Below are 243,017 nucleotides of genomic sequence, written 5' to 3'. Positions count from 1 at the left end.
TCATAGACATACAGTAGTCAGTGGATATGGCAGACATAGGAATGACTTTTGATAGTTTTACCATGTGTGACTAAATACATTTATTATAAGAAAATCTTGATTACAAAGATCTGTGCTACCTGTCTTCAAGTTACTAACTAGTTTACTTTGTTCCTGCCTCAAGGCATTCATATTTCAAATGGTGAACTAACAAGATGTGAAAGTAATGGGTTGTTTATGGCTTGCAGTCCTAAAAGAAGCAATACTAATGGAATACTACCTTTTCAGTCAGAAACTAGGTAGGGAAAGAGGTGTTGGTCTAGCCTTAATCAGATGAAAGGTGAGATGTGCTTCAGGGAATGTGGTCTTTTTCTTCTGTTTTACACAAACCTACACCTATATTCCTAAAGTTTCTTAAAACAAGAGTACTGGTCTGATACAATGTTTACAACTTAACAGCTCCCCTTCAGTGACCCCTGCAGAAATCCCCAAAATGTCCAGCAGGTCAGGAAGTTTACAGGAAACAAAGGGATCAATACATTTACAAGTAAACAGACATCTGGAGGAGTGTTTTCACCCTTCTGGAGAAGGATCATGACTGGTGGATGTAACCAATAACTTTTTTTTGAAAATTTAAATTTACATGAAGTTGCGTAAATTTAAAAAGAATGGTCAAAATGAAAGAAGCATACCCCATAATGCTCCAAGATAACCCTGAAGGTATCATCTGGGTTATTTTCACTGACACTGACAAACTCCTCCAGAGAAGATATTAAAATATTGTTTTTCCAAGCTGAGTAGTGCTCCTCATGGCGGCTAACTGACCTTTCAAGTGTAAATTTGGTGCAGTGCCTCTTTAAATAATGCCGGGGATTTGCAGGGATTACTTAAGGTTGAATTTAAAGGGGAATACCACTCATTTTAACAACTGCCATATACGTGGTCTGTGACGGTCCAGTCAGTCTTTATGATAAGACAAAATTAATAACTTTCTACAGAGGCAACATTGTGGTCAAAGACTTGGATCACAGTGAACTCTGGAGAGTATTCAGCATTTGTTTCTTACTGACAAATTAAACTTCTTAGCTCTTATAATGCATTGGTTTGTTTAGTCATAATAAATCTACACTCAACACCGACCACTTTATTAGGTACACCTTGCACCTAGTACCGGGTTAAACCCCCTTTTGCCTTCAGAACTGCCTTAATTCTTCGTGGCATACACTCTGTTGGAAACATTCCTCAGAGGCTTTGGTCCATATTGACATGATAGCATCACGGAGTTGCTGCAGATTTGTCGGCTGTACATCCATGATGTGAGTCTCCCGTTCCACCACATCCCAAAAGTGCTCTATTGGATTGAGATCTGGTAACTGTGGAGGCCATTGGAGAATAGTCAACTCATTGTCATGTTCAAGAAACCAGTTTGAGATGATTTGAGCTTTGTGACATGGTGCATTATCCTGCTGGAAGTAGCCATCAGAGGATTGGTACACTGTGGTCATAAAGGGATGGACATGGTCAGGAACAATACTCAGGTAGGCTGTTGAGTTTAAACGATGCTCAATACTACGGTACTAAGGGGCCCAAAGTGTGCCAAGAAAATATCCCCCACATCATTACACCACATTCAAGGCAAGATGGATCCATGCTTATATGTTGTTTACGGAAAATTCTGACCCTACCATCTGAATGTCACAGCTGAAATTGTGACTCATCAGACCAGACAACGCTTTTCCAATCTTTTATTGTCCAATTTTGGTGAGCCTGTGCAAATTGTAGCATGCAGTCACATGCTGCAGTCACATTGTGTTCTTAGCTGACAGGACTGGTACCCGGTGTTGTCTTCTGCTGCTGTAGCCCATCTGCTTCAAGGTTTGACGTGTTGTTTGTTCAGAGATGGTATTCTGCATACCTTGGTTGTAACAAGTGGTTATTTGAGTTACTGTTACCTTTCTGTTATCTTGAACCAGTCTGTCCATTCTCCTCGGACCTCTGACATCAAGGCATTTATGTTTACACAACTGCCGCTCACGAGATAGTTTCTCTTTTTTGGACCATTCTCTGTAAACCTTAGAATATTGTGCGTGAAAATCCCAGTAGATCAGCAGTTTCTGAAATACTCAGACCAGCCCGTCTGACTCCAACAACCATGCCATGTTCAAAGTCAGCTAAATCCCCTTTCTTCCCCATTCAGATGCTCGGTTTGAGCTTCAGCAAGTTGTCTTGACCACGTCTACATGCCTAAATGTACTGAGTTGCTGCCATGTGATTGGCTGATTAGCTTTTTGTGTTGACAAGCAATTGAACAGGTGTACCTGATAAAGTGGTCGGTGAGTGTATATTGCCATGCCTAATTTAACAACTTTTTTTCTGAGATGCAGTGTGATCTGACCACTGATCATGCACCAGTACTCCCAGACACTATTAATGTGGGTGCTAATATGGGACTATATAGATTGACATGAAGATAGACTGATTATATTAGGCATCATGATTATATAGTAGTATATACAGTGGCTTAATTTACTTAGCAACAGTGGACATTTTTTAACATTATATATATATATATATATATGAAGTGTCTTAGCAATCAGATCATCGTCATTTGTTGCGTCACAAAGTAGCACATATTTTCTCAACACGAGGCTGCATTTACACAGGATCAAAAACAGAATTTCAGCACATCTGATCATTATTGGTTGTTTGTATATTAAGGGATGAAGATTAGAGTCTGTGTAGCTTTCCACATTTCAGACAACCAAAGGATGATCCGATCTGTGCTTTGTAAAATATCTGGTACATCTGGTCTTCCGTGCCTGTGTGTTAAATCTTAAGGTAAATTGCATCCATATGTTTAATCCAGTGTGACCCAGATGTAATAAGGTTTCATAACTGGCTCAGCAACCAAAGAACTGAAATCAATCTGTTTCACATGGGGTTAAGTATATAGTTTTATCTGTCCCTGTAAATTCAGCCAAATACATGTACATACAGTATTGTGAAAAATATATAACAAGTATTGACTGACAGTTTGCTCTAAAAAAAATTATTATATTATGTATTTATTCCAAATGATATATTTTTACCCTATATAGTGTACTTATGTATGCATGGACAAATATTCTGGGGATTCTGTTGGAAGGGAATTTGGATGATTGGAAATTATGCTGAGTGTTCCCTAATGATGTGATTATTCAGCTAACCTTTGGTTGGGTGGTATAGTACGTGTGTGATTTAACAAGGTTGTGGATTGTGTCATGTGCCCTTTAATGCTACCTTTGATATTTGTGGGGAAAATATGAAGCAGATTTGACACTGTCTTAAACTATAAGGGTAATATCTCCCTTGTATGAGCACCCATCTGAAAATTGAAGTGTATGTACATGACAGTCAAATGTAAAAACCTGTACCTCTCTAAAATATTCCATGTACAATGGGCTTATATGTTGCAAACCAGAGAACTACTTCTAAATAAATAAATTAATTTCAAGATTTAAAACGTATTAGATACCCATTTCATTTTGTTCTCTATCATTTCCAACAGAAAACAGCAGCTACTGCAAAGATAAGATGATGTCTGCATTGTTATTTATTTCAGTGATGCTTCTGAAACCAGCCCTTATTTTCATTTGGGAAATGCACAAAATGCTTTAATATAAGTCATGCTTTAATCTAATTACAATTACTTTAATTACTCACTACTGTATAACACAGTAGTGAGTAATTAAAGTAATTGTAATTTACAGTATGTGACAAAAGTCAGATTGGTCATTAAACTAACCTGTAATTTTAATATAAAAACTACATGTCAGACTATGCTACTTGATACACATAGCATTTCCTATCAGTTATCTTAATTGCAGCCTGAACAACATTTACAAGTAAATCACTTTGTGTTGTGGTTGTTAAACTAGGTTATATTCATTTTTTTGTTGTTGCTTAAAACAGAAAAAAAACAAACCCAGAGATTGATCTGTAACAACAATATATACCCATAGTGCCATTTCTACACAGAAATCAATTGAAAATATTCCCCATTTCACAAGAATGAAGGTGATATTGTGCAGTAAGTGCTACTAGATCATTATGCGTAATCTTTGAAACTGTTATCTGACACACTGTCCCAGTGTCCCACCATTATATGGTGTAATGAAAATCAGTGACCAGCAGATGGTGGTATTACCATGTGGTAAGATTGCTAACTGAGCGAGAACAATGGTCTCTTTTCAAAGTACTTCTAAAGTACTGTAAAATTATATCTAGACTAACCTTGGTGAAGATGTCTTGAAGGCATTCCACCTCATCCAAAAGGTTTCTTCAGTAACATTTTCTCATTACTTCATTTTTTCCAAAGACTTAAATTTGAGGAACATCATACAAGCATCAATAAAGCATCAATACAATAAGATATCTACAAGTGACACTAGATACTAGTAAGAGCAGCAATAAATACTAGTGAGAGCTATTAGCACGTATAGCATCAAAGGGGTAAATACCTAGGGAAAGAAGTAAGAGTAATAGTGCAATCAATACAAAACAATTTTAAGGAGAAAGAAGAAGAGCACCAGACGCATTTCTGACTGACTAGTGGTGGTGGGGGGCTACAAGTATTTACGCTCTGTAGGGTCATTGACACATAGAGAATGTTTAAATCCCATATTTGTTGTTAAGGGGGCATTATGGAGTTTCCAGCGGCACTAGCAGTGTGGTTTTAAGATTGTTACCAGGCATGTGCTCATATGTATGCTCGCTTGAACTCATGAGCAAGCATAATCCGAAACACAACCACTTTCATACAGAAATCCTGCAATAAATGCAGGAACACCAGCATGCAGGCTGTGGCTTTTCACTCAGACATGTTCAGGCCCTGTTACTTCTCAACATTCCCGTCTCAGAGGCAGATCAACGGCTCCATACCTTTCATTCAGCGCAGTGAGCTGCATATCAGCACAATCCTCCTGGAAGAAAGGCAGAGTGACAGCGGCTATAGACAGGCAGGGAGACAGCTTCACACAATATACTGAAAACTCAGGTAAACCCCTACTGCTACGTTACAGTAATAGTTTTATCAGCTGCAGGTTGAACTAATCAATGCTCGTTACATGATCATGGTACATTTACTGCATTTAGCTGACGTGCTACATCGTTAGCTCGCCTGCTGATTTCAGTAACTATCTTTACTATCTGTGTATCTTTCATCAGAGGCTCAGCAATGTCCACACAGCTAAATGTATTGGATGATAACGAAACGAGTAGTGAGGTGGACTGAATATTATAACGAGATAGTGTCACACTCTATAATAATAAGACCGCAGTAAGTAACTTTACTTTAGTGTTAGTGTATGGCTCTTCCTCTGGGTTGTTGTCGCTGTGAAGTTGCAGTATTGTATATTATTTGCGTCACATTAGTAACAGCGACAAAGAGGTGGAGAAGCTGTGTACCTGAGTATTGGTAAAACCACAATAAATCTAAACTGAATGTTACGAAGCAAACAGCGGTAGGGCCGAGCTACTGTAGCGTTAGCTGGCAAATCGCTCCACATTTGCTTTTTACCGTTACATCCTTTCTTGCAGGCTAAATCAACAGTGGTACACAGGATAGTAACATGGGTTGCATTAGTTGGTGAAGTAATGTGGAAAGCGATATTGCACCGGATAACATTAGCAACTCCTTGGCGATAGCCGGCGAGCTAACGTGACTTTCTCTGTGTTTCTCCAGCTTTACTAATGCTCACTTTGTTCTTACTCGACATCATCTGAACCTGTTTGGTCTGATGGGCTTCAGCACATAACACTTTATTGTTGTTTTGTATCCTTACTTGGAGCCTGTGTTTTGCTGTGAGACGGTTGTTTTATGGTGTTAGTGGACTGCATGCCGTTAGCTGCCGTGTTGTCGCTGTATTATGGGAGAGGCTCGGGAGCGCGCACAGGGCTGAATCCGACCCGGAGTCCCCACATTGAAAGCAGAACAGTGGCTGATGCAAACAACGGAGAAAACAGGCGTGTGCTTCATTTCTAAGTGAGTTTTGAGCCCAGTGACAATAAGGCAATGCATTGAAAAACTTACATATAGTCCCTTTAAGACACATGGCAGTCAGGTGAGCATCATTTGAATCATAGGAGTCAAGGTGGGAATGGGTTAGTTGGAACAGAAGACTTCTGGATGAGGCAAAATGTCCAATCGTCTTTGACTTAGCACTTCCTAATATTCAACACATGGATGATTGACAATCTTCACAGACTTTCCTAACTAATAACTGTTTTTTCAGGCGGGATAGTGAGATAAAGAAAATAACAAGACAATATATTGTTAGAACACCGGTACCAGGCAGGACAATTGATTCTCTCTCTCTCTCTCTCTCTCTCTGCAGGTAACTTTAGTTAGTATATTAGAGACCCCCATGAAGCTCAGATTATAACTCGATCCCTGATTGATACAGTAACACATAAGCAGTACTTTAGTGTTGTTGCTAGTGGGGGTAGAGCAGATTAATATAATGTAGACTTTTGGGTAGTTTAATCTAAACAATGCAAAACATATTTTATATGATTCTGGTATCTTTTGTTGTAACATTTTATTCTGATGAGTTATAGCTGTTAAATAAATATAGCAAAAAAGTAAAATTTCAACTCTGAAATTTAGTGGAATAGAAGTAAAATGATCACAAAATGTACAAATATACTGAAGAACTTATTTAAGTACATTGTTTGTTTAAATTAATTTAAGCAACATTATGTAGAAATTGTATCTTGATAGCTTCAAGATCATTTGATGATACACTGATGTAATGGAGTGAATGGTGTCTGTTATTGCTACTCTGGGCCTAAAGCGGCCATTATTGCACAACATTGGAATCCTGGACAGGAAATCTATCACGATAACAGCATAATGCTTAATGGCATCACATCGCACACCAACACTACTACTATTCAGCAAACAAGCTGTACAAAGAAGCAAAAAAGTGTATAGGCTAATGTACAATGTAAGTTCTTTGGGAAAAGCTAGCTCATCCATATTTCAGTCTGGATGTCATGGCAGAGGATGCGAAGACACCGAAGAAGATATTGTCAGAGAACGCAAGGAAGAGAAAAAGAGTGCCGGGTGAGCAGGCAACATAACCAGGCTCAGCAACCTCTATGCAGTTAGGCTAATGTTAGTAAATGGCAGAGGCAAAGAGACCCACAAGGATATTGACAGAGTAAGCTAAGAAAAGAAAAATAGATTGACCAAAGGCTGCAAGACAGATGCCAAGCTGGCATTCTATGTTGGACTTGTAAGTAGTAACTTATTAGCTGGTTTACTATATCTTGTGTTGTTGTAAAGTTGTTGACTTGCTAGTTTATGATCATAAGTAACTTAATCACAACAAATGCACTTTTACTTGTCAGGATTTCCTAAACAGAACCCAGAAGCAGACCGGAGACAGAGAGCAGTTCGGGATGTTTATTGGTGTGGACAAAAGGTGAACGCTATGCATGGTCAGGGAAGGTGGCAGGCATAGAATTTTAGCTGAAGTCTGAGAGGTGGGAGCTGACGGGCAGGCAAGGTAACAAAGATTGGGTCCAGAGATCACAAATCGAAGGCAGGTGCAGATGTCTAGAGACAGAGAGAAGTAAAATTACAAAAGAGCCAAAATAACAAACTAACTGAAGAAGCAAGTCAATACAAAGGCTTGTGCAAATGCATACACAGAATGACACAAAAATCCAGTGGAGACTAGATGGCTGAAGGCAGTTTAAGAAGGCTGAGTAGATTGCTTGATGATGAGCAGGTGAGTGATCAGGGATAGGAAGCAGGTGAGTGAGTGACCCAGATCCTTGGACACGCCTCCCTTTCGCCGACTGTGCAAGTAGAGGGGAGAACACAGACAGACAACACAAAAAACAAAACACACCTAGCATCCTGCAGTCACACCAAAGGGAAAAATAATCAAAACTCACTTAATCACATACTAAGAGCCTTACTGCAGGGGGTCAAGGCCCGGGGACTGTGATCTTTTTTTTTTTTACAACAGCAGATCACACCAAATCTTATATAATGTTGCTTTAAGTCAAGTTTAAATGGATGTTTGGCCACTCACTCAGATCAGCTGATGGTCTTGATGGCACAAATGACAAGTATAAGTATAAGCATGAACACTGCTTCAAGACATACGTTCTCTCTAAAGCGGTTTCAGCCTTGGTAGCCAGCATAATTAGGAGTGTCAGTCCTTAGATAACCTTTATCATTATACCATATTAACTGCTTGATTTCCTTGGGGACTACGTCTGTGTAGAAACACCTGCTATTAATAGACTTTTTACCTTCTTTCTCAAAGTATTTTCTTTGTGTTGGTGGTTACTTGTACATATTGAGGACTCAGTTTTGCTAATTTTTTATCTTAATTAGTAAAGCTGCTTATTTGCCCTTTGGGTTGCTCAGTGCCTGTCACATATTTGTAACAATACAGAAGATTGCCTAATTTCTACTAATGAAGACAATACAAATTTGCACTAGAGGTTTTGTAGCTATGAAAGGAAATGAAGATCAAGAGAGAGAAAGAGAGAGATTACGAAAATTTTAATCAGTCAAGGTGCACTCACTTTGGTTTACATCAAATTTATTGCTATTACTATTTATAATAAACACAATACCCACACACATTTTACAATGCTTTATTTAAAACTTTATTGGAATGATTTGATTGATTAAAGTAGAATACAAAACCTTTTTTTTTTTTACAGGAAACAGATGGCTGTTAATCACAAACTGAGAGGAGGAGAGTGATTTGCTCTTAACTGAAGTGGATGATGTGTTAGTGTTGTTTTGTAATTTTGCCCAATACACACTGGTGTGCTCGTACAAGCATAAACATGTGGACGCACAAACATACACTCTTAAGTATTCCCATACACTGAGGATAGTACAAGAGAGGATAATGAGTAGAAATGATGTTGTTCTCTCCTCATCAACTACTGTTTGAAAGCCAGGGGATTGTAAAGATGAAGGCTTAACAGGCAGGCTGCAAATCAGATTTGTGGTACTTCTGGGTCTGAACACCCTTACCTGTCCCAGCAGGTAGGAAATTTAATTTTATTAATTTCTCACATAAATGCAAAACCAAAATCTGGAGCACAAAAGGGTAAAATTTGTTTTTGTGTAATTGCATTTTACATATGTTTATGTTCCTGTTGCTGACTGCCTCTGTGTACCACAGACACCATTTATTAAGGGAATAAGCTCATCACAGGTAGTGAAGAGCGAGCCCATTACAGGCACACACTTTATGTAGTGAATGGATGCCCTCAAACTCAACTCACACTGGGCAACTGGGTGTGTGTACACCCTGACACAGGCAAACACACACTGAGAGGCTAGTTTCTTATTCTAAATGTGAATCTCTGTACATAACAGTAATCCCCTTATCATACACGTAGCTAAATAGACACACATGCACATACTGAGAAAGAAGAGGGAATAGAGCATGAGGGGAATATAGAATGCACACTCACGAACACACACATAGTTCGCCTAATCTGCATTGCAGATGTTTTTTTGTGGCCTCTCTGTCTGCCAACACCAGGATGATGAGCCATCCTCGTTAGCATGAAGACTTTTAGCTGTAATTATCTGGTAATGGCACTTAGCCCATCAACTCCTCCTCTAGTGTGTTCCAATGTAGGCACAGTCTCACACAAATATTCAGACAAAAACACACATGCTGGTGTGGCAGCTATACAGACAGACACAAATGCAGATAGGCAGACATGACCACACACAGTTGGACAGAAATCCATGAACACAGACAAAGAGAAGCACACTCAGACAAACAGACACGTATGTACAGGCAAACATTAATGGCTACACACGCACCTAAACAAAACTCCATGAATTTGAGCAGATACACACAGATGCAGAAAACATACACACTGACAAACACAGACAGGCACACACACAAAAAAACAAACAAACAAACACACATGAACACACATACAGTGTTCCATTTCCCTGCTCCCATGGATAATCTGTACAACTTATTATCCAGTAGATAATAGGAACTGTCATCCATGAGGCAGAGGAAGGAGGGAGGCAGAGGGGTAGCCATGTGTCCAATGCATTTTTAAATAGAAAGAGACTTTAATGCAATAACTTTATGAGGCCAGATGTGGAAAATTAGCAGCTCTTGCTCCACAAAGTTGAAACACCTTATCGCTACAACAAAAGGGGCCAAAAGTGCTGATAGACGTAAAATGAAATGGACCAAGAGAGACAGAGAGATAGAAGGAGAGAGGGAAAATGTAGGAAAAGAGCTGATGCAAATGCAAAGAACTGAAAAAGGTGAAGGAAGACAGAATGTTAATTTGCTTTTAACAATCACATTTCTTGCAGTGGTTGTGGAACACACAGGAGCGCCATGAACCTGCATCTCCTCAGCAAAAGATCTCAGAGGCAAAACACAGGCAGAGAGGAAGGTAATGAGAGTGAGGAAGAAATAATTAAAAGGGGAAACAATAATAGAGAATGATTAAATTAATATTCCTACAGCAAACATAAGCACAGACTCTGCTTTATGTCTCTATGTACACAGAAAGTGCTGTAGCCTGAAAACAAAACGGCAGATTCATCTTTCTTGGATGTAGGAACCAAGCAGATTGACGGCCTGTTCTGTTTACAGAGTGTTGCTGCACAGTTTTGATGTTAATAAGATTAGTGTATGGTGGCTCCAGCCACCAGGGGCAGCAAAGCATGAAACATACATAGAGAGATGATATACAGTAAGACATAGATGTGTGGGTAACCGTGTCCTAATACCATACTACATACTAAATACTAATTCTATGCAGATTTTCAAATTAATTTAAAGCATTCTTTAATTGGCAGTGGCATTACAAGGTCTCAGTTCGAGTGATGTCCCACGGCACAAATCTTTTTTTGTTTGCATGGGCATAGCACATATGTGGAAGGGTTCACTTTGAATGTTGAAAGTTAAAGTAAAAAGAAACAAAACTGTCATTTAAATTTGAGAAATAACTAGCATTATTACTATAAATAGGTTTTAAATAATTGTGTTTCAAGATTCATGAAACCTTTAATACATATAAAAACACTACAAGAACAAATTGGAATATTCACTTAAAATTGTGCCACAGTTTTCACCAAACTGTTCTCTAGGGAGGAGAAGATGAGCACACTGAGGTCAGCTGTGCTATTCCGAAACTATTTTCATAAGTAGAGTTGTCGTTCCAGCCCCCCCAAATATTTTATTCATTTTTAACTGACAGGTGCAGAGAGGAGATTTTTCTGCACTCAGCCACCTAGATGCCTCACTAACTCTAAATGTTAACTAATGGAGTCTGACATTAGCTCCATTCAGCAGAGTAGAGGAAAATGGTCTGAGTGAGTAAGTGAGAGGTTTACTAACTATATAAAACTATGTAACTATATAAAATGATTTAATAGCATTTGCAGCATCAGATGCAATTGTAGAAAATACCAACAGAGAACCTCTTGTTCAGTGCTGTGACCAATTGTTTGCTACTTTACCTCTCTGCAAACAGACTTGTGTTATATTAGGAGGAACTGAGGGGAACTGGCTTATAGGCTAACATTAAAGAGAAGTGGGGAAAGCAGCCAAATCATGACACAATTGCTATTTGTTTTTTATTTCAAATTGAAATCAATGCTTTCAGCACACAGTGTTCTTCAGGATGACAGTCAACCATCATGTAACTATATTGTGTCAAAGACAGGTGTTTCAAATCAGAGTTCTCAAGGCAACGAAGCAACCTGAATGTAGAAATAGAGTAGAGAGGCCATTAACAGCCTCGCTCGCCATGTTGATGGAGACCTTTCTTGGCTATGAATGATCTCCCTATGGACTCTGTTTCTATGTTTAGTTGAAACCTTCTTCTGTTAGAAATAAATCAGACAAAATTATTTCTCATGAGAAATTAAAATATCTGAGATTGACATTAGACAAATTAATCAAAGTCTGATATTTGTACATTTTAATTCAATACAGTTCAATTGGCCCTGCAAACATCCTGCCCAGTGCTTCTTTATACATTTGTTTAGGTGTTTCTGTTACTTACTGATCAAAAATAGTAGCCATGCAATAGAATACAATCAAATACAACAGTGTAGCCTCCAGAATGAAAACCCTTCATACACCAGTTATTGAACATTATCACAAATTACACAGTTTTTTTTGGATTGCATATTTTAAAGTAGGCCTTGTAGTCTTACAGAACGTTGTAGTGGCTATGTCTATAATTCAATCTGATGGATTAATTTTCTTTCACAAGAAATAATCAAACCAATGTAAACAATCAGACAAGAAAATCCAAAGCTTTACATTCCAGATGTTGGCCAATCAATTTGTCAATCAGTCTCAACACAAATGTAGGATGGATGTCAAATCCACAGACATGTAACGCTCCAGCTTGCTGATTTCATGCACTTGCTTTTCCACAAATGCCATTATCATGTATTGTATTTGCCTGGTCATCATAATCATTTCAGGGAATTCTATTAATGTCTATTTTGAATGAGGGAAAGGCAAGATGAGATTCAAAGGCATAGCCTGCTGAGTCACCATAACCCTTTGATCCCCCACGAGTTCTTCATTAATCATGAATCTTCAATGCAACTGTTGAGCTTCCTTGGCTTCTGTAGTGCTTGGGAAGTTGACAGCGCACAACACTGGCAGAGTTGAATCTTCAATGAAGAGCAACAGCAACCTTGGAACAATGGGGTAGGGCAGAGACCCTCATATCCTTACCAAACTCTCACTGCCCGGTGCCTGCTCATCCATCAAACCACCAGTGAGCTGTCTCTTCTCTCAGCTCTCCAGGGACTACACACACCCCTCCTTTTACTTTTTCCCTTGCCTACATTGTCAGCCCATTTTACCACCCACATTTCGGTTTGCTTTCTCCATCCCTTTACAGTGACTTGAGTGATTTTTCTCTGGAGAGCTGAGTATTGTGGACAAAGACAAAACAAACCAGGAGGGAGACGGTGACATTTTTATCCATCACCAAAGTAACACACCAAAAGATTTGTTTGGGACACAGATGTCAAAATCACCCATGTGTCCCTATGAAATCATTGACCCCAGTGTTTACTGTGAATGCTTCAACATGTTACACCAAATCAAATCTTGATTGGCTTATTTAAGTTAGTTTTAAGGATATCAAAGTAATCTTTGATAATATCAAATCTGAGACAGGTGTGCTTCCTCTGAGTGAAATGGTTGCTCTGCTGAAGAGACAACAATTCTAAACTGGGGCACTCCAAAAACAAATCTCATTATGGCCCCTGTTTACCTCTTTGTTTCTTAAGCTGACATGTTTTGGCAAACAAGTCTTGAAGGAGTGTTCACAATCTTTGTTTATAGTATGGTATTTTCTGTGTTTGACAATAAAATTAATAGAAGATATAGACGTACATTTTGAGGTTACTTACCTAAAATTTCCCCCAATATTTACATGACTACATCAGCTAATAAATATGCTTAATTTTGTTCAGTTTTCACTCCAATTATTTCACCTGCTTTCTGTTTCTGGTTGATAACACTCACCACTATACAATGTTGATTATAGAGTTAGAGTTAGCTTTTTAAGAGTCTATGGATAGAGAGTGTTGTATACTTTTACAGATTGTAAACCATATGAGAAAAACATGACTCAATTTGACTGAACTAAACAAGCTGGCAACAGCCACAAACACATTTTTGGTGGGTGGGTTGGGGAGCTTTACCATGTCATCCTGGCACATACACATTCATACACACACATCAATGGTGACAGCAGCAAGGCAGCAGGTCTGCCCATCGCAACTTGGGGTTCAGCTTCTTGCCCGGGACACTTTGACATGTGGACAGGAGGAGCCAGGGATTTAATCGCCAACCCTGGACTATATGCATAACTATGGGGTAGCCACAATGTCCATATATTCTACAGTAATGTTCTTATGTTGCTTGTATTTTGCTTGGTAACAATTTTTGACAGCTATGTCAACAAACTATGCCATACTTAAGGCAGGTAGTGAATGCTACCGTAGCTTACAGTCTTACAAGAAAGATACCTGACCTTTAACTCAACCAAAAGCTTATAAAATGTGTTGGCAAGTGATGTAGATAAGTAACAATAAATAAAAATACTTTGTTAGAATTTGAAGGTACTGAAATTTAGACACTGAAGTTTAAACTGAATACTTGTTATGTATTTCTTAAATGGATGAAGAGTTACTTTAAAGTCCATGTTTCCTTGGTAAAAAACAAACAAGAAGGTAGCTTTCAGATATAACACAGAGGACACAAGATAACACTAAACAATAAAGGTTGGACAGTTTTTATAAATTTAATATATCAATATATAGAGATATTTATCAACAGCTTGATTTCATAGAAACGTGAGTGAGACCATTTTGGCATACAGTACAGATATTCCATGTAAGTACAGAAGTTACTAAATTTTTAACTCCCCCCACCTTGCGCTCACCATCCCGGCTGTTAACCCCCCCGCCCTCCTGCAGACACATAACACAGAAAAACAGAAAGAGTAAAAGTATACAGGAGCACAAAACAAGGCACCAATAAATTAAAATGATAACCTCTTTTTTTTTTTTTTTAAATCACACAACAACAAAATCTATTAAACAGAATTAAATACAGTATGAACACTAAAAATCTGCAATGCTGTTAAGCAAAAAAACAGACCGAACAGACAGGAGAAAAAGTAAAATAAAAACACTTTGGCAGATTATTAATTTTTAGTTACAATCAAGTAGTAAATAAATCCAGTGCGCTTGTGTACAAATAAATTCATATATAGTCTACACTCCTTCCCCCCCCCAGAGGTTTATGTACATCTTTTTTTACAGATACATTTAAAACATTATCAAAAAGTTTTTGCTGTATGAAAACTTATTTACAAGTCACGATTCAAAACCATTGGACTGTACCATTGGACCACCCCACCTTTTATTTCCTCCCTTCCTAAGAACATTATCTCTTTACACAGTGCAGAAGGCTTCTTGAAAAGTTTTGTGCAACAAACAGCGTAAAAAAATGCCTGTCATATGGCTGTGGAATGGACAGAGCCCCGAATGGTTTTTGAAATTTCCTTGCAGGCAATGACACATCAGCAACATTTTGAGAAAAACGTAAGTAGACATGCAGGTTCTGCAAAAAAAATTGGAGCCAATAGTTTCTTATATTTGCAGTGAAATGTCCAAATCTGTGACAATACTGTTTATCAAAATGTTGCCCATGTATAGCATCATGCCAACCCCAAAAAAGATTTACACACACAGATTTCACAACTTCCCCATTGCTGTCTTCTTCCCCCAACCATTATTTTCCATGACTGTTAGAAAAATGTAGGCGACTGAACACTGCCCTTCAAGTAATCAAACATCAAGAAGATCAAATGTGAAACTGAGAACAGATTGGCGAGGGGAGGGGGAGAGCGAGAGAGCAACAACTACAACTCACAGACTAACAGTCCAAAAAACACATGATAATAAGAGGAACCAGTTGGTGAAGGAAAGTCACTGGGTCAAGTACAATACCATACAGTCAATGAGGGCTCCTTCAACAATCCAAAACTGTAGCTGGTTGGGGGGTGGCGGTGTGGGGGGCTGCTTCTCCTCGCTGAGCATGCTTGTTCACCTGTTTGCTGGTTCATGATAGAGAGTTTTTTCTTTTCAGCTTTAGGGGTTTCCTTGTTTATTTCTGGGCTTCCAGGTTATTTCCTCCAGTGTTTTTGCCATTCTTCCAGTGTGTGTGTCTGTCTACCCAAAGACTGACAGCGCTTTCCAAAGGAAAGATATTACGATGAAGATGGGAGGGCAAGAGAATGAGAGTGCACAGAGACAGCAGTGCTGAATTCAGTAGTGTAACAAACACAGAAAGACCCCACAGCTGGCATTACTTTTGATGCAGTGCATGAGGATGTGAAGTGGTGGAAAGATGTAGGCGATGCATTCAGTTAAAGCAGCAGGGGTCAGATACTCTGCTCAGAAAAGACTGGAAGTAACTATTGGAACAGCGCAGAGAGGAAGGAAGGACAAGTGTCAGGACAGTTAAAATCAGGGAGCACAAATCAGGAACACTATAGCTACGGCATACTGTAGAATGATTAGTTATTACAGCGCTGGAATTTGCTATGAGTTAATAATGTTAACACCTTTCCCATAAAATAAACATGTCATGAGTGGTTTGACCTATTATGATAGTAACCTGCCTAGTATGCTTTAGGAAATGTTAGGAATACCCCGATGCTTTATGAAAATTTGACTTTTAACAAAAAGCAGTATATTTAGTTGTATATGTATCCAAAGTGTATGTTTAGATCTAGAACCAGGAATGTGTTGCACCAGCTGTTTGTAAATCCATTATTAAGTTTGTGTGTACTGTCCTTCCAAAGTTCTTAGCTACTGCAGTTTATCTAGTCATTTAGTAAATTGGGTTTCACCATTAAAACTTGAGGAATGTCTTAACTAGTAAAGATTTAAGTAATGTGTAGATCCATTTCTAGGAAACATCTGTAGTAAGCAAACACAATCAACTAAGCAAATAGGAAGTCACTGCAGTAAAGCAAAACCAAAAATAACTGTTACAGGGGGTAGAGGCTGACATTGTTTTTGAGAATTGTGTGGGTCATGGGATTCCTGTGGGATTCCCACGGGATAGGAGTCAATGTCACTATTCATCATGGGGATGAGATGTGATAGAAAAAAAATGTGAGAATACAGAAGTATTTTTATGGGAGAAGGATGGGACATGAGTGAAAATCCACTCCCATGTCACCGTCCAATAGGGGGTAAAGAGATATATTAAACTTTTAAAATATAAAATATTGCCAAGTTTCTGTAAATGCAGATATTTATATACCCCGTATTAATTTAGTGATGTATAAATATCCACTTACGTTACAACTTGGCTAAGTTTGAACTTGCAAATTGTTGGTGCAACCAGCTCCAACTCTTCAGTGTAAGAACCTAAATATAACATGGGAACACCTGAAATTGTAGACTGCCACACAATAAGCTACATTTTTTTGCATTTAAATAGTAAATTTCTGGTTGGTTAAAAAAACTTTGTGCAATATATCATGTTGCACGTGCAACAATGCAGCAACTACTGGGTTAACACTGAAAGACTTCAAGTAAATAATTTACAAAAAACTGACCTGGAGTGACAAACACACGTACCTATTCAGCATCATGCCTGTATTACAATAACTGAATTACTGAGCATATGTACATAAACACACACATACTTCATTATTCTTTGACCTCTTCAACATGAGGCAGAGTGCTCAACTTGATCCTTATAACTGCAGCATGTTGTTTATGAAGCTAACTGGTAGTAAAACTATGATTTTGCTGCCATTAGGTCATTGATTAGCACCTAAATGATTGCTGAAAATATGAATCAAGAATGCCTAAAAAGCATACTGTCGAAGCATGTCCTCTACTACGACTTCAATTACTTATTACAAAAGTCCCTTTCTGCACTTTTTCAATGTCCTTCAGTGGAGACAGCTTCTCTCAAGGGGGCACGAAGTGGACTAGCCAATCTGTCTTCACACTGTAGCAATAATAACTTTTCTCCAATGCCACGCTAAGTCACCTCAATAAATAAGCAATTTATTCTCCTAACTGCAAACCCTCAGTATGGAACTCCATTAGACCTGCAGCAAACATGGACCTGAAGGAAATGACGTGGAGTGTAGAGCTGGCTAAGCCCAGGGTTCAGTCCAGCAGTAGGTTTGGTATTTATTTATTCCTAATAAATTCACAAAGATATCTGACCTGTGGCAGTTTTCTTGGCATCTTACATCATTTTCATCTTTCCTTTAGGACTCAGATACAGGTTGTTGTTTTTTTAAATAATAGGAAATTGTGAGCATTCATAACAATTCCCATGGCATTCTACCCTCTGATAATATTAAAAAATTTCCTCAGTTACAAAAGTTATACAAAAATGCAGCTGTGTTAATTTAAACTGTTTGATACAAAACCAAACACTGCAGGAAACTAACAAACCAGTCCAGGATCATGCTGAGCTGAGTCACAGTCTTCCTCACCATGTAATACATTTTATTTTCCTTCATCTGTGCAAGGTTAAGATGAAGGGAGAAGGCCTCCCCCTTGTGCTCAATCCTCCTTCGTTAGATAGACATAGGGGAGTGAATTGCTGGAGAGGACTATAATTTACCTGTCCTGTACAAATCCCCTGCTGTGCATCATAAACTGAGAGAAGAGTGCCATCCTTTTGAGGGAGGCGAGTGAAGTGAGTGTCAGAAATCTAGCAAAATAAATGTCCAAGCCAGGTTTTTGCTTCTTCCAAGCACAAACCTGTTCACATACCGTTTAGTCCAAATCTTGGCAGTGATTTCTGCCTACCTTTGTCTTTGTCTTGTTTCTTTCTTTCTCCCACGTGGTTAACCCAGCATCAGCACTGAGCAAACCTTTCCAGGAAACAGTGAGACCCAAGAATAACTACCATTAATCAACTGTTTTGATACACTCACTGTCTGTATAGTTAGATGAATACATATACTGGGCCTATATTGGAAGACTGATTTCATTCTATACTTATTTTGCTTGGTATTCAGTCATATATCAAGTTTATGAAAAGACTGAGGATGTGACAAACAAAAGCACTTCTATGTTAGCTGAAATGCAACATTATTAAAAATTTTTATTCTAAGAATGGAAGACCAGTGTTGTGTGTATAGTTTGGACAATGTAAAGCACCTCTATATTATTAGATGCATTATAATTGTGCTTAACGCCTTCAAAATGCCCTTTATTGACACAAAATGACGTACAGAATACAAATAATTTGCCATAACTACTTGTAACTGCTATCATGTTAACTTGTTATGACGGCTTCTAGTAATTCACCATTACTACACATTGTGAGCAATTACTGCGATAGTCACTGGGCATGAATTCCATCTGATTCAATGGGCTGGAAGCATGTTTTTGGCAAGTCAATGGAAGATCAGCTCTTTACACTGGTTTATTCGTTTCTTCTATTTCCAGCTTTCAAATCAAATCAGTGCTTGGCTCAGTCATTCTCTGCGTATTACTCATCTACTCATATAAAACAGGGCCACTAACAATCACACTAAACAGTCAGTGACAGAAGAAGGTTATTATTTCCAAATGTGGGCTCTTTATCTAAAGCAACTCATCTTGAAAACACAGCCACATTGTTAAAAAGGGGACTAAAGATGGAGAAGTTATCATGCTTTGAAACACCAAAAGCAGTGCTAATTTCTGTGTTGGGCAGGGGTTGAGGGGCTATATGTAAAAATTTCATTGCTTTATTGTCAGTGGGCTCAAAACTCACTTAGAAATGAAGCACAAACCTGTTTTCTCCGTTGCTTGCATCAGCCATTATTCTGCTTTTAATGTGAGGTCTTCGGGTTGGATTCAGCCCTGTTTGCGCTCCCAAGCCTCTCTCGTACTACAGCGACAACACTAATGTTATCCGGTGCAAAGTTGTATCACTTTCCACATTACTTCACCAACTAACGCGACCCATGTTACCATCCTGTGTACCACTGTTAATTTAGCCGGCAAGAAAGGATGTAACGGTAAAAAGCAAATGTGGAGCGATTTGTTTACTAACGTTAGCCTATAGCAATGCAGCCAGGAGCAGCCAGCTAACGCTACATTAGCTCGCTACATTGCTGCTGTTTGCTTCGTAATGTTCAATTTAGATTTTATTGTCCTTTACCGATACTCAGGTACACAGCTTCTCCACAAAATCACTCACATAATATACAACACAGAGGAAGAGCCATCCACTAAAACTAATTACAGTAAAGTTACTTACTGCGGTCTAACTGTTATAAAGTGTAACACAATCTCGTAATAATATTCAGTCCAGCTCACTACCTGTTTCATTATCATCCAATACTTTTAGCTGTGCTGACATTGCTGAGTCTCCGGTGACAGATACACAGATAGTAAAGTTAGTTACTGAAAGCAGCAGGCGAGATATCGATGTAGCACGTTGGCTAAATGCAGTCACTGTGCCATTATAATGTAACGAGCATAGATTAGTTCAACATCAAGCTGATAAAAACATTACTGTAACGTTGCAGTGGGAGTTTACCTGAGTTTCCACCATGTTGTGTGAAGCAGTCACCCTGCCTGTCTATAGCCACTGTCACTCTGCCTTTTTTTGGGAGTACTGTGCCAATATGCCGGTGTCTCGCTCCGCTGAATGAAAGGTACGCGGCCAGTGTTCATCTACCTCTGAGACGGAACACATCTGTGTGAAAAGCCACAGCCTGCATGCAGGTGTTTCTGCGTTTATTGCAGGATTTCTGTATGAAAGTGGTTTGTGTTTTGGATTATGCTCGCTCATGAGTTCAAGCGAGCATGCGTACGAGCACACGCCTGCTTGCAATCTTAAAACCTCAACGCTAGTGGCCGCTGAATACTCCATAATGCCCCTTTAAAGCACCATTTTTTTATATCAAGTAGGAAGGTGTTTTGTAAAACTCTGTACACATGTGTAAATCCTAACACCCACCGCAAATGAACAAACAATCCCAAGTTCATTATCGACTTTAGGCATACCTCTGATACCAGGAGAGAGGATTACCCATAATCCTTTGCTTTTTCTGCCCTGCTGCTTTTTGCCTTGAGGCACTATCCTCCCGTGGCACAAATCCTCCTATTCCCCTCAAAAAAGCACCCTCCCTTACTCTTTCACACCGAAATCACCTCCAAACACACAGACAACCCCGTCATTTATTTCTCTCTCCTTTCCCCTTGGCTATATTTAGTTTTGCCTGCCTACATACAATATGTCATAGGGTGAATCTGAGTCTGAGAGAATGACACTTCACATCTGTTTTAAAAAAAAAAGCTGTCTTGTCTACTCGAGATGTAAAGGGAACTATGAAGAAAAAAAACGTCCTTGCTTCCTACTGAATACCCTTGCAAACTTGAACAAATCTGCCTTTAGTACTGTACACTGACAGACACGCTGAATACATAATTACAACAGCAAACACATACAAATAAATAAAAAGTCATAAAATGAGGAATTAAAAATAATGCATTCCAGCCTTTTCCCCTTGTACGGTAGCCAAACAGCCTTCTATTTACAATGTACACCGAAAGCCAAATGAGGTTAGTTTGAACAAAATCATCAAGCAGCATTTTACACACCACTACAGCTAACAAGAGGCAGAGAGAAGAGAGGAGTGGAGCAGAGACTATTGATAAACTAGCACTAAGGGCAGTAGTAGTGGCTAGTAGTGGTAGTAGTGTTACTCCAGGGGAGAAAGTAAGAGAGGAAGGGGGGTATACAAGATGTACATGTCATCCCTGCTCCTTAAAACGGGAGACAAAATGAGGACTCCTTCTCTTTCTTGTCTGCGTTGTTTTGACCTCAGTGGTGTAGAGGCTGTGGTGAGAGGAGGGGCCAGAATGGGTATTGGGGGGGCAGGGGGATGCGGATGGCGGGATGCATTGCCCCCTCAGGGATAGCCATCATCCTCCAGACTGAGTGCCACGCGCTGCAAACAGCAGATAAAAAGACTGTTACCACAGTAGGCTGGTAAAGGAGGAAGAAAGAGAGAGAGAGAAAGTGAAATGAGATAGAAAACAGAAAAAGAAAAATCAGCATGGTGGACAGGGAACAAAGAAAGAAATCAGGAAAAAATCAGAGAGAATCAGAGATTCAAGTCTAGATGGCACCTTGAAAAGCAACTGCGAATCATACAGAATCCATTCTCCTGCCACTTCTTTTCTTCTTATACTCCTCACTTCTCTCTCCTCTCCCTGACCTTCATGTTCTCCTCTTTCCAATCCCCCCAGTTCATTCCCTCCTTCTCTGGTTGCTCCTATGTGAGGAATGCAGGATGCTTGCCTACGGCTGCAAATGTCTGGCCCAAATAATGCCAATCTGATTTCTCTGTCTGTCTGAGTTGCCACATTACCACGAAAGGAAAGGAGAGAAAAGAAGAGGACAGGAGAGGAAGAAAACAAGTGAAAAAATTCAAGACAAAAAGAATATTTGTACAGATGTAAATAATAAAACTGGGAGACAAGAGAAGGAGCATAGTTCCCTCTCTTCAACCCTTCTCTGAGGGTGGTTGTTAATTCGACCTTGAATCTTAATATGACCCAGTCGTGCACCTGTTTTGTGTGTGTGTGTGTGTGTGTGTATCTCCAGCCTGTCATCATGCCAATGATACCCAGAATTCTTTCCCTCCTTTCCCTCTAGAGCGACACAAAGAAATCTGTGTTACCATGCCAACCAATCAAAGCGCTAGACTCCCACTCCCCCATAATCCTTTTTGGCTGACGTTCCCTGCTGGCTTTCCGAATTCCTTAAACAACAAATATATACAATAAATGTACAAGTGTCGTGATGACACACTACCTATACATTTAAGTGCATCTCAGTGCCAATCGCAGCTTGCAGTGTTTAAGGAGTTTGTAGAAAATGTAGCTTCTTGCCCAAAAAGTGATTCTCAAAAATGCATCTGCATCAAGATAGAATGAGAAATTCTATTTTCGATTGTCCTTGGTTTTGATTTGTGCTCCCCATTTTATCCTTCATGTCTTATTTACACTGTAACGAAAACATAAAGTCCACACAAGGGCAATGTCATGTTACTATCCCCTCAAAATCTAATTTATTTGCACAATGGTCCTAGTCCTGTGCTCTGCTGTCCTTTCAGAGTCAGAGTCAGAGTGCTGAGGTGACTATAAAGCTGGTCCTCTTTTTTCCCGAAAAGCTGTCTCCGCACTAGAATTATTTTTGTTCTACTAACAGAGGCCATTTCAGAGGACCCACATCATGCATCTATCTTTCATATTTACTGCATCACGACAGCAGTAATTATTTAAGCCTCAGTGGCACTCAAATGTCTGGATGACCCTTTGTTATAATTTTTAGCAGCAAACAAAGAAATGTCCACAAAATTCCTCTTTGACGTGAATGCTACCTTGTGGCACATATTTTCTCTTGTCTAGTGATCATGTTAAAATAATTTTAACTTTCGTATCAGCTGCTTCTGTAAACAAAGTGTCTGTGTAAGATGTTTTGTCAGGAAATGGTCTCATAAGAAACGTGTTTTCCATTAAGAGGACAAACACAACAACCAGAAAAACACAAAAAAAAACACAATGTACAAATAAATGGGATGGTAGGCTGGTAACGAGGACATGATGTTGATAAATGTACTGTATGAATATGGTCATGAAGGTGAAATAAATGTGAACATGATCTACCGGTGAAGGGCTTATGTGTCTGTATGATTGGTGCTTTCAGTGATTACTGGAAAATTGACGTGAGAATGTGGGCGTGTGCAAGCCTGTTCTCTCTTTCCACCAGGCCTACATGTACAACAAACAGCCTTTTCCAAACCCCTGCGTATATTACTATATCTCAAATATTCAAAACTCCTTCCTTTCCTCTGCAGCTTCTCTCATTTGCCGCTGGTTAGCATCGGTGCCCCTGAATACCAGTGAGAGTTGCTGTCTGTGACGCCGCCCCCTAGAGGAAGCGCTATGAATGGCTGACTGTGGCTGCCACTCACTGCTGGGTACACGTGACCGATGGACTCGCTGTGTCGCCCAATGTGGATTTCGTCATCGTCATCCTCCGTAGTTTTGCGGTAAACAGGGTTGTCGAAGTTCATGCTCTTGGTGTTCTTGCGCCGCCAGTTGCGCCAAACCAGGTATCCGCCGGTGCAGAGTAATCCAATGACCACTGTGGCAAGGATAGGGACTGCATGTGTTTAACACACACACAACAACAACACACGGCGGGAGCGTTAACACAGCCCAGGGGACACAGAGCGGCGCTTTAAGCACTCATACACACAAACTCACCTCGCACACCTTCCTTCATGTACTGAGGGCTCATTATTTTCTTATTTTCGTTTTCAAAATCATACATAATCTAATGTATACCTGTAGGGGAGGTTTGTAGGAGTTTTTGTTTGTAATAACATTAATCCCCATAAAGTACTTAAACAGCTTGTTTGTGGTTCTCCTTCATGGATGTATAATGAGACCTGGATAGACCGCTCAGTCTTTTTACCTGGATAGGCGTCTCAATTTTACCCGTGGCCACTCACAGTATTGCAGCAACAAATCCCCCTGGGCCCACCATTATAAAAGAGACGTCTGTAAAACTGTTGAAAGGACACCTCAAACTGCAAACAAGGTCAATTATGACTCTTTCTTTTTGATTTTTTTTATGAAACTCGCAGGCCTATGCGCCAGGCGAGCAATTCTCATTGGACTGAATAGGCATCTTTGGGTCCGGTATCCAGTTCAAATATTACATCCATGTTCTCTTCACAATCCAATATGCAAATAAATGCTCAACTGTGCTTGCCACCATAGGACTTTATTTACTGTAGCTAAACGGCATAGTAGAGTAAAGCATGACATTTCTGGATGCATGAGGACAAAACATCCTTGTAAAAAAGTGTTTTAAATTGAGGGTGGTGAAACAAAGACAACCTCTGCTAATATTAAAACACAGCAAAAGTCATATGTTTAATATGTGTGGCTGTTTAGGCATTCATCTAATGCAAAATAATACCACAAAACTAGGGGGAAACCCTGTATATCAGTACATATATTTATATAAAATAAATAAAATTTAAAACCTGAAAACATTGAGCCTTCATACAAACATACAGAGGTATATATATATATATATACATATATATACATACACACACACACACACACACACACACACACTATTACATTCCTTCTCAGTCTCCATCTACACAAAAACAAACATGAATGCACATTCACAATTTGCAACAATGAATGCCTGCATGCACCATCACACACATACAGTAAATCCAAGACCCACCCACCCACCCACCCACACACACACACACACACACACACACACACACACACACACACACACACACACACACACACACACAAATACATGAATAAACAAAGACTGAACCACACATACTTCTCTATTAAATCTTGCAACATTCAGGTCCTGAAGCCAATGATTAGGGTTTTGTTAAAAAAAAAGCCCAGCAAGGTTGCTTATCCTTTTGCTACATTTGGGCTATAATTTATAATTTTGCACACTATTCAACACTATCTGCAGACTGCCTGACTCTGGTGTTTTTGGATGGGGTTAAGAGAGCAGAATGGACAGGGGAAGAAGAAGAGGGAAGGACAGAGAGAAAGTACCTTGGAGGATTTGAGATAAGCCCTGTCTCTCTCCTCTCATTACCATATTAGCATGGCTGCCTAGCTGCCCTGTAGGACCTGTGTGTGTATAGTGCATGTATGAGTTATGTGTGTAGAGGACCATACACCCAAACAAGAGGTGTGTCCATGAGGTAAAGTGTGTGTGTGTGTGGGGTGTGTTTTTGTGAGTGTATGCCCATGTCCATAGATGCGTCTGCATCCCTTGTGGAAGCCCAATCTAATTGCTCTTTTGTTGGATAGGCACTTGAGGTCCCTGTGTGACAGGACTGGAAACCCCAGATACTGCTTTGTTCTTCTCCAAATGCTCACTGGTTTAAAAAACATCAGCTTTTGTCTCGTTTAGAAAATTTCACTCCAATTAGAGAGCGGCATAACAGCCTGACTTTGGCTAAATACTGATAATGATTGTTTGGCTGTTTCCCCTTGTGGTGCCGTGGATGGGCATAGCGCATTAGTGGATGTGAGCGGAGAACTAGGGTGCAGAAATCTGGCCCTTGTGGACCTCCAACAATAATTAATGTTTCAAAGCTATCCAAAAAATGCAGAACGGGGGGATTTATGACTCCAATGAATGGCAGAAGGACAAAATGAAAGATGGAGTTGAAAGGGTTAACAGTCTCAGGGGTTGTTTTAATGAGCTGATATCTCAATTGTTGATAATGAAAAGTGAAAAAAATTGCTTTATGACGCTTTTGAGCTCCCATAATTTATCACAGTATTCAATATTAGGGATGAAAGAGATCTCAATTAGCGACATATGCTGCTACTATAAGGTCATTTGCACATTCAGCTGATTTCCCAGTTAGGTTATGCATGAAAGCATTAAATATTTCCATAAAATTTGATTTCCCTTTTAATCAAAGCTAATAGAATAGATTAACTTTACTAAGCTGGTTTGATTGTAATAACTTGCGTTCTCTTTGGATGCCTACCTAATATTATATTTATTGTATGGAAGTATGGCCTAATAGTGTTTTTTTTTTTTTACCCTGTACGGACAATAATGTTATTTCCCAGGTCAAAATGTCCACTGCCCCACTGCCCAAAACACAGTTTTATCTCATTAAGCCCCGTTTCAGTCCATTGATATTTCCTCCTATCAAAATCGGATTCCAGCAGCTGTGTAACCCACTCTTGGTCCACTGGGTCAGAGAAATAGGTCAGAGCATTGGATTGATTGCAGTGTGAGCAATACTGCATGAACATCAGCTTAATGTTATAACAGCTGGTCAAATGTGATGACAAAACATGAACTGAATTTCCCATTTGCTCAAATCTCATTAATAATGACATAATGTGCACATTGCAAAGGCTTGGCCATCACTGACTGACAAGCTTACTGGCCCATAATGGCTTTTTCTAGCCGTAGGCCAGGAGGCTATTGATGGATAATACCACAGCTCAGTACATTTTCTCAATTACTAAACTATTATTTCGTACAAAAACATTACTGCTGAGCCTGACGTAGGGCTGGTATGTTCAAATATACTCATTTTAATCAGTCAGGTGTACAGACACTAAAAACCCAGTCTCTCACACACACACACGCAAGTACACACATATGCAGACGAACGCATACAATACCATATCCACACACAACATGCAGGACTTAAGCAACAAGCAGAGATGGACAAGCAAGGAGGGAGAAGCAGGCGGGCAGAAAGCAAAGGTAACACAGCGAGAAAATCAAGAGTACTCACCGATAGGAATGACTATCCCTAGAACAGCTACTGTGATGTTGTTACCTATGAGGTAGTGATCACTCCCAGCTAAGATAAACAGAGAGAGAGAGAGAGAGAGAGAGAGAGAATAGAGAAAGAATAATAAAAAGTAAGCAAAAAGTTTTGTTCCATAACACCGTCCCCGAAGGGCTTGCTAGAGAGAAACACAAGTTTGAAGCATCATGCTGGAAAAACACATTTGCATAATATATGGGCGGAGAATCCATCTGATTTCACTTTCACTTTTTTTTTTTTAACAGAATGTGTAAGTGAAATGTGGATGAATCATATCAAGGTACCATATAAATGCAATGAGATGCGTTTTAATACAAGAGAAGACAAATGCAATTCCAGGAAATAATACATCAGAATTTGTACAAAAACTAATTTTGATTTAGGAAGCAATGCATATTTCAATAGAGGTGTGAAACATGGTGGATACTCCAGGTGCCCTTGAAAGTGAAATTAAATGCATGACCTTGTGTTGCAAGTCATTCTTTTGCAATACAGTGTACATTTATTCTAGACATTTGTATTGGTATCCTTGCTCCCCTTCAACTCTCACCCCAACAGGTCGGTGTGGAGCTTGACATTAATCGTGCTCCCAATCCTCCTATTAGCAGCAGACTAGCCATTAACCAAAGTGTGATCAGATGGCTATAATGAAGTCTAGTGAGGAAGATTAACAGAACAGATCACAGCGTTGGCCCTGCATACTGATTGGCTCATTCTAGAAATAGACTGTAATTGTATGCAGGAAAAGGCACAGATGGGAGGTGGCGGGTAGGACATACAATTAAGACATATCTTCTCTCAGAAATGTAGTCATATAGAGGATGAGCTGCCTTTCGATAAATGCACGCACACACACATATTCAGACAAAGACTTGCTGTAATAGAGGCACAGCAGGTGAAGACTTCAGAGTGAGCACTGAAGCGTCTGAGTCCTGAGTCAGCAGAAGTGAATTTGGCTTTTCTTCAGTATGAGCGAGTCTCTAAAAAGCGGATTAATAGAATCTTATTTAAGCAGCAGTTATGAAAGAAGCAGTCCTGGAAAGTGACGACAATGAGAAAGAGAAAGGAAGAAAAAAAGGCAAAATTATTGCTAGAGGGATTTAAAGTTAAAAAAGAATCTGCTGTTGTCTGCCTCCATGAAAACCTGCCTATTTATATCCCTATATTTAACCTTTAAATATAACCCTATCATAATGTGTAGGTTACCTATAGTATATACAGTAAATAGTTTTAAAGTCAACATGTAGGACTTCTAATATTATCTGCTGCTATTAACTGTTAGCCATACCTTGATGGAAGATTTGAATGGTCATGAATGTCTTACAACTTTATTTAATTTCAAATGCCCTCAAAAATTAATAGCCTTATGGTGGCCTCCAAAGAGTATGGATTTCTTTACTTCTTCTTCACAATATTCACATGTCCATGCATTGAAATGATGTTTGCTTGCTCATTTCTCTAGTTAAACTGCCCATTAAAAGATCCACATACTTAAAATGTAAGCAATAGGGGACAAAATCCACAGTCCTTGTTTTGTGTAAAAATGGCTCCAAAGTTTATGTGAAGCTAATATGGGGTGTGAGCAGAGTTTATCAAATTAAATTACAGTCTTCCCAACAGAATCATCTCTTTTTGCTTCTACAGACAGTGTTTTCATGCTGAGCTGCAGTGGATGGATTTGAATACAAACAGGGAATTTGGTAACAACAAACTATACTCACTTGATTTGTCTAATTCAGACTGTCGAAGCCTCATAAGGACTTCAGATAAAGTTTGGAAAGTATTTTTGCACAGAATAAAAACTCTGGATTTCGCCACCATTCTTTATTTAAAGTGTATTAAGATGGGATCTTTTCAGGGCCAGTATGAACAGGAGGAATAATTACAGCAAGCTAAACCTGTTTTAATGTTCATATGGGCACCTGACTATTGTTTTAAGACTGACTTGAAAAATTTTAACCTATTCTTTTAACAGCAAGACAGCTAGGTTTAGTCATTGAAATATTGATGACTAATTACATCAAGAGTGGAGGTTCAAATTTGAGCTTAAATGCATATAAGCTTTGTGTACCAGCTGTGTGTTTATATGTTATTCCTGAAACTCCTGGTTCTTCCTCGCTCCATTATGTCAGCCACAGCGCTGCACATGTGTAGCAGCTGATGCCGGTAAACTTGACAGTGTGCGCTGAGTTGAAAATTATAACACATGGCCTGTGGGTTTGGAGACGCGTCTTGTTCATGCCCCATTTTCTCATCCGTGTCTGCTCCACCTCTCATCTGGAGCACTTGTGTTGTGGTGAGGAGGCTGACAACTTCAGAGACTAGAGGAAACATGTTCTTGCTTCTTAGTAACTAAAAAACCCAGGCCCCCAAAGTGATGAGACTAGTTGTAGCAGCCATTCTGTTTTATTCCCAGAAAATCACTTTTTCTTCTTCGCCTCTTTTGCAGCCCATCTTATCCTCGTAAATGCTGTTTTCCTTCCCAGCAGTGTGTCCTTTTTTATAACTACCATCCTCCCTGTTCAATTGCTGGACTGTCATGTTCCTTTTTGTGCTCTGTTCATTCTTTACCCTCAATAGCCTCTTTATTGTCTCTCACATTGTTTTACTGTTTGTCTTCTGCTTTGGTCTAAAAAGGGTGATGCAGTAGCATTGGAGCTAGTTGAAAGTATAAACAAATGCACACATCCACAACACCAAATATCATCCAATAAGTCTGTAATTAAAAAAACAACTTATTTAGATGATGTTCTACTGTTATAAGGAACAAATTACTTGAGGATAATTGCAGTTTGACAGTTACCACTATGTCATGTTAATGTCTCTACAGTATGTAGCAAAGACCACAAAAATTCAAAGTAGAAAACACTGATTTTTGCAACAAAAATCACACCGTAGCATGGTTTATAAATTTTGCTTTGCAGTGCTATCAAGGATTATTCTCTGCTTCCAAATACAATTTAAGTTTAGCATGGCTTTGTTAATCATTGTTACTGCTGTTATATTCTGCTGTCATTGTTTGTCTGGGCAACAAACTGCGAAGCAGTATTTTTTTCTTTGCCAGTTGAACTTGATTGGTACGAGAACAGAGAATGCTGCCAGTTTTAAAGAGCAAGAGTGAAAGAGGGGATGAGAGAGAAAGACAAATAGAGTGACAGAGGCTGTCAGAAAGTGAGGAAGACTAATGATGAGAGGTGGCAGGTGAGGATGGAGGGGACTGTCGTTTGTTAGTTCTTACAGCTCTGTTGGAGTGAGCGTGCATGAAAGACAGAATAGGAGAAAGAGAAAGAGGACAGAAGAATACAGTAGATAGACAGATGGTCAAACAAAGAGACGCAGGAGAGGAGAAGCCAGAGAGCAGAGGGAAACTGATGTAAGTAGTGGTTTTCAACTCCCTTCTGCTTTAATGGCAGGTGGTAGCGGTAGTGATGGAAGTGGAGCACTACACTTACAGAAGAACACACACAATATACATACACTCACTTCACACAAACTTACATTCCTATGCACAAATGCGCACCCTGCTCACCATGATCCTTACCTCTGTGGGAGAGGTTGGCGTTGCTCTCTCTCTGAATGCTGTTGGGGGCCACTGGGCCCAATAGGGGCGTGTGTGTGTAAGTGGACGTCTGACTTGTGCTGCTGAAACTAGTCGTTTCTGTACTTGTGGCAGCGGGGGTCCGAGGCTGCTCTGTAGAGGTGCTCCTGGGGGTCTGGGGAGGAGCCGGTGTCGTCAGGCGTCTGGTTGTGGGCCTGAGTGTTGTAACAGCAGTAGTGCTTATGGTCGTGGTGGTAGGGGTAGTTGTGCTGGGGCTAATAGTTGTGCTAGTTGTTGTAGTGCTTGTTGTAGTGGGTGTGGTGGTGGTGGTGGGGGTGGTTGGAGCAGCAGTTGTTGTGGTTGTTCTGGGTCGAACTGCACAAGAGAAACAGTCAATGAGGATAGTTATTAGCACTTAGGATTTTACTTAAAGATGCTAACAGCTGGGAAGTATGTCAACAACAAGATTTGTCACATTTTGGCTGAGTGCATCAATATACAGCACGTACTGGGAAATGAAAAGATTATAAAATGCTCCCAACTCCCCAGACTTTTAAATAGAGCTCGGTGATAAAGGTAAAAATAATGCAAAATCATTTTTACTTTAAGGTAATTAAACTGATGTTCAAAGCACTCAAATGCATTCCGCTGTTACGCATTACATAGACCAAACTCTTGATCTTAGTTAATCTAAGAATCATACAGACATTCAGAACACTATTCTATGCCGTGATTCTGTTGGAGAAGCAATATAATAATAACAGATATAATGTCTATATGGCGGCTAGCTCATGCTAACTGGCATCTTTTTATCACTTCCATCTCTCTCTGGTCACTTATTTGTGTCTCAATATAGCATATTAACACTTATGGACAGGTTCTGTTTTTGTTAACGGACAACCAAATGAGAGTATTAAAAAAAATTCAAATACATTTCTTTTACACATAAAAACGGCGGCAGCCGTAACACAAGATGTTTTGTTTTGGTCGCTGCAAAACTGACAAGGCCTTGCTCCAAAATAGACAGAGACATTAAGCAGAGAGCAAGAGGAACACAGGGTAAGGGGCTGTTTTATCAACATTAATAAGTGCTCAGCAAAAAATAATTGTACTGCATTAGGAAGTCCAAAAATTTTGAGTGCAAATGTTCCATCTCTCTCCCTCTCTGCACGCTCAATGGCCTTTAAACTTAAACTTTATTTGTCCCCGTAGGGCAATTGGTTCTGCAGCAAGACATAGGACAGACACAGATGCAAGACCGAAATACATAAATACTAAATGTTAAAGGCTCTGGTTGTACAACAGAGAATTGAGAAGATAGATAGATAGGCCTAAGTGCCTAAGTCCATTTCTGAAAATAAATAAAATAAATAAATAGGCCTCCAATTCGACAGCCATATTTTAAAAAGAAACATCTGACAATGTTCATCATAAAAACAATATAGCAATAATAGACTGCAACACAGGGGAACATTTCCATAACAATCACCATCACTTCAACAACATCATCAACGTCAGTACTATACATGTTATAACAACCCCATCACTATTTAATTATTAGTCTATCTACTTCTCCGGACTGAGTTTAGAAAAGAGATGGCAGTCGGAACGAATGAGTGCCTGTATCTATTGCTCTTTACTGGGGGTAATCTGAACCGAGAACCAGAAGGTAAGATCTGAAACTCCAAATGAAGGGGGTGGGAGCTATCAGAAATAACTGTTGTTCCCTGTCCAGTCGATTCTCTGAATGGTAGTCTACATACATCATCTTTCTTTCTCCCTTTTCTCTGTGTCAGCTCCTTACTCCTCACTTGTGCAAACATGAATTGCTAAACAGACTGGGTTTATTAAGGATAACAACATAACAATTGGGACGTTTGTTAGTGGTGACTGCAGAGGCTGGGGACTGGCTGAGTGGTGAAATAAGGTCAGTGAAATAATGGAGGTGTGCTGGGAACACGGGTAAGCTGGGAGAATCCATGACCCACTTCCCAAGACAGTGTACAGTAAGCACAGGTGTCGAATTTTCTGAAAGAGTTGGCTTTTGAATAAGTCGTGATTAAAATAATAATACTTGAACATTTTGCATTAGTGAATGCTGATACTGGTAAACAGTGGATTTGGATAAAATTTGTAATAGTCAATAGAGTATTTTGTTACGATTTAAGACAAATATTAATGGGTATGAATATAAATCCTTTATTTAAGAGTAAGAGTGGACAAATTCCCCACTAGCAATAATATAATTGTCATATTAATATTGTTTATGTATTTTATATATTGTATTTAATATATTTAGCATTTACTGTATATATTTTACTGACAATTCTAAATAGATTTAGTGAATCTTCTCAAATGTTACATTTACACACATCTAGCTGTGCTGAGAGAAGAACCTAAATCAAACTTGACATGACAAGATTCAAGTTATTCTACTTGACCGAAAAATAACCTTTTAGTATTTCCTTCAACCTATAATGGTAAGGGGAATGTTTCCCATAGCCATGCCTGCATATGTTACCAATATAATGAACATTTTTTAAGATATGTCTAAATAGTTAATTATGAGATGGACTCTTTTTAGAAGAGTTGAGAGAGTTAAACCAATTTATTATCTTTATGGCCTTGTACTCCATCATGTCATTATGATTACAGCGATGTAGACTTCATGTGACGTTCCTTGGCACAATCTCTCTTTAATTAAGTGTGCGCCTGGACTCTGATTTATTAGTTCAGAGTGTGACCGACTTACCTATAGCACAGCGTCTCATGTCTGGTCCCAGCTCCATGCCATCAGGGCAGGCACAGGTGTACTTGGGAGAGTGGTCTGTGATCTGGGGGGCCTTCAGACAGAGGTATTCACAGCCGCCATTAGGCAGACTGCCCGTGTTACAGGTGTCTGGGGCTTGGGGGAAACATGAAGAAATTGATTAAAACGGGTATGTATAAATTTGAATTTATACATTTCCTTTATACATAAATTAAATAAAATCCAATATTATTCTGCTTTACATATTTTGAAATCTCGCAGCTCCACTGAAAACTCTTAATTAAACTTAAACTTTTAATAACAACATTTATAAATATTTGGTGCTTTTTCCAAATGTTTGGTAAATTGAAATCTCATGTCAATGCCAAAAAGGTTTACATGTACTGTAGACAAGAATATTTAACAGGAAAAGGCTTTTACGAATTGAAGACAGAGACCCAGTTCTGTGTCTCAGTCAGCATCAAATTAATTGTGAATTAACTTCAGGTTGGTCTTACTATTGACTATTTTTTGAAAAGAAATCCAAAAAGCAAAAAAACTAAGCCCCTGTACAAAAGCGATGTGAACGTGAATTCAAGAGCAAAACGCTTTTTTACATTACATTTGTCACATTTCAAGACTTTTGAAAATGATCAATTTAGACTGTACATCATTACTGTAGTATGCCTGTAGTGGTAATACTGGACCCTAAATCTAGAAACATCAAGGCAGAGCACAGGGTTTTGAACATTTTTAGCCCAGGATCAGAGTTGTAGATGATCAGCCAAAAATTTTTTTACTGCTTATTACCTATTAACCTTATTGTGTTTTCTAGTCCAATGAAAAGATGCTTAGGTTAGGACAGGGTGTCTAAACTTTTTTATTTTATTTTTTTAAATCTCTGCACTCAAATTAAAAATTTACATGCAGATTTCTAACCCGAGACTCAGACTAAAAAAATATTGCTGCTCTTGTCATGTGGGGAAGCACCAGAATTAGGTCAGGTTGCGGTCGATCCTGCCTCCTGACTTGTGCATAGTTTTAGAGAGCAGCACATCGGGGGAATCATCTGCCATCAGGGGAAGTAGCAATATACACACAATGAGATTTTAGTAAGCTGGAATACATTTGTCCTTGGTGTAGAGCATCTCAGCATAACAAGTACGTAATATGAACATCTGTCTAAATGAAATTATTCAAATCTCCAAATATCTTCAGTACCTGCTTTCCATGTTAAGAATAAATTAAACTCTTTGGGTAAAAGGAAGTATTTTAAAAGCCATGACACATTATGACAACACAATTAAATTATATGATGGGGGAAGAAAAGGGCAGAAGGGCGGACGAGGGAGGAGAGAAGTGGAGAGGAAAGAAGTAAAAGAACAGAAAGGGAGAGAACAGGAGGCAATAGGAAAATAAATAAAAAAAGATGAGAAGGAAGGATGTAAGGAGAGACAGCAGAGGAAAAGGAAGTGGAAGACATGAGAGAGAATGAGTTGAAATTTTGCAAAATGATGTTGTTCTAAAGTTGAAATATCTCCCTAGGTCTAGAATAAGAACTAAAACATGGAACTTAGGCTTAGAAGCACTGCTGGATGGACATAAAATAAAAAGATAAAAATTAAAAAAGCACAACAAAGAGAGGACAGTAAGAGATGCTCTTTTGAGGAAGACATGTTGAATTGTTTTGGGCCATATTTCAGCGATGTATTGTGACAACCAATATAATAATAAGTGATGATCTTCTCTTTTGTTTTTTTTAGATTAGTGTATTTTCTGAAGGGAAAAAAATTATATGGAAAAGCAAGAGAGAAAGGGGCATCTAGAGTTCATTAAATATGTCTTAATTTAACCAAGTTAGGCGTGGTTATTTTATGACTTGCTTTTGCTGGCATTTTGGAAAAAACAAGTTTAATTCTGTGATACCTCTTTGAGCAGAACTCTTGATTTATTAATGAGAGAATACAATTAGCTCCCTACTGGCACTTAGACAAGACTGCTCTTCGCTCTGAGTGAGGGGAGAAAGCAAAGCATGAAAACACAGAATCACACAAGCAAATTGCTTACACACAACACAAACAGACACATTAACTAGCGCAAGCACACACACAGAAAAGCACACACACACACACACACCTCGGGAAAATACCACATCACAGCACATCATTGCACAGCACATACATCAAACTTATCGCACACACATTGGGTTGTATGTTTATTGTTTCAGTCAGTTTTAATAAGTCATGTGGTCTACACATGGATAATTCAAGGTTTTGTAATGTGGGAGTGCAATGTCTTTTGTTATGTTATGGTTTGTTGTTTGGGTCTGCACTTAGATCAAGTAATCATTATAACCAACTGACCAACACTGAGCAAAGATTATGTGATGTTCCAAACTCTATGTGCCATTGGGAATAGTACAAGGAGCAAGCAACCGTTATCAGAGCCCATGAAGCCCAATTTGCAATGCAAGCCCTTCACCTGTAGCTCCTCACCTAATCAACTCTTTGTGGCTGCTTTGTATTTTACCATACTGCTTGAAATAAAATAAACAGTAAAAATGCCCATGTCATATCATAGTTCCCAAGTTACTCAGCATTTTTCCTGAATGTCTTACCCTTGGGCTGCCTCTGTTCATGAAACACCACAAGATCCAGGGGGTTGTTGAGGTGCTCTGCTACCTTTGCCACATCATGTCCCGTCAATCGGTTTGCACTATATATTGCTTCGTCCTCCAGGTCTGTCCAATATATGCGATCCTGGATAGAGAGAGTTAAAAATGCATAAATACATTCTAGCTGCTGAATGCCTCACCCTCTTTAATAAATGTTAAAGAATAAACAATAGTTTAAAAAAAACAAATGTTGTATGCTACCATGTCATATCCAAAGTGAACGTTTAATATCTAAATGCAATTCAGTCATTTAGAATAAATGTAATTTAATTAGTAAGTATGGTAAACAGCAACCAAGGTATATATGATCATCCTAACAATGTCTGTTGATTAAACTCTCATGCACTTAAAGCTACCACGTTTGTTTGTTTCAGATCTTATTACTGCCTGGGTGAAAACACTAATTGCCCCACGTTACCAGAAGTCCAGATCTCTACTCATCAATTTCTTCAGTGAGAGAATTTGATTATTTTTAGGATTTACAATTTATTTGGCAGGAAAGACTAATTTCAAGAAGATGCTTTTTGCCTGGGGTAACTTTAATTTAAATTTTTAATTGAAGGCCTATGAGAAATGACAGGTTTGAAGGCTAAACCATAATTTATTGAAGTAAGGTTAAACGCACTGCATTTTAATTTAGAAGAGGTTTAAACAGACCCGATAAGTTATATTGTAATGGGGAGTGTGCTGTTTTAAATGTATCCTCTGGCACTTTGAGCATCCAACACTCAATTCTGACAATCAATGCTGAGCAAATAATACTTTGGCAATATTCTTTGTCAAAATGTAGTACCACTCCTTGCATGAGAAATGTCTATATAATTAGTAATTAAAGATAGTGAAGTGATAAAGGTTGTCTTGATGAAAACAAACTTCTCACAGCTTTAAAAAACTGCTATGGCATTTCAACTACTTAAAAAAGTGGAGGTGATATTTGCATTTTTAGTCATCATTATTATTTCTTTTGAACAAATTTAATGAGACAGAAGATGTTTGGCAGCTTTTGGAGATGGTTTACACTGGCGTCAAAATATCTTGCCTCCTCAGTGCACAATGGATAAACAAAAACAAGTGTTTACCACAACAACATATTTTTTACTCTGCAAAGAGGCTGTCCTCAGCCAGTGTAAATTGTTGTAAAAGCTTAAAGCAACTCGAGTTTATGCTCAGTGCCAAAGCAAGTAGTAGCAAGAAAGTAGTGAGACTTTTGGCCCAACATATAATGTATTTGTAGCATTAAATCACTCAGCTCTTCCAGACTTTCCAGCTGGCACTGGACCAAATTAGGATGATATAAAGACTAATTTCAGAGGGATTGTGATGCTCAGAATAATGAATTGACAGCTTTACTGCTGCTCCTTCTCCAATGATTGTCTATGGGAAAAGTGCTTTTTGGGCCGACATGCGTCACGTGATAAAGACAGAGCCTGCAATATCCTGTGCAGCAACTATGCCAAAAAACGATCCCTACTCCTCTTGTGGAGTTAAGTAGTAAACAACTCTGTGCTTCTGTTTCTGCAGGCATTAAAAACAGCATGACTGGCTCTTGCCGTTGTTGTCATGGAGGTGGTATCACAAAACACTCATATGGGTCTTCTTTGGAGGACATATGTAGCAGGACCTGCTGGAGCTAATGCAATAATCTGGCAAAACAGCCACAACAAGACTTGAAAACATGATATCCATGGTGAAGACTGGCCTAATACCTCTAACAGAACACTTTTCTGTTTCTTCCTATCATAAAAGTCCCTTGTGTAAAGTGTTGTAAAATAAATTAATAATAAATAAATACTGCAAGCCCTGACCTGTGAGATAACTCTCTCAGCTTCTTTCTTGATTGCTCTTCCTCTCTATAATAACTCCTCACAATTCCCTTTGGTGATACCACAGGATAACAGGATATGCTGCACAAGTGCTTATGGTACTTGGTTTCCATGGCAACCACAGACTGCTCTAGCCACATATCAATTAAGAAAAACGCAAAATATTATAGCTAGAGAACACACAGAGACGTTGAGATCATAGGATGTTTAAAAAAACAAGACACTTCAAGAGATGACAGTGAGAGACGCAACAGTTATGATGGTTCCTAAAAGCATTTTTTTCATTAGGCTGAGGTTATGTTTACGGTTGTATCGTCTTTTTAAAGGGCAGAGGGTGTGTGTATATAACTATATATTTGTGTATGTCTGTGCGTGGTTCAGTCACAGCTGTAATCCATGCTTTCTATTTGAGCTGAGTTATCGTAGGACTTAATCTCACCTTGTCCTCCTCCATCTTTTACTGAGCTCTCTATCGCTCCCTCTCCCCGTCACTCAGATTCATAAAACCTTTACTCATATAACAGTAGTGCTGAAACAATGAAAGACAAATATCAGCCATGTTGATAAAACAATACTCAAATCTAGAATTCTACCTCTCCCTTTGCCTTTCTGTCTCTGTGGATGTCTTTCACTGTCTGTGTCAGTCTCCACATCTGGTTTTCTCTTTGAATTTCTCCACTGTCAAACAATCTGCCACTTTTTTCTCACCTTGAAAGCTTCAAACAGCAACGCAGACCAAAGCAGGCCAATGCTCTTTATTGTAGAATCAATATGAATAAATTAAATGACTGTGTCAAATGATAGGCTAGAATACATGGCATTGCATCACTTCAGCCAGGGTTGTCAAGGGGATGGGATACATCTAAATGGATATGGAGCCTTTAAACAGTCAAGGGGAGAACAGCGCTTGATGATTTTATGTTCATGTAGACACATGATGATTTTGTCCCAGAAGAACCTTCTTTTTGACTGACACATCTGCCTGATGAGCTTTTGGTGCCTACTGCATGTCATGCTAGATACCACAAATAAAAGTTCAAACAAAGCCAACCCACTCAACTTTTGAAGTCTTTGATATTTTGGGATTTTATTTGTAGTCTTTGTTGTATCAACCCAAGTTATGAAAAAACTAATTTAGACTTGTTGTTAAACCTGTGTAGGAATCAAACAATATAAAGAGAAATTTTGTGTTAATCTCCACTAAGCTGCAGAAGAGTATTAAAGCCTGGTACACCCACTATCTGGAGTGTGGGTGTGGGTGTGGACAGACAGGGCTTGACTGACATTTTCCCTGCTATTCTGTTAAAACTCTAACTAACTGATCACTGCGGGACTGATAAATCCAAGAATGTGCTTTCTGTATTGGTGAGATCACCAACCAGTTATGGCTGACTTTGACACTGTTTACAGTCTATGATCACTCATGCTCAATGTTTCTTTTTTTTAATTTTAAATCTCAGTCAGACTTTTGTCAGACATTGTGTCCTTTTTTGTTTCTGGGTGCTAGGCAACTTCTTTACACTGAAGGCAGATATGACCATACTTAAAAAATAAAAGCATGGATGACGGAGGTCCAGTATTTGAAATGGTGAAATTTTGAAATCAATTAATTAAAGGGGATTTTATTTGACCCCCTCGGTCAGAGGAAAAGCTATTCCACAAAATAGCAATGATTTGCAGACAGTTATGAGACAGGAGTAGATGGTACAGGAACATCTTTTAAATAAACAGAGTGAACACATTGTTAACCATCACTACATCACCAAACTTAGGGGCCCACCTATTTATACAAGCACATGTCACTTTGTGGTGTGACCGCCACTTCAATCTTGTTGAACCTGTAAGGGACGTACAATCGTACATTGTACGAATTACATGAGTTCATGTAATTGCCAGCGTAGCTCTGGCCACCTTCAACCTGAGCAAAGGTCTAATCATATAGATTAAATTAAAATACCTGTGTGGGTGTGCAGGACCTCTGAAACCTGTTTAAATCCTCCTACAATGTTGAGTTCATGGCAAAAGCACGATTACGTGCTTAAGCACCATTATTTACTTTCCTCCTGACTGGGTTTGTTTCCACTGTCTTTTTCAATCAATCAACACCCCCCCCTCTGCTTCTTCTTCCCAAACTCATCTCATCTTCTCTATCCCCTCTAGTCAAACAAAGAGGGGATAAAATGTAATGCAATGATACTAAAGCAAGAGGAAGAGAAAACATTACTCTCTGCATGCCTCTGCGATATACATTTCCTTAGGGCTTGGAATCTAGGCAGGGGGTGGACACTGACTGCAAAAGTTTGTATGTCTGTGTCTTTTCATGTGTTTGTTTGGTGGTGGTGTGTCAGACTTTCGTGCCTTTCTTATGCAGTGTTAAGAAACATAAGTACATCAATATGAAACTTAAGTTTGCAGATGATATGCTCAAGTGGAAAGACAAACATTTGTTATGTCTCACTCACACAATTGTGAAACCTCATATCTCTCACATGCTCAAAAGAGCTATTGTATGTGTATGTATACAGGTGCTGGTCATATAATGACCATGACATATGGGGGCGGCTGTGGCTCAGGAGGTAGAGCGGGTTGGCCGTTAATCGGAAGGTCGGCGGTTCAATCCGTCGAAGTGTCCTTGGGCAAGATACTGAACCCCGAATTGCTATTCCGCCAGTGTATGAGTAAGTGTGAATGTTAGTTTCCGTTTGAGCACTTAGGCTCAGTGTATGAATGTGTGTGTGAATGCAGATGTAGTGTAAAAGCGCTTTGAGTGGTCGAAAAGACTAGAAAGGCGCTATACAAGTACGGAGCATTTACATTTGCATAATTAGAATATCATCAAAAAGTTGATTTATTTCAGTAATTCCATTCAAAAAGTGAAACTTGTATAATGTATACATTCATTCCACACAGACTGATACATTTCAAGTGTTCATTCCTTTTAATTTTGATGATTATAACTGACAACTAATGAAAACCCCTACATCAGGATCTCAGAAAATTTGTATATTGTGAAAAAGTTCAATATTGAAGACACCTGGTGCCATACTCTAATCAGCTAATTAACTCAAATCACCTGCAAAGGCCTTTAAATGGTCTCTCAGTCTAGTTCTGTAGGCTACACAATCATGGGAAAGACTGCTGACTTGACAGCTGTCCAAAAGACGACCATTGACACCTTGCACAAGGAGGGCAAGACACAAAAGGTCATTGCTAAAGAGGCTGGCTGTTCACAGAGCTCTGTGTCCAAGCACATTAATAGAGAGGCGAAGGGAAGGAAAAGATGTGGTAGAAAAAAGTGTACAAGCAATAGGGATAACCGCACCCTGGGGAGGATTGTGAAACAAAACCCATTCAAAAATGTGGGGGAGATTTCAAAGAGTGGACTGCAGCTGGAGTCAGTGCTTCAAGAACCACCACGCACAGACGTATGCAAGACATGGGTTTCAGCTGTCGCATTCCTTGTGTCAAGCCACTCTTGAACAAGACACAGTGTCAGAAGTGTCTCACCTGGGCTAAAGACAAAAAGGACTGGACTGCTGCTGAGTGGTCCAAAGTTTTGTTCTCTGATGAAAGTAAATTTTGCATTTCCTTTGGAAATCAAGGTCCCAGAGTCTGGAGGAAGAGAGGAGAGGCACAGAATCCACGTTGCTTGAAGTCCAGTGTAAAGTTTCCACAGTCAGTGATGGTTTGGGGCACTTCATGCTTCCTGCTGCTGACCAACTTTATGGAGATGCAGATTTCATTTTCCAACAGACTTGGCACCTGCATACAGTGCCATAGCTACCAGTAACTGGTTTAAGGACCATGGTATCCATGTTCTTAATTGGCCAGCAAACTCGCCTGACCTTAACCCTATAGGAAATCTACGGGGTATTGTGAAGAGGAAGATGCAATACGCCAGACAATGCAGAAGAGCTGAAGGCCACTATCAGAGCAACCTGGGCTCTCATAACACCTGAGCAGTGCCACAGACTGATGGACTCCATGCCACGCCGCATTGCTGCAGTAATTCTGGCAAAAGGAGCCCCAAATAAGTATTGAGTGCTGTACATGCTTATACTTCTCATGTTCATACTTTTCAGTTGGCCAGCATTTCTAAAAATCCTTTTTTTGTATTGGTCTTAAGTAATATTCTAATTTTCAGAGATTTAGTCAGTTTTAATCATCACAATTAAATGAAATAAACATTTGAAATATATCAGCCTGTGTATAATGAATGTATATAATATCCAAGTTTCACTTTTTGAATGGAATTACTGAAATAAATGAACTTTTTGATGATATTCTAATTATATGACCAGCACCTGTATATAGAAAAGGAATGCCTCTGAGTGTTAATTTTATGCTCATGTATGTTGCAATGTGACCGCATGTCAGAAGCATTTTCATACATGTGATAAGTAAAACAATGTGTAAGACAGGTTAAAATAACTGACTTTGGGCGTTTCAGATATGACTGTAAGTTTTGTGATCTTCCCATTTATCTTTAATGCGTAGATTAATAAATTCTGTTTTAATACAGAACATATCTTATATTTAAAGACAGTCAGATTTAGGCCTATAACTAATGATTATTATTATTGTCATTAATTTTTGATTAATCTGCTGATTGATTTGACTGATTTCTAGATCACTATCTACCCAAAAGATATCCAGTTTACTATCATATACGACAAAAGAAAAAGAAAACCTCTCATTTGACTGAGCTCGAACCAAGGAATTAGTTTGCTGTTTTTGCTTTAAAATATTACAAAAACGACTAATTATCAAAATACTTTGCAATGAATTTTCTGTCGAACAACTAATTGAATGCACCTCTCAAGTCTGATTTTACAATGAACTTGTCTGTGTGAATCTACTAAATTACTGTGACATATGTTGTGGCATACAACCAAACCTCAGTAAGTGCTGCACTATTACCTGTTGTAAAATACGTCATGTTACACAACTGGGCTAAACTTGGGTTAGTAAGCAGTCACACAGACCCAGAGTGAAAAATACACCATTGACTCTCATTTTACAGATAGGGCACAAACTAAATTAGATGGACAAAAAAAGTCCATTGTTTCAGTTCACAATTCGAACCAGGCAACTCCAAAGAAACAAGCTTCCCATTATCGGTCTGTTGGGACAAGGTATCTGCTGCACTGCTAAAGGATTTTTAATTTGGTCTGTATCATAACCAGAATGAACAGACCAGGAAAACTGAGGGCTATTAATCTCCAGGCATGAACTTTCAGTGCCTGCCTGAAAGGTTGGTTTTCTACTTCTTTTACACACACACGCACACAAACAAACACAAGCACACATGCAGGCACACTCAGCTGGACATGATGGATGTCCCTTCTTCCCTTTGCTTCTCATCATCACAGTGTGTGCAGCAAAGAGAGGACTAGAGAAAGCACTTCCTACTGTTCACATTTAACCCCCCTCTATCTCTACCTTATCCTCCTCATTCTCCGCTCTCCTCAGGTTCTCCTTTCCACCTTCCACATCATCTACACCTGATGGGCTCTTACAGACTGATTCACTCCTGCCTCAATAAATAACCCCAAATTAGTTTCATCGATTGCTGTACTCTACTGTGACTCTACACTCGCCAGCCCTTGAAAAGATCATTCTTCTCAGGGTTTATCTTGCTACTGTACTTTTTAACACATCTCAGTCACTCGTTTCTTCACAATCAATCTCTCACTCAGACGTTACTCCATTGACTTATTTCCCTACAACTCTCTTCCTCAACTTCTTAAGCTCTCACACTTCTCTTTCCAGTTACTACTTAAACTCTATCAAAAGACCAGTATGTAAAGTTACAGTAACAAACAAGACTACAGGTGTCCCGTAATGACATGTAGTATTCATCAAGAACATACATGTATTAATTCTGCTTTATTTTCAGTCTCCCATCTCTAACAAGAAGGTTAGCCAAATATGAACAACTTCAGTTTAATAACACCATAACACCAAAAACTCATGTCCAATACTTAAATTTGGCTCACAGAAAATCTAGAAATACACTGCCAAGATGGGAATCAACAAACAAGAAGAGAGTGTCACCCACGAGGCAGAGATAAGTGAGGAAAGACCTATTTTTCTGTGTGAATCTACCTTTGGAGGTCAAATAAGGACGTTAGTGTCTTGTTTGTTTTTCAGGTAGAGCCTCCTGCAAACACTGCCAAGTTGATCCATGACAAGTCCCAAAGTGGGAAATAAATATATATTTAAGTTGTTTTTCATGGTTATCTTTCACTTGTTTTCTTTTAATATTTTGCTCAGCTTCATTGTGCTGTTCAAGCAAGCAGGTTTGAACTCGATTTTAGCTTCATGCCAGAATTTGTTGTATTTTTGACTTTTATTAGTCTGATATTTACTTGTATTAAGATCTACCTGAACTGGGTTTGAATATATTTTTAACCCTTAGTGGTGCCCTTATGTATTTCAAGTGCTAAAAGGCTAGACTGTGCTTGACTGCTGGTAGAAACTTATATTTGAAAAATGGATATCTGGCTGCTTAAGAGAATTTAATAATAAAGAAAAAGAAAGGTCGAGAGTCTCTGTGACTTGCTTTTCACAATGTGTCTGCATGAACATAAAAGCATAGTGTAGTAAGGTTTAATTCTTGTACAAACCAAGCATACTGAGAGATTTAAAGCTCTCCAATACCATTGGTTGGACTCATTCTGTGGCTGTTCTTCTGTACCTCAAACACAGTGAGGGCGAAGGGGTGTCCGAGGTGGTGATGGGAGGACAGCAGCACTTTGCGATTGTCTCCATTCAGATCCACACTGGACAGCAGGTGTAGCTTGGAGTCCACCCAGTAGAGACGCCTGTTAGACAAGTCTGAGAAGATGGAGGAAAAGGGAGGTAGAGGAAGACGAATGGAGAGAGAGGTCATTCCAAGAGAAAAGACCTAGGGTGAGAGGTATATGAATGTAATGGCCCAGTAGTTACACGATCAATCTTCTTTGACATGACGGCTAAAGCCCTTCGCTGAGAAAACACAGATGTTATTGTAATATTGCCGGTTGACTTCTTTGCTGGGAAAATGTATGTGCCCTTGAGCAAATTGATTAGTTTGAGTAGTACTCAATTTTTGTGCTCTTGTTATAGGCCAAAAGAAATGCTGTGGTTGACTTTAAAATTTTTAGATTCCATCAAATTTGGCAGCAAGGGACATAATCCATGCATGACTGCTTTACATATAACAGCTTTATATATAGTAAATCAAATTATATGAAGTGAGATATTCTTGACCAACAAAAACCTAAAAAATAAAATTATCATTAGTTTTAGTAATTTATTATTATTATTTATTTATTTTTGGTATGACTCAGGTAACATTCCACAGTGGCACAATAATGGCAGTAACAATACAGTGATTTCCTTTAATATGATAAGGAAGTCCCAAAAATGTCAAGTCAGCTGAGTAAACTTAAAAAAGAAACTCATTCAACATCCTCGTGCCAAAAAACAGATTTATTTTCATTCACAACTTCACCTCTCCTGACTCACACAATCAACTGCTCTGTTTGCTGTTCTGTATGAAATCAGTGACCAGGGTGAAATAATCCACCCCTTCTCCCAAAGCAGTATAGTGCAAGTCTGGCCAACTCTCTCAATTCGCCTTACTCTAAAAAATAATTTGTTTTCATACAGATGTAGTGACACCTCAATTCCACAGACTGTGGCAACTGTATGCCTCTCTTTTACCTCCGGCAAGGGCAGCTGAGAGAAATTGGCTATTGCCGTGGAGGGAGTTGAAAAGGATGACGAGAGGTATCGACGGCACCAAGCGTCTGGCTTATTAATTCGGAGGCCTGTGTTCACTGGCTTGATTGATGAGAGCCAGACAGAAACTGAGCTATAACAATAAGAGCTACTCAGGGGTTTGCAGCACACCCAGACTGTTTTCATCTCTCAGCGCTTGCTGTTTGTCTCTTTGTTTCTGTCTCTCTCTCCGTCTTTGGTATTGTCTCCTTCTTTGTGTTGAATTTACATTTTTTTTGTCTGCAAAAACAATATCAGCATTATAACTTTGTTTATAAAACAAATACTTTCAGAGGTGATTGATTTTCCTCCTCTACAGTGAACCTTGCATCTTCAAAGATACATGTTTTCTGTCTTTCCTTACCCAGGGTGATTCCATTAGGCCACTCGATGTGTTCGGACACCAGAACTTGACGGTCCACTCCATTCAACCCAGACTTCTCAATTTTGGCCTGACCTCCCCAGTCTGACCAGTACATAAACCTGTGGAAAGATACAACAGGAGCAGTGAGTAGGTCCATGTGCAATCTCATAGTAATTTTAAAGTAGACAACTAATATGTGACTGAATCTACTGTTATCACACAATGTCCCTGTCTGACTCTGTCTCCTTCTTATTTCTTTCCAAAATCAAAAATTTTTACTCTTGAAACAGGCATCGGAGGCACGAAAGAAAAAGATAGTGGAACAGCAGGTGCTGGAAACTTGGACCACTTTTAAATATGTGTGTCCATGAAAGCTTGGCTTCATTTGCATGTATTTCATGCTTTGTAGAGTGGTGAAAAGAGTCTTTTGGGGAACTCAAGACATCCAGGACAAAGAGAAAGAGAAAGAGGCAGATCGAGCAGACGAGAGTCACGTCGTATCTCCAAATAATTGTTAAGCTGTGCAGCACTACAAATAGTGTTGATATGGTGTAGTGCAAATGTTTTTAACCCTACTTTTAGATACAGGTATTAACACTGGCTGTTCCCCTATTCAGAGATTGACAATAATGCCTACAGGCTTGTCCGTCCCACTCCCACTCCCTCCTTCCTGCTCCTCCAGCCTCTGTCCTTCCCTAGCCTTTGGCTCAACTCCCATGCCATCTTTTCACACTTTGTCCATCTGTCCAAAACTCCCTCCACCCTCAAACTTCTCCCACTTACCCTTGGTGTGGATCCACTGCGATGGCCCGTGGCTCGCTCAGCTCAGTGGCTATCAGCACTTTTCTCTTCCTGCCATCTCCTGTGGCGACTGAGATGCTCTTGTTGCCCGAGTCAGTCCAATAGATGTTTTTGTGCACCCAGTCGACAGCCAGGCCCTCAGGAGAGTTGAGCGAGTCGATGAGAGTGACCTGCTGCAACGAGTCACTGGCCTTGTTGATGTAAGCACTGGTGGGTGGCAGAGGAGAGCTGTGTCAGTCAGTGTTGTGGAAAGTACGAAATAATTTAGGAACCATAACAAAATCCATCACAAAAGCTGTGCTTTGCCTTAGATACCTATTTGCACATGGTGGGGAGCAAGTATTCTTGATGATACCATGTCAGGGGCACCCAAGCCTGACTCTATAACAACCTTAGGCCTCTCACCAAACAGCTCCTCCCAGGGAGAAAGATTCTTTATCTATCAACCTGTCCCTACCTCTATTTGTGTCACTCTCTCCCTCTGTGACTCTAGTCTTCTCAATCTCTCTCCACTTCCTCTTGCTCCCCGTTTGCTGTATTAAGTCCCCCATTTCTGCTTTTCTCTTTTCCCTTCTTTCCTCAACATCTTCAGACATAGCCCACTACACAAGGGCTATAAAACTAGGCAATACAAGACAACCTTGTTAAAAGGTTGGGAAACACAATGTCCCAATTTACACCCTGTCATCCCATGTTAGCAAAACGTACAAGAATGAAGACGAGAAGTACAGAAGGAGGAACTGCTTAACTAAAGGTGAAGGCTGGTGAGGTGGTTGGAGTGAGGGATTAGGTAGACTTGGACAAGGGACTCGGAAGCAGATTGGGTTATTAATTGGCTGTGTTCCTGTTTGCCACTGCAGAAATCTTCATCTAGGGTGTGAAAGCTAGCTTAGTTACGAATATTCAGTTAGACTGTGATGAACAGGTTGAAGGGATGAATAGAGGGCAGACTGGAGTAAGAAATAAGACAGAGACACATGAGTCCAAGACCACTGAGCTGATTGCATCTTTAATTGGCTATATTACTGCTTGAAACAGGCATCTCCATCACAGGGAAAAGTTAACGACGCATCGACCCGTAGCTTGCTAATCACATTGAATTAGCATGGAAAACCACACCGTCACGGTGAGGGACAATAAAGAGGAATCACTTTGAAATACACATTTCCATTTGATATCATGGTCCTTATCTGAGGAAAAAGTACTGCATCGGAAAGTAAGATGCTTGGGTAAAAGATTCAAGGTATGCAGCTTTTTAAACAACTGGAAAGAGTGGAACAAGAAAGCATTCCTGAAACATTATATGTGAGCCAAGTAATAAAGAGGTTCAATGACTGATCATAAAATGCTGGAAAGAACGAGACGACAACTTTTCTCAGTCATCATAGAGACCATAAGCACTAAAGTGGAGGTAAAATGGGAGTTTGAAAAGCAGGTAAATGGTAGGCTGATAATTGGAACAAATTGCTATTGAGTTTCACTTCATTCAGACATTGTGTTCATTCTCGTTAATGATACTACTGATTGCCTAAACCAATCAATAGCCATTAATCGCCAATCAAATGAGAAATTTGGGTGGCAATTTAGAGATCTGTAAGCATCAAGATGAATGAAAGAATAGGCAGGAACTATGTAAATGCATATTTAATAATTGTGACTTTTAAAGAGGTGGTATTATGCTCATTTTCAGGCTCAAAATCCTATTAAGAGGTTGTACCAGAACAGGTTTACATGGTTTAATTTTCAAAAAACGCCATATTTTTTGTCATACTGCACATTGCTGCAGCTCCTCTTTTCACCCTATATGTTGAAGGCTTCCTTTTAGCTATGGAGTGATGGATCTAGTCTCTAAATGATCTTTGTTGGGAGTTGCACATGTGCAGTTCCTCGTTAAGGACTACTAGCCAATCAGAAGCAGAGAAGGGCAGGTTAGCGAAAGGCCGGTAATAGCCAATCAGAAGCAGAGAAAGGCGGGTGAGCGAAAAGATGGTAAACAGCTTCGATTCAGTTGTAGGCTAAATGTTGCGGACCAGCTTAGCAATATGGACAGGAGCAAGAGTTTCAGAGTGGTGAGTTATTAATCTGTAACAAAAGTGTCTTTCATCCAAGTTTTAACAGAGCTCTGTCTCTACATCACACTAACAACATTGACTGCCTGGAGGGTAGCTAGTGTTTGGAAGGGAGAGGAAAGGTGTGCTGCAGCACAATGTTTTTCCACCGGTGTTTTTGAGGGCGTGTCAGACTAGTTGCTCGGCGAGAGTTATGACATGGATTTTCTTGTGACATCACAAGAAAGCGGAAGTACAGGCTGGACTACAAATGAGCTGTTTTCAGGCAGATCAGAGCAGAGTTTTCTGTGGGAGATGGGAACTCCCTTTGGGGTGGACTTTGGGCTTTTTCACTTTGCAAACCTGTTACATGCACAAAAATGATATATATAACTCAATAAAGGAGAGGGAAAAAGCCAAAAAGCATAATACTACCTCTTTAAGAAGGCTTGGGGATTTTAAAACTATGCTAAATATATGACACAAAATGCACAATATCAAAAAAAGCCTATGTTTCAAAAGGTACTTGCATACTATGAGTGAATTGGATTGTATGAAAGTCCTTCAAAATTATATCATGCAACACAAAATCAGCAGCATAAATGCACTGAGCTGAAGGTAGACTTTATGCTTTTGGGTGTATAACAACATATATTTAACACAACCAAAAAGACTCTAAGTAGATTTAACTGTACACATTAACTTGTTGCTGGCTAGTTATGTGTTTATTTCTGCTTCCAAAGTAGAGTTCATCATGACGAATGAGTTCATTTGTCGTTTCTCTGTCACAAGCCCTTGAGTGTATCACTGAGTTTGTGTGGAAATATGTGTATGTGCGTGTGAGTGTATGCAGATGAGTAATGGTTGTGATTACTGAGGCAATGAAATTAGAGAGAGCATATGGCTCAGCTGAGATGATAGAAGGTCCCCCCTACTACCTGCTAGCCACCAGGGTGAGGCACACACATGCGAGTGCACATACACACACACACACACACACACACACACACACACGAACAAAGAAATGATATACCTACATTATGTGTAATGTGTGTGAAGGACAAACAGCTCCACCTTTTACTGTCAGACAGATACTCACACACACAGCCCTCCAGGTGTGACTGACACACACACACGCACACACACACACACGCACACACACACAACCCCCAGGTGCGTCTGTCTCGCTACCAGAAGGTTTAACAGGTTGAAGCAGACAAGATGGATGGATAGAGGAGAGAACATAGTGACAGAATGGCTTAAGAACGAGGACAGAATGTGATCCAAACTTCTGGAGTCCTGATTCCGTACAGAAAAATACACAAATCATTTGTACTGTACATTGTGTGTGTATACCTGTATATTTTACGATGATATAGATCACACCAGAACATCTTGTTGGTGGACACGTCTACATCCAGGGCCACTGCGTTCTTCAGCGTGGGAACCACCTGCGTGTATTCACTCTTCAGTAGGTCAATGCGACGGATCTCATGACGGTTGGTGAACATCAGGTATGGACTCTTTCCTGAAAGAGCAGCAAAGACATTTATGTCTTGATCAAGTATGAGCAAATCTCTCTAATAAATTTTCTGCCGTTTATTTACTAGTTGACATTGGCAAAATTAGACAGATAGGCCATAAATATCAGGGGGTAGGTGTCCATTGACAGCCATTAACCTACGATTGTAACCCCAAAGAGTACATATATCATCCTCAACCCACACTCTGTTAGACATTGGTAATTTGCACTACTGTCAGTCATAAGTGTGTTAATGTAGATGTGACAAGGAAACATTTGTTGACCTTGACATTAATACATGAATTGTAGCACACAACCCCTAACCTGTTTTTGAAAGGTGAACCTGCGTATGTGCATCTTTGCTAATGTACAATCCACACTGTTCCTGAGCTTGTGACAGACAAGGTCACATTGACTTGGACAGTACAGTTTGTTTGTCAACAAAACCTGAAATTTAACAACGTTGTTCACCTGACATAAAAAATATGTTTGTCCTGCAATATTTTAATAATATTTAACATAAAAAACTATCTTACTGTTAAACACTGCTGCTGACATGTCACTTGAAAACTGAGAACCCCACCCTTGGATCCATTATCCTTTATCATAATACATTTGAAATCCTGTTCAACCTACTATCCACTGACAATTAAACCCCTATTTTAGTTTGGCTATATATGCATTCGCCTTGTGCCTTTGTCCACTTTGACTGTGATGATGACAATAGAGCAAAAACGTTGGTCTGTTGGCACTATTAAAGGCTGCAAATCAATCAGTTAGCTCCAGTCCTTTTTCCCCTATGACATGTACTTCAGCAGTAGAGTTAAAAATCAACACATACTGTTGTCTACAAAGATACCATGGGTGGTGTTGAGTTCTTATTCCCAAGAGGGAACATAATGTAAGAGGTCTTCTTTAGCATTTGTACTGCTTAGCATGCATTTTTGATGATGTGTGCATAAATAAATCATCCAAATAAACCATTTAAAAGGAAAATATCAGTACACACACACACACACACACACACACACACACACACACACACACACACACACACACACACAGCCTTTCAGCACAAAATAATGCTGTTCACTTAATAATTCACACAATTATTCGCTGCAGAAAAGTAAGCCCAAACTGAAAGCAAAGACAGGACACATCCATTTAAAGAGCATTGTGTTTGAATGCTTGTATGTGAGTGTGTGTCCTGCTGCTGTATGGAGTAATGAAGCACAATGTGCAGGTGGATAAAGTAGCCCAACAACTAGACATGAAACACTGTTCTATTTTTAGTGAATCAGCATGTAAAAAGTGTGTTTCTGGGTTCTCTTCCTCACGTACGTAGAATATGTGCCGTTCGCTGGCACATCAGTTACCTGGGGCACATTTGTCAGCAGGCTGAAGGTGAAAATGAAGGTGAACATGAGTCAAGCATTTGAATAACCATCAAGCAACCAATTCCCATCTATATCATTCATCAAACTGCACCGCAATAATTTCTCTTTATTTTGGCTCAACATTACTGTTTTGCCCTGAATTCCCAGTCTGTCTGCCTGTTTCCCTCTCTCTCTCCCTATCTTCTGCTCTCTGTCGCACAAATACCCACCATCTCATTTTCTAGCGCCTTTCTTTGATCCTCACTTCACTCCTCTTTCTGTCATGTTACTCTCCACTCCACACTCTCCAGTAAAGCAGAAATGTCAGGTAAAAAGTCAAAGTTGGAAACATTGACATACATACACACACAAACACACACACACACACACAAACTCATACTTTCACACAGAGCCAACCATCCCTCAAAATATTTCCTTAGCCCCACTTTAATATGGGCTACTGCACAGGGAGAAAATATTACATTTTGACTACTGTTTGGATTCAATCATTTTCCTCTGACTGATCGAGGGTTGTAACCATCAATTTCACCTGCTGAGAGAGAGAGAGAGAGCGAGAGAGAGAGAGAGAGAGAGAGAGAGAGAAATGTGATGGATGCAGGCAGAGTCATGGAAAAATTAAGAGTTAAGAGGATTAGGGGAGAAAGCAAGACAGAAAAGACATCAAACGATCAGGTGACAACAGGGCTGGACTGGGACAAAAAAATCTGCCCTGGCATTTTTGGCCCAGGCGGCCAAAAAACTTAGCCCATGAGATGTGGCATTGCTCAAGATTGGCGACATGACAACAAGACAAGAATATATTTTTAATAGGCCTACTATTTAGGAATACTATTTTTGCTGAAATATTCAATAGGAGGGTTTGGGGTCATTACCCAGATGATTCTGAGCATTAAACACTTAATTTCTTGCATTCTGGAGACATTTTCTGCACCAATTTATGGTGGAAATGTCTTTATTTTTATACAGGGAAGCACAAAATTAAGGTGGCAGGTGACAATTTACAATATAAAAATAGAATAGAATATAATGCATTAATCAGTAGCTTATTATTTTTCTTAGGTAAAGTTACTTTTTTTGGACAATGCAGATGTTTCTTCTTTATTTATATTGCATTGAGGGCTTATTGTGCTACTAAACCTTTCTCATAGCATTTTTATTTGTTAATTAACATTTCTTGCAAGCTATTTTTCAGAACATTTTTAACAAATGCTTTCAAAAAGTTGTGGGTACATGTCCCCATTGTAAATGACCCTACCTGCTTCCTCCCTACAGGTTGAGCTACTCCATGCTGACCGCTTCACCTCTACTCTCCTCACTTTCTCACTCTACTTCGCTGTCTCATGCTGCCTCCTCTGCCTCCTCTGCCTGGCAGGGGCCACGGCTCTCCTTTACTCCTTCAAGTGCCTGTGCTTGCACTACGCAGGGTACTGCAGCTGATGTTGAAACTACTGCAGCCCCGGTAGCAAACATATGGTTATTTTCACGCATTTTTGTTTGTTTTTTGCCCACAACGCAACGCTCACACCTAAGGACAATTCAGGGTCACCAATCAACCAAGGCTGCATGTCTTTGGACAGTGGGAGGAAGCTGGAGCACCCGGAGAGAACCCCTGCAGACACGGGGAGAACATGCAAACTCCACACAGAAAGGCCGGGGCAACCGGGGTTTGAACCCCCTGTGAGGCCACAGCGCTATCCACTCAACCACCGTGCTGCCCCCAACGGTTGACACATTTTTAAAAACAGTTAAATAAATAAATAATTTACATTACACCAGCCCCAAAGGTTCGCCAGCCCAGCGGGCATTTGACTTGAAAAAAAGTCTGGTGGGAAGAAAGAAAGAAAGAGAAAAGAGCAAGACAAACAAGACAGGATGAGAAAAGAGACCACAAACAAATTGAAGTATGTATAATACTGTAAGGACAGAGACAGATCTAACTTCTTTTTCATCAATCCCCCTGACTAACTTTTTCCAGACAACAGCTCTTAAGACTCATCACTGTCGTCGCAGCAAAATGTTTTCCTCAAGGCAAAAAAAGCTGAGTCACTGTTTTCTTCAGGCCACGGCACTAGAGATGTCATCGAAAAGTGCAATATTATCGCTCCTCAATAGATCGCAACAGTCAGCTTTCTTAACAGGAACAGGGTCCCCTAGATATGTATTAATATGTACTGCCAGTTCAGGGCGGTTATGCCCCGTTAGTCAATTAAGATAATGCAGTGAAAAGATAAATATGGGCTAGGGAAATGCCGTCAGGCACTGCAGGAGCATTGATTTGATTCACGCCAAGCAGATGTTTATGTCGTGGAGATATGCAAAGTAAAAGGGAAAATCGGACAGATGGAAAGGTCAGACATCAAGGTTTGAATTTCTGCAGGATGATGGGGATGTTTACTTACAGCCAGTGTGAATGGGCCCACACTGGATGAGGTTATTAGGATGATGTTATGTCTGGGAGTAGACACAAATGTATTGGTCAGCAATGCGCATTAAGACATACAGACCATGTTATATAATAATGAATAGATGCTGCAGCAGGGAACAGAAATGGACCTTCTGTCAACAACTTCTGTCAAATGTCAAAAAGTCATCCTTCTTGCTAGCATTCCTCATGACAAAACAAATTCTATAACGCTTCATTATTTCTGTGGTGGAAGGCCAGAGTCGCCATGAGAAATTGTTGCATTTTCTTTTTTTAATTAAAGTGCCCACATTTCTATATTTTTGTGCACCACCACTTTAAAGCTGTCATGATGATAAAGCTTGGTAGGTCATTGGAAGAATAAAAGTCAGAACTACTATATTCATTTTCTGGATTAATATTACCAATACTCCTACAAGCACACAGAATAAAATGTTATACGCCCGTTCATGAAAAGCCTAGGGAAAAGCAGGAAGAACTTCTGAGATGAGGTTTAACAGTGCTCCACAACATTGTGGGTCCCATGGCTAAATCTTTTGACAATAGGAAAAATCTGACCACTGTTTTAAACCCATTTTGAAAACTGTGTTCTCAAACTGTCAAATGTGGCAAAAACTGCTCTTAGCACTGTGGTTAAGCGTGCAGTATACTGTAGATGAGAGAGAGAACAAGGAACAAGAAAAGGCAACATGAGCAAAAAAAAGCAAGACTTTAGTCCACAGGCAGTTTGTAAATTTCCTCTGCATCGTTGTGACAGCGTGTCCTGGTTTTATCAACCAGTTTGTGTGTGCACCTGTAATGTATTCCGTGCTGTCACATCTTTCTCGTCCTTATCCTCCCACCTGTCAGTAAATTTCATAAACATTTATTTGACTACCTTAAAGGGCTTAGATATCTACTCATTAAAGAGCATTTCCACTGATGCTTTGTGTTTACATTTTTATGTAGTTGGTGCTAATGATAGCTAGTCTTCAGAGCCAGTGAGTGCTTTGAGTGATACTTCAAATCTGCAGCGCAATTATTACTTGGTTGATTAGCAGCCCTGAATATTTTTTAATCCAAAATAACATTATTAACATTAGTTGCTTTTGTCCATATGCTCTGCATTATGAACAAAAATAGAAATGCTATTATCAATTAGCTCTAGTTGCAGCAATATATTCTTTTATTTTACTTAGCATCTTTTCTAATAATTAAAAAATTTAAAATTTGGCATAATATTTTTGTCTAGAAATGGAAAATGTGCTGACTGATCAGTTTAAACATATAATATTGATGATAATGTGGAATAACACCACAGAAGCACATCATCGTTCTACTTTGAGAAATGGGATACGGGTGTTACTTTACTTTATCTATGCGTTCATATTTCCATTCTTCTCTTCCTCTCTTGGTCTTTGCCCCATCGACACAATTTTGTATCAGCTCTGATTTATATATGACAGACGACTAAATTGGCCAAGAAATGCATCCGAAACTGCTGTCTGTGTGGATTAGAGTTTATTGTCATACCCCCCTTTCCACATAGATAAAGTAAACTTCCACACTCCTCTCTCTCCCTCTCTCTCTCTTACACACAACAATAATAACTCAAGTTGACGACTCAGTGAGTGGCATCACACCCATAAAGGTGTAAACACAAAAACAATAAATGTAATTAGTGTACAGCAAGGCTTTCTTCAGGGGACTTAATGGATGTTGTACAAACATGCACACACATACGCATACACTAATACCAGCTTATGAGAGGGAACGCATTATGACTCCAACCTGGGAATTTACTTTTAATAAGCATTGCTAGTGTTTCATATTACTCTGAAATTAATCTGCAACCATGTGCAGGATTAGAATGAAATGCACTCTTTGTACAATGGAAAACGCAAAGACCAGAGGTTATCGCTCAACTGTAACTCTTCTCACAATTATAAACTGCACTAACTACTAACAAACACAAGTAGAAAACGCAGAAAAACAAAGCTATATATGGCATTGTGTGTGACTTTAGGATGACATTGTGTTTTGCTGTGTGCCTCCGAGATAGAAGTACAAATAACAGCCTGGCATTTTTCAGCCTGAACTTCAATATGTGCAAATGATATTGGCATTTGGCAAGTGTCACATCTCATCACAGAACGTGACGTTCCTCCAGGCCAGTCAGTCACTGGAGAATTGTATCTGTGTACGAACATTGATGTGACTCCTTAAAACAACTACATGTGTATTTGTGTGGCCAGAATCCAAAGTGTATATGTATGCTGATGTCTGTGGCCATGTATGTTTGTGATTGGGTGTATGTTTTGTGTGTCTAGAAATGGGTTCACAGACGAATGCAGCTTCATTAAGTCCACATTCAGTCAGCTTCACAAAGCAGACATCTCTAAATTTATGGTCCGATCTTTATTTGTGCCTTTGAATAAATAAACCTCAACATAAACAACAATCCTGTCACATTTTCAGTCTCCTCTGCTTTCTGTCTCCCTTAACAAGTCATAATGTGGCACAATCCACAGTGCAGATTCATCTCTGCTTTACTTCAATGAGAATAGAAATATTCATACAATGCATCCATCCATCGATGTATCTGTTTCGCCTCTGCTTGCCTATCCTCCCCACTTCACTAAATGCCTTGGCCTCTGACAAGGATTGTTTTCTCTGCCTAACAGTAATAAAGATTCACACAGGGAGACATGAAGCAATCAATGGTGGTTTTTATGCCACTTAGCTTAAGAGTGAGGGCCTGTGTTCTGCTTTAAGCTCTCTCATTACCAGACCAGTTCACCCTATAATGACTCAACTAAGACCGATGGCGGTAATCACTAATAACACTCTTTTCTCTCGCTTTTCCCACAAAAAAAGTTAATTTGCTGTGTAACTCTATCAGTTAAAGGTTCCATTCTCCATTCAAGGGGCAGTTGAAAGGCATTAACATTGCAAGAGTAAGAGGTTATGTTTCCTGTAGGACTAATGTAGAGAAACCACTTATAATACACTGATTAGTTTCTAATTCTAGGTCTGCAAGCACCTCTCTATTCTTTTAAATGAAAAATATGTACTGTTCTGCAGTACCAACAGCGTTAAAATTCTGTTTTCAGCGCTATTAGATGTCAAATCTATATCGACTTTTATCACAACATCACTACACATCAGAAGCCCTAATTTGTCAGTGGTAGAAGGAAACGTTATCTGAAGGTGTTTAAATGGTTGTTGACAGACAGCGTCGTTATCAGCAATGCCAGATATAATGGATTGAGAATGGGGGGACTCATAAAAACACCCAGAATTCACATGGAGCTTTTCAAAAGGCAGTCTTACGGTGCAGCTAACAAGCTACAGTAGGCAGACCACTTTTCAATAACAACCTTGCCTGGTCCAGCTTTGAGGACAAGATTTTATTTTCATTCATATACCACTGCTTGGAGTGTTTACCCAGGCCAGCGAGGGGCTGCCTGTGTCCTATAGTCAGTGGGCATGCCCCCTCCTCATGCAACATCCTTCCCCTGAAACTCCACAGAGAGCAGAGGCAGCTGGCTGCAAACTTTTCATTAGTGAGGACTGCAGAAAAAGGTGGCAAATATTTATCTTTGCACAGATTGCTGTGCAAGGCCTGCATACAAAGCAAGCCTCTCGTTTCACAGAGTCCCACAGTGTGAGAATAGTGTGGGATGTCACTTGGTAGCTAGGGGTGCTGGAAAGGGAGAGTAATTGGTGTGTGTATATAAGAGTTGGTCTCAATGTGTGATTCCTTTTGAGGAACATGTGTGCCTATGACTGATACTGTGGTGAGAACATCCATCTATCTACATCATCTATGACAGCGTGTCTCATAGATGGGTGCTGTTTAGCCACACTGTTCTTAAAACTTTTGTGCCAATAAAGCCCTTTGAATCGAATCGAATTGTGTGTCTTTTCCTGTGAAAGGGTTTGATAGTGTGTGTGATAAATGGCTCACCCACGGCCTTGCAGGTCTTAGAGGCAGGGTCCATCTCGTAGCCTTCATAGCATTCACACTTGTAATCTCCTTTGTAGTTGATGCAGATCTGACTACAGGCATCTGGGTTCTCACATTCATCTATGTCTGTTGAGACAAACGTGGCACAAAGACATACAGATCAAAATGAAACTGCAGAGACACACACTAACATATTTTTATCTGAAGAGTTAGTGAGATATAACAGAAGTACATGCTCAGTATCTATCATGTTAACACTCTTTCCCGTTCACTTCAAATGGAGACTGATTCTTCAAATTGAGTTTCTATGACTGATATCTACCTGCAGGAAGCGTCAACCGACAGGATTAGATCTTGGTTTGAGAAATGTGAATGCTTGTTAAGTAAGAGAAAAACAGTAAAATCACATTTGCATAACTCAGTGTTGAGACTATCGATGCTTTTAAGTGTATTAGAAGTGATTTTTTTAACCAAATAAAAAAATAAACAAACTACTCTATATTATACTATTTAAATTTTTTTATTGATGGACTGGACTCTTCTTTATATGAATAAATATTCTGTCCACAGAATTACATTTTCCACTGCACAAATATATTGTACTTGCTAGTTTGTTAAGGACACCAGAAGGACTCACAGGTAGTAAACACCTTAAACCAAATAAAACGATACAGAAAAAGTCCAACATTTTGGGAAATGCTTGTTTGCCAGCAAACCCACAGACTCACTTGAAGATCAATACCAATTTGATCTCACTGAGATCGGGATTTGGGATGTGTTTAGTCAAGCTTAGCAGCAAGACGTGACGGATGGGAAACTGCTTCCCTGGATCTGTCCAAAGTAAAACAAATCACTTTCAAGCAACTTTAAAGCTGTCGTTTTTTTTCTTTCTTGTTAATTCAACTTGTTTAGGAGACGAAATGCAAAACAATTCTGGGGTATTCAACTAGAGTTTCTTGTAAGATGCCCATAAATTATTAGAGAGCATTGGTAAAGCCAAACTGAAGAAATCCTGATTCAATAAAATAAGATGAACGTGGTGATGAATAAAACCATACCATTATGGATGGCTGTGTGTTGTTAAATCAGGCATAAGAAACTAAGGTCTTTTCTTTCATTTGTAGATCCACCCAAGAATCTGGAACTAGCAACCAAACTACAATCACAATTACACCCAGATGTGTATTAAATAAAGAATATGCAACATGTTAATATGTCTACCTTGGAGTGGCTGAAAGAAGCCGTCTTTGGAAAGAGAGCAGAAGAGGGCAAAAAATAAGTAAAGTAACAACATAGCAGCCCAACCTGGCCAGGCCCAAACAAGATGTGATTCTTCTGCATAAAGGCAGTACTTATGCCGCATAACTTTTTTTTCTCCTTACCTCCACAAGTCTTTTTGTCCAGGAGTTTGTACCCAGAAGGACAGTCACACTCATAACCAATTCTCCGGTCCCTGCAGATGTGGGAGCAGCCACCATTGTTGTCTGCACACTCGTTCAGGCCTGCAGAGATAAGGGCAGTAGGAGCAAGGACGGAAGACAGGACAAGCACAAGAGGGGAGGGAAGTAAAGAGGAGTTGAATATTGATGAAATAGAAGCAAGATATTACATAGAACAATTGAACATGGATAAGACACAAAGAAAATAGTTGGACAGAAAGATAAAACCAAGGTTTTTGTGTGTGCATAGCTTTAAACATCCTGCCAGTTAAGATAATTATGTCCTGTCTAATGTGTCTGTGTACATGTCATATTTCTATTTAAAAAAAAAGACATTGAGCTTAAAAGCAGTAGAAAAAGAGAGACAGGGGCATGCGTGTGTGTGTGTGTGTGTGTGTGTGTGTGTATGTGGGTATTTATGGATCTTCTTGTAATATGTTAATGGTCCACTCGCACAGTCTAAGCCATTCGCACCAGGAACAAATCCACTCTCAACAACAGGGGGCTTGGCCTTTTCCAGGTGGCACTCCACTACCATACAGAGACATATGCTGTCGTTCATCCTCTCATGTCATTCTCTACATTTCCTCCTTGTTTTTGTTTTTTTGGCAGAACAGATTGGACTCACTTTGAGTCATGCTTCCTCTATGTCCCTTCCTTTTTGTATATGTCTCTGTGCCTCGATTTATTCCTTTGTCTTTCAACTACCCTCCATGGAGCAGAGAGAGGTCGCTTCATAGAGCTAAAGCTGGTACTTCATTACCGGTTTACATTAAAGATTTAAGCTTCAAGGCTACAGGTCCTGCTGTGAGACAGTGAGACTGTGGAAGAGACAGAGAGAAAGAAAGAAAAAAGAGAGATAGAGAAACATCCATAACTGAAATGGAGATAAACTTACAGAGAGAGATAGAGGGAAGTAAAGCCTTCGAGAAATTTAGAAGACATTTAACTAAAATAAAGATTTTAGAAAGGTAATTTACACTATAGTGAGTGCATTATATCATATAACAACAAATCAACTCAGTATCAATAAAGCAAGCAGAAGAAATTGAAAACATGTAAACCTATTTCAACTGAACTTTTATTTAGCATGACAGCTATAGAATACACTTTAGGCCAAAAGTATGTGGGTACTCCTGTCGACATTTTTATATCTAAGCCCTTATTTCAATGAAGAGGTATTCCAACATTTAGTATTGCATTTCCATTGGTTCGGGACTCCTAACAAATGTCAAAATGGATGCAGCTGTGGGAGAGATATCCTACCTTTAAGTCCCTGGCATGGGTAAGCCCCCCCCCCCCCCCCCCCCCCCCCCAAAAAAACCCCAGACGTTATCAGACCTTGTAAATACTATTTTCACAGGGTGAGTGATGATAATTTTGATTTTCTTTAAGGAAAATCTTGGTGCTACAGCATAAAAAATAATCTGACAATGACAACATTCAAACTTTGTGGCAACAAAGAGTTCTTGTCGTTTTTTTACATGACAATACCCTAGTGCACAAAGCAAAGTCCATAGAGAGATGGTATTTAGAGATTGATGTGAAAAACTCAGGCCTGCACAGAGCCCTGGCCTCAACTCCATCCAACACTTATCTACGTGCCTTTCTCCCAACATCAGATATTCACAGACTTTTGGCCATATAGTGTAACTTGCCTTTAAAGGAACTCTGAGTGTTTGTTATGAGTGGGGTTTCATATCCTGCCTTTGGTTTCACACTGTTTCACTGACAGACAGTTAGCAGTGATAATGTGCCAAGAAACGTAGTAGTTCTCCAACAAAGGCAAGGTAGGGAAGAAAAAGAGTCTTAGCAAGCAACCATGGAAGTAAAAAATGCACAATTTAAAAAACAAAAACATTGGCTTTTTTATTTTATGAGTTATGAAATGCATTCAAAGCATTTGCTAGACATCAAGCACACACACAATGTGTTTTGGTTAATAACACTAAATGTTATTTACATTAACTTTATTTTTAACCATTTTAACACATATTCTCCGTGCTGCAGATAGCCGAAGTTGTCAGTTATAGCTAAATCAAAGAGGACATGCAGGTTTGCCTTGTGACACACTGAACATCATGTTTAACATTAATGATATGGTTACAGGGCAATCTCATTACAGTGTATATCCATCTGCCTTAAGATCAGAGCTAGCTGAAAGGGCAGAACACTCACATATCATTTTATACCCAATGCAACTGACTTGAGACTACTCTACTTCAGAGCAAGAGCGTGAGTGAAGTGCACTTTCCTTGAGCAATCTCTGAGACTTATACTAGATGTACTTGAGTAACATTTCACTAATACAACACAAGTTGCAGTACTTGAATTTAAATTACATTAGCTTTATTTACTTAATATTTTTTAAACATGTATGTTTTTCTAATCTGCAATCTGTTTGCAGCTGGGTTACATTGCTTGTGATGTGAGATCCGTGACTGAAGCTCACTAAGTGGTAATTATCTATGGTGTGAGGATAATCTGTGTGGTTCCTTATGGGTAATGTAGTCCGGTCACGTTTTACTGGCTAAGTTCGCACTAGAGGGCAGAGTCGCTTAGCTCTTTGATCATAACAACGCAGTTGAGAAATGTCCTGATTTGTCCTGCCTTGATCAAATGAAGCTTCTTTCACTAAGAAGAGTGACCACCCACATTAGAAGCAGTTGATGATGTCTGGGTATGCGTGAGTGCATCAGTGCTATTACACTAACATATATGCACACCCATGTATGCCTGAGGTAGTGAAAAAACTAAGAGTATCTGGGTACATTGGCGTTTTTTGGGTGTGAAGAGAAACAGAGAGAAATTATCTTACCACACTCCTTCGTGGGTTCATCAGACCAGTCCTTGCAGTCTTTCACGTTGTCACACACCTTGCTGCTGTCAATACACTCCCCGTTCTTACAGCGGTACTTTCTTGGTCCGTCACACTTAGTAACTGTGTTTAAGAAAACAACATACTACAAAGTCAGAGATCATGTTTTTAATTAGTGAACTACGCATATTTGCAGATAGAAAAATACAATGTTCAGGGATTTAAGTAAGTGTCAAATAAATCCTGTACCGTTGAACCAAAATAGTATTCCCCAACAAAAAATCATGCAAATTGCTAACATTATATTTTTAGGACAGTAAGTTCTAGAATGATTTTTGTGTTTATAAGGATTTTGGTAGGTATAGCAAATGTGACGCCTTTAAGTAATATAGTCAAAGTTGGCTGTAGTTTGTGCAGATACCCAGTCAGGAAGTTGGCAGCATAGCAAAAGCTATCAGGCAGTGCTTAATAAACAGAAGATTATTACTGCATTAAATTAGCTCTGTACCCATAGTCCGACAATAAAGTTGAATCTAACCTTAAAAAACCTTCTACTGTGTAAATATCGATACACAGAAGATGTAATGATGGAAATGCTTTGCTGGGATTTTAATTGGTGGAGTTGGTGGAGTACTGAGGGCAAAACACACAGAAGCCTAAGAGCCTGTGAGTGAACACTTATGTAAATACTGCAAAACCATTTTATAAACAACATCAATGTTGTACCACCTGAGAAGTCAGCACCCGACAGTTTCAGTGTAAGCTGAAAGTTGCACTCTGTGTCAGTGTTAGCTAGAAAAGGCTGTAGTGATGTGGGTGCAGAGGCAAAAACTCAGAGGCTTTGCTTTATGGAGGAAAAATACATGATGCCTATAAACATGGTGGACGATAAGGGATTCATAAATGAATGTTTCACAACTAATATACTGCTAGAATAGTTTTTTTTAAAAAAAGAAGTGAGAAATAAATGTGTATTTTGTATCTTATTAATTATTAATGATGAATCGGTATTGATTGTTAACATATTCAGCTTGATTAAGGGAAATGCATGAAATTTGCAACGCTAATTGAAGGTAAGGTAAGGCAGCAGTAATTCAGAACTCGATCATTTGTTGTTAATAATTGCAGGTATTTCTTGAACAACCTGTCTTTTGCAGCACGTTATGATGACCCATACTTTCGTTTATTGTAGCAGACACCCCTAGTGGTTCAAAGGTAGCAAAGCAGGAATTAGGGCGATGTATTATAAATAGTGAGAAAGTCTGCGTAAGGACTGGAAGTGGATGAATGGGGTGGATTGACAGGTCAAATCAACCCAGGACTTTCACGCAGCAGAACGGCATTCAAATCCAATTTGAAACCAAGTAAATGCTGGGTTATTGTGATTTTTTATGACAAATTTGGAGGGGATGAAAACTATTTACCTGATCATTAAGAACATTAACCAGTAAGTGTAACTGTTATGTGCAGAAATATTCACATCAGCCAGTGTTTGTGATTGAAACACACACAGACACAGCTGTACAGTCCATGGCACCCCATCAAAAAGATACAGCACCCAAGTACTGTACTGTGCCATTTTTGGAAACAGTGAAGAGTAAAAAATCGATTTCAGGTTCACAGCTGCACTTAAAAACACTGGCTTCAAGATACTGCCAGGCAGCATGATGATGACCTTGAGCTTTTCTGTGTGCCACAGTATGTAAAGTCAGGGTTATGTGTTAAGTTTCTCATGGGGCAGATTCAACTAGTGCAGCCAACTGCGGCCATCTGTGCCCCTCTCTAGTATATCCCCTGTGAATCTCGTTAGTAGTATTTTAAGTTTTAATTGGGGCCGGCTGTGCTCAGGAGTCGGCCACTGATCACAGGGTTGGTGATTTGATCCCCAGCTCCTCCTGTCCACATGTCGAAGTGTCCTTGGGCAAGACACTGAAACACCTAATTGCTCCCAATAGTCAGGCCAGCACCCTGCATGGTAGCTCGCAACCATCGGTGTGTGAGTGTGTTTGTGACTGGGTGAATGCAGGCATTTACCATAAAAATTGGATAGATTTTTAGGGACTGAGATCCTCTGATAGGGTGTTGCTAGTCATTCCAAGGTCTAGGGTGAAAACCAAAGGAGACAGGACCTTTGCTGTCAAGGACCCTAGACACTGGAACAATCTGCCAGAGGAGATTAGGCTTGCAGAGTCTGTTCCCTGTTTTCTGTCACTTCTTAAGACACATTTTTAATTTGAGCTTGTGTAATGCCTATTTTTATCTTTTATTTTATTCTGACTTGTTTGTTTTATATTGACTGCTGTAAAGCACTTTATTACTTGCATTGAAAAGTGCACAAATTCAAATAAAGCTATTTTTATTATCATTGTTATTATGCTATACGGGTGTGTAGCTTGCTGTTTGCATGTTGAACGGGCCATACTCGTCTGACACTTACCGTTGACACAGCCAGCTTCATCACTGTAGTCCGGACAGTCGTGGACTTTATTACACTGTTTGGTACCGTGGATACAGGATCCATCACCACACTGGAACTCATCAGGTCGACATGTAAGCAGGGCTGGGGGACACAAACCATGCACACACATACATTAGATTAATATTACAGTGAAATGTCTATGAAGATTCTCAGTCATCCAGGTCATAGTTATCCAACGAAAGTTAAAGTCAACGGCAACTGGACTTGGTTGAAGATACTGGAAGACGTTTCGTCCCTCATCCAAAGGACTTCTTCAGTTCTGACTGACTGGCATGGAAACTCAGCTATTTAACCTCAGTGTTAACCTCGTTTGCCAGGGTCATCGATGCTGCTGTGTTCCTGGTTGCTGTAACGACAGTCGTTACAGTTGTTGGGACTACCGGTGGCCAAGACTGAATGACCATCGTTGGTGTCTTCACCTGAGGCCAATAGGTTACGTTTGTTGAGTTTCCTGGGAAGTGATGAAAGGATAGCATTGTAAGTGGGGGATAAGTGGTGGCGTAGAAGGAGAAGTCCTTTGAATGAGGGACGAAACGTCTTCCAGTATCTTCAACCAAGTCCAGTTGCCCTTGACAATAACCTTTATTGGATTACAGTGAATATTTCATCTATTGGTTGATAAATTTTGGTTCTTATCATAACACAAGTACACGTAAACACGAGTACACGTAAACTTTTATTCTAATTTTACTTACGTCACTGTAAAGGTAAATGCAACACACTCACAAACATATATACACAACATGAAGCCCATAATGTCTCTTCCTCAACTGTATTAGGCCAACCTGGAGTGCATTCCAATCCAACAGTAATCAGTCACACACAACTCTTACCTTTAAAGAAAAAGCCCTGGTGGAAATGAAAACCAGGCAGGTATTCAGTCACTGAAAACCCACATCCAGTGATTGGTTGAGTTTGTGTATATGTGCAAGTGTGTAGGGGTATTTGTTGGGGCTTGCTGTAATGGCAGAGGGCAGGTTTATTTAACTCATTCGTCTTTTTAACTGGCTGTTTAATTATTCATGTGTTGTGTTTTGGACTAGCTCTGCCAAGGGAATGGTGGCAGACATGATCAATTGCTGTGGAGACCACACACACAGTTTCACACCAAGTGAGGACACATTTACAAATGTATGCATGTCCTATAGGTGAGCAGGCACATAGTGACATAAAATGAAACATAAAATGACCTAACTGAAATGCATGTGTGTATACATGAACACACAGGGATTGCTGCTGATTTGCAATGCTCAAACTAAAAATAAAAGATAAACACAAGTTTATACTAAAATTAGCAATGTGTGGAAGACTTAATCCTGTGCCATCACCAAATGTGCTGATTCTTTCAGCCAAATGATTGGGATCTGAGCTCAGCTAATTATGATAAATCCCCAAGATGAATAGTAATAATAACGTATGCCATCTGCAGAAAAGTTGGCAGGTGCGAAAGGAGAGAACCATCTACAGATATGATGTGACCATTTCTCATGTCTCCTGTCACTGTTCTTACAGTCATTTGTCTCATCATGTCTGTAAAATAACACAAGATTATTGAGACAAATGTTTCGAATAAGATGGGAGATAATAACCAGCGGACTGGGTCTGTACGAATGAGCAAAGCTTGACGGAATAGAGGAGGAGGAGAGAATAGACTAGAGATATGCAATGATTCTCACATTTCTCATTTACATTGAAATGTTGCACACACTAAGCTGAGCTCTGAATTACACAGTCATCTAAAACTATAACATCTTGTTTGACACACACCTCCAACTGCCCACTTTTATTCACAGTGTGATGAGCAAGCACAGAGACCCAATCAAATATATACAGTTCACACAGCTCCTGTCTCGTCGTATTGTGAAATAGTGAACACGGTTATTAAGACAGATTATTCCACTGGCATATGTAGACCAGGAAAGAACACTTCACTTGCGGTCACTCTGTCAGCACTATTCAATAATGTTACTGGGCTTGCTTTTGTTTATGTAGATTCAGTTCAGTTCAACTTTATTGTCAGACTCTGGGTCCATTAGAAAAAAATAGAGCATCATCACAGACACACAACACCTCCTAAAATACCAATACCAAAATACCAAAGATACATACACACACATACACCTACCTAGACATACTGTGAATATTATTATTCCCAAAATGGAACCCTTCATATTAATCACAGAACTGGAAAACATATTTTAATTATATCTTACTTTAGCATTCTAGCTAGCAAACTGGTTGCACCTTTTTAGAATAGATGTAATTTGGTAGTGAAGCTAGGGTACTTCATTAGCTTAACACAGCTAAACTAAAAGGGAAATATAACTTAACGTAGGCAGAAGTAAGAACAAAAATCCTAGGAGGGCATACTATTTCAGGAAAGCTATTAATAGTATCTAACAATAAGTAGAAGTAAAAATAAAGAGTTGAGGAACAGGATAGTCTACTATAGTTAAAATTAGTGTTGTTCTCATGAGATATTCACATAAAAACCTATCATGCAGAGCAAACCTACAAAGTCAATAAATAATAATGACCTGCTGGCTCTGCGAAATTGTGTCTGGAGTGATGGGAGGGTTTTAAAGAGTATAATTTGACAGTGTGTGCAATGGTCTATACATAATAATAACTTTTTAAAGTGTCTTCGGCATTTGTATTTGCATGAAAATCTGTATATCGGCGACTGCATGTGTAAGCACAGCTATGTTCTCCATGTACACATGTCCGTTGTTTTGTGAAAACGTGTGTGTGTATGGCAGAGCAGTGTGCTTATATCATATCGTATGTGCGAGGCTGCAGTCATCTCCCTGAGTGGTATGTGGGAGTGTGAAGAGGAGACCAGATGGGGGTCTCACTTGATGAAGGACCTTCACCTCCCACGCATGCATGCACACACAGAGACTCACACAACAAACACATATGGTCAAACACACTCAGAGGTTCTCCTTCTGCTTTGACAGATCACATGGTTGCATGGCAACACACTCGTGCATCAACATGATAAAGTCAGCATTGATCTTCCTTCAATCATTTGGTGGCCCAACAAGATTTGTCATGTAGTCTTTGATCACGATACACAGCAAGTCAGCCTTTAAAGTATGTTCCTTCCGACATAGTGAGCCACACACACAGTCATTGTTCAAAAACCTGCATTACTGTTGGCATCCATAAATCACTTTCATTAAAGGCTATGGTTGATATTAACTTTTTAACCCACCAACAATGAATTTGCCCTCCTAACAAGTACTTTACATTAAAGAACCATACCATTGCAATTGGATGACATATTCCTTCATTACACTACAAACACTACAAATGTAACTTACAAGCAAAGCTGTGTCCCTGACCATATGAGGCTATGTCAGGGCTACTCTCCAAAGACTCAAAATGAACCGGCTGGGTTCATTTTAATTAAGGATTAGGTCAATGGTATGAGTCTTATATTGTTTTTTTCACTAGTCTTTGGACAACAACTTCAACTTCTATGGCACCAGGGAAATGCAACTATCTACATTATCAACACAAAAAAATCCTGTTGGTAGATTAATTTGGTCTAATTAAAACAACAGCAGCATTAGTCTTTAGAAGAATTCAGTTACACACTCATTTATCCACCCACTCATCTGTCCATCCACATAAATGCAATATATACACAGCTGACTTACGACAGTTTGCTTCATCCGATTTATCCTTGCAGTCTGCGTCTCCATCGCACTTCCAGTTCATGTGGACACACTCCCCACTCCCACATTGGAACTCCCCCACTGGGCAGCGAGGTTTCTGGGGCTCTGTCCTCCGGCTGCAGCGCTCCATGGACTCGTCTGACTTGTCCTTGCAGTCCGGATCGCCATCGCAACTCCACAGGGCGGGGATGCACTCAGAGTCATTGCAACGGAACTCGTGCTGGCCACAGGTGGGAGCCGAGCACTTTTCCTCATCACTTGCATCCCCGCAGTCATCGTCGCCATCACACACAAATATTGGTGCCACACACTTCCCATTACGGCACTGGAAATCTTTGGAGGGACAGGCCTTTGCATCTATAGGATGAATGAGGAGGGTGGATAAAAACCAACAGATAATGTAAATTAGAAGTAATCCACTATAAATTTAATTATTATCATTATAGAAGATCTTTTGTAAATAGAGTGAATTTAAGAAAATAAAGTTAGCTGTTCAATTAAGTATGCTTCCAACTGAACTCTTTTTGGAAGCAGACATTAGTACCGGTGGGAGTAGATGAGAGAAAATGTGAGCAAGAGGGACAGATACAGTTAACTTATCACTGCATATATTCAAACTCCTTGGGGAAGTAGAGATATATGAAGAAACATGTCGATCTTCCTTTCTCTGGAGATGGAAGGAAAAGTGTTAAAATTCTGAGTTAATTTCCAAGTTAGTGTCTGGTGAGAGTAAAAGAAAGAAATTCTAATAAAATCAAACTGGTGACTGCTCATGGTGCTGAGGAGCAGTAACTATAAAAAAAAAGATTGAAACCCAGGAAAAAAGCTCACCTTAAGGACAAAAGCAAATATTATGCATTATAAAACAGAAATAAACATGGTGTCAACTGCAACCACAAAAGCTCAACCCTTTAACAATGAATGCAACCATTATTACACTGAAACACACTAGATAATCATGACATCATACTATATTAAGCACAAGGTCGAGAGCATATGTGCAGCAGAAGTCCAGTATGTGGAAACAGGTGTATAATGAGCAGAGTAGGAGCACAGCTGTAGGTGCCTGCCACAGTGCAGAACCCCCCTCCACCACTACATGTGTGTGGGAATGTTTGTACAGAAATACCTGTGGAGACTGTGTATATTTACGTGTATGGTTGTCTGGTCATGTGTTTATTTTTTCAGCTACAGTATCTATGATGAATAATATTTAAGCTTTTGTGAAAGTGTATGTATGTGTCTGTTGTGTTTCCTCTTTGCCATATCCCAGCAGTGAAATTATCTAATTCCAGCCAGGTTGGACAAATCTATTTGAATCATGTATTCTGCTAAAAAAAAACAATACACTTGTTCTTTGATGTAATGCTCCTCTCTGGGCGACCAACATAGCCACCTCTCTCTCTGTCTCCCTCTGTCTCTCTCTCACCTACCCACACAGTGCGCCAAAGGGACTCATTATGATAATAGGCTATTGGATTCCCTGCTAGCTATTACTGCTAGCATGCTAATCATCCCCACTCAGATCTAAGTAATTTAATTAACATGAGCACATAAACAACATCAGCAGCATCCTGGCAGAAGCTTAGGTGCTTTGGGGGTCACGTAAGGTGCTTGTGCAAACAAATACTTGGGAAAAGTTATTATTAAAGTAATTATTTTAATACTTCTACACACAGCAAGAGGCATTTTGCTTCTGAAAATTATAAACATATTTTTCTTCATCCTAGAGGGTGATTATGTTTTGCTCAGACTAAACACCTTTGTTTTTAATGCTTTAAAGAGTTTTTCATTAAAGCAGAAAGCTTGGTCAGCCAGGTGTGTTGGCTATAAACAGCAAGGCTGGTATAAGAAGCTTGTTAGTATGGTTCCCATTGGGATACCGAGCCGCAAAAAAAGATAGTTTGCTCTCAATAGCCTTATTTCCATTACAGAAACGGGCAGGTGGCTTCCAGTTCATCGAATTTGCGTCTCGTGGAAGAAAACAAATTGAAACACACATTACAAGAGTTTGGGAAGGCATCTAATTTTCTTCTTTAGGTTTTTCCCCATCACTGGATCCCTACACATTTTAGCGTTTGTTTTTGTCACACTGATAACAGAATACAGAAACATGGAGCAGCAATATACATTATGCAAACTGAAAAAAAAACACCTCGTAACCAGGAATCAATGTTATTAGTGACTTTAAACCCGATCCTTCACTATGAGTAAATCAATGTCAATTATTGCTAAACTATTGTTACAAATCATCTTTAAAACATCTTAAACAAATGAGACCATTGTTGAGACAGTTTTTAATGTCTACTGTACCTCAGATCACTGGTTTTGTTACTGAAGTGAAGTTTCTCTTAATATGATCACTGCATTTCCCATAAACCCTGCTGCTTTCTGTTACCCCAATTCTGTAATTTCCCTAAACCAGATACACTTATTTAAAGCCATTCACTTCCTCTATCCTGTGCCATTACGAGAAAGTCTTACAGCCATTTGTGCTGAAAGAAAAGTATAATCTTCCTGGGGTTTTTTTGTCATAAAGGATGTTCCTCTTATCCTGTTACGTAATCCAGAAGATTCCTTTTTAAATAAGACGCTTTGCAATCTAAAAATACTGTGCAGAAGACTTGAAAATGGTGAAATTTGCCTTGCTGCTTCCAAATTAGTGATGCTGTATGATTTAATGTTAATTGCTAACGCTAAATTTGACATCTACCAGCCCTGAAACATTAACATAAATAATGTTCTGGTATTTGCAATTTTCCATGGCGAACTCTATACACACAGGCATTGGGCCACTTCCGCTGTTTGTTAATTTCAATCCCTTGGTCTTCTCAACCGGCAACGTCAAAGCTGACCTACGCCAAGAAAACTCTTATCAATCAGTCAGAGAAGCCGGTCGCTCGGTTAAGACAGGCCAAAAACTAATGCTTAGAAACAGAGAATGGGGAGATTGCAGAGGAGACAGGCGCTCAGAGGAGCACACAGGGTGGTAGAAATATTCTTTTCCCCCAAAAGGGACCCATCCACAAAACAGCAGACAAGCAGATTTAATAGCAGATAAAGGCAGAAACAATAAATGGACAGATTTGACAGGTAACAACCCCCCGCTTCCTTATAAAACCCTTAGAATAGCTTACAACTGCAGTGTTTTCCCAGTTTAATTTGAGCTTTAGATGAATGTGTTGGTGTTGGTCAGGGGGGGTTGGGGGTCCTCCCCCAAGAAAATTTTATGTTTTTCAATGAAAAATATGTAATTTCACATCATATTGGGCCATTATTTTCTCCATATCTCTGAACAAATAGTTGGAAAAGCTAGAGCAGATAATAAATAAACAACACCCAAAGATCAGTCTACTGGAGGAACTACAGCCTTTAGATCTGGAGAAAGTAATTTGGTTGGTTCTGTTGCTCCACAGTGATTTTACAGTGATGGCACGAAGCATGTTTAGCGCATCACCCCCTAAGCCTTAACGGCAGGAAAACCCTGTTAATATTACCTCAGAATCATTATAGATAGGACTGTTCATGTTTGCCTTTTGTGTCTTCATTTTACAGCTTCTGACATTTATCTGTAGACATTAATATAAAAAATAGGCAACATAAACCTCCTCCCTTCTGAGGTGCATTTTATTTGCACATTAAAATTCAAAAAGAAACGTCTCCTCATTAGCTTAAAAGGACTAGTTTGCATCACTAATTAGCTTTACTAAGATCAGCTCCTCCAGTCACCTCCATCCTTTCTTTTCCAAAACCACTTTTTCAGACTGAAAAATAATTTGATCAGTCTGTACAGGACAGAGCTGCAGGCTACAGTTTAGTCTAAGTTTATACCTGATGTTCTCAACATTGGACAAGTAGGCAGTAATAAAATACAGCTTCCAGTTACTTTCTACAAATTGAGCTAATGTTAAGTTACATAGCAGCTATGTAGCTGCTGTAGAAACTTTCCTGCTCAGCTGCGCAGTCTGAAGGGGAGGGGGGATGTTAGCTAACTTAGCGCTAACTGGCTTCACTTTTCCAGCAGGTGGGAAACAACAGACTTTTCTTGGTCTTGAGAAGCTAACACACTGTAAGAGTGTACATTTACTGCCAAAGCATTTTACTCCGCTCGCTTCTACCCTCACTTTCTGCCACGCGGACAATCAAACACTCGCTACGCACCTCCCGATTCAGAGTTACGCTGCTCTTATAACAGCATCTGTCACGTATGTTCTGCATAGAATGAGGAGAGGAAGCGAGCCGAGCACTGAGTGCTGCCGTGCTCGCACAGTGTGCGAGTGGAAACATTTGTAGTGCATAGTTTGATGATCGTTGGAAATTTTATTAGCTGCGGTCGTGATTCAGCAGCGGCGCACCACCGCTCCTGAATGCATATAGGGGAGACACTGAATACTAACTGGACCTCTCAGAAATCCTACTGAATTCAACTAAATGTATAAATAAAGTGCAAGAAGAAAGCTTTCAAAAATAAATAAGTGGTTGAGAAGAGTCAGATTGTGTTACAGAGGTGGACTCCTGACTGTTAATTAAAACACATCCATCCAATGGATTATTTTACCAATTACAATTTTAAATAGGTAATCAGTAATCTGTAACTGATTACATCTTCACAGTAACCTTCCCCACCTGCAGGTGATTGTGTTTAACTCGAGGTCAAAGCTTTCTATCCATACATATCCAGACCCTCCACTAGACAGGTAATAGATAGAGCAGGAAGATAAGGTTCAGCTCATTGACCTTGATCTGAAGGACAATTGAACTGTCTTCCAGCATGGAATTGTCTGAAGCAAGCAGCTATGCATACTGTATGTACACACACACACACACACACACACACACACACACACACAGGAAAAGACTTAGAGAATGCAATGTCTAGGTAGCACACCTAAACGGTCGTACGCAAGCATACCTGTGGACAATTAAACAAAATGTATATGTGGTTGGATATGAATTCAAAAATAAATATGCAACGCAGAGACTAGATATAAACAGACGTGCATACACACCTCACTTCAACCTTTCTCTTTGAGTCACTGAGCTTAATGTTTCTGGAGCGTGGAATCCAATCAGACTGTGGTCTAACATGTCAGCTACTGAGCCGTGGTGTGGAAGCACGTACACGTGTGCAGAAGTATAGACACACATACACACACTTTCGCCCACATAAATACCCATGTCACTAACCTTAGTTCACCAGGTGTGCTAGCAGAAAAAAAACAAATTTAACGACTGCAGCTTTTACAACCAGAAATGGAAATAAAACATTTACTTCCCAGCACTGTGTAAAATGCTACATTTCACCAGAAACAGAAGCATGCTTGCTCTAAAATTACCTAAAAACAGACACTAACACCTGAAGGCATTTTAGTGCAGAGTAGGCTTAATGGGCCGTACAGTAGACAAGCGACATGTTCATCTACTCTATGAAATATCAATATGTACGCCTTATCTTTCACATGAGAGCATCAATAAAAAGCAAATCCGTGTTGAGTCAAGCATGTCTTGTACTGTCAGATACACAAGGGTAATTGCAAACAAATCACCATCTATATTCATGAGGATTGAGGGGCGAAAAAAACTACAAATTCGAAAAGAGGAAAAAAAAATTCTGGTTAATTATTCACTATTTATTAACATACCAGCCCAAACCACATCCACACTTTGGTGCGTGTTTTCATCAGGGCTGTGCATTGTGAATACCCAGTGCCTCAAAACATTATTTTTACATGGAGCTGGGCACCAAACAAGAGCGAGTTTCTAATAGTTCTGCTGGTTTGAAGGTAACTTCAGACCGGTGTTGTTGCATGACCTGTCACTTCCGTTCTCCACTGAAAACTTAACCAGATAAAGCAGGATCCGTTTCACCAAAACAAAGGCAAAATGTCATGGGAAAAAACACACCCTACTATTTTATCTAAAGAAGCTAAATGCCATCAGCAAAAATGCTCCTGTAGTATCAAATACAACGAGGGACTGCAATAGAGGAGTGATGGTGATGCGTCATATATTAATTATTTGTGCAAATTATTATTACTTTTTGTTAGTTTGGTCACTGGAAAATCATCTTATTCATGCACAGTGACAAATGACGAAATGAAACTAATGGTGCAATGTCTCCCAATCAGCAAGTAAGCTCTCTGTCAAGGTCTCACTAATGATGGCTGACCCACTTCCCCACCTCCAAACATACCTGAAATTTACAGGAAGTACAGTTTATAAGAGTGGCTTTACTTGATAACAACTCGAGTACCAACTATTAAAATTACAGGGTGCCAATATTAAATTGCATTAAAGTAACACTGAAAATATTAGGCACATACATAGAAAATCTGACATAATAAATTATAAAAGTTAACATCCTTGTTTGCCCTCCACGTATCCAGAGCGCTCAGACATATCCTCATGTATTGAGTGAGTGTTTTTAAGACAGTTAGTTAATGTAGCATTTGCTGTGTATCAGGCACCATTACCCTTGAAATCATTAAAACAGCAAACCACCAGGAAGAAGGGTGCCAGAGGCGTTGGCATCCCTGCATCTGTAACATGACGGTTGTGTGTTACACACATCTAGAAATGTTAGCCTGCCACTTAGTTAGAGAGCCTATGTTGGAGAAAGAGGAGGAGGATAAGAGGGAGGAGAAACAGTTTTAGATCACATTTTTGATGCAACACATTCTGCAGAAGGGCCAGAGGGGCCCCGAGTGTGTGTCTGTGTGTGAGAAGAGAGACGCAGACAAGTTGACAGTCCCTCTCCAGGGCTCTCACAAAGTATTTATTACTGTTTTGGCTACATTAGACCTTTGAAGCATCGGCACGGGAGGATAGCAGCATGCACCATCACCCCCCCCACACACACACACACTGGTGACCACCAGACAGGCAGGCCCTAAGCCCTCAGCTCTTTGACTTGCTGTAACATAAAAGTGATCCTCTTTTCCTAATGGAATAGACAGACAGCCAGTGAGGAGAGATGAAATTCATAATAGATTCATCACTCACAGACAAATAGAGGCAGCTTCCGAAAAAAATTCACTATCCAACAGCCTGGCCAAATGGGGTTTACCAGGCCAGAGCTGACACAACATCTTTGCAGCACTGGTGGGAAAGTGGCATCTAATATTTCAGGCACCTACTTTGGTTGGAAAATGTGAAAAAAATAAGAAATATGACACAAGATCATGCTATTACCAAACAGAGTGCAGTACTTATATTTTGCACTTTATTATACACTGCACATTTAGTGGAAGCACACTTGTGTAATACCAGCACGCTTATATTACTTAATACACTTTAGGCAATATTTTGTCCGGTAAGTCTGCTAACGTCTCTTAATGGAACAAAGCAAATTTCTTCAAACTGGGATTCAAAACGATAGCTGCTAATGCAGTGAGCAGCTCATTTAACCATTTTGCCTCTCAAATGTTGTGATTACTTTGAACACAATTTAGTTTTAAATAACTTACACTTTAGACAGCAATATGCAAAAAATGCTGAGAGGCAAAAAATGCAAAAGTATATATCTGCAGTGATGACAGGTTAGGTATAATGTGGTTTTGGATTTGCAATAACCTGAAGCTTTGATCTTGTTTGTGGGTGCACATATTTTAGCTGACTATAGCTGTCTCATGTAGTCTACAAAGCTGTTGTGGGTGTTTAGTTGCCGAGCTCCTTGAATTTATCAAAGATGATGGTGCTGGCCATTGTTGAAATTAGCTTTTTTAAATAAAAAATCAGAGATGTCACCATATACTAAAAAGAACATCTGGTCGCAGGTAATACCGAAATTCCAGCTAAAAACCCACTGCTTCATTTTCCACATTATGAAATCACTCATTAACAGATTGTTCAGTCAGTAGCTGTAGTAGTACCTCTCCGGCCTTCCTTGAAAAGTCCTAGTCTTAAAGTACTGTAGCTATCCAGCTTTTTGTTTGATTGCTGTGACTGTTTCTCCTTGTGTTTCAGGACCCCACTCACCTGCCTGCCTGCTTGCTCTTAGCCTGCCACAACAAAACAACACCAGCCAACCAGAGCAGTCTCTCTCAACCATCCAGTCTGCTCTGGTCTCTCTCCACTATTGCTTGCAACTCTCTGCCTTCCTCAATAACATCTCTTACTCATCTCCACAATAAATAACCTTCCCTGTACTTTCAACTGCCTTTGCCTAACTCTGCTTCTGGGTTGAGAATCTGCCAAACGTAACAAGGACTCCAGCAACTACATGCAACTGTATTACTATAAACAAGAAACTGATAAAAACTAACTAAATCACAAACATACATCCACAGCATTTCACCTTCATTTCTAGTACAATCTCCCAAATACAGACTTTGTATTCACCTATGCTGATTAGATTGTCTTTGTTCAGAAAAACATGTCAAACTGAGATCCACTGAAGTAAGACCTCTCTGTATTGTGGCAGTAGAGCCAAGGGAATCCAAGTGAAATGGCAGCTTAGATAAAGAGAAAAATGGCACAAAATTCACTGGGAGACTGTGTAACCTGATTGGTATACACTAGGGAAAGACTCTCTCTTAACTACCTTCATGATGAGTGGAGACTATGGGTACTGAGTATGCACGCACGCACACACGCACGCACGAACACACACACGCACACAGCCCAACAGGGACGGTATACTGAATAGAACAGGATATTTCACACAGTAGAATGACTGTGAGTGTGTGTGTATGTGTGTGTGTACGTGAAGGTGGTTTGTGATGAATGTCCTTGTGTGTTTCTACATAGTTGCAGGAGTCTGTATTAACATGAGTGCACTGTGGATGCCACTAGTCAAAACATTTCATATTTCATTAGATTTCAGGTATTAACTGTAAAATCACTCCATCCTTGTAGCTCCATATAGTTTTAAATCTTATCAGTAGCCCCTGATCTCTCTCCTATGCACACACAACACACAAATACATGGACAGATGCACTCTGCATGACTGTCTGGAAAATAACTGCATTCCCTCCCATAATTGTTAAGTAGTAAATGTATGAATACATTAAAAATAGATAATTGTGATTAAGTGTGATGATTACATCTCCACAATAAATGTTATCTGGATGTGCATTTTATTATGGGTGCTGCATGATAATGACATAATTACCATTTTAGATGGCCTCATCTGATAGAGTTATTGTTTTCCACATTGATTACTCTCCACAGCTAAAACCATGTTTCTTTCTCTATATTAGAATGTATCTACACCTTTATGAAAGACATAGTTCAACCCTACTGGCTGGCTAGAAAAAAATCTCAGATATTCCCTGGACAGAAATATGGAGAGAAATGGTACATATTTCTCATTCTTCACAGAGGCTCTTGAAAGAAATTCTGTATAAAATCTACAAAAATTAATGTTAACTGGACACACTTCTAGCCTGTTGGAAACCACCAGCTATTTGCCCCTATTTCCAGGAAAAACGCCTAAAATAACATACCCAAAATGAATCAGGAATTACTCCTCAACCATTTGGCCTATATGCATAATTCTCCTTTGACCAGGCGAATGTCCATATTTTGGCAACATTTAATGTTTAAATGGACGTTATCTTTAAAACACAGCAAAAACGGCAAAAGTAAGTCAGCAGTCGCGTGCTGCCCCTGGTACAGGGGGCGTCGGTGCTCAGGAGGGTAGACAAAAGCATGCTATAAAACTCAAATGGGAGGTGACAAAATAATTGTTGTATCTGGTAAAATGACATGGTCGTCACTTTAATGGCAAGTACAGTTAATGGGCTAGTACATTGGCTTTACCAGATAGCAGCTAGTTGTTTTCAGCTGGTTAAAAACTAAAGACAATATGTGTTTCTCATATTTTTTATAAAATACAATGTGGGAGAAGGCTCTGACCACACTCGCCTGCTTAAAGTGGTCTTGGTCTGGGTCTATAGGTTACTGGCCAGGGAAGCATCAACATTTAAAGATTCTTCATCTTTGCCTTTTTTATATTCTGTTGCATCTCCCTTATAGGCTGGAGCAAAGTTAAGGTTTTACCTTGGTCAATTTTCAGACCTGTCATCTCCATGTGATTCTGAGAGAGTATGTGCAAGTGTGTGCAGGGGAAAGTACAGGGTTGGGGATGAAAGAGGAATGAGAAATATTCTTAAAAGCTATTGTTGGAAGAAAACCGTCTGCCTGAGTCTGAAGCAAGTGCCTCTGGGTGTGCAGTGAGCCTGTTTGTGTGCTGGTGCTCCAATACATTACACCTACGCACACAGTGAGAGCATTCAAAGGATTCTAAATGAAGGATAACATTATGGGAAGAAACTCTGAGACAAGAAGTTACCACTCTATGTCTATGCAGCCATGTCTTCTAGTGGAAATACGTGTGAAGCGAGATAAAAGAGGCAAAACCACTCACATACTACAAACTATTTTTTTATGTAGGTGGACTCTTCTTCGTCCTCTTTGATCTGTTATCAGTAATGGAATAGAGGCTACTATTTACTATAGCCTACAGCAAGCTGGACTAGAGAAGTTATACAGTGCATGTGTGTAGTTGTTTGGGGGAGGGGATGTGCCAGTTTACATAATTATGTGCGCATGTTTGTGTGTATACAGTTTGTATTTCACAGTGTTCACTCTATTTTTGCTTTTTTGTTCACCAGGACGTTTCCTCCATTTAGAAAGCACTCACAAACTTATATCTGTATAAACACTTAAGACATGACACTTTTTTCACTCCCCATCCTTCTACTTAGTACCAGAATAACACACCTACAACACACACACACACACACACACACACACACACACGTCTGTCTCTCCTATGTCCTGCTATAAAACAACAACTAGCGTATCCCGGGTGGGCATCGATCCAGCAACAGCTTGCTGTAATGTAACACAGCAGTACAAGCTGATGTGAAAACAGCAACAGGTCCCTAGGGCCAGCTGGAAGCTCTCTGACTACTGTCTTTTTCTCTCTGTCGGCATGTCTCTGTGTTTCCCCCACTCCGTCCTAGCAAATACAGCTCTGATAGTGTCTGTGCAGTGAGTACTGACATTGTAGAGAGAAGAAACAAAACTGACTAGATCGAAGTACAGTAAAGCAAAGACAGACAGAAAAAGGCACGAAAAAACCCCATCACATTCATACCTATAGGAAAATCAAGGTTTCCAGATCATCCAGTTAATAAAAAGCGAATAAATGACAATTAAAAAAGAGAGACGGAAGACAAAGCCTTTAATCATGTTATGAGCGTTGTTGTTGCATAGTTTGTCCACCAGAGAGCACTTTTGCAATTCCCCTGATGTTAACACACGTTTGGAACGCCACAAATCCATCATAAAATATAGCAATCAGCTGACTTAACCTGCACATGTACATTTCTACAATTGAATATAAAATATAAAAATGTTTAATATTAAACTGCATTAGGTCATGCTATCTTGGAGCGGTCTTCTAACAAATGTTAGGGACAATCTTTGTTTATGTTGTGTGTTTTTGAAAAGAAAGGGGAAAAAAGATTATCAGCCTATACATAGGAAGATCAAGGTTTAAAATCCTCAAATATCAAAATTGGTATCAGTCTTAAAAATCCCTTATCGGTTGGGCTCTATCAAGGATCAAACGTCGACTCAGTCTTGAGCGTGAAATAGTGTGAAACTATAAAGCATGTTGCAATGTTACATCCTGTGCAGCAATTCAAAGAACATAATTATTAAGAAATTTGAGTAAAACAAAGATAATTTTGTTAAAATCTTCAATTAAAACCTGTTAAATGAAGGTGGGTGATTCCACTACTGGATGGTTAAATCCAGTTGTTATTAGACTGTTTGAGAGCTTGACATTAGCCAAAACACAAAACAAAACGTTTTTTTTTTTGTTTATAAAGGTATATGATGTAAGACTGAAACATCATTAATCAAAATACTCAAAGTCAAAGTTACATAAAGCCACATAAGGTAGTCGGTAGAGGATTTCAAATGGCTGCAACAGTTTAGCATAATACACAGTAAGCAGGGCTTAAAGCAAGAAATTTTTCTGTGCGTGAAATGTATTCGGGGTTTATGATTAGGGGTCTGACATAGACTTAGCTCACGAAACATGAAGAAACACAATTCTGGGTTCACAAGAAGAAGACAAGAATATAATTGTACACTGATAAAACATTCAATGTGGAATATATAAGGTCTGGGGGTCCTCCCCAAGAAGATTTTGAGCATTAAACAGTTGATTTCTTGCATTCTGGTAACATTTTCTGCCACCACCTATAATCAGTGCTTTAAGTGGAAAATATAGGTGCTGGTACTTAGTGCTACTAAACTATTTTTATGGTCAGAACAAACACTTAATACCAAACAGTGGATCCAGTGTTTCCCATACGTTCATTTATTTGTGGCGGCCCGCCACATATTGATTTAAAATTTTTTTTTACTAGGCCTATTTAAAATCGTATTTGATCGTATATGCAGCAAATAACTGTCAACATCGCTGCACAATTCTGTCCAACACAACGCTGTCGGACACTCAGCTTAAAAAAAGTTATTAGCAAGCACGTAAGAAGCCTAGCTTATAAGAAGAGCCAACTTAACATTAGAATACAGCTGGGTTGTCGAGGTTAGCTCGTTGGGAAACACTGGGATCACTTAACAAATCTGAGGTAAAACATTCAAAACCATTATGATTAAGTAAATTTCAATTAAGTAATCTTTTTTTCAGTCCCTTTTCCTCAACAAATTAAATTGCTGATTTGTCCGTGATTCAAATGAATTAAATCAAACACTTATTGTTTTATTGCCTAGCCCTGCTGGTACTCCCCATTCACATGGGATCTCACGGCTGCATGAAAGACACCGAGATTCTACCTGTTCCGTCTCCGCCGACAGAGATTAGCAAACAGGCGAGAATGGGAAATGCAGAAGTAACTTACTGGTATCGGTGGCCCAATTCAAGCACTGCCTGACTATTATCAAAACTGACACCACTTATCTGTGAAGCCGTACTCCACCGGTGAATTACATTCTGACAAAAATGGCCTTGTTACGTTGGCAAAAGTCCAGACGATCCAATCCAGTAAAATATTTGGTCCAAAACTCATTATTATATCAATAAATACACACGGACGGCTATTGCGTCGCTTTATATTAGCCTAACTACAGCTAACATGTAAACAAAAAAACGCGTCTACACGTGACCTGTTGAGTGACACCTTAGTTGACCCAATAGAAACTTCCATGCCCTGTCCACGGCCTACAATAGCCAATGAGTGTCCATGTAGCCAGGAAGTGGCAGTCCCCTTTCTTTTGTGTCTACACCGACACCGAGCCAGACTGGCGCTTCACACACACACACACACACACACACACACACACACACACACACACACACAAAAGTAAAAAAATATGCAAGAATATTTTCCACAGACAGTGAGTGAGTGTCCGTTGGCTTTAATCTGTCTGTCCAGTTGGACAGATAAGTTTATCAGGCATTCTCAATTAGACAGAAGATTTAAGTGGGAGCTACAGCATGTTCTATAGGTGCTAGCTGATCTAATTAAGGTAACTCCATCACATATATTAGCATGCTAGCCATGTTGACATGATGACAGTAATAGCTCTCTAAGGATCAGAAATAGCCAGTCTGACTGTGATACAGCTAAGCTGCTGCTATCGCTGGGTTACAACACATGGATGAAAGTATTGGAGAGAGGGAGAGGATGTAGCGAGTGGGTAAGAACAACAGAAAAAAAACTATGATGACAAAAACACAGAGAAAAAGAGTTTCAGTTACAAAAAGTCTACTTTCTTCTTCCCCAGGTTTTAATGACACAAACAAAGAAGTCACATTTAATTATTAGGCAATTCATTCCCTTGCTTGTGGACAATTTAATCAACTCAACTTCTTAATTCCCACACTGCCACACATCTTTTTGATGCATTGAGATGTTTGGGGAAAATCACCAAATCCATGACATTTAAGTATGCATGACCCTTTTAGGTTTGTGGAAATGTAAACTTCTCTGGAGATCAACCTTAAGCAAGCTGGACCACTCCAACACTCGCTGATTCAGCACCTCAACTGTCCAACTTGTTGAAATTAAAAATGAAGTGTTGAGCAGGTAAAGAACACTTTTCAATTGTGTTCTGTTTTAAATCTTCATATAATATGAAAAAAATGCAAACTTAGTATTCAGCAAACAAAAGGAAGGCCATCCGTCATGTTAACACCCCCTTTACTCAAACATAAAAAAATGTGTTACCTACACACACACCCACCCTGAAGCATGCAAACACTGCTAGCAGCGGCTGTGTGCCTAAATTAATGTGATTTCACATTAACATAAATTAAAGGCTCATAAACTTTCTTAAGAAGCCTCCTCTAAATGTAATAAAGAACCTCTCTTCCTGGATCCATGTTTTATTCAACATTTAGATATGCTCAATTAGCAGCCCTAATTAACGTTAGCTGTATTCCAATTGTAGCTGCCGCTGGAGGGAGGGATGGACAGAGTGCAGGGAAGATCAGAGGTGGAGGAAGAGGGTGGTGGGGAGGATGAAGGGATGGATTTAACAGGGTAAAAGCAGTAGATTTAAAAAAAATAGGTATTTTTTGTATGGGTTAAATGATAGAATGAATGTGTAGATGGATAGTGTAGTACTGTATATACACACTTTCTACAATGCAGAGTAAACATTATAGCTTTAATATGGCTTTTAAAAACTTTCATTAGCATTTCACCATTAAGCTTATTTAGCATGGAACACACAAGCTCCCAACAACAGCTTCATGTGTTGTTGTTTTTTACAAATAATTTCTGTTGTTTTCCTATAGACCTTTTAGAGATAACAGTCTGCATAAGACTAATAACCCTGAATGGGGGCATGTGTTGCCGAAATGTTGACATTGCCAGACAGAGCAGAGCCATTCATGGAGTATTTTACTCCCAAATGGTATCAGATTGCTTTGTCACGTAGCTGTGTTTTGTTCTGTATCACAATAGTCAACATCTCTCCTGACAAGAATGAATCAATTTTCCAATAATGATGAATGTATAGTATGAGTGTCTGATTATTGTTTATATCCCTTATATTTTAATAAATGTGGGCTGAGTGACAGGAGAGGAAGAAGGTAGACTGATAAACCTGACTTTTCATCTTTTTTATAAAGTGGTGATGAAATGTTTGTTTCCCATTGCAAACATTTATATTATTTTCTTTTGTCTGCGTCTCACCATTGTGCATTATCGGTGTGAAACTAAATATGATGATTAGAAGGAGTCTTGTCATTGTGTAAAAAAAGAAAACTATCATCTTTTTTTTTGCCCCATAGAAAATCAGAGCCTAGGTATAACACAACTTAGGTATCCATACAAATATGTAAACACATGACAAAAAGTGTGTCAAAATATAATAATATCTTAAGAATCAGTGTAACCTACTTAACATATCACATAATATATTACATGAGCAGTGGGAGATGTTTTTACAGATATTTTGATGCTGTTTTACAGTTTTTCTTAAATTAAGGTGAAAATAAATTTTGTTTTGTGAGAGATATATGCTTGTGCCATTCGACACATGGGACCAGACACAAAAGATAGCTACCGGGTTTGTTACAAAAACACTGTTTGATTATCTGAAATGCAGCACTTTGCTGCTAGCAACATTGTTATATAATGTGAATATGTCTTAGGATAGTAACAACTTCAAGTGATTTTATTTTTGCACACATGTATACAGTTTACTGAAAAATTCACCTACACGTTGATATAAAAAAACCCCAGAGCCAATGGATCCATTGTGTGGCCTTTGAAGTAGACTTCTATATAGTCAGTTAACACAGGTCTTTTTCCATAGATCAGATGAACTTAACATCACCACCACCTTCATCTCTAAATGATAGATCAAAAGCTGATTTCTCCAGGTTATTATAACAGCATGACTCCCATAACACGTGCACACACACACATATACTCTGAAAGCATCAGGCAGGAAATCAATTATCATCGAGACCCATATGAAACATTTCAAAGCTGTATTAACCACTTCATTTTCCACTGCAGTCAGGGAGAAAGGCTCACACAGGTCAGACAGATGAAAGGCAATGGAAAGAAAACATGGTGTCTGATTGCCCTCTAAGTCAATACACAAGAATTAAAAGAGAATAAAAAAGTGAGTGCGATGGGCAAGGCGAGAGAGAGAGAAAGCACTGTTGTCTTTAGAGAGACAGACATGGTATGTGAACATTGCAATGGCAGCTCAGGTTACACGACTAAATCAGCTGTGGCTGTTGTTTTCATCAGGTCGTGGCCACAGACTCCCTTATGTGATGACTCTGAGTACTAGCAGCCTGCAATCTAACAACTTCCAGACAGAATGGAAATGAATGAATGTGGGGAGAGACACAGAGAGAACCATTCAGAGAAAGTGATGACCAACAATAGGGGACAACTCTATTGGGAGTGAAGACATATATATATCCACCTGGCAAGAACATTTAAACACATCTTATGAAATGTGGCGAAATTGAGATAAATTATAAATGTCTAGTGTTTGCATCTTGTGTTGAAGCAAATGCTACAACAAGCATTCTGAATGTCATTGTGAATGGGAGCTGTTTATTATCAGGCAGTCTGTTGGTGTTCACAGCTTTTAACATGAATCAGAACTCAGAGAGATAAAGAATGTAAAAGAAAAAGAGACAGAGGGAGAGATGACTAGATGGGAGACAGAAAATTAGGTTTAACCAAGCGGCAACCTTCAGGTCTGAGAAGTGAAGTCAATGTGGAATTGTCTTAGGGGGCGACTCCACTGGTTGTGAGATTGCATTGGAGTCTATGAGAAAATTACCCTTCTTCTCATTTGATTTATTACCTCAGTAAACACTTTGGGTTTATGGTCTCAATCGCTAGTTTCAAGTTTCATTAATACAGCATTAAGTTCATTTTGTAAATTATGGTCCCATTTAAAGCAAAAAACACAATAAAAGGGTGTAAGCTTTAGGGCGTGGCTAACACCTGTCGATAAAGGCGAATCTTGTCCACTGCACAGTGTATAGTTACGGTGTGTTTTCAGTTCATGAAAGTTAAGTGTAAGACTATGGCCGACTAAAAAGGTGTTGTTCAACAGTTGGTTCTACTAAAAAAAGTCTATTATGTACTGTACATTTGTTTAAAGCCTGTGTTTTGCTAGCCAAAATTAGAATCCCACAGTTAATGTGATTTACGGATGCACCTTGTTAACCAAGCTAGCTACCTCCACCCTCTCATCCAAATATGGTCACTTCTGGTTCTAAAGAAAAACAACCTGCCGACGGCCAAAGCGCCAAACTCCAGGCTTCAAAACAGTAGTCCACAAACCACAAAAATGCAAGACTGTATGGCTGCAGCCTCCCGTCTCACACCCTCCCACGTGGTGCCTCCCGCTAGCTTCTACGTTGCAAAATAAAAGTTTGCGTCTGGTTCGTTCTGTCTTCCTCTTACTTGGTGTTTTTGAACTGAATAGTTACGGCAATCATGCGAATGAATAAAATACTTAATAAAATATCTGTCAATAAGATAAATGCAGACTTTCATGCTAATGAATAAAAATATGTCCGTCTATAATTTAAATACAGACGTTAGATAGACTAAAGATCCATTTTGTGATCGTTATTATATTGTATTCCAGCAATCTGGTAGAAAGATTGTTTTAAACGTAGTTTTAAATCCCGCTGGAGAAATTCCTATCCACTGCTGTTACAGTATTAGACGGGCCCTATGCTTGCAATTATATTTGCAGCGATTTCCCTATTAAGTGTGGAAACAATATAGGATACAGAAAACGTATAAAAACGAGTCTTGGAAAGAGTATAACATGTTTATTATTTTATTCTTCATTATCACTGTCCTCCCACACATTCGCAGAAATTGCTGCAGGGTCCAGGGTGGGGAAGTATAGCTACAGTATCTATGGCCAAATTGTAATTTAAAAGTTTATACGTTTTTCAATTGATTGCACTTGCACGTGACGCCGACACTTTCTCCTTCTGCTGCTGCTTCTTCTTCTCTTGATTAACACCAGATTGCAAACAACGTTTAGGTGCATACCGCCATCTATCTGTACAGGAGTGTGTAACCCAAACATAATTGGCGATTTCCATTTTGACACTTGAAATTACATTTAAAAACAATATTTCTAAAAGATTGATGGAATATCATTATAATAGCAATATCATTAGCATGATAGTCTGCGTTTATCAGGTCAAAAACACCAAAGAACGAGGTAGAAATGTTGAACAAGACGCAAGCTTTTATTTTGAAATGTAAAAATTAGCGGAAGGCACCAGGCGGGAGGGCATGAGACTCCAAGCTGCAGCCATACCCGTCTCCAAAAATGGATGACGTCACAGTGGCTACATCTACTTCTTTTATACAGTCTATAGGTTTAAGCCACAATGCTGCAAAACATAGGATGCCTCAATGTAAATAAAACTGAAGTAAAAACTGACCTTTAACAGCGTAGAGTGGGCATGAAATGTACTTACAATGTATCCATGTGACTGGTGTGGTGAGCTTCTGGCATTTATATTCATGGTTTAAATGGAGCATGTTACAGTAAACAGCAGTAGCTTAATAATATTAGTTAATACTATAATAGTATTTAACATACATTTGGGTGTTTCTGTTTTAGCTAGTTGTTGTTAGATTACCATGCTCATTGCTTCAAATACCCTGGGGGTACCTAGGGTATTTGAAGCAATAAGATTACACAACTTGAAATTAAAATTAATTAAAATTTTGATATCATTTTATCTAAATTGCCTCTGGAATCAGTGAAGTTCATTAAACATGGTAGTTTCACTTACTATTTTATACATCTTTGGTTGTGACCATAAGGGACAGACTGAGAGAATTTAACAGTATCCAGAAGCAGTCTTACAGTGTGTGTACTTAATTATACGTGCTTGTGCAAGTCCCTAGTGTGCATGCTTGCATTTTAAGCATCACTTTCAGCATGAGAATGTGTGAATGTCAAAGTGCCTGAGCGATGATGGCAACATTATGGACACTGAGATGCATCAGACACATACACACACAACCTTGTAGTTCTATTCTATCAATAACTCTTTCCTGCTACATTCACTGTATCTTTTTCATTACAATAGTGACAATAACAGGCCAGAATGACTTCACCTTCACTCCACAAAAGTGTAATTACTCTGAAGATCCAAAAGTTGTCTCAAAGATCCCCACATAAAGATGTTTATACAAAAAGTCAGAAACTGGCTGTACATATACATTTAAAGTGGTTTATTTTTCAATCTAACAATACACAGGTAGGGATGTGGGGAATGTAATGGGAAAATATTACATGTAATCTATATTCTTCAAAAAAATGCTGTGTGTGCATGTGTGTTTAAAATCAATACAGCTGAAGGCCAGATGTTTATGCTGATGAAAATCAATGCCCTTTTCGCAGCTTTGATGCCAGCTGTGACGATGTAGGCTAGATAATGTGATTGAGTGTGAGTGTATGTGTATATAAAAATACAAAAGGGTTTTGCGGGTGAGGGTGTTGCATATGAAGTGTGTGTATGTCTGTGGTTTGTTCACAAAACTATTGTATAGATTTCATATAAAGGAAGCTAAACCTTGTGTATGAGCATATCACATTGCATTGGTGTGAGTATGTTTTTGAATGTCAGTCCATGTATGTTAAAATAGGAAAAAGTGGTGTATAAGAGAAGTCTTGAAAGATACACAACTGGTTTTCTCTTCTGTAAAACACCATTGGTCCAACTCTCCCAGTCTGCATAATGACCTGCTTTTCCCCATTTCCAGCTCATCAAGCAACAGCCAAGAACAAGCAGATGATTGCAGGGATGAAAAACAGATCATGTTTGACATCTCTAGACACATAACACAGAAAATATATATAAATAAATGAAAAGATGAAACATTCAACTTTTCTGGCAACTTTGACGTTGAGTTAAAAATACTCCTGGCTGCTTTTTGGACTAGATTTTTTACTGAATCTTCAAATATGTGACAAGCCAGGTGACTGGGTTGAAACTTCTCTGCATGGTTTGTATACCTCATATCCGGTAAAAGCCACATATACCCAGTTGACATTTTTTTAAGTATTCTTTTAGATCTGAATTTAAGATTGATCATCACGGCAGGGTCTAAAAAACCTTCTGTAAAAACACATCATGCAATGTAGTTATTACTGAAACAAGAGGTGCCTTAATACTACATTTCTTGAAACATTATCACATGGGACCTTTTTCTCATTTTTCCACTTGTCTCTGGTTCTCACCTCCGACATAACAATTTTCAGTCTTCTATTTTTTGTTATCATTGTTTCTCTGCTCACCCCTGCTGTTCCTGCCTCCTTTAAAATCGTCAACCTCTTTAGCAATTGAACAGTTTGCAAGGTCTTCAGTTTGCAAAAGAGAGGTGTACAAGTATGTTATTCAGTGCTATATTATGCATTTTCCAAAATTTAATATCCATCATTTCATCACGTGAAAAATAAATAGTTTTTGTCAGTTGAGCAGATAGGAAAACACGTTCTACAGATCATGCAATTTGTATTCTGTATTAATCAAAGAGAGCACATGCAGTAAACAAATAGCAGAAAATGAGTACTCTGTACCGAGAACACTGGATTCACTAATGATGTCATTTAACCTCCTGCAAAACAATTTTCTTCATCATCTCTGATGCCAGCAGCCAGCAGTGACTGGAAAAACACAACTGCAGTTTACTCGTGTCACATTATTTCTGGGTAATAAAGTCCTTCAAATATAAGAAATGTAGTTTTGTTCTTTTGAAAGCATCTGTTAACCCTGCAAAGCCGCATTGTGAAGCTTAAAATGTAGATTATTTAGTTTAAGGCTTTTCATACTTTTGCCCACAGTGCTTGACAAGAAATGAAAGTTAAGTTCAAAGCAAAACTCTTCCAAGCTTTTTTCCCATCCCCTCCATCCAACATTTCCACCACGCAACACAAACTCACCTGCAGCACACTGCTCTTCATCTGCCCCGTTCTCACAGTCCCTCTCGCCGTCACATCGCCACGACAATGAAACACATTTGCTGGCAGCCCCTCCGCAATCAAACTTCTCTGGTGGACAGGTCTGTCGGCCTGTTGTGAGGGTAGAGGCAAAAAACAGCAAGGGAGATAGCATAGAGGTGGAAGACAAGGAGGGGAAAATGAGAGAAGAAACAGGGAGCAGGCAAAAGATAGAAAGAGAAGGGACAGCCAGTCAATGAAACAGTTTGATAACTTAGTTATCTGGTTGCTCAAATCGATTCCCCCTCAAAGGCCTGCAATTAAACTAGACACAGTGACAGAAGAACAAAGAAGCAGGAGCACTGTCAGGCAGACACAAAGCAAGGAAAATACACACACACACACCAAAAAAAGACATGAAACACAGACAGGAAAATACACTAAAATCAAGACATGAAACACACAAGCACTATTTTATATGAACTCATAGTTCTGTATATATAAAGGATGCTCATTTTCATCATAAATTAAACTAAAAATTATTTATTATTTATTAATTCATTTATTGTTTGACAAAACAAGTAAAGGTTGAAAACATTTTTTTTTTTTAAAGTGAAATCTCAAAAGCTCAAAGTGACATTTACAAAATTACTTGATTTGATTGACCCAACACTAACTAATGCAGTTGCCCCCACAGAGTTTCAGATTACAATGATATAAAAAAAAAAGAGAAAATCAGCAAATGCTCGCATATCAGAAAACTTTTGCTTAACGGCATACACAATGAATTAATTATTAAAATTGTTCTAAACGATTAATCAATAATCGCTTCAGCACACCGAAACACATCAAATGTAAAACTTAAATGCATTAGAATACAGATTGCATATAGGCCTATACAGTGCTGTGTTTTCTTTCATATGGTAAACTTTATTAAAGAGGTCATATTATGCTTTTTGGCTTTTTCCCCTCTCCTTTATCGAGTTATATACCTTTTTTGTGCATGTAATAGGTTTGCAAAGTGAAAAACCCCACAGAATCTCCCACAGAAAAAACTGCTCTGAACTGCCTGAAAACTGCTTGTTTGCAGTTCAGCCTTTTCTTCTGCTTTGCTATGACATTACAGCGAAATATGCGTCATAATGCTCTCCTAGCAACTACTCCGACACGCCCTCAAAAACACACTGGTGGAAAAACACTCTGAGCTACAGCACACAATGACAAGACGTCCACCAGCTGCCTCTCCTCTCCCTTCCAAACATTAGCCACCCTCCAGGCAGTCAATGAGGCAGTCATAAAGTTGTTACTGTGAGGTAGAGACAGTGCACAGTTAAAACTTTTTGGATACATTTGTTACTAATTAATCACTCACCACTCTGAAATTCTTGCTCCAGTCCATGTTTCTACGCTGGTAAAGGGAACATATACAGCTGAACCGAAGCCGTGTTTACTGGATTTTCAGGGTCCGCACTACTCTGCTTCTGATTGGCTTGTAGTCCTTGACTAGGAACTGCATATGTGCAACTCCCAACAAAGATCTTTTAGAAGTGAGATGCATCACTCCATAGCTAAAACAGGGCGTTGAACACACAGGGTGAAAAGATGAGCTGCAGCAATATGCAGTATGACAAAAATATGGTGTTTTTTTGAAAGTGAAACCATGTAAATCTATTTTGATACAACCCCTAAATAAAATTATTAACCTGAAAATGAGCATAATATGACCACTTGTAAGTGAATGAAGTGAAAAAGCACACACACACACACACACACACACACACACACACACAGTGTGTGAGTGATAAAGTGGTCCCTCCTGGTAAAAGCCCATTACAGTAGAGAAGGCCATTGTTCCTACATGTGTAACCCATCGGGTTGGTGCAGGGAAGAAAAATACTGCTGCCCAATATATCAAATTTACACCGAGTCCCCTGAGCAAATCCCTGTCCCTTCTTCCAGCAACCCACTACACTCCTTCACCCTGCTTCATTCCCCCACTCACCTGCCTCTCACAGTCTCTCACTCACTCACTCACTCACTCACTCACTCACTCACTCACTCACTCACACACACACACACACACACACACACACACACACACACACACACACACACACACACACACACACACACACACACACACCATGGGGACTCTAGTCCCAGATTACATTACAGAGCTGTGTCAAACTCAACTCTATCAATTATACATATTTGACCACCAGAATGCTTCTTGGCAGCCAGCTTGAGTGATACTCTGTGTGTGTGTGTGTGTGTGTGTGTGTGTGTGCCACAGATCAATAGTACCTATGGGATTTGCCCAATTTGGTCTCATTCTCTATTTTAATCATCTCATATTTCTTTCTTCTCATTTTTATTTTTAACAGTACTGAATAAACTGCTGCCATTCCAACAAAGCCCCTCATGGAGGGACGTTGGGAGCTTTGCTGGAAGTTGGCAGGATTTTGTCTCCAACTGTGCGGTCTACGTTGCCAGGCTCTACACCATTGAAAAAGTAGCTACTTACATTTTATTTTTCTATAAAAGTGGACAGGTCTGGGGGTTTGTATTCCTCTCTTCCCCTGTCTTTTGCTGGTTTTGATCTTTTGGATGACCACTCCCCCACTTAACCCTGTCAATACTCTTTCTACTGAATATCAGGGTCTTGTGTGAGCATCTTTTCATTAACTATCTCCCCCAAATTAGGTTCCCCCCAGCATTTAAAAGAAGAAAAGCCTCCTGCAAATCCCCTTTAAGAGAGTGAACAAGGAAGCACCCTATTTGCACAGAGATTCAGGTTAATGCGATGCTGTGACTATGAATATCAATGGGAGGATGCAGTAGGTGTGTTAATGTGAGGAAGGAGGCCAGTGAGTTACTGTTTAATAAATTTAAGTGTGTGTTGGTGGGTGTCTTGTAGATACTGTACAATATACAGTAGATAATACTTGTGTCATGTTTCTTATTATTTACCAATTCTAAGTGTGTATGTATTTGTGTGGGTCAGCGAGTCCAACGGTTACTGTCGGAGACTTTCTCAAACAAAAATAATCACCCCCTCCCACGGCTCAGTCCACTAAGTGTCTGATTGACAGCTGTGTTAAAAGGATGTAATTTGTCTGACTGACCATCTTGGGCCTAAGAGTCCAGAAGGGTAGTGTCATGGATCAGCTGCCAATCAAATGAGTGAATACAGACAAGCAAGAACAACAAAAGAGCGCCACCGACATCAAATATGACAAAATCAATTAGATGATTTTCAGCCCAAGAGTAATAATGTTTATTAAATGAAAGGGACAATTCTAATGTCCTATTATTACGCGTTTAAGTAATAATTTCCTCTATTAAAATGTCTGCTCAGCTGCACTCTGATGGCCTTTGATATAATACTATAGCAGCTCTATCACTACATTCATACAGTCCATGAAAGGTTTTTCTAGCCAGAGTACTGCAGCCCATTCAAAGAGAAAATTGGTATGTGCAAACTACGAGAAGTGTTTCACATTGCCTGCAGAAGCAAGAGCAGTTTGTTTGAAATAAACAAAATTTGTAGTACATGAAGGTAATTAGCATGATCAACAACATCCAACAAGTCTGCACGGACAAAGAAAAATATGGCAACTAAAGAGATAAAATCTAATTTGTCTGCATTTCTAGATCACATGAACTCAGTGAAAAATCACGTTAAATCACATTTAACTACCACTGTAATGCACATGTAATCAAAATCACAGAAAAGAAATCATCTCAAGCATTTTTTAAACAAGGTTGTTGAGGTCTGACTTTGCCAATCCAGATGGTGATGGTGTTGATAATGAAGTTGTAGTCAAGGTACTTTTCCCAGACTTCTGAATGTCAGTGCTTGGAGTTGCCCTCTCTCTTTGCTCTGCTCTCACTAAATGCTGACAGGTGTATCCAGAGCAGAGCAGACACTGCGGAGCATTGATGGACATTTGTGCCTGCAAATATATTGCAGACTATAATCATATTGTAGGCCAAGTGCATATACACACACAACGTTCTATGCAACCTTTTTACATATAAGGTATACACATGTTCATAGAAGCAGGCACATGCACACAAACACATACATAACCAGAGCTCCTTACAGCTTTGAATCCTTCTCAGCTGCCAGTCAAAAGTATTTTACTGTATTCAGTATTCTTTAGACTTTGTGTTGAATGAATATTTCATGGGCTATAAAACTCTTACGGCACAGAGACAAACACTGGACTGTTAGCAGCCAGCTAGCTTGCTTACTGCCAAGGCCTACAGCGAATAACAGCTGAGGAACTGATGCTAGCCATGCACCAGTGGAGCTACTTAGTGATGAGCATTAAGAGATGGTGGTTGGACATGGCAGCTCCCAGGTGTGTGTATGCATTATCGAGTGAGTGTGAAACAGGGTCAAAACAAGCATCATTGAATGTATCCAGGTTATATCAAGAAAAAGCAAACAGATAAACATACACAACTGGCCTGGATGACCAGGTCAGACCTTTTCCTTCAACTTCCATTTCTGTGACATATACAAACATATGAATCTCAATAGATTTAGCCCTGTGCCCTTTTAATTATGCTGTAACACACTAATATATTTATTTCACAGTCACCCTAGGTTAGCAGTAATTTGCCTGTCAAATTACTCACAGGACTGAGCAAGGTGCTTTCTCAGTATGATATGGCATTAGAAAGTGGCAGGGGATAAGATGAGATTCACACATTATTTTTATGGAATTTTTGTTCTGGGGAAGTTTAGCTACCTAGAAGATTAGATTAGAGACATTAGCACTAACCCTAAAAAAGACACATGGATCCATCACTATAACTATTTCTCTGGCAAATGCTACAATGTGTTGCCTAACCTGAGCGGAATGCCAAAGTAAAGTGTATTTGTGGGAAACACTGAATGAACTACCGGCACGGTGTGTCCCTCCATGTTGTTGATACCTTGTGAGTAAACGGCTGCGTGCAGACACACAGGGAAGGGCGGCGCTGCGCAGTGAGGGAGAGGGAGGAGCAAACGCTGGCAGGACTTAACAGAAGTTAACTCAACATCAAACTATATCGGTACAAACAGTATTGTCTAATTTCATATCTCTTTTGAAATTATATCGGTATATATATTATACTGATATACTGCCCAGTCGTAACTATAACAAGAAGAACAGGGAATATGCTTTATTACCCTTTTAATGACTTTATCCATCCATCCATCCATCCATCCATCGTCATACGCTTATTCTGCGTACAGGGTCGCGGGGGGGGGGGGCTGGAGCCAATTCTAGCTTACATCGGCCAAAAGGCGGGGTCCTGGACTAGGGATGAAACGATTACCGGTTTAACGGTAAACCATGGTAAAATTCCCGACGGTTATTATTACCGTACACATTTTAATTACCATGATAACCGGGTACGATTAACCACACTGTTATAAACTCACGGCAAACGCGGTCCAGCGTCTCCCAGAAGAATGCGAGCATGTGCAGAATGTAACGTGGGTATGTTTGGGTCAATGACAACACGGCTAAAGACAGCGCTGCAGAGATTTTTGTCACCCTGAAGTCCGGTCGTATTTTAGTTTTTATGAGAGAATTGAGGGAAACTTGATTGAAGAAAATTACCTTATAGTGAACCTAGGGTGAGTGAACATGCAAACTCCACACAGAAAGGCTGGGGCAACCAGGGTTTGAACCCACCACCTTCTTGCTGTGAGGCGACAGCGCTAACCACTGCATCACCGTGCTGCAATGATGACTTTATGTTTGAATTAAATACATTAAAGTCTTCTGCTTTTGATACAGCATCTGTCTGTATGCATTAGCTAAATGTTGCAAACCAGATTCACATTCAACATTTTTTGAAGACCTCAAGCTCTTATGGAAACTGCATTACGTGTACATGAACTGGCACAAAATGAATTTGCATTGGTTACAGGAAAGAGGTTACAGAATATGCGTAAAAATAATTTTCTGTAAAGTTTCTGTAGTGCTTGCTCAGCTTGTTGATATAGAGCAGGCTGTCCAAATGCATATATAAAGTAAATCTTCATTAATAGTTTATGGTTTCATTGAATTTTATTTTGAGGAAATAGCTCTGTCCTTTAAGTATTTTTTCTAAAATGAAAAAAACCTGTTTTTAAACAGGTTTTGTTGGTCCTGGGGTCAGAAAAACCATTTGGCACATAGGGCACAATGCAGTCTTTTAATTCAAGCAAGTCCACAACCAGAAGTGGTTCAGACTTGTTATTCTCCTCACATGGCCTGCCTAAGTGTCTATTATAAGGAGGCTATAGGGGTGGACTGAGCAAGGTGCTTTATGCTAATGAACTTTTGATTAACTGCCTTCTTAATTTCCCTTCACAAGGAGGGAGGGGATTCGAGCATTGTAGCACTGCACCACGTCCTCTCTCTTGCTGCCTGCCTAGCATCAAAGCCAGCCTCCCGGGTGATTGATACAGACGGCCCGTGGCCCTGCAGGCTAATGCTAAGATAATTTATTTATTATGAGGTGTGTGTATGAGGCTGGGAGGTAATATAAGTTATCCTTTTGACAGTGCATCAAAACAAAGGCACGTGAGGGTATGTGATAACATGTACATGTTGAATAGGGAGGAATGGAAGCTTATGGATGACATGCATTCCCCTACAATCCAGACAGCAAAGGGCTGATTGATTAAGTACCATGCTTCAACATCTTTCTATGCAAACACCTGAGAAACATGTCTCATCATATCCATGGAATATTACAAATGCCCAAATACTCTGCACTGCTGTGAATATCAATTGGCTTCACATGTACTCCAAAGCAAAATGCATACCATGTTGAAGGCATTTATAGTTTCATAAAAATATAGAAAAACAGATACTTTTTTAAAGGGTTTCTAATGGTTCCCAAGTATATTATATTATAGAGTAGTAAAATATGAACATCATGAGTATCAGAAATGCCCACGAGTAATGAGCGTGATAATGTATGTAATACTATATGAAGAAAGTGAGAATGAGCATTGCACTTATTTCTTGCATATGTTTGACACATCATCAATTAAGTCTGAACTAACAGGGGGTCCATAACAGGTGATCACCTGTGAAATAGGATAATTAAACTTAAGTTTCAGTCATGAGGTTGCAACATAAATTGGCGAGTGCCTGCTTGACAACAGTAAATTTTTATTGCTTTGCTACTCTGCAGTAAAAACAGGGCCAAGGCATTCCTTGAATCAATACAAAACCGTACATTGGGCCACGCTGGTAACTCAGTCTGCTTATATAGAGAAATATAAAATTTCAGCCATTTAACTTTAGACAATTTAATAATATACCAGGCAACTAACATTAACATGTCTCAAGCGCAAGTCTTTATTGTTAGCAATAAATGAAACAGGGAAAAAGGTGTATAGAGGGTGGAGATAGACAGGTAAGGCGAATGGGATGAAGTAGGGCAGAAAAAGGATATAGAGAAATGTAATAGGGGTCAGATACAGGTCACATAATGGACAATATCAATGCAGGTACAAACTAGAGGAAATTAGACAGAGATACTGGAGAGACACAGAGGTATTGGTTTGGAATCTGATCAAATTGGGGCTTCTTGTGACCTAAGGACCTATAAATTCAAATACAATAGACATCAAATACTCAACTAGCCACGCACTTATGAAGCTCTACAAACTCTACACCAACACATAAACATGCACATTAAAAGACAAACAAAAACAGGCTCCTCTGCAACACATTTACAGATGTGGGCAGGATGACATCTTAGCACAGCAGAGTTTTGGAGAAGTAGTCCATAATGAAGATATTTCTATTTTCAGTGTCTGCAATTTAATTCAAGTAAGTGGATAGTAGAAGTAGTGGGTGCACAGTTAATCCCTTTCAGGAATTGCACTGCATATAGTATGAATGAAATGCTTTTTTTTTTTTTTTTGATGTAACCTTTTTAAAAAGGAGGAAAAAAACTGGAGTAGACAAAAGGACAGGAGGCAGGGGAACCTTAGGCTCACAGAGTGCTCATATGCGTCAATGATTCATACAAGACCAGAGATGCATGGACCAGCCAATTATTCATTTTGTCAGAATTTTACAAGTCTAATGGTTTGATCGGTTGCGATGGATCATATCGCCATGGTGACGGTAATTAACCTCGTTACAAGCAGTGGCCTTATTTTCACAGGGTTGTTAAGGTAAGTTTAGGGGCATAATGGTGTGTGTCCACGCATGCGCCCATTAGTTATATGCACCTTGAAATGCACTTACCTTCTGTTTATTTATTTCTCACCACTACCAGCTGATTTTACTGGAGCTAACCTCTGCTCAGGCAACAGAGAGTTTAAATAGCAATAAAAAAAATTTTTTTTATTTGTTGCTTTTCTTTGTCACAAATTGTTGTATACTGAATATCTTTGATTTTAGACTTTTAGTTGAACAAAAAAAGATATTTAAAGAAAACAATCATTATCGTGCAGTTTCGACAGTTTGTAGAACGTAAGCTGTGATTAAATAGCAATAAACGGATTAAACTGATGCCAAAATAACTACAACATGATGCAGATTTGTTAAACATATGAATTCATGCTTTTTCAGGTCTGCCAGCAAGACAGCAAGACAACAACTTCTAAAATGTTTGTTTTATGAATGGAGTTTGGATCGATCAGGGCTATGCTATGCTAACTTGGTCACAGTAAAGTACAATGATAGCTGGAATAAAGTTACAGACACATGTTTTCTGAACTTACCAGGTAGTTAAAGCTCCTCGCTTTCTTTTCTCCAAGTAATGTCCTTTGTCCGGTTTTTATATAAATATGAAGTCGTAGTCCGACAGAGCTAACGACGCTAACAACAACACTGGAACCAGACGTGCACGGAAGCTAGCTGCTGAGAAGCTCCAGTGAAGATAAATCAACGTTGAAATCCCAAAAACCAAAGTAAAAAGCTAATTTAATAAAAGCAGTTAACTCCGAGCTCCTCCCGCGAGTAAACTGCATAGTTGTCAGAGCTGAATCCGACCGACTACGGGTATTTATTTCTCCAATGGTTGCAGCGCTGCTCCCTGCTCCTCTCCCCCAAGTTTAGCAGCCCTCTCCACGCAACGCTCCAAAGCCTCAGTGACTGATAGGCTATCGCGACTCAGCGTCATGCGACTTCTTCGCTTGAGTTGAAAATATTCAACTCACACGAATTCCTTCGCGTTCACGTCGCCGGCCCCGCCCCTTTCGCGTCGCTTCGCTTCTGGTCTGAAAGCACCATAAGCCTGTTCTCCTTGAACCTAAATGCATCTTTTGACAAAAAGCTTGCTTCAATAGATAAAACAAGTTGATGGTGATGATCACATGAAATGTAAATCTAGCTTCACAGGTTAATGACAATTCTTTCTTTTACAGTTTTAAATCTATATCAATCACTCGCAATGTGCAGGAAAATAATGCTTTATCCAGCATACACTCTCTTTGCGGGCACAATTACTTCACTTGAATTATTTTGGAGACAGAAGAATGTACTATACAGTAGGCATAATTATTGTATGCATTTGTGTTCACATTTTATGTAATGGTTACGTATATTTTTGTATGCATGACGAAGTGTGTGTTTGGTTGTTTGTAACATAATATATGTGTGAATGTATGAGTGTATATATTTTGTGTATATATATTCTCACATCGAGGGCATGATGTTTGATGGGCATGGAAAATGAGGACGGCTATAGAATGGGAGGTGAGTTAAAAAATACCAGAGTGGTTGAAAAGCAATGGTTGTTTGTGGTTTTGAATTTGGCAAACAATAACAAATAGTTTTAGTTTTCACCCCAACTTGTCTCAATATACTGTGCTGATATTCCTGACTGGTTATGACATTTACAGCAACCTCACCTCTTTGGAGTAGATGTAAGATGAATGGTACATGAAGACAGCATCAAAATGTTGCCATAGATATGCAATTAACCCCTACAGGAATTCACTGGATTAATAAGTGCAATATTTGAGGGTGGGGCAGTTGCTAACTATTAAAACAGCTTTAAATATTCAGGGATGTCTCCATAGTAAACTGGATGTTATAAGAATGTCTCGTTCACACATTTCTGTGTACTTTTTGACTCTTAAGTTTGGTTTTGTTGGGCAACCCCTTGGCGCTGAATGTCAATGAGGAGTCTGGGCTTAGCCAAGGCTGACCCGCTACATCTTGCCTCGAATGCCGTTGTAAAGGCAGCTCCAACCCCCTCTTGTCCTTCAGATGTGATCCAATTTACGGAAAGGGCGTATGTAGTTAATATCAGATTACATTTTAAATGAAGGTTAGTGTTGATTAGTGGCTTTCGTTGGAACGCTGATCTCCTATTATTTCAGCTCTGATGTAGAGATGGAGAGGGGGGGTGGGGGTATGCTGGTAAGAGAAAGATCAAAGTCAAGGGAAAGGAGAGAAAAAATGATCAGAGAGAGCAGGTGCAGAGAAAGTAGTAGGAAGGCAATAAAAGAACAAGGAGAGAAGGCAATAAAAGCCATGCAGCTGAGTAACATTAGGAAAAAACACAGGGAATTGTGACAATACTGAAAGAGAGTCTCAGATAGCAGAAAAGTAAAATGTGAATCAGTATGAATGAATTAATTTGTTTCCTCTCATCCACATGTACCTTGTGGGGAGGGACAAGCAACAGGGGCCCGTGTCTGGACGCGAACTGACAACACTGCAGCCACATGACAAACACCTGTGACCCGTGTCTGGAGGCACGTACAGTATGTGGCAACATGATGTGAATGCCTTGTCTACAAATAGAAAAAGCAGAAGCAGGTACCATGACATAAAGGTCTATTAGAAAATAATAAGTTTTCCATCAGTCTTTATAGCATCTTATTTCTAATACACCAACTTTCCCTTCTCGTTCAAGTGTAAAGTTCTGGCATTTCCATTCCACAAGATTTTTAGGAAAAAAATTAAAATGCAGAAAAACAGGTGGATGGAAATGTACCGAGGGTCAGTTTATGTGACTGAGATTTCTCATGTGTCTCTTAACTGGTACAAAGTTAAACTGGAGTGGAAACACTTTCTCTTTTGTACTCTCTCACTCTCTCTCTCTATCAAGGCTGCGTGAAGGAGGAGAGGGGGCTTGTTAAATGTGGAACCATTAGCACGGCCTGGACTATGGGTCTGTCAGTGCCGTGGGGAGGGAAGAAATACAGCGCGATACCAATGCTCTCATAGGAAATTGCCACTTTCTTCCAACAGGCCCCTCTTAATGGTTGTTTAGTAGACGACACATTGTGCATTAAAAATACCGCCAGTGGCTAGTGCCACAACTCAACTAATGAGAGATTGCAGGAGAGGCAGGCAGACAAAAGGAATGAGAGGGGAAAGGAGAGTCAGAGCCGCTATTTAGATCCAGTGTGAGGCTGAACTCTGAGCTTCTTCCTCCGTGGCAGTTTTGGGGCACAAAGGCAGGGGTGTAAAGATTAAAACAGGCAGCCAAATTATGTTGAGAGCCTAGTTGACTTATGAAGGCTTCTGAATGGACTTTTCTAATATCATAAGACAGCTACTGGCTGTCTTTCAGAGTCACTGCAAAATTACGGTTAAGGCTCAGATAAATTAAGGGCCTCAAAAACATTGTAATTCAGTCTGGCAAAAAGAATGTACTGCACAACTAGTTTCACGAAAGTCACACGAAAATGTGGAAACCCACAGAGAATGGGTGAAAATACCAATTCTTCAGTCTGCATGCATGTCTCTACGGATATAATCCTCAAAGAACTTTTGCTTGAATCATATGTTTATGTTATATTTATCTACTGCGCTAACTCAGAAAAGGAAGCTGCTGCCACCAATTTCATCCATGCAGCGATTTATCTCTCAACACCTGATAATTTATGTTAGACCAGCAATAAGATTACTGATGATGCATGTGATTTCGTCATGGCCACAGCTGTATCATCCTCTCTTTTCTCTTCTGCTTCTAGTTCATATGATTAATTTCTGACTATACCTGTTGTTATGACCATATGCTGCCTTTTTACTACTTTCTTCTTGCCTTAGTCTACATTGGATCTTTTTGCTTGTCTGACAGCTTTCTTGCTGCTTACTGTAAGCCTGCCTTTTGACCTAATAATGTTTTTATCACACCTGTTCTGTCTCCAGAGTCTGCTTTTGGATACAACATCAGTGATCCAGAGATACAATGTGGGGTTTCCTTGGAAGAGAAGGAATATGAAAATAATCTTAATCAAGTAGAAAAGAAAAGATGAAAACATAATTGTTATTATGGTAAAACACAAGGAAAAGCAATCCCATCAGGCTGGTCCAGCTCCACAAGATGCCCTCTGAGAGCAAAAACATATTGACCACCAATCAATCGTAACCAGCCGAGAGCAAGGGTCACTAATTGAACGGAAGAATGGAATTGACGAAAGAAATCAAATGGTGGCTGTTGCTGCGTAGGTGGTTTTCTCTGTTTTTATTGCCATGTACAGTGTAAACAAGGAAGCAAGTTTGCTGTAACCAGCTGTTTCTACTCCACGCAACCACAACACAGGAGTCTAAATGTTCTCTGATATCAGAAAATGTTTACATAATAATTAAAACAGATTTGAAAATGTAGGTTCGAACAGCAATCAATCAATTCGATGAAATTTGAACTTGATCAATAAAAAAAATTCAAATTTGAGTTGTAAGAGGATGCTGCAAGCTACACTCAAAATGAATTGTTTACTTAAACTGTTTACCTGGAACTGGTTCGTTACATGTACTGTAACACTAAAACTATGGGATTTTCTCTGTGTAACTTATTGTAGTTCTATCATTAATGACCACTTACAATTTCATCATAAATTGAGTATTCTTACAGTATTTCATTAAGCTGCTAGATCGCAATGTTTTTTTTATGTCTAGTACGATTCTTGATGTATATGTAGCTGTTCAGTGGCTATTCTGTATCTTCCTTGAGGGATCAATACACTTTAACTTATTACTGATATAAATCAAGCTAAAGACATATGTGGTTAATGAGATGCCACAGAATACAGCAAGATAAGCAGAACAATGCACACAAGGGCCTGAGATGATGGGCTTACAATATGAGAAGAGAGAGAGAAAGATACAGAAAGAGAGATGACCTTTAATGTTACTTCTTCCCAGCAGCTTCTAAGGTGACATTAAACTCACTGTCAGTATTATATCTTGAATTATGTATGAGTCAGATTTCACAAACAAACGCGTGCACACACACGCACACACGCGCACACACACACACACACACACACACACACACATATCAGAGTATGCGTCTGGAGACAACTACTAAAAACGGGGATGGTGCCAGTGTACAATGACAGCATTGGTGGTTTGTACAAATGCTTAAAACTAAATATGTTTACATTTTCCTGACCAGCAACCTATTGCACTTAAGTGACTGTCCCCTCTCAGTAGCAAAAGCTACTTTGCTTTGTAGTGTTATGCAATAGGAAATTTTAATGTTGTTAAACTGCCACAAAAAATCTTGGTTGGCTGGATGGATGGATTGAGATGGCAGATTGCATCATGTCTCCTACCAAACAGTCAGTGTTGGTTTCTTTTGACTCTGACCACAATCTTTCTCTAATAGTGTTGGGCCAATATCAATTAAGTTGATTTTAAACTTATTCAAAACCACTGATGGTAGTCACTACTGAACATTACTGAAACTGCTGAGCACGGCAAGCACAGAAATATGTGTCATTTGATCATTTTGACAGCTTGAATCACACCAACCTACTTAACGGTTAAAAAGAAAGTGAATGACTGAAACTGAGGAAGTTTGGTATGTGTGTTTGTGCAGTGTGTGTGTGTGTGTGTTTGTGTGTATTTGTGGCTAGTGGTGAAATTCAGCTCAGGGCAATAGTGTCTCTCTATTAAAAGAACACGTAGCAAGAGACTAGAGACAAATTAAACTATTCTAACTCTGAAGTAGAAGCTCAGAGTGACCTATGAATGCTCAATCATACCAGTGACACACACACACACACACACACACACACACACACACACACACAGATACACAAACGCACTTGCGCCTATCTGTGCGCCCATGGGAGTATTGGTCTTAAAATGAAGTGTGGTCAGGCAAAATGTTGCCGCATTGCTATCTTGAGGCAGCAGGAAGCAATTGCGCCATTGCCCCCCCCTAAAAAATAGGTCTAAAGTCAACGGCGCAGCATTTCACTGTTTTTTGTTATTTTAGGGGTGCATTACTCAGATGGTAAGAGAGATGCTGTGCGCATTTACATACAAGGCACAGCAGCGTATTATTAAAATCTCCCAACATGCCGACAGGATCGGTCACGATCTAATGTTCATGTTGTGTGTACTTCTACATGTCCAAAAGGACAAACAGTCCAGGTTCATCATAGTTTATAATAATGCAATAACGCAGTGAGGATCCAGACGTTTAAAAGAGGAGACAGAGTCTGTCTGTCTGTTAACAGACTCCAGTCTGCAGTGGAGTTCAGACACTTTACTGATAAACCACAGAGCTGCAGAGTAACATTAGGCTTCATGATCAGAGACGGTTTTGATATCACGTCCACACTTTCCACAACCCCCTCTCTGATGTGAGTCTACCATTCAATCAGTCAATTGATGTTTTTTATAATGCGCCATTCATCCATTTTATATTATATATTTATTTATATATTATAATAGCATTGTGCAGAGGTGTGTGAGTGGACCTGGCTTTTAAAGGGAATGGGAGATGATACTCGATTGGTGTATTGCATGTTACGTCCAAACCACACCCATGACTAATTCACAGACTAAGTACAACCCTTCTAAACCATGTGCCTGGCGCACTGACAATTTTTTCCGCCGTCAAACTAGCAAAACTGGAGTCGGACACGTCCCAAATGCAACTGCGCCACATGCTTCATGCCATGTGCTTAGATTGTTAAAATAAGGGCCCAGAGTGTGCATCTGTTTCAATGTGTATGTATTACTACATATGTATTTCGTGATGGAGGTGTCACTGACTTTTGACTTGATTGAATGAGAAACACAGGTAAAAAAGGAAAGCACATTAGAGAGAGAGCCAGAGAGAGAGAGAGAGAGAGACCGACCACCTGGGAAATTATGCCTGCCACTACCTCAAGCATGAAATTAAAGCTGTCCGACAATGCAACTCACTGGATTCTTCCCGTTCATATTCTAAAATAATTAACTAGCACAACCTTTTGCCTCCATGCTATTATATGCTGACCTGCCTATTGTCTCAGCAGACACAGACAAGGAAAAACCCACCTCAGTATACAGGAGCAGATGGAAGTGATGACAACAGGGACAGAAAGAGGTGGAGGGGAACTTTAGTTGTCACCAAATAACAACTGGCTTCAGAGTGGTGTTAGACTGATATCCTGGGCCAGTGCCGGAAAATTAAACATCAGATTTCTCTTTGATTACACAATTTCAAATTCATCACTTTTTCGTATAAATGTACAAATCTATAGGAGTTATTCTAATAGACTAGGTTTGAGACACTTTTATACTTAAAAATGTTGCAAAAAAGTTATTCTTACAAATACATAAATTTAGCATAATCTAAAAAATCAGCTTGTGAGTCTGTACAGATGCACAGCAGTGCTTTGCGCTCAATACTAAAATTAGGATGCTACAATGCTCACAATGACAATACTGACATGACATGACTGGAGAACATGAATGCATGTACAAAACTTTATGTAAATCCATCAAATAGTTAGCTTATAAACCAAAGTGGTGGACTGATATTGCTATCCTTAGAGCAACGCCACCAGCGGGGCTAAAAATGGCAATATTACTACTAGCCTCGCATCCAAATTAAAATTCACAGCAGGTACTAAAGTAGAACATAATACTACATGTCTAACATGACATACAACAGCAAGCAGTTTTGAGAGTGTTGAGTTACATTATGTAGTCAAAGAGCAATCATCGTCATCAGAAACATCCTCATCAACATCCTGCAATCATGACTGCCAAGCACGACAGTCCGGCCCCTCCCTATATAAACATTCAGGAAGCTCAACAATAAAACAAGTCGCAATACTTGTTTGACTAAACAGTATCAACAAGACTAGTAGCAGTTGTCTTCCAGCTTTCAATACCTTCGCTACAGTTTTCACCGCAGTAGTGCTTTAATTACCATATGAAGAAGTCAGTAGTGACTCGATATGAGCTTTCTAAATCAAACACACTACAGAAAGTGGGAGAGAAGTCATGCTGTGATGAAAGACACTGCTTTGACAGTTTGTGTCTTTAGATTAATATGTTTCATCAGATGGAATGAAATAAGTAGCAAAGTTTGAGATCATGGAGGTTTTAATGCCCTGTGGTGTTGGGTGAAAAGACCGAATGGGATGATCATTACAAAGTATTAAACACATCAACATGTGTAATACTATGTTTATGACATTTACTGGCTTATTTGACATTGTCTTATGCAATGACACAACTTTTTTTAGTGTAAAGGTGAGGAGTTCAGAAACAGAAAACAGGGTTTAGGTTGCGGAATAGTACATTTTAACATCAATGAAAAGAATTCTGGCCCTCATATCAAAGAACCACTCAAGAAAAAAATGGTCCTTTTTTTTCTTTTGAATAAATTAAAATCTAACTGCTTTTATATTATAATAGCAGCGCCAAAGGGAATAAGACTGTTTTCTCATTTTTATCTCAACATTGTATGCTTCTGTACCGTGGTGTGTCACTTGGAGTTACTTGACTAAAGTTATCAAAATTCTCATTTGTGTTTGCCTTTTTTCCCCTATTATGTTTCACATTGAGTTTAGAAGCTTTTCAGCACAGTCTTTGTCAGCATGCCTTCGAGTATGAAATACGCCTGAGTGGACTTGTAATGATAAGATTTCTTACTTTGATGATACAAGACTTGTATGTTATGAATATAAAATACCCTCCATATCCTCCAAATAATACGAAGCTGAAGCACTCTTGAATACTTTTCTCTCTATATCCAAATTTTTTAAGCATCTCTTGGACTTGTGCGGGGCTTTCGAATGTTGATCCACTATGTGGGTAAGTGAAGTTGGCCGAGTGTTCTGATGTTGCAATTCTGTAACCTTTATCTAAACAGGGACACATGGGCGGCGAGAAGAGCTCACTTTAATCCCTGGAGTGTAGATATAGAGGAGCAGAGCCGAAAGAGTGTGCACACATAAAGACGGAGTTTAAATAAGGCTTTGGAGAGTCTACGCAGCTCTTCTAATCAGCACTGATTGTCAAACTGCAGGAACCTGCTGATGCCACTCAGAGAAAATGCATACTGACTTTGTACTGTCTAGACTACACCCAAGAAATCAAAGCTTTGATGTTTGGTACATGGATTATGAATATCAGCACCCCACTATGTTATCTACACATTATGTTAACAGATGTGTAAAAATATACAGATGACCCAACAGTAGTCAAGGATGAGCATTTATATATGAGTAACACATTTAACCATTTAGTACTAAAAAACAATGAGGGTGCTTAAAAAGTTTTAATGAATATTCATTTGCTTCACATCAATTATCACGTGGCTTAGGATGTTTATTGTTCAAGACTGTACAACCGTGGAAAGTAAGTTTCACCATAAAGAAACAATATTAACTTGATCCTTTTGTTGCCCCCATCTACATCAACAGAGCTGTAGTAGAGTGTTTATCAAGCTTCAGATTCCTTGGCATGCACATCTTTGATGATCTCACCTGCTCCTTAAACTCATCCACCCTAGTCAAAAAGGTGCAGCAGCACCTTTTCTACCGACAGAGACTTAACAAAGTCCTGTGTCCTGGGATCCTGCTGGACTTACCAAAATGCTTTGATGCTGTTTATACTGTATAGCCTTATATCTCCATTCTCTCTGTCCACATCAACTCTATATTTTTAATATATTCATATATATTGTATAATGTCTTTATATTGTAACTCCACTGTACAAGAAATAGCTTAACTGCATTTATCTGTATAAAACGCTACATTTCTGCACTTCTGTAGATGCAGACCTGCAGCGAAAAGAGAGAAAAGACTGCATGCTGTGTTTAACTCTAAAGCTCAGTGAGTGGATAAGGGGAGAGCGACTGATTTAAAAGCCGTCACTAAGAGTGTCACTGAGTAAAACCCCATAGCTGTGACTTCGGGCATGATCACTGGTGTAACATGGACACTGGGCTGCTTGTCATCACAGAAGTAGATCATCAGATTGTGAGGTTTATTGCACCTTCAGAAATATCGGCTGCCTTCCTTTCAACACACAGCTCCGCTGCTTACGGGAGCAAATATCTCATGAGTTTTGATAGGCAATTATTTGCAACTTGTAACCAATCAGATGGTGCCATGGCGGGAGATTGAGCAAGACAGACAGATAGAGAAGCAGCTGGATCAGAGCCAAAGTAGCACATTTAAAAATAAAACCACAGATCAATCCGAACCATGAGTTTTGGTGAATTCCCCCGCAAATCGCACCCTGCCTATTGATAATGTAGCAAGCTATTGCTGAGGGATGAAGTCTGCACTTACGATCGGTGCAGAACATTGTGGGCACTAAGGTTGGGAGAAATAATCGATTCTTAGATGCATTGCGATACGGACGTATAAAAATCAATTATTTAACGCAAAAGATGGAACTCGCGGAAGTGCAGCGCCTGCAGAATGAATAACCACCCTACTAAATTGTCACACAATTGTTAATATCAGTGTGCAAGTAATGATTTTAACTCGCACACTGCGAGCATGGTGACACTCGACGCTTGGCAGCTGCCTGCGTATCCTGTGTGTGAGGCCGAGCAAATGAGAGAGAACGAGCGGCAGAACGTGACGGTGAAAGTTAGCAGAGGAAAATATTAGCAGTAAGTTTCAGTCTGGTAGTAAACGTGAAGTAGGTCACAGTGTGTCTGTTAATAAACGTCTGTAGTTTCCTCAGCGGCTGGAAAAGTGAAGGCTGTTAGCGCTGCTAGCTAACATCTCCCCTGTACAAGGGCTGCTCTCTGTCCCCCACACCAGACTCCAGACTTTTGGGGACAGAACCTTCAGTGTCACTGCCCCCACCCTGTGGAACTCATCAGGGATGCAAACTAGTCATTTTAAGCTATTTAGGAGATGTTTCTTTTGGATTTTAATGCGTAAATTAAATGCTTAGTAATTATCCAGGGATCCTGTATAGAAAAACTTATGCATCAAGATGTATCGATAATCGTTTAATAATCAAATCGCAGCCCTCTGAATCATAATCGAATAGAATTGTGAAGGTGCCCAAAAGATTCCCACCCCTAGTGGGCACATACAAACACACTTTTATGCATATGCATTTTATGCACCGTCACCTATCTGATTGAGCATTTTCTCCAGAATCCCCTCTAGGCTTAGACTCATTTTCAGATGTGTAATTACAGACAACTCCTGAGGAGCCTGTGTCTATGTGGTTATAGACGCGTCATCGGAGGTCCATAGTTAATCAGCAGTCGATCGGAGGTCTCGGGGATCAGCCCATTGATTTCCTCCCAGGGAAATCAATTAAATCAAAGGCATTACTTAAACTGAACTCAGATCAGAAAGTGGAGGACATACAGCAGGAGAGAGCATGAGGAGATCAATGTGTGTTACACATTGGAAAATATCGTTTGAAAGAACAGTGTCACAGAAACTTGTAGAAGGTATGCCAAAGCCCATTGAAGCTGTTCTGGTTGTTTGTGGTTGCCCAATTAGTGCAACATTTTGTGTTGGTTTTTCCTTTAATTTGTCATCTGTTTACAGTGACAAGGTACAAAATACAAAAATCTGATATCTTTTTTTATATAAATGGTAACCATCCCTCTAATATCTCATAATGGCAATACTGGATGAAATGTACAGGAGTTTTGCATCAAACCTATGAAGTCAATTAAGTAATGGATTATCTATAGCCGCGTTTCGACCAAAGGAACTATACCCCAGAACTAGGAACCTTTGGAGGAACTCACTGCGTTTCCACCGAAGGGAACAGGGTCTAAATTTAGTTCTAGGGTCTTTATTTTACCGCCCAAAAAGTCCCTGCTTGGGGGGTAGTACTTTCAGAAAGTACTGGTACTTTGTGGGGGTGAAGCTTGCCTTGCAGTGAATTTCTGAATTGGCATCAGTCAGGAAGATTTTACACAGACCCGAAGTCAGTCTCCTGCTCCCAAAAAAATAAAAAAACACCTGATTACAGCAGGTAATAAAGCTTGTTAAAAATCCTGTTCCTCCGACGCTCAGGCAGGCACAACCTTCCAAACTGTCACAATTTTATTTTTGTGTTGCTTTCTCTGTGCTGGAGCTATTTTAACTTGATGGCTTCATCCAGTTTGTTATTAAATTTGTAATGAACTTTATTATTTAGCCTATAGTTTTCATTATATTCCAATCAAATCTGATGTTCATTTATTATTTTTGCTTATGGACAGTGGTTACAATGCAGCCTACATCAGCTGTTTAATTTGCCTAATCTTCACAGGTCTTTAGACCATGGTGGAAATGCATACAACAATGGGCTGAAGGAACCTTTTAGTTCCTTGAAAAGAGATCTGGGGAGTGGTGGAAATGTGGCTTATGACCAATTTCCAGAAAATTGTTTTAAAACTGTATGTAAAAGTTTTTTTCCCCACATTGCATTCATATGCAAAAATATGCACACATTCTGCTGCATGCACCCCCCCCCCCCCACGCACACACACACACACACACACAGCTGTGAGGATCAATGTGACTGAGAAAGTTAGAGAAGCTCTCACAGTATCTGACCTTGATTAGACATAATGAGACTTAACCACAAGTCCGCTAATCTGATGGAATGACTTACAGATTCACCTTGTGATGAATACTAAATACAAGCATTGACTCTAGCTTTATACACAAGCTTTTGCGGGCGCAAAAACTCATACCCTTTATAGACATGTGCACTTATATGCACTCACACCCACACGTGTCCTTGGCCTGGCCCAATCAGACTTATTACTTTACTTCAAAGGGGTCTTTGATCACCTCTTTGAAAATCATCTTAATAAAAATTGTAAATAGGAGCTGGCCTGTAGTTATAGCCATACGGAAAGTTTTGTGATAAGACAAAAGTGGAAAGACTGACCTCCAGTAGTTCTGCTCTGTTCTGGTTATTGGTTATTTCTGAAATTAATGTATGAACCCCTGTGAAATACCAGTGAATTTTATAGTATATCTGGATTATACTCCTACATTAGCAGCTGACCAGTTTCAACTCCACTGTTGAACATATTGCTCATGCTGCTGGCAAAGCACCATACAACTCAGCTGATTCCTAATGAGAGGACTTCCAAACTCTGGCAACCTAGTTAGTGTGAAACACTAAACTACAGTTTTTTCAAACCAACTACAGCACAACACACTCAAGGATACAGGTTACAAGATGAAATACAAAACAAGTTTGAAGGTTCATCAAATGCGACAACACTGTACAGCGCTTTGTACTGCTTTGAGGCAGAATTTTACCACTCTGGACCGTTACCATAGCATCAACATTTAAAAGTTCTACCTTGCTGGTTGAATGTGCACTCTGTTGTGGTAAGTTAAGCCACTTTTCACCAAATAATCCACATTTTTTTTACCCCAATGGCACTCAGGCTGTGCCAACACAGTAGTCTGAATGAGAAGGTTCTGAATGAGGAATTAGCCTGTGTTGTGTTTTTGTCAATCTGAACATAGCCTTCAGAAAAGTTCAGTCTTACACATTTGGGCTGCTTTGAAAAGGCAATGGGACAACGCATCTACTTATAAAAACGACAAAATGACTGCTGAGAGTAGTTTAAGCAGCTTGAATATGGATCACCTTCACAAATAGTTTGTTACTTTCAGCAATTTGGATATTTGAGGCACAGTCTCTCCCAAAACAATCAATTTATCTTTCATGAAACTCGCCCAAGCCATACCTTAAGCCATTAGCATCTATACCTCTTTTACTCTTCTCTCTCAAACTCATATTTGAGCCATACCTTTACATAAAGTTTACATTTTATACAATTGTTTCTCAAGTTCTTTCTCACCCAGTCACTGACAAACTTTTTCAAAGACTCCCCTTTCCTTGAGTCGTTTTGGTAACTTCTGTAAACTCTTTCTTAGCATGAACAAAATTTCAAAATTGTATAAACTAAACTAAGCAAAGCTATTATATAGCATCTTAAAGCCCCTGTGTGTCAAAATATTAATTAACCTCTACTATACTAGAGCCAGTTAACAACCTCCCTGTCTCCGGTCTCTGTCATTGCCCTAATTTTGCAGTCTTTCCATGTTTTGTGTTTTACTTTGGTAGAGCTGTTCTCGTGTGTTCCCAAGTAATTTACTTCTTGTTTTATTTTGTAATCTTCTGTGCCTGTTGTTCTTGTCTAGCTTTGTTCGTGTTATTGATTACCTGATGTGTTTCAGCTGTGCTTCCCTCCCTGCTCGTTTGCCCGTGTATACTGTATATTGTCCTCAGTTGTGTTCAGTGTTTGTGATGTCCTCTTCTGTGTTGAGCGTTCTGTCCTGTATCTGCACTTGTGGATTAATCTGTGGTTTGTACCTTATTCCATTGTTTTGGATTTTTTCCCTATGGATTATGTTTTTGTTTGGAGTAACTTTTGTTTGGACTATTGCCACAGAGCTCCCAGTGTAAGACTACTTTTCTTGTTTAATAAATCTTTGTTGGACTGCAATTGCCTCGCCTCTGTCTGCATTTGGGTCCACTCCTGTTTCCTGCCGCTGCACTCTTCTGCCCATGACACTTTTAGTATCAGCCCCCTGTGAATAGTGGGTTGCCTCTGCTGATTAAGAGTCCAACAATCAGTGTTTTTTTTCATAATTGCAACCTTTTAAATAAGAGTGTAACAGGTAAGGTCTGTTTGCAGGTTTTGTTTCATTTTTCATAATTACACTAGTGTACGGTGAGAACATAAGCCTTAAAATCACGTAAGCTGATTTTGAGTATTTTGTGCTGGGAAAATGGGCTCCTAGATGCTAATGGTGATAACAATCCTCACATGCATTACTTCATGCACGGTAGTTCTTTTTCCAAGTGTCTTAAATGGATTTTATTTAACACAAAAAGCAAGGTGTTTCACAAACTGACAGGTCATTGTAGGTTTTAGCTATACTGGCTGCATTGCCTTCCACAGAAACTGCTTTGTTTCGTGCTCCATGAAAATTGTGTGGAAGAAGCAGGAATCTTGTCCAGTAATTTCCGCCCTCCATGGCCTTGATCAAAACATGTGTGAAAAAAACGAAAAAAAACCAAAAACGAATGAAAGCAATTTTCTGAGGCAATGTGCAAGAAAGAGAAGATTGACACTGCGGCTGAAGCGCAGCAAGAAGTGACAGACTGAGCAACCTTGGGAGTGCTGTATGCTAAAGGAAAGTGAAGGTCCACTAGTTTAAACTCAAATTACATGACTTTAAAAAAACACAACAATTACACCACGCTAATGAGTATACAGTGGGGAGAACAAGTATTTGATACACTGCTGATCTTGCAGGTTTTCCTACTTACAAAGCATGTAGAGGTGTATAATTTTTATGATAGGCACACTTCAACTCCAGAAAATCACATTGTATGATTTTTAAATAATTAATTTGCCATTTTATTGCATGACATAAGTATTTGATCACCTACCAACCAGTAAGAATTCCGGCTCTCGCAGACCTGTTAGTTCTTCTTTAATAATAATAATCTGTATTTGTAGAGCACTTTTCAAAGTGCTTTAACAAGTGTAAAGATAATAATACCCAAAAGACAATACAAAAACAATACAAGATAAAAGCAAGAAAACACTGAAAAGACTAAAATACACATTTAAGCTAAATATAAAATAAGTAAAATAAAAGGGATAAAATAAAGTCAAATAAGATCGGGAAAGGCTCTCCTATAAAAGTATGTTTTAAGAAGGGACTTAAGATTGGATTAAAATCCTGCAGCGCACGCAAGGTCCCCCTGCTCAAGCCAGCGCATGTCCAGGCCCGTCTGAGGTTTGCCAATGACCGTCTGGATGATCCAGAGGAGGAATGGGAGAAGGTCTGATGAGACAAAAATAGAGCTTTTTGGTCTTAACTCTACTCGCCGTGTTTGGAGGAAGGATGAGTACAACCCCAAGAACACCATCCCAACCGTGAAGCATAGAGGTGGAAACGTCATTCTTTTGGGATGCTTTTCAGCAACGGGGACAGGTCGACTGCACCATATTGAGGGGAGGATGGATGGGGCCATGTATCGCGAGATCTTGGCCAACAACCTCCTTCCCTCAGTAAGAGCATTGAAGATGGGTCGTGGCTGGGTCTTCCAGCATGACAATGACCCGAAACACACAGCCAGGGCAACTAAGGAGTGGCTCTGTAAGAAGCATCTGAAGGTCCTGGAGTGGCCTAGCCAGTCTCCAAACCTGAACCCAATAGAAAATATTTGGAGGGAGCTGAAAGTTCGCCCAGTGACAGCCCTGAAACCTGAAGGATCTGGAGAAGGTCTGTATGGAGGAGTGGGCCAAAATCCCTGCGTGTGTGTGTGTGTGTGTGTGTGAAAACCTGGTCAAGAACTACAGGAAACGTATGATCCCTGTAACTGCAAACAAAGGTTTCTGTACCAAATAATTTCTGCTTTTCTGATGTAACAAATACTTATGTCATGTAATAAAATGCAAATTATTTAAAAATCATACAATGCGATTTTTCTGGATTTGTTTTAGATTCCGTCTCTCACAGTTGAAGTGTACCTAAGATTAAAAATTAAAGACTTCTACATGCTTTGTAAGTAGGAAAACCTGCCTATACTTGTTTTCCCCTATTTAAGAAAATGCGTTTTTTTTTTTTTTTGTAGACTTGCAATTCATTAAAAATGCACGCATGCATGAATGAACATGTACCGATACAAACACACACACTTACACTAGTCGCTGCTAACACATTTGAGACATGTCAAAGGTGTATGTGGATCCAGACCCACCTGGCTGTGTGTTCATGGCCTTCCCTCTGTCTGTGTTTGTATGTTTGTCTTTGTGGTTGTGTTTGTCTGTCGGTCAGTGTATTCTGTACAGCTACTTACTGCAAATTGCATCAGCCTCGTCCGAACCGTCTGCACACTCTGGTTCCCCATCACAGCGCCACCTTGCAGGAACACACTGTCCATTCTTACAGGCAAAGTCTGTGGTCGCACAGGTCTTCTTTGCTGTGGAGACAAAGGTAACATGCACTATTACTGTATGACTCAAAGACAAAGAAGAAAGCAGTATTGTTCTCAAATATTTTATTAGATATTTAATGGGAAAAATTCTCTGGAGCACAGAAAGTAATGTCTGAATAGAGATAGAAAACAACTCTATAAACTGGACACACTGATGACAGGTGATAATATAGACAAACATTTTAAAGTATTAAGTGGTAAGTTAACGTGTCAAAAGTTGGATAATCCACTTAACGACGCTAGGCAAGAAACATTTAGTTTAATCATCAGCAGGTAATGTTTTGATGCAGTTGGTTGCAGGCTGGAGTCTTGGTGGTGTGTTCAAGTACAACATGTAACAGGAGGCATAAGGGGACAATAGACATTTGACTAGCGAGCCTTCGATGGTATCTGTTTGAAGTTGTTCTAGTGAATCAGTTGATCACATGAGTCTGTCTGAAAGTGTTTTGGCCACACCGAGTTGCACCCGTGTGTGTGTGTGTGCGCGTATGCATCAGATTGTATGCAACATTTTTTTTTTCCCACTTCCAGTCTCCCGATGAATCTATACTGATGTTATATATTTTGCAATATATTGTTTAAATTATTTTCATGGAGGACCAAACTGATTTGTTACACACTTTTAGTGTTACAGGTAGGTACATTTACTCATGAAATATTAACAGTAAGAAGTTAAGCATAGAGTTGGTTTCAGTATAGCAACATATCACATTTGACAAACTGGAACAGATTTAAAGTATTATCTGAACGATTGCTGAGTGGTTTGCTTTTAGGCAGAGGGAATGAGCAGTGCATTGCCAGCTTTAAAAGAACCCCTTTTTGCGAGAGTGTGTTGGCTATTAGTTGCCTGTCTGAACTGGCTCAGAGGTTTTGCCCCATTTTAACCATCCCATGATCCGCCTTCATAGTCCAGCCCAGTCTCTACAGAACCGGCTCTGGCTGTGTCTCGCAGTTTCCTGATACCCTATGGACTCAAAAGGTTTTGTGCAGTCACGTTCTCCAAGCAAGGGGAAAATTGAAGCACTTGAGTCTGTCATGGGGAGAGGCAAAAAAATCCTTCTCTTTTGACAGTGAGAGCCACTGAACACGAGAAAGCACTTGCTAGGCGTATTAGCAATGCCTCGCCTCACCATGATGAAATATACTGTACAGAGAGGGGGGTGGACAAACGGCAAGAAAGTGTGTCAGTAACCGTGTGTGTATGTGTGTGTTTTTGGTGGTGGTGTTTGTGTCGTGGTCAATTTCTGCTGATAAGTAGAGACGGTAACTGCTACTGTTCCATTTTCCTTCACGTGAGACTGGTGTTAAAGTGCTAGCCAAAGCAGTGAATGGGTGATTATACTACACGAATACTAAGCCAGAGACGTTTTATAGAGGAGACACGCCACTCAATTACATCCTCAATACAACTCTATGGGGAAAGCCCGTAACAGCAAAGATGGCGGTTATCCCACCCCTCCTACTAGAAAGCTAATTGTCTGCTTTTAACAGCCAAAGCAGGAAACATTTCAGCCAATCATGTGATTCCACTGACGTAAGGGTCTGTTTTACTTTGATTGCACATGCAATAAGTTCAATTTCTCTACCACGCCTGTTCTCAATCAAGAAATCACTTAAATAGGACCTGACTGGCAAAGTGAAGTAGGTCAAAAGATCCTCAAAAGCTAGACGTCATGCAGTTATCCAAAGAAATTCAGGAACAAATGAAAAACAGAGTAAGTGAGATTTATCAGTCTGGAAAAGATTATAAAGCCATTTCAAAAGCTTTGGGGAATCCAGCACACCACAGTGAGAGCCAATATCCACAGATGGCTAAAACATGGAACAGTGGTGAACATTCCCAGGAGTGGCCGGCTGACCAAATTTACCCCAAGAGCGCAGTGACGATTCATCCAAGAGGTCACAAAAAAAACCCACAACAACATCCAAAGAACTGCAGGCTTCACTGGCCTCAGTTAAGGTCAGTGTTCATGACTCCACCATAAGAACGAGACTAGCCTGCATGGCAGAGTTCCAAGACGAAAACCACTGCTGAGCAAAAAGAACATAAACTTGTCTCAGTTGCATTTTGTGTTTTACTTTGTCTAATATTTGAATTTGTTTGTTCTGAAACATTTCAGTGTGACAAAAATCAGGAAGGGGGCAAACACTTTTTCACACCACTGTATCTGCCCGGAGGCATTGCCAAGAGGGCTGCTGAGTGGCATGACTGGCCTGTAAGGACTTTGCTAAAGCTCACTATCCTTCAATCACCTGTGATTACATCATTTAAAGCTACAGTGTGGGATGGTCTTAAAAGACGGAAAAAATAAACCAAGAAAGAGACTAAATAGTCTATCAGTTTATGTGACCAAAGATAACAGCCTGATTATCTGAAATGATGTGTCACCGGTAACCGGGCTCCTAATTAAGCAGCAAAATAATTTACAATTTCAAACCAATAATGAAAATGGACGCAATTAACATTTAAAGGAAGTTTGACATTTCAGAAAATATGCTTATTTGCTTTTGCTCATGTCTGTATGTTAAATGTTAGCTTGAAGAAATGATTATTGCATATTTGTTTACAGTCACAAGTTTCAACTATTAATACCAGGTTCAAACTTTTACAATATGAGTGGTTAATGAGAGTTTACAAAGCAAACTGTAGGGAATATATACTCATGTGATAAGATTTGTATGTGCAGTTCAATATGAAATCAACCCCTATGGTTAGTGTCACATGCTTTGCTTTTAAAATATTCTAGCATAACAGCATTGGGGCATTGTTTCAAACTTAAAACTGTAAGGAATTGGTCCAACCCTGGCACTGTGTTAAATTCATTCCTACTCAGCAAGGGAAAAGCTTGCCAGCTTATTATCTTGTTGTTTATGTGTACAATAAAAGGAAGTGTTATGTCTGAGGGTATAAGTGGGAACCATAATAACAAAGTACATGCTAGAGGAACTGACAGCATCTCAGCTGTGGGGACCAAGGTTATTATTACCAAAGACGAACAAAATAACGAAAACTAGATGTGAAAAAACATTGTCGTTAACTGAAATAAAAATGAGTCTCTATAATTAAAATAACTAAAACTATATCGTAGGTTTGCAAAAATAACTAAAATAAACGACAATGAAAGAGTAAATGTCCTTAGTTTGCGTTAATTTATTTTATAGGACCTAATAAGCCTACATTTCGAGTGGATATGAAGCCAGAGGAACTGACGTTGCGGGGCCAGCAGTTTAGCGGTGCACGCGGTGATTAGTCGATAGGCACTTGTTGGTAAGCCGTGGGTGTATTATGATTTTGTCCTCCGCAAGAAGCGCTGGGTACGCTGCGTGTCATTTGGCTGTCCTGCCATCATTGCTTTATCTGTCAAGAGAGCACGGGGTCAGAAGAAGATACCATTTTATTGTCACATACATGTTGTGAAATTCATTCTCTGCATTTAACCCATCAAGGGAGCAGTGGGCAGCCACAATGCAGCGCCCGGGGACCAACTCCAGATTTATACATCAGTGTCTAGTCAATGGCACTGACTGGAGTACCTAACATGTTTTTGATGGTGGGGGAGCACCCGGAGGAAACCCACGCAGACATGGGGAGAACATGCCAACTCTACATAGAAAGGCCGGGACAACCCGACCCCGGTTTTGAACCCGCAACCTTCTTACTGTGAGGCCACAGTGCTATCCACTGGACCACCGTGGTGGTGAGGGCGGCATCTGGACGCAGCGTAGCAGGAGTCGACCGCTGTTACGAGGAGAGCCCCATGTAACATTAGGGGTAGGTTATCGGGGAGACCCTGGTAGGGATCGGCTGCGTAGTTGGTGGGATTTGAACATGTTTTCTATTATCTTTTATACATACATGTGTACAAAATAATATGAATGAATATGGATTATTTTCCTTGTTTTGTTCTGATGGTCTGGCTTAGTACTCATCCTGCATGTAGGATAAACTTGCCCCATACCCATTGATTGTGAGCTCCCCTTGCACTGAGTTAACGTGTCTGCTGGTCATTATATTTTCTGAATGTCACATGATTTAGGGTAGTTTGCTCTTAGGGTTTTCTGTATGTAGGTTAGGAATTATACTGTAGATTGCATGTGCTTCATTTATTTGTAGTATTTATTTAGACAAAGTGTTAGTACTTTGTGTGTATATACATGCTTCAGATTAACAAGATTAACATCTTAAAAACTATAATAACCTTGGTGGGACTAATGCTTTCAATATCTAAATGTATCGTACCAATGTACGGCAGATTGAAGAAAAGACATCCACACATCACCACTGCAGAGTATTGATTCTAAGTTAAGAGAAAAGAAAAAAGGGGGGTCTTAAAGACACAAGAGAGATGAAATTGAAGAAGGTGTAAGCCTAGAATAAATGAAAAGCGTGTCCCTAGGGATCATGGAGTAGTTGGAGTCAGAGACAAAGGTAAATAGAAAGAGTTGAGAGAACAGGAAATAGGGGTACCTAAAATGAAAGACAAAAGGAAAAGAGGCTGTTGAGGTGGGATCTAGTGCAATGTAATCAGTCTCCACAAAGAACTGAATAAATCCTTTTCCTCCCTACCAGCATGTTAGTATAAATCCCATCTCTTCCTGTCTCACACCCCTCTTTTTTTCATTTTTCCCTCCATCTCTGCCTACAGCCTGATAACAGAGCCAGCTGTAGCCACACACATGCAGTGGGCAGTATAATTCACAATACTACAGTAGATCACAACAAAGCTGATATCAGACATCCACAAATCTAGGTTATCCTTCACTTTCATATCATATCTTCTATCACTGGTCAGCATAATCCTCTCCAAAAGCAGTGTGCTTAAATCAGTTGATGATGCAAAATGGTGCAGATGACAGACAGGCTTACAACATATCACACACAGAAGAATAAATTAAGATGCAGAAGCCCGCAAATGTCAGCCTATCAATGTCCTACAACTAGGGTTGCACCAACTGTTCGGCCACGTTAATTAATCGGCCGGAAATAGCAAATAAAGCATTTTTGGTGTTTGGTCTAATACGTCAAAAGACCGAATAAATTTTACCAAACTCTTACGTCGACATGTCCGCAGTGTGTCTCCTGCACATCCACAGCACCTGTGGCTGACTTCTGAAAAGGCCACAAATGGTCTGACCCGCTTTGAGTGTTTCTGTCACTCATTGCTGAGAAGGCAATTAAGCTAGCCGCAACTAAATCTGGAGTGCACACGTATTCACACCTTTATGGTAAATCCACAGAAATGGACCAGTGCGAGCAAACAGGCAGGTTAGAAACTTTATCCTGTCATTTTCTCTCTTTACAAAGACAAGCGTTGCAGTAGGAGAGTGCTACATGAAGAGAGACTATGAATTCATGTTACGCGACATGAGAACCACATACAACATCATTTATCAAATTGGGTCGGACTTGATGAATTTAGCGCGAGAACACATGTGACAATGTCTGGCTTTCAAAATAAGGTATGTATACAGGATGGAAATAAGATTAATTGGATAATATTCACAGAAAGTATAAAACATAACATGTGTACATTAAAAGTAAATGGGCACATGTAATTTACTTGATCCTCTTAGGCCTCGGACCCACCCACCATAGTCTTTCTAAATCCTGTGGGAAACACTGAGTAAAAAGCACATTTTGACTATTTAATTTCTGCAATGGTAAAAAAAAAAAATAATTAAAATGTGAATGTACTTGGTGGTCGGTATTCGGCAAATTTTTTCATCATATTCGGTTTTAGCTTTGGCCAAGAATTTTCATTTTGGTGCATCCAAACCTGCAACCCTTTCCATAAAGCGCATTACGTCTTATCTTAAGGATATAAAGGAAAATTATACGATTCACCTTGCCTCCTTCTAATTGTGGGGGCCAAAGGCAGTGAGTAGCACATTTTCCTCTGCAAGCAAATTAAACATGCTTTTAATTAACCAGTAAGCATAACAGTGGCACTGGACAAAGAGGGGAGAAAAAAAACTATGTGAACAACCATTTCCCACTTCAACAATCTGGACCAACTGCAGGGCAGGTTGTGCAGAACATATGATAAGTGGACATTTTTAATCATCTGTAGAAAAAAGACTGAAATATTGCAGAACTTACGTTCATTATGAGGACTTAACTTTGAAAATGACTACCCCAAAATAAGTCAAAATTACAGTATATAGTATAAAGCACAGTATGGAAAGCGATTAGCATCCATCTTGAAAGCTGGGAATTACATTGATGAAAGTGCAGTCATTTGGGGTTTTGAATACTTAATGAATGAGTAGAATTAGTTTTATGCAAGTAAAATTTTGGGAAAATGGGTATACATTACAACATTTTGTAAAGAAAACTCTCATGTAATAAGCATGCAACTAAACTCATTTTTCAACTGCAACAGACAGGAACTGCCACAAGGAATGAAACAATACATCAACAATACACCCTACACAGACCTACTCTAAATGGTGGACAAACAGGTATCATGAATACAATATGTGGACATTTACACACACATATGCTAAAAACTAAGGGTGCAAAAAATCTGCACATACAAAACATTTTCCCATGTCTCTCAAGAGTTGCTGATGCACACACAAACAGCTGCTTACATTTACATTCTGATGCACCAAGACCTGTCATATATAAGTGTCATCCATATGGAACAGCCTAAACCTGCCTTATGAGGTGTGAGAGTGGATGTGGGGGACACATACACTAGGCACACACATACTGTGTATACACACACCCTTGCCATGTGGTCCTAGATTTGAAGCACAGCATTATGTTATTTTAGGCCTCTATCCCCAGATGGAAAAGGTGATTAATATTTATGTGAAAAAGCAGAAAGACCAGAAGAACTCTAGGTTGCCCACAAGGTGATTTTTATCCACATCCTCGAGTCATCACTAAATTTGTACACTTTTAAATTGCACCATCAGATTCACATATTTTATCCATCATTCCACCTTACTTGCAGTTAACTTGGGATTTCTTATGTTCACAGATTACAGAACTGTTCGTTGAGCAACACACACACAATGAAATTTATTTTTATTGATTTATTTTGTTATGTTTTGCTGATTTGAGGATTTTCTTTACTTTATTGATTGGTTTATCGGGAACAATTAGGATCAATATTATAATATATATGATGTTATACATTAAAAGAAACGAACAAGACATACACAAAGCAGACAAAATACCATTAAAGCACATAAGAGAATTTGATTTAATATGTTCATATCATCTAATTGCTACTTACTATATTATGATCAATTTTACAGTGCTCGGGAATCCCCTATTTTCTGCTGGTGAAGAGATTGGTAGTCTGTGCTATGGCACACCATTTATGGAATACCAGAAAGTGGTGGTCTTTGATTCTGGTATAGCTATAGACTTTGTTTAATGTTGAGGCTGTAACCTTCACCAAAGCTGTGCTAAAAATATACTGTATTAATATGAAGTAACAAACTCTACCATAGGTGTGCGAAATATATCTTGATATGTTGTCATGTATGCTTCATTTGGCCAAGTGGAAATGTGAATTTTTACAGACGCTGTGTTTTATTGTTTTTGATACTGTCATAGAAATTAGAATTGGCTTGTTATGCTGCAGTGACTGAGCTAATGAACTATGACCGGTGGAGTTTTAACTGTAACACTTGGATGATCAGTCCTTTAGTACTCTACATATAAAATATACAGTATATCTTTTATAGGGCCATGTAAGGTCAAAACATTAACGCACGCACACAAGCACACGCCTCTTAGGATTCTTCGCCACATACTCCTGACGGCATTATTTGGGACGCTATTGTTTGACCTGGGAACAGGTGAAGGTCAGTTTTCTTTCAAGTCATTCAATTTACACACTTCATTACACACGCACATTCACTCACAGAGTGAAAGGGAAATGGACATAAAACATCCAACAGCATGATAACAGCTAAGGGCACACTGTGTCGCCTCACATTAGGATCTGTTCACTACACTTCCTGAAATGTTCATTTGCTCCAATAACAAGGGTCTGAAACAGACAATCAGTGTTGTGAGATTATCCACCCAGAACAGTGTATAACTTCGCACCTCTATAGTGAGAGACAGGTGCGTCGGAGGGGGACAGATGAGTCAAAAGTAGCAAAGAAAACGCAAAATGAGACCTTTGCCTGATGAAGTTCTAATACTGAAACATTGTGTCAATATATATATATTTTTTGCAAGTTAGCTAGTGTGCAAGAGTTTTCTTTGCTAGTTTATCCATCCAACCATCCTTCAGTCAGAGACACAGAGACTCTCGCACACCTGCACCTGTGACCACATCAACCCAGTCTTCCAGAATCTTTATTGGCTCCCTGTTCGCCAAAGCATTCAGTACAAAATCCTCCCCCTCACCCACAAAGCCCTCTATAACCAGGCTCCCCTACCTCACAGACCTGCTCCATCGCCACAGTCCCCCGTATCTCCGCTCCTCCGACACAAACCTCCTCTCCCCACCACTCAGGACCAAGCACAGTACCTCGGGTGAAAGAGCTTTCACCATCACAGCCCCCTCCCTCTGGAATTCCCTACCGATACACATCCGTGAATGTAGCGAATTGGACACTTTCAAATCATTTATCTTCAGATTAGCCCCCAAACTCAAATTATATTACATCTCACCAGCCGGTATTTGCTAGATTTATGTAGTGTGTTTATTGGTCACAAATAACAAATGGATGTTTTCCCAGATTGACAGTTAAGACACCCGCTGTTTGTGTGGTGTGTGCCTCCGTACAGTATTATGTGTGCAAGTGACAGGTCATACAGAGAATCATCATCTGTTAACATTTCCGTTATGTACCAGGAAGTTCCTGCAGGTAATCTCTCTTTTTTGAGTCTGTACATTTTTATATAAAGTGAAGTTGTACAACTTTGGTTAGCTGCAAACTATTCAGTCTGGTTGACAAAACTTCCATTTGAGCATATGTATCTTGGCCAAAATATATTTGTTTACCTCCATCCATATGTTGGTACTTACCTATCAGGCAAACAAATGGCAGAAAAATCAATGAAATATCAATTTTCTCCTTGCTACATTTCTGTAATTCCAACCTAAACCCCACAAAACCAACTCTGACCCTACTTCTATTGAAAACCCAAAGGCCAAGGCATGTAAGTACAGAAGGCCAGACACATTTGGTTTCAAATAACCATGTTAGAATTTACCTCACTACCAAGAAGACAAATGGAAAAAAGCCCAAATGGACCCAGTCTGTTCTGTGTGCATAATATCTGGAGAAAAGCCAGAGAAAATACTGTGGTAACCATGTCACACTCCTCAGGTATTCCATTACTTAGATTCCAATCAAAGTGTGGTGAGCTCTTTGCACGTAACACAAGTCCATTCCATTTGAATAATTAAAAAAGAAATCAGATGACAGAAACAGACAAAGGCTTTCATCACTGAGTGTTTAAAATGATTTCTGCAGTCATATATATACTGTAAAGATGAAAAGCTTGTTGAAAATACTTGTATTTACTTCCCACATTATTTTGTGAATTATGTGACACTCAATAAAAGTCTGGCACATTATATTAAGGACTTGTTATTTTCTGTTACGTTTTATTTTGGGCTATTTAAGAGGGGAATCTATCTGTGTTTTCTTTGGGGGCATGGGGCTGCCCTAGAGTTAATCTGGAAATCGTGACTGCAAGTGTAACACACACACACACACACACACACACACACACACACACACACACACACACACACCTCCATCCATTAAAGACAAAAAAGTAGAAAGAAATGTAACTGCATGACTGTAAACAAGTCTAAGAAAGACCTATAAAAGAGCAAGCAAGTAAAAGGAGTAAGGGGAGAAAAATGAGGGACAAGAGAGAATGGAGTAAGAGTGGGAGAAAGAGGAAAGGAAATAGATGGTCCTCCACATTGTTGTGATCGGCTAAAGAGCTAAAGAATGTTGCGTGTCAGTAAAGGGAAAGAGGCCGTTAATCAGTGAGCAGGGGTTCACCCACAACTGAGGGAGTGGGGAGTACTCCATGAACTGTATTTGTGTCTGTGTATGTGTGAGCAAGAAACAGAGAGAGGGATGGAGTAAAGTAAACAAGTATAATATTGGTCTTTTAAGGAGATAAAAGGCCTGTCCAGTTTCCCAATAATCTGTTGGAGACTATCTTTAAAAAGTTTGAACTTCTTGACTTTATGACTCAAGTAACTTGAATACCAACTATTGCAGGCGGTGTGTAGTCCACCAATAAAATGGCAACTCAAATGGCACCTAAACTTTTAAAACCGCCACATACAACTCCTCAAAGCTAAGCTATGATAACTGTAAACAGGAGTCTACCTGCATAGAGAATTATGTGGTGGCCGCCTTGGTCAAATTCGGTCCCGCCTCCAACTCTCGACAAAACTCTGACTTCAGTAAACACTACTTACTAGAAAGCCTTTCACTTTGTGGACGTCTGTCATTTGTAACTAGTGATGTTACAAACCACCTCATTTTGAGCAAGGAAAAACCCTGGTAACTTAAGTGAAGGGAAAAATTCAAGACATGGGGCCTTTGCACCTGCATTCGTGTGTGTGTGTGTGTGTGTACATGTGTACATGGTTGTGGTCAGTCAGATGCACACACTACAAAGACTGGAGATGTGAAGAGAAGTCATGGACTGGCAATCGAGACAGCTGGCTAGATCAAATACACTATATATTATGCTCTTCACAGCACATCAAACACCACCTACCAGTTCAAAGAAGCTTGTTACCATTTTATGATCTCCCTCTCTGGACACAGCAGAGCCAAGCCCATAGGGCAAGACGTGGTCTCCAGATTTAAAAAATAAATAAATGAAGACGAGTGAATCAGTAATGGAGGGTATCACGGGTGAGTACAGAGAGCTGGGTGACAGCTGCATCATGTGGGGAAGCAGGACTCACCTGAAGCTCAGTCTGGCGAAGATAAAAGAGGTGGTGGCAAACTCACAAAAACTGAGATCCTTCTAACTCACACTTATATTCATTAAGATGTAAAAGATGTGGTTGGGACCTTCAAACAGGCTTGAAGGTTGAGGAAGATAAACTCTTAGAGTTCATTGTGGTGAGTGCTAGGTTTGGGCCGACATGCCATCATCCATCGGCAATGATCGACAGACATGTTGAGCCGGCATCATGACAGAACTTGTATTTTTTATTGTATTTTTAATCTGAGCCTGAAATATTTCACTTTATGTGTAATGAATCTACAATCTATGAAATTTTCAATTTTTGACATTAATTTCGGGGAAAAAATTACGTTTTTACAACATTAAAATTTTATGAGATGCACCTTATATGTTGAAATCCAGAGAAGGGAATGCAAACAGACAATAAATTGTACATTAGGTATGTTATTACGTACACTAGATAATAAAATGTTCTTTTATGGTATGTTCTCCACAGCTGGAACACAAATTCTCTCTCTCTCCTTAAGTTTCCAACCATTTGAAGCACGTGTTGTCATGTTTTAGAGAAACTAATAGCTGCCTTTAATTTGCCAAATGAAAAGAAACTGTGCAAGAACAAAGCGGAACATAGCAGACACATCAAGCATCAGTCATATCCAGAAGATTTCAAAAGGGCCGACTCCAAAATGGGATAAAATATCAAGACAAGACAAGGCTTAGTGTAAAACTTGCCAACTACTTCAGAGAGGTTAATCTCTCGTGTGTGTCTCTGTTTGTGTGCTTATGAATCTGAAACTCTTCTGATGTATGCATCTGTTTACTCATTTTAAGAAAACAGATTGCACCACTTTCTCTGTGTTCTGAGATTTTCAAAGAAATGTGAAGAGCCTTTTCTGTTTTGGGGATTAACATTAAGATGAGCTCATAAGAGAGGCCATGGTGAGTTATGATATACATTTTGAATCATTTTAACATTAATGTTTGAGTCGCTGTGAAAACAAAATTTCACAAAATATACACGCAAAGAATCAGCAAAGGAGGCACCCACATCCTGGTGATCCTGCAGTCTGCTCTCTCTTTGCTCATATTGGCAAGAATAATTATACGGACACCCTCGGACTAAACTGTGTTTACTGGACACCTTGACTAAATATTAATATTGTTAATATTAATATTGTTAAATATTGTTCTAAGATAACAGCTTGATTCCTGTTTGTCATACTACAAAAACGTCTTCTGTTGTCTAGAGTCTGTATCTTTGTCCCCCAGGAGATTCAGCCTCTCCGTCTTCCACGCTCTCTCCCTCTGCGTGTTATACGAATCGAGGGTCTAAGGACAGACAGTGTTGCATGCTGTACAGATGGTAAAGTCCCTCGTGATATTGGGCTATATAAATAAAACTGACTTTCTTTTATCTGTTTGGCATATGAATCTAAAGACTCTTATGGTGCATCACTATCAAACCAGTCTAATCATCAAGAGACAGATTTTTATATTGCAATGAAAAAAATTAACAATGATATGGCCAATTAAGGGGATTCCCTATAATTGTTTGCTGGCTGAAGAGGAAAATCACTCTGAGCATGTTAAACCATTGTCCTCTTGGCTCTATGTTGTTCCCAGATCTCTGGATTTTAACTCCCAGAACGACGGCGTCTGCATCAGCTGTATGCCAAAGCCTAAGACCTCCCAAATCCTGTCACATCCTGGGTCCCCGATCCTCATCCACCCTTACATAAGCAGAGCATTACAGCTCCACAAAGCAGCTTAGAAGTGGAGGGGAACAGGCATGACAATAGAAAAAGAAAAACAAAGAACAAGAGCAAGAAATAAAGATATAGGGCTACGGTGAGGATCAAAGACGGAATCAGAAAGCAAATCAGATATAATGGGGTGAAATTGCTAGTCAGAAGATGAAAAGTATCAGCATCTTTCTTTATTCCCCTTTTGTGTTACAGTTCTCTATACACATAATCTCTTAATCTCACTCTTTTTCTCCATTTCTTTCTAAGATTGTGCCCCCCATCCACTCCCTTCCTTTGCAAAGTTAACTCTTTTTGTTTATCAATCAAACGTATCCTCCTAAAGTTTCATCCATCCATCGTCATCCGTCCATCGTTTGGTTTTTATAGAAGTTCTTTGGATGTATAAAACCTCCGAAACACTGCCAGGTTGCCTGCTTTTGCTGCTTCTAAGCTGCTTAAATCGTTAACACAAATATAAATGTTTAAACGTATGATCAATATGTCAGTATGGACATGCTACACATTGTTAGATCTGTTAGATTCTCCATAATTCAATTGTTCAGTTCCGTTAACGGAAACAACAAGCGCCGAAGTCTAATTCTTATAGATTTACCAGTGTAACCGGCATGGTAAAAGAGATCAAAAGAAGAAAAACCCCCGTAACCTGTGAAGCGCTCGTTAAGGGTCCACCGATCAAAAGAATCAAAACAGCTTTTCATAAAAATGAATCCAAGTTGTGAATACTGTCATGTGAATTCAATTGCTCTCTGTCTGCTAACTTCTGCCACACTTGTCTCATCCTGCACCGTGTTGTTGTTTTCGTTATGTTGCTGCCTTCAAACTAAAAGAGCATAAGCCGTCTGTCGGAGCTAGATCAAATAAATGACGTGTATTTGATATTATTGGATATCTTTTTATGCAAGTAATATTCTGTTTGAAATAAATGAACTGTGTCATAGTAGCCTATTTCAGTTTTGTACAAGAGGAATTAAAGGCCTACCCCATTTGGACGCCTGTCCCAGATATAGGCAGGGTCAATTCAGTGATTTTAGCAAATAAAAGCCCGGGCTATTAATCAAAGTTTTACGGCAGTCATCCCCCCCCTTTGACTTCTTAATAGTTCTTTCCTTTTCCTTCTTTCTTCCTCCCCTCTCAACCTTTTCAATTCTTTTTTTTTTTTTTGATGTCGTGTGCCTGGAAGGCTCTTAGCTAGCTCTTCAGATAAACAAATGTGAGTGTATTTGTTGTTGTGAGGGTGAGTGGATATCTCGTCAGAGAGATCAGAGAGCAGTCCCTTTGTAGGCTGCGCTGCGTTAGCTTCAGAGACTGCTAATTAAGTACAAGCACAAAAGGGGCCATTGTGGGAGCACATGACGGGGGAGAAACAAACAGGTCCAGGATAGTTTTTGTTTTTACAACATGAAGCCCATCAGTCCTTCAAATGATGGCATCTAACAGCCAAATGGGAGGAAATAAATAAATTTAACATTTACAAAAGCTAAATGTTTTTCACTACCGGTTCAACAACAGAAAATCTAAACCAATAAAGTTGTATTTATTAGTCTCAAATTGATTGTGATGACATATGTAATAATAACAAAAGACACATGAGGTGTGTGCAAGTGAAGGGCATTTTAATTGATTTGTGCTTATGTGTGTGATGGTATTATTTTCTAAGATGTCTGGAGACTCTATGAGGTCATATCCTTTTGCTTCAGTAGCTCTCATTAGAAGCACAGAGAAAGCTCACCGCTCATGTACTACTAACACACACACACACACACACACACACACACACACACACACACTACAAAATCCCTCTAACAACAGGCCATCTGGGTGACATCCGGCTCTCAGACTTGACCTGCATTGATTTATTAAACACTCAGACACTGATATCAGCCCTGTTACACTCATAAACACTTGCACAGGTACACACAGACTCACACACACTTCCCCTCCCCCATGTCCCACCCCAACACTCCAATCTCATCAGACTATCGGCGGCTCACTTTCCTAGACAGGGTCATCGTTTTAATGATATCAGCTATCAATCCTTTAGCTTGCTCCTCCTCACACATGTAAAACCTATATGGCTCTTCATTTACCAGGGTGCTGTCAATGCTTTTTGACTGATGTCATCATATGCAAAGGAAAGACATAAAGAGGTTGGATATAACCTAGTGGATTTTAATGCGTTGAGTCTGTCCATTGAATGCATACTGTATAATCATAATTATGTTTGGATTTAATTGGAGGTGGACTCGACAGCCAAATTGTGTCACAAATAAATTATTCTATATTACACACACACACACACACACACACACACACAAACACACACACGTCTTACTCAAAAGAATAAGGTATTTGTGTGAAGATAATTTTGCTGTGTTGTAACACAGGCAGAGGAAAATTCCTTTTCAAGTACAGGGTGAAGATGAGGCCAGCTTCCTGCCTGCATCCAGAGGTCACAACTCACACATTCAGTCACACACAAAGCATAAATGTCCCATTGGGGCCATAAAACCTGTGTGATGCGTGGGGGTAGGGGATATACAGTACTATATGAAACCTCAGTTAGTCTGACCCCTTTTTGGCCAGCCAGACATCTATACACACACAAACAAACACACATACACACACAATGTACAATAATTTGCATTCTATGTGCATGCCTATCCTGAACATTTTTTGCAAAACACAGCTTGAAGAGAGGTAGCCTAGATACTGGATCCAGCTTCTCAAACATACAAATGTATGCTGAAATGACAAATAACAGTCAAATAACAAAACAGTTAATCCATTTATTAGCTCCTCTTTAACAAACAACTTCTAAATTATTAATAACCTTTATGATTATAGCAATTTCATTTTTAAATCGCATGCCAATGACACATTCTAAACCCAAATTATTGTGCTTGTGGCAGCCGCACTCAGGTGGCAATATAAAAAATCATAAACACTGTTCTGTAATTACTCTTCTGGTAAGTGACTGACTGACAAGCAGATATACATGTGGTCTCAGCAGCCCCCACCCACAAGAAAAAGAAAAGCCTTTCAGTAGCAAACAACGTTCCCGCTGGCTGTATGAATCGGCACTCACTGTGAGCCTCGTATTTCCCCCCTCGTGGCCCTGTAGCTCCAGCATCGCCATTCAAGTCCCAAACCACACACATGCAGCGTGCTGTTGATCGGTCCACATGACAAATTACTACTGGGCTTATTATCAAAAATCAGCACTCGCCAGAGGGAGTGGTTGGGGAGGGGGGTAGAGGAAGAGGGTGCGGTAGGGATTCAAACAAAGACTACTGAGCATCCGCAGACAAAAGAGAGGGACAAATTTCTCCTACTGCTGACAAGCAAAACGAACTCATTTCAATTACAAATGGCTGCCATTTGGGAGCAACAAAGAGCCCCACAAAGGTCACCATGAGTTAGAGCATGTGTGCGTCTGTGTGTTTATTTGTACAGAAGTGTACAGTTTGTGCATACATATTTGGGAAGAGAGGGAAGCTAATATTTGCCAAGGTGACAAAGAAAAAAAAATCCCAACCTGCTGCTTTGCTTAGAGCGGCAGTAGAATGCGATTATTTTTTGTGACACACTGACTCCACCTCTCTCTGTGTTCTGCTGCGCTCTCAGCAAAACATTGTACACAGCCTCCCCTCTTTTGTCTTTCCAGCCACGGTCATTCGTTCTACGTTTCTTATCCGCTCCTCTTCTCCACCCTTCCCCTTCTGCCTCCATCACACACTCGCTCGCTCCCACTTTCGCTCCTTCCCTCCCTTCCTCCCGCCCCTTTCCCCTTTGGCAAACAGCCAGTTGTCCCTTCCTTTGTCTGCTTTGTTGGTGATCGCTGATTAGAAAAATAAATAAAAAAACACATATTGGATGAAGGATCGTGGCCTGGGTTCAGAGTGAATAACAAACTCTCACTGGGAGATGCTTGAGTGAGACAAAAACATCTGAATTTGAGGCTGCAATATAAGTGTAGATAAAAAGTGATAGATAAATATATATAATAAATAACTAGGTAAATATTATGTGTCTACAAATATGTCGAAATGGCAATAGATGACAAGTTTCGGGACAAGAGACAGGGGTTTAACTTTGTGTGTGAAATATAGACATTTACAATTAGATTTGTTTCAGTAACACAGCTCATTAAGTTCTCCTCTCCCATATGACAATGATGCTAAAACAACAAGGAATTTGGAATATAAGGAATAAGAAACCATGGTACGACTATGGTTTAGACATAGAGTGGGTCGTCTGCTTATTTGGAAGATCAGCGTGGGCTCCCCCCAGGCCTCGTGTGCAAATAAGCATTACTTTCTTTCTGAAAAGCAGTGGGCACTTTACATGGTAGCCTCTGTCATCAGTGTGCAAATGGATGAATGTAGTGTAAAGAGCTGTGAGTGTTTAGAAGACTAGAAAGGCGCTATATAAATGCAGTCCATTTACTTGTGGAAAAACTAAAATATAGAAGTATTTTTGCTATTTACTTAAGTAAAGATTGTTTTGATTGCCTCTTTCCTTCTCTTTGTTCCTAATGACATTAAAAGAGGTCATATTATGATTTCTGGCTTCTTCCCTTTCCTTTATTGTGTCATATACCTTGTTTGTGCATGTAATAGGTTTGCAAAGTAAAAAAGCCCAAAGGGAGTTCCCATCTACCAAAGAAAACACTGCTCTGAACTGACTGAAAACAGCTTGATTGTAGTCCAGTCTTTACTTCCGTTAACAAGTTGCGTCACTTTGTAACACACATCCTAAGCTTAGCGGCTAGCCAGGCATGCCCTTAAAAAAAACAACAGTAGAAAACACATTGAGCTGCAACACACAGTGACAAGATGTCACAGCTTCCTCCCCTCATCCCCACCCACCCTACCGAACATTAGACAGTCAATGTACATAAAGTTGTTACCTTGATGTAGAAATACTGCACAGATGTACATGTATAGCTGAACTGTAGCAGTGTTTACCATCTTTTAAGGACCCGCCCTACTCTGCTTCTGATTAGCTAGTAGTCCTTAACTAGGTACTGCTCATGTGCAACTCCCAACAAAGATCTACAACAGAGGTCAACTGCAACAATTTCAGGTTAAGGTTGAAATTCTGTAGCTTACGTTTGACAATTGGAAGCAAGTAAATATGGGAAATGTAGAATCAGAATAATCAGATGTAACTGTGACATTACTATTGTCCATTTAAATATACGTGAGGGGAAACGTTTCCACAATAGAGCCAAAAAGTAGTATGGCCAGTGACCTAATAATACAAGAGCTTCCTCTTTAGAGCTCTACCACTGGTGTCTCAAGCAGGTTTACACTGTCAAAGTAATCATGTTTTCTCAGCTAATCCCTTCCAGGCCTACATGCCCCATCATCATCGACTATATGAATGAAATTATGAATCATGAATGAATGACTAAACTCTTTTCATTGGCCCACAAAGCTGCTTGGTTTGGGAACATTAGGAGGGGAGAAAAAAAGGGATGTGGAAGGAACAATTTGACACAGCCTTTGTTAAGGCTTATGAATCATCACACTCTGTAAGCTGGCCAAATGAGCTCCTCTGTCTGGTATAATCTCATGACATCTTAACTTTGAATGGGGGGGGCTGCTGAGAGTTACTTAATTCAAAATATATACTGGAATTTGACTTTCTAATCTCAAGATTACCAAATGACACACTACTGTGGTGGCATACTGTATTATGAAAATGCTAACAGTTCCCTGTCACAAAATTTTAATTGGGCAAGTATCCTTAACAGACACTTGGTTAAGGTTTGACAGAGTCAGCCTAGCTGCCAATTTGTCACAGTGTCCAACCAAGAAACTGCAATAAAAGATCCACTGATTCCCTAACATATTTCCCTATAGACAATGATTATAAAAGACACACTTGTAAAACTGTAGACAAGATACCATAAAGCGCTATGATTAATTGTTGTGTTGAATGTGTTGTGTTTTATGGATTACAAATTGAGAGCATAGAAAGGTTATTTTATGTGGGGCATCATGACAATCGAAACAGCCCAGAGTGGGCTGGGTAAGGGTAACATATACTAATACATGTGTATCATGAATCAAACCGAAATTCACACACAAATCATAAAGAAAAAAATTGATTCTTCTGCATTGTGCAGCACCACAGGAGCAAGAACACTACAGAGTTCTGCCGCTAACTTCCGGTTTAGCACTCTGATAATTTGAAAGGGCAAGAATTACAAGGTTTATTTGTGCAGTTCTTCTAAATAATGAAACGAGTCATTTTGCGAGGGTTGTGACAAAAAAAATGTGTCCACTGTTTTATGAATGCTTCATTCACAATGTAAAACTATGAGGGAAAGTCTTTTGGGGCCACAGTGCATCATGTGACGGACCTGGAAGTTGTAATCTCACGGTTTGGCCACTATGTTAAATTGCCTTCAAAGCACAGCACATTCCTAGGGGCTTGTGAGGGTGAGGATTTTTTCATTGTAATGGAGCAATTTTGGAACAATGTTCCAGGGTACCACACCCATCTAGCTAATGTCTTATATGTAAAGTTCATCAAAATATTGAATTTCTGTAGTGCCAAACAACTGGTGAGACGATACAAAAAGGCAATAACTGGATGTTCAAAAAAAGTTAAATGTTTTGATGTTTTCTTTATAGAATGCCAAAACTACATCAGTAGTGACTTTTTAGGGGACATTAGGGGAGTTTGTCACATCTCCAGTAAATACATAAAGTCGGCTCTGTGTATTTACTGTGTTTACAAAGCTTGAAATCTCAGCAGCCACTGATGTAACAGTGGAGTCAGTGTGAGTGATTGATTAGCAACACTTGCAAACCTACACATATATATTATGGTATTTTAGTTCAAAGACATACTAAAATCTTACTAATACCTTCTCTAAATCTGCAGGCATCTGCTGATTCAACACAGCTCAGACCTTTGCAAAATGAGAAACCTTTATTCTTTTCAAGTTCTTGTCTTGTGGGTAATTAATTTCAATTTACAATGGGGAATTAGGAAAGTGTTTTCCTTCTGGTGTTTTCAGTAATGCTTTTAATCTAATTCAGGAGATGCATAGAATTAAACATACAGACACACTATCCCTTGGCTGTTAACTAAACTGTTTTGCAAAAACTATCTGCAAAACAGTTACACAAAAATTGATGAGGATGTAGCCATAGATAAGCATGTTTTAAACAAAAGTGACCTAAGGTTACCTTTCACTGTGTGGTTCTTTTTAATCATCGTGGGTATCAGGGGCACGTTTGTGAAATAACTGCTTTCCCATTTCCTCCTTCTGCATGCTTCCCAGTCACCTAGGTGTATCCACGGATACCCCCGGCCAACGGAATACAAATACATCCCCGACACTCGCCTCTCAGCCCCATTACCCCACATACACACACACACACACACACACACACACACACACACACACACACACGCACGCACACACACACGCACATACACACACACACACACACACAAACACACATACACACACACACACACAAACACACACACACACAAACACACATACACACACACACACACACACACATCCAAAACCACACTGTCTTCTCTCATGTTCCACTGTGTCTCATACCATCCCCGTTCATTCAATAGTTTCCCTCTTTCAACAGACAGACACAGGGACAGACTATTTGTTCAGTTTTAATAAACTGGACAGTAGGGACCTTTCTTTCATTAACTCCTTAAAGATAATGCAGAATTTACAAAGTGGGATGCATTATAGCTAACAAGGGGGGTTGGGAATCACCCTTTGCCCACTTTGACATTGAGGCGGAAACTGATGTTTTGATTTGTCTCCACAAACTATTGGTTTCAGATGGATGCACACCTGTGTCTCCAGCATCTGTCTGATTTTAGGTGTGTGCATGCTGAGGGTGGGGGGTGCCCTTGGATCGCTTTGAAAAACCCCAGAGAGGGTTGATGAAAGAGCTCCCAGCAGGTGCTCTTGGCCACACAACACAATGGTGGAATAGTGGCTGGCCGAAGTAGCCGAACAGTAGTGCCAGGAGGGCGGAGGGTGAAGGGCAGAGGGTGGGTGCTGGTTGGTGGTGGGGTGGGCAGGTTTTGGAGCCAGCAGTGTGCGGGCACGGCTTTTCGATGGCAGCGAACAAAGCCGACCTCTTCATAGCCATCCAGAGATGCAAATTGCTCTTCATCAAAGTTTCACACTCGGCTTCCAGCGAACAAAATGGAAATGCTGGCTCCTTGGCTAGAACTGTCAGAAACACCCCCGTCCTCTGTCCTCTTTCACCATTTGTAACTGGCAGTCCTTAGATGAACAGCAAGGTGAGCACATACATCCACTAACATGCTCACAACACAGTACACATACTGGGCATGTGCATCCACATTAACACTCGCACACACCCCTCTAGGCCCAGCTTTCATTCTGCTGGCTGTTTTTTGATCCAGTATCCCACAGGGAAGCTTGCAATGAGCCCTGCTTCAAATTAGGCTGGGCAACAGCCATCAAAGAAATCCCTGCCGGAGGGGTATTTAGACCTGATCAGCCTCATCCCAGAGGCCCCTACAGGTAAGACAGAATGGTGTGTCTGTCGATGTGTGTGAAAGAGAGACAAAAAAGAAAGTGGTTTTGTGCCTATGTGTAAACAAGAGATGCCTTTAATATTTTAGGTGCTCCTGTATTTTCTTCTAGTTTCTTCCTCTCATCCTCTCTTTTTGCTGCCAGCTAGTGAAAGGGGAAGATGGCCTGAACTCTCTGGCTTAGTGTGATAACAGCAGAGCTTTAGCATTATACAGGACTGTCTTTCAATATTCTGGTGAAGTCTAAATGCTTTTAAAAAGGTAGGCTGAACAAACAGGTCAAATACACCACATTTACATTTTTGGAAAGTATCCCTGGATGGCAATGATGTTTTCTAATTCCTGTGTGTGTGTGTGTGTGTGTGTGTACAAGTATGTTTGTGTTCTGTACAGCGTGTGCCAGGCACTGGGGGGTTTTGCTGAACCCATTTGACCACCCAAAGCCCTGGCTGGCTGGTAAGCTGATCTAAGCTTTACACATGGATTCTTTCTGGGGGTGAAGGAGGAGCAAATGAGTGAAATAACGACCGCCTTGTAATACAAATGAGCACAATTACTATTATTTTAACTAGGCCTACTGCATTTTGCTAGCACCTCACTGATTTTGTTGTTGAACATAATGGCCACTGGGTATCAGCACAAATTCCTCTCTCAGTCTGAATCAGCAGGCTTCTTTTGATGATAATACTGCAATCAGACACCATGATGCATTTGTAATTTTGTCCACTCCCAGGTGAAGAAGAGTTGTTTTAGAAATATGAGGCATACTTGACAAGAAGTTCAGGGGCCAGCAGCAGCATAGACACTTGTGGTTCTTCTTGAAAGCTCATGTGTAGAGATGGGGATCGAGACCCGGGTTCCAAAAGGACCCGGTTCCAAAATTTCTCAAAAAACGGAAAATCAATGAGGTTCAAGCTTATTGATACTGCTATCGAGACTTGCGGGTCCTATTATGTAACATTATGTCTCGAGTGTCAAAGTTTAATTTAATTTGAAATGTAATGGATAAGAAAATCATCAGGCTGCAGTCTCTGCCTGCTCATTGTCGGCTCCTACCTACACACACACACACACACACACACACACACACACACAAACACAGCGGCAGCAGAGCGTGAGGCTGTGCCGTCGCGGTGGAATACGGTGAGGGTTAAGTTACCTCCAAACTACTGTAACGTTAGTTGATGACAGCTACGCTCGTTACTGTAAGTACGTGCAATAAAACCTTCGCAAGTAAAAAGACAATACTTTATCAATACACCTGACTGTAAGGTGACGTTAAACATGTAGAAATGGTTCATTTAATCATCTCTGTCCTCAGTATCTCATTCTGTATGTTTTATACAAGCACATCTAACGCTAGCTTGGCATTAGCCAAATGTTAAAAACAAGCTAAATAGAAAGCTGTCTGTCTGGAGCACAGACTGGTCTGTAGTCTTAAAAACTCAGCTGCTCCTCCTTCTATCTGGTAAAGTTACCTGCAGCCAGCGAGAGAGGAGGAACTGATACAGACTGATGTTATTCTTTCTAAACGTCACTAACTACTTGTGATGTCAGACAAAGTTATTGAGTATCTTTGCTGTTGTAAACATTAATGTTGCTGCTCTAGAAACAACATTTAGCTATATTTAAAATATTAAATTAAAAACAACCAGGCAGTTAATATGTACACTTCAATATATGTTATTTATCGCCAGTGATATGTAATCCATATATAACGTTAACGCACATTGAATATTTTCCTTATACTGTGAAGGCGTACCTCATGCCCGTTGGCTCTGGTCTTACAAAATAACCATCACTAAATAATAGTAAAGTATCGATAAAGAATCGGATCGTTAAGCAGTCTCAATAAGGGTATCAGTATCAATAAAAATTAACGATCCCCATACCTACTCATGTGTGTAACTAACAGAAATTTTTAACCAAACAGTCCACTGAGATAATTAACAAATCAAGTTAAGTTTCAGTTAAGTTTCTCTCTACTTTCTACTTCTCTTTCTCTGTTTTAATTTCGCATCCAAAACTTCCTCTTTTGTCTAAATGAAACCTGACAATTCTTCAGTGGAAGCACTTTACTACCGCAGTCCAAAATGATGATATGCATGATATTGCACAATGCTGAAAAAGTGTCAAGTAAGCCAAATTTCTAATCTAATAATTTGCTGTCCAGTTAAGGCTCTGGAAGTTCTTTGGAATGGCCCTTCACTTGTTCTTAATACAAAAGGTGAAATATAAAGGCCTTTTTACAGCAAAAAACTTGCAAAAAATGCAGAATATTTGTATACTTTCACACCAGGTTCGGCACAAATATCATGTTCTGTGCATTCCACCAAAAATTTAAGTTTCAAACAGGCACACAATCATCCTTTCATCGTTTTCATGAATGACAGGGAATAAAATGAAATATTAAGCTTGAATTCTTTACGTTTGGTCTGAAAAGGCCTTAAGCAGTGGCTTCAATCCTACATGCTATAATACATACAGTACCTCATCTTCATCCCAGATTGTGAGTCTGGCTCTCACTAGATAATAAGTAAGAGCAACATGGGACCAATCCTTTATCATATTTCTCGTGTTATTTTGTACCATCATTGACTGACTAAAGTCTGAGGAGGAGGAGAGGAGGCCTTGCTGATTAGTATTCTCTAGAGTCCGTACAAACACACAGGCTTGCGATCAGAATGCAAGGAAGTCTTCTTTCAGGCCGCGAAGGATTGAGGGTTAGGGAGACGAGACAGCAGAGGACTGTCTGCCATGTAAACAAAGCTTTAAAGATCACATTTACAATGCTGCACCGTCTTAAACAAGGAGACAGCAGAGCAAAGAGAATGTGTCCCCTTCACTTTCTTAAAGGTGTGCTTGCGATCTTTTCTAATGCTTTTGTAGAATAAGAAATTGTTCACGGGTTTTTGTATGGAGTAAACATGTGCCTCAAAATGAATAACCCTCACTGAAAGAATAATAAGTATGTTGCATCTAAACACATCAAATACAACAAAATAGACTAGAGGAAACTGTTGATAGAATGAACAAAGCATGTGAAGTCATGAAAAAGTGAGGTTTCCAAAGAAGAAGAAGAAAAGCAGACACCAAACACTTTGGAAGCAGGAGCATAAGGATCAGTGAAACTGGTCGGAAAAAAGATGACAAGTTTCAAAGGTGTCCTGTCAAAAATCAAAAGATATTCTACATATATATCTACAATATAAAATATAGAAGAAACAACAATTTCCTACATTTGTAGAAGCTGTTAGCAGAGAAGGCATTTTTGCTTGAGAAATTAGTTAAACAATTAATTGATCATATTGTGATGTGTAATAATTAGCTAATTGATTTTTCAGTACTACTGAACATCATCCTATATTCTGATCTCTAAAGCTGATATTAGAGTTTTCATTTGTGGTATCAAAATCCATTTCCAACGATGACATGCCATCCTTTAAACCGTGAGGTCAAATACTATACCTCCAGATTTTCCTTTCAAACAGTATGATCCACTCTGAACAAATTTTATTTCATTGTTCAAATAAAATTGTATATAGTTGTTGATTTCCTCGAATTGCTAGACATTCCTCTATCCTTAATTTTAACACATAATGTTTGTGAGATATTCCCAACATGATGTCTCTTTTCTCTCTTTCCCTTCCCACCCTCTCTCTTTGTATCTCTCTCCTTCTGTTCATCTTCTTTCTCTCTTCCTGCACACAAAACCACCTCTTTTTGGGGTCTAGGTCATTGATATTGCCTGGCTGGGGCCTTTCAGACCTGACAAATAAAGGGCCCATAGGAACCGACTGGCTGATGAAGGTATGGCGAACAGGAGCGACTGTTGGCTCCAGCCCCTTTAGCCCTCCAGACGAATAATTTACAGCTCTGCCACAGTTGATATCTCTCACTACAACTAAAGGCACTCAGAGACTGGCCATAGCACCATAGTTTGCTGTCGGAGAGCTGAGCATTTCAACATACAAAGCACACACAGAGGAGCTGAGAGGCAGTAAAGAGGGAAGTCAATGGTTTGAATTATTGAACATTTATTATAAAGGCGGAAACACAAGTACATTAATGGAAGTGATGGGGATTATGGTAGTGTGTAAGCCCAATCCCTGGGCTAATATGTGTTTGTATGTATGTCTACTAGGACTGTACCTTAATATTATTTTCAATAATGATTAATTCCGCAATTGGTTGGTTTGTAATTAATTAAACTCATCATTTAATGGAAATTCAGATATGAAAAAAAAAAAAAGTCAGAAATGAGTGAAAATTGATTTCCTAATGTCTAAATGCTTTTATGACACAAAAGAAAATCTTAGCACATGATTAACTGACTTACAGGAAATGTTCTATTTTCAGCCATATCTCGTGGCCTTCATGAGTGGGTGGCGTCAGCTCAGTTGTCATAGAGATGGTTCAGTATTTATAACATGATGTAGGTATGGAGTTTCAGTCACAATGTCTGTGATGGTTCTCAGTTATCCAGGTCACAGTTATCCAAGGAAGGTCGCCCTTGATTTTAACCTTCCTTGGATAATTTCAGACACATAATCATGTATGAATATGTACATATACGACCATATATTACCACACATTATCACCAAAAAAATTTCTTTTGGAATCCCTGGCTACATTCAACATTATTAAGCTGAAAGAGCTGGAAAATTTCCAGAAAAGTGGACCATGAGCAATTTTTTTGGTCAAACTTCTATTTCTAACTTACAACTTACAACTTACGTACAAAAGGTATTAAATTTACAATGGTAAATCAGTGATAAGCAGAAAGTCCTTACATTTGAGAAGCTTGAATCAGATAGTCTGGCATATTATCATGATCAAACAATAGTCAAAATTGCTGTTTGTCAGTTAATCAACTATTTATTTCAGCTTTAATGTCTGTGTGCACATATAGGCAGTTGTGAGGTTATTGGCTTTTGCCTTTCTTCATATGTGAGTGCCTTAAAAAGTGGATTAAGGTTTCATTTATGTGAGGCGGCAAGTACTCAACACCCCACTGACTTTTTTATTTGTTCAATGTAAAAGAAGCTCTAACTCTCTCAGCAGAGTACAATACACATACACGCATACACACACACACACACACACACACACACACACACACACACACACACACACACTTTCCCTCCAGGCTAAAAGAAGAGATTGGCTTTGACATCTGCCTCAGTGTGTATTGTCCTGTTCTCATTTGTATGGGGCCTAATATCGCCCTAACCTTTATGCCGCGCATTGGTTCAATTGCATCAGCATAAAACTGCTTCAGTGAAAAGCCAATTATCTTCTCAATCGCACCACAACACTGCATAGGCACTGCCCACGCCATTGCTGAACGCACAAAACAACCAACAATGCTGGCAAAGTGACAAATCTGTGGCTGAGCATGCAACGACGACAGAAGGGAGGAAAATCCAATTGCATCCCTAATCAAAACTCTTTCACCACATAGTGTGTGGCTGTATTTTCAACACATTTCAACAAGCCCTTTAGTGCATTAAATTGTGACGTGTAAAGGAAAAGCTGATGTTCTTTTCTTTTCTTTTTTTCCATGGGCATTCGATAGTAGAAGGTTACACATGAGGAGATGGAGTGAAATGGAGTGGAATCCCGTTGCTGTAGGTGAGATGGAGAGGTGGAGGATGCTATGTGTTAGGTAACATAAACAACATCTATTTAGGTAACATAAACAACATCTATTTGTTGCTCCCTCGTCGGAGGCAGTTAGTTCTTCATTCAGGTTTTCTATGAGCTTGAAATGCAAAGTTGTTTGTGGTTTTGTGTTTCATTACAGATGCACACAAGCAAAAAAACAAGCATCTCTGATAAATAAGGAATGACAAATTATGACCAAAAATGGTAATACACCTGCATTGCTTGAATGCAGAAATGCATCAGTTAAATTACTTAATTTAAGGAAGTGATTTATGTAAATAAACTGCTCTGCAAAGCTGCCATTCAGCTTCAGATAAAGTGCAATAAAATGTGACTCAGTCTCTCTGTCTGTACATGAATTTCTTTTTTTACGAATGACCTTAAAACAAGCCTCTTCTTGACCTGAGGGAATGTGGCCCATTAGCCTCTGTTGCTCCCCCATAAACTTTACCTAGGCATCGCTCATCCAAAAACTGCAGTAGATGCTCAATTTAGCATAAAACACAAGCAAACAGTTCCCAACTGATCTGCAACAAGCAAAGGTTTTGGTTTAGTAAACTAACAAGACATCTGATGTGCTGGCAGCCATGATGGCTTTGAATTGAGTGAGAGAGAAAGTCACACTGACACTATCACAACAGAATAGCCTTTCAGTGGGAGTGGAGGTGGCAGTGAGAGAGAAGTGACTCTACGTGTGTGTGTGTGTGTGTGCGTGTGTGTGTGTGTGTGTGTGTGTGTTAGAGGGGTTAGAATACAACTCAAGCCCTTTTCTTCATGTCTGTCTGAAATGGTTGACTAGAGGGGAGAGGGGACATGACTGTTATTACCTTCCTTTGCTCCACCCCTCCATCAATCCATCTTCACACACACGAGAACACACACAGATTTTTCCAACTTCAGCGAAGCATGGAACAATCCCCTTTCAGCCCCTTTATTCCTGGGAAAAGCTTATGGATCTTAATTGCATTACTGGGGGGCGTCAGGGGCCAGAGGGAGCGTCCAAACATAGTGAAGGCAGAACAGAATTGGAATTTTGATTTAACAGAAGGGAGAATAATCCCTCGCTGACAGTCTGGAGGTTATCTCTCCCTTCCCCCCTCCCTTTTATGACTCTCACTCATTCAAAACTCTTTTCTTTCTCACAAGCTGCATTTCCCTAACAGCACCACCATGCAAATGATATCAAATTAGAACTGTTAAAAGTATACAGCAAATTTGATCAAATTGCCTCCACATTGACATGCTCTCTTGAAGTAGAACACGATAACAAAAGTATGTGCTAAATGGAAGTGGAAATGCACTTGTTGAATTATTAATGAGTGGACTGTCATGACCAGCCCAATGAATGGTTTAATTTCATTACAAGCAACAATTGAAAAAGAGTCTTTTTTTACTCAAATCTTGTGTGCATCTGTCCATCACAACCCACTAGATAAGTTAACCCTGCAGTTGGTCCTAGGTTTAAAGGTATCCACTGTAGGGCCATTTAAAGATGCATCATAATACTGCTTTTAATATGTATTTTCATGTAATGTTTAAGTGCATTTATTTGTTGTCACATTAAATAAGCTACATATTAAATAAACATTTCCATTCTTTTGTTTGTGTGGATGTAGAAATATATTTACGGTCACAAAGATTTGGCCTTTTTTTTTTGCCTTTTTTTTTTGTTTTGTTTTGTGACACTTTTTGGGAAATATGGACACTCTCTGTTTCTCTTCTATGGCTATTTGTGTCTTTGGTTCCTGTAAATTAACCGAAATCTAAGAAAAGTGGTTGCTGTTTAACCTTTTCACAGGACAGCCGGGCAATTTCCCTGTCCTTTTATGACTGATTGCTGCTAGCCACCAAGAAGTCATGTGCTCCATTCCCTTGATTTGCTATTGAGTACACCTGTCTATAAATAGGAGCCCTGCATCACCTTTCTTTGCACTAAGGGAAGTCTGTATGGTGAGACTAGACAAGATTCCATTGTTCATATTTAAATTTAATTGTCACACTTATATATAATATATATATAATACTTTCTACACACCTATCTAGTTGTGTTTCAACATTTTGTGGATATTTCTTTTTAAGTCACAGCTACCTCTAGTTTTTAGTCACTTCACAAATGAAACTCATTAAACAAAGCTGGATCTTTTGGTAAAGGCTGTTAGGTCCTAACTGTGTGTCATAGTTTATATTGTTTTGTCAATGTTACGTATTGAAATGTCAATTTGGCAGAGCTGATTTGCCTGTGTGTTGAGACAGCTTATTCAAACATGACATCTAAGCAGAAAACTGCTGTTACAAACACAGAAAGGCTGTGAAGGTACCTTTTGTCTCACTGTCTTTATACGGCTCTTCTCTTTGACCGAAAACACTAGATACAGCAACTCATCCTATTAGAAGCATCACTTCTATTAAAAGAAGCAGTATGAAAGGTAAGTTGTGTGCTTTGTGGTCCATTCCATATGATTATGGTCCTGAGCAAATAATTAAATGAAATGAAAAGATAAGGCAAGAGCTGAGTGTAAGAAAAATGGTAGACAAGGTAACGAGTTAGAAATGGACACGCAATTCAAGCAATGGGAGACAACAGGAAAGGCTGTGGAGGGTTTAACTGAACTTTTTTGCCTTTTTCCAAAACACGGGGCAGCCACAGTTTGGACTAAAGGTCTTTAAGTCAGTGTCTCAGTCTCCCTCACCCCTTTCACCCTGCACAGGGTGACAACTATAGGCTTGAACTCTTAGATTAATGCTGTCCCCCTTTCTGTCCCTTACATGGGCCCTGGACTTTATAAAGACCTCCTCCCCATCATTTAGGCTAGACACCCACACATACACACATAGCCCCCAACAACTCTTGGGCGGGCGAGCACAAACAAGGCGTAAGAGATGTAGCTTCAATGCTGGGCAAGCCACGACTGGGCAGTAATGGCCGATGCTGAACAAAAGCAGGCAGCAGAAGTTACGAGTGTAAAACCCCCGACGGCGCCTCATGAAGGCATCTCTATTCACGGTCCTGAAAAAGGCCTCTTTTTACATCAGTGCATCTAAAACTGTAGGTCTGAATCCCACAGAGAATAAAAAACATGTTTAAAAGTTAAATTTTTATTTCAGCAATAGCATCAAGGCTATCCCACCATGCAACCATACACTCTGTCTGAAAGTTTTACTCCAGAGTTAGTGGAGCTACGAAACAGTACTGATGGTTTGTGGGAGCTTAAACCCCAGTACAGAAAATGATTAGTAGGTAGAGAATGGTGGGACTTCACAATAGTGATGAGAGCAGCAAAAAATCAAAAGTTCTTTGTGAAAAAGTAAGGAGGTTCCTTAGATAAGGAACTAGGCAATTATCTACAGATCAGATGTGAACAGCGACAGGGCAATTTTCACAGCGGGAGAAGATGATAATGAATTTCTCCATCCATGCAGGGGCTTTTCTCCTCTTTCTGCTCATTGCATCCACTGGAATGTGGGGTGGGAGGATGTAAAAAAATATGGAAGGAGAGAGATTGAGAGTGAAAGAGGAAAGTTGAAAAAAGTTGAATGAGAGTAAAGGAGAGTTACTGAAGTAGATCAGACACCAATTCCAGATACCGTTGGTGTGAGTGCAAATACATTATTGTATAGTGCCTATAAGTCCTGAGTAGCATAAAATTGAAAGCCTTCTCGTATTGAATTTAAAATTAACACATGAATTAGCCAATGTAAAGAAAAGAGTTGAAACTCAGAGTGAACAGCTTTTTTGCTAAAACTTTGTAAAGTTATGTGACAGGTATTAATGATTCTGGGCTGTTCTTGGGGCAATAAGCACCTCTAATGGCAAACACAGAGATAAGCTTTGTTCTTATGCAGTGCTGTTAGACAAATGGTCTCATTATTCCTGATTGAAACTAGGGTGAGAGTTTACACAGCGAAGCCAGCGAGCGCTCTCTTGTTTGGCAATGTTAAAAAAAAAAAAAAAACTCTCTCTCTCTGTTCAAATTTTGAATAAAACGCGAGAAAATGGAGACTGCATGTATGTGCCACAATAAGTGAGAAAATTCAACTAAATAGGTAGGAAACACTTGTGAAATGCCACTTCATATCACATCCCACTGAAGAAATATAAAACACAAAAACATCATTTTGATACAATTCTAATTCGCTGCAGACGAAGAGTTGTTGCTTTTGTCCTTTCCAGATTATAATGATTTAAGAAGTCTTGTCTTTCCGCATCTTCAAATATACTCTCAGCCTTTGTGTGCATGTGTTTATTATCAGCACATTTGTAGGAAAAACTGGCTGCTAGCTGAGTGCTTAAGATGTTTTCGTATAGCTGCCTGAATTGCTTGTTTTGCTTTGTAAATATACTGCTGCAATTAAATCGATCTAGCAGCAAACTGAGAAGCAAAAGCATCTACTGATAAGTGTGAATGCACGGTGATGGGTATAAATGTGCGCACTGTGTAACCCCAGAATAAACAGTACACAAAAGCTGAGAGATGAAGGCAAACATACTAACCCCTCCGCAAACACTCAAGACATAAACACATACTTTGGATATACAGACATTCATGTGGAAAATTAATTTATAGAGGAGAGGGATATAAGAGTTTATTATTGCTATCGCCATATATAATTGTGTGTGTATATTTATATAGTCATAATTTAGACCAATCAATGTCACCTGAAAACGTGAGTTGCAATGTGTGGTCTCTCCATCCTGCTGATAGTAAATGCTACCTTGTTGTATATATTGTATAGAGGCAGACATATTGTACAACATTGACATTTTGACACATGCAAAATAGAGAGAAAAATGCACAAGACTGGTTCCATCACAATGATAATTTAAACATTGGTGAGCTGATGTGAGGGGGATTGTTTCAATTGAAGCTGCCCTGAAAATTAGTAGAGTCAAACTCCTGTCAAACTCCTGTCAACGAGGCTACAATATTCCACATTGAGTGACAGAGGAGGTTGCTGACACAGACTCAGTGTCAGTTGGAGAGTTTGGCAGTTTGGAAAGAGAGAGACAGGAAAGTAGAAAGAGGCAGACAGATTATGTTGTTGTGATGGTCATGCCACAAAAGGATCGCTCTGTTTCGTTATTAGTATTATTATTGTGGCTAATGTTAGCACACATTAACTGAGTCATTGCCTCTTCTCTTTCTCACATTTACTTTACTGTACATCTAATGTTTTCACCTAATTGTCACCTCGGGTCACAGTGACCACTGTGCAAACATTTACATAATCTCACTTTAATTTGGCCTGTAATACTTCGCTTGTACAGTAAGACAATTTTGATAGCTAAAGTATGAAAACTTCCCGTTTCTTTGGTGAGTTAGACAAAGAAAATGAGGTACTAGCTTTTATTGTATCAGTATAGCTGCCTCCTGGGAAAGGTACTTACTGTATTTTGCACAATTTCCTGCCTTGCTCTTTGAATGTAAGGGAATGTATTACTGAATATTACCTCGTCAGGAGCTTTGCACAGGTGTCTAAAGTGATTTCAGACAAATCGTCTGGCTATACAATTACATGATGGAGAAGAATGAATAACATTAAGGATTCAATGAGGATTTGTTAAGCCTCTAAAGTGCCACTTTGCTGGTAATAAAGACTGTGTTACCATGTAAACAATTTATATCAACTCTAAGTCCTTGTACTGTAGTGGTGAAGTTTGAACGCATTTATTGTAAGTTGCTTTGGGCAAAGGCATCTGCCAAATGAAAGTAATGTAATGTATCCTCATCATTATCACTTCCATAACGCAAACAAGTGCAATTTATTCTGAGTACATAAGTCATTTGAAACGTGACTTTCAAAAGCCTGGTGCAAGCTCTGATAATCTTGTAAACAAGCTACGTCTGGCATCTAAATCTAAAGCTTGTTGGAGTAAAATGACACAGCTTATGGCAAATGACTCTGACATTTAGCTTCATCAAAAGCTGTTTTTTCACTGCTAACCCTTTTGAAAGCCAAATTCATATAAAACCCCTGTGTAACTTAATGAATCAGCCTCTCCAAAAAGCTCCAAAGCTGTTGTTAATTACACAAAGACCGATTCACCATGGATGATCATCCTCCGGCAAAAAGACTGGGAGCCCAGTGGAGTTTACCAGGTCAGAGGGAAAAGCATGGCATAGCTTGGCATGGCACCACAGCATGTTATTCTGCAGGAGCAACAGGAAGTGTCTGGCACCACATGGACAATGGCTACACCAACCTCTACAGCAGCCAAGAGAGTATCAGTGCTGTCAAAACCTTAAGGGGTTGGACAGATTTGATCAGGAACACAATATCTTCTGTTTTTCTTTTTAACTACTATACAAATGAAGCAAATAGATTAAAATCTGCATAATTAGCCCAAAATCCGGCTTTCATTAGAAGTGCATATCAAACACTGGAGACATAACAGATTTCACAGATACTTATTTCAATGCTTGGTTTTATTTAAAGAAAAAAAATGTTTTTACTGTTTAAAAACAAATAGAGCCTGATTTATCGTTTTGCAGATATTATTGGCTGGCATAAGCTAATTGCAGATATATCTGCATCGGCGTTTATAACAGCCGATATGATTATTAAAAAAGAGAAACAGAGAGTTGGATCCTTCCCTCATGTCATGAGTGTTGCATAGTTTGCACTGCAGTTCCTCTGTTAACAATACTGCAGCGCCACAGAACAAAACATCAGCTGACCGCAGTCTACCGGAGCTCGGTGAATAGCTCCCTCACACTCACTGTTCACGGTGAGTTCTTCATTTCTCACGTCAATTACATGACTTAAATAATAATAAACACAGCCCTTATCACTTCTCCTCTCCTGAAAACATTCATACCAGACTTGCTAAACCTCCCATTTTTCACTGCACTCTCTCAGGTCACAGTGAGATGTTACAGTAGGTGAGTGGTGGAGGCTAATGTTACGTTGTCAGACGTGATTGTAGATTTATTTTAAAACAGTGCGGCACTTGTAGTGAACGGTCCTCTCATTTCTCTCTAGTTCATTACTTCTAATAATAATAAATTTAACACAACTTAGCCACAAAGCCAATACCGTGTTTATCAGTTGAGGAGTGCTAACGTTAATGAGCGATTAAACTATAGTTTTTGACGTATTGTAAATATATCTGCGAGCTCCTTGTCTCTAGTTACAGTCGGCATGTCAGAAATGATTAAACCAGAGCGGACTTGTGAATAAACATGAGCTGTACAAGAATCTAACAAAGTTCTCTAACGTTCCCTCTTCTTTTGAATGTGAAATATTAGTGTGAAACCTCAAAGTTGCAGGTCCTTATTGTAGGGGGTGGTGATGGAGCAGTGGATAAGATGCCTGCCTTCGGTTGCAGAGACCCGGGTTCAATTGTGGCCACTGTGACACATTGTGTCCCTGAGCAAGACACTTAACCCCTCCTTGCGAGAGGCGTGCAACCTCTGACATAAATAGCAATTGTAAGTCGCTTTGGATTAAAGAGTCAGCTAAATGAATAAATGTAATGTAGACAGTCATATAGTATTAGATTAATTAAACAGCAGCATTTCCTCTGTAGGACAATAGACAATATGTTTTAGAAAGTAGTCACTGTGGCAGATTATATGTATGTATGATAATAACTATTGCATGACAAAGAATATAATTATTTGCCTATGTAGGAGAGCCCTGTTTATCATTATTATTATAGCAATGACATTAGATATGATATTTGGCATTATTCATAGTAGTAATAGCAGTAGTAGTAAGTGGGTAATTTTTATAGTTTCTGTTTTCCTGGCCCCCACAATACACACACTATTTACTTTAATGTTCATTAGTAGTAGTACTCCATAATTTATAACAAATCAGATATTTAAAAAAAAAATCTGTAGTTTTATTTGACTCTCATTCATCATTTTGTTGTACTTTTCTTCAAAGTACTATTTATAACAATAAAAAAGTCATTTTATACTGCATTATGTCATGTTATCTTGGTATGATCTCAACATAACATTTTAGGAATAATCTTTGTTTATGTCGTATGTTTCTTAAAATAAGGGGGGAAAAAATACTGTCCAATATATCGGCTATCTCAAATATAGAAATCGGGACTAAAAAATCCCATATCGGTCGGGCTCTAAAAACAACTCTACTCTCTAACAAGCATACTGCATGGCCTGTACAGATACTGAATAGTCAAAAAAAGTGCCAACTGTCTCCAAATGTTTGAATCAATCTTTGATCAGGTCTTGGAAGTCATTCAATTCACAGTCATCTGCCATCACTATAAACCCTTCAAAGCTGACAGCTGGCCCTTTGATGTCAAAACATGCCCTTTGGCAAATATATGAGTGTATGGGGAACACTGCTAAATTATCCAAAAACATTTTTTTCCCAGGCACTTTCATCCTCCTTAAAAAAAACTACACACAAGGTAAGGGTGATACGTTCAAAGATCGTTGCTGATGCTCAGATGTGATGTTCAATTGATTGAGATTTAGCTTTCTACCTTTAGCAAAAACAATGTTTTTACTGTTTCATGTGGGGATCCAACAGAATCATTTATAACATTTCAACACAGAATGTCAAGCAAACATTCCCCTTGACAACACTCTGCACTTAACAACGATGGAACAAAAAACAAGTAATAAAATCACAAAAAGTCAAAACCAGTGTGGTTTAAAAACAATTGAAGACAATATTATAAATATATATCTTTGTAGTTTGTTCTTCTTTGTTTGTACACAGAAATCCTGTGATTTTATTTAACATACTTTTTTGAAAGAAGGAGGAATCAGTCTCACAGTGTGGAAACAATGGGGCTCAATATCTGGCCGGCTACACTGTCAGATCAGCAGAAATCTCACAAACCCTCAGCTCACAGAACATTTTCACAGGAGGGAGAGATCCAGTCTCTCATGCCTTTATTCTGCCAACCAGCCCCTTTAAGGAGATCAAAGGCTCTCTTGTTGTAAAACATATGCAAGCAAAGCTTTTTTTTAAATCACGCTAATCACATTCTACTACTGCTTAGCTAAAACCATCCTCTTTAACTGCTTAATATCCTCATCTCATTACAGAATACAGTATTTCCTGTATTGGCGGCAGGCAGCTTACGGAGCTCAGCGCTATCGATCCTTCTTAGTGATGGTTAGACATGCCTGTGCTTTAAAAAGAGGCAAAGGGGAAGAGCAGCGAGGCATTCACTCAGAGTGAGATGTGACTTTCTTTCTCGGCCCAATAATGATAACAGAGAAATCTCATTTCACGACTCACTGCCATGTTTGCAAAACCACATCGGTGAAGGCACATCCTGAACATTGCTCCAAGGAGGCTCTGGCGCTATGTTGAACCTGTCTGGGTTCAGGACACATGTACAAAAGAGGAAAGAGAGTAACACAAAATAAAAAGCTGACGGGCTGGGGTGAGAGCTCTGGCACAAACGTTGACAACATATGCTTCTTTGGTTGCTAATGGCTTATTGATTAAAGTGGCAATGCATCCAGCTTTCCTTCGTGAAAATAGTCCCCATCGGTGAAGCGAAGTGAGATCAGATCAAACCTGAGAAGTGGTTGTTCTGTCCAATAAATTCTGCTGGAAAAATGACAAATAACAGTTCCCTTAAGCACATTTTCTATTATTTTTTCTTTTGTTTTTAACCGTTTGACCACAGCAAACAAACTCACCCCAATCTAGAGCAAGGTAATGCATAGCTAATGAAGATGCTAAGACAGTTGCTGTTCCTAAGCTCCAATGGCTATGGGCAATCTTTCCCTTCAAGCCAATAAAAAAAAATCAGAAGGCCTTCTCCTGGCCACAAAGCTTGGCCATAACTGGCCAAATACATTAACATACACTAAGTTGCCAGTTTATTAGGAACACCTAGCCAAGCTAAAACTAATGCAGTCTAATACAATAATTCTGCATTTTGGAGGATGTAGTTTGTCATTCAAAATGCATTGCACCGTATTAAAATATACAGAGAGGCATTTCTGTTATTTAGCCCACCCTCGTTGATGAAATGTGGTGGACAAAATAATAGAAACACCTTCAATAAAATGTTGGTTTCAAAACACTGAACTAGTCAATATTCATTCATTCAATAGTCAGTAATTATTCTTTAATTTATAGGCACCATATCCGTAACTTATCCCTACCATTGAGTATGTGTGGTGGATTTTATTTTTTCAAAGATGGATGAAATGTACTTTCAGTTACTTTCCCAACTTCTGAACAATAAAATCATCGGGAACAGACAGAATTTATATATTTTGCCATGTTGTTTTCAAATGGTCAGGTTAGTTCAATTTAAATAATATCTTTAATTTCATTTCAAAGACACATAATTATCTGCAGACAGTTTCAGCTTCAGTTTCCTTCCTCAAAAGTAGTGTTGGTCTATTGGTCAAAATTGTGAGTTAGATCTCATATAATTTAAATTCATGTTATAATAAGCACACAGAATGGGGCTTAACCTGTTCAGAAGGCAGGACACCCCAGCAGCAGTTACACTGTGCTCTGTGGTAATACCCTTCCTCTGTGGTGATTTAATAGCTACTGTTAAGTGTCCCGTCCTCGGTTGTTCTGTGTGCTTTGTTCGCTTGTAGAGTGTGATTAGTGTGAGCTCACCAGTGGAGAAATCATTCCTGTGAAGTGCTTTGGCAGTAGACTGAACTGTACAGATATTCATGACTGAATGAGGATGGATCATATTCTCACAGTATGCCATCGCATTTATGTCACATATCTTCACAGAGTGTTGGGCAGGAAAAAAATTTAAGTCACTTCATATCAAACTGATACAGTAATCATTAATTTTCCACCTAATCCTGAACAATAGAAGAGGTTCCCTGTTGTTACGTTCTCAATCAGCAAACAGTATTTGCTACTGCACCAGCTAAAACTCTTTTCTGTATTGTGTGCACACAGAGTTGGTGTGGAAATGAAGTACGAGGGGCAAAAACCTCCATATGCTGAGAGTATAGAAATCCGCTGGGGCAACAGAAAGTTAGCATCCCATGCCTTCCTCCTACACAAACCACATATTGCACATGAAGTAGCATCACACAAACCCACACACGCGCACACATTTTGTGTCTAAGTCATTTTGGCCAGTTACAATGGGATTCCTGGAGGCTTCAATTTGCACAGTGAGTGAAGCCAAGAACCAGACTCAGGAGTCCAATCTGTGTGTGAGCAGATTTACAGAGAAGAGAGGTTATTAGGGGGCATGTGTGTGTGTGTGTGTGTGTGTGTGTGTGTGTGTGTGTGTGTGTGTGTGTGTGTGTGTGTGTGTGTGTGTGTGTCATGCCTTCTGTTCTTACCAGTACCAGGCAAGGGATGGATGGGAGCCCACCACAACAGTTTCTCCTCCCTCTGTACTCTATATGTGTGTGCATGTGTTTGGGAGGTATGCATTAGCCTCTACCTTCTCTTTCCCCTCCCCTGTTTCAATGCTGTGTTCCTCTACATCTGTCTCTGTTTAATATGCAGCATTCTGCTGTCTTATGAGTAGCTCCTTCTAGGCTACAGAGCTGGAACTATAATCCAACTGTAGATCAAAGACTTTTGATCTTTTTAGGCAGGGATACAAAGACACAAAACTTAACAGCTTGTGCAAGATAGTAGGTACACTTAGATGTAAATGTGGTTCTTCAGTAGCCTATAAACTAATAGTTCTTTAATGAATGGATGAGACTGGTGCTTGCAACTGGCAGACACACTTTAGCATGCAGAACTGTCAGGGAAAGAGTCGTAGCTGTGTATACGAGAGGGAGAGATGGTGACAATTTTCCCAAATTACACAGCCTCATTGTCACCTGAATCCCAAAGCAGATAAAAAATACATTTCATCTATATTGCACTTCACCAGGATTAAATACACCAGAGCCTTTTAGAAAATTGCCTTTCTCAAACCACACTGCAATGAAGGTGTAAATAAAGTTTTAAAGCACACTTTTATAAAGATGTCCGTAGGTGCCTCTACCTGCTTTTGCAGACGGCACTGAGGGAATCAAGAGGCAATTTCAGATCAGTCAGAAGTGAGACACATCAATCCTATATACCCGCGCACAATCAAATTTCATCAAGATCTACGGCACTCGAGAAACTACCTTTCTGCAATCCATGAGTGGCCATTGCAGAACAATGTCTAATGTCAAAGCCCAAAACTCCAAATTTAAAATTGTTGTTATTTTGCAACATATTTTTACATTGCAAAATTTTATTTTGTAAAAATTTTGTTTAGTGTGTTTACATTAATAATATTAGCATCAGAGTGATCTAAATTTCAGCTCTAATGTACAATAGGAATATTATTCACATTGTGTTTTTAAAATTGCTTACAAGAATCCAAAAAAAATAATATCAGTCTCAATGCATTTAATTTACTGATTTGGCATGTGGGTAATATGATTTTAAAACTACATGTCTGCAGCTTTCCCCTAAACCAGAGTTAAAGTAAAGGGTAAATGTCTTGAAACCTAATCTTTCTGTCCAGCCATGTGCCTTGTTAGAAGATTCCCAGTGTCCATTCAAATCCCTCATTCACTTCCCATCCATGTCTACATTGGTTGGTAATCTCCCTACATCTCTGATGGGATGATCTCAAGGTGGAAGTCCAATTATTTCAGAGGTGGAGAGATTAGATGTGTAATGCAAATCTCCTTTCCATTCCTGTGACAAGGTACATTATAGGATAATTCCTTTATTACATCCCATAATGCGATATTTAGATGGTTCCCAAGACTGAAAGCACTCTGGATGACTGGAGGTCTTAGTTTAAGGGCATGTTTGAGTGAGACTGAAATGACTGAATGTATGAGGCCCTGAACATATGTGGCTTATATGCAAATGATGTAAAAGCAATTCATGGGTTCATTGTCACAACTTCAAACACTTGTCATGCAAGTATATACATAACAACGTGTTATGACACACTGCAACCACAAGCAACCCAGATTAGGGTCAGAATAACTGTGTGATACATTGGTGAGAGAGAAAAAAAAAAGAGTGTGTTTGGATACAGAAGCATCTAAATGCAAGTGTGTGCGTAGGCAGCTGTTTGTAGGCCACTAGGTCCCTTAGGACTTGTTGGAGTCATCGTTATCGTCATCCCTCTTTTACTAAAAACACTACCTGGAATAGATTCAGACTAAAGACTTTACAGCCTGATTTCGACTGTGTGGCTAAGTCAGGCTGTTTAGAGCTTAGTCATTAGCCTGGTTTGTGCTGCAAGACCTAACTGAGCTAGTCAGCATTTAAGCACCAGCTCATCTAGCACTACAATAAAAAATCAAACACAATATTCCCAATATAATATCCAAGCTCTATTGAATTTGTACCAGAAAGTGACAAAGACCGGGGAGATATGGTGCAGAAAGAGAGCCAGCAGAGAGAGGCAGACGGGCAGAGAAGCCTTTGAACTCTGCATGCCCAGGAGGCTGACGGCAGGACAGAGAACTGCAGTGACCTTGCCTTGGCATTGTGGTGACCGTCAGCAGAGATCAGTGTCAGTGTATATGTGTTTGTGTCTAACCACAGTTATCACAAAACCCTCCTCACTGTTTGCAGAAAGACACCTGTGGCAATGGCAGAGGCTTCACCACATAGGGAAAAAGGTCCACACACCAAGCTTTATTCTTGACACTATCATTAACACTTCAAAAGGCTGCATTAAAGCTGCTCTACTCAATATTTCTTATTTTAACAATCGATGAAATTACTATGTATAATGTGAAAGGTGTCACTGGTAGTGACAAACCCACAGAAAAGAATCACCTTACTTGCCCAACATTTCCCCATCAGCTTCATGGAGCATTTTAGCAAGTTTCCACACATTGTTTTGGTTTTATGGGCTGCAACTTTTCTGTTTAGATTTTCTCTCACCATTCTAGGGCTGCACCTAACGATCATTTTTAAAATCAATCAATCAATTAATCTAACGACTAATTTATCCAAAATAAATACCAGTGGCATATTTTAAAATTAGTCTAATTTCTACATCACTGCTGTGTTATGATAATTCAGAATCAGTATTTTTACTGAAGAACTTCACTTAAAACATAAAATGGTTATGACATGGATTTATTTCATCACTGGGGATTTATGCAGTAAGATAATCAACAGCTTTTACACTGGCTTTACAGTCTGTGACAGTTACAGACTGTAACAACAGACTTCAACAGACTATAACAACAGTCTGTAACATTAGTTTAAGCCACTCATATGTGAAATATACAACAACTGAACGTTAGATGACGCAGGATGTTATGTTCTGTTGCATGAAATTAAGAAACATTTAGAAAATCAATTTTAGGTGACTACTTGAAATACGTTCCTCGTGTTGATAATCATAATATATCGTGCCTATGTGGGGGAAAAAAGTAAAAAGGATTTGTGGTGCTGTCTTGCTGCCGTCTTGAAAAGGGCTTAAAGAGTAACATAACCACGTTGTTGTTTTTTTTTAGCTGAAGCTTGTTCTCTGAGGGAATCCCTGCTTTCAATCTATTTATTATTCTATGTACCATAAGTATTTAAACCCAGCAAGTAGGTTTTGCATATTAGACACACAGTGTTGAAGGCTAGACAATATCATACATGCTACAGTGAGTTCTACCAGTAGCAGCTTAGCTGTGATGTTGTTTTTTTCCCCACAAAATACATAGGCTATACCGTATGGAAGGGTATGAAAAAATATACACCGCCCAAGCCTAATGCATAAATACCAAGTACCAAAAAGAATGTGGCAGACACCAATGGTGTAAGTCTAAAAAAAACATTTGAGATGTTATAACAATGACAATTTGATTAAAACAACTTTGGAAATGGTTGCTATATTTGTCATTCTGCTGCTACTCATTTCTGCAAGTGTTTTTCTAATTTTGGTGCAAGCTGTTGTGTGTTCTATTCAAAATGTTTGCAGGGCATGTTCAGACGTATGAATGTACAGTAAACAAACAATGCATTTTTCATACCTCTCCCTCATTTCTTTGGTTCTGGCTCTTCATCCATCTTATTTCCTAGATAACCTGTCTCTCTCACCTCATTTATGATGATAATTTAGCATTGTTACAACAATAAAGTATGCAGAAAAAAGTCAGCCAGTAATATAGATGTCTCTTGCAGGTAGAAATGAACAAAGACAACATTATCTGGCAGAGAAACGGATGACCCATCAGCATGCTTTATGTGTGGGTGAAGAATAAGCAGTGACAGCAATATATGCTCTCTGTTTATGGGTGTCTCAGAGGAGAGGGGAGAAGAAGAGAAGGGGGTGGAGAGGGAAAGGGATGAGATGGGGGAAGAAAGATGATTAGAGATACAATACAACAGGGAGAGTATCATGGGAAGGGGGGGGGGGGGGGGGGGGGGTGCAGGCAGTGTATTGCAAGTATCCTAGCAAAACCAATTTGTATTGTATCAAGATCAGTAGGTGATAACGTATCCTCATTTCCCTTCTGCCAGATTTTTACTGTACACCTCACTGTCTCGCTCCATCGTCTACAAAGCCATGAATGGAGAACAAAAGATGAGTGGAAAGAGGAGAGGCAAACAAGACGATTGCTCTGATCTCCCATCCTCTTGATTCCTCTGGCAAGATTACAGCTAATAACAGGAAAACATGTCAGACTTGGAAGGCAAGAATAGCTGCACCAAGGTCAGGAATAAAAACCACTGTACCAAAAATAAAAGATGGAAACATACCAGCATCCATCAAGAACAAAGTCAGGTGCAAATGCAAGCTTTCATGCATGCTCACACATGAGAAATAAAAGTAGGATGACATACATAATGAAACAAAAACACGCATCTACAGTTTCTTGCCAAAGAATATAATTCAAACAAGATTAGAACTTTAATGGTCATTGTTTGGAAATTAGGTCACTGGAACTGCAAGTATTAGTAGGATAAAGCAAGGAAACAACAATTAAAACATAACTAAATAGGAATATAGCCAAAAGGTCTGATACAGTATACACATAAACAATCAACAACATTGATACAGCAACACGTGAACTAAGTGCAGTAATTAGGGCAGTGTACCGGTTTCGTCACCGGTGTCATGTTCTGCCACGACATATATTTTGCAATGCCAACATTTCCGTGATAGATGTTTTAGCAAGTTCCACCACCTGAGAAAGACCCTGTGGATTAACTTTATTTATAAATTTATAACCATTTTACTTTGGACTGCTTTATCAACAAGGGCCAGTACAAAGCAGGATTCATGGCATGGGAAGTTCAAAGATGGACTGGTGGATACGAACCTCAAATTTGGAAGCGGTAAGTTTTGCCATTGTTATGTTGTCTATTGTAATGTTACTCCCATAGGGTAGGATGATATTTGACTAATGTTGTAAGGACAATCAAGGGAAACTGTGTGAACATTAAGGACATCAAGGATGTCGTAAAAAAAAAAAAATTTGCGTTGCTTTTTGTGGAACTTTATAATGCAACTCAAGCTCAGCTGGCTTTTACACAAAAGCCCCCCTTTGCTCTTGCAGTGTGAAAGTTCAGACAATGTGCATCAACAAACTGGAGATTTTAATGTACTTTACTTTACATGGACACACATACAAATACATGCAGCATACATCTGAACTGAAACAATACACCCATGCACAATGACAGTCCCTGCATATCCAAGCGAACATTCTCTCTGTGCTTTGACTCTGCCTAAGGGCACTTTACTTTACTCTAGTGGAAATGAAAGTGCATAAACACATTCCTCATTACAACACAGGGGATGTCTGGCAAAAATATTCCAATGTTATGCAAGGGAGAGTGCTCAAGGCATGGCACAAGTCTTTCCTATATGCTAATTCAACACCATTAAATATCATCAATAATGCATTTACCTGGAGTTGGTATTACAATGAATTTCATAACTGCTGTGTATAATAGGGATGAATAATGTATATGTATGATTGGCTGCCATGGCATTTTATTGGTAAGGACATAAAATTACACTGGGTAGAGAGAGTAACCTAAAAGTTATTTTTTTACAAATAATATAAAAGGTGTAATGTTTTGACAGCATGATACACATGTATGTATAAAGACATTAAATCTCCACAGAAGCCACCTCAATTCAGTTAGGTTCATTCATATATCATTGTGATGATACAAGGAAATATGTAAATTGGGCTACAGGGATCGTGATTTTATGTGCAAGACAAAATCATTTACATATATGTAGTTCTCATTCAGGATGTCTATATGAATGATTCATCCTGAATATGTTTCGAATACGTTTCTTGACAGGTTTACAGTGTGTCTTCAGGTCTTCAATCACCCTGTCAGAATATAAGTTGCTATTTTGACTGGCTCGCTGTACATTATGACATATGTAAAAGAGATATCGAGATCAAATATCAAATTTTTATCAAATGTATTTGCTGTTCCATGGCATTGCATCCATGGTAACCATGACTTGATGGTAACTTTCATATAGAAAACATTAATACAACATTTATGAGGTACTCTAGAGATTTAGTACTGCATTGCAATGAGGCTGGTAAACTTGCAGCAGAAGCCTGAATATCTTGACATTGCATTATGTTGACATTTAGTAAATACAATGACTGTTCTCCACACATTTCACACAAGCTCTGCCTTTGTAGCTAGTATCAACATGCACTCTATTGGGTCGTGTTTTGGTTGTAGGTGACCATTAAGTACTCATTTGAAGCTTCTTGGTTCATCCTAAAGCTGAAAATGTGTTTACTTACAGAAAAATAGAAGTTAAGAATAGAAGATAGCTCCTTTAAAGACTGATTCCAAATGGTCAAATCAATACAGGGGAGCTTTTCCCTTGTTCTGGGGGCTTGTCCCACAGAGTGGGGGATCAGCTCCATATGCAACTGTCTGTCAGTGCCGTACCTCTATATCATAGCTCTATGCTGTGGCTGGGATGTGGTAATCCTGTTTTTATTAAAGGGGGATATAAAAGGAAACCGTTTGAAACAGGTCTAAGCCCTTGTGACAGCAAAGGATTTTATTACTGCAGCTCACGGTCTGTGTGCATGCATACACGTTTAAGGGAAGGAGACAGCAGTCACACATTCTGTGGATTATTAATAATACTTTAAGTTGCCTCTAATGTGCAAAAGTCATTTTTAACCAGATAAACTCCAAATTCCAATATGTTCTTCCTTCCAGATCGGCCAGCTACTGTGTTTTAGCGTGTTCATTTTCTCCATCACTAAAAAAAAGAAGCTGATTATAATGACTTTGCCCAGTACAAAGTCAAGAAGGTCACAACACAAGCTTTTTACAGTTATTTCCTGGCCTTTTGTTGCTAAATTGAGTATTACACATTTTTCTGTATTTCTCAGAACTTGCATAGTGTACTTTGATCTTTTCAGGAATCACACCACCACCCACACGCCTTCTCATAGTGTGCAAGTGGGAGTGAGATTAAAGCCTCAGTGTGGGACCATGGGTTGTGGTGTTCATGTATAACTTAGTACAAGAAAAAGTTTCAGATCATTAGTGTAATTAACATTGTTATGCTGAATGCTGATGACCACTGAGCTCTAATATTCAAGACAAAAAGCATTAGTGTAATATGCATGTCATAACTAACTTAGTCATCTATGTAGTGATGTAGTTGCCTTTTAAAAACTCTGGGCTTTGAAAACGGAAAGTGTTTTGCGTGCTGTAGCTGGCTGTAAAAGGGACAGCCACTCATATACACAAAAATGCCCAAACACACACAGAGGCATGTCCTTTTACACACAGACTATTGCTGTGACAAACACACACTCCTAAACAAAAATGTGAGCAAAGGCACACACAAACAAAAATACATGCTTTTAAAAGAGGACCACAGCTGTGCTCGGAGATGTAAGCATGTATTGTCTGGAAGTTCATCCTGTGTGCTACAGTGTGTAGTTTCAGCAGGGCAGGGAGGTCTTTGTATTTCATTTGCTGCCATTCATCTCTTCATCCCTGGCGAACTGGTATTGGGGTCACTGCCTTCATAAGCCTTCATTCCCAGTTAATAAGGAGGGAGAAGGAGGAGGAGGAGAGAGAGGAGCATAAAGTAGAGAGAGACAGAATATAATGAGAAAGCAAGAAAGACATTCAGGGAAGAGAGAAAGAAAGAAACCCTCAACTGTCCTGTGTGCCAGAGGTATTGTGGTCTGTCCATTGACCAGCAGGACTGCCCACCACTTCAGCTGCTCTTGCGCTGTTTACAGATCCTTGTCTTGTAAGGCCTGGGAAAAGCCACCAGTTAGGAAGAATTTCTAGTAGAAGGAGATGAAAGCCTGTTCTCCAAAAAACTCCAACACATAACACATAAAAAAATATATCAGATTTTTACCCATCTAGTTGTTGGTTTTACACGTGACAGGATGAGGATGAGTCAGTGATGAAAATGTAGCACATGCAGCTTGAAACAGTGCACCTAAAAAAACTACCATTACTAAGGCTGCAATCAGACTGCAGGCCAAAGTGACCAACTTTTTTTTTTGACTCTGATGAGATTATTTTAAACAAGTGTGAATAGCCCAAGTCACATGGAATCTGATCTTTTCCAGCTCAGATTTGGGTCATTTTCATATGTGGTCCAAATCTGATACAGGTTGGATTGTTTGAAATGTGACCTTAGTCTGAACAGTCAGAACGTAATTCATGCTACTCTGTCACTCTAGAGCGAGCGTTGTCACAATTCTGTGCTAGCGGGAGGCATGGTGAACTTTTTCTCCTCATCCTCATTTTCATTTTCTCATGAATCCCCTTCTTCCACCTGAAATCACTTTAAAATAAAACCGTAGACGCTAATCTCTTTGGGCTCCATGTTTATTTCCGTACGACAGCGTGCTAAGTGTGACGTCGTGTAATTATTTTGTGCATGCAGGTCACTTTCAGGCCATGGCCAGATCACAATAGAGTCTGATATGGGCCACAAACATGATGTGAACAGTCAGTAAAATAAATCTGATCTGGGCAATAAATTGGAATTGAGCATTAAGGCCTGCAGTGTGAACGTAGCTTTAGAGAATTGTGAAGCAAGAAAGCCATGAGTCAACACTGTTGAAGGAGCAGTGGTGGCCCAAAGGTTAGAGAAACGAGCTTGTGACCGGGCTGCTCAGTGGCCAGCAAACCAGGCTGCAGTGGTCCTGGGCAGCTGTGTAATGGTGTGAATGTGATCAGGGCCTTTCTGCAAATGAGAGGTTGCTCTCAGTGAAGCATCCTGAATAAATTATGATTAAAAAAGGGTTGGGGATCAGGAAGGGATCAGGTTGAGGTGTACTTTATTAACTTTATTGTCACATATATAATCATACACAGCATACCATATGCAAAATCCATTCTCTGCGTTTAACCCATCCTAATTAGGAGCAGTGGGCAGCCACTATGCAGGGCCTGCTCTGTAGGTAGAAAAAGAAATAATAATGTCATCTCCCACTCAACCAAAAAAGCAAACAAGCATGCATACGGCAAAGGATATGGTGCACCCTGGACACATTACCACAGTTAACCACATGGGCTAACTGACAAACACACTAAAACTCATGCATAAAGGAAAATGGTGAGATTATGGCAGAATGTGCAAAATTCAAACAGAAAGGCAATAGCAGGTTTGAACCCTGGGTCGTCTGGCTGTGAGGCGACACTGAGCAAACTATAATAATGTTGGATATGATAATCAGGTGGGATTAGACACAGGATGTTAGGGGATATAGTACCTCTGAATCAGCACTGAAAAAGCAATCCATCCACCATTATTAACTGGATATCAAACGACGAGGAAAAAAATATCCTACCCACTATTATCAATCTTGTGCTTACAATACAATAATGATAATACTGATGGAATAAAAAAATGTAAGTTATAAACCATGTAAGGTACCTGTGAGCATGCCCAGATTATTAATATATGAAATCTTTCACTGGACTGTAAACTTACTTGTTACTGTGGAATAGAACAAACCTTCAATTCATCTAAGAAAAAAGCAGAAACACCTGAGTTTCACGACTTTTATGCATCAAAAGCAGAGAGGCAAGAGATTTGTTGCTCAGCCCTTTCGACCCTACAAACATGTTTAGGCACGGACCGTCACTGTGTCTGGACTATGACTAAAGCTTCTTCTTCATGGCCACACAGCAGGAGAAAATATGCTAATGTTTCAACACAGCCGCTCAACAAATAAATGAATCCATGCATGGATGAGTGCAGGCTGACACACTGAATATCGTCACATCAGATAGCATGGGCTAAGTGAGATCCTCATGTTGAAACATCCAGACACTGTTGGGTGTGTGCAATAACAGACACTGAAAGGCCGGTTTGGGTGCATCGTTCATCATTATTACCTCGACATCACGTCCAGCTACATCTTGTCCACCTCCGTCTCAGAGTGACAGCTCTCTTTAATGCTTTTCTAAAGAGCTATTCTTCCAAGGTGGTAATGTGCAGACACCCAATAAGTGCTGCTATTAAGTGGCCAGGAGCACTGTCACATCTGTAAACACACTGATATTCCTCCCCAAATGTTCACAGACGTTAGAAGCCTGTTTGGCAAACAATACCACTTAACAGCCGCTGAAATTATGTATCTGTAATATAATGTTCCTAATATAACAACCTCACAGTGAACTGAACAAATGCACACAGTACAGCTATTAAACTAACCCTCTATAGCTGAAACCATAATGTAAGTCAGAACATTAAAAATACACAGGATCTAAAGATAAAGTGCATCTTTAATTAAATACCTTCCACTGTCCTTATGCTAAAACATAGTGTTGGTGCAGTCGCAAATCAACAGCCATTCATTTTGTGTGTGATTTTGACAAGTGAGAGTAGAATATTTCATATGCTTCCAAGTGGCCAGTTTATTGGGCCTGTGGACCTTAAATAACAGCCTAAAACGCCACAAAAAAATTCATAGCAATGGTATGACATCAGACTTGTATAATATTTACTATCTATATGTCTGTGGCTCTTCCTGATAATACCAAGTGTTGTAGATATGTGTTTATACATAAACTACACAATTTGAAGTGTATCTGCGTCTTAAAGGGAAACACAAATTAAATACATCGAAATCAGAGTACTACTCAGCCTGTGAAATCAGTTGTATATTGTCTTCTGAAGCTCTAGAAGAAGCTTTCTAAAGTCTAAAAAATAACCTGAGTGATGTTACCGGAATTATCTCAGCTTTGCTTACAAACAACAAACCTTTAACAGAAAGTCTGCTGTACAAATTGGAGGTGTGGAGTTTTACCAGGAAGGGAGGGTCTGACAAAGATTCAAGTTGCATTATAGAAAGTGTAGAGTTCATTATTTTATGGAGCTTGACTAACACTAGAAACTAAAAGTCTGAATCGACTTTGCATCAGTTGTTTTATCTTGGTTTTATACCACAACAGACACATAGAAAACATAGTCTGATGCTATTAAAGATATGGCTTTACTGCCTGCACTGGCGAGCCGAACAATTCAATTGATCCTTTTCATAATTAATTGCTGCTGAGTAAAGGAGCACTTAGCCAACAAATTGCCGTAATCCACAGGAGACAATGTGGGCTTGAAGCATAGTATGTCCTTTGCGTAGTAGTGAGACATTATTTACACATGCAGATGACTTCATTCAACTGACCGATGATGACCTGCCTTTTCTCGTCCAATTAAACACCAAAAAAAATTCCATTAGAAAGAAACACATTAAATTCTGTCACTGATACCCTTTGAAAAGGTGGAATTTTCAAAAACGTTTTTTATATTTTCAGCTGTAAAGAGAGAAGGTGAAATGAGTGGAGAGGAACACATTGACAAGAAGGGTAACAAATCAGAGAAAAGAGAGGCAACAGGAGGAGATGCAGAACAAGGCTGTGGATAAAGATTGGGTCTAGTGTGCACCCAAAAAAAAAGGGAAGACAGGATCGCACAATGGCAAAGACCAGGCCAGAAGCCAGATTGCTTTCACATTGGATCTGTGGAGGCAGCAATGGCTGATCCTGCGATTTAACTAATACAGAGTCCATCCAGTTACATCTCAAAAGGCAAACGCGGACCTCAAGCAGCGACTATAAACCCCCAGCTGAGTCTATAAGCATCTAGGATGAAGAAAGGGGAACAAGCAACATAGCAGTGAGATAGAGATCCTTTACACCTCATCACCCTCTCTCTCTATCACTCCCCCTCTTCTCCATACACCGTCCCTCTCTACAGTCTTGGTGATAAGTCATTATGGCAGACAACACTTGGGTAATTGGGGCAAGGAGAGGAATCTGCGCAAAGGGAGGGGTGACACAATGACCTCCATTTCTTTCCATCTCTTGGAACCCATTAGCCACAGTAAGGAACTGTATTTGCTGCTCTTATATTTAGATTCCATAAATGCAAATATTTTGTAACATAATCAGTTATACTGACAGCGAGGTTTCAGTGAAGTGACTTGAGTTCTCTATGACAACAGACAGCATAGAAATGAGTGTCATTATGGGGTGTCCCTATCTTGTTTTTACTATAATTTCATAAATTATTAGCTATGTCTATGACAAAAGGTGCACCACTACAGCTGGTCAAAAACCGGCAAGACTGTGAAAATGTGAAAATGTCTGTTGCCTCCAAATAAGTCGGAAAGCAGCAACCTGATATACTGGATTATTATTGGCATAACTATTGATCTTATTATGCGGGTCAGATATTGGTCATGACATGAAGGTTATAACTCTGAAAATGAGACACAAGTTTTAACAAACCAGAATCATTCTTTAAGATACAGCTCTCTGATATTTCTCAGATCACACAACATTGATCAAGTAACAGAAAGTGGCAGAGAAAACAGTGCAGGCAAGGTCAAGGAGAAAATAAATGAAAGAGAAAGAGGTTGAGAGCAGATAAGCCTGCAGCATGTGACAACTCCAGGGCATCCCCCTTACATACACCTACAGTGGCTAACAAAAGGCTGTCATGCATAAAGTCTCACTCACTGCTCTGGCCCCCGGCTTCTGAGGATTGTAGATGCTGTCTTTTATAAATTGCCTGAGGAATCTTTGCATCATGAAAAAAAAGCCATAAAAGAAAGCTTGAGTTGCAGCAGACCAGATAAACTTTACATCTACTCATGTTGTTGTGAGTTTAAGTTTTGTTCATGCTCCATTATGCTCTCATGTACTCAATTTTTCTATATATTTTCTGTTAGACTCCTCTACTTTACAAACGGTAAAGTAGGGGAGGGGTAGTGGGGGTAGTAGATGGAAACTGTGCTACCCACATTTGTTTTAATTTTAAACAACACAATGTGTGTTCAAGGGAGACATTTCTGGGGAAATATGCTTGTTTGTCATCTTAAAAGATAGTTCTGAAGTTGAAGTTAAGACAGAGATTAAACTGATATTGATCTTCTCATTTGGCTGCAGGTCAGAGTGTAACAACTATATTACACAAAATGTTGGAATGTTTCTTTTGATGAGTTGGATCAGCCAGAAAGCCGTTTCATTAGAGCCATTTTGTTTTTAAATGATGGCAAAACGTAAGATGTGATGACTGACAAACTGTTTTATTTTCATAATGGCGCCTCAACCAAAATACTTCAAGCTCTGTCCTCTGACATTTACACCTTTTAGTATAAAAGTGCTTCATCTTATACAACCAGTTGTTGAAAGTGTAACAATAAAAATATGCCCTGAATCACTTGATCCACCTTCACGATGCATACATCACATTTTCTCTGCCAAATTTTTGGCTGCTGAAATTTCTCTCACATCTAATCAATACAGATTTATTGGAGATGCATGCAGACTCTCACACACATAAACACACTCTCTCTCTCTCTACTCCACACCTTCCCATCACACACATGCAATACATATCATCATATCATCCCAGTTTAATCTAATCCAGATGTGATAGTTTATATGGACCAGGCATCATCCATCTACAAGCACCAGATGTTGAGTTCCCCAACCAAAACTAAAACCTAAATACATATTATTACAGTATTACATATTATTTATCATTATGACTCCACTTACTGTAGATGATAGGAATATCAGCATAACATCTTATTAGAAATCCTCCCACGATGCAGCTCTGTGTCATTCTGTGTGTGTGTGAGTGCTGGAGTGTGTTTCTGTGAGTTTCAGCAGCCAGCTGAGAGGCTGTGGTGGGCATTGGGCCTGAGACAGCTGGTGTAATGACATTTTCACAGCAAGCGACAGAACAGCGTGTTATTTTCTTCCACGGATGGTGAGCCTACAGATTTAGAAAGGCTTGAACAGGCATTCCCATTCAAATCAATATTCTCAAAAGAGGTATTTTGGCCAGTACGCTCAAAATGAGATGGACGGACAATAGGGTTTATCAGTGTTATAAATCAGCAAAGTGTTTGAGACTTCAATTAATTGTAATGCACAGGAAATGTTTAATTTTCCTGTGCAAAATTTCCTTGACCCTGCCAGGGGAGTCTTGGCTAAAACGTGTCAGCTTTATCTTACAGTTTACTCATGCACAAAATAAACAATCTAATTTCCAGTGATATTTTGAAGACAATGTTCTACAAAAGTGATTTCAGATGTTCCACACTGCAGATGGAAACCCCACCAGGAAGAGCCGTTACTACTGATTTTAGCAGCATGATGGTGGAACGTGCATCTCCTGTGGTGTTGCCATGGATGAGCGCCCTGAGATTTAGTACCCAACTGTCTCTCTTCACCTCGGCAAGGTCACATGTGTGTTTTGGCTGCACCTGGGTCACATGTCAGATGGCAAAGTCATTACATCCAGTCCAGTCTCATGCAAACACAGGTAACATATTCACATATTTCAAATAATATAAAAAAAAAACAGAGAAGATGAGGGGCACCACTGACCAATAGGTATTAAATAATAAAAAAGCAGCTGCTCTTGTTTCTGTATAGATTGATTCCATGCCAGGCTGAATGCCAGGCTTAATTCATGTATTGACAACACTCACTGGATCAGTCAGCTGCATGATTATAGGTAAAATGGATATTCAAAACCTTGAATTTGAGTCCTGTTTGTATCCTTTATATTTATCCATTCTGTCTATTATATGTGATAATAGATATATTACAAGGAGGGACAGGTCTTTTCAAACGTATTAGTGAAATAATGATACATAATGGATAATGATAATAAGAAAAATATCACTGCAATTGGCTCAGCAGTGCAATGGCTTATCACAGCTGTGCAGCAGTTAGTGTTCACTGGAAGAAACTATCAAATACATTACTGATTAATCTAGCAATTAAAATAAAATAAGGGAATAAAGTGAGTCAACAGTGATTCAGTTGGCTTATTTTGATTGACAAGCAACCAGAAACTAATGTAGAAATGAGGGGAAAGCAACAAAATCTTGACATTGGAAAAGCTATGTTCAAAAAATGCTGTAATTACTGTTAACTTGGGACATTATCAAAACATCATTGACTAATTTTTTCTCTTTCTAAACCAATCAATAAATCCACAAATCATTTTTGCTCATTTATGCTTTACATTTGTAGCGTTCACACGAGTTTTTTGAGTTTGTTCCTGCCTTTACTTGGTTTTTTGCTGCTGCTGTTGTGAATGGAGCAGATAGAAATCAATGTGGAATATCATTGTCTTTGACAAGTAAAACGTTATGATTCCGTTTAAATTAAATAATTGTTTTACTGTTTAGTGCCACCTGTCTAGCGCTATTAAACCAATGGATTACTCTTCAGGCAATTGGAATTTATGTGAATAGTCTTTTAAGAACTTTCAATTGTCAAAGAGAAACCTGTTTCGTAATAGACACACCGTTGTGATAAAATAACAGCTCACCTTAAACCAGACTTGGCAGACAAAATAGCACATAATATGTTGTATTCATTATTTAACTGAATTACACCTATACCACTATACTATTTCAACAATGAAGGACGAACAGAAGACCTGAAGAGGCTCTTTAAGATAGAAAACTGGTCACAGTAAAGAAATATAGAATATATTTTACACCTGAGTAGAGCAAAAGATAAAAAAGAGAGATATCCCTACTGTGCTACTGTGTTTTGATCAAGCAGCCATGAAGAGCTGCAGGGAGAAGAATCACAGAAGTAGAGTTAATCCTGTAACTTTAATAGAGAGCTGAAGTCTTGCCAACTGAAGTTCCAACTGTAGAAGACATGTAAGAAGTGGGTTTTCTCATACGTGGTTTCTTTCATCTGTCAGGGATCTACACTAGCCTTTTTCCCAAGGAACACATGTGCTCCTAAATGAAAAAAATTCAGAGCAGAAAAAAATAAAATTTAGGAGCACAGTAAAAAATTTAACAAACTATTTATTATATACATATTTATGCTACATGTGGTTTTCCTTCTCCTTGTGTTCAACTGGTGTGAAACCATTGGAGGACTATGGAAGTGAAGACCCTGGTATCTGTACACTTGGCTTTCACCTTTTTAAAATATTGAAACAGATGTTTTGAAAATTTGACACATTGAAAACAGCTTTTAAAATCACTCATCACAAAAAACCATCAGGTTTCTTCAACTTTCACTGAGGAGCAAAAATCAGCCTTTAAACTCGAAAGAAATAAAGATTTGATACTTTTCGTGATATTATCGATATCGTTATAACATTTTGTCATGATAACATTTTTGACTATATCGTCCAGCCCTATATTGATTATATAATTTTACTATATGCGTTGTCATTTTATATAATAGAATACAATATAGCCCACCACATATATAATATTAGTTCCAATTGGACAAAACAGCCGTTTCATGTTTGTCAGTTGTTTTCATTCATTAAATCCTTCTGCAGGAACAATGGCCTACATTGGTCTCTTAATTTGTTAATGCTACTATCTCATCAATAAACATAACCATTAATGCAGGAGGAGTTCAACATTTGAAACGTTTTCAGGACATCCTTGTAAAAGAGATTAAAAATCTCAATGGATTTCTTTCCTGGTAAAATAAATGTCCCGTCCCATCCAGTCTGTGACTGGTCAGTTGACAAAAAGTGATATTGATGAGCACATCAATTTAATGAAAAGTTGTTGTTTCAACATGTTTCAACAAAAGGCACCTGATATAGCTAAATGGCCAGCTAGCCAAACCCACAACCTCCTTACCTTCTCCCTACCATCTTCTGTCTCACCGCTCCAGCTGCTGACACCGCATCTCTGTCTTTGTTTTTGTAATGAGTTGCTCAAGTGGCCACCGAGCGACCCGCCCACCAGGATCTCTCCCAGTGCTCTGGTCGCTCTTTTGACATCAGCTTTGTGTCGATTCCTGCCCGCTACTTGGGGTGGTGTGTTTTGAACACTTAGCAGTGTGAATTGGGTGGATTACAGTAAATTGTAATTAGTCGCACACAAGCAGGTCAAAGAAATAGCATGTACGCTATGCAACTCACAGAGTTCGTCAACATTTAAGCACTGGCTAATATGGTTTCCTATCAGCTCCACCACACACAAACAAGTCTGAACCATACCCACTGAACATCAGTTGGCTTGCCCTACTAATTAATTCGGGTTTTATGAGCTGAAGACAGAATGGTTTAAGGCTTTGAGTGGGTTCTCATTTAAAAGGTATTTCAGGATTTATATACTGATTTTAAAACCCAGAAATTCAACTGCATATTTTTCCAAGATGCTGCTTTCTAGGCCAAAACAGTTTTAAAAATAACATTGTCATCTGAACAAACTTTGGAGGGAAAAAAGCTTCATGTCAGCATCTGACAACTTTCTTTGGAGAGACATCCATGTTATGAAATCAAAATATCTTTTTTTTTTTTCATTTTGCTTTTTCGTTCTGTTCACTGTGGACATTTGAAGTACTTTGAGGCTTCAAGACCATGTCATGACAACCCTGGCCCTGAAAGATGAAGGAAGGAAGTGAGAAACATAAAAGAGTTTAAGCGAGAGACACTTCCTCTCTTTTTTTCTCCTCTCTCTATCGCTAAGTTGTAGAATGGTGGTTCAATAGCGAGGTACACACAAGGATGCTGACATTTCCACTTGACACACAATGGCATCCTCTCCATCTGTCTCCATCATACACATAACATTTAAAGACGCAGACACTTTCCTTCTCCTGTTCTCCTTAGGGAGAGCTCCATCAACATGTCCCTGTATCATCATTAGCAGCCTCTAAGGATACACAGGCCTGGCTTGCCTATGAGTGCCTCTACGTGTATCACCACCTGTGTCTAATGGTGTGTGTCTGTCTGCAGTCTTTCTTCCAGTTTCTTCAGCTGACATTTTAGCAGCCGGTGTCTGTTTTCCCATTCGTAGAAAGGAGAAATCCTCACTTTATCACGAGTCACATTTTTCTCTAGTAATCTCAGGAAAAAATAAAAATAAAAAACAGACTGCGGTTGAGGATGAAACTAAAAGAGGAAGTTAAGAAAAAGTTTCAGTGAGAAGTAATACGTGTTTCATATAAAAGTCAAGTTCAAATGCAAAGTAAATATATCCACAGAGGATTTTGACAGCTCACTTTATAATAACAAATATGGGATTCAGTTGTTTACATACAAATGTGTTTTAATGCAATTTTCCATACTGATGATACTGAAAGTGTTCTTCTCCAAGTTTATTGAAATACTGTGATAAACCACTTTTCTTTCACTTATTTAATTATTGAATATGAATTTGGGGTGGATCCCCAGGCCCAAAGCCCTCCCTCCATTCATCAAGGATAAAAATAATTGGATTTTGGTCAGGCAGAGGACAAATAAGAGCCAACCAAAGAGGGCCTGGCTATTTAGCCATGCAGGATGGGTAGAGGGTCTCACACTGTGACCTTGACTGATGACAGCACCAGCTGGTTATGCAGGAGTCAGCATTGCAGCCCATGCGGGTGCAGAGACTTTAAAGAACATTCTTAGGTGTAACATTTTTTAGCTGCTTATTGGTGAAACTTATTTTATCTTTTAAAAACATTGTGGAGTTTAGTTTTTTATTTGTTCACCTTATCCATTTATCAATTTGTGTCATGGAAAGTATGAGATTTTAAACATATGAAGCATACCAATAAACGGAGGGTCATCAGGGTGATCTCTCTGTTAACAAACACACTTACACATATACTGTATGTACACTTTAGCCTCAAAATCATCATTTCACCACAGTGTCCTGGTATTGTTGATATCAAAAGGACGTGTGTAACCTTTCTGGTTAGGCCTGCAGGGGTATCTATAATACGAAGCATCATAAATTGACAACTATTGTACAACAATTGAGCAGATAAAAAGATGGGTGCACAGCAGGAAAAGTAGAGAGCAAGAGAAACAGAGAAGATGGCACCCACCCTGGGGTTAAAAGAGAAAAAAGTTGCTGAGTGGTGTGTCAGTCGTTATAAGAGAGGTCAAAATTTATTAACTGGAGGAAGGAATTTTGTTGGAAAAGAGACAATCCTCCAACAAAGACTGCTTTCTCATCATGAATCACCATGATGAGAAAGCATGCTGCTAGCTCTCCTTTCCCCCCCATCTTTTTACAGGTCATCTCTGTGTCTTTAATCAAAAGTTTCCTGGATTTTTGAATATTACATAACCCCAAAACACTGACTGATTCACCAAATGACACCCCAGGTTTACTCAGTGTAAGAGATAAATAAAGGGAGAGAGAGAGCAGGACAGACCCCACGTAGACCATATGACACCCAATGATTAGTGTGTGTGCGGAATCTAATCTCTACAGACTGATACCCCATGATTAGACAAGGGAGGGGTGTAAAGTATGTGTGTGCCTGTGTGTGGGTGTGTATGTGTTGGGATGGGGCAGCGGGGTGAAGATTAACAATCATCATTAACACAACACATGTCCATTAATCCTCATCATAAAGCCTGCTATTATTGCACTGAAAAGTTCAGCTGTTTGTCAGTGCCTGAGCTGCACCGCACTCCTACTACACAGCAGGAAATGCGGAGTGTTGCACATATAAATTTTAATGGAGAGAGTGATGCACATTTGATATGGGTCCAAAGCAAAATGACTCACACAGCCTTTTGAGTCTCGCTCAATTGACTTGAATTGATTGTCATTTAAGTGGCTTGAGACTTGAGCTGAGACCTTGCACACTGCAGTGTTGAGTCATTTGGTAACTTTATGTAAATTGTACAGAATTCAGAAAACAGCAATGTTTAACGTCATTTACGTGTGGCTGTGCTGCCATGTTACACATGGTACATTGTACAGTCTAGTGCTGAAATGATTAGTCAGTCCAAAGAAAAAGAATCCATTAATCGTTTAAGTCATTTATAAAGCATACATGCACAACATTTGCTGTTTCCAACCTCTCCACTGTGAGGATTTGCTGCTTTTATATATCATTGATTGATCAATGCAACTAGGAGGCAGTGGAACAACATTATCACCTTATAGAGTTGTGCGGAACGTGGTTTTAAAAAGGTTTCTATTTGCAACATTAGCAATAATGTGGTTTCTGGCCACCTGATGAATATAAGTCCTATTCGCACACTTCTGATATCTCTGGGTCTCCACCAACTCATAAGAGTCAAGAGTTCTATTATGTTCTAGGGCTGAACGAATAACTGCATTTGTGATATTATCGCGATATGATAAAAGAAGAGATTTCCTAATCGCAAAGGCTGTGATTACACTCTGGTCACATGACGCAAGAGTAAAGCAGTCTGCAGAGGAAGCATCAACTTTGCACGTTATGCTGTACCTTGACTTGTTGTTATACAATGGCCTTAAGCTTGATAGAAGCTGACACTACAGAAACTCCAGTGTCGCACAGGGAATGAACGTAGCATCCGCTACCCGAGGGTAAATTAGTGGTGTTGGTGGTTGAAATTGTCGGGCCATCCGCAGCTTTGACGGACAGAAAAAATGCACAACAGAAAGACACGTGGAGTAAGGTAAGCGTATTGTGGCGTTCGGCGCCAGCGTCACACAGCCACCAGTCAGCTCCGGAAATATCTGTGAAACAGCGTTTCATGCCAAACGCACAAGTCAGAAAGAGGCCCAGTCTGTCCCGTGTTACAGCCAGTGCGCAGCTTACCAGCATCAGACGCTGCAGGGCAGACGGGAACTCCGGTGATGTCGGAGAATTACTAAGTTTGTCTATTAAACATGAGAGGCGTCACTTGGATCTATTTTCTTTGGCCAACTTTTTAATTGAACCTCAAACTGAAATTTTTTTGTTTGCTTACTGGGATATAGAAAGATGGACACGTAGGAGATTTGAACAGAGATAAGGACGCATTAATTGTGGGTTTTGTATTGAGCGCTGTGGTGAAATTAGTTTTTCTTATGGTCAGTAGGTAGGCCAACCCGATGATCATCATATTATTTAATGCCATGACTTGACTCAAATTATCTTTCTCGTATTATTATAATTTGATATTTCTTCTCCACCATTGCTCATAATAATAATTCATGCATCACCTAATTTCATCATAACACAGGCCTGGCCTACAAGAAAGAACAGTGTATGTTTAGTCAATCTGATATTGTGTTGGTCATACTTTACACTTAATTTATGGCTTGTCCTTTTTGAATAATACAGGAGCTAAAGAGCTTAAAAATGCATATTAAATTGGAATTGCAATATTGGTTAAAAAAAATCGCAATTAGATTATTTTCCAAAATCGTTCAGCCCTATAATGTTCCCAATCTAGTTACTAACTTTGTTTGTCTGCCATGGTGCTGGGCAGGTAGCAGACAGTAGGTTTATCAGAGCTTTTTGACTGAAAACTGCTGTCTGCTGCAGCTGAAAATTATGCTGACGAGAGCTGTTAAAGTGAACTTAAACATTAAAATTTGTATGGCAAAAAACTAGAACAGTGGGCTGAAAAATGCAAAAACACTCGGTAGAGCTAAATCTACCTGGGATATATAAAGATGAGTCAGAAAGAGATCGAGGTTATTCCTCAGCAGATCTCAAAGGCATCGGACTCAGAAACAGGACCATCACCGCACAGGACCAAGAGTTTGGGGATCTGAACAGAAAACAACTAGAGAATATTTCAGAGTTTTCTTCAGTGGACTTCAAGAAATCGACGTTAGAGAATAACCAAGACCAAACCATCCGAACAATTACTGGACTATGAAGTTTCCCTTGTTCAACTGCAACATGGACTGAAGACTTTTAGAGAGATTTTGAGGGCTTTGGACAAAGCCTCAAGGTTCTACACAATTCTACAGCAACACAGCAAAGGAAGGATTTCACTGAAGGACAACTCCTTCCCGTCCTCTCCTCTCCAAAAAGAAGACATCTAAAATCACTCAAACTCAGCTATTATAATCAGGTTTTGAATTTAAACATTTTATCATTTTAGTCAGTTTTGATCAGTGTAAGTTGTATGCTTATGCCTTGCTTATTTTTTCAATAAAATATATAATCACTGCATTTAAAGTACAAGTAGTAGACATTGAATTAATTTCTTCATTAAAGTAGTAATTCATTAGCTATAGTGTGTTTAACATCTTTAAGGTTCTAATAGGTTGCTCTAGCCAAAGAAATTAACTTATCCTTGGGGCCTATTTTCCAGGCCACTAAATACAATCCTAGCAACCATACCAAGTGCACTGACAATGAGAAGAGAGCTGTCGTTAACTGGCGTGGCTGAGGTGGTATTTGGCTCAAGGGCTATTCAGTCAGGTGTCATTTCAGAGTAAGCAGTGTAGGCATTCGGAAGAAGACAGTTAGAAGCTAGGTGAATCTCTTTGACACCAGCTTAAACAATCCTCAGTTATACCTAATAGGATAATACCCGTAGGCCTAGAGGATCGGACCCTAGAAGCTCCTGAACAAGGGTAACTCGGGATCTAACAACATTCTACTGAGAATATTTCATATTCAACATACCTATATATACAAATTTTAAAAGAAAGTATATAAAAAAATTATAGGACCTTTATAGGAGTAGCCCATAAGACAACCCCCCCGCCAACAAAGATATTATTATCCACTGCAATGTTTCACGGTGGACGATATGGCAGACATCGCCCAGATATCGCCCAACCCTGGTTCAGATTTAGATTTTTTCTAAAACATATCAAATCTTTCATCGTCTGGCAAAAACATGATTTAGATGAATCTGGTTTTCTATAAAAGCTAGGACAACTAAGAATATGACTAACACTCTGCTGTCTGCTACAGCTAACACGCAAAAATCAAGCTGAGTGGCTAAGTGGGCCAAATGTTTGATTTAAAGCACAGTCCTCCAACTTCAGTGGATTCATCATATTATTTGATGCCCTGATATAAAACCATGCTCACAAGATTCAAAGGTTCAACTTATTGCCATGAAAAACTCACCGTATACGTAGCTGTAAATTCAGACTGAATATATTTAAAATGATTTACATTCACAAAAAGTCCTGTGGTATATATTGGCAGCTATGTGCACAAAGGCTGAATATAAAAACTTTAATCCAGTTGGTGCCCTTCACTCTGCCACAATCACTTCTCCACTTCTATACACTTATAATATTTTTCTGTCTAATACATAGCTCTACCTCTTTGTCTTATCCTCTGTTCTCCTGTCTCATATTCTCATGTTGTCTACTTCCACATTTTTTCCATCCTGTCCTGTTATGACTGAGAATATACATTTACTTTTACATAATTACAGTACAATGTACCTAATCAGATGAATATATGGATGGAGGTGCAAATACTCTTAATAATAATCTGCTCTTTAATGTTAATGCATAATTAAGCTATCAAATACTGCCAAAAGCATCTCAATAACACAGGACGATACCTTCAGAGTACACCTTAAAATTTTCAGTTAGCTGTTGAAATTGTGCCAGCTAGATTAAACCACAGTGGGATAAATGAGTTTGTTAGCTATATGAGTGAAACCACAGTACAACCTTACACATCTATTCCTCTCTAGGTCCCAGTACCTCATTGAGTTAGATGGCAGACAATGAGTCGAATTCCAATAAGCTGTAGCCAGTGTTGAATTAGCATGGAAAGAAGAGCGGCCTTTTTTTAAGGGCCCTGTAGTTTGTCTGGGCTGATAAGGGCCCAGCCAGGGAGTAGACGAGCGACACATCAATCCTACACAATGAGCACAGCGCGACACGCTGGAGCCCTGACGTAGATTAAGACTTAATGAAAACCAAATCAGAAGAGGGAGAGAGGGAAAGACAGAGAGAAACAGAGGAACGGAGATAACAGGGAAAGGATGGAGAGAGCAGTCATAGAGGGACTCCCATTTGAAGGAGAGACAAAGTTAGACAGGATAAGCAGAACCTTGGGGGTGGAGTGCACAAGATAGAGTTTTTTATGTGTGTATGTGTGTGTGAAAGGAATAGGGGTTAAGTGAACGAAGAAGAGAGAACAAAATCACTGAGTGTCAAAGTCAAAGAAATAGGCTGGAAAAGTTAAGCAAAGAGGACACAGCATCCACTAAATAGGTGTTCCCAAAGTAGAATGTGGTGAGCTTTAAAGCAATAGTTCAACATTTTGATAAATCCACATATTTGCTTTCTTTAGGAAAGTGAGCTGACTAAATTGATATCAACTTCATGGAAATAGTTTGACATTTTGGGAAATACATTTATTCGCTTACTAGTCTAGAGATAGATGCGAAGATCAATACTCTCATGTCTATACAAAGAGTATGAAGCCAGAGCAGAGAAGTAAATAATCTATTTTGGCAGGGGGAAACTACTACAATTCAAAGTTTAATAATTAACATGTATCTGTACAAGAAGTCACAGAACTGTTTACCAAGATATAACTGCACCACGCAACTCGCCATAAAATCCACAAGGTAAAGTTATTATTATATTTCTGTTTGTGTACAAATTGAACAAATGTATTGTTAGAAAGTTTTAGAGGTACTGGTGTGTGAATTTTTTAACACTGGGGAGAGTAGCCTAGCTGTTTCCCCCTGTTTCTAGTCTTTATGCTAAGTTAAGCAAATTGTCTTGTGGCTGTAGCTTAATGCACAGAGATGAGAGTGGTATCACTCTTCTCATCTAACTCTCGGAAATGGAAAGAAATAGAATAAGAGTATCTTCAGAAATATCTCTGTAGGCATTTGAAATTAAGTTATGGGGCATGTATTTAGTCGTCCTGAAGATGTAAAACTTTGAGAACCTCAGCTTTAGCATATTGGGGTAAACGTGTACTGTAGTCTCCTGAGCATGATGGACACTGCCAGTATTTAATGACCTGCAGGACTGAATTGTGCCCACATGTAGCACCAACCTAACCTGGATATGTGCATACTTGCTGCCAAGGTGGAACATAACAAGCTCAGAGGTGTGGGACTGGAAGACAGTTTGGTGATGATGGTTGGTGGGTGAGCGCGAATAGCAAGAATGTGTGGAGGTGTGAAAGAAGGGGGTGACTCAGTGGCGAGCCAGACACCCTTGTCAACATACAGAGACAAGTGTGTGTGTGTGTGTGTGCACATGCATGCCACCACTAGAGCATAATTTACCCCTCAAATCCTCCAGAGTGTTTTTGATTTCTTTTAAAAATACCTTGAAATGGGAACTTTAACTTCATGGAAAAAATGTTGCTCCATGGAAAAGTGTCCTTTAGTCCTATGGGCAACAACAAGCTGTAAACACAACAAACTACAACATATTTTTTATAACCTTAATATGGAGAACTTGAGAGAGCTAGCAACCAGTTGTTAATTTACACAGTGAGCTGACAATGAGAAATATTAGCATTCATTTGGAGTCTGGAGCCAAGCTGCCTGATAAATGTAAGTCAAATATTCCCTCTATGTTTAGCTTTCTTTAGCTGTTAAATACTCCACAATGTTCACCAGCTAGTCACTAACTTTGACTGTCTGCAGCTGGGAAGATAAGATAGAGTAGGTTTATTTGAGCTGTCTGCTGCAGCTGGAAATGAGGAACACTCAAGTTGAAGGTGACACCAAAGTGACACCTTTCATATTACAATTAGTCACTGGATTGATCAGCTATCTGTACAGTTAGGTATACCGATTTCAAAATGAAAAGAAAACATAAACAAAAAACACTGGATCTCACTGGTACTTGTCTGTATCCTTTTCCTTAGTATCATGACATTTCACTAGACAATATTCAACAAGGACGGGTGCGTAAAGCTTTAGAGAGGAGGAGGGAGCTGTTTGGGATCTCTCGTTTAATGAGGTGACAACCACATAGTGAAGCATGAGTGTTTTCTCATTAGCAGTATAATTCAGATTTAGGCTTGTTTAGATGGAGGTCACTGGGCTTTTAATAATTGGCTACATGGTCTGATAGCTTTATTGTGTGTGTGTGTGTGTGTGTGTGTGTGTATTCAGGTGCTGACAGGAGCTGTGTGTTTGAGCATGTGTGTAACAGAAACATGGGGGAGAGGGGGTGCTTGGAATAGTTAATAATGATATCTTTACTGGTTAACATACTTAGTGGTATTACACCCACTCACCCCTCCTCACACCCACATACATTTTTATCTTTATTTGTGGGGACCGTAATTGACATACTGCAGTTTGTCATCTTGCTTCTCACATGCACGCACACAAACACACTTAAAGATGTATAGGCTATGTAAGACTGATTAGGCAGACAAATCCTGGAAGGCTCAGTGAAATCCTGTCCAATCTGAAACAAGAGCACACAATTATAGCCAAACTACAAGACCAAGCAGTAGCAAACCCCTAAGATTTACACAGACAAAGAAAGAAAGGACCGGATGAAGTGTGTGTGTGTCAGTGTGTGGATAAAATCAGCTTGTGTGCTGATGTTTACTGTCCAGAAATTCTGCTTAGGTGTGCAAACTGGTGTGTGTTTCTGTATACTCTATATGCAGTATTTATGTGTGTGTGTGTGTGTGTGTGTGTGTGTGTGTGTGTGTGTGTGTGTGAAGACAGTTGCTATGCTACTTTTTCTCAATTCAGACAAAGCTGGAGTCTCAGCTATATGCTATGCCCTTGCATTGCTTCACTGCATACACACTCACACTCACACAGGGGATAATCAGCCATTTCCCCTACCTCAGCATGACACTGTGTGTACGTGCATGGGTCTGTGTGTGTGTAAATGGCGCCTCCTCTCCATGTGACAGATGGGCTCCCATAGTGGCAGTTCATGTTGGGGTGGCAGAAAGTCAGTTTTGGATGCGACAACCTTCACACCTCCCAAGAATTTTTTGGATGGGGGGAATTCCTGTTGAACTGGACAGACACAAGATCTGTGCAAGTTGGCAGGATGTGCCTCCTGGATTTTAACACCAAACCATGCCAATTAAGGCCAAAGTGGGCCAAAGCAAACCAAGCTTCAGAGCAAAAGACTTTATAGAGAATTAGCTTTTAATATTATGTAAATTGCTTTGGTAAATATGGCTTCAAACACAACTTCAAGACCTACAGCACCGAATTAACAATGAATGTAAATTATAAATTGAATTGTAAATTGTGAGGTGAAGGAAGGGGAAGCAGATGGCAGCCACAGAAGGTAAGGACAAGCAAATGGACACCCTCGTCTGTGCTGTTTCTGTTTGCCATTCTGCTACCAGGCAGTTGTCTTTGTCAAATTTTGTAAAAGCCAGTCAAAATGTTGTGTACTTTTAGCAGCCTCAAACTCTCTGATGTACAGTACACCACAATGCTAACAGCAACTGTGAGGTACATTTTCTGCATTATAACTTGTCATCTCTCATCTGTATCTGTCTATAGCACAGCAAACACACAGCAGTGCCTACTATTAATGAAATCAAATAGAAGGGAATACTGATCATCAAGACCAGAAGATGTGTAGTGACTGTGTGGCAGCATTTCAGAGAAGTAGATAAGGTCTGCTTGCAAAAACTTTTATTATAAACTTCACTGTTACTAGTATCCAGTGAAAATGTATTTTTACCAGGTATAGCATTGACACATGAAAATAATTTAAAAAATAATAAATAAATAAATAAATAAATTACTATATAATTATTTTCATCTGTATGTAAAGTAAAACTGTTTGTAGACAATCACCGTACTCTGCTTTTGATAAATGTTAATTTGATCTTGTATGAAACTTGTCAATGTTATTACCAACTAACAACAAAACAAAACAATGTATACGTGTAACATGGGTACATATTGATGTCAACAACAATGTGCAGATTTCGGTATAGCCACAGAGCACACTGAACAGACAATCCTGTCCAGTGTTAAGCATGCCAGCTTTATGTCATCAAAGAGAAGGTCAGAATAGTATTAAACAAGAAGAAGAGACAGTAGACGCTCAGGCCACACAAAGCCCTATGTTGAATCACCACCTGGAACATGTGAGCGAGGGAACCTACTCTTTGAAACAGCAGGAGAGGAAGCAAAGCAGATAGAGGCTGTTTATAATGATAATTAGCATTACATAATAACTGTATGCTTGCTAAAGACCATTTCTCCTGGGTGCTGTAGTTCTGTCTCTATCATTTACTATGGGCTTCAATTCATACTTCTCTGCTTATACATCCCCTACTTCCTTTCTTTTTTGACCACAGCTATATTCGACTCTTAAATCTCCATTCATCTGCATTTGTGTACCCTATCCCTTACTCCCTTCACTGATGCATTTTTCGTTGCATTACACTTTCTGTGTAGGACATCTCAAGTGAAGCTTTCATGTGTAACTTTCTGCTCCCAGGTGTAGTTCTCAAATTGTCCTTAAAATAACCCCTTGTACTTCCATTCTTCTCTACTTCCTGTCTTTTTTTATTATGAGCCCCAATTCAACACGCTCGCCCTCACCTTCCTCCCTCACCCATTCTCTTTCTGCTTCTCTCTCTTTCATCTCTGCCTCTCCTTCCTTCTGATGTTATGCCACTGTGCCAATGAGGAGGAGCAGAAGGAGAAAGGAGGAATGAATCTGGGTCACAGGAGGCCATGCATCTCAAGTCTGCACTCTGCCACAATAAAAAGGAAATTGATCTGTGGCTCGCCTGCTCTCCCATTCCCTTTAGCCTTGAGCCCAGACACACACACAAACACACACACACACACAGCTGAGTTAGTCCATGGAAACAGTGTTCATCCGCCTCTTGGATCCATCATCCTTTTTCCAAAGCAGCAGGTGCACCCACACTGAGAGCACACAAATGCTGCATCATACAGACACACACTGGGTCTCTTCCCACTACACCTTCATCACCCTGTGTGCACGAGTTTATGTGTGACTATGTAATTCTGTTTCTCAATTTAAAACACTGCAGTGGTATGAAAGCAATTTACTAGACAATGTACACTACAATTGACATTTTAGATAGTAAACATTCTTTAAAATTCTGTTTGACTCTCTAGCGTTCTATCTCTCACCATGCCATTCATCCTTCTCCGCTTTTGAATCTGCATGTGTCCAAATACAACCTCAGAGACTAAGGTAAGGTCCTCAAATTGCTTGTTTTATCTGAACAACAGTCCACAATCCAGATGTTTTAAATTGGCAATGATAGTAACCAGAGAAAAGCTGAAAATCCTCACATTTGAGAAGCTGGAACCAGAAGTTAAGAAGAGGAGTTGTTTATATGACAGAGTTGGTAAAATCTTCTGATCTGTCCTCAAACACATCTTTACACTTCTCAGAAAACAGCGAATAAAAGTTAAGTTAATATGTGGACATGAACATGAGAACAAAAAGGAGATGGAGTAGCAATGAGAATTAGAATTCAAGAAACCCAAGCCAGAGATAAACACAGTTTAACAAATCCACAGTGGCCACGGGCATGAGCGAGAGAGTGAGAGGAGGAGGCAGAGAGATGGAGTGGGATTCAGCAGCCATGCAGCAGAAAAGAAAATCTAATCATTTTCTCATTACTATGTTTCCTCGGTTAGTTGGGCTGATTTGGAGAGAACGGATTATGTTCTTCGATCGCTCCCCACAAGTCTCGGTCAACTTTCACTGAAGCATGCTCCAGCCGTTGGAATGTTTTAGATTAACCATAGAGCTACCTGCATGTGAACGCTCTGCTTATCACAAGCTGAATGGCATAGAGTCGGTGGTCTCACAATCATCAAAATACAGCCATCACTCAATCAGGAAACTGATTAGGGATCACTCTGTGCAGTATGGGGAAAATGACAACAGTTTGTCAATATAATATTTTAGCACAGATGCCGGGAAACACACATGCGCGCGCGCGCACACACACACACTATGTCATAATGTCCACTGCCAAAGACAGCTCCCTGGATCAGGATGGAGCTTTACAGGAGGTTATGTGTGTGTATTCTCTTCCATTTCTTGCCCCGTGTGTCTCTCCCTTCCTCATCAATGGCTGCTTTGGTCCATTATTATAGAGGTCTGGGGTCTGCGGGGTGAACGGGAATGGTCGGGCTCTTCCATTTTTGACTCTGGGGTCACTGGCTTTACAGTCCTACACTGCTAATGACCATCTCTGGGAACACACTCTGTAATGTGCTCACAGACACACACACACACACACACACACACACACACACACACACACACACACACACACACACACACACACACACACAGAAGGCAAGGAACTCTTCATCATTGGGACACCTCGGAAACATATGCAGGCACACACCCATAGAGTGACTCATTAACCCACACACCAATCTATAGTCTCTTCATCATGGTGACACTAACAGTAGGAAGCAGTCGCACATACACACTCATACCCGAGTCACACACAGAAACACACAGATATAAAGGTGCAGGATTGTCAGACTGAATAGGCCCACAAGAAATGCAAACAAAGACATAGCCCTTATGCACATACGCATTTTTCAATTTAAGCCCCTTTTTATAGTTAATCCAACATGTAGTGTTGATAGCATGTTGACCTTTTAAAGAAAAAAATTAAAAATAATAAGTCTCAATGATGTTAGTCAATTTCCTGATGCATTCTGGTGCACAGTATTGGATTACAGTGACTAACATGACATTTAATAATGTAGCTGTTTATTTTTCTGGAAAAATAAAACATGTCCTTGTTATTTCAATTTAAAACTGCTATTCATTTTACTTCATGGGAAGCTACATTTTGTGGTTTGGTTGTGGTCCAATGCAAACCAGTAATTAAAACTGCCTGCTTAATTTCCTATTCACACATTCCTCTTCCTGTCATATTGAATTTAGAACAAAGTGACAAAAAGAAACCACATCTTCCTCTGCTTAAGACATACAAAGATGTCATCTACTGCGTGCTCTAGTAACTGTGGTGTAGGTCAATGGTCCTGTCCAAAGAAAAACTAACATCTGCTCATTTATTTTTATAGGTATACATCACATTACAGAAGCATGAGGCTCTTTAAATGCCATTTCATGCTTCTTTAAAATGCCTCACACTTTCTGCACAGCTCCTTCAAGTGACTCCCTTGTCGTAAGTGTGAACATCTGTGCCACTAAATTAAAAACTTAAGATGCAAGCTTTGCCATGACTTATATATCTGTTATAACAAATTGTTTTTAATCACAGCAGATGATGACAGAGGGACAGAGAGAAACACACAGACAGAGGCCGTCTCTCTCGCACATCTACAGTTTATGTCACTATTGAGCGAGACCAACAGCCCCATTTATCAGTTTAATCAATCAATGGATCTATTTCTAACGCTGCACAAATGTTAAGATTGATTTTAGGTGGCTCTGTTTAGGTGCAGCTGAAAACGAAAGCACGGATAGACACACATCCAAAGTCAAACATATACAAACACATTTAAACATCTGTGTCTCTAGCGCTCTTTCCTTACCCAAAAGAAGCAACACATTCACGGTGCTTCCACACATGAACAGCTTTACCTCCTCTGCACAGTTTTTGCTGTTGATTAAAAAGCATGCACCAGGGAGAGAGAGATGAAACAAAGAACGATTTAAAATGAAGAAAAAGGAAAGAAGGATAGAGGTGGGAGAGACAAAACAAACCATACAAATAACACATCTCTCCTGCTACTTATGGAACACTCACACATAAACACACAAATGTACAGTGACCCCAAAACGACCCTATGTGTTTCTAAACAACTATGCCGTCATCCTTTTATGGATTTTGGGGGCAATTAAATGCAACATGAGAGCTAGCACATGATTAAAGATTTATCTGCTCAAGGTCCCTCTTCACCCACACACACCCACACACACACACACACACTACTTCTACTACTGTGACCATCTGGGCATGCCGGACGGAAAGCATTGATCTCATTAAAAAACTCTGACTCTACAGATTGCCCCCCCCCACCCCACCCCCCATACACCCTCTGATATAAACACACACCCACCAAACACCCCCAGCTGCATGTTGGTGTAATTTACTAAGTGAAGTATAAATGTGCCATTCATTGAAATCAATTAGCCAGGGGTTGCTAACTTTGAACACATCTACATAGACCCTCTGGAGACTTGGTGCTAATGTGATGAATTAAGGTCAACAGCACACACTTACAAAGCATGCAAATAAACACACACATGCACACACACACCATGGGGTTTGTTGCTATTGCTTTTTGCATTAGCAACTTATAGATCTCACCCATTTTTGCATTTTTTATCCGGTAAGCACAGCATTAAACAGGGACTACAACAGAAGAACAATTGAAACAGATGACAATAAAAGATTTTGCTAGTATAGCAGCATGTTGGGATTTTCCCAGCTGACCTGAGATCAGCTATGACTTCCACAGGCCAACAACCGCTTTAGCCAATTAAAATTGTGGAATAATGCCAAATGATGAAAATATCTCAGATATAAAACATACAGCATGTACATGTTTTTTTTTTTAAACATTTACTGTTAAAGAAGTGCAGCAGTTAAAAAGTTCTGCAGTAGACACAGAACTAGTGCTGAAACGATTAGTCAATTAATCAGTTAGCCATTTGAGAGAAAGTGGTTTGAAAGTGAAACTGAAATTTCAATAAAAAAAATGACCAAAGGTTATTGGTTTCACCTTCTCATTTTTTTTTCTATTGTCACTGTACTTTAAATATCTTTAGATTTTGATATGTTGGTTGAATAAAAAAGCAATTTTAAGATGGTCCTCACCCAGGGCATTGCGAAAAATGTTAAATTGTAGTCATACACAGAATCATACAAAAAAAGATAGTAGAGAATACTGAATTGATAGTAGAGAATAACTAGTATTGATTATGACATTAGACACATGCATTTTGATGGAATAGTCAATCTTAGCTTATCCCCAATAGATGTATCCTCCTTCCAAACACATTTTTCCATCCCTCTGTAAATTCCCCAAACATAATCTATTTTATCCTTTCATCACCTGCTCTTGGTTATTTTCCCTTGCTTCCCCTCTCAATTAATATTTACATTGCAAAAGCCATCCTTAAGGGTGAAAGCATCATGTTATGGCATTTAATACATTGGATTATGGGCAAATAAGGCCTGGACCTTTTGACGGGAAGACATTGTGCCTTTTCAAAATTCATGACTTTCAGAAGAAGCTAGAAGTGAAAATAATTAATCAGGAAAACTGTGAGGGGTCCAAATTACAGAAGGCAAACTGAGACTGTCTGTCCCTCCCTCTGCCCATCACTGGCAGAACAAAAAGGCAAATGGCAGTAATTTAGCACTACAGTACTGTGAGATCGGAACTCATGTAGAGTTATGTCAAAGGACAAGGAAGACACTTAGGAATTTGTCACAAACTAAAAAAATGAGTTTGTGACAAATCACGGATGTCAAATGGAATTCTAATGGACAATAAGTTGTTGGACTTACAATGGCAGAAATCTTGTTAATGCTATTTATTATTACTATTTTTTGCAAGACCTTCTTTTTCATGTGTTACGCCACCCTCATGGTCTGTCTGTACTGTTCAGTGTCAAAAGCCACCTGTTCAAATAGTGAAAAAACCCCTTTGAGACACATGGAAAAGTAAGAAAGGCTTGTGGGCAACTTAGAAAACAATGGGCTGCCTGCTTTGATTGCAACTCACCTTCACTCACCTCTTTCTTTCACAGTCAGGGGGATCAATACCTTTTCTCGAAGAAAAAGGACATTGTCTTTGCCCACAACATAGCCTTTCACTTTTTAGGAGTTTTGTCCACTCTGACAAAACATTATCTGAGCTCAGAGTCTGAATAAAGTCTGAAGTGAAAATCATGAACTAAGTCTTAGTCGTTTACCTACTTGAAATATGACGCTCCAATCAGCAGTGTCTTTCATTTCAGTATCTTGCATTCAAACACCAGGTAAGTGCTGTGATTCAGATCAAGGGCTATTATAGGCAGTGCGCAAAATGCAAGATATGAAAAGGTACAAATCAAAAAGAACTTAATCCAGATAATTTCAGGGTTTAATTAAGCTAATCATTTATGAAAACATCATCAAACAGAAAACTGGACCAAAGCCACCTTGTCTTGGCCAAGAGGTGGAATAAAGCCAACAAAGATAGGAAGAACATCACAGTAACAACACCATAGGCGAATTATACTTAACTACTGCCTTCTGTCACAACTGGGTCACTGGGTCTCCTCCATGCATAGCTGAGTGAGTGTATGTGCGCGTTTTGTCGGGGGTCTGGTTTGCACATGTGTCATCATTATTTAATAAAATAATTGTAGAAGCAGCATTCTGTGCATTTCTAGTTTGAACAATAATTTGTTTTGTAAGCTCAGGGTTAGATTATTAGTAGCAGCAGTAATTTGTGTATTGAATTGAGCTTATCATTTCATTCCTTCCTTCTTTGAGAAACTTCAAATATTTGATGGATGGAACAGTTTCTACAGCTGGGAAGGCAAACATTCATTGCTTAATAGAAAATATCTGAAAAACGAACCCTTATGTTTTCATTGTAACACACATCACAGGCTGGTTTGTAACTTTGGAAGGCACTAGGAAATAAGCCTGGGTGATTTCATTTGGATGTTTACTTGTGGGCATTAAATGTTGGCTTTTTAAATATAGTTGTGGGATTTAGCAGTGGTTGCACCTGAGCACAGCAGGCACTGCAAAGTGGAAATGCATGAGCAACAAGGCATAAAACCTTGCAAATGGGCCAGGCCATGGCAGCTCCTCCTCACTAGCTTTTTCTAGTTAAACGGACTTCTTTCAGTATTCTGGTTGCTTTTATGATATGATAGTCAATGCTTCACTCTTATTCATGAGTCATATCTCAAAATTCCATTTTATACTCCTGCGTAGGGTCTACGTGCGTAGCCTACAGTGTAGGCTACGCACGTAGCCATGCATTTATACTTGTGCGTAGGTGTGTCCGTCATTCTGCAATTACACCCCCAAATGCTAGTCCGCAGCAGCGCTACAGCGTCCGCTGTGTTGACTTTTGACGCAGAAGTATAAATTGCACTTAAGCATGTGTACAATGGTTTCAAAAGTAATATTATCCAAACTTAGACTTGGCCACAAACTCCAACTTAGACAATCTGCTAATTATTGGGTGGGAGACACAGAGCAAAATATGGTGAGAGGAGACAACAAACTGAAGAGGGAAATGAGAAGGAATTGTGATGCCACATATTAAACCAAAACGAAATGATAATGTGAAGAAAATGATGGAGCTGGGTATAGAAGAAGCATGTAGAGAAAGACAGAGTTGCTTATCAGTAACGGCAGTAAAACTCCACTAAGAAAACCTTTTGAAAAGTGATCTAACACATAAAAAGAACATTTGTATATCAAAAGACGTTAAACACACAAGTCAGGAATAAATCAATATTTCTAGCAAGAGCACAGCATTAGGGAGCTGTGGCCACGCAGCAGAAATCGAGCAACACTGAGAAACTAAACAAAAAGGGAAATCACTTTCGTACAAAGCCGGTAATTCTGTTATGATTATGTCAAAGAAAAGGTCACTGTATTCATTCTTAAACCTGCTACAGTAGCCAAGAAGCTGATGCCAAACTACATGTATGTGTGAGAGAGCGTGCAGGTACAGAGTAGGTTTTTGCATATGTGCGGGCCTGCTCATGCCAGTATGGTTAGCATGTGCTTGTGTGTGTATGTGTGTGCAACATTAGCCTCTCTTCTTCCTACTAAATCCCAGTGTAAAATGTTTAAGCCCATCATCTTACTGCTTCATTTAATCATACTAAACCTCTGAGAGTGGTCCAATTCAAACAAACGCCACCAACAATGGGACCAGACAAACTATGGCAGGGTGGTATATCGGTATAATGAGGTATACCGATATAATTTCAAAAGAGATATAAAATTAGACAATACCATTTATACCGATAGTTTGATGCTGAGTTAATTAATATGTTTCGGTAAAGTCTTTCCCTCATCGCACAGCCCCACCCCTTCCGCTGTGTCTGCACGCAGCCGTCTACTCACAAACTCTCAGCAACATGGAGGGAGACACAGTGCTGAAGACCTGGCTTGTAAAAAGAAATAAAACAAGAGTTCAGTCAGCGTTTCCCACGCATTCACTTTACTTCGGAGGGCCACCCAGGTTAGGCGACACATTGTAGCATTTATCAGAGAAACACAGACTGATTACGTTATAAATAGCGACACGGTTGATATTTTAAGTAATATTTATATATATTGTATTTTAAGTGCGGACCAGATAAAGCGACAGTGAACACACCAGTCAGATGTCATTCGTTAGCTACCATGTGCCCAACATGCAGCGCCGCTGTGGGTGGAAGAAAGTCGGCGACTTTATACAATGTAGCCTACTACTGATGGAGAAAGTAACCGGATCAGACATAGGTCAGGTCTGTGACTGTGAAGAGAACTGAAGGAGGCAGATTCAATACATGAGTGACACTTAAGTTGGAAAATCAAGTAAATTACTACAAATAGTATAAACATGGCTGCTAAAACAGACACCCCCCTAGCCTACTTAGCAGAAAATGCTGATATATATACATTTTATATTCTGCCTAACAGTACCAGGATATGACTTTTTGGTCCATATTACCAAGCGCTAAGACAAACAGGCTTCACTATACACTTTTTCTTCGGAAGATATATGTAAACAGGTGTAAACGCAGACACAGACTTAAAAAGCTCATGAAAAAGCTAATGAAAACATGATCTCTGTGAAAATAAGAACGAAAATGTGAACCCAACAGGATAATGCAGATGTTGCATGCAAGGTCACACAACTATTCATTATGCTCACACACACACACACACACACATAAATAATTGTCAATGCATCTTTTTAAGTGTGTGATTTTATGTGTGTATGTGTGAGAGAGAAGGGGCCTCTCAGCCTGCTTCCAAACATTCAAGTGCTGCTTCCAATGACACATAATAGGGTGTGGGGGTGGAGGGTGGAGGGTGGAGGGCACAGAGAGACAGAGAGAAAGAAAGAGAGAGAGAGAGAGTTGTCATTGGTTAAATGCACCATGAACACATGCCAGAAAAGAAGAAAGACAGAAAACAGACAGAGACCTTTAAGAAGGCGAGGATGGAGAGAGAGGGCCGAGCAGGAAAGGAGATCTGATGAAAAACAGCTTTCCTTTACTACGTAACAAGCACGACAGGGAGAAAATAATTTCTCCCACCAGAATCTGCTCTCCCTCGCTATTTGGCTCATTGTCGCAACGTAGCATCTTTAAACTGCGAGCTGAAGCTTTGCAAGGCAGCCAACATCACAAACAGCTGAACGTTTTGCACGTCAATTCGTCCTGAGAGACTCCTGATGCTGCTCCAGCAACTACAATGCATCAGCTTTTTATTTTTGACTTCAAACACACTATACTCCAATAATCCCCACAGTGTAACTCCAAGAGGAAGGACTTTATAATCAGGAGTTTCAGAGGATAATCAGAACAGTTTTTTCCCCCTCCTCAATCAGCAGTGGAAAATGTGGTTCTTACCAATGATTCCTTCACTATTTCCTCACCCTTCAATCCCCCCTCCCAACCCCTTTATGTTGACTCTGTGTCAATGCGTTTTGATAATAAAGCATGTTACAAGCAAAAGAGTTATTTTAGCACTATGTGTATCCCCAAAACATAGGCTCTGTGTGTGTCTGTGTGTGTGAGATTTTGTGTCACACCAGCCTCTTTTCTGATAATCGGTATTACTGAGCACTAGCTATATCATCAAAGAGTGACTTCCCCTTCCACCACCTCACCCCACCTTCCTGCAACGAACGACAAGCAAAATCCCCTCAAGGTAAAAAGCCCTTTCCCAGGCTTAGAACCTGGCAAGGCTGTGTATGAAGGAGATATCTTGTGTGTGTGTGTGTGTGTGTGTGTGTAATCTAAATAAACAGCTTCATTCAAACGCCAGATGGAGGGAAGGGGACAAAGAGAGGAAAAGGGTGTGTGTATGTGAGAGAAAGAGAGAGTGTGAAATAAGGACAAAAGTTAGAAAGGTGTAGGATAGGGCAGAAAGATGCATGGAAGAGAAAAAATGTAAACATGACTTTAAATTGCTTGCTCTGGTTTGTTCGTCAGAAGTCCCACTACCAAAGATTTTCAATTTATAATAATGAAAAACAAAAAATTGACTGAAAATTTCTGTCAGTCCACTAATTGATTAATGACACTATAACGTAACACGATTGGGAACTAGTGCTCTATCATAGGATGTACTTGTAGCATCTGCATCAGAAAGGGTTTTCTGCTGCCTAATAGTGCAGATAATTGAAGGGTGAGATCTGAGTTTATTTACACTTTCTGAGACCTTTTACTTTATTTTGACAGGTTCAAAGCCTCCTTCCGTCTGCTTTCTCTCTGCAGGTGCCTCAAAATCTAGTTTCGCCCATCTAAGAACAACATGCACAAACAAACTCGTATATGCACCAAATTTGCCACAACCCCAAGTTTTACCAAACTGATAATCTGCTTTACCACCAGGTGGGTGGAAAATTTCCTGTTTTACAAGAGACACTGAAGCTGTGTAGGGATGTAATGAATCAAACTGAACAAACCAACAGTCTTTCTTTATGTATAAAGAAAGAAATGAAGCAGAACAGAGAAAGAGATAGAAACTAGAGTCAGAGAAATTAAGGCAATATCATCAGAAAAGGGAGTAATCTTTGCTCCACTTGGTAACTGCCATATAAAAGTTCTCATGAAAACTTTTGACATGCAGCACTCAAGGGCCCTATCTCGGTGTCAGCCCAGCCAAGTGGTATTAGCAGCCATGTTTTATTCATCAGCATTCTTAGTTGTTGTTTCATATGCCGCTCCCTGACTGCATATACCAGGCGACAGAGCGCAAGGTGAAAAACAGGATTACAGCAAATGTAAATAATAAGATGGAGGCACATGAAGATATTCAGTTAATCTGAGCTGGGGATTAATGCCATGATACCCTGTCAGACACAGGCGGGTTGGGGAGGGGGGATAACAACAGCACAACACAACAACACAGGCACAAAGAGACACACGCGAATGAGACATAGCTAAACATGCACATACACACAGCGGGGAAGAAGGATTGTAGTGTTATCGTAGTTTGACTTTGAACAATAAGTGACTTTGCAGCAGAGCATACAAACAACACAAGGTAATCTGTCAAAAAAGGAAGAGCCAATTCTGACAGAAACGTCAGAAGGGGGTGGGGGTACAGAAAGGAAGAGGGATAAAGAGAGCGGGAGAGAAAGAACAAGAAAACTAACTACTAAATTAAAGAGACTTTTCAGGCTAGCAGCCTGAACCCACTTTTATTTTGTTCGTCAAATTGACTGGAAGAACAAACTTCCTTACTAACTAACTCACTTCTTCCCTCTCTGTCCACATTATGGTTCACCTTGAATATTTCTCAAACATCTATAACTTTTCTGCATTGTTCATCAGGCCAGAGGTAGCTATGTTATGTTCAGGGTCAACCATATTGTTCCTCAAGTGAAAGCAGAGGCCACAAACATGGCTTTTTCTAAAAACACCTTGACTCTTTGTGGCACCAGAACTATGCTGCAGACCCTGACCGTCTGTCAGCTGCACTCTTGGTGTTGTGTGTCTGAGAAAGTGAATGTGAGTGTGGGTGTGATATTCAGTTTCTCCAATAGTTTAAAAGTCATAGTCTTTTTCATATGCTTTAATACATTGCTACCTATTGCTCAAGCACAACTGCTTTCACACTGCAACCACTTATTGAAAGCTTTCACATTTGCCTCGCCACACACTTAGTGTTGGTCAACAGTGGGCAGAGACGCAAATAAGCAAGCTTTCTGAATGTCACCAGCAATCCCAAAAAAGATTTAACATGCAGAAACACTACACAACATCAGCAAGACAAGAAAACCTGTATTAACAGATTTTTTTTTGGCTACTTAAGATCAGTGCTGTAAGTACAACAGTGACTTAAAAAGTCCCTGCTCATGTTACACTTTAACACAATCATTGATAAGTATTATTTGGGCTCATACTTGCTGGTAGCTCATGTGAGCAGTAATTTCTGCTATCAGCAAAAGTCAAAAGTAAACTTGGTGGTGTCATTCCTGTGTACAAACTAATGGCTGCTGCATTAGCATATTACTTGGAGTATCGAAAAGTTTTATAAGATCCCTTCAAACTATACTATCTACGCATTATAAAAGAACTTGATATTTAATTTATCATGCTCTTCTAGTTTCATTATGGCTTTCTGATTTGATACTTTCTAATTTCGTTAAAATAACCCACTAGTTGGGAGTGAAAGCTGGATCCAAAAGCATAAAACTACTACAAATAAACATAATACAGTACAGAAAGATAAAGATAAATGAGTCCTCGGGCAGAGGAAAACTCACTGGTTCATCTATCTTGGCTTACTCTGACACACACACACACACACACACACACACACATACATACACACTTCTCATGGTGCAGATTCGCACCCGCTGAGACACTTACTAATTGGATTAGAATTATGTAGATGGACAGTACAGTCTCACTTTATCTCTCCCACACTCACACACACTTACAGCATCTGCTTCGTCCTTGTAGGTTTGCTGCATTTCATACCCCTGCCCTTCATGTCAATACAAAGCCATTACTTCAAAGGTCTACAGAAAGACAGGGAGAAGTAACAAATGCAGAAAGAGGAAGATGGAAAGGAAGCAAGGTGTAGAAATTTGGCAAAAATGAGTTAGCGAGACACATAAAGATAGAGAGAGAGTGAAAACACCTCAGGCCAGCACTGACCTCAGCTAAAATTACCCTTCTGCTGTTTTGCACCACTGCACCCAGCACCTATTCAGCACACCAGGTATTGTTAGCTTGTAGAGCATGATACAGTGACTGACAAAGGTGGTGCCCTGGCGCATTTTAGGCTTGTCATCTGTCAGGCTAGCAATGCTGCATGTGTCTACTTGATTATGTTTAACATTCAATCAGGAAATGGATCCTTTTTGAGAGAGGATTGGCCAGCTGGCAGTCTTAAACATTGATGTGTCAACAGAGCGACTGAGGGACAGAGACTAGCATCATCTAGATAAGAAGTCTGACGTTTTTTTATTTAAAATTATTTTAATGATACGTTTTTTTCCCCAAGGAGTACATGTGTTCCTAAATGAAAGAAAATTAGGATCACAAAAAGAAATTTAGGAGCACAAAAAAGTTGAGTAACACCGAGTTTATTAGCAAGGAATTGTACAAACTGTACAATTTACATACCACAAATCTTCAATTAATAGCCGTGTCACAAATAGCAGCCTACCCCGTTTACAGGCCTGGTATGGGAACATATTTTGACAAAAAAACGCAGGTCTCGATTAGACGCCTGTTCTGGTTTTTATAGAAGTTCTTTTGATGTATCAACCTCTTAAACCCTGCAGGGTCGCCCACTCTGGCTGCTTCTATGCTGCTTAGATCGAGCATACGAATCTTAATGCTTAAACTTATGATCAATATGTCAATATGGACATGCTACACATCTCCACAATTCAATAGTTCAGTTCATTTAGCGGAATCAACAAGCCCCAAAGTCTAATTCAAATAGATTTACCGGTGTAACCGCCATGGTACAGGAGACAAAAAACAAGTGTACAATCCCCTTACCTTTGAAGCGCTCGTTAAGTTCGAATGCGTCTGTTCCTTGATTATTTATATTCCTTTAGTCTGTTAGGGTCCACCGATCAAAAAAGCTTTTCAGAAAAATGAATCCAAGTTATGAATACTGTCATGTGAAGTCCATTGCTCTCTCTTCTGCCACACTTTTCTCTCCCTGCACCTTATTGTTGAGTATGTTTGTATTTGTTATGTTGCTGCCTACAAAATAAAAGTGCATAAGCTGTGTGTCAGAGCTAAATCAAATAAATGACGTGTATTTGATATTATTTGATAATTTTTATACAAGTAATATTCATACTGTTCGAAATACTAATAATAAAAACTGTTACATAGTAGCCTATTTCAGTTTTGTGCAAAAGGAATTAAAGGACTCTCCCATATGCACGCCTGTCCCAAATATAGGTAGGGTCAATTCAGTGATTTTTACAGGCTATTAATCAAAGTTTAACGGTACATATTTATACTGTATGTATGTGTGTGCGCCTTCTCTGTGTGATACACATTTTTATTCCACTTGTTCACGTTTTACATTGATTGTTGTTGAACACTTTGTTACCTCTATTGAAGCATGCTATACAAATAAAGCCATTATTATAGATGTTTTTTGAAACTTTTCATATTTAAATCAGCTTTTAAAAAATGTACAGCTTTTTAAAACCCTGCTGACCTATCACAGTGAGTGAAAACACTCATCACAGAAAACTCTTGGGCTTGTGATGCATTGGGGCTTATGAAGTGTGGAATATAGTTTGTGAACCAGGGAAGGATACACGATAAACCAGCACCTCATACACAAACCATGCCACACTTACGTGTGTTATGTAAACAAGATAAATAAATGATAACAATAACTTTAGTAAAATAGACATAAAATAGAACAAGAGGGAGGTGTTGATCTTAGGAGGCTGGCTAGAAGGAGCCCATATTGGCAAATTATGGCATCCTGGCTCTGGCTAAATCTTCATCTGTCTACTCCGTGCACCATCCACAACTTAGTAGAGTTCAATATTATAAAAGTTTGCTGTAGCACGTCAAACTTTTTTTGATGTTCCACTGTGATTTGTCAGTTCATGAAAAGTGACACTGACACGCACATCGGCTTTATGACTGATTCAACAAAAGGCACCAAATAAAGCTAAATAGCCAGCTAGCTAAACACAAACCTTGCTAATCTTATCCCTGTTGTCTTCTGTCTTACGGCTTCAGCTTCCGAAAACACATCTTTCTCGTTTGTGAAATGAAGTTGTAAGAGTATTAAGAGTATTAAGTTCTAAAGAAGCGCTGAATATCTACCAGTACCCCCGCCACTGTCGCTGTAGGCGAAACTTATGGAACAAGCACTGCACTTGCACTCTAAAAAGTGCAGGGAGACGTCACATCAGCCCTTGTGAACAGGCACTGCACTAGTTCAGTGTTTCCCCTATATGCATTCAGCAGCACCGCCACTGCTGAATCATGACCGCCGCTACTAAATTTCCCACGATAATTAAACTATGCGCTACAAATGTTTTCACTCACACACTGTGGGAGCACAGCAAGACTCAATGCTTGGCTAGCTTCCTCTCATTGTTCTGTACATAACATCTACGTGACAGATGCTGTTATAACAGCATAACTCCTGTAAGTAATCAGGAGGTGCGCAGCGAGTGTTTGATTGTCCGAGCGGCGAGTGTTTGATTGTCTGAGCGGCAGAAAGTAGCCTGCAGCTCTGTCCTGTACAGACTGATTTTCAGATGAGTCTGAAAAAGTGGTTGTTAGGAAAACAAAACGACGGTGGTGACTGGAGGAGCTGAGGTTAGTAAAGCAAATTAGTGATGCAAACTAGTCCTTTTAAGCTAATGAGGAGATGTTTCTTATTGGATTTTTTATTTATTGGAATGCACCTCAGAAGGGAGGAGGTTTCTCATGTTGCACACAAAAGGCAAACATGAACAATCGTATCTGAGGTCATATTAACAGGGTTTTAGGGGGTGATGTCCAAAACATGCTGTGCAATAAATGTTAAATCACTGTGGAGAGCATCATAACCAACCAAATAACTTTCCCCAAATCTAAAGTTTGTAGTTCCTCCCCAGTAGATTGATCTTTGGCTGATGGGTTATTTATCATCTGCTCTAGCTTTTCCAACTCTTTGTTCAGGCATATGGTGAAAATAATGGCCCAATGTGATGTGAAATTACATACTTGTCATTGGAAATTTTCTTGGGGGAGGACCCGCAAACCCCACACCACCCTGACCATGACCACCAACACCAAAACATTCAACTAAGGCTCACATTAAACTGGGTAAACACTGAAGTTTTAAACTATTCCGATGTGCATCGCATTCTCATGGACGCAAGAGCAATACTGCTGAGACATGCTGTGTTGGGGTTTTATATTCAGACAAAAATTTTGCTTCACCTCCGCTGCTATAACTCCATCCTAGGGGAAACACTGTAGTTAATGTAAATGGAAGATTAAACATCAGTAAAGCCTCAGTATAGCTGATGAAATAAAGCCAGGCTTATTTGTGATACTGTTTTTGGAACAATTTCACAAACTTAGTTTGAAACCATGTTTTATTTTTTAATAAGCAGAGAACATAGTCCACCATTAAAACTTTTTGTATGTAATGTTTTTTAAAACTCCTACACAGAACAGGCAGATGTAGTGTTGATGTCTATCTTCTCATCACTTGCAGTGGTTCTCAAATGTTTATCTTGAAAGTCCCCATTGAAAGCATTGAAACATTCATGCTAACCAAAAGTAGGCATCTTGGTAATAATTCCTCATTGCAAAGGGATACTGAAATTATGTCCAAAACTATGAAAATAAGACCCACGTTGTATAAAGACAGAATAATTTACCAACTAGCAATTTTGCTACAACTAGTTACTTTCAGCGACATGTGCCTTGTGTGTTATCACTCGTTTGTGAAATGCTTTCTCCCCTCACACAAAGCAGACCAGCTGAAACACACATGACTTGCATGCACAGACACATACACACAGTGCATGCACAGACATACACACAGTCCCACAGTGCCTCAGTAATCAAAGAGCACAGCAGAGGGTTTATTTCTCTGGAGACTAGACCACTGCAGCTGCGCGCACACACACACACACACACACACACACACACACACACACACACACACACACACACACACATACATGCACACAAAACTATGTCCATAGTCCAATATGGAAACGCAAATGACTGAGTGGGGTACCGCCATGTGCTTGTGTGTGGTTGTTAATGGACAAAACTGTGTATATGCTGATGCGTATGTGTGTTTTATGGAGTTAGACAAGGCAGAATAGAAATAATACAGAACAGTACTGAGGATTGATATGATCAGTGTTAGTTCAGCTAAGAGGTTCAACACTGTGTGTGTGCATTTTGTCCTTTCAGAAGTAGTGTGTCTCTTGTTTTATATTCTATGCAAGTCTCGCCCCATAGTCCTGCTACTGCACACTCATTGTGTGTATGTATTTGTGTGTGTGTTTCTGTGTAATTGATTAGGCTACCGCTACCTTTGACCTCATACTCCCATTAAAAGTCTGACCCCAGCTGTGCTACAGTGAGCAGTGTGTGTTCGTGTGTGTGTATCAGCAGGTGACCAAAATGTGTTTTTTGTGAGCTGTTCAGTATAATGCCTTTTATGCCTGAAGCGCTTCAATGAAGTGTCTTATTATAGTGTTGTGTGTGTGTGTCTGTGTGAGAGAGAGCCTGGCCTCATACAATCACACACATATAGAGCAGTGGCGTGAAATGTGTTGTGATGTCCCCTCTATGGGAAGCTGGTCTCAGACTGCAGAGAAGACGCTCCCCTTCTCAGACCTGCTCAGACTCATTGTCCTGACATACACACACACACACACACTAAGCTCAACAATAACTTTCTTCTCACCCTTATGTATTCTTCTATATTGCCTTCACGTTTTTTTGCACTGTGTGTACCATTACTGCAAATGCTTATTTCTATAATTGGCTAATTGATTACTTCTTTGTGTCAACAAATTGTGGAAACTGCCCGAAGTAACATCTTCATTTAGCTTGTTTTATTCAATAGTCAAAGACACAAAAGATATTCAATAAACAAAGATATAAAACAAAGAAAAGCAGAAAACCGCACATTTGAGAAGCTGTATCCAGCAAATATTTGCCATTTGTGTTTGATAAATGTCTTAAACAGCCATCAAAACTGATGGCAATTAATTTTCCATCGATTAATTGAGTAATCGCTGCACCGCTAATCATCACGTCTGATTTCATGGTTGTACGTTTCTTAATTAATTCTCACAGATTGTGTTTTTACAGTGCAGTGTGACCAAGGCCATTTGGAGGAGAGGAGACTGTACAACAATGTGAGAGAGGGAGAACAATTGAAACTAACATGAGGTTCAGATATGAGATTATTTTACAGTGGCACTTTGGATTAGGCATGTTTAAATCTATTTAAATCCGCTGCAGAAATGATAAGGCCTTTTTGCTGTAAATTCCACAGCCAAAATATAGGTCATACAGAGCCGTGCAAAAGATGGAGAGTTGCCATGTGTATGTTTACATGTGTGCTGGAGTGTTGTATTCACTACAAAGAAAGCACACGCATGCACAAAAACCCCACCACCACCACCATCATCATCACCACCACTTTACCGTTTCCCAGGGCAACAAGAGCGAAATCTACCAAGAGGCATGTTGAGAATGAAGCAAGAGGAGAGGGGAGGACAGGAGGAGCAAGAAAAAGAGAGAAAGGGAGAATGAAAGAAAAGAGAGACAAGGCACATAAGACAACCCAATCTACCAAGACTTATTCAAATACAGCTGATAGAGGGAGGATGCTATTGGGGTCATCCCTGCTGTGACAGACACATATGTGTGTGTACAGAGAAAGAAATGGTAGATGTGACAATTGACTGATAAGCGTGCACACCAATAATAATAATAATAATAATAATAATAATAATAAAATGGGCGGCGCGGTGGTACAGTGGTTAGCGCTGTCGCCTCACAGCAAGAAGGCTGTGTGTTCAAAACCCTGGCCTTTCTGTGTGGAGTTTGCATGTTCTCCCCGTGTCCACATGGGTTCTTTCCGGGTGCTCCGGCTTCCTCCCACCCTCCAAAGACATGCAGGCTAGGTTAATTGGTGTCTCCAAATTGTCCTTAGGTGTGGATGTGAGTGGTTGTCTATGTGTGGCCCTGCGATGGACTGGCGACCTGTCCAGGGTGTATCCCCCTTTCGCCCGATGTCAGCTGGGATTGGCTCCAGCCCCCTGCAACCCTGTACGCAGGATAAGCGGTTGACGATGGATGGATAATAATAGTAATAATAATATTTATTTATATAGCACTTTTCAAAACCTTGTTACGAAGTGCTTTCACAAGCACAAAGACAATAAAACAGATATAAAACAGAATACTTTATATACTATAGCTCAAACTTGCACACATCCAAATAATTGGCCTGGGTGTGTATGATAGAATTACACCTGGTGTGTGCACATTGTTGCCTTAACAAACTACAGGGATGAAAGGAGTCATTTTAACAATGACACTATTGATGTAATGTAATGCTTTTGCATTTGCGTTGCAGTAAAAGTGAGATTAAGTACAACAACCAGTTGCAGAATTATATACACTTAAGTCTTATTGTGTAGCCTCATTTAGAGACATAGACCACTTTTCCATAACAAACATAGTGTATATTCACTTTGAAAGTCAGAAGCAAAGACAAATGACAGCCAAGGTAGTGTTACACTCATCCAATCAGGTGTTGGAAGGATGCTTAGTGAATGAGAGCATTGGCATCCATTTGATGTCCAGCCTACCTTAAATTACATATGTGCCAAGCCTGTTCAGCTTTGCCACACCACCACGAGTAAAGCGAAACTTGCTGGCTTTGCTACCTTACCCTCATTTTATTCGTTATTATGCGTTATCTTATCTCCTGCCTCTTTTCCCCCACTGCCCATTCTCCAAAATACTTTGTTCCTATTTTCATTATGGGCTCTGCTCTACACTGTCCTGTTCCTCTCAATCAAATCTGCCCCATCTTTTCTTTTCCTCCTCCTCTTGCTGAGCTCTGTTGGTGATATTGGGTTTTTGGGAGGGAGCACAGTGGCAGTGCTGGCATCTGTTCGAAGGACTGGCACACTGCCAGCCACTGAACATCACTCCGGCAACCAGAGTCACGCTGCTGGATTTATCTCCAACCAACCTGTCAGCTGATGCTCTTTGTGGGCGTAAGAGGAGTGGGCATAGCGTCAATGGCATTTGCACTGCCGAGTTGCCTACAGGAGATTTAAAAATGTGGGGGGGGGAGCCCCTTATGGGTGCTACAATGCTGAGAAAGTGAAACAGCTTTTTAGAAAGAAGCACCCAACTTCCAACAGACTGAACGTTGAAGCACTCAAAGAACAGAGAGTGCAAGTTGGGTACGAAGGGAGAGAGGGCACACAGTATGAGTATATAGCAAAGGGGAGTATAAGGCACAGGAAAAGGCGCAGGAGGAAAATGGTAGAGACTGAACAGGGGAAGAGATTGAGAGAGTGACAGAGGAGCCCAAGAGGAAACCATAACTGCATCTGAAGCTTACAGGATATGTAGCAAAAAAAGAAGAGAGGAGAATGAGACAGATCACATTTCTGCAACAAAGTGGCTCAGTTAGAAAGAACAGTTTGTCACCTTGTGGCTTAATAAGTTTCATTTTCACATTCTCTTTGAGCAACGCTAATACCAAACAACAAAGTAAACTACACCTGTTTAGAGGGGAGGAGAGCTCATTAAAATCAAACTTCACTTACATCTAGTATTTCCCACTAAATGTCCAATAATACCAATCAGTCTGCAGTCAATGAGACACGCTTGTAAATGCCACTGCATTTACTGAAGGAACTGCAAAGATATTCAGTGGCCACCATGGTCAGATGAGAATCATGGGTTTGGCGTGCCGGTCCCCAAGATAAGCGATGAATCAATTGGTAGCTAATATAACCTTTCAAGCAATTAGTACCATGACAAATGTATAAGATATGATTACTCGGCTGGTCGTCTGCAATTTCCTGAACGGTACACCGTCAGTCAGAGCGGGATTGCACACTTCGGTCTTTTTCACACATTCCTGAAGCACATGATACAATATTTGATTGACCGATTGTATATATGCAATTCTGTGTTTGAAACTCCAATTATAAAATCACCTGCCCACAGAAGCAGAGAGAGATGCAGCCAATTTGTGATCAGCCGTATCTAAGAGCCACAGTATTTGCATTTGAGCATGTTGCTTTACTCAGCAGTGAGATGTCGTGACACGCAACACTGTAATTTTATCACACTATTCCAGAAATGATACAATTTTTAAGCCATTATATATACAAAGCATTATGAGGCAGCATAACAGGGTGAACTGTGTCACTGATAACATGACTGACATCATCTCTACACAGTCACAGCAAGGTGAGTAATAATAATAATGATAATAATAATACGAAATGGCCTGCTCTGACCCAGTAGGGTATTGCAATCCTTGTGCCAGAGGTTTACTAAGAAAGTGAAACTAGTGAGAAATTTGTAAAATTCCTGTGACCATGTGACCTGACCAATGATCCAGGATCAGAACTTGCTGCACTGACGTCTGCACACTAACAAATGCTAGGAAGATTCCAGAGGGGCCCCAAGCAAAATTATAAGAAGCTTATTCTCAGTAGAACGTCATTCATCCAAAAGTTACAACATGAATTTAATCAGCTATCTACAGCATATAATGTTATCCAGTTATGTACCAGCAAAGTCTAGCAATGAATGTGTGTCAACTTATATAAAACAGCTGAAAATATTTGGGAGTCCTTGTCCTAGATTAAGACTTTTAAAGTACACGATTGCAGGTATATTCAAGGTCCATGGGGTAGCAAGCAAAGACATCATTACATTTATCCGCCAAAGTAACAGACTGTGGGCTACTTACGACAGTTCTCCTCGTCGCTGCTGTCTGAGCAATCATCATCATCATCACATCTCCACAGGGTTGGAATGCACCGTCCGTTCTTGCACTGAAACTGCCCAGTTTCACACTCAGACTCCGTATGAGTTCCTGTGTTAAAAAACAATTTGTCAATCGTTACTTTCATTCATTTAGTGGTCAGAATCACAATTTTAAAGAATATCAGATTAACAGAATATAAAATTTTAGAATACATTAAAGTGTATAAAAGTCGCTTTAAAGTAAATCAATTTAGAACTGTAGATACATGGTGGGGTAATTAGATGTATTTACAAGAAAGAGGCAGTGTAAGTACTTACTGACTACCAACTGTTTACATAGCTGTGTTTCCCCAGTTTTGGAGGTTAACTAATTTAATCATGTTTTCTGCATATAAAAAATTTCCAAAATAGCCTCAAATAGATCACATACATGCCTTTACTTAAGTAAAGTAGGTAATTAACTACATGTCCTGTGTATTAGGGGTTGCAAAGTGGTACATAAAATTGCTCTAAATCTTCCAATACTGTAGGTAGTTTTCCTACAACAGCTTGTTGTAATCTGTAACTCAGTAAGGTACTGTGTTTTTCTTAAAACCAACATTCCCACAAACGATCTACACTTTTGCTATCATAATATGCTTATAATGGGGCTTGCTTGTTTGTATGGATTCAATAGGCTTCGGTGCGACCATGACTGCCTACCACCAATGTCCTAGTGACACTTAAACACAAAGATCTTTTTAGTGAAATCTATTTAAGCGTTTTTCTCGGCTGCCACTAACGTTACAAGAACACCGAGCACAGACTATCGCAGCCTGTACTTTTATGTTGACATCACCACAACAGCCCGTTCTCGCTGTAACATCAGCCTACTGCATTCAGACACGTGTTGGGATCAAATATTTTCTTCCGCGTATTATCACCTCAAGCCACCAGTCATCATTCACTGCACATACAAAAGTGGCAGCACTTGTGAGGACGCAGGCTACATCCGAGACACAATCCGTTTCTCGGTAGGCAGCGATCTCCAAAGCGTTGCCGTCCGTGATGCGATGCAAATTCACCCCCTCGCTGAGACAAGTGTCTTACCTTTAACGCAACGGAGCTCCATGAGTAACAAATGTAATAGCACAAGCTTTCCGACTTCTGTCCACATCTTTAGATCCTGGGGTGTCAACGGTTGTGTTCATGCAAGTGAAAAAACAGTTAAGGATCCCCAACCTCTCACTCGCTCTGTATGATCCGCGTGCTGCCTCTGCTCCTGAGTGCGTGAGCGTGTGTGTTCAGCCTGGATCTCCTTTCTCTGCCTCTGCCTGCAATTTGAATGAGTGACGCTTATGGGCGGGATGGCAAGGGACAGTGCCTGCGGATAATAGGTAGGCACTACATCGAAACGGTTGTTAACCAAGGAAGTCATATCTGCACATTCTGTTGAGTCACGTACATCAAACTTAAAACGAAATGTATATAGCGTATCACCGCCTGCAAAGTATTGTTAAAAACAAGCTTTGTAATGGATAGTTAATAGTAGTAACTAGTACACATCGTTCACTTTCTCATTTAACTTAGACGAGAAGACAGATGCCAATGTCATATTTTTGTCCGTTAGCTAACGTTAAGGTTAAATATGAAGATACAGTCAGAAGGTGGCTAGCAAGGCGAAACCGCTAGACTGGCTCCGTTCGAAATTCACTTCTACATCTAAAGCTCACTAATTAACGTTAGCTCGTTAATTAACACCTGGACTTTAAGCATATTCAAATATAAATAACAAGTAAGTAAGTTCAGGAGGTATTGGTCCAGCTTTTTTTTTTTATTATACCATTAAGTTATACCTATGGTAATACCCATTAGGCCTAGAGTCTAGGCCTAATGGGTATTACCCTATTAGGTATAACTTTTGAGCTGGTGTTGCAGAGATTCACCTAGCTTCTAACTGTCTTCCTCCGAACGCCTACGCTGCTTACTCTGAAATGGCACCTAACTGAATAGCCCTGGAGCTTTCTTTACCTAAAGAACTACTACCTGAGTGAAGAAATAAATTCAGTGTCTACTACTTGTATTTTAAATGCAGTGATTATATATTTTATTGCAAAAGCAAGGGCAAGCATACAACTTATACTGATTAAAACTAACTAAAATGATAAAATGTTTAAAATGCAAAATCTGGTTATAATAGCTGAGCTTGAGTAATTTAGATGTCTTCTTTTTGGGGTGAAAGGGAGGGGAAGGAATCGTCCTGAAAAAGGAGATCTTTCCCTCTTTTGCGGATCTGTAGAATCTTGTAGAAACTTGAGACTTTGTGCAAAGCACTCAAAATGTGTCTAAAAGTCTTCAGTCCATGTTGCATTTGAACAAGGGAAACTTCGGATGGTTTGGGCGTGGTTATCCTCTGTAGCTCAATCTCTCGAAGTACACTGAAGAAAACTCTGAAGTATTCTCTAGTTGTTTTCTGTTCAAATCCCCAACTCTTGTCTTAGGCTCTTGGTCCAATGCGGTGATGATCTTGCTTCTGAGTTCAATGTCTTTGAGCTCTGCCGAGGAATAACACCGATCTATATCTGACTAGTTTATATAGTCTTTCTTCAAGTTGTCTTGGGGTGTAATTTTGTGTGCGTCAGGGTCAGGATATGTCCATCTTTCTTTGGTCCTTCTGCTTCTCCTTTTCTGTCCCTGTCTCTGCTGGTGACTCATAGTCATGATGTCTTCACCCAACATCAGCAACCTTTTCCACAGTTGTTTAACCTTTACCCTAATTCTTCTTACTTTCATATGAATTCTTTTACTGTGAAATTATCATTTTAATTTATTCATGTTAAATATCAATAACATATCCTGATTTTCAATCATCATCATTTTATGTTTACACAAAACATCTTTCTTTTAATCATTAAACATCAAGCTATATTGCTTATAGCATTGTTAAGCTCAGTGTTTTGCAGAAATATGTTCGACCCCAGTAGACCCTGTGTTTTGTCAGTAATCAGGATGCTTTCCTGGACTTGTTACAGCTGTTGTGTATTTCTTTGACATTGCCTGTCACATCATCTGCATGCGAACAGAAGAAACACCTACGGAACAGAAGTGGTGCCCTTTGTTTACAGTCGATAGAGCTAGAGCTAAATGAATGACCATTTTGCAAATAATCACTAAAACAGGCGGAGTATTTTTCCCTAACCAGTAAGTACACATTTCTTTAGCTTGACTATTAGATGTCAATTCAAGACTTTGGTATTATTGTTTGTATAATTTGTTGTCTTGCAGTTAGCTTAAGTTTAGCATAGTTCACTGGGCATTGTGCCCTTGAATGTGATTGTTGTCTTGTGGTTGCTATGTGCTGGCTACAGCATGTAACATTAACATATAACCATAGACTGTATATTGCATATAACATAAAATTGATGATGGTGTTAATGTTGTGAGCCTAACGTATCGTTTTGTGTTTTATAACGCATTTGTAAATGTTATGTGCAGCTTCTGACGGTATAAAAAACTGATTGGCTGACTGTAACCGTGCATGACAGCAAATTGTGAATACAGTCAGTGTCTGAACAGTCTGTCAGTGAGGCATAAATTTAGTCTTCAGCTCACTGAAGCACTGCATGATGAAATGGACCTCAGAAGAAAAACACCAGACCTACATTGTGTGGTAGTACAAGTATAGTAGAAACACACCTTTCATATTTAGCAAAGTGTTTTTAGCATCCTGTATCCTATTTAAATTCTGTTTTGGCCAGAGAGCCCATTTATTGTGGGCAACGGGACTGGGATGTGTGCCGAGCGAAGTTTCATATATGAAAAGGATGACCATGCAAATTAATGATTCTACACGTGCAACCAGATGGTACCAAAGTTTGTTTTTTCTGTAGCTGTGCTGCTGCTCAACCAGCATTCTCTATCTTTTTCTTGCTGTCTATTTTTAGACTCGTCATTTAATATATAAAGTTCATTCAAATGTCAGTAACATCAGAAATTGCCTTTGATAATCCAATTATATGTGTAAACAATAACACTAGCACTGCTGCTCTCATGCTGCAACAGGCCTTTGTATCTGTTGCTATTGGAAACAACAAACTATAAGAGAAACAGGGATACCATTGGGATACCATTGGGATACCAATTATCTTATATCCACTTTTGTTTCGCACATTCAAAGGCATTTAATAAGGTTTATTTTCAGTTCACATTGAATTACTGTAATAGTATTTCTTTAGATGAAAGGAATCCATAAGCGCTATGTGTCATTTGTTCACCGCGTTCATATGAGGCTGACAGATTCTCAGTTGTAAAACCATAATTTTTCCAATGACCGTCATTTAAAGGTGCAATGTGTAAGATATGGCCAGAATTTTAGTTTAACACATTAGTGGGTCAATGACATGACGCCTACATTTTCTGTCCAACTGTTTTTTTTTTCATTTTGAAAGCATAAAAACATTCCATATAAAAACAGAACCTCTCCCATATGTGCTCACTTTAACTTTAAAAAAAACATTAGTTCTTTGTAATTTTTCTGAGAATTGAAGTGTCAAAATGTCGTAGTGCGACCGTCCGACCATGATTGCTGTTTTGAAAACTTCTTTGAAATTACTTTAAATCTATTCAAAATTGTGTTTTGCCCTATTTGACATGATTTACAAAGTGTTATGTAGTCCTCTTCAAAATCGCAAAGCATCTGTATTTATATTTCCATAATAATACACAAGTGAACTTTGTCCGATGATGTCCATTTTATGAAATATCATGTGTGACCATCAACAAACGACCACTTTCGGAATTTTATGTTGAAATCCATTAGAAGACAGGAAGTTTAATAATATACCAATTTGCCAAGGACCCATTGAAATAGCAATTAGGTTTGTAACTCTCTCTCAAATCTGGAAAAATTAAAAATTGTAACAGCTGGTATGTAGTTGCCACTTTTGGATATCATGTGGTATGGCCTAAGAAAAACAATTAACATAAAGTTATTTCTACCAATATTTGTTTTGATAATAAATTTAATCGAGTCCTTTAGTAGGAAGCTTTCTTGTTTTGTTTAGGTGGCCTATTCTGTGCCTGTAAATTTTGACTAAATAGACTAATTAGATAGAAAATATCATGTGATGCGACCAAATATCATGTGGTGCGACCATTGCAGAGTGTTTTCCATGATAGGCAATTAAGTTTTTGTCCTTTTACATTCAATTGATGACTTTTACATATAAAGTACTTTTATTGTAGTATGATTTGGAATAGATTTTTCTGCAATTTGACACACTTTTTCTTATATTTCTGAAACAACAGATTGTTTTTAGTCATTGTACAATATGTTATGACATATCATATTTTGTATGTATTTATCTCTCTCCCAGCACTGTCAAATGTTCTTCTCCCTTAGAGTGTGTGTGTGAGTGTATGCAGGTAATAGAGAACAGGTGGGCACACTGGATTGGTCCTGCAGAGCTGATTGCTGCCTCCTGATTGGTCACCTGGATGACAGCAGCCATCTTAAACCCCACTGACAGGAACCCCCACCCCCACCCTGCCATTCCCAACCTGAGCCTGTATACTGTGTGTATTATCTGTTTCCATTGAGTAGAGAACCTGTGTAGTGAGCATATTAGACTTTGTAAGTAGCTTACCTTAGTAATGTTGATTATTGTCTTATGACAACCTTGTTTTGTTGGCTTTAGCTAGAGCCCTGCACGGGCCTCAAATCTAGGCCCAAGTCCAGCCCTGGCCCGAGACGCTCAGGCGATAGCCCGACCCGTGTCCGACAGCTCATCAAAATTATTAGCCCGAGTCCGAGCCCAAGCCCGAGCCTGTTTTTTGTTTTTTTGTTTTTTTCATTACATAGCAACAGCCTGCCCTATTTGCAGCCATTAAAATATGTCAGTTTTGTTAGTTATGTTTCTTTTCATTTATTTATTAAGTTAATTTAGACAAATGTATGGAGCATTTTGTTTTGACGACCAAGCAGCCGAGCCGACAGCGAGTAAAACATATATGTATATATATATAAAACACTTCAAGCATATCACACAGTTAGTTTAATAAATGTTTATTTATTAAACCACAGTTTAAAACAACATTTTTGAAATACTACAGTGAAGCAGGCAGGCTGCTCGCAACAGCACTCGCAAACGAAATGAGCAATAGCCTACAATCTAAACAAATTAAATTAAATAAATTAAAAACAATCTTGCAGGTTATCTTACCTTATACTGCACCAAAGAACATGGCCATTCTTTTTTCCAGTAGTTTCCAACAGTTAAACGAAAATAAAGTCCAATCAAAGGAAAAGTTAGAACAATCTCTTACAGAGCAAGGTTTTAACCCCGTCCTCCTCTCTTCTATCACTCTTCCCGCTGTGCTGAAGACACGTTCGCTGCTGCTGCTGTTGGGGACACTAATCACAGAGCGAGCCAGTCTTGACAGTTGCGGTAGCAGGGTCTCGTGCTGTTTCTACCAGAGCTGCACATCTCGCCGAGAATCCTTCTGCGTGCGTGAGACTGTCATGTCAGTCATATGTCAGTGTAATTATAAGATTAAAAACAGGTTATGAAATGTCTCAGTGATGACACTATGGGAACACCCCAAGCGTGGCAGGGCTGAATTATGAATGAAACTACTCCAATCCTATTGGTGTTGCTCGAACGATAGCGTGGGACGGCGTAACTGGAGGCGTATAAAGCACGTCGGCACACAGGACAAACCAGCTCTTTGCTATGAAGCAAGGCGCTCCAGGCGGGGTGAGGCATGGCGGACCGACGCAGTGTCTCATTCCCCTTCTCGGGGAACAAGGGTTACATACGTAACCCGAGACGTTCCCCTTCGAGGGAACTCGAACTGCGTCGGTGACGACACTATGGGAACAAGATACCCGCTATGCCACGTCGAAAGCCTCTGCCTGCCCCAGCGTGTACCTGTAGGCACGACTAAGAGGAGAGCGCTAGGGTGCCGGGCGCAGAAGCAAGGTCCAGACTGTAAAATCTGATGAAGGTGTGCAGAGTGGCCCAGCCAGCTGCCTCACACACATCCCGAAGAGAAGCCCCTGAGAGGAGGGCCCTAGAGGCCGCCATGCCTCTAGTAGAGTGGGCCTTCACAGCCATAGGTGAAGGCAAACCGCGCACCTGATAGGCCAGGGAAATAGCCTGAACTATCCAGTTGCTGATAGTGTGTTTAGAAGCGGGGAACCCAGCCTTGGGGGACCCAAAACACACCAGCAACTGGTCTGCTTTCCTCCACCAGGAGGACCTCCGAGTGTAAATACTCAGTGCCCTGACAGGGCAGAGCAGATGAAGTCTCACGTCCTCCGCCGTCACATGAGGTGGGGGATGAAACGCCTGCAGCACCGTAGACCCTGCCATACTGGACGGCACCTTGGGGACGTAGCCCGGACAGGGGTGCAGGACAGCCTTGACCTTCCCCGGGGCAAACTCCAGGCATCGAGGAGACACCGAGAGTGCCTGGAGTCCCCCACCCTCCTCAGAGAGGTGATAGCTAGGAGAAAGGCCATTAAGGCCTTAAGGGTCAGGTGCTTGGCCTCAGCCGACTCCAGGGGTTCAAAGGGGGCCTCCGCCAATGCTTCGAGAAACACTGCCAGGTCCCAGGTGGGAATCCTGGAGCAAGTCACGGGTCTCATCCTCCGGGCTCCACGGAGGAAGCGCACGACCAGCGGGAGCCTCCCCAAGGACCCCTCCCTCAGAGGAGCGTGGAACGCCGCAATGGCAGCCACATACAGCTTGAGCGTGGATGGGGAAAGACCAGCAGAGAAACGGTGCTGGTGGAACTCCAGTACCGCAATTACCGGGCAGGTAACTAGGTTCACCGCCCGTTCTCTACACCAGGTGGAAAACACGTTCCACTTCAGGCCGTACGTCCTCCTTGTGGATGGAGCTCTATGTCTGAGAGTTTACATAGGCCACTATACTGTGAGATGTGAGTACTTGTAGAGGGTGGCCCATGTCAATGTGTGCTGTTTTCTGAATGATTTTTGCTACCCCTGCAGCGTGTTGAGTGCACTGTGGGTGTCTTTTTTCCATGTTGTCCAGCATTACACTTGCATACATCAGCACCCTACGTTCTCCCCCTTTTTTCTGAAACAGTACCCCATTTACCACCCCCTCTGTTTCAGAAACATCTGTGATTTGGGGCCACATTGTTCAAAGCCACATAAGGGTTAGGCACAGGGATGGTGGGTGTGGTGAGAATGGAGTTAACGGACCTCAAATCATGCGCCATACGGTACTTCCCTGTGCCTACTTTCTCTACAGGTAAAATTGGAGTGTTCCAGGGTGACTGTGAGGGCTCCAGGACCCTGATCTTATCAAACCATCAATTGTCACTGCTATCCCTTCCTCCGCAGCTGGTTTGTATGGATACTGCCTAAGCCAAAAAGGTGGCACAGATTGAATGGTAAAAGAGATTGGGTTACAATCCATCTTTTCCCTGCCATGATCTCTAGACACCATCTCATGTTGCAGTGTGACTGTGTGTGTCTGTGCACTGCAAGTGAATGCAATACGTTTTGCAGCTGGGGGAAAAAGACAGTTATGGGAGCTGGGTTGGAACCCAGTCCGAGCAGGCCAACGACCTCTTGACCATTGGTCCTAAATCTTTGGCTTGATGTTTGGGGTGAAGTGCCAGAGAAACATGTGGCACAGCTTCCTCTGACATCTTATACCACTCTGTTCTGCAGTTAGCATGGTAGCTGATGCAACCCCCTCCAGGCCCACATACACGTTATGGGAGGTTATGTCCCACTTTTTCCCTTCAGTTGTTTCTGTAAAATGTTGCTGGCACCACTGGGCACACTGAAAGGGCTTCAACAACCACTGTCCAGGGCCCGTGTATGAGTGACCACTGAGGTACTGAGTCCCATCTGGCAGAGTAACTACCAGTCCATCTGCACTACAAAGAATTGTGGCACCAAGTTTGATCAACAGGTTCCTCCCCAACAGGTTCACAGGAACAGTGGATGAGAGTACGAAGGGATGGAGTAAGCACTGTCTCCCCAACTTTGTTGTCAAAGGTTTAGTTAATGGCAGCTTCTGTCCTACCCCAGAGAAACCTACGACCTCTACAGTGTCTGCTGAAATGTCTTTCTTCGGTGGGCTTTCATTAATGGTGGAAAGGTAACCCCGGTGTCAACTAGGAATGGCATTTTTCTGTTGTTGACCTCTAGGGACAGCTTGGGGTCTGCCTTTCCCCCGCTGTCTAGGTCTCCCTGTGGGGTGTTTCATAACTGGGCTCCTTGGTCTGAGCTCTGTCCAGACCAGTCCCAGTTGGTCAGGTCCACCTGAGGGTATTGTCCTCTGGGTGTGGCCTGTGGGTTTGGTGCAGCCACTCCTCCTCTTGGAGGCCCTCCTTGGCCCCGCCCTCTGGGTTGTGTTCGGTGGTGCTGTTGCTGTTGGTTGTTAGGGCATTCTCGAGCCCAGTGACCTTCCATGCCACAGATGAAGCAAGCTCCTCCCCACTGAGGTCCCCGTGGGGGTCCACCTCTGTCTCTCTCCCATCCTCTACCTCCCCTGTTACCTCCACGGTTGGCGGTTCCACTGCCCCTGATGGGAGTGGTGTGGATCCACCCAAGGTGGCATGGGATACAGGTCTGGGGTGTATGGGTCCGGAGGTGGAATTCCAGCCACAATTTGCTTACCTGTAGGCTGTGGTGTAGTTTTCTTTTAGCTTCCCCCAGTTGCAATTTAGGAAGCTGAGTCTGTAGCTCCTTAACCTCATTATCTTTCCCTGCCTCCTGATCTTTAGCTCTCTGTAAGTGGTGGACTAAATGTCTCTCCCAAACCTGTGAGTCACTACCTGGAAGATCAGGATTAGCTAATATAGCATCCTTCACTGCTCCCGGAACCCCCTCCAATACATCCCTACGGAACCACGCCTGCTGAACTCTGCCTTTCCCCGGATGGCACCCTGTGTGCTTGGTCCATGTCTCCTTACTCTGCTCTAAATAGTCTCTGGGGCTCTGTTCTGATTTCCAGGGCAGCTTAGGGACCTTCGCTGAGTTTGGCAGGGGAAATCTGTTTCTCATGGCCTCACCTATTCTACCCACCACCACTGCAAATGGTGTCTCATCAGGATCATCATCTGTATGGGCCTCCTGTTCTAGGTCCCTCAACACATGACTGGCCATACACCTGGCTGCTACTGCTCTCCAGTCTCCGAGGGCCAATTTCTGTCCTGCTGTGAGCTTATCTAGTTGTCCCAACCACAACCCCCCGCCCTCCGTTGGCGGTGGCCTTTTGTCTACCAAGGCTTGTACGTCCCCTAGTGTCAAAATCTTGTACCTCTCTCCATATCCACCCCCTAGCTGTATCAGAGGGAAATTACTGCCTGCTGCCCTCGCCCCCTCTCCTGCTGTATGCCTCAGCTCTATTCCATACTTACCTGCACTCTTCTCCATTCCTTCAAGTAATTGTTCTGCTTCTGTTTCTTGGGCCCTTGTTCCCCTTTAGTTGTATTTTGTTCTCTCCTGACTCGAGCTGGGAAATGTTCATGATCCATTTCCCTCTCCTTGGCCTGATATGATCCTACTGACTTACCATACGTGGAGCTGGTTTCCTCCTCCTCCTTGTGTTTTTCATGTTTAGGGGTGATCAGTCCTCTGTCTCCACCTGAAATGACAGGAGGCATCCTGTCACCTGTAATGTCGGATACATACTTACGTACATACGGTGCACTAGGCATTGCTCCATTTTTTTTTATATGGGGGTGGTGCCCCCTCTTTTTCGCCGCCGCCTCTGGTTTCCTTGTTCTGCCAAGATGTCTAACTGCTTGGCAATCTACTGCCAGGGCGAACCATTTCTGTCTCTCCTCCTCCCATCTCTTTTCTTCTGTTCTCCACTTCCTCTTGTGAATCAGCCCTGCTGTTGCCTTCTGTTCGCGCTTCGTCCCACTTCCGCTCACATTCTTGTACCTTCTTCCATACTACACCATGCAGCACACCCACTCCGGTCATTCTGGTCCAGGTGCTTCCTCTGCAACTACACTCTCCAGTTTGCGCTTTGCTTCCTCCTTTTCTTTGTCTCTATCTTTTCTCTTATGTCTGTTACCCACCACCACTACTGCATTTGCAATTTGTTCTCCCCACGGCTTCCATGGCCCCCATCCCCCATCATCAATTTCTCTGTCAAACTCTCCGTCCATCCTTACCCTGCCTGTCTTGTGTACTAGCCAGTCAGTTTGTATGTAATTCACCCGAGCAACTGACCCAATCAAACACTACTTCTCACTCAACTTCCTTTATTCACTTTGTTATCACTGTTAGGTATCCGTGAAATAAAGGGGAGGTTTTTCGTGTTTGAGACACTAGCACCCAATATTGCCCTGGAGAGTATCTTTCACACACTCATACAATTCATTGACTACCAACACTTCATGTAAATCACCTTTTATCCTTAGAATTCGGGGGTCCTGAATTCCCCAGGCCACTAACCCAGCGCTCTAGGGACTTTAACCCTAAGGGACTTTAACCCTGAGCCTTCCCTCCCCGTCGAGAGAGAAGTGGATATGCCAAATCAAGGACACAGTATTCACTTTTTAAACCCTTTTACCATAACCAATAATCTCCTCCAGTTAATGCACTTTCTCTTTTAAACGACGTCGCACTCAGGACCGATTTAGCTCTAAATTTGGATAAATTCAGGTCAAATCTGCAGATTCGTTAAAACAGGTTCTGCTTACCTTTTTAAGATGACCGGTCTGAACTACTTCGTTCCTTTGTGCTCAGTCAAGGGCCAAATCGATGATTTCACTCTCATCCTGGACGAACCCCCAAATTGTTGAAGTACGCCGACTTCTCCGGGTCCGTTGATGAGAAAAGATCAGATGAGACAGTGCCTTAAGTTTTGAGACCTTTATTACCAAACCAAAAGCAATTGCAGATATATATCTGGAGACTCCTCACACCAACACAGAGTCTACTCTGAAGCAGTAAGCAGAGGAGTCTGTCTCTTGAGTCTGCCTGACAATTTATAGAGGTAACCGTACTCAGAGTGGTGTGTCTGTGTATCCGTGTGATTAGTGATATGGATGTGTGTGCTTGTGATTGGGTGTCACAATGTATAGTATGTTATAGCTGTGTATTGCAACACAAGTTACATAAGATATAAAGAGAGCATCATGTACCCTTCTCACACAGGCAGAAGGTATTATGCTGGATGCAGCTGCCATGAGACACAACAACCTCTGAAAGTGTTTTGCTGTGATGGTGCGGCCTCGACGCGTGCAGGAGATAGTTGGGACGTCGAGTCCCATACCACCCCTTGGAACGTAGTCCATGGGCGGGTGTCAGCACGCTCTTCTTCGCGTTGAGCCGCAGTCCCAAACGCTGAAGGTGGCCAACTCCCGAGTCGATATAGGCCTGGAGCCTCAGCGGGGCCAGAGCTGCATCCTTACACTTGGTGAACGTGCGAGGGGAGAGCGCTAGACCGAACGGAAGAACCCTATACTGGTACGCCGCGCCCCCAAAGGTGAACCTCAGGAGCTTCCTGTGAGAGGGACGGATGGAGATATGGAAATATGCGTCTCGTAGATCTATCATGACAAACCAATCCTCGGATTGGATGTGACACACGATGGGGGGGGTGGTGAGCATCGCCGCAGATCCAAAATCGGACGCAACCCTCCGTCCTTGTTGGGAACTACGAAGTACCGGCTGTATATGCCGGATTCCCTGGCTGGCGGGGGAACAAGCTCCATGGCCCCCTTCTCCAGCAGCGAGCGAACTTCTTGTCCCAACACCGCGCCCTGCTCCGGGTGCACCGCAGTCCAAACCACCCCGTTGAACCTGGGTGGGCGGACCCGGAACTGCAGTCTGTACCCACTCACTACAGTGCGCAGGATCCATGGGGAAATGTTCGCCAGGCTCCGCCATGCCTCTGCGAAATCCGCCAAGGGAACCAGCCCCTCGGGGGAAGTACGCCTGCAGGACAGCCATTGTGTGCAGGCTCGCACCAGCCCGGCCCGCCGCCATGTAAGCCTTGCCCACCAGAGTAGACGTCATCCGACATGGCTTGGTGGGCAGCGCAGAGATAGCTGGCCAAAGCATCGTCCCATAGCCGAATCCCTTAACCCCTGCAACGTTGCTGTAATCCAAGAGCGGGAGAGTAGTCAGGCGTGCTGAAAAGGGCCTGCTCCAGGATTTGCACAACTCATTGTGCAAATCCAGGAAGAACGTCAGGCGCGGAGGCAACGCGCGGTGCTGCAGGAAACGCTCATCAAGTTTACTGCTGGCATGCATTTCCTGCACAGCCTGTGGCCAATCGATATTAAGTTTGGCCACCACCCGCGTCACCACCTCCAAGAGTTCGTCTTAGCTGGGCGCCAACTGATGATGTCGGCCCAGCTCCCGGAAGTCCTCCTCCTCCACAATGCTGAGCACATCCAATTCCTCAGAATCGGACAGCTGCAGCCTTTCCGGGCTCACACCTCGAGCGGGAGAAACCGAGAAGGGGGCTCGGAGCCGGCAGATGAGGATCGGAGATCTGAAAACATTTGAGCACATTTTCGATTCGCCATCAACTTTGGTAAATATTCAAATTCTACACAAAACTTGTAAAAACAAAACAATGTACGGCTGTTAGCCTCTTTCTCCCTTTCCGCTTCTCATGAGTGCTTCTTCGTGAGTAGTCTTACAGTCAAGCAGTCATGGCAGACAGTGGAAGCAATACTGCCCCCAGCACTTCCTGTAGCGCATTGCAGTTAGAAATAAACAACCAGAAATGTTCCTAATATGAAGATTGGTAAAGTAACCAAACACATTCAGTATGAAGACTAAAATTTGAATTGAAGGAAAAGTGTGTGCAATGAAAGTAAAAAGGCAAGTCTGTACTGCTGTACTATGCAGGCAGAGTTCAGTTTTGATTTGCTGCAGTTCTGCATGGCTCATGTGCATGAAATGACTTTAACACATGAATCAACACATGAATAATGAATAAAACTACTGTATAAATAGAGGGAAAAACATAATTCTTGCCTCTTATACATTATGCAATAAAAACGGTGTGGATGAAACATTAAAATGCTAGCAAAGGTGCAGAAAATTGTCTAAATAAGGCTTTGCAACACTTTCACATAAACTTCTACCTGTGCTTGTTGTTGCAAAGTTCCCCTTAAGGGAAAATTCTCATGTTATTGCCTTTATGCATGTTGATTAAAGTTTCATGTTATAAGTTACTAAAGAAAGCTGTGTCTCATTGTTATCAAAATGTTTGTTTGCAGTTACATATTATGTTCATTTATACACAATGTATGATCAGTAACTGCCGTCATTTCCACTTCTATTCAGTCTATCATATGGTCTGTGATATGAACTAGGAAAAAAATGTGCGCATCCTTTTGAGTTTGTTTGTATACCTTGGAGTTGTGCACAATTTTAGATACATGTAGATGTACAAAAAGTGTCAGCACATATGTTCAGTGACTAAATAAAAAGTCAAATTCTATGTAAAATAAAAATGTAAGGAGATAAGTAAGCTTAAATCCTTGTGTGGTTGCCAGCAACGCAGAAAGCCAAAGATTATGTGTCGTAGATGCTTGATAATGCATTAAGGACTAATCAGTATTTTTATACGAACAATGGGTCAAATGACTACATGTAATGTGAAAGATGTTGCCCGCATTGTTGACCCCTTGGGCAGTTTCACTTGGTCCTGCAGTTCTCCTCAGTTCCATGGAGCTTTTTAGCATCTTTCAGCTGTAAGCGCAACTTCACTGTTTTGATTCACTTTCGCTGCTCTCATCAGTGTCATTTTCAGACACAGCTTTTATTATATTGAAAAAGCGCTAATAAACCCACTGTAAAGTTAGCAAATACACAGTGAAGAATTTAGCAGTAAAAGAAAAAGAGATTTCCCTCAGGAGTTGAGCTCTTAAGAGCTAAGAGGAGAGTGAATATTCCACTCACATTATTCAGGTGGTCAGAAACACAACTGCAAATAAAAGCTGCAAGCAGCAACTTCACTGCCATGCCATGATCATGCTGTGAAACGAGAACTTGCAAGCTGCAGCACATAGCATCACAGATGAATGGCGAGCCTATGGACAGGCCCTAACAGATGCAGTGGACAATTAAAGACAACCACTTTACAAAACGTAGCCTATTAAAAGACATTTTAAAGTAATTAAATGGGAATACCGTTTGGGCAGTAGGGATGAGAATCTCTTGCCACCTCACGATTCGATTTGATTACAATTCAGAGGGCAGCGATCCATCTTGATGCATTTTTTTTTTCTGTGTAAATTCTGGATAATTACTAAGCATTTCGTTTACACATTAAAATCCAAAAGAAATGTCTCCTCAATTGCTTAAAAGGACTAGTTTACATCCCTGATTTACTTTAGTAGCCTCAGCTCCTCTGTGGTCACCAGCGTCCTTCCTTTAATAACCAGTTGTCCGACTCCTCTGGACACTGAAATATAATTTAACTAGCAGGATGTACAGTATGTGTACAGGACACCAGTTTAGCTTCAACTTGCTGTTCTCATTCCTCAACAAGTTAGGTGGTAATGACACGCAACTAATTAACATTACTCCGTTACTAATTTAGCTAAAGTTACACTGCAGCCAAAACCGTGCTTTACAGACCGGGGATCTGTTAGCTAGCACTAACTGCCTTCACTTTTCCAGCAGTTGCGGAAACAACAGACTTAACGGACACACTGTGACCTACACCGCACATGTCTGCCTGATGGACGATAATTTAAATATAATGTCTTATGGACGCATTATATCGTGTTATAAATATATGCATAAGTCCATCCATCCATCCATCGTCAACCGCTTATCCTGCATACAGGGTCGCGGGGGGGCTGGAGCCAATCCCAGCAGACATTGGGCGCAAGGCGGGGTACACCCAGGACAGGTCGCCAGTATATGCATAAGTCATTATAGCGAATACCTTCATAGAAAGTGTTACCAAAATTCCTTACAGAACCATTGGCTGTAAACATTCTCTCCTATTGTAGGCTGCTTGTGGTGCTCCAGCTTTGCTATGTGAACTGATATTCTTAGATTCCAGAAGAGGAGAAAACCATGAATTCCACAGATTTTGCTGAATTCATTAGTTAGGAAAAATGACCTCAGCAGTCCCACAGAATAAATAGAAAGTACAACAGAGGGGACGTGTGAGCAGTAGGGCAGTCACACTGCAGGACCACACTGTCATCGTGTTTCTACATTCATCTGTTTCTGATTTTTACCCCTTCAGATCAGTGTTGAAATTGTGTTCATCTTACATCCCTGCACACACAGCTGGAACTCATGCATTCGTCTTTGCCACAGGACAGTGAGTGAGTCTGACTGAGACCTTCAGACCTATGATTACTTTACTGTTGCCTCTTTATCTCTCTCCATCTCATCTCTGCCTCTTTGTCTGTGCCCACCCTAACCAGTTTTGTTTTCCCTTTCTCTGACCTTTAATCTCTCTCTTTGCCTTTTCTCCTCTTGTTCTCTTCTTCCCTCACCATCCTTTTCCCCTCCCTTCGTCCATCCTTTCTCTGTCTCTTCCTTTCTTTCTTGCTTTCTGTCTACCTTTTTCACTGTTCTACTCTTCTCACTGGCTTGAGACAGATAGTGCTGTCGAAAGGAGGCAACAAAGCCAGTGGTCAGCAAATCTTCTGTCTGCATCGACTGTGTGTGTGTGGCAGAGTGCTGGATACAGGACAGGAGAGTCATCCGCTTTCCTGTCACAGCTTGTGACCCAAAAACCATGAGTGAGGTCCAGTCGATAGCTGGCTAGGTGCCTGCTGCAGGGAGAGAGGCGATGGATGAGATCTGGACATAATTGCATCATCAGACAATATGGCAGCAGTGGCAGGGCAGGGTTCAGAAGCTTACTGTGAAATGTACTCCATTATAGATGATTCCTTACTGATTTCAGAGTACTTTCAATTTTAATGCAAATCTTTCATAACTTAGTTGAATTTATTATGAGTACTAGTTTTGCATTGCTTTCAATTAAATGAAATTAAGAGCTATAACTTTCAATGCGCTTTAATTTGAATAATGCTATAATCCTAATCCCCTATCAAACTTTCTAAACATTATTATTTCAAGATTATAAAGAACTTGGTAGTATAATATTAATCATTAATGCAGTAATAATGAGAATGAATGTTCATGATCATTTTCTCACAATAAAAGACTGTGACATGACAATCATGTGACATGATTCCATTCCACCCTTTGTTTGTTGTGAGTCAGATCACTGTCATCTCCTAACATCTAATTCTTCTTCACAATAGATTTGGATGGCAAGGCAGTGAAAAGTGTGGGTCAAGCTGCCAGGATGAGTATGTCCACTCAGTGAGAGCAGCCAGGCCACAGCTGGAGCAGTCAGAACTAGTGATTTAATCAAATGCTGAGGGGTCCACAGCTGTATCTAGTCACGGAGGAGATAAAAGAGACACAACTAAGAGGTAAACAAAGCATAATATAACAAACAGAGCAAAGGTGATGTCATATTTCAAAATGGCTGTCAAAGAATCTTTAACAAATAAATAGGTATTTTCAGGATGTAGAAGCGTTCATTTGGCAGGCATATGGGGTCTGGGTCCAACCCAATAGTGACCATTTTTGCCAAACTGCCTGTGGTTCATACAAGACCAGGGTTAGATGAACCTCTCTGCCAAAAAGCCATAATTTTTCTGATGTGGGATCTCTGTTTTTAGTAAAATTATTTTACTTATATTTTGCTTGTGGTATCTGCCAAGTATTCTTATATTCTGAACTGTATTTTCTTGTTTTACTTCCTTTGCATTCATTGTGTTTGCTATGCTGAAAGTCATACTAGATCTTCAATAAAGAGGCTGCTCAGAATTAGGATTAAGGTTTTAAGAAGGGTTGCCCTGATGTTTGTAAGACCTGCACTTAAGGGAACAAAAGCCCATGCAGACAGAACAGTGTCTGGCTTCACACTGACACTGGTAATCATATCTTACCACATAAACTCCCCATACATAATTCCAAGGCAGATTTTTTCTCATGCTCTAGTAATCTGGTTAAATAATTTGGGATTACATTGCCTCAACTGCACACCAGTAAGGGGATCAGCGCTCTGCCCATGAAATGCCCTCTGTTGTGTGGTACAAAGGGCATCTCAGTCGGCCTGTATTTGCGGTCTGGATAATCTCCCATTGGCTTTAGCACCAAACGCAGGCATGGTTTCATATCTGGGAGGCTAATAGGGCTGTTTACGCCACCCCCCAGGCTGAGCAGTGACTTTGACACAGACAATTTAATCAGGAGCAATCACGCTGTCATGCAAACAGGTTGGTTGTTAAAGGAATGTATGTAATAAACACAAAATGACAAATTAACAACACATCAACAACGTGGGGCAGGCTAAACACTCCACTGCTGACACACTTCCACTGCGAGTTGATGTCAGGCAGAAGACAGACAAAACCGCGGAGCATCTGTCACCTATGTTGGTTCAGCAGACGCCGAGTGGGACCGTTACAGGAGGCTCAAGGTGCTTGTGATAGGTGAGCAAGTCTGTCATACAAGGATGACAACGGAATGAATTTGTCACATGAGTTTTTAAAACGGGTCAGATGCGCTGTATATTTAAACTACATTTTTAAATTCCAGTCTTCACAATAAGCTAATCGCATTTTTCACAATTGCAATTTGATTTGAAAATGATTAATCATTCAACCCAATCATGCAACCTGTCACCTTGGTTGTAATATTTTTATTCCACTCAGAGTATATATTTTTTGAATAATGAAGATTTATATTTTTAATAGGGCTGAGCAAGTTAACGTGTTATTATCGCAGTAACGCATAAATTAATTAATGCCTACAATTATTTTATCTCACATTAACGCAGTTTTTCTCACTGGCTCTGAATACACATGGACACAGGAGGTGTGGGATGTTGATCAGCCTGCAAATCACCCACCCAAACAAGCAGTGTAGGGAAGCTTCGGCAGACTACGTTGGATGCAGCGTGTGGGAGAAGTAGATAAACAAAAGCAAAACAAGCGAACAAATGCCATAGCGAAGGGGATGGCTACACACTGCATGCTGATTAGTAAAACTGATTATTTTTAATCGTTGCCCAGCACAAATTTTTAATATACCTTCTTTCTAGTCATACGTAACTTAAGGGCGTTGAGACCTGTTGTCTGTGGCTCAGGGGGCTACAATAACAACAGCAATACAAGTAGGGCAGCAACACAGGCAGGGAGAAACTGTTGCCTTTTATACCTTGTCCTTGGTATACTACATTGGATGTTCAAATATTCTCATATGGCTAAATAGAGTTAATAAATACTTGGTATGAAATGTGAAAATATGCATCATACAAAATGTTCTATGCAAATCCTGCTAATAAAGTGCAAAATATCGCTACCCATGTGCCAAGTGCTGTTATTAACGTGCAGAGTTATTTGTTACAAGTGCAATTACTACCAAACCCAGTTGTAGAATATTTACAAGGCCAAAGCCGTCAGTCACACAAAGGGGAACAGAGTGCCCTTCGTTACAAAGCATCTGAGCCAATTTCACACTACGGGCTCTTGACTGTTTGAATTAAATATGGACTGCTTCCCTTTTCCCTATTGTCCGTCTGCCAGATGCCTCTGTGTAACTAGTTTAGTTCTCTCCCCCCACTGCCATCAGTATTCCTCCGACATAACCTGCTCTACTGGGTCCCGACCTACACATTAGGGTAAAGAGTGAGCAGCATTGCTTATTCAGATTGGGCTCTTTGTTGGATGGCAATAGAGGGGGGCAAAAAGGAGAGAGGAAACCAAGAGATAGAGGAATGGAAGAGAAAAAGAGGAAAGTGGGAGTGACTGGAGACGGTAGACAGGGGTGAAGGTGAAAAGAGCCAAAGAAGGGCAGACCGAATCTGCCCTCTTCACTCTGAGAGTCCTCAATCCCATGATCCCCTGGGAGATGAGAGAGAGGGATGGAGAGATGGTACAGAGGGATGTAAAAGGAGGGGTCAGACCATTAGGCAAGCAGAGGTGAAAGGTCAGAGCACAGGGCAGTCCAGAAGCAGAGTAGATAAGAGAGAGGAGAGGAGGAATCTGTCATGAGTCAAGACTTCTCACAGCTTGAGCTGGCTTACCAAATATTGATTTGCACATCCTCGTGTTATGTCTAACAGGACTTAAAAAGTCTTAATCTTAGATGTACAACAGCATGATTAGGAGATGTTTTCAGAAGAAATCCAGGGTAGAGCTGACTGCTTGGATGGCTGAAGTTATACTGAATTACACAACCCCCAATTCTAGCTTCTTTTTTTTATATCTAAATAGAGTGGTGTATTTTGTTTGATGGCTGCAATCATTGACTGTTATAAAATAAAGATGGATGACAAGACAAAACATTTTAATCACCCCAGGTGGCTGGCTGCAGTGTAGATCATAAATCTCGCCCCTTCCATGTTAGCAGATGGGATATGGGCCAAACTCAAAAATCACATCAAATACACGTCAAATATTCACAGATGTGTTCTGTCATTTTAGGTAGTTCTTATCACTCTGATGTATGTTCAAGTGTCCCTTTTTACTTATAACTTTGGTTCGAATTAATTATTTGATGCTATACGTCATGATTGACAGCTGAGCCCTGCTTTCAATTCAGTCGGCTGAATGTATGGGCGGTATGTAAATACAGCGGCTCCAACACAGTCATTACTGCGCAGATTCCAAATTACGTCACAAGCGTCCATATCCATTATATTTTGGCTACCTTTTTGTGCAGTGGGAGAAGTGGAGAAAGGGCTTGAAGATTAATCAAGAGTACTCAAAACAGAAATTCAGAACCTCTAACCAACATAATTTTTTCCATTATTTTGTTTTTTTAATCCTGTTAATACTTTCCCCAATGTTCATGTTCATTTACTTTCCCCTTAAAAGCACACTACTGCTTGTGTAAGTCACACAACTCCGCCCTATCCTCCTAATCGCCCTCTGCTACGCAAGCTTTGACTGTCACTTTCTACTGCTTGCTCTCTCACACTCGATCACCCACACACACATTGCACTGCCCTTAAAGAGATCATATTTGTGGCTTTTTACCTCTCCTTTATTGTGTTATATATCTTTTATGTGCATGTAATAGGTAAGCAAAGTGAAAAATCCAAAAGTCCACCCCCAAAAGGGAGTTACCATCTCCCACAGAAAACAGTCCTCCTGATGTGCCTGAAAACAGCTTGCTTGTAGTCCAGCGTTTACTTCCGTAAACTATCTGCGTCACTTTGTAACACCCGTCATAGTGCTTGCCTAGCAGCTAGTTAGGCATGCCCTCAAAACCAACAGTGGAGAAATACACTGAGCTGCAGCACACACAAGACAAGACAGTGACAAACCGACCCCTAAATAAAATTATGAACCTGAAAATTAGCATAATATGACCACTTTAAAAGACCTAACTTTGCTGCCGTTATAACAGCACCTGTCACGTAGATGTCCTTTGAAGAATGAGGAAAAGGAGCTAGCCAAGCACTGAGTGTTACTGTGCTTCCACAGTTTGCAAGTGAAAATCGTTAGTTGTGCATTGATATCAACGTGTGAAATTTTAGCGCGGTAGTGGTGGTCATTCATTCAGCAGGCGATGCTCTGTTATGTACATGCCAGAGATTGTCTGCTGCTGCACCTCTGATTTCAGAATCAGAATAGAAAAAATATCCCACCTTTAATAGACAAGCATATTTACAGTACAAACCTTTTCAGTGAACTATGAGGGCAAAAAAACAAAAACAAAATAATCATTCATTAATTGTAATTGATGTCAAATGTTCAATTAATCGTGATTTTGATTTTAGGCCATATATCATCCAGCCCTAAGTGGAGAGCATCTTTATAGACATGTCTATGGCTGCAATAGTTATTACAATCTCCTGCAACTATTAACTTTGTATTAGTGTCTTTTACTCAATATTATGTGTAAATAAGTAGTAACATAATCACATCTTTATCTGCTACATGTTTCAAGGATTAGATTTTTATTTTGCAAAATTCATTATTAGCATTACAGTACTTAAAATTATTTTCACTTATGAACCTTTATTAGCTTCCAAGCAGTTTGACTAAAATGACACCAGCAAATAAAGCTTTTATTGGCTTTCAGTCTATAAGCATGACTGTATGTATAAATGAGCAAGGTCTTATTTCTGTTGCACTGAACCTTGCTCAGTCAGCACTGCTGACTCTCTCTCACCTGCACTATTATTTCCCACAGGCCCCATGATAGTAATATCAGTACAAAATGAAAATCTTCTCATCTAAATGCAAATCATAAATGGCATTTCCAATTATTTTTCTTAACACGCTGTGTCTAATTTCCATGTATGCACATGACACCTTGTTGCTTTCCATCCAAATAGGAGGTACGTTGATGTGTAATTTCAGTTTGCACTTTTGTATACCAGGCTTTTCCCAACAGTTTCTGTTGATACTTTAGTTGCTCAAGAATGCTTGTTAGCATTTTTAACATTTTGAAAAATCCAAAATGTCAACATATTTCCGTAAAACATCTCAACCTTTTCACCTGTCTGGCAGAACTTCAACAACACACAATGTGTCCAATGACACAAAGTCTAAAGTCTAAATCTTCGGAAGGTTAGGCTACTTTAAATATAAAACAGTGGCTGCATTCGAACTGCCTATCTGTACTAGCAGAATGTTATAGTGATTTGGCCAAAATATAGCATATAGTGTGCAGTATGGATACAAAAGCAAAATTTGCAGTATGCCAAAAATACCTGGATGTTGTGATGATTCGGAAAAAATCTCCAATATGCATTGGACCAGTCTACCTGCGTACCACAATGCAAAGCCATGGAACCGCCACTACAACCGGTCATTGTTGCAATTGCAGAAGGCAACACCCATGCCTCAGAGGTGGACAAGAAAAAATACAACAGTTGTGTCTGTAATACTAAAAATATAACTCAACGTTAGATTTCAATTATGTACAGTATGTAGTGTTGTTTTCTTATTGACAGCTCGCTAAGGTTAACGTTAAATGTTAGGTTATGGCTTTGTTATGGGTTGCATAACAAACGTGTGTTCGTAACAGAGAAGCTGAAGCCTAGTCACAATTGTAAATTGTTCTACTTACGCAAGATTTTATGGAAAAAAACAAACATTACATTTTTATTTTTCTTGTGTACTGCTTTTCAAAACCAGGAAATTTGCTGTTGATTTTTTCGAGTGCACATCTTTTTGTTTTTGGTAAAAGAAGGCTGAGAAGGTGAACATGCAGCAGAGGTTTGAAGTAGCGCCATGAGTGTGCAATGTGTCTTTGCCCACTAAAACATCAGGAGGGACATCCAATTATTTGCTATTCAGCTGGGATTTAACTGGAGAGCAGCAACAATGTTAATGAAGTGAGATGGAAAGTAGGCTTAGGGACGACCTGGCTTGTGTTCAGACAAGCATTTAAATGGAATTAAGAACAAGGGGATGAAGACGGAAAATTGAGATCAGACTTAATCCTTCTGTCCAAGCGGTAAACAGCACCACAAGGAGAGCAATAAACAAGAAGTAATAGTCTCTTTTCTCTCTATGGCAAACTAAGCAAAGAAAAAATGGTACTAGAAATTCATCCTCACTCTCTTGCGTGTAATTGCAATCCTAGTATTTTTCTGTCTCTGGAGCTGAAAGTTACCTATATGAGTCCTGGGCTCTTGAAACTACTTAATTGTTTATAATGGTATGTGAGGATTCCTTACTTTTTGATGCTCTGCTGCCCTCCTGAAGTGTCAATAGACAAAACACTGAATCTTATGGGGTGTTCTGTAGTCAGCCCTAACATCTGAACTTCAATTGAAAATTTGCAGACTAGTGGTTTGAGGATATTTTTTACTGCAGTGTGATTAAATGTAATCGATAATGGAATACATTCATAAAGTTGACATTTCCAGACCTGATATTTTTGCCCTCTGTGTTTGGGCTGAATTATAGATTAGTTTGAATCCTTCCTAGATGGTCAAGCAGAGAAGAATGAGAGAGAGAAGAAGAATGATTAATGAGAGCTGGATTGAGAAAGGAAATCACAGACGGTCTCTTGTCGAACACACGCCAGAGTGAAAGAGAAATCTGCTGACTCAGCTGACCATATAAAAGTGAGTGATGTCACTTACCAGGGTTTGGCAGGTATCCATACATGTACATCCTTATATATATATATATGTGTGTGTGTGTGTGTGTGTATGTATGTATGTGTGTGTGTGTGTGTTTCAGGGGGGCAATGAGCCAGACACGAAAGGTACATGGAAGGACATGGAGAAAGATTGATGGAGGTTTTGTGAAAGTGTGCATATATGTACAAGGCATGTAGCTGATTTGGAAAGTGAGGGGTGTGTGTGTGTGTGTGTGTGTGTGTGTGTGTGTGTGTGTGTGTGTGTGTGTGTGTGTGCGCGCGCGCGTGCGTGCGTGTTTCAGTTTAAATTGAGAGATGGAGAAACTGAGAAAAAAGAAGAGGGAGGGAGCAGTGAAGCTCTGGCAACACACTGCAGTTGGTTTTCACCCCAGGGGGGTTTGCTATACTCTTGTAGTGATATCGCTCACAGACAACCTCACTGGGGGATTAAGTGTAAGGACTTAGACAGCGAGAATGGAGCTCTGGCCTGTTCTTCTGCTGAGTTCCTCCTGTGCTGTATGATAGGGGTCAGTTTAGATCACCACATGCTGGCATCATGGTGCCTAAGCACAACAAGAGGCGATTAAAATAGGTCAAGTGAAGCTTTAGCAAGATGGCCTTTGTCAACCCTTAAACCCAGTCTGAATACCTTAAATAAAGGGGATTGGTGGGAAAAGAACATGGTAAACATCCACTTGTTTGCCCCAGCCAAAAAGGCTTTCTCTAGATTTATTTTCATTGTTTGTATGCACAACAGGTGTTCCATTTATCATATTTTGTTTTAGCAGCAGAAGTGTCGCTAATAGCAGCGCTAATAGCAGCAATCACACATGCTAGCTTGTCTTTGCATTAACAGTAATTTGGAGAGGAAATAGGAGAGAACTGTGGTTGGCTTATTTTACTCAGGGAGCCGTCGCTTTAGGCTACATAATACCACAACACACATCTGCCTCTTAACAAAAGTGTTTAACTCAAGCTCCCTTTTCCCAGCCCAAACACAAAATCCACCCTACAGCTAACACCATATGTCCGGGTTTCTTAAACTAATGGTCTGGAGCAAAAAATGGGTCAGAGGCATATTCCTCCTGGGTCGCCCACATGAGCAGCAGAGCCATTTGTTACATTAGATTTAGACTAAATTTCTTTTGGTTTGGAGAAATCCTGACCATATGGTGTTTACACAGGATAGACAATCTAAACACACAAAGTATGACAAGGTGTTGGGAAAGCTGCAGTACCTGTGTGTGCCTTCCATCACAAACAGGTTTTGTAATATTAATTGTATTTCCAAAGACAATACAGGGCTTGTTCCCAGTAGCAGCACGTCATTTTCCACAATCGTAACAGCAGGGAAGACACATAAATACTAAAATAGTTATAAATGTTAAAATAGTGGAAAGACAAACATTTTTACAACTTAATCTTGTGATCCTCAAACTACACTTAAGTGATGTTTAGTGAGTTTATCTCAGGATCTTGACACCTGGTAGTTGGTAGTTCCCCTCTATAGGCACTTTTCGACCTAAAGTACCCGGGACTTTTAAGTCCTCAGATCTCTTTTCAAGGAACTAAAAGGTTCCTTCAGCCCACTGTTGTGTGCGATTCCACATGGTCTAAAGACCTGCGAAGATTAGGCAAATTAACCAGCTGACGTAGGCTGTAGGCCTGGCTGTACACAGCGATGCACAGGCATCATTATTTGTAACCACTATCCATGAGCAACATTTGTAAATGAACATCAGATTTGACTGGAATATAATGAAAAACTATAGGCTTAACTTAACCATTAAAGCAGCTTTTTTGTGTGGGAGTAGGCTATAATGAGGAGATGCGATAAAGTTCGTTACACATTTAATAACAAACTGGATAAAGCCAGAAAGTTCTTAAAATAACTCCAGCACAGAGGAAGCAGCACAAAAATAAATTTGCGACAATTTGGAAGGTTATTACAACATTTCCAGCTAACAAGAGCTGCAGATCAGCTGGCAGCACATGTCTGTGTACGCCTGTGTTGGAGGAACGGGATGTTTAACGAGCTTTACCTGCTTCAATCAGCTGGTCCGCTTGTTTTGGAGAGGAGGAGACGACTTAGTCTCCATGTAGAAACTTCCTGGCTGAAGAAAACTTAAAACAACAACTTCGGTCCAGTATATTTAGCGTTACTCCATCAGCTGTTCGCTGTAAACACACTGCTGAACGCTGGCTGCTGTTTCCCAGCTATAAATTTAATGCAACATACGATCTCAGGTGGACATCCACAAGACGTGTGGATAACAAACTGGATAAAACCATCAAGTTCTTAAAATAACTGCAGCACAGATAAAACAACGCAAAAATGTAATTGCGACAGTTTGGAAGATGAAACATTAAAACATTTCCAGCGACCAGAGCTGCAGATCAGCTGCAGGACTCACGTCTGTTTCGCCTGAGCTTCAGAGGAACGTGATTTTAACAAGCTTTATTACCTGCTGTAATCAGCTGTTCAGCTGGTTTTGAAGAGGAGGAGACCGACTTCAGCTCTGTGTAAAAACTTCCTGACCGATGAAAAACAACAACTCTGGACCCAGTAGTAACTCCATCAGCTGTTCGCTGTAAACACACCCAGGCAGGCTGCTATTTACGTTTAATGTCGACGATTGATCTCAAGCAGACAGCGGCCAGACGTGTGCTATTTGACTGCTGATTGTGATTTATTGGTTTGCAAACAATGGTGGAAAAGAGAGGTGCAGTAGCAGACAAACACCAGACATTCTCCAGTTAAAGCCAGTAGCCTCTAGTCGCCCATTTAGAAATTCACTGCAAGGCAAGCCCCGCCCCTCCAAAGTACCCGGTACTCTCGGAAAGTACTACCCCCCGAGCAAGCTCTTTTTAGGGTGTAAAATGAAGACCCCAGAACTACATTTAGACCCTGACCCCTCTAGTGGGAATGCAGTGAGTTCCTCCAAAGGTTCCTAGTTCTGGGGTTTAGTTCCTTTGGTCGAAACGCAGCTTATGTGAGATGCTATGCCTTCCGAACCTCAATTATCCTTTTAACTTGACACTAGATGCTGTAGACAGGTAATCCCAATGAGTGTGCCTGTATTGAAAATGCTTACTTTAACTTGAAATCTATATCTATATTATTTAATAAAAAGTCCACTTGAAGAAGCTCGTTAACTACAATTTTCCTCAAGCTTAAAACATTTGGTTAAGTCCCTCAGCTCATTGTGTGTTCTGTTACTCTGTCATGATTATGCAGTCTCTTTATAGTGGAACATTTCCAGGCAATCAATATTTTTGTGAGCTCTATTCTGGGCAATCAATACTTGGTTCTGCTGCCTTGCACTTGAATGAAGGTTACAGTGTGCAAAAGTACCAAAAACAATGAGTGCCACATGGAGCAGTTCAGAAACGTAAACATAAATGATCACAGTAAATACAAGAAACTGACATTTATTTGTGGAAATGGTTGTACAAGAAAGAAGCATTAATCCATCATCATCCAAAGATGAAAAGATGTTTACCAAAGTGTTTACAAGACTCCTCACTTGTACAGTTTGAAGCACATTGTTCTTTGGGAAAAACCCAATAACTTGTTATCACACTACAGCTGTTTGACCCAAATTTGCCCTTATGCAAATTGACTGATGGACTGCAGCACTGGGCTGTGTTGATTTTGTCATCATAATGGACCAGCTCAGTGAGCATTCAGGAAGTGTTTACTGAGATTAATAGAAAGACTGTGACAGTGTCAGGGTTCCGTGAAATAGAAAATGACAGACGGAGGCAGAGCAAAGACAGATTCATGTGGAGAAAAATTACTTTAGTTTATACATTGGAAGTGCATGCTTTAACTTCAGCACCCAATTTCTTGCAAGTTGTCTAGGATATTGCAATTAATTAACTTGTCTGAATAGTTGCATCTCAGTATATTTGTATAATGGGATCCTTCCAATGAAATTTGCACACGGTACTCAGTATAACAACTGAATGACAGATTGAGTATGATCCTGGTGTGAGCATGAATGGAGGATATAATGGGTATAGAGAAGTGAGTTCTCTGACAAGGATGTCATTGCTTTGCTGTTCATATCGTGTACAACCTGAAATGTGCTGGGTGTCTTTGTCTCCTCTCGTTCTCTCTTTCTCTCGCTCTCTGTCTATCTCTCCATATATCTCCCTCTCAGTAATGACTATGATTACAAACCTTCCAGACAACTGTAACAACGTCCATCACAAATATCTTATGTTGAAATTTTCACAGACAGACAGACCGCAGAGCATATAAACACACACTCTTCCCCTTTTTTCTTTCACACGCACATACATACACAAACCAAAAATGTCTAACACATCAAGCTGCTCCCTGTCCTCCTCCAGCTTCTTTTATAACTCTCCTGTTCATGCAGAGGAGGCTCTGCTTCCAAATGATGTCACTCACAATCCTTGCCAACTCTGCCCATGTCGCTGCTAAATCCCACTTGACAGAGGCTTTGTCTTTGGTTTGAAGTACATAGGCAGCAGTGTGTGTGTGTGTGTGTGTGTGTGAAAGAGAGAGAGAAAGAGTGTGTGTGACAGAGAGAGAGAGAGAGAAGGATGCAGAGAGTTTAATGGGTGTTGAAGATAGTTTCTGTAAACATTTCCAACAACTTGTTTTTCAAATTGAGGTATTCTGCAAAACTAAGCCAGCCAACACAACCACTATCTAAATCCATACCAAATTGGTACAGCTACAGCTCTTACCTAGGATGTTCAGCAAGTCTCACAAGAGTGATTGTTGATTGCTCCTCTTACTTAGTGGACATCCTGCAACAACATCATTGACACAATCCTAGAAGGAAAATATTTTTTTTCCAAAATATCAAATCAGAATATTAGACAAGAAATGTTGCCACATGATTGTTGAATCAGTAAAATGTTTGCAAAAAGCATGTACAAAGCTCAGGTAGCACATGATGCTGCAGATAGATCATGACAAAGAGCTTCAGTCTTAATGTTTGGGTTCTACAGCCTTATTTTAGAAAGAAGCACAGTAAAAAATATCTTTAAATAGCAGCATCACCTGTAATGGTTGCTCTACAGCACAGATGTCAGATGTGCCTGCATGTGTATGTGTGTCTACTGAGCATTATGCAAATGATTGAAGTAGGGCAATGTTTCCGCTGGTTCAAACAACTGTATTTACTGTACTGGTGTATGTATGCATGCTGAATGACTAGAGGGGTACGGCGTAGTGAGAGGATATACTTAAGATAATAAGAGGGAGAGATTGGCAGCCTTGGTTTAGTAAACAATGCATTCATATAATGAGGAAAGATCTGTGACTGGGTGTACAAAAATGCAAGAATCAAGCAGTGTCTAACTGCCAGCTCTGGACTCTGGATAATGTGCTTGATGAGTCTATTTTGATTAGTGAACAAACACACTGAGTGACCAGGGATAAAAACTGAAATGATGTATTGTAATGTGTTATGATGTAATACAATGCAATAGCCCTACAATAAATGCTACCTTACTAGAAATGAGCAGGGACTGCTACATTAGATGTTTTTGCATTGACTCAATTATATGGTGCATTTTGAGGTTGTGCTTTGTAGTTGGGCTGTACTGGACTTCACTTAGTTATTTAAATTGTGTAAAGTATGTGATTTATGGAGAGTTCAATTACTCAACCAAACCTACAGCCTCAAAGTAGCAAAACACGGCAATAGAGTGCATAAAGTCCCTTGCTCTTGCTTCCACCCCATGGGACCTTATTTAAGAAAAATATAATATAATATAACTTATTTTTTATCCCGTTTGAACTGTGCCCTGAATTACACAAATGAATTTAAAAGATAATTTTGTCCGTCAAGAAAGTCACAGTTTATCATAAAACAGTAAAGTAACATGTAGGTTTGTGTGAAAAACATTCAACTACATTTTTTGTCTTGCACAATATACATCACAATATACATGCAAGTTATTTGATTTTAGCTTCAGTAATGTCAGTGACAGAAAAAGTTATGATGTCACTTGACTTTTGGGTTTGTGGTCTTTGTAATTATGTATTTTCACAGTTTTATCCTTCAACAGTTTTACAACACATTGTGACTTTCTTGACATTTAAACATCATGTGTGTAATTCAGGGCACACTTCAAACGGGATCAAAAAATTTCTTGTCCCATGGTGGTCCACTGGAAGGGGGGCAACTTAACCTTAACACTAACATGCAAACTGCTACAAAATACAGCAGGGTAGTATGCACAGGTCATGCTAACAAACCTGACTTTTACTGAACCAAGCTTGTGTCTTGGCACAGTGTGACCATAGACTGTATATAAAAAGAGTTTAACCTATAATTTCTTCCTCTATTGTTGGCTCCCTGTAATAAAAAACAAAAAAACGGGAATCTGGTATCAGGTGAGAAATCACTGAAAATAATATCAAGGGATTTTCATAGTCTTCTGCTCCATGTGACTGATAAAGCAGCATTTAATCTGTCTCTGTCACACTTTGTTTTGGCCTCAACTTGCCTGAACCAAGCCAAATAAAGCTGCTTTAACAGATATATGGCCCAGATATAGCTCCAGCTTCATATTACTGCATGTACTGCTTTGACATTTTTTGTATGCTGCTGTTTTTATTTTTTTAGCATGTTCTGAACACTAGCTGGTTTAATTAATGTGTTACATGGTACGTGCAGGTTTGAAAAGTCCAGGCTGATTTTGCTGAACTGCCATGGACAGTACGTTGTGGTCGGGCATTTGTGGAGTTTGTATATAAGCACTATTTAAGCACTATCGCCTATTAGGAGCTACACATTTTTTCCTCATATTATTATGTATAGTGATCCTATATCTCTGCGATGGACTGGCGACCTGTCCAGGGTGTAACCCACCTTGCGCCCAATGTCAGCTGGGATTGGCTCCAGCCCCCCTGCGACCCTGTATGCAGGATAAGCGGTTGAAGATGGATGGATGGATTGATGGATCTTATATCTTGACAACATCTCAGCAATTTCAATCTGATAACAGCTGACAACTCCTGTAACTCTACAAATGAAGGCAATTTTTACTTTGGCCCTAAACAAATTGTTTTATTTATTAGCAGTTATCAAATACCAGCAGACTAAAGACAGTTGTCATGTTAAATCTTTATAAAAAAAGAAAGTAAATGAATCAGATTAAGGGCACAGTGTGTCATAAATACAAAGCAACAAACATGCTTTCATGTCAAAAATGATATGACAGTCCCCCCTCCGTCCCCCAGAGATGGACTCTTATCACTCTGTGAGTGATAAATTATCATAAACTTTGTCTTTAGCTTCTGCCATTTTCTCTTGAGTAGGGACGCAGTTTCCTCTAGGATTTCTTTCAGCAGTAGGGGCAGGCCAACTTAAATATTACCATTTGACAAACTCAAGTTAAAGTATAAAAGTACTTGGTTAATAAACTACACAAAGTTACGTGTGGGATCCAGAGATCTTCTTTTTTGGAGCAATAGCCAAGTGTTTCATCTGCTGTGCATCAGTTAGAACAACACAAATAATTATTGTGGCAATAACACGCAAGCAGCCCCTTGTTAAATTAAGTAGGATAAGCCTATAGGGACACCTATGTGTAAAGCCCCAAAAACAGTTTTATAGAATACTCTCTCCTTATGAATCTCAAAAATTATTGTTTCCTAAATAAATAACAGCTTGTAGCCTGATGTAGCAAACCTAAATTTAGTTATGCATTTTAATAAATTTATGAGAATTGATACCCAATTATGAATTTTAATATTCATAAAATCTAATTTTATTCCTCGTTTCAGGGCACCACCGGAGTTGTTATAAACCTAGAGTCTCCGGACCTCTAGGTAGTTTTGAATAATTATACAATTATCACTAGTGATCAGTTAGTTAATAATCGCTCAATTATCTTAAATCAGTCAGTCAGTCTCATATCTAAAGGGTCAATTCTCTTGGCAGGGATGTAGAAATAGGCAACACACAGAGTTCTTGATTATATTACAGTCACTTTATTCTCTAACTAATGTGATAAAAAGATGGTTAAATACCGGGAAAATAAACAATTGCTGAACAATGATAAACGGAGGTTCGATTGTGGGAAACATTTGACTCATACGGCATAGAAGAACTAATGAAAGTAAGGTAACGCTATGTTTAGGAGTTAAAAGGGAAATCTGACCACAGAATGTGTGTTAAGTCTTACTGCTTGTGGCGGCCTGCTTTGGCCTGTTGCTGGTCCCACGCTAGCTGCCGATCCTGGCTTTTGCTGGGGATTCTCCGGGGTTCTCCGTGTCTGATTGAAAACGCCTCCTCCGTCTGGCAATTCGGCTGTTTTCAGGTTTCCTTCGTTGTCGCTGGCGAGACCACGTGGCTTGGTCTGACCTTGGTGAGGTTGGCTCGACGGAAAAGGCTTAAAATGGAACTTGGTCGTTCCTGAATTAGTCCAGTGTAACTTAACGGACTGATAACTTTAACAAAACAAAAGTAATAAAGAAAATAAAACAAACTGAGGGGCAGATCAATGTCTCGGCACTTCACGTGTGTAGCTTCAAGCGAAACAAAAAGCCTGTCTCGCTGGTCGACTCTGAGGGCGTTGGCTGGCGAGGCACGCCAGCCAACGCCAACGCCAGGTTTCGCAAGGGACTGCCTTTTTAAACTTGAGGTCTAAAAGAAAAGAAATCTATTTGCACGTATTATAATCAAATATTTTCCACAATTGAACCTCAATGGTCAAACGGTTGTACTGTTCTAGGCATTTGGTAACAGGAAACAATTGTCACATTATTTGTTCAGGATATTTATACATTTAACGGCATTTCCAACGATGGTATGTAATACTTATTTCGTCCACTTGGGGGAGCTCAGGTTACATGAGGAAAGCTTAGATTAATCCAAGATCATCTCTCCTTAGGAACTGGGGAATATTGTTGATTCATCCTTAAATTCAAGCTGGCGGTTAAGAGTATAGTAAAACATTTCTTTATCATCATTTCTAAAGGAATTTTGTAGGAAAGTATTATGAACAAGCATTGATTACATTAAATGAAGGAGTGTCTTGCTGAAAATAAAAACACTGCAAAAGTAACTTTCTTTTCAGCACTAATATCAACAACAGATAGCATCAACATGTTAACATAACTACTCAAATAGAGGCAAACGTAATCAAGTAACTAAAGATGTAATTAAACTTAATTAAATGCTTTGAGTCTTTGGAGACTCCAGTCTTTGGTCATCCAAAGTTCGGCTACCTGGACCATGTCACACTTGGGTGAAACAGGGGTTTTCTTTTTGATGTGGTAATAAAACAAAGAGTAAGGTCAGTTGCCACGGAAACATGTGTGGGGGGTCCAGTTTTGATAGGCTGTTCAGGGAAATGCTAATGGCTGGTTTGTGTCCCTTTGTCAGTTTAACAGTCAGGCCCCACGTTATCAGCTTTGGAATCAAAAAGGTGCCAGTTTTATGGTCGGGGATAGCACTTAAAGAAAGCAACTTTGACTCCTACCCCTTCTTCTCTGGGGGAGGAGAGAGGAATTTGGAGTAGCTCCAAATTTATTCAATATAAAATGCACAGATCCACACCGTTGTTCACTACACTGAGTAAAAGCCAAGATCAGTTTCACTGGTGACATTCAATTAAATGAATTCCCCTTGGACATTGCTAAAAAACAAGTAGCAACCAAGCAATTTAGAGAAACCTTTCTATTAATTTAGGCAATCAGAATCAATCCAGTGAACATCTGACTTAGATTTTTTAAACAGTGCATAGGCTAGGCGTATGTGTTCTGCAGAGACTAAATATGCTTTAAAACGCCATAAATGGCAAGTAAAAGTGTCTTCACAGCTTATTGGATGCCCTGCACACAGAGGTACAGACAGTAAAGGTAATGTCCTATCGACTGAATGAATACTGGTACAGATATTTAAAGTACTGTTTATGATAATAATCGTAATGTTAATGATAACAATAACGATAAGACTAGTAACAATAATTTTAGCAGAGGGTGTAGAGCAGGAACATGGGGCCAGTAGGTGACTCGCAACCACAGATCCAACTCCGCAGCTCCAGAGCTAGAAACACCTGCAGAAAATAATAGGAAGAGAGGAGAGGGTCGAGAAAGCACAAGACTACGGGAAAGGGAAGACGTCAAGTTAGTAACATACATTAATGGGATGAGGTTGCATACAGAAGGAGAAAGAGGAGGAGAGAGGAGTTCAGTGCATCATGGGAAGTCTCCCGGCAGTCTAGGCCTATAGCAGCATACGTTCAGAACTCACCTGAGCCAGCCCTAACTATAAGCTTTAACAAGGAGGAAAGTCTTAAGCCTACCCTTAAATGTGGAGACGGTGTCTGCCTCCCGAACCCAAACTGGAACCTGGTTCCACAGGAGAGGAGCTTGATAGCTGAATGCTCTGGCTCCCATTCTACTTTTGGAGACTCTATGAACCACATTCTGAGAGTGCATTGCTCTGGTGGGATAAGGTACTATGAGATCTGGAAGATAAGATGGTGCCTGACCATTAAGAGCTTTGTATGTGAGAAGAAGAATTTTAAATTCTATTCTGGATTTTACTGGAAGCCAATGCAGAGAAGCTAAAACAGGAGAAATATGATCTCTTTTCCTGGTTCCTGTCAGAACACGTGCTGCAGCATTCTGGATCAGCTGAAGAGTCTTAATTGACTTTTTCGAGCAGACTTATAATAAGGAATTGCAGTAATCCAGTCTAGAAGTATCAAATCATTTTTAGACAGGATGTTCCAGATTTTTGTAATATTACGTAGGTGAAAAAAGGCGGTCCTTGAAATTTGCTTAATGTGAGCGTTATACGACATGTCCCGATCAAAGATAACTCCAAGATTCCTCACAGTGGTGCTGGAGGCCAGGGTGATGACATCCAGTTTATTTATATCTTTAGATAATGCATCACAGAGGTGCTAACAAAGTAAATAACTTCAGTTTTATCTGAGTTTAACATTAGAAAGTTGCAGGTCATCCAGGTTTTAACATCCTGAAGGCACGTTTGAAGTTTAGCTAACCGATTAGTTTCATCTGGCTTGATAGATATAACTGAGTATCATCTGCATAACAATGAAAGTTTATGGAGTGTTTCCTGATAATATTGCCTAAGGGAAGCATATATAAAGTGAACAGGATTGGTCTGAGCACAGATCCTTGTGGAACTCCATGACTAACTTTGGCGTGCATGGAGGACTCATCGTTAACATGTACTGAGATCGTTCTGATAAATAGGACTTAAACCAGCTTAGAGCTGGTTCCTTTAATGCCAGTTAAATGTTCCAGTCTCTGTAATAGGATATGATGGTCAACGCCATCAAATGCAGCGCTAAGATTTAATAAAACCAGTACAGAGACAGTACAAAGTCCTTTGTCTGATGCAATTAAGAGATTATTTGTAATTTTCACCACTTGTTATGAGATTGGACAGAATGGACCCAAACGCAACGCTCAGTGGGAAGGAGGTTTATTTAAAGTTTAGAGTGGGGCTAGGGAAGAGGAGATGGAGGAGAGGTGGATGCCGGGGGACATGGAAATGGAGGGCCGAGGAGTAGTTGGCGGTGAGGTGAGAAGCGGGGGGAGCTGGGAGGACGCCGTGGAGGAAGCCTGAGAGGAGAGGGCCGGAGGATGAGCCCAGCCAACAGAACGGAGGACAAGGGTGAGTGAACCTGGGAGGGAAAGCAGAGAGAGACAGAGTTAACAGAGGGAATAACTGAGGGCTGGAAATCAGAGATCACATCTGAGGTTTAACCAGCGCTTGAGAGGTTGGCACCGGGTTGAGCGCAACGACGATCAAGCGAAGATGGTGTGGAGAACCGGGGTTGATATACAGGCAGGGATGAGGCGATTACTGGCAGGTGTGGCAGGCTGACGAGGTGGCTGACAAGGTGCAGGTGCGGGTCGTTGGCTGGGCTCAGGAGAGAAGGAGAGAGAGGAGGAGAACATGCAGGGGAGGAGACACAGGGAGGCAGGCAGAATACAGGAGAACAAAACAGTGGGAGAACAAAAATGAGAAAAAAACAGGACACTTTTTCTTTCCAAATTAAACGAGAATTTTCCAGTTTGGTGGAATGCCAATTCCTCTCAAGTTTCGCTTTCATTTGCGAGTTTCAGTGTTATACCATTGAGCTTGTTTTATTATTTTCTTTTTTAGAGGGGCAACATAGTCGAGTGTCATTCGCAGCAAGCCTGGAGCACTATCAACAAGAGGATTGATTTGGGAAGGACTGAAATTAGCAGAGGAGTCCTCCGTTACTTTGTGACTTGATAATGAATTAAAAGCTGATGGCATCACATCCTTAAATTTAGCTACAGCACTATCAGACAGACATCTTGTATAGAAATGTTTGCCTAATGGTGTGTAGTTCAGCAATACAAACTCAAAAGTTATCAAATAGTGGTCAGATAAAATTTAAAACTATTAAATGTTCAATTTCAATACCATATACCAGAACAAGGTCAAGGGTGTGGTTAAACGTCCACATGAATATTAAAATCCGTTATCCGTTTTAAGGTTTAGTCCTTAACTTTGGATGTGAAAGACTAAGAACAAGGCTTTCAAATGAGTTATAATTTAGTTTAGGTTTAATATGACTGGGAGGAGTGGGTTTATTTAGGCTAACATATACTCCATCACCCAGCCAGGTTTCAGTAAGACAAAATAAATCACTATTATAATCTGATATTAATTCATTTACTAGTACACCTTTAGAGGAGAGAAATCTGATGTTTAAGAGTCCACATTTAATTATCCAATTCTTTTGTACTATTGCTCTTGTGGTTTTAATTTTCATGAGGTTTTTATACACAGCTCCTCTTCTGTTTACCTTTGATCTAACTAATTTCAATGGTAGGGGGGCAGACACCGTCACTACAGGGTTTTGACTAGGTAACTCCTGAAATGGAGCAGCAGAGAAAGGTGTTAAACCGCTGTCTAACATACATGTTTATGCTTGTTGAACAGCAGTATTAATAATGTTATTGGCTTTTTACTTGTGAAGGTTTTATTGCACCTAACTACAGTGACGAGCGTAATTGTCTCGAATCTGATGGTGGGGTGAAAGAAAGGGATGATTGCCCATTCTGCTTCCTGAGCCACTTGCGGTGTGTTGATTGGAACCTTGCTGAGATACAGGGTCACAGGATGGCATAAAGTTGCTGTGGGCAAGAAGGGCACATACAGAGACATACATACAGAGACAAGAAATATTGAGAGAATCAAACAGGAGGGGAAGAGAAAATGACAGCCATCTAAAACCCAAGCAGCATTTTAGGGCTTGGCTCCATGGCTGTGCACAATGTCAAAGACTGATTCTCAATCAGCATTTGCACTGCAGTAAACCATTTGTATTTTAGTGGTTCACTAATAGTCCATTTCACATTTAAACATTTAATTCTCACTCTGCCTCTGGGTCTTTCTCTGGGGGGGGCTAAAGATTAATTCTCATCTCTTCCACACTGATAGGGATGAGCGATGGGATTTAGCACTGACCCAGGACACTGATCCAGGCATCAGCCCTCATGCCCTCTCCTAGCCCCAATCCCACCGCTACAACACCGTAACATCAGCACCAGAATTGGAGCTTAATAATGTGACATCGGATTCAATCGATTTTTTTCTCGTATTTGGCCTCAGTATCTCCCCTGTGCTGTGGAGGATCTGAACATGGTTGGGGTTAATGATTTAAAGAGTAGTGGTATAATTTATCATGCACTTCCTTTTATAGTTATTTTTAATCAAGAAAGTCATTTAAATCAAGTAAACCAGGGGTATTCATTTACAATTCAAAGAGGTCCAGTTAGAGAAAATTTCCCGAAGCAAAGGTCCGGAACATCAAAACAACTAGCCTGCCTTATCATTCAGTACCATAATGTATAGTTGTATCAACATATGTTTTTAGTCAAAAACGTACTGTCAAATCAAATAATATTTCAAGAATATTTCAGTTTTCACATCAAACTGGAGGGATAATAAATAATAACTACTCTAATAATAAATACTAAATTTAAGTAAACTAAAATAAAGTGCCTAATCTTTAGAAAAGGAAATAAAAGGTGTAGCTTGAAGTGATGATGTGTAGTCTTAACCAATTCTATAATAAACACTCAACACATCTTTACAACTGAAGAGCTGTAATGCCTCATCTTCTCTTTCATTCCCTCTATAGAACTGCCACTTTCCGCGGTCCGCCTATTAGTGACCTCTGAAGTAAACAATTAATGACATGTTTGATAGAGATGAATGAAAGGTGAGGATTTTAACTGTCTCCATTTTTTTACCACTTGCTACAGGTTGTAGAATTATTGACTGAAACTTTGACTGATAAGAAAAATTGCACCAGGAATCCAGTGATACAGAAATATTGCTATGGGGACTTTGAGTAGAAGGGCAAAATAACAACATAACCACAAGTGTGGTAAGTGAGAGAAAAGAAATAACAGTGATTAATTGCCCACAGTGCCGTTCTTCTGGTTTGGCTGATTGTTTTCTGTATTTCTTTTTCATGACAAATTGACTGGAAAGTAATCTTGCTTTGCTGAGACGATCTCGCATTTGCTGCCTCTTGAGGTTTTGCTGTACATTGAAATTGGGAGTCATATTCTGAAAATGACTCATCAGAACTGTCTTTGAAGGTTTCCAATGATCTCTATTAGTTCACATTATGGATAACATAGTGGATGAGGAAATATTTATCACAGTGTAATCGGAGTCAAATTACTTCATGAAAGCCATGCTGTCGATGTGCTCTTGCAATACTCTCCTAAAAATTACACTCATTCTACTAATTTGCAACAGAATATATACATAAATGATATGTAATTTCATTTGGATTCTGTTTTTCATCAACATAATGAGAAAGATTTTAATGACCATATATCTTGTTGCAAGAGTTTTAAAATGTTCATTTTGAAGATTGGCAAAACATTCAGTGTCTTTTAGGAATGAAAGCATTTCAAAGATCCCCTCCATACACACAAAAGACTTCACTTCTACATTTTAGACACTGCACTTCCTTCGAATAAATAATAAATTTGTCTGTGAGCAGTTTTATTCCACAAAAAAACAACACTGAGTTTAAAATGATTAAAATTACATCTAGTCATTCTACCTCATTTAAAATCCAGAATCTGTTAACATTAGAAAAATAGTAAAATAGTAAATTTAAAAAAAGTTTAATTAACTACCTGGACACAAGATCTCTGTTGTGTCTTTGTGTAAGTTTAGCCCTCACCAGAAAAATGTCCTTATAGGTACGCAGCAGCTTGTTACGACCCATATTTACATTTATCGTTAGGCTGCAACCCGTAGTGGCCGCAGGACTGTGGCAAAGGAAGAAGTCAGGTCAGTATAAAGAGCGACATATTCGCATAAGGAAGTCATGGGTCAAGTAAACTCAGGACTTTCACTTAGTAGGTTACTTAGGTAACTCTGCCGCTCGTATCACTCCGCTAAACTCCTCCCACCAAACCCACAAGTTGGTATGGCAGCAGATGGAGCTGGTTGCCCTGCAAAACCTTATCCCGCTTAGGGCTCGCTCTCCACGGCGAGAGTCTCGCCAAGACCCTGATACCCTCTTGCTTCAACTTGTCTTCTCAAAGACGCCCATCCACTGCTTAGTGGGTCAGGGGAGAGCACCCCAAGCTTCAGAGGCAGCTGCGACAACTTCTAACAGCAGCTGCGCAGCATGTGCACGAGCAATGATTGACACTGCGTTAGACAGTGGCCCAATCCCAGTGTCCCCCCAAAGCCCTGAACCCTCATAGACTTTACTGACATCACTTGGAAAGTGATTGAGTGCAAGAGGCTGCAAGGGCTCAAAATGCTATGAACGGGACAGCACTTTGCCACATTATCACATTACCTTGAGGATCAGTCATTCTCACATCTAAAGGGTAAATTCTCTTGGCAGGGACTTGATTAACTAACTAAGGTAATATAAAAAGCCTCACACTGGCAGAGTCCATGCGTTCTCGTATAGGACAGCTTCAAGCCGCTGGCCAGTCGCTTTCTCGGGGAGGATTATTGAAGAAACTTGCAGTGGGGGCCAACCCTGGCTTGGGTTAGCAGTTTTCGTCGTCCTTGGTTCCTGCTGGCGGGCCACGTGGCGTGGTCTGACCTCGGTGAAGTTAGCTTGACGAAAAAGCTTAAAAAGGGAACTTGGTCGTTCTCCAATTAGACTAGTGTAACTTAACGGACTGATAACTTTAACAAAACAAAAGAAAGAAAATAAAACAAGTAAAGTTGCTGGAACTGAGGGAAGAATCAATGTTGCGGCACTTCCCGTGTGTAGCTTCAAGCGCTGGTCGAATTCTTAGGGCGTTGCCGGGAGAGGGCACGCCGGGCACGTGCCGAAGCGCCGTTGAACAAGAGGGTAGCGTCCAGAGAGCAGAGCGAAGAAGGAAGAGAGTGAACGACGTCTTGTGTCGCTCTCTTGTTGTCTGGGATGGCATGTAATACTTATTTCGTCCACTTGGGGGAGCTCAGTTTACATGAGGACAGCTTAGATTAATCCAAAAACAATCTTCTCAGGAGCTGGAAAATTTAGTTATTTAACCTTAAATTCAAGCTGGCAATTAATAGCGTGTAGTATGACATTTATCATCATTTCTAAAGGAATTGTGTGAGAAAGTATTGTGAACAAGCATTGGTTACACATAAAATGAAGGAGTGTCCTTAATCTTGCTGAAAATTAAAACACTGCAAAAGTAACTTA

At 39.9% G+C, this 243,017-nt stretch overlaps 1 protein-coding gene across 4 annotated transcripts; it reads right to left on the bottom strand.

Annotated features, from left to right (window-relative positions):
• Positions 1-20,731: 20,731 nt before the first annotated feature.
• lrp8 (low density lipoprotein receptor-related protein 8, apolipoprotein e receptor) lies at positions 20,732-203,515 on the bottom strand. Of its 4 annotated transcripts, none has more exons than XM_038715286.1 (19): positions 203,303-203,515; positions 202,197-202,322; positions 114,411-114,533; positions 89,379-89,507; positions 68,408-68,782; positions 64,701-64,823; positions 62,264-62,386; positions 59,389-59,508; positions 58,007-58,132; positions 50,073-50,244; positions 46,651-46,875; positions 45,868-45,986; positions 44,437-44,576; positions 35,857-35,998; positions 33,243-33,395; positions 30,494-30,865; positions 26,917-26,985; positions 23,554-23,744; positions 20,732-21,522 (listed from the first exon to the last, which is right to left on the bottom strand). In XM_038715286.1, the coding sequence occupies exons 1-19, from the start codon at positions 203,367-203,369 to the stop codon at positions 21,484-21,486; spliced, it is 2,934 nt and encodes a 977-aa protein (XP_038571214.1). In that variant the 5' UTR covers positions 203,370-203,515; the 3' UTR covers positions 20,732-21,483. The 4 variants fall into 4 exon arrangements, with proteins under 4 accessions (XP_038571214.1, XP_038571216.1, XP_038571212.1 ...); XM_038715288.1 differs by having other exon boundaries at positions 23,554-23,726; XM_038715284.1 differs by having other exon boundaries at positions 20,732-23,744.
• Positions 203,516-243,017: the final 39,502 nt, after the last annotated feature.

This window comes from Micropterus salmoides, unplaced genomic scaffold, assembly GCF_014851395.1.
Source record: "Micropterus salmoides isolate LMB-PRFRI ecotype aquatic unplaced genomic scaffold, ASM1485139v1 Ms_hic_scaffold_13, whole genome shotgun sequence".
Classification (NCBI taxonomy): Eukaryota; Metazoa; Chordata; class Actinopteri; order Centrarchiformes; family Centrarchidae; genus Micropterus; species Micropterus salmoides.
The sequence above is the reverse complement of the archived record's forward strand: the minus strand, read 5'-3'. Positions and strand labels throughout refer to the sequence as shown.

Coding starts and splice junctions, on each gene's coding strand:
- lrp8 (XM_038715284.1), bottom strand. CDS start 203,369: ATGTGGACAGAAGTCGGAAAGCTTGTGCTATTACATTTGTTACTCATG. Junction 50,245..58,006: donor TAAGACCTGCAAGGCCGTGG/GTGAGCCATTTA, acceptor CTGCTCTTTCAG/GAAAGAGTCCATACCTGATG. Junction 45,987..46,650: donor GCAGTGGATCCACACCAAGG/GTAAGTGGGAGA, acceptor ATCTTTCCACAG/GTTTATGTACTGGTCAGACT.